Here is a 236,932-nt window from a genome sequence, read left to right on the forward strand (position 1 = left end):
GGATTCTTTATTTCAGAAATATGTGCAAGTAAAGTTCCAGCAATGCGCTGCTATTTGATTGACAGGTGCAACACGAAGGGAATATGTGGATTGGGTTTTGCTATCTATTCCCGCTAATGTCGACTTATTAATTATCAGTCAACAGCACATTATTCAAACCACCTTAATATTGGAATTGAGAGACTATTCAATATATTTACAGCATTTTGATATTGTCTTTGCGTGCGCACAAGATAATCTATGGCACCATTTATCTATTTAGATACACATTTGCTGTTTATTTGTTTTTGTATTTTAGTAATTTGACAACAGTATTCTGAATAAAAGACAATCAGACAAAATATATTGTTTTTCTGTAATAAAATATTTAATTTTTTTGTCATTCATAGTATTTTTTTATTAGACTAAGTACAATTTTAGAGGCCTGTTAGGCAGTTGATATTAACACTTTTATCTTAACTTCTTAATTAGTCATGCCTTTATTGCCATCACATTCGCAAATCATGTTACATAATTTCTAGCGTGTTACATTGAATTTTCAGCTTCTCACATGCTACAGTTCTATATATTCTGTTCTCCAATATATATTGGTTTAACTATATCTTGCATTCTATTTTTCCCCACAATTCATTGTTAAATATTAGGTTGTTCTAAAGGTGATTCTTTTGCCGTTAGATTTCTCTTTCTTGAATAGTTCTAAACTGCAATATAAATATAGTATATAAGGACCGGTTGTGTATTATGTAGTTAATTTTCTATGAATTCCTATACATACCCTTCAGGTATAGGACCATAGAGAGGTAAGAAAACTGTATTTAAAACTAGATAATGCTACCAATTTCGGTAATTGGATCTTCTTGCTTTTTAAGATAGGCCTTTTGGTCAATGTGTCTTGCAGCCCCATTATGCATACCTTCTAGTATGTGACGCTATTCTACTTTTTATACCCCAACCAAAAAAACAACAGCTGCTTTACTTATTTTAATTCTGCATGTTATTATAAATAACCAAAATACTGTTTGATACATCCAACCCAATCGCTTACCTTTGTAATGTACAAAAATAACAGCTTTTTCTCAAGTTTCATATTAATAAACCTTGGTGTAGGTGTCATGAGTTAGACTATACCGATCTAATAACTATCAGATGATTGACAGGGATTGTGCTACTTTGGCGTGAGCGCTAAGAGCAGTAATGGCTTCCTGGGTCAATAGTTGTAGATGGAACAAACCACTGCAGTCCTGTAAACCAACACAGCATAGAGGAGAGGTGGCATACTGAGGAGGTATCAAATGGCGGTAAAAGAATGTAATAAACAAGTGTGTGTCTTTACCTTACTTATAAAATGTGGGATATATTTATTAATTTAGTAATGTTAGTCCATTCTGTGTTCTTTAACAGTTGTGTGACAGATTGGGTAAAAATAGCTCATAAAGAGCATTACTGAGCAGCATTATGCCAGCCTCCATGAATGTTTGGCCAAAATTTCATCTCACTTTTGAAATATTACCAACTGAAACATTGATGATATTTGCCATTTTAATATTGCTACTAATCACTTGATCGCTTAAGTCTTTTTACACAATATGTACTGTGTATATATATATATATATATATATAAATGTATATAAAGGCACATACCATTTTCTTCCATATCTTTCCATTTATAATATGCAGTAGACCAGAAATGCAATGTAAGCTAATCAAACACTACAATTCTTGTGCTATATTATTTAAGGGTTTTTTCAGGCCAGAGCACGTTTTTGACAATATAAACACACTGTTAGGATTTGGCTCTGCTTTCAGGTTTGAGCGCTGATCACATAACCACAAGTATGCCAATCTGAATATTACATACTGTTAGATTGTAGATTAAAGTGCTCATCACTTGATCACAAGTATGCCAAAGTCTATATATTACACACTGTTAGGGTTTGACTCTTCTTGCAGATTAAAGCGCTTGTCACATGACCACAAGTATACTAATCTTTATATTACACTGTTAGGATTTGGGTCTGCTTGCAGGTTTGAGCGCTTGTCATATGACCACAAGTAGATCAATATGTATATTACTCACTGTTAGGATTTGGACTGCTATATTGCTTGTCCAAATTTGCCCTGGCACAAAAAAACACCTTAAAAAATGTATCGTAAAATGAAAAAGTAACTAATCTTTTTATTTTATTATGCTCTAGGCATTGCACAGTTATTTTTTTAAAATACTTCATTAATTTTTTTCTTCCTTCTCTCCCAAATATTATGCTGTAGTGCTGTTTCAATGCTCGTTTTACTCTTCTTTAGAAGCTCCTTTCAACTGCTGCTTGGCAATTTCAACTATATTCAGTTTGCATAAATAACTTTTTTGTGTCTGAGTCTCCCAGTTCCCAACCCCAGTACTCATACAGCAGAATTCCCGTACACAGATGGTTGAATATACTGTATGGATATTGCATAAAAGCAGCTGAAGGAAGATTCTAAAAAACAAACTCAGTATTCAAAAAGCACAGCAGCATAGTATTTAGGACAGAAGGAGGCAAAATAAATTAATTATGTCATAAAAAATCCTATGTTTGCAATGTCTGGATAATAATTTTATAGAGAAAAATAGTAACTTTTTACTAAAAAATGATAACAGTTTAAAAAGAACTTGTCTTTGAGGCATCCAAAATTGAGCAATCACCATTTAGGTGAAGTATTATCCTTCTTCTTCCCCTTTCCTTTCTTAGTTTCTTTCCTTTCCTCTCCTCTCATTTCTTCACTTTCCTACCCGTTTTTTCTCTGTTTTGGTGAATTAAATATGAGGTTTTACTTGGAGTTATCCTAAGTTACTCAATTAATATGACCATCACGTTTATAAGCAATGTACATACAAGGTAGCTCCTGTTCTATTATTTTGTTTAGTTAACCTACTGTTATGACAAATGAAAATTGAATAAACTTCCTGCTTTAGTTAAAGAGGACTTGTTAACTCTGCTGCCATATTTCAGGAAATAATTGTATTTCTCATAAACTAATAACTCTGACGCATCTTTTCTTAGAACTCTACATAGTGCTGTTATTCCTCCTAGAAATGTACTGATAAATTGCTAAATAAGCATTATCAGTTGGGTGTATGCTTCTACACAATCTGATAATGTCTAGGGATGATGGAATACCGCAAATATTCGGCAACGCCCATATTCGCTGAATAGGTCACCACTGTTCGACGATATGCGAATATTCAATGCGCAAAGTAAGTCTATGGGAAACCCGAATAGTTGCCGAATAGCAACTATTCGGGCTTCCAATCGACTTACATTGCGCACCGAATATTCGCATAGCAGCGAACTATTCGCGAAGCCGAATATTGCCAAATATTTGTGATATTCGATCATCCCTAATATTGTCCAATCAGTGCTGACAGAGTTTGACTGTGTATGTAAGTAGTAATATTATGCCAATGTACTCATACATTTCTAGGAGGAATAGCACATGAGTGGTATATAGTTGAGCTATAAGAAAATAATTGTTTTATAAGCAATGTACTGTAGATATTTACTAAAATGGAAATATTATAATTCCACTCTAGCATTTTTGCTTCCCCAGACAATGGACTTAGAAAAGCATTTAAAAGAACAAATCAACAAAAGTGATATACTATGTTATGGCTAGCACATGATCGGTGGAGGCGGTGCATGATTAAAGGGGTTTACCACTACTACACAACCACTTAACAGCTTCAGTGCATATAAAATAAAAGCACTTCATACTTACCGCCTGGACTGATGCCATTTCTGAGGCGTCAGTGCAGTTTTCCCCAGTAGTCACATAACTTATGATGTGGTCAGTGCACCCAATCAGCAGCCACTGATCGGCTGTAGTCACTCATTACTATTCCATCAGACTTCTGCTTTGACCGAATACTGAAAGGCTGCAGTAGATCAGCAGCCACTATATGGCTACAGCATTCATGTGAAAAATAGCACCGATCGGGAAGATAAGTATGAAGTGTTTTTATTTTATGATGGGCAGTGAAGGCAGTGGTGGACAACCCCTTTAAAGGGAATCTGTCAGCAGGTTTTTGCTATGTAAGCTGAAGCCAGCACTCTGCAAGGGTTAACACAAAAAATTCAGGGCTGTCTGTCTTATGAAGGTCTAATCTGTTGTTTACTTGCTATGTTTGTTTAAGCAGCAGGACCCTTATCATTGCTGGCACCACAAAGTCACACACATGGCAGTGTGACATGCCCCCTGCTATAATTGACACATTACTGTCAATGTATAATCTCTATAGAGAGTGTGGTGTGGGAGTGAGAGCTCCCAGCTCTGCTAAAGATTGTGGCAGAACAGCTGCACCCAGTAATCTAAGGGCGGCTTTGCACGTTGCGACATCGCAAGCCAATGCTGCGATGTCGCACGCGATAGTCCCCGCCCCCGTCGCAGGTACGATATCGTGTGATAGCTGGCGTAGCGAACATTATCGCTACGCCAGCTTCACATGCACTCACCTGCCCTGCGACCGTCGCTCTGGCCGGCGACCCGCCTCCTTCCTAAGGGGGCGGGTCGTGCGGCGTCACAGCGACGTCATACGGCATGCGGCCAATAGGAGCGGAGGGGCGGAGATGAGCAGGATGTAAACATCCTGCCCAGCTCCTTCCTTCCGCATATCCTACGGAAGCCGCGGTGACGCCGGTAGATGTTCCTCGCTTCTGCGACTTCACACACAGCGATGTGTGCTGCCGCAGGAGCGAGGAACAACATCGGACCGTCGTGTCAGCGTAATTATGGATTATGCCGACGCTGCACCGATGATACCATTACGACGATTTTGCGCTCGTTAATCGTATCATCTAGGCTTTACACACTACGATGTCGCATGCGATGCCGGATGTGCGTCACTTTCAATTTGACCCCACCGACATCGCACCTGCGATGTCGTAGTGTGCAAAGCCCGCCTAAGTGATACACCGTTGGATTCAGAATCTCCTTGCCTACATCATGCTTTTCTCAGATGAGGTAGCAAAAACCTGCTGACAGATTCCCTTTAATGTCTTTCATATTGTTTTATAATGTACTTTTTAAAGGGGTAATTTTTTATCTTGGAAGAGAATTATCCATAAATTACCGTTACATCTACTCCAGAAATTAATATAATCATGCAATTCATTGTAGCTTTTCTGTTTCCAGTAGATAACTATTTTGCATGCTGTATGAAGGGCAATAGCTAGAGCAGCCAGAGTTACCACCATGAAAATAGGCAGCGGGTACTTGTTAGACGTGAGAAAATGAAGAATAGGTGGAAAATAACAATGGATAATATATGGATACTGAAAATAACTGAGGTATGTGACGAAATATGCTGAGGGTGAATCCAATCTGTGTGATTACTCTAATAATACTGTACTTATATGTTACCTTTCCTTGCTGGCATTTCCTGAAAATGGTTGATTCCAGTAGGGGAAGTACAATGTCAATACTTGGTTACATTGCAGTGCACTGGAGGTAAAATCCACTGTAACAGGGGAAAATGGAGAGTAACTCCTACTGTAGCTAAACATGCCCTAAATTACATTACAAGAAGGAGTAATCTATTGAATTTGACTGGTTTAAAAAGCGCAAAGGGCTCATATTATAGTTTGGATTCTGTAAATCTGAAATATTGTCACATCTAATTTTTAAGTATATTAATATTCTCTTTAAATATTTATTTGTACTTTTATTCATTCATTCTTTCAATCCAAATTCCAATACCTCATCCCATGCACAGTACATTCATTACAAAATACATTATAGTCTTTATCTGTGTAAACTCTTGCAAAAAAATATACAGAGTAGACATTATACACCTGAAATACTGTAGCTACTCATCTTCACAAACAGTTTTGAGCACTGAGTCCTCGCCTAGTATTTTACACAGTTCGTTCAATCTCAGCTGCATTTTAGGAATTCCAGCAAGCTGAGACTCAAGTCTCTGTTTTTCTTCACTTAATGATAACCGCGTGGCAGTATCCAATTCTTCAAATCGCCATCCACCTTCTCCATCAAACTGCAACAGATGAGTGTGGTATTTCCTGTGCAAATATAAAAAAAAACTCATGATTTGAAAATAAATCCAAATACTATTACCTTGTTCCACAATATCATTTTGTTGATCATAATGAGTAAAGCCTGCTTTACACCTTTCAATTCTGCATACGATATCGTATGTGATGTGACACGCCCCCATCGTATGTGCGACACGTCCAATTTGTTAACCGTGTCGCACAAACGATTAATTGCTGTCACACGTACTTACCCTTCCATACGACCTCGATGTGGGCGGCAAACATCCACTTCCTGGAGTGGGAGGGACGTTCGGCGTCACAGCGACATCACGCGGCAGCCGGCCAATAGAAGCGGAGGGGCGAAGATGAACAGGATGTAAACATCTCGCCCACCTCCTTCCTTCCACATTGCCGGCGGGAGCCGCGGGACGCAGGTAAGATCTGTTCATTGTTCCCGGGGTGTCACACACTGCGATGTGTGGCACCTCGGGAACATTGAACAACCCGACGTGCAATTTTATGGAAATGAACGATGTGTATGCAATGAACGGTTTTATGTTCAATCACACGTAGCTGTCACACGCTACAACAACACTAACGATGCCAGATGTGCGTCACTTACAACGTGACCCCGCCGACATATCGTTAGATTTGTTGTAGCGTGTAAAGCCCGCTTAACTAGATCAAATTGGATGGTATGTGCCGCTATTTAGGGCACCCTGAAGAAAAAGTTTCCAACATAATGAGAAAGCACAAGGTCACTCCCTACAATCTGATTTTGTATTAAAAATATCACATATTGTCAAAAAAAGCAAAATACAGGTATCCAGAATAAAATAATAAAAATTCAATGGAAGGAAATTTGTATATACTGCAAAGAATAAGGGCACCTTGGGGAATATTTTTTTTTTACTTAAAATTAAATCTGCAATTGGTTTTCTTTCGCAATTTTGCCCCACTTGGCTCTTAACATTAAGAATTCATCAGTAAACTGGTTCTGATGTGGATATTTAGCTGTTATCTGTATTTAACCAAGATACTTTGAGGTGGTTTATATTCACAAACCACATGAAAATTGAGGGGCAAACTAGAACTCTAAAGTTTGGGGGTCCATACCAGACACCTAGTGTCCGTGAATGGACACCGAATGTTGACGTCTCAGGGAAGTCCGTGTTACTGTTTGGGCTCAGCCACCTGGAAAACAAAAAAAGAGGCAAAATGTGGATTAAACCAGGACAGTTAGTTAATCCAAGTCTCCATGCAGCTGTCACACTGATTCCGGGTCCGCTCATTAAATCTCAGGAATATTTACTGCATCCCACACTTACCCTTTGTGACCGTATATGTGATTGGTTGCCCTCAAAGTAGCTGTTTGGGTCCCAGTAGGGGAGTGTAAAAATAAATAACTGGACATAAAGGCGTAGGGTCCCCCGTATTTTGGTACCCAGCACAGTTAAAGAAGACAGCTACAAGCTCTAGCTGTGTGAGTTATCTTGGCTGTGTATCACAATACAAGGGACCCCATGTGGCTTTTGTTAATTATTTAAATAAATCATTTTAAAAAACGTTGCGTGGCCCCCAATTATGATACCCAGCCAAGATAAAGCAGACAACTGGTATTCACAGGATTGGGAATCCCATGGCTATTGGGTCCTCCCCAGCCTAAAAATAGCAGCCCATGGCCAGCCCAGAATTGGCGCATCCATTAAATGCACCAATCCTGGCGCTTACTCGGCTTATCCCGACTGCCCTGATATGGTGGCAATTGGAGTAATATAAGGGCTTAATGTAACAGCTGTGATTTGTAAAAAAAAAAAAAAAGATCACAGCTGCCATGAAGACCTGAATTAGTACTGGGTAGGGGTCTATAAGACCCCCTCATTACTAATCGGTGTGAGGTTTCAACTGGCTGTATTACAAAGGGCCGGTATGGTTTGCAGAAGCAGGGGTGCTCTGCAATGTGAAGTTGGCTGGGACCTGTGGTTCCACAGGATTGCATTACATGCAGAGCCATGGAAGGGTGTGTGATGCTGATTACACACTCCTTACCACCTGTGGGTGTGGCTCCAGGGGTTAAAGTAATCCTGTCTCTGAACCTGGGTGGAGTGTGTCTAGGGCAGTGTAGAGAGAGACTGGCTCTAGACTTCCAGTGTGTGTGCTATAAACGGGGAGAGCAGAAGCAGGGTGTTTTGCTCTGCTCAGGAGACCTTCTCCTAAAGGAAAGGGCTTTTAGGTCCATGTCCAAAGCCTGGCTGGAGCCAGGGAGGACTTGATAAGGACACTAGCCGCCTTCAGAGGAAGGTAACCCGGATTGGACTTTAAGGATAAAGCCAAGTACTGACAAGGGTCAGTGACATGTGTGAGGAAGTCCAAGAGTGTGTGGACTTTACGTTATGTGTTGGACTTTGAGGATAAAGCCAAGGCATGGCATCTTTCTGTTAGGGGACCTAGCATGGTTTATTTGAGCTGTTAATAAACCATATGGTCTGTTAAAGAGACAAATTGTTCCGGTGTGCGTTAATCCCGATACCTGACATGTGGCCCCCATACACTCGGGGCCCCACATCGTTGCATATGGTGGAGAATGCGGGCAGGCGGTCTGGTTGCTAGGGGCAACGCAGCCTGGTTGCTAAGGGCAACGGCCTAGGAAGTATTGCTGTGGATTGGCGGGTCCACGAAAATTTTTATCTGCGCACTCAAGCAGCTGGCGGTGGATCGGCGAGTCCACGAACAGGGACAGCGTGCTCCAGCTGCTGGCGGTGAATCAGCGGGTCTGCAGGGTTCTGTGCTGCAGTGGCGAGAGACCAGTGACTGGAGGTTCTAGGCCAGGCGGAATTGCGAGGCCCTGCTTGGTGAGCAGCGATACACCACAGGCTGGAGATCCTGGTTGTACGGGCGGTACAACCCGGAAAGGTTAGTGGTTCTCTAACCCCCCCTGTGTTTGACCACCGGGTATTACCCATTGGAGCGCCCCTCCTGTACCTCTTCTCGTTGCAGCATGGAAGGGCTCCCGAACCAGCTGCTGCAGAGCCAGCAGCACCAACAGCATGTGCTAGGAGGTCCAGTGACAGCAGTGGGGGCTGAAAGTCAAAAAGAGGGAATGGTCCCTGCGGACGTTGTGGAGGAGCTGTACCAGTTCCTGGTCCGGGGACAGCAGGAGCTGTCAGTGTGTAGCGATGTCGCAGCCATGGACCAGTTTGAGCGTTCCCTTCGGGGGCCAGTATGGACACTGGGTGCCCAGGGAGACAAGGGCAAATGGTGTGAACTGGGGACTAAGGACATTGCATGGAAACCACAAAAGGGGGCGGAGTCCCAGAAGGGAATGGTTACCCAAAAGGGGGCGGAGTCCCAGAAGGGGGTGGTTACCAAAAGGGGGCGGAGTCCCAGAAGGGAATGGTTACCCAAAAGGGGCGGAGTCCTGGAAGGGGGTGGTTACCCAACAGGGGGCGGCGCCTCAGAAAGCGCTGATGACCCACAAGGGGGTGGAGCATTCTCAAGCCGAACAGGTGGACTATAGCAAGGGGCAATGGGGTTCGCCTTACCTATGTCCTACCTGCGGTATAGGCTATCCATCCGATGTGAGGCCACAGAAGTGCTCCGTGGACTTGAATGGGCTACGTGTGTTTGGTCTGTTAGACCCGGGGAGCCGGTTGACCTTAGTGAGTCCCATGCCCAATCTCCATTTTATGGATGGTAGGACAATAGAAGGAAGCTGTGTGCATGGGACCACTAAAGAATATCCTCTGGCCAGAGTGATGATTCAGACACCCGACCGTATGGGGCGCCCAGACGTGGGTGTGGTTCGGGATTTGATCTATCCAGTTATCCTAGGACAGGGCTTTGAGTTGTTTAAGGACTTATGGAAGACAGAGGCCGGGACCGATTGCACAGGAATGAGTCGGCCACTGCCTAAGACAGCCTGTTTACCGTATGAGGTTATACCGATCCCCTGTGGTATATTAAGGTGCAAAGAGGAGATGGCACCTCCAAATAAGGACTGTCCAGAGTTAGGGGTGACCAAGGGACATAGAGGGTCTCCTCAAGTTAGTGACATGACGTCTCCAAAGGGAAGTGACAGTCTGACCACTAAAACCCAAGTAGTTTCAGGGGAGGAGACTGACACCTGGTTAAGCGGAGACATGTTAGTCCAGGATACCAGGGGGAGTGATGATGACTCCAGTAAAGACACCGACTCTAGAAAGGGGACAAACGAGTACAGTGAGGTACAGATGGGCGAGAAGGGTAAAACAACCTCTCGACGCCGAAGACGTAATAAGCGCCGAGAGGGGGCACAGTGTATGCCGTCTGAGGGTGCAGAGAAAGTGACATGCCTGGGTAATGAAGACATGGTGCCAGTAACAACTGCTACGGTAGAGTCAGACGGTGATATCCTACAAAAGAAAGAGGAATCAGAGACGGAACTGACACATTGTAACGACAGAAATCAGCAGGGTGAAAATGCAGAAAAGGAGCCAACCAAGGACGTAATGGGGGTGGTCCCTATGATTTCCCCGGGTGCAGCTGATAGTCTGTCAAGCGAGAGTGGTATAGGAAATGGAATCATGGAGAGTGAGGGGGGAGGAATAATCCCCAACAGTCATGGTGAGCAGACTGGTGAACTACCGGGTGCTGGGGTGGATGACAGCGAATTCAGCCCCAAATCTCTAAAAGGAGCAGAGTGCCATGTTGAAGGGTGTGACACCCAGGCTGAGCGTGACACTACAGAGACCCCAGAGGAAGTTGAAGGTAATGCAGTGAAGACCCAAGAAACAGCTGGCGCTGAAGTGAAGAGAGCCTCTAAGGAGGTGAAGTCTAGACCAGAGGTCTCATCCAGGACTGAGAGCCTGTCTGACCTGCTTGGTAAAACCAAGATGGAGGATATAGAGAAGGTCGTGGGTAAGAAGAGTAAGAAACCCAAAGGTTCTGCAGCTGAGGCGGGTATACTGGCAAGCGATGAGGTACTGCCAGAGAAACCGATAAATCGGGACAACAGTGGTCCGTGCGATGAAGCCATGGAGAAGGAGCCGACCCCAGAGTTGAAAGCCGAATTCTCTCCCGCTTCTGAGCAAGCTGGCGAGCCACTTATCTGTGAGGCGGCTGAAGGTGGAGCAGCTGAGACCCAAGAGAGGGGTGACTATGACAAAGTTTAACCCCACGAAAATGCCAGAGGTGTAAAGGTGGAAGAAGTCTCGGAAAGAGGGTGCCGTAGACCAGAGAGGTCCGCAAGTGAAGACTCCTTCAAGAGGATAAGCAAAGACCATCTGCATCACGAGATACTTCTTAGGCAGGCTACTGAGAGTCGAGTAAGGGAGCTGGAGAAAGAAGTGGCAGAGCTCCGAAGTCGCTTGGCAGAGTACCAGTCCAGGTCCCAGGTAGCATTGGAGCAGATGGAGCAGCGAGTGTCGATCCTGACCAAACTTGTTGAAGCAGGGGAGGCCCAAAGAGAGCTGACTCTGGAAGATAAACTGGACAAGCATGTGGAAGCGGCAGGGATGAATGAGACTTCTGTAGTCAAGTGCATGGTGGATATACCTGAGGACTTAAGAGACGCGTGTGCCACCGAGGGCATGCATGACGAATTTAAGAGAGCTGTGGAAGCGTGTGAGGTCTACTGTACTCCAGAGGCTGAACAGTTAGTGATATTGTCCACCACTGCAATTACTGGGCAGCGGGTGGCTATTCTAAAGGACATGAACTTCACATGTGTTCGTATGAAGTGGCAGGTCCAACTGCAAAATGAGGAAGCCACTAGACAGCTAGAGTATAAAAGGAAAGCGCAGAGTCTGGCGGAAGATATCGTCCTAGTACCCTGGGCTCTGGTGGGGAGAGTCATTGGAAGAACTGGACGAGTCATGCAAGACATGGTGAATAAGGCGGGATTGGTGAGATTAAGAATCCCTGCTGCTAATGAGAGCAAGATACCCAGGGAAGCTGGTATGGTTCCGTTCGTCTGTGTCGGGACCGTAGAGAGTCTTGGAAACATTCGAAGCCTTCTGAATATCGGGTACACCATGTACGCGACATGGAGCGGTTGAGGCAAGAAAACCTGAAAATTGAGGAGCAGCTTCGCCAACTGTGTGGGGGACAGCAGCCGACTTCCACCCGTTGTTCAGGGGACAGAAGTGGAAGATGGCGTGTCGGTCCAGTAGTTAAGACACGCGATAGAAGGAATCACCGACAGAGAAGTAACTTACGATGTACTGTAGATAGTGGCCGCTATGAGCTTAGAGTTCCCGACAGTAGCCCTGGGGGTACACGAGTAAGCCTAGGTTCGGATAAGACTGTAGGTTTGACTGAGGACGTGTCTCTCTACTACGGTGACCCTGGGAGGGGGTCAGGAAGGGAACGGTCCGGAAATGGGATGTCCTTTAACCCTAGGTTGACTAGACGGGGTTTGGTGACAGTGTCGGGCGATGTCTCAGGGACTTATGCTCTTGGGCGCCTTGGACGGCCCTCTCGACTGGTGGGGCATGGCAGCGGGGATGCCCTGTCTCGCGGCCCCAGGTTGTTGGCAAGTGTTCTCCCCTACGGGTTTGAACAGAGGGGGGGTATGTGAGGTGTCAACCGGCTGTATTACAAAGAGCCGGTATGGTTTGCAAAAGCAGGGGTGCTCTGCAATGTGAAGTTGGCTGGGACCTGTGGTTCCACAGGATTGCATTACATGCAGAGCCATGGAAGGGTGTGTGATGCTGATTACACACTCCTTACCACCTGTGGGTGTGGCTCCAGGGGTTAAAGCAATCCTGTCTCTGAACCTGGGTGGAGTGTGTCTAGGGCAGTCTAGAGAGAGACTGGCTCTAGACTTCCAGTGTGTGTGCTGGAAACGGGGAGAGCAGAAGTAGGGTGTTTTGCTCTGCTCAGGAGATCTTCTCCTGAAGGAAGGGGCTTTTAGGTCCATGTGCAAAGCCTGGCTGGAGCCAGGGGGGACTTGGTAAGGACACTAGCCGCCTTCAGAGGAAGGTAACCCGGATTGGACTTTAAGGATAAAGCCAAGTACTGACAAGGGTCAGTGAGACGTGTGAGGAAGTCCAAGAGTGTGTGGACTTTACGTTATGTGTTGGACTTTGAGGATAAAGCCAAGGCATGGCATCTTTCTGTTAGGGGACCTAGCATGGTTTATTTGAGCTGTTAATAAACCATATGGTCTGTTAAAGAGACAAATTGTTCCGGTGTGCGTTAATCCCGATACCTGACGTGTGGCCCCCATACACTCGGGGCCCCACATCGTTACATCGGGTAAACAAAAAAATGAACACAAAACAGAGAAAAATCTTATTTATAAAACAAAAAAACACTCTCTTTCTACACAGCCAAGATGAGTGCACATCTGGGGGTTGCAGACTGTGGCTGTGGGCTTTTTCTGTGCTGGGTATAATGATACAGGGGGACCCTATGCCAAATTTTTTATTTATTTATTATTACTGTACAATATAGACCCGCAGACAGCGCCTATGATTGGAAGTGGTCAGCTGACAAGCTGACAACTCGGGCTGGGGGTGCGTCTGACTGCAACCAATCACAGGTACCGGTGGTCGGGGAAAGCAGTGAATATTCAATAAGGGATAATTATCGGCTCCGGAAGTGAATGATTGGCCTGGAAGCAGTGTACTGCCATGACGGATGCTCGGTAAGCAAAGCACGCCTGCTCCTATCCCCCTATTCCTTTTACGAACATTTTTAATCGCCGGATTCTGGTCCCCATAGACTTATATTTTAAAAACCAGATAACATGGACCCACTGGTCCTGGTTATCTACAAGTCCACTCATCACTAGTTGTTGTTGTTTTTTAATTATGATCACCACGTTTTGGGCAAAATAAAGGTTTTATGTTGACAAACTTTGGATCTTTTGTAAAACACTGTTCTAGTGGCATGGTGTACCCCTTACAAGCAATCCTTCAAATGTTGATTAATGTAGATTACATTATTTCTGAAAAAAGCAAGTGATCATACGTTGTTCTCTAATTTTGATCTCCAGTGTATCTAAAGCCTGCTTTACACGTTGCAATTAGTTGTACAATCGCATTTGCGATGTGACACGCCCAGGTTGCATACGGGATCTTAAGAGATTGCACGTAGGTCGTTCATTTGCTGTCACACGAGCGTTAGTAGTCTATGTTAAATTGATCAATTTTGTGTGCGATCCTTTAGATCATGTGTTCTGTGACGTATGCATTGGGCACCCTTTTTTTTTTTATTTATTGACTTGCCAAGCGTGTGTAATGTGTAGGGATGCGTTTTTACTATGTCATCTGCCATTCAGCTCTGCTACATGGCCGCTAACAGCAGACACAGACAGCCATGTAGCAGAGCTGAATGGCAGATGACAGCAGACACAGACAGAGCCGCACTGCCAGAATGAACTCGGGTGAACTTCACCCGACTTCATTGTCATGCTGCGGCTCTGTCTGTGTCGCGCCCTGATTAGCGGTCACCTGTGACCGCTAAAATCACCGGTGACCGCTAAACTCCTGAGTAACTGAAGTGTCCCCCCCTCTCTCATACTCACCGATCCCCGTTATCCGGCGCTGCACGGCGTTCACACTGCTCCGGCGGGTTTTACTATTTTGAAAAAGCCGGCCGCCCATTAAACAATCTCGTATTCCCTGCTTTCCCCGCCCACCGGCGCCTATGATTGGTTGCAGTGAGACACGCCCCCACGCTGAGTGACAGGTGTCACACTGCACCCAATCACAGCAGCCGGTGGGCGTGTCTATACTGTGCAGTGAAATAAATAATTAAATAATTAAAAAAAACGGCGTGCGGTCCCCCCAATTTTAAAACCAGCCAGATAAAGCCATACGGCTGAAGGCTGGTATTCTCAGGATGGGGAGCTCCCCGTTATGGGGAGCCCCCCAGCCTAACAATATCAGCCAACAGTCGCCCAGAATTGCCGCATACATTATATGCGACAGTTCTGGGACTGTACCCGGCTCTTCCCGATTTGCCCTGGTGCGTTGGCAAATCGGGGTAATAAGGAGTTATTGGCAGCCCATAGCTGCCAATAAGTCCTAGATTAATCATGTCAGGCGTCTATGAGACACCCTCCATGATTAATCTGTAAGTGACAGTAAACACACACACACGAAAAATCCTTTATTAGAAATAAAAAACACAAACATATACCCTGGTTAACCACTTTAATCAGCCCAAAAAAGCCCTCCATGTCCGGCGTACTCCAGGATGGTCCAGCGTCGCTTCCAGCGCTGCTGCATGGAGGTGACCGGAGCTGCAGCAGACACAGCCGCTCCTGCCACCTCCACACAGCTAATGAAGACAGCCGCGCGATCAGCTGAGCTGTCACTGAGGTTACCCGCTGTCACTGGATCTAGCGGTGGCCGCGGGTAACCTCAGGGACAGCTCAGCTGATCGCGCGGCTGTCCTCAGTTGCTGTGTGGAGTTTACAGGAGCGGCTGTGTCTGCTGCAGCTCCGGTCACCTCCATGCAGCAGCGCTGGAAGCGACGCTGGACCATCCTGGAGTACGCCGGACATGGAGGGCCTTTTGGGGCTGATTAAAGTGGTTAACCAGGGTATATGTTTGTGCTTTTTATTTCTAATAAAGGATTTTTGTGTGTGTGTGTGTTTATTTACTGTAATTTACAGATTAATCATGGAGGGTGTCTCATAGACGCCTGACATGATTAATCTAGGACTTATTGGCAGCTATGGGCTGCCAATAACTCCTTATTACCCCGATTTGCCAACGCACCAGGGCAAATCGGGAAGAGCCGGGTACAGTCCCAGAACTGCCGCATATAATGTATGCGGCAATTCTGGGACATTGTGGCAATTCTGGGACATTCAGACATTGTGAGGCGCTTCAGAACGCAGCTTTTCAGCTGCGCACTGAAGCGGACCTTTTTTAATCTGCGGTGCAGAGCGCACACCTGCGCACATAGCATCAGACACCAAAATCGTATGAGGGATGTCACACGTTACAATTGACTAGGTTCGTGCAACAAAACGCTCAATTCTAGAGAAAGATACGATGTGTTTGCGATCAACGGTTTTGCGTTCAATCCTGATCGCACGTAGATGTCACACGCAGATACCTCACAAACGATGCCGGATGTGCGTCACTTACAACTTGACCCCAACGACGGATTGTGAGATATATTGAAGCGTGTGTTGGGGGCTAAAGGTATTGGCGTTTTCAGGAGAAATTGCACAATAAAATGTACGGTTCATTTTCTCCTGTTACCCTGCTTAAAATGCAAAATTTGGGGCTAAAGTAAAATTTTTGTCGGAAAAAGTAAACAGTTAATTTTTTCCTTCCACATTGCTTTTGGTTTTGAGGGGTGCAGTTTTTAGAATGGTGTCATTTTTGAGTATTTTCTGTCAAAAAGGCCTCTCAGAGTCACTTCAAATGATGTGGTCTTTAAAAAAATTGCTTTCATCAACTTGGAAAAATGAGAAATTGCTGCGGAATTAAAGTGAAAATAAACTAAAGAAGAAATAAGTAAGAATTTCATACTTACCGAGACTCGGTGTCATGGCAGCACACTGCTTCTGGGTCGCGCATTCACTTCCTATACTGTGCATCGCATACACACAGCTTTTCAGCTGTCCTCTCGTCTGTGATTGGTAGCAGGATGACGCGCCCCCGAGCCTGTGACAGTATCTGCCTGCAGGCATCACGGCTCAGTCATAGGCTACACTCAGAGCTGGCAGTCTTCTCTATGGCTGCTCGCTCTGATTTGTAGCAGAGCTGGATGTGTCATCGTGGGTCCTCGTGTGGATTACGCCGGAGCTGCAGGGTGTTGGGGATTAATAAAATGGTGAAGTAGGGTGCGTTTTGTACTTTATTCCAAATAAAGGATTTTGCTCTGTGTTTGTGCTTATTTACATTCATTTACAGGTTTGTGATGCAGGTATCTGATAGACGAGTGTGCCATCACAAACCTAGGGCTTAAAAGCATCTGTGCGCTGCTATTAACCCCTTATTACCCCGATTGGCACTGCATCAGGCCAACGGGAAGAGCCGGTAATGCACCAGGATTGTCACATCTAATTGATGCGAGAATATCGGGCGGCTGCGGGCTGAGAATACCAGCCCCCAGCCGGCATTGTCATGGCTGGGGATGAAAATTGAAATTGGAGGGGACCGCACATCGTTTTTTTAAAATTATTTAACAAAGGAAAAGCCGCATGCGGTTCCTCTTCTTTTGATACACAGCCAAGATAAGTACAGGGCTGGGGCTGTAGCCTGCTTATCTGTGCTAAGTGTCAGAATGGGGGAAGGAGGGGGGAATCCTGCACCAATTGTTTTTGCCTCCTGGTCAAAAACCGCGGCAAAAATCGCGGGGAAAAATACGCGGCAAAAAAATGCGGCAAAACACCTCGGTTTATTGCCAGGAGGTGTACACTGTGTGCAGAATTATTAGGCAAGTTGTATTTTAGAGGATTTTTTTTGCCTCCCAGACACTGTTCCGGGAGGTGTACTGTTTTCCCTCCCTGTAGATCTTACATTTTATGAGGGACCACAGGTTCTCTATGGCGTTCAGATCAGGTGAACAAGGGGGCCATGTCATTATTTTTTCATCTTTTAGACTTTTACTGGCCAGCCACGCTGTGGAGTAGTTGGATGCATGTGATGGAGCATTGTCCTGCATGAAAATCATGTTTTTCTTGAACGATACGGACTTCTTCCTGTACCACTGCTTGAAGAAGTTGTCTTCCAGAAACTGGCAGTAGGTCTGGGAGTTGAGTTTCACTCCATCCTCAACCCGAAAAGGTCCTACAAGTTCATCTTTGATGATAGCAGCCCATACCAGTACCCCACCTCCACCTTGCTGGCGTCTGAGTCGGAGTGGAGCTCTCTGCCCTTTACTGATCCAGCCTCTGGCCCATCCATCTGGTCCATTAAGAGTCACTCTCATTTCATTAGTCCATAAAACCTTTGAAAAATCAGTCTTAAGATATTTCTTGGCCCAGTCTTGACGTTTTATTTTATGTTTCTTGTTCAAAGGTTGTTGTTTTTCAGCCTTCCTTACCTTGGCCATGTCCCTGAGTATGACAACAGAGAGTAAACGGGAAACGGGTTGTAAATCCACGCCAAGGACTCAGAGGATTCGGAGAAGATTTATGTTTCTTTTATTAGCATGCACATGTCAACGCGTTTCAGGAGTCACAGCTCCCTTCGTCAGGACAGCAGGAAATCCCTGAGTATCAAATATCCCTGAGTATGGCACACCTTGCGCTTTTGGATACTCCAGTAACGTTGCAACTCTGAAATATGGCCAAACTGGTGGCAAATGGCATCTTGGCAGCTTCACGCTTGATTTTCGTCAATTCACTGGCAGTTATTTTGCGCCTTTTTTGCCCAACACGCTTCTTGCGACCCTGTTGGCTATTTGCCATCAAACTCTTGATTGTTCGGTGATCATGCTTCAAACGTTTTGCCATTTCAAGACTGCTGCATCCCTCTGCAAGACATCTCACAATTTTGGACTTTTCAGAGCCCGTCAAATTTCTCTTCTGACCCATTTTGCCAAAGGAAAGGAAGTTGCCTAATAATTAAGCACAACTTATATAGGGTTTTGATGTCATTACACCATATCCTTCCTCATTACAGAGATGCACATCACCTGATTTACTTAATTGGTAGTTGGCTCTCAAGCCTATACAGTTTGGAGTAGGACAACATGTATAAAAATTATCATGTGATCAATATACTCATTTGCCTAATAAGTCTGCACACAGTGTAGATTGGATGCAGGAATATGGTGTAAAAATGTCAGCACCAAATTTGCATCCATTGGCCCAAAAATGAAAAAAAAAAAAATTACATTTCTGCCAGCAGGTGGAAATTTGGTGCTGAAATCTAGTGCAGATGATTTCAGCACCAAATGTGCACCTCCTGGCAAAAACCGCGGCAAAAACTGCATAAAAAAAAACCTGTCAAAACACTTTTTTGCCAGGAGGTATAGACTGGATGCAGGAATATGGTGTAAAAACTTCAGCACCAAATTTGCATCTCTTGGCCAAAAAAACTGCGATTTTCTGCTAGGAGATGCAGGTCTGTGAACTCAGTGACCTCCACCTGAGGTCAGGTTACCTGCGATCGCAGGTGAAGGACCGTGGGAACCTCCAGCTGTGACCGCAAATGACCTGCGTGACGTCACCGCTAATTGCGCAGCTCATTCATTCTGTGAAGCTCACAATGAGTGGTCGTTCTCTATGGCCTCTCTCTGTGATATTCAGATGTAGCAGAGCTGAAGCAGCGTGGGACCTCGTGTGGCTTACGCCGGACCTGGAGGGCTGTGTTGCGGGTTAATAAAGTGAAGGAGAGTGAGTTTTGTACTTTATTCCAAAAAAAGGATTTTTCTCTGTGTCTGTGTTTATTTACTGTAATTTACAGGTTAGTGTGATGCCTGTGCCATCACAAACCTAGGGCTTAGTAGCAGCTGTGTGCTGCTATTAACCCCCTTAATACCCTGATTGGCATCGCATCTGGCCCCCAGGAAGAGTCGGTATCAAACCGGGATTGTCACATCTAATAGATGCGGCAATACCGGGCGGCTGCGGGCTAAGAATACCAGCCCCATGCCGGCGTTATCTTGGTTGGAGATGAAAATTGGGGGGACCGCATGTCATTCTTTTTTATTTAAATAAAAAAAAAAAAAGCCGCATGCGGTTTCTCTTAGATCAGAATCACACTTGCGAGGGACTCACGAGAGTCTGCCACGGCATCACCCAGCAAAGCCTCGCACGTGTGACTGTGGGCACTGGATACACAGCACAGATACAGCCCGACAGCTGGGGCTGCAGCCGCGGGCTATATCTGTGCTGCTCATTGTTTTATTTATTTATTTTTTACCACCATACTAACCCGCAGACACTTGTATTGATTTCCCCGCCCACCGGTCATCCTGCCGCCTGTGATTGGTTGCAGTCAGCTGACATGCTGACACTCAGGGTGGGGGCGCGTCTAACTGCAACCAATTACACGCGTAAGTGAATATTGAATTGTCGGCTCCGGAGGGTAAAAGTGTGACCCGCAAGGAGTTTGCCGCCATGACACTGCCTCGGTTAGTATACCGCGCACACTCCTACCCCCCTATCCCCTACAGAGACGTTTTTAATCTCTGGATTCTGGTACCCATTGATTTATATGGGCACTGGATTCCGGAGCGGATCGGACTTATTTTAAATCTGGCAGTGATCCGCCGGTCCGGTTTTTGGGGAGTTCAATCAGCTCTACTACTGATGTAAAGTAGACATGTTGCAAATGTTATCTATTAAAGGGGTTATCCGGCTTATTTTGGTTTTTTTATTATTTACACTATTGGGCTACATTGGGGCAGGTAAGTAGATAGAGACCACTTACCTGCCCTGCTGTCAGCCCCTCTCCCCAGGCTCAGAGTGGTCATGTGACTGCTCCTGCTGTGATTTTGCTACTTCCGGTCATTTCATGTCAACATGGGCAGGACCATGTTGACATGCAAATCTGCCACTGCATGTTGCCGCCCTGCTGGGCGGGTACAGTGCGATGAGCCCCGCCCCCCTCCCTTTGCGCTGCTATCTCTGCACTGTATGTGCTGGACAAACACAGGGTTGCCCTCTCTGTCTAGGACACCGTAGAGCTGTTTGCCCAACAGTGTCCTCAGCTCATTATGTTGTATGGTGCCCGGGCAACTGTGACCCCCCTCCCCCGTGCGCTGTCTCTGTGATGATTGCAGCCTCCCGTGTTCCTCGCTTCTGAATACAGTCAGAAGCAGGGATGTCACCTGACACCAGCGAACAACAGCACTGAGCTCTGTATAGGACACTGCAATCATCACAGCACGGAGAAGAGACAGCATGCTGCATGGGTGAGAAGGGAGAGCGAGCAGGGGGGGGGGGAGGAGGCAGAGAAGAGCATGCACGGCTGACAGAGTGGGGGGACAGAGACGAGACTTCATGGGGGTGAGAGACAGGGGAGTGCTGGGGGGCAGAGGAGACAGTGCAGTGGGAGAGAAGAGAGTGCATGAGGGGGATTATGTATAATATATTATATAAGTGTGTGTGTGTGTGTGTGTGTGTGTGTGTGTGTGTCCTATAGACACACATTAGGGGCTATATATAATTTTCATTGCATAGTACTCATTTATCTATCAGGTGCTGGGGCAGAGAATACTGACAGGGAATGTGTGTGCAGAGGGCGGGCAGAGGGTGTGGCTGGACACTGAGGCCGGGGGCGGTGCCAGCTGTGACTGTGGGTTTGGCAGTCAAACATGTCATATTAGGTTGTGCTGAATGTAAACAAAGAGCTGCAGAGAATAAAGTAAAAAATCAAGAGAAACAAAAGTTAGAAAACAAAAAAAATAATGTAGGGGGTGTTTTATATGACAATACAGCACAGATTAACTTATTTTTTTTTGGAGTTTATGTCGGACAACTCCTTTAACTATGTGTATATGGTATAATCATCTGGTTTATCCCCTAACGACCATGGACGCATATATACGTTTTAGGTCGTGTCCCCCTGGTAACCGTGGGCCCCGGCGGTGAGCCTGTGGTAATCCCCGCACATGTCTGCTGATCCGATGGCACCAGAAATTCAGGAAAAGAACACATCGCCAATCATTAAGCATGGGGGTGGATCAATCATGCTTTGGGGTTATGTTGCAGCCAATGAAGTTTCAACAAATTCTTGGTGCAAACATAACACAATCTGTAGCGAAGCTGAAGTTGAAAAGAGGATCTCTTCTACAAATGGATAATGATGCTAACCACATGTCAAAATCCACAATAGCTGACCTCAAAAGGCACAAGATGAAGGTTTTACAATTGACATCAAAGTCCCCTTATCTGAAGATCATTAAAAATCTGTGGCTACACCTTAACCCCTTAAGGACGAAGACAGTTTTGTACTTAATGCCCAGGCGATTTTTTGTAATTTTGACCAGTGTCCCTTTATAAGGCAATAACTCGGGGCGTGGCCTGGGCATGGAGGGATATAGACGCCTAGTGAAGTGGCTCCTGCCCTGGCCTAGGATTAAACCACATTAGAGTCTCATCTACTGGACTGCCACAAGGCGAATGGTCAACAAGAAGAGGAGAGGAAGCCCCCAGCCAAAATCTGACCCTCCAGACACCCTTGCTCGTGATATAAGGAGCTATTTGTTGAATCCAGCTCGGGCGAATACTGGACATAAAATGGCCGATGTTGCAAGGCTGACAAGAAGCGGTTGCGCGCTGGGGGCCGCGGCAGCAGCGACCGCTGAAGAAATACAGGCTGCATGTGTTATCCAAACGCTAGAGGCAGAGACCCGCGGTGACAGAGAAGGAGCACATGTCAGTGCAGGGCGGACTGGTGAGAGACGCTGCAGTACGAAAACAAGATGGCGCCGCATCTCTGAGCACCGGCGGGAGCAGCGGGGAGGCCATGGAGGGTGCCCGGACAGCCCCCACGTGCGCAGTACCTGAAGCGGAGGGCAGCGCTGGGGCTCTGACGGGGGAAACCTCCCCCCACCTCACTCCCAGCAGATGCCTGCTTGTCTTGTCAGGCACGGAGGCTCGGCTGGAGGAGGGGGAGGGGGCCGCTTTGCATGGCAGCAGCTCCGTTACAGGCCTGGGGCTGTAAAATCTCTGTGTCCCTGGGAGCTGCTGGGACTGAGCTCTGTGGAGAAAGTGCTCTTTATGCCACAGCTGATATGTCCGATAAGGCTGCACGGGATGCAGGGATCAGTAACATCAGTGGAGAGGGGGCTCATGTAACTAACCAGTCCTTGCAGCAAATAAGGAGGGTGCTGGAGGGCCTCAAGGTCTCATATTAAAAATATACCTAACAAAGCTGATATGGAGTCATATGTATCTAGATTAGAAAGCTCCTACAGATCAGAGCTCTCAGGCCTGAGAGACGAAGTTAAGCAGATGGGGGAAAGAGTGGGATCCATTGAATCTGCAGCACAATCCTTATCAATAAAAGTATCCGAACAGGACTCTGGTTTGGCCTCTCACACAGCACATCTTCAGTATCTAACAGACCTCATTGATGATATTGAAAACCGCAATCGGCGCAACAACATCAGGGTCCGCGGCCTTCCGGAGTCGATTGAATCAGCTGACCTGGATAAAACCTTGCACCACATCTTCAATGGTTTGCTGCGAGTCCAGCAGGACTCTCCCTTGGAACTGGACCGCTCACACAGGGCTCTGGGCCCTCGGTCTCAGGACCCGGATCGTCCCAGGGACGTTATTTGTAAAGTACACAGATATCAACTAAAGGACACCATCATGATGCATGCTCGTTCGGCAGAGAACCTACAACACCAAGGGGCGAGAATTCAGCTGCTGCCGGACTTATCCAGATGAACCCTACAGAAACAGAAGGCTCTGCGGCCACTGCTGGACTCACTGCGCCAAAGGAATATCCCCTACACGTGGGGGTTCCCATTCCGCCTGAGGGTCACAGATTGGCTGGGAGTGCCTCCGGGGGGTCCTGGAGGTGCCCGTCCTGCGGCGGCTCGGGCGAGGAGGGGAAATCAGCCAGATGCACCTGACGACCGTCTGCATTCTACAGCCATAGTGAGCTGAGGTTTGATAATTCTGGTTACAGGGTTATATATGTTTATGTTTGCCAGAAACGACGTTGGCAGTTGTTTTCATATCATAATTCAGAGCTGGGTAGGGGGGGCCCTCTCTTCAGTGAGGGCGGAGGCCTGGGCGCGGGCCCTCGCGGGGGGCGATCAACGCGGCTCGCACCGGGGATCGGATCCCGTGGGGTTCGCGCTTGGTCTGGCAGTACAAATGATACTGAGGGGCATTGTTATAATGTTATAATAACTGCTGTTATTTATATAGGCTGTTTTAGGTGGTTTATGACGGGCCAGGGGGAGTCGCCTTCCATGTTCAGCCCGTTCACTACATGGGTTGCTGCACTTGGCAGGCCAAGGCGCAGCTGTTTAAAGACTTACCCCGCCACGCTATTTAGGTAGACGGTTACTTTAGGCCTTCTTGCGGCGCTGAAGTATTTCTTCCTTTTCTGTTTCTCTACTAGTCGTTTCAATCCCCCTCTCTTATACTCATCTAATTCCCCTTCTTCTTCTTCTTCTATTTTTCCCTTACGTTTCTCTTTCTCCTTTCCTTCTTTTTCGTTTTGCTCTTCTTCTGCTCTTCTCTGACTTTCTCTTCCTTTCCCCTCCCCCACTTTCCTTCCAGCCTCCTTCCCTACTACAGGGGATTGATTGGACCCTAGGTGCAGAGCTATGGCGGAACTAAAATTTGGATCTCTGAATGTAAAGGGGTTTAACACTCCCCAAAAACGGGCACCAAATTCTTTACAAAATGCACAAGCAGAGGGTGCACACTCTTCTCCTTCAAGAAACTCATTTAAAGAGTGGATGTGTCCCCACCATGAAAAATCGCTACTACCCGACTTGGTACCATGGTACTAACGCAGATTCCAGATCCAGGGGGGTATCCGTGGCCCTGCATAAATCTTTGAGTCATTCCCTAATAGACATGAAGATTGACCCAGAAGGCAGATACGTTATCATTAAATTGCGAATTGCAAACACAGTGTTCACGGTGGCGGGATGGTACGCGCCCAATGTGGGTCAGTCAAGAGCGGGTCGATGCTTCCTTAGAACTCTTACAGAATTCTCAGAGGGGGTGGTTATACTTTAATATGCCCTTAGACCCACCGGTGGATACCTCATCTGGTCGTAGCGCGATCCCCTTTTCTCATTTACGGTCCTTCAAACAGGAGATGCACAACATACAATTGACGGATGTCTGGCGGGTCTTAAATCAACTGGGAAGGGATTACACTTTCTACTCAAACCCACACGACTCATATAGCCGTATTGACTTCTTTTTAATAAGCCAGCATGCACTCACATGGAGCCCAGTTGCTGAGATCGGAAGTGTGGTTTGGTCTGACCACGCGCCTATTTTTCTACCAGTTTCGCCCCCGGGGGGTCAGGCGCGGGAGTGGACATGGAAGCTGAATGACAATCTATTGAAGGACACACTGTGTGTGGACGACATTAAGGAATCAATAGAGGTCTTCTTGGCAACACACGCTTCACGTTCATACCCAGAATATAGCGGCGGAGCGGCTCCGATACGAGTAATCCGGCGGAGATTATGGAAGAGTTGCGGTCTTTTTATTCTGATCTCTACAACATTAGGGGCCGACTGGCGGATATGGGGCATAGTGATCGGAGGGAGCGGATCAATGAGTATATCACAGACACGGCATCAACGCCGTTGAGGGCGGAGGAGGTTTCCCAATTGAAAGAACAGTTTACAGAGGAGGAGGTAGGTTTAGTGATCAAAGGTTCTCCTGCGGGGAAGAGTCCGGGTCCAGATGGGTTTTCCCCGGTATTTTACAAGACATTCAGGGAACTGATAACCCCATTCCTCACAAAGGTTTTCAATGCTGTCTCTGATGTAGCCCCATTTGCAGCACAGTCTCTGGAGGCATACATTACAGTCTTGCCGAAACCCGGGAAGGACCCATCATTGGTTGCCAATTATAGGCCGATATCCTTACTAAATGTAGATGTGAAATTATTTTCTAAAACACTGGCCAATAGATTGGCTCCCCTTCTCCCTTCAATCATCAATCCAGATCAGGTCGGCTTCGTGCGGGGGAGGGAGGCCCGTGACAATGTGAATAAGACATTGTTACTCATGGTAAACGCGATCTCCACTTCTTCACCTATGGGCCTTCTGTCAGTGGACGCGGAGAAGGCATTTGATCGTGTACACTGGGATTTCCTAGGAGTTGCATTACAAAAGATTGGCTTGGGCCCTCGTTTCCTACAAAAAATATTGGCGTTGTATACGTGCTCCTCGGCCCGGATCAAGGTCAATGGAGTGTTATCCCGGCCCATTGCAATAAGAAATGGCACAAGACAAGGGTGTCCTCTCTCTCCGCTGTTGTACGTGGTGGTGATGGAGCACCTGGCCAATGCCATAAGGTAGAATCCCAGTGTACATGGTCTGCGGGTGGATGATAGGACTTGCAAGACTTCCCTGTACGCTGATGACGTACTGATCTATGTTTCTCAACCTCACATTACCCTGCCCTCCCTGATGATGGAGTTTGAGAGATTCGGAGATTTGAGCAACTTTAAAGTAAATTACTCAAAAACGGAAGCACTGAGTGTTACTCTGAGGTCCTCCGAGGTGTCACTAGCTAAACAGAACTTTCCATTCAGGTGGCAAACTACAGCAATTAAGTATTTGGGTATACAGATCCCGGCTGACCTTACTCTTCTCTACTCTTTAAACTATCAAACTCTGTTGACACGTACACTTAAAGACCTCCTATCATACCACAAAAAAACCATTTCATGGTTCGGACGCATCAATTCTTTCAAGATGGACGTACTCCCATGGTTATTATTATTATTATTATTATTTATAGAGCACCATTGATTCCATGGTGCTGTACATGAGAAGGGGGTTACATACAAAATACATATACAAGTTACAGTAGACAGACTAGTACAGAGGGAAGAGGGCCCTGCCCTTGCGGGCTTACATTCTATAGGATTATGGGGAGGAGACAGTAGGTGGGGTGTAGGTGGGGCGGCAGCTCCGCACGGTGGTGGGGCGGCAGCTCCGCACGGTGGTGGGGCGGCAGCTCCGCACGGTGGTGGGGCAGTGAGGTCATTCAAGGTTATAGGCATTTCTGAACAGATGAGTCTTTAGGTTCCGTTTGAAGTTTGCAAGTCTAGTAGATAATCTGACGTGTTGAGGCAGTGAGTTCCAGAAGACTGGGGATGTTCGGGAGAAGTCTTGGAGGCGGTTGCATGAGGAGCGAATGAGAGAGGAGGATAGAAGGAGATCTTGGGAGGACCGGAGATTACGTTTTGGAGTGTAGCGAGAGATTTGTTCAGAGATATATGGAGGAGACAATTTGTGGATGGCTTTGTAAGTCAGTATTAGTAGTTTGAATTGGATACGATGGAAGATTGGGAGCCAGTGAAGGGACATGCAGAGAGGAGAAGCGGGGTGGTAGTGAGGCGAGAGGTGGATCAGTCGGGCAGCAGCATTAAGGATGGACTGGAGAGGGGCGAGGGTGTTAGCAGGGAGACCACATAGGAGGATGTTGCAGTAGTCGAGGCGGGAGATTATGAGAGCATGCACTAGCATTTTTGTAGATTGAGAATTGATGAAGGGACGGATTCTGGAAATATTTTTGAGTTGAAGACGACAGGAGGTGGTGAGGGATTGAATGTGTGGTATGAAGGACAAGGCAGAGTCAAAGGTCACTCCGAGGCACCGAACTTTGGGTGCTGGGGAGAGCGTGATGTTATTTATTGTAATAGATAGATCAGGTAGAGAGTGTAGGTGAGATGGAGGAAAGATGATCAGTTCAGTTTTGGCCACATTGAGCTTTAGGAAGCGAGAGGAGAAGAAGGAAGATATAGCAGATAGGCACTCTGGGATTCTGGACAGCAGAGATATGGCATCTGGGCCAGAGAGGTAGATCTGAGTGTCATCGGCATATAGGTGGTACTGGAAGCCATAGGACTTTATGAGTTGTCCCAGGCCAAATGTATAGATAGAAAAAAGTAATGGTCCCAGGACAGAGCCTTGAGGGACACCAACAGAGAGAGGACGGGATGAAGAGGTTGTGTGGGAGTGGGAGACACTAAAAGTGCGGTTGGAGAGGTATGAAGAGATCCAAGAGAGGGCGAGGTCTCTGACACCAAGGGAAGAGAGGATCTGTAGTAGGAGGGAGTGGTCAACAGTGTCAAAAGCTGAGTATAGGTCTAGAAGTAGGAGTATGGAGAAGTGGTTGTTAGCTTTGGCAGTAAGTAAGTCATTTGTGATTTTTGTCAGGGCAGTTTCAGTGGAATGATGTGGACGGAAACCGGACTGTAGGTTGTCAAAGAGAGAGTTAGAGGAGAGGTGGGAGGAAATTTCAGCATGGACGTGCTGTTCCAGGAGTTTTGAGGCGAATGGGAGTAGCGATATGGGGCGATAGCTGGCAGCAGAGGTTGGGTCGAGGGAAGGTTTCTTTAGGATGCGTGTGACTGTTGCATGTTTAAAGGCAGAAGTGAAGGTACCAGTTGTTAAAGATAGGTTGAAGAGATGGGTTAAGGCTGGAATTAGGATAGTGGTGAGGTTGGGGAGGAGGTGGGTTGGGATGGGATCACGTGCGCAGGTGGTGAGGTGCGCTTTTGAGAGATGTGCAAGCTCTTTTTCGGTGATAGTCAAGAGGAAGTTTATGGGGGAGGAGCAGTGGTCTGTTATATGAAGGGGTTGTGGTGGTTGAGCAGAAAAGACTTGTCTGGTTTGGTCGATCTTTTCTTTGAAATATGTGGCAAATTCTTCTGCGGAAATGAGGGAGGTTGGAGGGGGCAGTGGTGGGCGAAGGAGGGAGTTGAAAGTATTGAATAACTGTTTGGGGTTGTGTGTTAAAGAGGATATGAGGTTTCTGAAGTATTCCTGTTTAGCCGAGGTAAAGGCCAAGCGAAATGTGTGAATTGCATTTTTGAATGTGGTGAAGTCTTCCTAGGAGTGCGTTTTCTTCCAGCGCCGCTCTGCAGCCCTGGACACTTGCCGCAGTTTTTTAGTGAGGCTGTTGTGCCAGGGTTGTCTATTGATTTGTCTCACTCTGCCGTGCACAAGGGGAGCGACTGAATCAATAGCTGATGTGAGAGTGGTGTTGTAGAAAGTGGTGGCACTGTTTGTGTCGTGCACTGAAGATATGGAGGACAGTGGTAGGATAGAGTCAGAAAGGGTGTGTATGTTGACGTGTGCGAGGTTTCTGCGAGGGTGTGATACGTGCTGGACAGGAGGGGCAGGTGAGGAGGACAGAGCAGAGAAGGTCAATAGATGGTGGTCAAATAAAGGGAGAGGGGAGGTAGTGAGGTTAGATAGAGAGCAGAGACGGGTGAAGATAAGGTCTAATGTGTGTCCATCTTTATGGGTGGCAGAGGTGGACCACTGAGATAGACCAAAAGATGAAGCAAGGGAGAGGAGTTTGGAGGCTGCTGACTGGCGGGTGTCAGTGGGGATGTTGAAGTCACCCATGATGATAGTGGGAATGTCAGCAGAGAGAAAGTGTAGAAGCCAGGCAGAGAACTGGTCGATAAAGGAAGTGGTAGGGCCTGGGGGTCTGTATATGATGGCCACTTGGAGGTTGGAAGGAGAATAGATGCGGACAGAGTGCACTTCAAAGGAAGGCAGGACAAGGGAGGGTAACGGTGGGATTGGATTAAAGCTGCAGTTGTTAGAAAGAAGGAGGCCCACTCCTCCACCTTGTCTATTGCCAGGGCGAGGAGTATGGGAGAAGTGAAGGCCACCGTAGCACAGCGCAGCAGGGGAGGCAGTGTTGGATGGTGTCAGCCATGTTTCAGTGATGCCCAGAAAGGATAGGTTGCTAGAGGTAAAGAGGTCGTGAATGATGTGCAGTTTGTTACAGACCGAACGGGCATTCCACAGCGCTCCAAAGAGAGTGGGCGGCGGAGTGGGTGAGAGGGGGATGGGTTTTATATTGGAGAGGTTGCGGTAGTTACTAGTAAGGGTGGAGCGATAGGGGGGTGGTAGAGAGCAGTGTCCCATCTGGGGGGGTCCAGGATTGGGAGATATGTCACCAGCAGTGAGGAGAAGTAGAGAAAGGGAGAGCAGGTGGGAGAAGGAGAGTGGACGGCATGATCTGCGTGTTATTAAGAGAGACCTGAGATTTAGGAGCAGGTCAGCAGATGAGGACAGGTGGGGAGGTAAAAGGGAAGGGGAGATGAATATGGTTCCTTTATGTCTTTCAGGCGATTCCTTTGTCGCCACCTGCTAGCTTTTTCCGCACTCTCAAATCGGCTTTAATTAAATTTGTATGGGGAGACTCGAGGGCGAGAGTAAAATACCAAATCTTAACCCGATCCATCGACAGGGGCGGGGCTGGACTACCAGACCTCCGTAGATATCACCAGGCTGCCCTATTAATGCGTATGTTCGGCTGGAACTTTTCTGCTGATCTTAAGAAATGGGTTGCATTAGAGCAGGAGGGAGTGCAGGTGCCCTTGAGGTATCTACCATTGCTGGAGTCGCGGGAGGGGGTGAAGTTGCCTACTGTTGCCTTCTTAGCAAGGGCCACACTAAAAGAATGGGATCAGATTTGACAAAAAAGCTCGTTGACTGGTCCTCCACTTTTACTCATCCCGATTTTTCCAACCCGGACTTTGCGCCGGGACTTTCCCGTTCTTCCTTTCTACGTTGGGAAATGGAAGACGACATTAGGATTCACCACACACTAAATGGAAATGACATTATGTCCTTTGACCCCCCACACTTGTTATCATGGATAGAGTACAAACAGTTATACTCATTTGTATGCAATAGATTGAGAAAGTGGAAGCACATACCTGATATCTCACTGACCCCATTTGAAGGGTTGTTTTTACAAAAATCCCCACCATCTCATTTAATATCAGTAATCTACAAATTATTGAGCCAGGCGGCTCCGGAGGCGGACACGGACCCAAATTTGATATCACAATGGGAGATAGATTTAGGCACCACCTTCTCCGAGGAAGAAAAAAAGAAGGCATACGTGTTCACTCACAAGATGGCTACAGCCGGTTATGCGAAAGAAAAGAATTACAAAATCCTATCAAGGTGGTACCTATACCCAGTGAAGCTGCATAGGATCTTCCCCTCTGCATAAGAGCTGTGTTGGCGGTGCGGTGGGGCCCCAGAGACAATGTTACACATTTGGTGGGATTGCCCGCTGATTAAACCCTTCTGGTTGGAGATGTTTCAAACATATACCAAAATTTCGGGAGAGATAGTGTCGCCCTCTCCGCAGATCTCTTTGCTATCCATGTTGCCCGCCTCATTTAAGACACAAAAAGGAGACTTACTTAGATTCTGTCTCTCGGCAGCCCGCCTGGCGGTACCTAGACACTGGCGGAAGACAACGTGTCCATCCATGCAAGAATGGCAACAGGAATTCGCCTCCATATTTTATATGGAGGAGCTTTCCGCTGAGGCGACAGGGGACAGCGAGAGATTCTTAAAGATTTGGCAACCGTGGATCCTTTTCAAAGAGACAAACGCGTACAGAGAGCTGTTCGGCTCTGACTAGACGGTGACCACGAGCCGGGCCTCATTGGCTCTAAGCCGCGCCTGAGGAACCTTGATGTCCCCTCCCCTCTGACCTTCCCGTCCTTCCCCCGTTCTCCCCTCCCTCTTTGCTGCTTCTATCTTTATTACTCAGTTCTCTTCTTCTCTTTCTAGTATCCTGAAATTTCGCGTTAAGTCGCCGTGTTAATTAGGTGGGGACATAGGCTCCCAATTTTCATGCTTAATGAATGAGTTTATGTATTAGGTTATATTGTAAACCTCCTCTCATTTCTGCATCGAAATAATGCTCTGTCTCATGTACATGGAGGGGGTAGAGACAAACAAACGTTGATAGGGGGGAGGGGTTGAGGGAGATGGGTAGACAACATTTGTATTTTTCAGAATATGCTACACACTTAGTATCTTTCTTCCTTCTTTCCCTTTCCTTGACTTTTGCTTCTTTAGTACTTCCAAGAAAAATTACATTTTTATATGATTCATTTCCATCAATATTAAGGAATTGGTTGATTGTTCCAAAATTTGTATGTAATTTTCAAATCTATGCCTTTTACTTGTTTCTTTGTATCGTACGTTTTCTAATAAACAAAGATTATACATAAGGCAATAACTCTGGAACGCTTCAATGGATTCCGGTGATTCTGAGATTCTTTTTTCGTGACATATTGGACTTCATGTTAGAGGTAAATGTAGGATGATATTTTTATATTTTATTTGTGAAAAAATCTAAAATTTGAGAAAAAAATTAAAAATTTTGCAATTTTCAAACTTTTAATTTTTATGCCCATAAACCAGAGAGTTATGTCACACAGTTAATAAATAACATTTCCCACTTGTCTACTTTAGATCAGCGTAATTTTTGAAACAAAATTTTTTGGGGTTAGGAAGTTAGAAGGGTTCAAATTTCATCAGCAATTTCCCATTTTTTCAACAAAATTTACAAAACCATTTTTTTAGGGACCACATCACATTTGAAGTGACTTTGAGAGGCCTAGGTGAAAGAAAATACCCAAAAGTGATACCATTCTAAAAACTGCACCCCTCAAGGTACTCAAAACCACATCCAAGAAGTTTATCAACCCTTCAGGTGCTTCACAGGAACTAAAGTAATGCGGAATGAAAAAAAATAAAAATTAACATTTTACCTACAAATGTTGCTTTAGCACTAATTTTCTTACTTTTTCAAGAGGTAACACCAAAACTTGGACCTCACACTTTGTTACCCACTTTCTTATGAGCACGCCAATACCCCACATGTGGTCAGAAACCTTTGTTTGGGTAAATAGGAGGGCTTGGAACGAAAGGAGCAATATTTGAATTTTGGAAAGAAAAGTTGGCTGAAACAGATTGCGGGCACCATGTTGCATTTACAGATCCCCTAAGGTACCTAAACAGCAGGAACCCTCCTCAAGTGACCCCATTTTGGAAACTAGATCCCTTAAGGCTTCTATCGAGGGGTATCGTGAGCATTTTGGACCCACAGGTACTTCACAGATTTTGATAACGTTACGTTGTCATATTGAAAATTGTCATTTTTTTTCTCAAAAATGTTGCTTTAGCATCAATTTTCTTACTTTTTCAAGAGGTAATTCCAAAAATTTTACCCACGTGTTTGTTACCCACTTTTTTATGAGCGCGGTGATACCACACATGTGGTCTGAAACCTTTGTTTGGACAAATGGGAGGGCTTGGAACGAAAGGAGCAATATTTGAATTTTGTAAAGGAAATTTGGCTGAAAAAGATTGCGGGTACCATGTCACATTTGGAGGACCCCTAAGGTACGTAAACAGCAAAAAAACACCACAAGTGACCCCATATTGGAAACTAGACCTCTCAAGGAATTTGTCTAGATGTTTGGTGAGTACCCTGAACCCCCAGGTGCTTCACAGACGTTTATAACGTTGAGCCATGAAAATAAAAAAATAAAATTTTACCACAAAATTGTTACTTCAACCAGGTAGCTTTTTTTTCACAAGGGTAACAGGAAAAAAATCACCATGAAATTTATTGTGCAATTTCTCCTGAGTTTGGTGATATCTTATATGTGGTGGAAATCAACTGTTTGGGCACACGGCAGGGCTCGGAAGGGAAGGAGTGCAATTTGACTGCAAAATTGGCTGCAATCAATAGCGGACACCGTGTTGCATTAGGAGAGCCCCTGAGGTGCCTAAACAGTGGAGGTCCCCCACAAGTGACCCCATTCTGGAAAATAGACCCCTCAACGAATTTATCTAGATGTTTGGTGAGTACCCTGAACCCCCAGGTGCTTCACAGAAGTTTATAATGTTGAGCTGTGAAAATAAAAAAAATACATTTTTACCACAAAATTGTTACTTCAACCAGATAGTTTTTTTTTTTAACAAGAGTAAAAGGAAAAAAAGCAGCATAAAATTTATTGTGCAATTTCTCCTGAGTATGCTGATACATTATGTGTGGTGGAAATCAACTGTTTGGGTGCACAGCAGGGCTCGGAAGGGAAAAAGTGCCATTTGACTGAACATTTGGCTGGAATAATTAGTGGACGCTATGTCGCATTTGGAAACCCCGTAAGGTGCCTAAACTGTGGAGGTCCCCCACAAGTGACCGCATTCTGGAAACAAGACACCTCAAGGCTTTTATCTAGGTGTATATTGAGCATTTTGAATCCACGAATACTTCACAGAATTTGATAAATTTAGGTTGCCATATTGAAAATTTTCATTTTTTTCACAAAAATGTTTCTTTAGCATCACATTTCTCACTTTTTCAAGAGGCAACAACAAAACGTGGACCCCACAGGTTGTTATCCAATTTCTTGTGAGCGCAGGGATACCCCATATGTGGCCAAAAACCTCTGTTTGGATAAATGGGAGGGCTTGGAATGGAAGAAGCACCATTGGAATTTTGGAAAAGTTGAAATAAATTGTGCGCACCATGTCACATTAGCAGGGCCTCTTGGGTACCTATACATCAGAAACCCCCCACAAGTGACCCCAGTTTGGAAACTGGACCCCTCAAGGATTTTATTCATGAGTATAGTAAGCATTTTGAATTCACAGGTACTTCACAAAAATGTTGCTGCAGGAACAATATTCTCACTGTTAGGCTATGTGGCCATGATCCAGCGACATGGCGTCTAGTACACAGTGTCAGCCTTCCTGCAGAGATGTGAGTGTTGTCCACGGGAGAACGCAGCTGCCCATGCCCACGATTTGGGTTCAGGCTGCTGTGGACTTTAGCTCTATTCTACCTGTAGAGAACACTCTCGTCTTCGCAGCATAAATTGACATGCTGAGGCTCAGGAAGCTGCGCCACAGGTCGGTTTATGCTGCGGAGAAAAGAAGCACAGTGGGCATGAGATTTCTAAAAATCCTTCCACTGTGCTTCTACCGCACAATGCAGTGTTATGGATGCAGGGAAAAAACACTGCGCCCAAAACACTGCAAACCCTGATTGTGGGCACACAGCCTAAAATGCTACAGTGGATGAATGGATAGATGTCAAACATATATAACATCCCACCCCCCTGCATATTCTAAGCTGGCGCCCTTTAGTGCCTTTCATGTGGCACTAAAGGATGCCTAGCCTTGTATTTAGCTCAAAAAGAAAAAAAATAATTAAAATAAATGACGTGGGGTCCCCCCTATTTTTGATAGCCAGCTAGGGTAAAGCAGACAGCTGTAGCCTGCAAACCACAGCTGACAGCTTCACCTTGTCTGGTGATTAATTTGGAGGGCTCCCCAAGCTGTTTTTTTTTTTAATTATTTATAAATAAATAATTAAAAAAAACAAACAAACGTGGGGTCCCCCCAAATTAGATCACTAGCCAAGGTGAAGCTGACAGCTGGGGTCTGGTATTCTCAGGGTGGGAAGAGCCATGGTTAATGGACTCTTCCCAGCCTAAAAATAGCAGGCCGCAGCCGCCCCAGAAGTGGCGCATCCATTAGATGTGCCAATCCTGGCGCTTCGCCCCAACTCATCCCGTTGCCCTGGTGCGGTGGCAAACGGTTTAATAAATGGGGTTGATACCAGATTTGTAATGTCACCTGGCATCAAGCCCAGCAATTAGTGATGTCACGGCGTCTATTTGATACCAGACATAACTAATTGACAGTAATAAAAAAAAAAAAAATTGACAACAAAAAAAAGTTTTATTTGAAAAAACACTCCCCAAAATATTGCCTCTTTCACCAATTTATTAAAGAAAAGAAAAGAAAAATCGGGTCCCTGTAATCCATTGTGAAAGTCCCGCGGCGATTCTGGACCTTCTAGAATATGGGGGGCACGTTCAGGGAACGTATCCCCCATTTTCTAGGAGTGCAGACCCTCCATTTGAGTAGAGTGGGTGCAAAGAATCTGCACCCACTCTCCCCGGGTCACAGCTGCAGAGTGCGAGCAGTGAGCCAGTGTCTCTGAAAGCAAAGCAGGAAGCTGAGCTGACAGCCACGCTCTGCACGTGTGACCGGCGTCTGCTGTGAAGGAGGAGGGGGCCATGGGGGATCAGAGCTGAGACAGGTACGGGGGACACTGGGGAACACCGGGGTGGGAATAGGGGGTGACCTGGAAGGGCCTGGGGAGCAGTTTTCTGTCGTATGTGTCATAGCACATGCGACAGAAACCAGAGAAATGCGGCCGGCGCTTTTGTGCGCGCCGGTGTGTGCGCGGCCATCTTGGATTTTCGGGACGGGTGGGATCAGGGGGGACACTTTGGCGACACTGAGGGACCGGGGAGGACATTTATCTCCCTTCTGACATGTTTGTTTATGCCAGATGGGAGATAAATCATTTTTTACCGGCGCTGCCATTTACTGTAACCTGATCATCGGTATACGGTGTATACCGGTCATCAGGTGAGCGGTGACTGGAAAAACTGGCCTGAATCATGATCTCCAGGGTCTCAGCTAACCCCGGCAGCTGAGACCCCGGAAATTTTCCGACTCTGGGGGCGCTAGACCCTTTTTTCCGACCACCGTTAAAAAGCGGCGGTTTGGAAGAAGTACCCTAATTTGTCGCCGTTAAAAGGCGTATCGGCGGTCGTTAAGGGGTTAAAAGAGCAGTGCATGCAAGATGACCCAGGAATCTCACAGAACTGGAAGACTTTTCCAAGGGAGAATGGATGAAAATCCCTCAAACACCAATTGAAACACTCTTGGCTGGCTACAAAAAGCATTTACAAGCTGCGATACTTTCCAAAGGGGGTACTACTAGGTACTAACCAGGGTATGCTAACTTTTCCATTGGCCCATTTTCCTTTTTGTTAATTTAAAAATATAAGATGAAAATTTTTTTTTTGTTGCCTAAGGCTGCTTTCACACAACCGGTTTTTGCTTAGCGGCACAATACGGCGCTTTGCAGAAAAAACGCATTCATTTTTTTTTTGCCGCCGGTTGCGTTTTTCTGCATAGACTTGCATTAGCGCCATATTGTGCCGCATGGCCTTGCGTTGCATCCGGTTTTTGCTGGATGCGGCATATTTAGCCCATGCGGCGGCCGGATGGAATGTTGCCTGGCACGTTTTTTTGTGCGGCGAAAAAAACGCATAGCGCTGGATCCGGCGCGATGCGTCGCGATTTACAATGCAAGCCTATGGACACCGGATGCGGCGTCCTGCGGCAAAAACCGCATCCGGTGGCCGGATGCGTTTTTTTCCACTGCGCATGCTCAGTATCAAGCCGCATCCGTCAAAAAACAGACGGGCCGCATCCGTTGCATAGGTTTTTGAGCCGGATTGAGCCGCACTGCAAAAACCGGATGTGTGAAAGCAGCCTAAGATACAAAGGAAATGTGTCATTTTTAACTTTATGCAATTTAGAGATCATTTCATCTTCAACTTGCATATATATTCACAAGTAATGGTGACCAGGGCTGCCCAAACCTTTTTATGATACTATATATACAGTATATATATATATATATATATATATATATATACACACAGTGGAACCTCGCTTAACGAGTAATCCAGTTAGCGAGCATTTGCTTAACGAGCAAAGATTGCTGTAAATTTGTAACTCAATTTACGAGCAAGCTTTGCAAACGAGCAAAATACTCACCGCACACATTTCCGGTTCCATACATCCACCGCGCTCTAACCCGCTCTTGCAGTCCGCACAAACACACACAATCACGCACAAACACACACATACACTCACGCACACACACATATTATGCTCACCTTACCTTCCGTTCCATCACCGGCCTCATGGTTCCTGTAGTTCGCCGCTGCAGGATGTGTATCAGGTAACCATCGCGACGAGGGAGGAACTTCCGCTGTCAGCCGCTACTCAAAGGCAGCGCGCTGGCCAATCAGAGGCAAGCGGGTCCTGCCTTTGACCTTAGCGCTATGGCAGCGGAAGTTCCTCCCTCGTGGCGATGGTTACCCGATACACAGCCTGCACCGGCAAACTGCAAGACTGCGTGTTTGTATGTGTGTGGAATGGCACAATAGGGGACCAGGATGGGACATTTAACAAGTTGTGGAACCAATTGTCTGCATTGCAATGATTTCCTATGGGAAATCTTGCTTTGCTGAATGAGTACCCTGGTTAACAAGCAGACTGCCAGAACGGATTGTTCTCGTTAACCAAGGTTCCATTGTATATATACAGTATATGCATATATATACATGTGCGTTACTGTGTGTGATTATGTGTGTTTGTGCGGACTGCAAGAGCGGGTTAGAGCGCGGTGGATATACGGAACCGGAGGTGTGTGCGGTGAGTGTTTTGCTCGTTCAGCAAAGCTTGCTCGTAAACTGAGTTACAAATTTACAGCACACTTTGCTCGTTAAGCGAAATACTAGCTAACTGGGTTACTCGTTAAGCGAGGTTCCACTGTGTATATATATATATATATATACATAGATATATAGTATGGCATATACATATACTGTGTGTATATATATATATATATATATATATATACACAGTATATGTATATGCCATACTATACATGCACTATAGCAGTGGTGGGCAACGTGACACTTGATGGGAGTCTCAAATGTGGTTCTTCATTCCATTATAAGACAAGCGCACAGAGTGTTGTGGCCATATTAAAGCAATCTGTAAGCTATCCTGTGCTGCTTTATCTGAGATTTGATTCAGTATTTTTTGTACAACAAGCTGCCTATGCATCTTGTTCAACACCCACACAAAAAGTGATTGACAGCTCAACCTCTATACACACAGAAAGCTGTTAATTACTGTTAGTGGAGGAAGCTGGTCTCAAATGTAAATCTGTTACATGAATATACTGAATCAATGCACAGAAAAGTATCTATTCCTAAATTAAGCATCTCCCCTTCAAAAGCTAAAATGTTTCTACACAGCCAAGATCTTTTCAAACGTCTGAGATGTTTCAGTATTCCTGAAAGAGAGATAACAATTTCCTTGTTCTCTTGGATGGAGCACTCATAATAATAGAGACCACCATTCACATTAGACTATCATTGTCATATTCTGCCGATATCAAAGGGATTGGTCGATAGTCAATTGTGAATGGGGACTTCTCATCTCTTTCCCAATTTATAATGTCAGGAAAGAGAAGGATCAAACATGTCTGATTTCAAATTGCGAATCTTTTTATTCTCCCTGAGACAAGCCTCAGCCAAAGGCATTTGGTAGCTCTTTCATAGAGAACACAGTGGCGCTTGCTCGAGCCAAGTGCACCTGAGTGTGGGAATCCGTAAGCAAAGACATAATTCTGATGACAGCCATTTATTGGGGAGCTTTATGATGGGAGTACAAAGCAATTTCTTGAACAACAGCAAATCTTAGACACCTTGAGCGACCAAAACGTGCTCAACTTGTCTAGAACTTACTTTTGCACAACCATTTTAATGCCATGAGCTTGCTGTAAGAGAAGAACAGCAAAATTGCAAACAAATCGCAATTGTATGTGACGTACTTTAAGTCTCTGGCACGTGATTTGCGTGCGACTTGTAACTTGTGATGAAAAATTCAACACATTTGAAAAAATTTAAAGGGAGTCTGTCACCAGGTATTAAGAGATATAAACTAATGCTAACACATTATCTCTTCCTTAGACAGTAGTGTTGCAACCTGTATATATACCCCAACAGAGTCTGTATATCCCCAAAAATACCTTTCATAATCCCCTTATATGGCACAGTTCGTTTGATGGGCGTTGCTGGTCTTGCTTGGTGTCTCCTCACTTCCCGCAATCTCTATCTTCCTGTCCTGCATCAAGTGGATGACTCATCCAACATCATCCACACAGCACCCCCAATCTTGCTCCTACCCAGGTGTACTCTGCCCTGCTGAGGGTAGAGAAGAAGTACTGTAATGTGCATGTCCCAGAAGAAGACAAAAAAAATGCTCTGGTTGCCCAGAAGTAAAGTTGGTGCATGCACATTACGCTACTTTGCTCTTCCGTTAGCAGGGCAGAGCAAAGTACACCTGCGCAGGAGTAAAATTGGGGGCGCTGTGTGAATTATTTAGGAAGCGCCATCCATATGAAGCAGGACAGCAGGTCCACGATTGTGCGGAAAGAGGAGGCACCAAGCAAGACCCCCATCCAACTGGACCATACCATAAGAAGGGGTTATAAAAGATGTTTTTAGGGACATGAAGGAAGCTTAGGGCTTATACAGGTTTTTAGATTACTGTAAAAGAGGCAGCAAAGATGGTGGTCTTAGGCTATATGGCGATAACCTGGTGACAGGTTCCTTTTAAAATTGTTTCCCCGTTATGATATGTCGCAAGTTACATAATGGAACACGATAGGAAGTCAGTAGCTGAAATTGCACAATGCGACCTAATCTCAGTTGTCGTGTAGTCCTAGTTTGATACTGGGAAAGGCAGTTGCACCCAAGATGCCACCCAGCAGCAGCACGTATGATGCCGGCTGGATATTACTTCATTAGCATTGGCCACCTACCTTTAAGGATACTAGGAAAGCTGGGTAGATTGTCATTTAACCGAGGAAGACAGTGCAGAGTTTTCTCATTGCTGGAAATGTTCTTCAGATGCTATATTATTGGTTGTGTCTAAGTCTGTTTTTAGAAGAGATGAAGCCCCACTTGTGGTATTTGTGATTGCACAGGAGACTCGATAATGCATTCAACAGCCAGTCAATCACTGTATTTGTTTGTATATGAAAACTATTACTTACCAAAGCGATGGACGATGAGTTATGGAAAGCAGGCTTATCCCAGCATCCTTTGCAGCTTGAAAAATCTTTCCTTCCACGTCTATGCTCACAGCACTCGTGCATTCATCAAGCAATGCATATTGTGGCCTATTGTGAAGAAAGGAGGAACATTAAGAATGGTTTGTTTGCAAATGTGAATTTCTGAAATATCTCATTAGATCGGTAGGTATTGCAATAGTTTTCCAGTCTACGGTAAAATTCAATACATTACCTATTGAAGTATATTGTAAAATTAGCTACCACTTATAAAAGATATGCCTGAGGCAAGCATAGGAGTACCAACACTGCAGACAAGGGGCTTCAGGAGACACCTTATGGCCTTGACAACATTATCGGCACCCCTAAATTTAATCCCAGAGGGGAAGGTACTTCCCATGCCCCTAACTTTGATTACTATTGAAATTTAGCTGTGTAATACAGCTAGTAGCTGTCATGTATGGAGTGGGAAGGGACTAAAGGTCTCAGAAGTCTTATTGTCTACCTACCTCAGTATGATTGCTTGGATTGGCTACAGTGCTCACTTTTAGGCAATGCGTTGAGGCAGCCCTATAAACAAAACTCAACGGGAAGCAGCAGAGATTGCACTGATGAAGCAGGGGCTTCAATAGATAACTGATGATAATTTTTGTTATTTTAAAGACTTTTATGCCCCATTTTTTTGTTTTGAAGACTCCATAAAGGGGTAAGTAAATGAATGAGAGTTTTGAATATAGTTTTGTACGAAAACTGTGTCAATAGCCTCATATGAGACCCTCTCTTATTATCTCAATACTAGAGATCCTGCAGTTGCACATGGCCAGAAAGCTTTTTTCCTTTTCCTATTTTTTGGTGATGTGATGAAACTGTCTAGCACAGTTCATTATATAAGACGGTGCTCTTCTCTGTACCTATGTGCTGGATAACTAAGCCCCTTGAAGCACGTCACAAACACAGAGAAAAGGATGCTTTTGTCGGAACAACAGTGGGGGCTTGGCATTAAGGTCCCATATCGGGTCATTGATAGTGATGGGCGGACCCGCAGATACCCAGGATCGGCAGGTCCAACCGGTGTTTAAAAAAACAACTATGGGAACCAGAATGTGGCACTTTAAAATGGTGGTGGAAAGGGCTAAGGGGATTAGAGCAGGTGTTTTATACTTACCAGTCTCTGCGTGGTTGTATCGCTACTTCCAGAGCTGCTCATAACCCTCATGCATATGCACTGCTTCCCCCACTCACCAGCAGTCCTGACGTCTGATTGTTTGCAGTCAGATGCGCCCCCAGCCTGTGTGAAAGCGTGCTGCAAATTTGGTGCTGAAATGTCTGCACTAGATTTCAGCACCAAATTTGTACCTAATGGCTGAAAACCGAACCGAAATGGAGTCAAAACCATTTTGTTTCCCATTTTTTTGCCAAGAGATGCAAATTTTTTTGCTGAAATTTATACACCATATTCCTGCACCAAATCTGAATCTCCTGGCAAAAAATGCACCAAAACCGCATGCGTTATAATATATTTGACACTTTTTTTGTCAGGAGATTCAGATTTGGTGCAGCAATATGGTGAATAAATTTCAACACCAAATCTGCATCTCTTTACAAAAAAAAATGAACAAATCGGTTTTGACACCGATTCGGAGTGGTTTTCTGCCAGGAGGTGCAATTTTGGTGCTGAAATCTGGTGCAGACATTTCTGCACCAAATTTACACCTCCTGGCAAAAAAAACGTGGTTCTCTGCCAGGAGATGCAGGTCTGTGAACTCAGTGACCTCACCCGAGGTGAGGTCACGGAGTTTAATGAGGTCACCTGAGGTCAGTGTACCTGTGGTCAAAGTTGGGTACCGTGGGAACCTCCAGCTATAATACAAATAAACTGAGTGACGTCACCGCTCATTGCGTGGCTCAGTCATTCTCTGCCTGAAACCTACAGCATGCGGACATGTTCTGTGCTCACACGCTGTGCCTCCAGTATGCATGTGGCAGAGCTGGAATCGTCAGAACTAGGTGTTTTGGGAGTTAATAAAGGGGAGAAAAAGGGTGTTTTTTTCTATTTTACTTAAAATAAAGGATTTTTTCTGTGTTTTGTGTTTTATTTCTTTTCACTCCCAGATTTGTAATGGAGGGGTGTCTCATAGATGCCTCCCATTACTAATCTAAGGCTTAGCGGCAGCTGTGAGCTGTCAATATCCCTTATTACCTATCTAGTGTATACAACAATCCTGGGCAGCTACAAACTGCTATTTTTAGGCTGGGGTGGTCGAATAACCATGGGTCCTCCACAGCCTGAGAATACCATCCCACAGCTGTTGGCTTTATCATGGCTGGGTATCAAAATTGGGGAGGACCGCATGCCAATTTTTTTTATTACTTATTTAAATAATTAAAAAAAAAAAAAAAAAGACAGATGCAGTCTCTCTTATTTTGATACACAGTTAAGATAAGGACACTGATAAGCCTTTAGCCGTATGCTTTATCTGTGCTGGGTATCACAATATGGGGAAACCTACACTGTTTTTTAGTTATTTGTTTTTACACTATAGGTACCCACGCAGTATCTGTGATTGAAAGCAGTCAGACATGCTGTCACATAGGGTGTGGGCGCGTTTGACTTCAAGCAATCAGAGACGCCGGGACTGCCAATAGGTGGGGGAAGCAGTGCATTTGTGTGAAGGATAATGAGCGGCCCTGGAAGTAGTATGACCAGCCACAGAAGTGTTATCCGTGCGAGACACTGCTTTTCTCTTATTTTCTTTATTTTTCCTTTAATGTTTCTTAATTACCTGACTTTCCAGATACAGTAGGTACTTGGAGTTCCCTGAGAACTCCAAGCCCGGGGCTAGTGCTCGGGTACTTTTGAACCCACACGGAACTGGACTTTTCAGTCCGCTCATCACTAGTCATTGATGCAGTTTTCAGAACTACAGTATATTAGTACATGTTATAAATTTCCATAAGCAAAAACCCTGAATTACTTATGTTAAATGAAACGTTGAACATGTTGCAGTGAAAAAAAAGGTCACTTCTTTTGTAGCATGTATTAGGGTATATGCACATATTGCATTTTGGTTGCATTTTTTCCTCATGAATTTGGTGTGGAGAATATGTAGTGTTTTCCAGTGTCTAAGTGAATGAGAATCCTGAAACCTCATCCACATGTTGCTTATTTTTTTCCTAGAAGATGTGGAGCAGATTCAACAAAAATGCAAGTAAAAAATGCAACAAAAAAATGGCAAAAATGAGCATATTTTAGCAGCAGTTTTCTTGCCAAGACACTAGGATTTTCAGCAGAATGTTCTGCTGCAAATAGAATGTTCCACTGCAAATACTGAAAGTGTGAACATAGCCTAAAGGGTACTTTACACTCTGCGATATAGGTACCGATATCGCTAGCGACCGTACCCACCCCCGTCGGTTGTGCGTCACGGGCAAATCGCTGCCCGTGGCGCACAACATCACTAACACCCGTCACACGGACTTACCTTCCCTGCGACGTCGCTCTGGCCGGCGAACCGCCTCCTTTCTAAGGGGGCGGTTCGTGCGGCGTCACAGCGTCGACACGCGGCAGCCGTCCAATAGCAGAGGAGAGGCGGAAATGAGCGGGACGTAACATCCCACCCACCTCCTTCCTTCCTCATTGCCGGTGGACGGAGGTAAGGAGACGATCGTCGTTCCTGCAGTGTCACACACAGCGATGTGTGCTGCCGCAGGAACGACGAACAACCTCGCTACGTACGAGACAACGATTTTTGGTAAATGAACGACCTCTCATATACCAACGATTTTTGTCTCTTTTGAGATCGTTTAAAGTCGCTCCTGCCTGTCACACGCTGTGATGTTGCTAACGCCGGATGTGCGTCACAAACACCGTGACCCCGACGATATATCATTAGCGATGTCGCTGCGTGTAAATGGCCCTTTACTGTGATTTTCACCTCTGTAGCCATAAATTTGGGGAGTTTGCCGCTCCAGACACTACATCTACCTGGATTGTAGTTTGCTATTGCTTTCACGTTCTGATGTGTCATCCGAGCTTCAAACTCTGCGCTTTATTACAGAGTATAGTAATAATCACTTTATTTTCGGCAGCCATATTTGCATTATCTATCTTTACTACATACCTAACAGAATTATATCTTGTGCATTCTTTCATCCATCCAATTAATAAATGTGTTATTCATTTATTTAATGCACATGATTATGATTGATTTACTTTTGAAGCCTCTTACAATTCTGCTTTCCTTCTCAGCTGCCGAGTACTTAAAGCTTCAAAGATAGAAAATTCATTTATCAAAGATGAAAACATCAAACCAAATGTGTACTGCTTGCAATTAATTTGCTAAAAGCCTCCTATTATTCTTACTTGTGGTAGAACATTCGTGCCATACCCATCCTTTGCTTCTCGCCTCCTGACAACACATCCTTCCAGTCTGATACAGCATCCCAGCCTGTGAACACACATAAAAATTAATAGAAATCATCTATGTCAAACTAGTATTGTTATTTCGATAGCACCAACATATTCTGCAGCACTTTACAATTCAGAGGGGAGACAATATCAGACATTACAGAGTAAAGGGGGCTGTACACACAGCGACATCGCTAACGAGCTGTCGTTGGGGTCACGGAATTCGTGACGCACATCCGGCCTCGTTAGCGACGTCGTTGCGTGTGACACGTACAAGCGACCGCTAACGATGCATAATACTCACCAAATCGTTGATTGTTGACACGTCGTCCATTTCCCAAATATCATTGCTGATTTGTTCGTCGTTCCTGAGGCAGCACACGTTCCTATTTGTGAGACCCCAGGAACGACGAACAACAGAGTACCTGCGTCTTCCAGCAACGAGGTGGGCGTGACTTTCATGCTGCTGCTCTCCGCCCCTCCGCTTCAATTGGACGCCTGCTGTGTGACGTCGCTGTGACGCCGCACGAACCGCCCCCTTAGAAAGAAGGGAATTTTGTTTACTTACCGTAAATTCCTTTTCTTCTAGCTCCAATTGGGAGACCCAGACAATTGGGTGTATAGCTACTGCCTCCGGAGGCCACACAAAGTATTACACTAAAAAGTGTAAGGCCCCTCCCCTTCTGGCTATACACCCCCCCGTGGGATCACGGGCTCCTCAGTTTTAGTGCAAAAGCAAGGAGGAAAGCCAATAACTGTTTTAAAGACAAATTCAATCCGAGGAACAACATCGGAGAACTGAACTCTTCAACATGATCAACATGTGCACCCGAAAAAACAAAATCCCTAAGAAAACAGGGCGGGTGCTGGGTCTCCCAATTGGAGCTAGAAGAAAAGGAATTTACGGTAAGTAAACAAAATTCCCTTCTTCTTTGTCGCTCCTAATTGGGAGACCCAGACAATTGGGACGTCCAAAAGCAGTCCCTGGGTGGGTAAAAGAATACCTCGTGATAGGGCCGTCAAACAGCCCTTTCCTACAGGTGGGCCACCGCCGCCTGAAGGACTTGTCTACCTAGGCTGGCATCCGCCGAAGCGTAGGTATGCACCTGATAATGCTTGGTAAAAGTGTGCAGACTCGACCAGGTAGCCGCCTGGCACACCTGCTGAGCCGTAGCCTGGTGCCGTAATGCCCAGGACGCACCCACGGCTCTGGTAGAATGGGCCTTCAGTCCTGATGGAATCGGAAGCCCAGCAGAACGGTAGGTGTGAAGAATTGGTTCCTTGATCCACCGCGCCAGGGTGGATTTGGAAGCTTGCGACCCCTTACGCTGACCAGCGACAAGGATAAAGAGTGCATCCGAGCGGCGCAGGGGCGCCGTGCGGGAAATGTAGATCCTGAGTGCTCTCACCAGATCCAATAAATGCAAACCTTTTTCAAATTGGTGAACTGGATGCGGACAGAAAGACGGTAAAGTGATATCCTGGTTGAGATGAAAGGAGGATACCACCTTAGGAAGAAATTCTGGAATTGGACGCAGAACTACCTTGTCCTGGTGAAATACTAGGAAGGGAGATCTGCATGATAACGCCGCCAGCTTGGACACTCTCCGAAGAGACGTGACCGCCACTAGAAAGGCCACTTTCTGTGAAAGACGAGAAAGGGAAACATCCTTCAAAGGCTCGAAAGGCGGCTTCTGGAGAGCAATTAGGACCTTGTTCAGATCCCAGGTCTCCAACGGCCGCTTGTAAGGGGGGACGATATGACAAACCCCTTGCAGGAACGTGTGTACCTGAGGAAGTCGCGCTAGGCGCTTCTGAAAAAATACGGATAGCGCGGAGACTTGACCTTTAAGGGAGCCGAGCGACAAACCTTTTTCCAACCCAGACTGCAGGAAGGAAAGAAAAATAGGCAATGCAAATGGCCAGGGAGAAACTCCCTGAGCAGAGCACCAAGATAAGAATATCTTCCACGTCCTGTGGTAGATCTTGGCGGAGGATGGTTTCCTAGCCTGTCTCATGGTGGCAACCACTTCATGAGATAAACCTGAGGCCGCTAGGATCCAGGACTCAATGGCCACACAGTCAGGTTCAGGGCCGCAGAATTCAGATGGAAAAACGGCCCTTGAGACAGCAAGTCTGGACGGTCTGGCAGAGCCCACGGTTGGCCTACCGTGAGGTGCCACAGATCCGGGTACCACGACCTCGTTGGCCAGTCTGGAGCGACGAGGATGGCGCGGCGGCAGTCGGCCCTGATCTTGCGCAGCACCCTGGGCAACAACGCCAGAGGTGGGAACACATAAGGTAGCCTGAACTGCGACCAATCCTGAACTAGGGCGTCTGCCGCCAGAGCTCGGTAATCGTGGGATCGCGCCATGAAAACCGGGACCTTGTTGTTGTGCCGTGACGCCATCAGGTCGACGTCCGGCATCCCCCAGCGGCGACAGATCTCCTGAAACACGTCCGGGTGAAGGGACCATTCCCCTGCGTCCATGCCCTGGCGACTGAGAAAGTCTGCTTCCCAGTTTTCCACGCCTGGTATGTGAACTGCGGATATGGTGGATGCCGTGTCTTCCACCCACGTCAGAATCCGCCGGACTTCCTGGAAGGCCTGCCGACTGCGTGTTCCCCCTTGGTGGTTGATGTATGCCACCGCTGTGGAGTTGTCCGACTGAATTCGGATCTGCTTGCCTGCTAGCCACTGCTGGAAGGCTTGTAGGGCAAGATAGACTGCTCTGATTTCCAGAACATTGATTTGAAGGGTGGACTCTTTCCGAGTCCACGTACCGTGAGCCCTGTGGTGGAGAAACACTGCTCCCCACCCTGACAGGCTCGCGTCTGTCGTGACCACCGCCCAGGATGGGGGTAGGAACGACTTTCCTTTCGACAATGAGGTGGGAAGAAGCCACCACCGGAGAGAGTCCTTGGCTGTCTGAGAGAGGGAGACATCCCTGTCGAGGGATGTCGACTTCCCGTCCCATTGGCGGAGAATGTCCCATTGAAGTGGACGCAGATGAAACTGCGCGAAAGGAACTGCTTCCATTGCTGCTACCATCTTCCCTAGGAAGTGCATGAGGCGCCTCAAGGGGTGCGACTGGCCCTGAAGGAGAGATTGCACCCCTGTCTGTAGTGAACACTGTTTGTCCAGTGGAAGTTTCACTATCGCTGAGAGAGTATGAAACTCCATGCCAAGATATGTTAGTGATTGGGTCGGGGTTAGATTTGACTTTGAAAAGTTGATAATCCACCCGAAACCCTGGAGAGTCTTCAGTGCCACGTTCAGGCTGTGCTGGCATGCCTCTTGAGAGGGTGCCTTGATAAGTAGATCGTCCAAATACGGAATCACAGAGTGACCTTGCGAGTGCAGGACTGCCACTACTGCTGCCATAACCTTGGTAAAGACCCGAGGGGCTGTCGCCAGCCCGAAAGGTAGAGCTACGAACTGCAGGTGTTCGCTTCCTACAACGAAGCGTAGAAAACGCTGATGCTCTGGCGCAATCGGCACGTGGAGATAAGCATCCATGATGTCTATTGATGCTAGGAAATCTCCTTGAGACATTGAGGCGATGACGGAGCGGAGGGATTCCATCCGGAACCGCCTGGTTTTCACGTGTTTGTTGAGCAGCTTTAGATCCAGGACGGGACGGAACGACCCGTCCTTCTTTGGCACCACAAACAAATTGGAGTAAAAACCGCGACCTCGTTCCTGAAGAGGAACGGGAGTCACCACTCCTTCCGCCTTTAGGGCGGACACCGCTTGCAGAAGAGCATCTGCTCGGTCGGGAGGTGGAGAAGTTCTGAAGAAGCGAGTTGGAGGACGAGAACTGAACTCTATCCTGTACCCGGGAGACAGAATGTCTCTCACCCAACGGTCTTTGACCTGTGACAGCCAAATGTCGCCAAAGCGGGAGAGCCTGCCACCGACCGAGGATGCGGAGAGAGGAGGCTGAAAGTCATGAGGAAGCCGTCTTGGTAACGGTTCTTCCGGCTGTCCTTTTTTGGTCGTGATTGAGTCCGCCAAGAATCTGAGCCCCTCTGATCCTTTTGAGTCCTTTTGGACGAGGAGAATTGGGACCTGCCTGAGCCTCGAAAGGACCGAAAACCAGACTGTCCCCTCCTCTGTTGGGGTTTGTTTTGTCTGGGTTGAGGTAAGGATGAATCCTTACCCTTGGAGTGTTTAATGATTTCATCCAAACGCTCACCAAACAGTCGGTCACGAGAAAAAGGCAAACTGGTTAAGCACTTCTTGGAAGCAGAATCTGCCTTCCATTCTCTCAACCACAAGGCTCTACGTAAAACCACGGAGTTGGCAGACGCCACTGCCGTACGGCTCGTAGAGTCTAGGACAGCATTAATCGCGTAAGACGCGAATGCAGACATTTGAGAGGTCAAGGGCGCCACCTGCGGAGCAGATGTACGTGTGACCGTGTCGACCTGTGTAAGCCCAGCTGAAATAGCTTGGAGTGCCCATACGGCTGCGAATGCTGGCGCCGACGCTCCAACAGCTTCATAGATGGATTTCAACCAGAGCTCCATCTGTCTGTCAGTGGCATCTTTAAGTGCCGCCCCATCTTCCACTGCAACTAAGGATCTAGCTGCAAGCCTGGAGATTGGAGGGTCCACCTTGGGACACTGGGTCCAGCCCTTGACCACGTCAGGGGGAAAAGGATATCGTGTATCTTTAAGCCGTTTGGAGAAACGCTTATCTGGATAAGAGTGGTGTTTCTGGATAGCGTCTCTAAAGTCAGAGTGGTCCAGAAAAGTGCTCAATTTACGCTTGGGATACCTGAAATGGAATTTCTCCTGCTGTGAGGCTGACTCCTCCGCAGGAGGAGCTGGTGGAGAAATATCTAACATTCTATTGATGGACGCTATAAGATCATTCACTATGGCGTCACCATCAGGTGTATCCAGATTGAGAACGGTCCCAGGATCAGAATCCTGATCAGCCACATCCGCCTCATCACACCGAGAGTCGTCCAGCTGGGACCCTGACCAGTGTGATGAAGTTGAGGGCCGCTCATAGCGAGCCCGCTTAGGCCGTCTGGGACTGTCGTCCGAGTCAGAGTCGTCACCCTGGGGTGCATGCGACACCTCCTGAGCTCGGGAGTGTTCCAGCTGAGGGGGACCAGGGAGCAATGATTCAACAGTGCCCATGGTCTGAGTTACTGGTCTAGACTGCAATGTTTCAAGAATTTTAGACATAGTCATAGACAATCTGTCAGCAAAAACTGCAAACTCCGTCCCTGTCACCTGGACAGCATTCACAGGTGGTTCTCCCTGGGTCACCTCTAGCAGCGGCCCCGGCTGAGCAAGTGCCACAGGGGCCGAGCACTGCACACAATGGGGGTCAGTGGAACCTGCCAGTAGAGCAGCCCCACATGCGGTACAAGCAGCATATAAAGTCTGTGCCTTGGCACGTTTGCTTTTTGCGGACGACATGCTGTTGTCTGCCTTGAGTAACCTAGGAGGGTATATAGCAGAGAGTCACCAGCGACCGTACAGTGTAATGTATAGCATGCAAGCACAAAAATACAAAGTACACTTCGGCACAAGTGGGGGTGAGCCCTTGAGGGCTGCTTACCGCCCGCTGAAAAGCGGGTGTGAGGTCGCAGAATCCCGTGTCTGGGTCTCCCAGTCTCCCCTCTCCAGCTCAGCGTGCAGACAGGAATGGCTGCCGGCGTCCTGTGAGGAGGGGCGGACCGTGGGCGTGCCACAAACAAAGTGTGGGAAACTGGCGTCCCACTGTGCCCAGTGTGAGGGCTGGAGTATGTAAAGCAGACTCCAGCCCTCAGCGCTGATGGTCTGTACAGCGTCCCGCCCTCCCCATGACTGGCAGGTCTGGGGGCGGGAACGAAACGAACTAGGCCGCAAAAGCCGGGGACTGTAGTAATAAGCGCGGCCGTCATACATGCACGGCTAGCGCGGAAGTCCCCGGCGCACCACAAGTCCCAGCCGCGTCGCAGTGAAAACTGACCCCCAGCGGCCGGCGCGGCCGTTCGTACTAAGTCTACTCACTCAGCAGCGCTGTAGTGAGGAATGGCACAAGCGCAGCAGCGCTGATGTCCCCGGCGCACTAACACGCCCAGCATGCTGCGGTGTGCGCGCGGTATGCCCGGGGACACAGAGTACCTTAACGAAGCAGGGCCCTGTCCCTGACGATACTCAGCTCCATATCCAGCCGATTCTCCGGGGGCTGTGGAAGGAGCACGGTCTCAGTGCCTGGAGACCGGTAAAGTCCCACTTCACCCAGAGCCCTAATGGGGATGGGGAAGGAATCAGCATGTGGGCTCCAGCCTCCGTACCCGCAATGGGTACCTCAACCTTAACAAACACCGCCGACAGAAAGTGGGGTGAGAAGGGAGCATGCTGGGGGCCCTAGTATGGGCCCTCTTTTCTTCCATCCGACATAGTCAGCAGCTGCTGCTGACTAAACAGTGGAGCTATGCGTGGATCCTTCGCACAAAGCATAAAAACTGAGGAGCCCGTGATCCCACGGGGGGGTGTATAGCCAGAAGGGGAGGGGCCTTACACTTTTTAGTGTAATACTTTGTGTGGCCTCCGGAGGCAGTAGCTATACACCCAATTGTCTGGGTCTCCCATTTAGGAGCGACAAAGAAAGAGGCTGTTTGCTGATCACAGCGACGTCGTTAGAAAGGTATGTGTGACGGGTAAGAGTGATTTTGTCCGCCACGGGCAGCGATTTGCCCGTGACGCACAAACGACGGGGGCGGGTGCGAACGCTAGCGACATCATCACTAGTCATCAGAACAGATTCGTTGGGAAACTTGTTTCTCCGGATCCGTTTTTTTAACATAGGAGTCTATGGACAACGGATCCGTTAATGAATTGCTATTTAGCCATCCACTGTACTTGCATTTGTAACGGATCTGTTATTTTCTTAATGGATACGTTACAAATGGACGATAAATAGCAATCTGTAAACAGATCTGTCCTCCATAGATTCCCACATGTTAAAAACGGATCTGGCCGACATCCATTATTAACAACTGATGAAAAAGTTGTGTTTGCACAACTTTTTTGCAAACAGATGTCTAATGGATCCATTATTAATTGATGATTACTAGACATGGGACCCCAGCCTAACACATAACTCAACAAGTAAACAGAGGAGTGAGGGCCCTACTACCAAGCTTACAATCTATGAGGAAATAGGGGAGGCACAAAAGGTAAATGCTAAAAACTAATGTTTTTACTGATTACTGCTGTTAATTTGGTTTTAGAGGGAATCAAAAGAATAGTAAATCAAAAACTCTAAGTGACATGATGCTTATTGAAATGTTTTATATGCAAACTGGATGTTCAGACAAAATGGACTTGAACTCTGGTGCCACCTATTGGAAGTGGCAATCCTGAAATATTGACCCATTAGGTTCTGCGCACACGTTGAATATTTGGGTGAAGAAATTTCTACACCATTTCTGCATCTCTTAGCAAGAAAAACACAGCGACTGAAACGCCCGGCTTGAGGCATTTTTACACGCGTTTTTCCCCTGTGTTTTTCTAGCATTTTTGGACACCAATGAATGCTATAGAGATAGATAGAGCGAGACAGACAGATATATAGACATACAGACATATAGACATATAATTGCACAACCCCTGACATATTATATAATAAAATTGCAACCTGTGCAGCTTATTGGACAGCTTTTTATGATTAAATAAATATATGAATGAATTCATGAAAAAAAACTATGTGAGGTCCCCTCTATTTTTGATAACCAGCAAAAGTAAAGCAGACAGCTGGGGGCTGATATTATTAGGCTGGGAACGTCCATTGTTATTTGTCCCTTCCCAGCCTAAAAATAGCAGTCCACAGACGCCCAGAAGTGGCAAATCACATTAGATGAGCCAATTCTGGAGGTTTGCCAAGCTCTTCCTGGTGTGGTACCAATCAAAGTAATGGTAGTTGAGGCTGATGTCAGCTGTGTAATGTCAACTGGCATGAAGCTCTGGTGTTAGCAATGAAGACACGTCTACCAGACAGCCCCAATACTAACCTAGGAAGTGAAATGAAAAAAACTCACACAAAAATACTTAATTTGAAAAAACACCACCCCACACTTTCCCTGGTTCACCATTTTCTAAAATAAAAATCCATATGGGTCCAACGTAGTCTAGAGATTCAAACGGAGTCCAGGGAAGGAAACCTGAAAGACATAAAAATGGAGGTACAAAAACAATACACTGTTCCTTGTTCACCAATTTATTAGAAAGCAAAGTTCCCATCTCCAACGTAGTCCAGCGGTTTCCACGACGTTCCTCGATTACCTGGATCAAAGGCTATGAAACGTCAGAACAAGGCTCCATAGGCTTTGAGGAGCAGCGAGTCCCGGCTCACGCTGTGCACTGCAAGACCCGGGACACCGAATAGCGGTGATGTTCCTGATGTCATCAATCATCAGAGTGATGAGCGGGGCGTTCCTGATGTAACTGCTCATCGATGTCCAGGGTCTTGTGGTGCACAGCATGAGCTGAGATTGGCTGCTGCTCAAAGCTTATGGCGCCTCATTCTGATGCTGCATAGCTTTTGAGATAGGTAATCGAGGAATGTCATGGAAACCGCTGGACTACATCAGAGCTGGGAACTTTGTCTTCCAATATATTGGTGAATCAGGGACAGTGTCTCATTTTTATTTCTCTCTTTTTATGTCTTTCAGGTTTCCATTTGTGGACTACGTCGCAATCCCTGGACTACAGTGGACCTGCATGGAATTTTTTTTCTAAAATGGTAAACCAAGGAAAGAGTGGGGAAGTCTTTTTTCAAATAAAGTATTTTTGTATGTGTTTTCTTTCTTTTGGACTTACTGGGTTATTAATGGGGGTGTCTGAAAGACGCCTCTCCATTACTAACACCAGGGATTGATGCTAGCTGATATGAACACAAACTACCATTACCCCGACTGCCACAGCACCAGGGCTATCTCTATAGCATTCACTGCTGTCTAAAAACACATGCAAAAAAAGTAAGCAGAAATGCAACAAATACTCAGCAAATCCGCAATCATTTTTATACCTGGGTTTTTCTAGCATTTTTTACTGACTTCACTGAAGTTAAAGGGTGAAATAACGCTGCAAAAATGCTAAAAGAATCGACATGCTGCCGATTATTTTCTGCACCAAATCTGCAAATCACAAATAAGCAACGTGTGCATGACACTTCAGGATTCTAATTGATTGGGGTCTAAGGAGGAACGTTTCTCCTTGCGGAGAGGGATAGGCCTCACATGCCAGTGTAAAGAGGCTGATAAGCCATCTAATGCTCCTCTGGGAAATTAAATATGCAAATTGCCTCTTCAAAGAGAAGTGGACTTAAACTCTAAAAGTGTTTTAAAAATCATGTCAGAAAAATACATGTCCAAATATTGGCAAAATGGATCTTCCATATGAAAAAACTGGTGGCAGATTGTCTGCGCTTTTCCAGCAGATTTTAGTATAGAATATTTGCTAAAAGCCATGTGAAAGGTGCTATGTATGAATATATCCTCAGAATCAGGCCTGCGACTGGAACACGGGGGCATCCGCTACGTCTTGAGGAAAGAAGGTTTAATCATAATCACAGACGAGGATTCTTTACTGTACGAGCAGTGAGACTATGGAACTCTCTGCCGCATGATGTTGTAATGAGTGATTCACTACTAACATTTAAGCAGAGCCTGGATGCCTTTTTTGAAAAATTAAATATTACCAGTTATGTATATTAGATTTTATGACAGGGTATTGATCCAGGGAACTAGTCTGATTGCCGGATGTGGAGTCAGGAAGGACATTTTTTCCCCATTGGAACTTGTTTGCCACATTGGGGTTTTTTTTGCCTTCCTCTGGATCAACATGTTAGGCTACGGGTTGAACTAGATGGACTTAAGCCTGCTTTACACGGTACGACCGATTGTGCGATTTCACAATCGATCGTACCCGCCCCCGTCCTTTTTGCGTCACGGGCAAATCGCTGCCCGTGTCGCACAAAGTTAGTAACCCCCGTCACACATACTTACCTCTCGTGCTACCTCGCTGTGGGCGGCGAACGTCCACTTCCTGGAGTGGGAGGGACGTTCGGCGTCACAGCGACGTCACACGGCCGCCGGCCAATAGAAGCGGAGGGGCGGAGATGAGCGGGACGTAAACATCCCGCCCTCCTCCTTCCTTCCACATAGAGCCGGCGGCGGCCGCGGGAGGCAGGTGAGCTGCTCATCGTTCCCGTGGTGTCACACGGAGCGGCGTGTGCTACCACGAAAACGATGGTCAACTAAATTAAACAATATTATGGAACCTAGCGAGCAGTACCCGACTCACGATTTGTGAGCGATACTGCGTCGCTAGGAGGTGTCACACAGGCCGGCATCGCCAGCGATGCCGGATGTGCGTCACAAAATCCGTGACCCCGACGATCTATCGCACGATAGATTGTCTGGTGTAAAGCAGCCTTTAGAGTCTCCCTTCAACCTTAAAAACTATGATACTATGATACTATGAGTTTATGTTTATATATGTTGATGGGATTGAGTCAATAAGCCAATCCATGTCATACTAGCATCAATGCGAAAGAAAAGCAATGAGAAAAATATTTATATTAAAAAATAAAAATACATAAAAGAAGTTTTCTGGTGTTAACAAATTTGTTTGCAAGACAAAATTTAGCTACTTTTGTACTAGCCAAAAACTTTTCTAAAAGTGGTTGGGGCTTTGTAAAAGTGGAGGGCCTAAAGTCGCTCTACAAATTAACTAAACACTCAGTCAGAAAACCAATATATGTTGTCCAACTAGCTGTAGGATTATGACTAACATTTTATACATATAAAAGACAAAAATAGTGTATACATCTGAACTGATTAAAATACTGGAAAACTGGAAAATACAGCCTGAAAATCATGGAGTTTAGACAAAGACTCAGTAGAGTATTTCAAAATAAGCTCCTGCGTTCTCAAGTAGATATCTGCATAGTAATACAATCAAGGAGTTTTATAGATATTGTACAGAGAGGCCTAGTAGGCATTCTAATGAGCCGTAGAGAAAGAAAACATGTACCTCCTTCCCTTTGTACAATATGATTTAGATGTACAATGTCAAGAATACGCTCAAGATCTTCATCTTCATATCCTTTTTCATGCATGTCATCCACTAAATCAGGGTAGATTACTTGATCCCTCAATGTTCCAATTGACATATATGGCCTGAAAAAAAATTCAAAGATTATATAAAGCGCATTGCATTCAGTATATAAGTAGATATTTGATACAAATGTTTATTCCCATACACTAATACAAAACATTAAACAGCAAAGGTCTTCTGCTAAGAGTGAGAGGACATGTGCGATTGGCCTGGTGGCTAGCCGCATGTCCAGCCATTCTACTGCCAATGATGGGCATTAGCGAGACAATTTGGTTTCATAATGCTGTTTCCATTGCTGGATATTGGTGGACGGGGTATCATTTAAGTAGGCAACCACACTATGTAGTCTCACCCTAAAAGGGAACCTGTCATGTCCCCAAACACTATTAACTGTCAGATATGGGGCTAATCTGCAAGTTAATAGTGTTCTACAGTTTTCCGGCCACTGCACTGAAAGCTTGGTTATTGGGAGGAAATTAACTTTATTCCTCCCAACAGAAGGCTGGCTTTAAGTTATAGCCACGAGCATAGAGAGTGGTGACTGTAAGCACAGGACTTACATTGAAAGCTTGCTCAGCAGTGTATCACTGCAGAGACGGATGTCAGTCAGTGCTGGGGCGTGCTTACAGTCACCGCTCACTATTTACTGAGCTGCAAGCACGCCCCAGCAATTTCAATAACAGCTTGCTCAGCAGTGTATCAGTGCAAGGACGGCTGCCAGTCAGTCCTGGGGCGTGCTTACAATCACCTCTCACTATGGATTGAGCTTTAAGCATGCCCCAGCACTTTCACTCGCTACTCACTCAGCAGCGTATCAGTGCAAAGATGGCTGTCAGTCAATGCAGGGGCGTGCTTAAAGTCACTGCTTACTATGGACTGAGCTGTAATCACGCCCCAGCACTTTCACTGACAGCTTGCTCACTAGCCTATCAGTTCAGAGATGGCTGTCAGTCCGTGTTGGGGAGTGCTTACAGTCACCACGCACCTGTAGATGCATTAGACATATTTGTGAGCTTAACTTCCGTGTTTTTTTCTTAGGGCAAGCACACATGGCGAGTAATACGGAGCGAGTGGAATGTGAAAAAAATCGCATTCCGCTCGGACCAATATTACTGTATGGGGCAGCTCCCATGAGCGATTTTTTTTTCTCAGCCCTAATCGGACCAAGAAAACAATCGCAGTATGCTGCAGGTGGAATGCAATCCTGTTTCACTTGCACCCATTCAAGTCCATGGGTGCGAGAGAAACATCGCATTGCATTCGCATTACAGCGGAGTGCAATGTGAGTCTTGCATCGGCAGGCAATGGAGGAGATGGAGAGATAAATCCCTCCCTCCTCTCCACAGCTGTGGTCTGATTGCAGGATTGGACTACAGTCGCATGACACTCTTCTCCCGCTGTGCTGCGAGCGTGAGCTGTGTCATGCGAGCACTCGCACTAATCCAAGTGTGGCCCCAGCCTTACAGAGTTGATATAAACTGTACTTCTGGGGTGGTGCTAAAGTAGGGTCCAAAACCATCTAAAGTAGATGTAGAAACTTGGTACTCAAGATAAATGTGAATAGTGGTTATTGAGATGAACTTGTAGTACCAGCACAAGCACAGACATTTCGGTCAAAGACCTTCAGCAGTGTGCGTGCCACATAGACAGTGGTGGACAAAGCGTCATACCCGACTACGCCAGTTGCGAAGTTGCTATACCTTTTGAGGACTCCCTGCGCGCACACTGATGAAGGTCTTTGACCGAAACGTCTGTGCTTGTGCTGGTCCTACAAGTTCATCTCACACCACTATTCACATTTATTTTGAGTGCCAAGTTTCTACATCTGCCCCAGACTTACAGTCACCACTCACTATGGACTGAGCTGTAACCGACGCCGTGCCAGCACACCTCTATAAATGAAAGCTGGAGGCTGTCGGAAGGCATAAAGTTAATTTTCTCCCATTTAATTTCTCTCCGCTTTATTTCTAGAAATATTCAACTTTCATGTGGTCACTGGTCTCAAGTCAGCTTAGAAAAGCTCAGAAGAAGGTAGCTGAAAAACACAATCTCTCCAGTTAGACCATCATGGTGAACTTACTGATGGACTCCAAGTTAACTAATTCTACAGTTGGTAATACATATGGTGCAACATTTTGAATGAAACTCAATCACAACATTTTTTTGTCAAAATTACATGCATTTGATATAGAAAAACTTTTTCTTGAAGATGGACCAAGTATGCCAGAACAATCCAAATATTGGATAGCAGAAAGAAGAAAATGTGCTGTGCATCATCCTTAGTGATGGGTAAACCTGAACTATAAAGTTCGGAGTCCATAACGGACACTTAGTGTCCGTGCATGGACCCTGAGCACGGACTTCTCAGGTAAATCCATGTTATTGTTTGGGTTCCGCCACACATAAAAATAAAAAAAAAGACAAAAGGAAGCAAAATGGGGATTAAAGCAGGACAATTGTACTTAACGAGTTTCCACGTTGCTCTCACACTGCTTCCAAATCCGCTCATTAAATCTCATAAATATTCACTGCTTCCCCGCCCACCCTCAGTGGCAGCGTCTCTGATTGTTTGCAGTCACACTGCCGTTGTGGCGGTGTCTGTGATTGGTTGCCCTCACATTAGCTGTCTGGGACCCTGAAGTGCAGTGTAAAAATAAATAATTGGGAAAAATGGCATAGGGTCCCCCGTATTTTGATACCCAGCGCAGATAAAGCAGACAGCTGGAGGCTACATACCCCAGCTGTGTGTGTTATCTTGGCTGTGTATCAAAATACGAGGGACCCCATGCCACTTTTTTTTACTTATTTAAATAAATAATTTAAAAAAACGGCATGAATTTCCACCCAATTTTGATACCTAGCCAAAATATAGCAGACAGCTGGGGGCTGGTATTCTCAGACTGGAAAGGCCAAGGGTTATTGGGCACTCACTAGTCTAAAAATAGCAGCCCACAGCCACCCCTGAATTGGCACATCCATTAGATGGGTCAAGCCTAGCACTTATCCGGCTCATCCCGATTGCCCTGGTGCGGTGGCAATTGGGGTAATATAAGGGGTTAATGACAGCTGTGATTTATCAAAAAATATCAGCTGCCATCAAGCCTGAGGTTGGTCAGGGGTAGGGGTCTATGAGACCCCCCATTACTAATCGTGTAAGTAAAGTGAAATAAACACAAAACACAGAGAAAAATACTTTATTTTAAAAAAATAACAAAAAACTCCCTCTTTCTCCAATTTATTAACCCGCAAAACACTCCTGCATATCGGACGTAATCCACTCCACAACAATTCCGGCACTGCTACATCCTGAGGTCGCAGTGGGTAGTCACATTAGAAAACGCGACCGAGTACTGCGGCATTAGGGACACACGTTACCCTAGTTGTGACCTCATGTAAACTCACCTGAAATGAACTCATTGAACTCAAATCCTGTAATCTGTCATTAAATTCAATGGTGCTGGTTTACCAGATTATTGACTTCAATGGTGTCGAATTACCTGATTAACTGGCACCATTGAAGTCAATAATCCAGTAATATGGCAGCATTTAACTCAATGGTGGAAAAAAGCACAAAAATCGTGTCAAAAACGCATCAGATTTTTGGTGAGTTTTTCCGCCTGGAGATTAGTTCACCTGAGGTGAGTTCACCTAAGGTTACAGCTGGAGTACCGTGGGAACCAACAACTGTGACCTCAGGTGAACTCACTAACATCACCGCTCACAGTTGTGGCTCCGTCAATGTGTCCATGACGCCGCAGTGATCGGTCACGTTTTCTAATGTGACTGTGCATTGCCACCGCTCCAGGGCAATCAAGATGAGCTGGGTAAATCACCAGGATCTAATGGATGCACCAATTCTGGTGTGACTATGGGGTGCTATTTTTGGGCTGGGGGCAGCCCAATAATCATGGGCGCCCCTAGTCTCAGAATACCATCGCCCAGCTGTCTGCTTAATCTTGGATAAATATCAACATTTGGAGGGACCGCAAGCCATTTTTAAAAAATTATTTATTTAAATAACTTAAAAAATCTGCATGGGTTCCCTTGTGTTTTGATGCATTGCCAAGATAACAGACACAGATAAGGGCTGCAGTCTCCAGCTGTCTGCTTTATCTACGCTGGGTATTAAAAAATATGGTGGACCCCATGCCATTTTATCCCATTATTTAGTTTTACACTCCACTTCCGGGACCCAGACAGCTAGCGTGAGGGCAACCAATCACGAACGCCGGAATGCTGTCAGTCTGATTGCAATCAATTACTCAAGCTGGAACAGAGGTTGGGGGGGAAGCAGTAATTAGTCACGAGATTTAATGAGCAGATGCTCGGTAAGTATAATTTTCCTTCTTTAATCCCCATTTTGCTTCCTTCTGCAGCCCTCTAGCAATTAATAACATTCTATAGCACTTAAGTTGGAGTCCCTTAGACTTATATAGGGTTCCGTGTCTGGGGTTAAGATCACATCAAGTCTGGTCCCGAACTGGGTTTTTTTTTTTTGTTTGTTTTTATAAGTCCGGATGGACCCGCCGAACCCGAACATCTGCAGATTTGCCTATCTCTAATCATCTATTATCAATAATGAAGATGAATGTGTCTTTTTGACAAACAAAAGCTTGTGGGAGTTTACATGATAACTAAAACTCTATGAAGTATTAATGAATATCTATAATTTCTCTGTACATTCTGTTTACACAAAGTCCCACAGTGCGTGTATGCTGATTTATGGGACAAAAGTACAATTAAATCTACCTGCTTCAATGTACAAATATGTGGGTTTATCAAAAGTTGTAATTATATATTATACTTATTTCTGCAATATGGTCATCAGTTTTTACCTATTTACTGATTATTTTTAATGTTTTAGCTCATCATTAAAATAGAACATGATATCCACTAATAGGTAAAACTAAATATAAACCAAGGCAAACTAAGTACCGTAATCAATATAACCACACATATAAAAGGGAACTTGTCAGCAGGATTTACAACTATAAGTGAATAACAGCCATGCATCTACAGTGGGCACGGAAAGTATTCAGACTCCTTTACATTTTTCACTCTTTATTTCATTGCAGCTATTTTGTAAATTCAAAAAAAGTTCATTTTTTTTTCTCACTAATTTACACTCTGCAGCCCATCGTAACAAAAATGTAGAATTTTATGCAAATTTATTCAACAAGAAAATGAAATATCACATGGTCATAAGTATTCAGACCCTTTGCTCAGACACTCAAAGTTAAGTCTCATGCCGTCCATTTCCTTGTGATCCTCCTTGAGATGGTTCTACTCCTTCATTGGAGTCCAGCTGTGTTTAATTAAACTGATATGATTTGATTTGGAAAGGCACACACCTGTCTATATAAGACCTCACAGTTCACAGTGCATGTCAGACCAAATGAGAATCATGAGGTCAAAGGAGCTGCCCGAGGAGCTCAGAGACAGAATTGTGGCAAGATACAGATCTGGCCAAGGTTACAAAAGAATTTCTGCAGTACTCAAGGCTCCTAAGAGCACAGCGGCTTCCATAATCCTTAAATGGAAGAGGTTTGGGACCACCAGAACTCTTCCTAGAACTGGCCATCCAGCCAAACTGAGCAATTGTGGGAGAAGAGCCTTGGTGAGAGAGGTAAAGAAGAACCCCAAGATCACTGCGGCTGAGCTCCAGAGATGCAGTAGGGAGATACGAGAAAGTTTCACAAAGTCAACTATCACTACAGCCCTCCACCAGTCGAGCCGTTATGGCAGAGTGGCCCGATGGAAGCCTCTCCTCAGTGTAAAACTTATGAAAGACTGCATAGAATTTACAAAAAAACACAAAAAGGACTCCCAAACTATGAGAAATAAGATTCTCTGGTCTGATGAGACAAAGACAGATTTTTTTGGTGACAATTCTAAGCGTTATGTGTTGAGAAAACCAGGCACTGCTCATCACCTGCTCAATACAATCCCAACAGTGAAACATGGTGGTGGCAGCATCATGCTTTGGGGTGTTTTTCAGCTGCAGGGACATGACGACTGGTTGCAATTGAAGGAAAGATGAATGCGGCCAAGTACAGAGATATCGTTGAAGAAAACCTCTTCCAGAGTGCTCTGGACCTCACACTCGGCCAAAGGCTCACCCTCTAGCAATACAATGACCCTAAGCACACAGCTAAAATAACAAAAGAGAGGCTGCACAACAACTCTGTTACCATTCTTGACTGGCCTAGCCAGAGCCCTGACCTAAACCCAATTGAGCATCTCTGGAGACCTGAAAATAGCTGTTCACCATTGTTCACCATCCAACCTGATGGAACTGGAGAGGATCTAAAAGGAAGAATGGCAGAGGATCCCCAAAACCAGGTGTGAAAAACTTGTTGCATCATTCCCAAGAAGACTCATGGCTGTACTAGCTCAAAAAGGTGATTCTACTCAATACTGAGCAAAGAGCCTGAATACTTATGACCATGTAATATTTTAGTTTTTCTTTTTAATAAATTTGCAAAAATTTCTACATTTCTGGGGGTTTTTTCTCTGTTAAGATGGGGTGCAGAGTGTACATTAATGAGAAAAAAAAATGAACTTTTTTGAATTTACCAAATGGCTGCAATGAAACAAAGAGTGAAAAAGTTAAAGGGGTCTGAATACTTTCCGTACCCACTGTATGTCTTTTAACATAGAGTCTTTCTTATCATTCCCAATGAAAAAAAAGTCCCTTGCATTTTTGCAAAATTCACTTTTTGCTATCATAGCGCTACAAATTAGAATTACCTGGACTATTAGGCTAGGTGTGCACGTTGCGTAATTACATGCAGTTACGCTGCGCTTTGTAGCGCAGCGTAACTGCATGCGTCCTGCGTCCCCTGCATAAGCTTTGGAGATTGTGCAGGGGCCGTGCGCACGTGGCGTCTTAGAGCGCAGCGCTTCGGCTGCTGCCCGAAGCGCGCGTTCTAAGAAGTGACATGTCACTTCTTCCGTGCGCTTTTCCGGCAGCCCCTGCTCTGTCTATGGCAGGAGCTCCAGGCAGAGCGCATGGAATCGGCTTTTTTTTTTCACTACGGACATTTTCTGCAGCGATTTGAAGCGCAGGAATTTCTGCAGTGACTGTACTGTACGCAACGTGCGCACATAGTCTTACAAGACGTGTGTGCCCATAGCTTTACAGTCTAGCCAATCATGCCGATATTACGTTCACAAAGCCCTCTCCACCTCGTTTATAAGTCACAAATCCTGCGCATGGGCCCTTGGGCCCTGTGCGCACAATGCGTTTTTGATGCAGTTTTGCGGCAGAATTGCTGCAGAATTGGTGCAGTTTTTGCTTATAAGCTTCATGCAGTCCTTCCTCAGCAAAGTCTATGAGAAATCCAAAATGCTGTTAGCACGTTGCATCTTTTTTCCTTACAGGTTTTGCTGCAGAATTTCTGCAGCAAAAAGAGGTAGCATGTCACTTCTTTTCTGTGTTTTTCCCTGTGTTTTGCCATTGGCAATGTTAAAAAAAACGCAGGGACAAAACCACAGGCAAAAATGCGGTGAATCCGCACCAAAAACAACATGTAAAAGCGGTAAAACAGCATGCGTTTTTAGTGCGTTTTTTCCACAGGTAGGTGCGTTTTTCTGCCAGAAGTTGCGTTTTTCGCTGGAGAAACAAATCCGCAATGTGCGCACATAGCCTTACTTTGGACGTTTGGCACAGCGATTCCCTGCAAGCTCGGTGCAGGTATGCGGCCTGCGATAGGAAAGGAAGGAGGTGGACAGGGCCTTGCTAAAACATCAATCATACCTCTGTGGATGGGATATTGGCAGAATGTGCTAGACTAATCCTGGACAAAGTGAGGCTTGTGGGACCCATCCAGTCTTTTGGCTATTCTTGTTCGAACCACAGACAGCCAAAGCGCTGGAAACAGTGACGTACTGCACCACGTGGCCACCCTTCCCATCCTATCCTATGATATTGGTGAACTACATTGTGAAACAGGGAGCTGTCGGTTCCCTTTTCCACTAATCAGCCTTTGTGACTGAGTCTCAGTACAGCAGGCACGATGCCATCACTACAATGAGCCTGTTGCTCGAAATCTCAGTCTACATGCTACACAGACCACAACAGTGTATTGTGGAACGGGACTATGTGAGTAGTTGATTTTTTTTTTGGTCAGTCGGTAGTTGAGGGAAACTGCGGGGCCATCATACAGTGTTGGGGACTGTGGGGACATCAAGCACTGTGTAGGTAGCTATGGGAGCGTCATAGACTGTGTAGAGAGCTGTGCGGTCCATGATACTGTGTGTGGGGGCTGTGCAATCCATGAGACTGTGTATGGAGGCTTTGCGGTCCATGATTTTGTCTGTGGCGGGCTGTGCGGTCTCTGATACTGTGTGTGGGGGGCTGTGTGGTCCATGATACTGTGTGTGGGCCTGTGCAGTCCATGTTACTGTGTGTGGGGGACTGTGCGGTCCATGATACTGTGTGTGGAGGCTGTGTCGTCCATGATACTGTGTGTCGGGGCTGTGCGGTCCATGATATTGTATGTGTGGGGGTTGCGGGCTTCATCATATTGAGGCAAGGGGCTGTGGAGTCCGTCACACGGTGTGTGTCGTCCATCACACTGTGTGTGAGTGGCTGTGTGGGCCTCATAATATGTGGAGGGAGCTGTTGATCAAAGTTTAAGGGCTGAATAAGGGAAGCAGAAGCACTTACTGCTTTGTATTAATGTTCTAAATGTCAATTATATGTTTTTTATTGGCTCCAACAGGTAAGAGTACATGTCACAAGAAGTCCTATGGTAACATGTATTAGCAGTCGCAGTTAGTCAACATTCTGCTCAGTATTAACTGATACAAATTAATGAAAATTAATAATAAAATAACAGTATTAATAATAAGTAGAATTAAAATTGGCTTGTTGTTCTGGAGGACCTCCACAACAGGCTTTCATGCGGTCCCTTGGAAACATTAATTGCACTCCCCTGTGCTGGATTTCAAAATCATGGGAGCACATTTCTTGGATTAGTCCAGATAATTATAATGTGTGATGCCAATGTAGGGAGCTTTAGATAGATAATGGTGACAATAGCAAACCGTATTAAAGGAAAGATGTAGCCCTGTAATTAGCATCTAAGAGTTAATTGCAAGGTTCATGTGCACTCTACCAAGCAAAGTTAAACCGCAATATATGGTACTATCACTGAATAAACCAGTAGGGGGCCACAAAGTTACAGTAGTCTTTCTTGTTCTTTTTTTCTGCTGATCTTTGGAGGCTTTAGTTCTCAATATATTGTCAAAAGCATTTCTAAAATAATCATAAAATCACAATGAATAGGCCCTGTCACACACAGAGATAAATCTTTGGCAGATCTGTGGTTGCAGTGAAATTATGGACATATTGTTCCATTTGTGCACAGCCACAAACCTGGCACTGATTGTCCACAATTTCACTGCAACCACAGATCTGGCAAATATTTATCTCTGTGTTTCACAGGGCCTTAAGACTTTTAAATACTTAATTTGCTTTTTATTGCATGAAATAAGAAGCTCTCCTACTCTGCTCTCACTACCTATATTAATTGACTTGTTTGAACTTGTTACCTATATAAAAGACTCCTGTCCACACAATCAATCACACTTCAACCTTTCCACCATGGCCAAGACCAAAGAACTGTCTAAGGACACTAGGGACAAAATTGTAGCCCCGCATAAGGCTGGGATAGGCTACAGGACAATAGGCAAGCAGCTTGGTGAGAAGGCAACAACTGTTGGTGCAAGTATTAGAAAATTGAAGAAAGACAAGATGAGTGTCAATCTTACTCAGTCTGGGACTTCATGCAAGGTTTTGGCTAATGGGGTAGGGATAATTTTGAGAAAGGTCAGAAAACAGCCAAGAATTACACGGGAAGATCTAGTCAAAGACCTGAAGAGAACTAGGACCACATTCTCAAAGATTACTGTTGGTAACACAGTATGCCATCATGGATTAAAATCCTGACGGGCACGCCGCACAGTCCCCCTGCTCTCGCAAGCACATATCCAATCCGATTTGAAGTTTGCCAATGACCATCTGGATGATCCAGAGGAGGCAAGGGAGAAGGTCATGTGGTCAGATGAGACTAATAGAACTTTTTGGTATCAACTTCACTTGCCTTGTTTGGAGGAAGAAGAAGGATGAGTACAACCCCATGAACACCGTCCTATTCGTGAAGCATGGGTGTGGAAACGTCATACTTTGGGGGTTCTTTTCTGCAAAAGGGACTGGACGAATGCACTGTATAGAAGGGAGGATGGATGGGGTGAATGTCACGCTGTACAAAGGGCTGGTAAGATGTAGTACATCGTATACACCACTAGGTGGCAGCACAGTAGTGAAGGATAGTCAAAGTAACACTGTAAGAGAAAGTAGGCTGAAGTACAGCAGAGTAACTTCAGCAGGAAGTTCACAGGCGAAGCACCAGGGGGCAATAGAGTAGTCAAGCAGTTAGGGTCAAGCCGGAAAGTCAAGTCACTGCCAAGGGAGGATCGAGATTGGGTCAGAAAACAGAACCGAGGTCGAATGCCGGGAGATCAGGTATGCAGAGGGAAACACAAAGGACACAGGGAACAGAAGACAAGACCGGAGAGTGAGGAGAGAGACATAAAGACAGGAAGGAGGATGAACCAGGATGGGTAAACAACTGACAGGAGCGGGAAGTCAGGGACTGGGACATACGGACATACAGGGGAGGGTACAGGTCAGGGCCCGGTAACAAGGAGTCAGATCAAACAGGAACTCTCACCAGAGCCAGTCACAGGCTGCAGAGCAAAACTATAACCAGCACTGGAATGCGGGTGCAGGAACCAGATACAGAGTCTCCTGAAACCAGAACGAGGCTGATGGGAGTTAAACCCTGACATGACCAGGCCGGGTCTGGGAAACTCTGGAGCAAGGAATACCGGTCCTGGATCATGACAGTCATGTATTGCAAGATTTTGGCCAACAATCTCCTTGCCTCAGTAAAAGCATTAAAGATATACACAGCCAGGGCAACTAAGGAGTGGCTCCATAAGAAGGTCCTGGAGTGGCCTAACCAGTCTCCACACCTGAACCCAATGTGAAAATATTTGGTGGGAACAGAAACTCAATATTGCCCAGCAACAGCCCCGAAACTTGAAAGATCTGGAGAAGATCTGTATGGAGGAGTGGGCCAAAGTCCCTGCTGCAGTGTGTGCAAACCTGGCCAAGAGCTAAAGGAAACATGTGACCTCTGTCATTGCAAACAAAGGTTTCGGTATCAAATGTTAAATTCTGCTTTTCTATTGTATCAAATTCTTATTTTATGTAATAAAATGAAAATTAATTATTTCAAAATCATACAATGTGATTTTCTGGATTTTTTTTAAATTAATTTTATTTATTTTATTATCTGTCACAGTAGAAATGTACCTACGTTAAGAATTACAGATCTCTCCATTCTTTGTAGGTGGGAAAACTTGCAAAATTAGCAGTGTATCAAATACTTATTTTCCACACGGTATATGGTAAGGTAAATATAGTCTCAAGCAACAAAGCCAGTGAAATAAAACAGCTGAAAAACACCAGAAGGACTGAATAAACCAAATGAAGGGACTTGTGCAACTAAAATGAATTTCAATAATTTAATGTTGTTTATTAATACAAATAGCAAAAAAACCCCAAACATTAAAAAGTATATAAAAAACAGAGACAGGCGTAGATACATGGGGGAGACACTAGTGGGCGACAAAAACAGCAGGAGAATAGATACAGGAAATAAACAGATGGTAATGTATGGTAATTATAAAAACACACATGGGCAAAGTAAAAATCGCAATAAATACAATACTAAATGCAGGTGTAACATAATAAATGAATGAACAGTGAAGGGATTAATGTGTGGCGCCAATCCAGCAGGAGTCCACACATGGGTATGCACTGATTTTACACCCCCTCATGAGTCATTGCTTTTGCAGCTTAATTCTTGTACTGTTCATTCATTTATTCTGTTGCAAGTGCATTTAGTATTGTATTTACTGCAACTTTTACATTGCCCATGTGTGGTTTTATAATTACGATACATTACCATCTGTTTATTTCCAGTATCTATTCTCCTGCTGGCTTTGTTGCCCCCTAGAGAACCCCCATCTATCCTATGCCTGTCTCTGTTTTTTACATTCTATTAATAAACAACATTAAATTATTTAAATTCATTTTGGCTGCACATGTCCCTTTTTTAGGTTTATTCAACCATGTGTACAGCTACAGTGGCACAAACTAAATCATACATATAGGGGAACCACAGCAGATGATGGCAGTGTTATTCAAAATCATTGAACAAAGATTAACACTGGTATTACCACCATACGGTGACCATATAGTGGTAGATACCAGTCCTGTGGAACATATACATTATTAGAATACCGTATAGATGGTGGTTTACAGCTGACGTTCTTTCTGATGGGAGTCGTTCACTTTTCTCATCTTTTTCATCTGGCCAGACCAATATCACAACTTCTCCAGCTCCAACTCATCTGCAGACATTATGACACATTTGACATCTCATGTTTCCAGCCCTGTCCACATCTATTCTCAGCCTGCACAAACTCCTCATCCTGCTGATACCCCAATGGTGAGCCGCTACTGTCATATGTGTCCCTATAACTGATCCTCTTAGAACTCCACATACAGTGCCTTGCAAAAGTACTCAGAACCCTTGAATTTTTCAACCTTTTCTCATATTTCAGGCTTCAAACATAAAGATAAATATTATAATGTTATGGTGAAAAATCAACAAGTGGACACAATTGTGAAGTTGAACGAAATGTATTGCTTATTTTAAACTTTTTAAAAAATAAGTAACTGAAAAGTGGGTCGTGCAATATTATTCGTCCCCTTTACTTTCAGTGCAGCAAACTCACTCCAGAAGTTCATTGAGGATCTCTGAATGATCCAATGTTGTCCTAAATGACTGATGATGATAAATATAATACACCTGTGTGTAATCAAGTCTCCGTATAAATGCACCTCCTCTGTGATAGTCTCAGTGTTCCGTTTAAAGCGCTGATAGCATCATGAAGACCAAGGAACACAACAGGCAGGTCCGTGATACTGTTGTGCAGAAGTTTAAAGCCGGATTTGGTTACAAAAAGATTTCCAAAACTTTAAACATCCCAAGGAGCACTTTGCAAGCGATCATATTGAAATGGAAGGAGTATCATACCACTGCAAATCTACCAAGACCCGGCTGTCCATCCAAACTTTCATCTCAAACAAGAAGACTGATCAGAGATGCAGCCAAGAGGCCCATGATCACTCTGGATGAACTGCAGAGATCTACAGCTGAGGTGGGAGAGTCTGTCCATAGGACAACAATCAGTTGTACACTGCACAAATCTTTCCTTTATGGAAGAGTGGCAAGAAGAAAGCCATTTCTCAAAGATATCCATAAAAAGTGTTGTTTAAAGTTTGCCACAAGCCACCTGAGAGACACACCAAACATATGGAAGAAGGTGCTCTGGTCAGACGAAACCAAAATCGAACTATTTGGGCACAATGTCAAACGATATGTTTGGCGTAAAAGCAACACAGCTCATCACCCTGGACACACCATCCCCACTGTCAAACATGGTGGTGGCAGCATCATGGTTTGGGCCTGCTTTTCTTCAGCAGGGACAGGGAAGATGGTTAAAATTGATGGGAAGATGGAGGCCAAATACAGGACCATTCTTGAAGAAAACCTGTTGGAGTCTGCAAAAGACCTGAGACTGGGACGGAGATTTGTCTTCCAACAAGACAATGATGCCAAACATAAAGCAAAATCTACAATGGAATAGTTCACAAATAAACATATCCAGGTGTTAGAATGGCCAAGTCAAAGTCCAGACCTGAATCCAATCGAGAATCTGTGGAAAGAGCTGAAAACTGCTGTTCACAAACGCTCTCCATCCAGCCTCACTCAGCTCGAGCTATTTGCAAAGATAGAATGGTCAAGAATTTCAGTCTCTCGATGTGCAAAACTGATAGACACATACCCCAAGCAACTTTCAGCTGTAATCGCAGCAAAAGGTGGCGCTACAAAGTATTTATTTTTTTAAAAAGTTTAAAATAAACAATAAATTTCGTTCTACTTCACAATTGTGTCCCACTTGTTGTTGATTCTTCACCATAACATTAAAATTTTTATCTTTCTGTTTGAAGCCTGAAATGTGGAAAAAGGTGGTAAAATTCAAGGGGTCCGAATTCTTTCGCAAGGCACTGTAGTATCCAGCAGTGTGACTCTTACACAGTAAAATGTCTCCTTTGTGTCCTTTAGATGGTAATACTGCCCACAAGAAAATATTATTGCCCTGTGCAAGTGCCCTAGAAAACAGTGTCCACATTTTGCTCTCTAGAGAGTAATAATACCCCCAGCGTGCCCATTTCACAATACAGAGTGCCACTATAACAATAATGCATCTTAAGTGACAACTTAACATTTAATAATGTCTTCTGGGTGCCCCCATATATTCTTCCCCTCTAAATAGCATGATGCCCCTCACAGCTCCCACATACATACCATGTTAGATAAACAGCATGACTGGCTCCACAGTAGCCCTCCCTGCACTGTATGACGGCCCTCACACTCACTAATGGCCCTCAGTACTCCACCCACACTACATGGATGTCCCCAAGTATTTCTCCCACACTGTAGTATGGCCCCAGTATTCCCCCCACAGTGTAATATGGTCCCCACACTATGACATGACCCCCGAGTATTAACCTCACAGTGTACTAAGGCCCCCAGTATTCTCCCCACACTATAATATGACCCCAGTATTTCTCCCACACTGTAATATGACCCCAGTACTTCCCCCACACTGTAATATGGCCCCAGCATTTCCTCCACACTGTAATATGGCCTGCAGTGTTCGACCACACTGTAATAACGCCCCAGTATTTCCCCTATGCTATAATATGGCCCCCAGTTTTTCCTCCACACTAATATAACCCCTATTATTTCCCCCACACTGTAATATGGCCTCCAGTATTCCCTTCACACTGTGATATGGTAGCCAGTATCCCCCACGCCGTAATATGGCCCCCAGTATTTCCTCTATACTGTAATATATTCCCAAGCATTTCCACCACACTGTAATATGCCTCCCAGTATCCCCCATACTGTAATATGGCCCCCTTTATTTTCTCCAGAAGTAAATAACACAACAACATCTTATACTTACCAAATGATTTTGAGGTGTCTGCCGGCATGCAGGTCCAAGGCGTGTGCGTACCAATATGGTGATGTCATTGTGCCAGGGCATGCAGAATCCCATGAAATGCTACATTCCCGCCTTGTATGAGAGCGGTAATGCAGAGTAATGTCTCCCTATAGTACTGCAGAGTTTATCTGATGTGCACACCTATCGTTTAGGCCGGGACCACACGGGGATCTACTGCGATCCTCGCATGACACTCGGCTCATGCTGGCAGCACAGCAGGAGCCGAGTGTCATGCGAGTGTCACTGCGACTGAGGTCCGATCATGCGATTGGACCTCAGCTGCGGGGGGGCGGGCCAGTGTTGAGGAGGGGAGACCGACGCTGAGGAGGGGAGGGAGGGATTTATCTCCCTCTCTCCTCCGTAGCCAGCTATTGCCATTCTCGCCCTGCACTCGCGATACACCGGTGTAGAGCAAGTGCAGTGCGATTTTTCTCTCGCCCCATAGACTTGAATGAGGGTGAGAGAAACCAGGAACGCATTACAATCGCAACATGCTGCGATTGTTTTCTCAGTACGATTAGGGCTGAGAAAATAATCGCTTATGGATGCTAACACACAGGCTAATATTGGTCCGAGTGGAATGCGATGTTTTATCGCATCCCACTCGCTCCGATTTTCACACCGTGTGTCTTAGGCCTTATAGTAGAGGTAGATCTGGGTGGGTCTCAGAGGTCGGTTGCCCCTTCTGCCCCCCTGGAAGCTACGCTAATGATGCTAGCATATTCCGTAGCACTTTACAATTGAGCGGGGACATGTACAATAAAGACATTACAAAGTAACACATAACTCTACAGTTACAGGAGGAGTGAAGGCCCTGCTCACAAGCTTACAATCTACAAGGAAAATGGGGGACACAATAGGTAATAAATGCTTGTCAGGTATGGCCCAGCCATCATTTTAATAAATAGGTGCTGCATGAACCAGTCACAACCAGGATCTTTCTAAGTACCATTCAGTATAACAGAAATCCAAATACCTGTTTAGCACTGTTATTTCCGTATATTTCTAACTGGACAGAAACCATAACAGATGGACTAATTCTGAAGTCTTATTGCTAGAATAAAAAGATGTATAATGCAACACACATTGATCCAAATGAGGAGATGAAAGAAGCCTATGTCAATCTAAGCAGCAGTAAGAAGGATTATATTGTATCTGGATAAGCTGGTCAAACGGAATTGGTTCAATCTGTTAATGTGCAGTTTAGTTATTCTCACCAAGCCAAACCCAAGATGAAGGCACATATGGAAACATGTTTTGAAAAAACTGTTAAATGTTTAGTTAGTTATTTCCTATTTGTACAGTACATACTATTTACAAAGGTTTAAAGGGCTTTCCAGGCCACACTGCATCTTTCTAAAAGCTTCTTTGCACTGCCCTGTTGGAGTCCTGTACATTGCACAAACTGTGGGGGCTGCATGGCAGCCTTAAGCACCACTGCTAGTCTTACATCGACCTTATACTCTTAATTTATTCCAAAATATTCCAAAACTAAAATCTAAGATCAGAAAAAGAATATTGTTGTACAAAGTTTTATTTGTATAAAAGGTAACACATACTATTACCAAATGTCATCATATCATCATAAAGGATGTATGTCACCAGATTTTACAAGATAAACTACATACATTAAGAAAACAATCTCTTAGGCTTGAAAAGGATGAAGCCCTTACTTTAATAATCCATTTCAGAATGGACGTAAAGTATAACTTTCTAATATTAAAATAAGACGGACTCATAAATTGCCAATCTTAATATCAGGATTACATAGCCATTCTGACATGTTTTTTTTTAATATATGTAGACCAGCCTAATCAGATCTATTCATGAATGTATGAATGTTTATATATATATATATATATATATATATATATATATATATATAATCTCTCCACACCAAATGTTACATTTATCACCTATCCACAAATGTCCTCCCAACAATTGCACTTCTATTCTAGTGAATGGTGAGATTCTATGGTCTGAAAATCTAATATTTATTACCTAGTTTATGTATGTAATTAATTCTTCTGGTTTATCAGATGGTCTCGATAAAGATATATAAAATTTGATTTAAAAAAAACCAAAAACTTTAAAAAAAAGCCCAAAAGAACCGCTAGCCACATATCTTTAAATATTATTGCTTACTTAATTATAAGAACTTCCTAACTATTTTATTTTGCGTCTAGTGTTGTAAATCTAATATTACATTGCAATTTTGTGAATAATTTCCTGATATTCTGGGTAATCAGAAGCTAGCTTTAAAGAGGTTATCCACTACTTTTATATTGTTGGGTCTATCCTTAGGATAGATCATCAATGTTTGATCGTCCGTCACCCCCGCCGATCAATTGTTCTCGGTGTTAGCAGCGACAGCAGGCAGCCGAAAATGTTTCGAAGCTGCTCCATCTTCTGATAGCGGCCGCGCAGGCTTATCCGCCTCCTATTGATTCGAATGGGAGGCGGATGTGCACTACCCGGCAGCAACCGTCATCAGTTGACGGGGCAGCTCCAGAACTGAGCATTTCCAGCTGCCTGCTGCCACCGCCAGCACCGAGAACAGCTGATTGGTTGTGGTGCGGGGTGTTGGATCTCGGCTGATCAGACATTGATGAACTATCCTTAGGATAGGCCGTCAATGTAAAAGCAGTGGCCAACCCCTTTAAATGGTTATTCCACATAAAACAAGTCATCATCTATCCATAGGTAAGGAAGTAACTGCTATAAAGGTGGTGGTCCAACTGCTGGACGCCCATTGATCACCAAAATATGTGCACATGTGCAATGCTGCTGGTTTCTGAATCTGAGGGACTTATGGTGATAATACTGGGTTATCTCCAGTTATGAACTTGTTATAACTGGAATTCCCCTTTAAGGAATAGCACAATAGCATTATTGCAACTAACGATGAAAGAATAAATTCACGGGACTCTGTTCCATCACCCAGGACAGTAACCTGTGACCGCTGGACAGGAGGCCTGCATGTCTCCTTACGTCCTATCATTCCCGGCTGTTCTTTTGATTAATAGGGCTGGTGCGATGTTGTTTGGGCATCACACCGTAATGACAGCATCATGCCAGCCTGGCTAATGAAAAGAGGAGTCGAGGATATAAGGAGGTAAAAAGATTTGCAGGCTTTCACTCCAGTGGCCAAAGATTACTGACCTGGCCGATGGACTAGAGTCCTGCAAATCGATTGGCTCTTTATCTATCACAACTAAACAAAAATAACGCAATGAAAATTAGATAGTAAAAATAATACACACCTTTGTGGGATATAAAACATCTTTTCTGGTGGAGGCTTATACAGGACACCTTCATAAACTGGCCACAAACCCCCTAGAATTCTGAACAGGGAACTTTTACCACAACCATTGGGGCCAGTAATCAGGAGATGCATTCCTTCTTTTACCTAGAGAGATAAGTCAAATGCTTACTTGTCTCTGGAGCTAAGGAACGATTCTGTAGCTAATAGTAATGGAAAAAAAAATGCAAGTTAGATACATTTTTTTAAGTGATGTAGTATTGGACATGACAACTTCCATTTTGGACTGGATATTTTAACTACAGATTATTTGGTAATCAGAGTGGTCTCCACTGTATTTCATTCCCCACCAATAACAAAGGCGCACCGCCACTATAAAATACATTCTTAAATTGAAGAATAGTGTTAAAATTACTTATATCAGCTAAAATAAAAAGTCTTTTTTTTTAGATTTTACCAAACTGTAAAAACTTTAAAGCCAAGAACCAATGTGATATTTGACTCTTAAAATCCTGAAATGTCACACCATGCACTATTTGGGCAGCAATGCAAATTAAGTAGTAATTAGTGCATTGACAGAAACAGTTATCTAAATGAAAATTAACAAGAAAGATCTGTAATTTTGTTTCATTGCATGTGGTTACTATGTGATTATTACACCCACTGACTTTAGAAATCATCTTGTTCCAGACAATTGTTACTTGAACACTTGCCTGAGCGCTCCTATCTGAACTGGTATGCTAGCAATTGAGAGATATCTTTCATAACTGACAAAATTATTCACATATGTGATTGTATAAGATTTGGTCACTTTTAAATAACATCTGTCACCCTGTTTATGCTACTCCATCCAAAAGCAGAAACTCTGGTCACTGTTTCATCTGCTAGTGATATACCATTCTATGACTGCTGAACTTTGTATAACCTCGCCCATACCACTAATTGGCAGCTTTCTGTGTACACTGCGCATATGCAGAAAGCTTCTAATCATTGGTGGGGGCAGGGTTACTGTAACACCCTTACTAGCATCCCCACACTGTCCTGCCCCTCTCCCCCGACGGGAACACCGTCACTCTCACCTTACTGGCCGCTCAGTAGTGGCTGCCCCATCCCTAGTCCCTACAGCTGTCTCGCATGGTCTGCGCACCTTGTCTTAAAGGGCTAGTACTCCCTTACCCATCAGGTAACTAGGGCCCATTCCCCTTTAGGGAGGTGCTTGGGCAACGATGTCTATACGTTGCTAGTTTACAGGTCCCAAGTGCTGCTGTTACTGTGCTGTGTGCTGTATTGCTGATGCTTATCTGTGTTCCAGTGCATTACGTATCCGCTGCTGCTGCATCTGTCCATCCTGACTGCACCTACGATACTGGCTGCTGCTGCTACATCCATCCTTCCCGGCTGCATCTACGATACCAGCTGCTGCACCCATCCACCCCAGCTGCACCTACAATACCAGCCACAGCATCCATCCATCCCGGCTGCACCTACGATACCAGCCGCTGATGCCGATGCCGCATCCATCCATCCCGGCTGCACCTATGATACTGGCCGCTGCTGTATCTATTATCAGAGACTATCTGTGCCCATTCCTCTGGCGCCAGCTGCTGAGGTACCGAGATCCCCTGGCGCTGCCCTTGGCTGCTAGCTTCCAGCACTAGCCTATCTCCACCACCTGTGGCTTTAGCGAAGACTCGGTAGCCATACACGCATACTCCTCCAAATCACAGATCGGTGCCTTGGAACAATGAGTCCACTATCCTCTCACTCGACTCGTCGAAAACAAAGTTTCTCCAGGCCATGGATCCTGCTGGCTCCAGTGAGGTCATGCTTACTGGAGTGCAGCAAGAGATGGTTCGGCAGTGAGAACAAAAGGACTAGATCCTGACTCGTCTACAGTCACTGGATACCCATTATCAAGCCTTATCTTCACCTGTCGCGGTACCGATTGTGGTTCCCACTCTGGAAAAAATTCCAGCTCCAAGTCCTGGTCCCCGCCTGTCATCTGCTCCACGGTTTGATGACGATCCCCAACTATGCAGGAGTTTATAAATCAGTGCTGTGTGCACTTCAAACTTTTTCTACATCTGTTTGTCTTGGACTGGGCAAAAATGGCCTTCATGATGTCGCACCTGACTGGCAACACCCTCTCCTGGATCAACCCATTGTAGGAGAGGAATGATCCAATCATCCTAGACCTGCCAACCTTCCTGTAGATGTTCCACAAGGTGTTCAACGAGCTAGGTTGTGGCTCCTTGGCAGCATTCTGCTCCTTAGATTCCGCCAAGGTAGTCTACCGTAGGCCAATTAGCTGTCCTTTTTCCACACCTTGTCCTGTGAACTAGGCTGAAATAAGGAAGCACAGGTGGCTATATTCTGGGAAGGATTGACTGGAAGGATAAAGTTCTAGCTGGCTTGTCGAGATGGGCCATCTTCTCTGGTCGACCTAACATCATTGGTTATTGGCATAAACCTTCGGCTCCAAGATTGATCCAGAGAGGCGAACCAGGAGAAAAGGTCACAGTGCCTGGCTCCTTCATTCCAGAGACCCATCATGCCGTTACTTGTAGCCCCAACGACTCCTTCCAGCCCATAGAGGTGGATCGAGTACATCTGACTTCTACTGCAGAAATCCTACGCACCTGATCAGCTTTCGTCCTAAGAAGCTTGAAAACTGCTCTGCCTAGGGTCAGTAGGAGGGGCTACCCTAGGTGAGACCAAGACCTCTTCATCCCTATATATGACTGTGTCCGTAACCAGTGGCGAAACCCGATTCACCGAAACGGCCCTACTGGACTCTGGTTCCGCCGGAAATTTCATACAACAGGCCATGGTGGATTGGTATCGGATTCCCGTTCATCAGCTTCAATCTCCCATTGCCGTGTCATCCAAGGATGGAAAACCACTGTCCGTGGCTATCTGGTTCATCACTGAGCAAGTTGACCTTAGGGTAGGAATGCTGCATTCGGAAATAATCGTCTTCTACGTATTAGCAGGAATACTGCATCCTCTGTTACTGGGTCTACCGTGGCGGAAGGGTGAACCGGTTTTGGACTGGAGATCTGCAGACATGCTCAGGTGGGGTCACTACTATGACAAAAGCTGCCTCGTTTCCATGCAACCTGCTCGGTCGCCTGTGAGACCCTCTAATCTTCCAGGTCTGCCTACTGGGCCTAGTCGGACATCTTCGACAAATAGGAGGCAGAGACATTGCCACCGCGTAGGCCGTATAACTTCCCCATTGACCTCCCTCCTGGTTCCACTCCACCCCGCGGTCGAATTTACCCTCTGCCATAGGCTAAAAGGCACTTCCGGGGTAGTGCATACTGAACAAGGTGCAAATGCCCTAAGAGCACTTACAGGATGCCTGTGCGGCATGCGCATGCCCCAGGAGGCAGAAGCAGGTACAGGGAAAGGTGAGATTGCCAGCGTTCCCACTGGGAGAGGGGAGCAGGACAGTGCAGGGATTCCGGTAAGGGCTTACAGTTATACAGAGCTCATGAATATGGAGGATTACATAGCAGCAGGATTACTTTTCCTCTATTAATAATCTCCAGCTGATAAACTATTCTTTTTAATCAAAACTACAGCAAGCAGCCCAGTAAATGATACATCGCTTGATTTAACGTCTCTGACTACACTGTGCTGCTCTCATAGGTGGCAGATTCCCTCTCAAGTTTTTTTTCTTAATAAAATTTAATACTATACTATCATAATAAATCAACTTATCTATGAAGACTCAGAGCAATTACAGAAAAGAAAATATTGAGCAAACTTCACATTCACAATTACAAAAAGAAAACAATGAAGGTTTGCAGAATTTGTGAAGAGTGACTAGGCTTCCTGGAGAGGGGGAGTCATTTTACACTGAGTTAGGCCCTGCATGCAGTGTCTAGGGACTGAATCTATTTCTGCAGATCCTACTGTATTTCTTTGCTGTTGTATACATTTTAAATGACCTAGTGAATATGTTTATCTTACATTAATTTTCCAACTCCATAAAGCTTTTGGATTATAAATAAATAACTTTGTCAATACAGAGTTTGGTTTAACCCCTTCACGACCTGTCGATTTTGTGCTTTCCGGGTTTTTTTTGCCATTCTTCTTCCGAGAGCCGTAACTTTTTATTTTTCTGTCAATAAAGCCATGTAAGGACTTGTTTTTTACAGAATGAGTTGTATGTTTAAATTAAGCCATTAGTTTTACCATATAGTGTACTGGAAAATGACAAAACAAAAATCCAAATGCAGAAAAATTGCAAAAAAGTGCGATTGCACGATTGTTTTTGAGATATTTTATTCACTGTGTTCACTATATGGTAAAACTGATGTGCCGGTGTGCTCAGGTCGGTGCGAGTTTGTAGAAACCAAACATGTATAGGTTTACTTTTATTTAAGGGGGTCAAAAAAATCAGAAGTTTGTCCAAAAAAAGTGGAGTACGATTTGCGCTATTTTCGCGAACCGCAGCGTTCTTATTTTTCGGGATCTGGGGTTCAGTGACAGCTATTTTTAGCATCTTGAGCTGACGTTTTTAATGGTTTCATTTTTGCGCAGATGCTATGTTTTGATTGCCTGTTATTGCATTTTGCGTAAAATTTACTGCAATCAAAAAACTTAATTTTGGCGTTTGGAATTTTTTTGCTGCTACGTGGTTCACCAATCAAATTAATTGATTTTATATTTTGACAGATCGGGCATTTCTGAATGTGTGTATATTTTTTTAACCCTTTAATTTTCAATGGGGCGAAAGGGGGGTGATTTGAACTTAGATTTTTTTATTAACTTTTTTTTTTTATTTTACTAGTACCCCTAGGGAACTATAAGGATCAGCAGTCTGATCGCTCTTGAATATCTGCTGATTACAGCTACACTGCTGTGAACACCAGATATGCTCATCTCCTGTCTCACAAAGCTCTCGGCCGCATGAAACAGGAAGTGAGTCATGTGAGCTACAGGAGTCATCACATAACCCTGTGCTACCATGACAACCATTGGATCCATGTGATCACGTCACGTGATTTCCGGTGTCGGGCGGTGAGTAAACTTTAACCGCGACCATGATTATAATGGCACTGTCACATTTTGACAACACCATCTAAGGGGTTTAGAGGTACGGGCAGATCTCGGATCTGGTCGTACTTGCTAGGCACACATGTCAGCTGTACAAATCAGCTGACATGTGTGCGGATCCCTCCCGGCTGCCCCCCGATGTGATTAACACTATGACCACTGGGATGTAATTTTACTGCCTGCGGTCGTTAAAAGGGGTTAATAAATCTAGTAAATTAAGTGATAATAGCCACCCAAACAAATGAAGCTCTGATTGAATCATGGCATGTCATCAATTTTTAGGATGTATCTGTGCACTATACTCATTCGCTTGGTTTATTCAACTTTACGAAAGTTATTAATAAATGTAGAAATTGACTTTAATATAACAAAACCTTCCAAGGTTTAAAATTTATGTTCACCTATTGTACATAAACGTATCTTCAGACATGTCAACATGTCACAAGGTAGTATTTATCGGGACCACACTGATCTCTAGAAGAAAAGGTCTGGTGCTGAAATGTCTCTAATAGAAGTCTGAAGATACACATTAGCTGCTCAAAATCAAGCAGCTGATTGATGTTATTATACATACAGTGCTGGCCAAAAGTATTGGCACCCCTGCAATTCTGTGAGATAATACTCAGTTTCTTCTTGAAAATGATTGCAATCACAAATTCTTTGGTATTATCTTCATTTAATTTGTCTTCAATGAAAAAAAAAACAAATTTGTCATAAAGCCAAATTGGATATAATTCCACACCAAACATAAAAAAGGGGGTGGACAAAAGTATTGGCACTGTTTGAAAAATCATGTGATGCTTCTCGAATTTGTGTAATTAACAGCACCTGTAACTTACCTGTGGCACCTAACAGGTGTTGGCAATAACTAAATTACATTTGCAGCCAGTTGACATGGATTAAAGTAAGAGCCTGTATGGTAGGATACCCAGGAAGACCCAACTTCTTACCCCGAGACATAAAAAAGCCAGGCTGGAGTTTGCCAAAACTTACCTGAGAAAGCTTAAAACATTTTGGAAGAATGTTCTCTGGTCAAATGAGACAAAAGTAGAGCTTTTTGGGAAAAGCCATCAACAGGGTTTACAGGAAAAAAAAAAAACATTCAAAGAAAAGAACACGGTCCCTACAGTCAAACATGGCGGAGGTTCCCTGATGTTTTGGGGTTGCTTTGCTGCCTCTGGCACTGGACTGCTTGACCGTGTGCATGGCAATATGAAGTCTAAAGACTACCAACAAATTTTGCAGCATAATGTAGGGCCCAGTATGAGAAAGCTGGGTCTTCCTCAGAGGTCATGGGTCTTCCAGCAGGACAATGACCCAAAACACACTTCAAAAAGCACTAGAAAATGGTTTGATAGAAAGCACTGGAGACTACTAAAGTGGCCAGCAATGAGTCCAGACCTGAATCCCATAGAACACCTGTGGAGAGATCTAAAAATGGCAGTTTGGAGAAGGCACCCTTCAAATCTCAGGGAGCTGGAGCAGTTTGCCAAAGAAGAATGGTCTAAAATTCCAGCTGAGCATTGTGAGAAACTCATTGATGGTTACCGGAAGCGGTTGTTCGCAGTTATTTTGGCTAAAGGTTGTGCAACCAAGTATTAGGCTAAGGGTGCCAATACTTTTGTCTGGCCCATTTTTGGAGTTTTGTGTGAAATGATCAATGATTTGATTTTTGTTTCATTCTCTTTTGTGTTTTTTCATTGCAAGCAAAATAAATGAAGATAATAATACCAAAGAATTTGTGATTGCAATCAGTTTTAAGAAGAAACCGAGTATTATCTGACAGAATTGCAGGGGTGCCAATACTTTTGGCCAACACTGTACAATGCAATCTGGGTAACTTTACTTACTTGTATATTTAGCTTAGAAACCACAATATCTCCATTTGGGGTAATGATTGGGACATTTTCACATATGATTCCATGATCTACATCTATTACTTTGCCTGTAACAAAACAAATTAGAAAAAAAATATTAAAACATTTTTTTGTATTTTACATGGGCCAACAGTTTATCACTATAGTAAGTCACATAGTCTGTTCTTCTCTGGTGTGAAAAAATGTGGTCATGTCATCTACCAAACAAGTGTAGAGTGGCGATGGGCAGTAGTAGGGGGCAAGAAAAATACTCACTTGGTTGACTACATTCATACGCCAGTTTAGGTCTATCTGGTACCTTGACAATTAAGAGATCAGGCAAACGGTCTTCAGTGGTCCGTGGTCGCACTCTGTGTCTCTGTTCACACTTGAGATTCACGCTTGAGATTCACGCTATCTTGCCTTCTGTCTTCTCTACTTTTTTGCTACAAACCACCAACTGTATGCAACCTTTATGACTGACCTACTACATGTCCTTCACTTTCGCTCGTTAGACTAAGCTCATTCCTTCTAGAATGAACTGTTATCTTCCCAGCCACTTGACCCCTGGAAACATTGGCTAGTCCCAACACTTAGGGGTACTTTGCACGTTGCGACATCGCTACTGCGATGTCGTCGGGGTCAAATCGAAAGTGACGCACATCCGGCACCAGTAACGAAGTTGCAACGTGTAAAGCCTAGGTGCACCGATAAACGATCGCAAAAGCGTCGTAAATCGGTGATCTGTGTATTGTCGGTCATTTTCATAATTTCGCTGCAGCGACAGGTACGATGTTGCTCCTCATTCCTGCGGCAGCACACATTGCTGTGTATAAAGCCACGGGAGCGAGGAACTTCTCCTTACCTGCCTCCGTCGGCTATGCGGAATTCACATAACACGATATTTACAAAAGACACCAGTAGTTATTCACATTACAATACATGAAATGATTGGTGTCTTCAGGGATAGGAACGCCCATGGAATGTCCCATTCAGAGCCGCTGACTGAGCCAGACACCTGGAACAGCGGCACAGAATTGTCTGCGGACTTGCTGAAGGTGAGTACAGCATAGTTTATTTCTCTATAATAAATTCCAACTAGGGACAGTTCTTTATTGAAGGGGAACAACTCCTTTAAGAAATCTCTGACATAGTCATATTGCAGCAGAATGTATCCCTGACCCACTAAGAATCAGCCCAGACTGGCAGGACATTTAGTCAGCATTGGTAATATCAACATGTTATTTTAAGAAATATAGGCAATAGTTTAGTGGTTTAAGGGCCCTTGATCTGCTCTACTGAGAAAAATACATACTGGTTTACAAATCACGTATTATGAAAAGTAGCATTTCCAAATATTTCAATTAGGTTAAAGAGTAAAAAGAAAAACCTGTTGCTAGTTGATAGCAAAGCACATTGCTTCAATGGTGTCTTCTTACAGTACGTGTCATGACTATGTGTTCAGTGGGTCATGGTCCATCAATGTAAATCAGAGAAACATTCTCAGGATCAGTGAGGGCGCAGCTATTGGATCTGCACCAAATACACTTTTATTGTACGTGTAGTTTGTGCCATAAATAGTGTTTCATCTGAAACTTTAAAAAGTCCTGGCATCTTTAAAAAGTACAAATACCTTTAATTTCCAAGGGTCCATCTATGTGAAGTCCAGTCTTTTTTATTTGGTTCTGTGTTTCTTGGATTGATGATTTTTTATAAATTCCTCTTTTAACTTCATTAAAGACAGTAAACATATTATATACTCTGGCAGTATAACCTGCGAGTTCTGTAACCTATGAAATAAAAGAAATACTGTGTTGTTCTCTATAAACATATATGAACATACAGTATATTTAATTAATAGTGATAGGTTGGCTGAGTTTCCTGCTACGAGTGGGCACCTTTGTCAAAGCAATTCTATCATACCCAAAGCTTTGCACCAGAGGCTTGGGGATTTGTACATTTGCCAGCACAGTCTCCTGCTAGCGGACTTAAACGTCTGGTGTGACATGAGGGTGCCAGAAACATTGGAGGTGCCCTTTAGGATGTGGATACAAAGTAAACAGAACTTTCAAACAGGTCTATATTTAAAATTCTGTAACAAAAAAATGAACAATACTGTACAGTGCCTTGCAAAAGTATTCAGCTCCCTTGAATTTTTCAACATTTTCCCACATTTCAGGCTTCAAACATAAAGATACAAATTTTAATGTTATGGTGAAGAATCTTGAAACGAAAGTTGAACAAAATTTATTGCTTATTTTAAACTTATAACTGAAATATTATTCGTCCCCTTTACTTGCAGTGCAGCAAACTCACTCCAGAAGTTCATTGAGGATCTCTGAATGATCCAATGTTGTCCCAAATGACTGATGATGATAAATATAAGCCACCTGTGTGTAATCTAGTCTCCGTATAAATGCACCTGCTCTGTGATAGTCTCAGTGCTCTGTTTAAAGCACAGAGAGCATCATGAAGACCAAGGAACACAACAGGCAGGTCTGTGATACTGTTGTGGAGAAGTTTAACCTCATAACGACGGCCGTACGACTTAAAGCGGCGGCAAAACAGGGTACTTATTCTGTTCCGCCGCTTTAAAGCGGCGGCCCGAAAAAACCCTGTAGCGCCCCCCCAGCGACCGAAAATCTCGGGGGTTTCAGCTATCGGGGGTAGCTGAGACCCCCCAGATTATGAATCGGCGTGTTTTTTCTGGACCCCGTTAATGCGATCGCCGGTATACACCGTATACCGGCGACAACATTAAAAAAAAATAAATGGCTGGTAAAATTGATTTATTTCTCATCTGACGTGATCAAACATGTCAGATGAGAAATAAATGTGAGCCCTTAGTGCCCCCAAGGCCCCCGGTACCGGAGAAATCCATCCAACCCCCCCCCCCTCCGGAAAATCCAAGATGGCGCCGACGCGCGCTGAAAACTCCCGCCGCCGCCGGCTCTGCATTCAAACATTTCAGATCGGAGGGAAATGTCCTCCCCCTGACCTCTCCTCCGGTACACCGGAGCTCTTTGGTCCCTGGAGCCCCCTCCGGTTCTTCAGAGCCCCCCTCCGGAGCGTGCAAGATGGCGCCGACGCGCGCTGAAAACTGCTGCCGCCAGCTCTGCATTCATTTCCCTCCGATCTGAAATGATCAACATTTCAGATCGGAGGGAAATGTCCTCCCCCTGACCTCTCCTCCGGTACACCGGAGCTCTCTGGGCCCCCGGAGCCCCCTCCGGGGGACCAGAGAGAGGGATCTGGAGAACCGGAGTTCTCACCACCGTTCCCAGTCTCTCTCCCACCCGATCTGGGATCCCCCGTTCCCCCAATCCCCTCCCCTGTACCTCAATAAAAAAAATCACAGGTCCCCCGGTCCCCCCTTCTTCTCTTCTCCGGGAAAATGGCGGGCGCATGCGCAGTGTGCTTGGCATAATCTGCCTCCTGCACCCGGCAACCCAAAAAAAAAATTCTGATTGGCTGTTTAGATTTGAATACTGTGATAGATCCTATCACAGTAGTCAAAATGCCAATATTTGATAAATATGGCAGCATTTAGGTCTGCCTTTCTCCTCTCTCCCTTGTAGTTGATCTGGGAGAGAAGAGAGAGAGACTACGTGCTGCCATATAGAGAGAAAAAGTTATAAATTCACAAAGATCATCATAATCAATTTCCAATTTTTCTGCTCACCCCCTGTGATCATCCCCTCCTCCATCATTCCGTCATCCATCGCTGCGTCATTCCCCTAAATATTTTTTTTTATAATCTTTATAAAAAAATTTAGGGTTTATATATATAAAAAAAAAAAATACTAGTGTTAGGTTTAGGTTTATTTTTTGTTAGCCAGGGATAAAAACAAAAACCATGGCCCGCAGAATGTTTACGGCAGAGCAAGCGTACTCGCTGCTTGCCTCCGGCAGTTCTGGGTCAGAGACCGAATCGGCCTCAGAAAGAGATTTTTCGGATAGCGGTGACGATTCGGCTTCCTCCACGGGGTCCCACACCTCGCCAGTCGCCACTGCTGAAGCGTCAGGGGCAGGACCTAGTTCTCCAGTCCCCCATGCTCTCTGGTACCCCGACCCGTCCTTTACCCCACAAATTCCCCCTTTCATAGGAGACCCTGGCATAAAAATAAATGTCACCAATTTTGCCCCACTGGATTTTTTCCAAATTTTTGTTAACCAACAAGTACTTGAGCTTATCACCCACCACACCAACTTGTACGCCCGCCAATATATTGCCCAAAAGCCAACATCTGTCCATTCCCGATCCTGGATCCCCACAAGTGTCCCGGAAATCAAAACATTTTTAGGCATTACCCTCAACATGGGAATAGTGAAAAAACCCAGTATCCGCTCCTACTGGGCAACCAAATCTGTCCACACCACCCCTGTATTTGCAGCCATAATGCCCAGAACCCGATATGAGACCCTATTGAGATTCCTCCATTTTAGTGATAATTCCCAAGTCCCCCCAACAACTGACCCCAATTATGACCGCCTTAATAAATTGAAACCCCTAATATCCCTCCTGAAAGAGTCCTTCCTAACTTCCTACAGCCCAGAGGAGAACGTTTCGGTTGACGAGTCCCTAATGAGTTACAAGGGCCGTCTCTCATTCCGTCAGTTTATTCCCTCCAAAAGAGCCAAGTATGGCATAAAATTATATAAAGTGTGCGAAAGCACCAGCGGGTACACATGTAACTTTATCATTTATGAGGGTAGGGACCACCAAATAAGCCCACCCAACTGTCCCCAGACAATTGGCGTCCCAGGAAAAATTGTCTGGGAGCTAATGTCCCCATTTCTTGGTAAAGGTTACCATGTGTACACCGACAATTACTACACCAGTATCCCCCTATACCAATCCCTCCATGCTGCAAATACAGGGGCCTGTGGGACAATAAGGAAAAACCGTGTTGGTTTGCCGGCACAGTTAGTGTCCAGACGTCTAGAGAGGGGGGCGTCATTCGCACTGGCAAGTGACAAACTGCTTGCCGTAAAGTGGAATGACCGCAAGGACGTCTACATGCTCACCACCCTGCATGAGGACACCACTCTGTCGGTCAGAGAGAGGGGAGCCACCAGGGACAAACAGAAACCCTTCTGTGTGACCCAATACAACAGGTTTATGGGTGGCGTGGACCTGTCTGACCAGGTGCTCCAACCATACCTGGTAAAGCGGAAAACGAGGGCCTGGTACAAAAAGGTAACAATCTACCTGATACAGATTGCTACCTACAACAGTTTTGTACTGTATCACAAGGGGCCCTCACATTTCTGCAATACCAGGAAAAAATTATTGAGTCCCTCATGTTTGACTCAGCGGCACCAGAGGCAGCCTTCGAGTCAGAGAATGCCCGGAAACTAACGGAACGGCATTTTATGCATCTCGTGCCTCCTACTCCCACCCAAAACCGTCCTAAAAAAAGGTGCCGGGTATGTCGCAAGCAGGGTAGGAGAAGCGACTCAAGATATTACTGTCCCATGTGCCCTTCCCAGCCAGGACTTTGTGTTACCCCCTGCTTCGAGATCTACCACACATCCCACAATTATTAGACATCATACACTATTCCCAAATTGTGTGGTAGGGTTTTTCTTTCACGTTTATATTTTCTGTGTAGTGAGCCCCTGTGTTACTTGTCAAATAAAATTTACTATTTTCATCAGTAAAACACATTTTACCCCATTTCACAAATAATTCCAGGACTTGATCACTCACATACCAAAGTGTTATGCATACAAATTCTCGTCATATGCCCACGTCTGCGTACTCCAGAATGTGGACCCCGCAAATGTTCTTGAAACATCTGATCATCTGACAAATAATTCCAAGATTTGATCACTCAAAGTTTTAGCACCAGTCATCTGCTATTACAACTATGTCTTGGTGATACGGGCATGATAATTTTATTGGAGGATCTGAAGCTGTTCTGTAATTTTACACCTTGGGCTTTACTGCATGGTTCTTGCCGAACCTCCTGCACTGGACAATCTATATATATAATTGCCTTATTCTGTCTGTCTGTCTGTCTGTCTGTCATGCTCCAAAATTGTGTCCTTACGGTGACACTAAGTGTCCTTACGGTGACACAAAGCTGATTGGCCGCTGGGCTCGCCATGGCCCCGCCCCCCCGCACGGATTGGCCGCTCGCCTTGCCTCGGCTCCTTCCCCGCATGGATTGGCCGCTCGCCTCGCCTCGGATCCGACCCCCCCGCACGGATTGGCCGCCACTCACACTCAGACTCACACTCAGACGCAGACTCAGACTCAGACGCACACTCAGACTCACACTCAGACGCAGACTCAGACGCACACTCAGACGCACACTCAGACGCAGACACAGACTCAGACACACACTCAGACACAGACGCACACTCAGACTCACACTCAGACTCTCAGACTCACACTCAGACGCAGACTCAGACGCACACTCAGACGCACACTCAGACGCACACTCAGATGCAGACTCAGACGCACACTCAGGCGCACACTCAGACGCAGACTCAGACGCACACTCAGACGCACACTCAGACGCAGACACAGACTCAGACTCACACTCACACTCAGACTCAGACACAGACTCAGACTCACACTCACACTCAGACTCACACTCACACTCACACTCACACTCAGACTCACACTCAGACTCACACTCACACTCAGACTCAGACTCACACTCAGACTCACACTCACACTCAGACTCACACTCAGACTCATACTCACTCAGACTCACACTCACACTCACTCAGACTCACACTCACACTCAGACTCACACTCACTCAGACTCACACTCACACTCACTCAGACTCAGACTCACACTCAGACTCACACTCAGACTCACACTCAGACTCACACTCACACTTACACTCAGACTCACACTCACACTCAGACTCACACTCAGACTCACACTCACTCAGACTCAGACTCACACTCAGACTCACACTCAGACTCACGCTCAGACTCACACTCAGACTCACACTCAGACTCACACTCAGACTCACACTCACACTCACACTCAGACTCACACTCACACTCAGACTCACACTCACACTCAGACTCACACTCACACTCAGACTCACACTCAGACTCACACTTAGACTCACACTCACACTCAGACTCACACTCACACTCAGACTCACACTCAGACTCACACTCAGACTCACACTCACACTCAGACTCACACTCAGACTCACATTCACACTCACACTCACACTCAGACTCAGACTCACACTCAGACACAGACTCAGACTCACACTCAGACTCACACTCACACTCACTCAGACTCAAACTCAGACTCACACTCAGACTCACACTCAGACTCACACTCACACTCAGACTCACACTCACACTCACACTCACACTCAGACTCAGACTCACACTCAGACACAGACTCAGACTCACACTCAGACTCACACTCAGACTCACACTCACACTCACTCAGACTCACACTCACACTCAGACTCAGACTCACACTCAGACTCACACTCAGACTCACACTCAGACTCACACTCACACTCAGACTCACACACACTCAGACTCACACTCAGACTCACACTCAGACTCACACTCAGACTCACACACTCACACTCAGACTCACACTCACTCAGACTCAGACTCACACTCAGACTCACACTCAGACTCACACTCACACTCAGACTCACACTCAGACTCACACTCAGACTCACACTCACACTCACACTCAGACTCACACTCAGACTCACACTCACACTCACTCAGACTCACACTCACACTCACACTCAGACTCACACTCACACTCAGACTCACACTCACACTCAGACTCACACTCACACTCAGACTCACACTCAGACTCACACTCAGACTCACACTCACACTCAGACTCACACTCACACTCAGACTCACACTCAGACTCACACTCAGACTCACACTCACTCACTCACACTCAGACTCACACTCACACTCAGACTCACACTCAGACTCACACTCACACTCAGACTCACACTCAGACTCACACTCAGACTCACACTCACACTCAGACTCACACTCAGACTCACACTCACACTCAGACTCACACTCAGACTCACACTCAGACTCACACTCAGACTCACACTCAGACTCACACTCACACTCAGACTCACACTCAGACTCACACTCAGACTCACACTCAGACTCACACGCACACTCACACTCAGACTCAGACTTACACTCAGACTCACACAAACACTCACACTCAGACTCAAACGCACACTCACACTCAGACTCAAATGCACACTCACACTCAGACTCACACGCACACTCACACTCAGACTCACACGCACACTCACACTCAGACTCACACGCACACTCACACGCACACTCAGACTCAGACTCACTCGCACACTCAGACTCACATGCACACTCAACGCAGCAGACACACAACACCCAACACACAAACACCGCGGCACACACAAATATACGCACATACCGCACAACACACACATTGCACAAAACATACCTCCCCCCCAAAACACACACACACACCCACACAAACCGCGCAACACACATACACAACGATACAGACACACAGCGCTCCACAAATAACGACACACAACGCAACACACAAACAACACCGCTCTCACCCCCCGCTACACCCAGACAACACCCAGAACATGTACAGCCCCTACACAAACACTTGGTAACTACACACAACAACATCTATATATATATATATATATATATATAACAAAAATCATACATTAACTACACAATACGTAAATTCTAGAATACCCGATGCGTAGAATCGGGCCACCTTCTAGTACTTTTATAACCCTGTAGGGGACTGGTTGTTTTGTGCATATAGCGGTTCCGACCTTGGCAGGTAGGAGCCTGTTATGGTGTACCACGTCGGCTGGCACAATTGTCCCTCATATAGGGATTGATGGTGCTAAACAGACGTTGTACGACCAGTCTCTGAAAAATTAACGTGTCCTTCTAGCCCTCCTGGTGTTCCTTCATCTCTGGAACAAGGACAAGTCTGCCATATAGTTGGCGGTATTTTCCTCCACATTTTGCCCTTCACTCCAAGATAAAATGTACAAAAAAATCCATTTATGTGGGTTTTCAGTTGTTCTAAAAACACATAGGCTCTGCAAATCTAATAATCCAAAATTTGAAAAGTGCACCTTCCCTTCCAAGTCCTGCAGTTTGCCCAAACAGACGTTTTTGACTACATGTTGGGTATCGCTGCACTCATAAGAAAGTGGGTAACAAACTGAGGGGTCCACTTTTTGATGTTACCTCTTGTAAAAGTGGAAAATCTGGTGCTAAAGCATCACTTTTGTGAAAAAGAAGAACATTTTCAATAGGACAACCTATTGTTATAAAATTCTGTGAAGTACTTGTGGGTTCAAAATGCACACTATACCCCTAGATAAAATCCTTGAGGGGTATAGATTCCAGAATGGGGTCAGTTGTGGGGGGCTCCACTGTTAAGCCACCTCAGGGGGTCTCCAAACGCAACATGGCGTTCGCTAAGGATTCCTGCCAATTTTGCAGTCAAATGGCGCTAGTTTCATTCTGAGCCCTGCTGTGCACCCAGACAGTTGATTTCCACCACATATCATGTATCAGCATACTCAGGAGAAATTGCACAATACATTTTATGCTGATTTTTTTCCTGTTACCCTTGTAAAAAAAAAAGCTACCTGGTTGAAATAACAATTTTGTGGTAAAAATGTATTTTTTTATTTTCACAGCTCAACATTATAAATTTCTGTGAAGCACCTGGGGGTTCAGGGTACTCACCAAACATCTAAATAAATACCTTCAGGGGTCTAGTTTCCAAAATGGGGTCAGTTGTGAGGGGTTTCTGCTGTTTAGGTACCTTAGGGACCCTACAAATGCAACATGGTGCCCGCAATCTTTTTCAGCCAAATTTGCTTTCCAAAATTCAAATATTGCTCCTTCTGTTCCAAGCCCTCCCATTTGTCCAAACAGAGGTTTCTTACCACATGTGGGGTACCACCGCGCTCATAAGAAGTTAGGTAACAAACGTTGGGGTACAATTTTTGGAATTACCTCTTGAAAAAGTGAGAAAATTAATGCTAAAGCAACATTTTTGAGAAAAAAATGAAAATTTTCAATATGACAACGTAACGTTATCAAAATCTGTGAAGTACCTGTGGGTCCAAAATGCTCACTATACCCCTAGATAGAAGCCTTGAGGGGTCTAGTTTCCAAAATGGCATCACTTGTGAGGGGTTTCTGCTGTTTAGGTACCTTATCAGACCTGTAAATGCAACATGGTGCCCGCAATCTATTTCAGCCAAATTTGCTTTCCAAAATTCAAATATTGCTCCTTCTGTTCCAATCCCTCCCATTTGTCCAAACAGAGGTTTCTTACCACATGTGGGATATCACCGCGCTCATAAGAAAGTGGGTAACAAGTTTTGGGGTCCATCTTGTTGTGTTATTTCTTATAAAAGTGATTACATTTGGGGTAGAGCAACATTTTTAGGTAAAATTTTATTTTTTGCTTTTTTAATTCCATATTGCTTTAGTTCCTGTGAAGCACCTAAAGGGTTAATAAACTTCTTCAATGTGGTTTTGAGTACCTTGAGGGGTGCAGTTTTTAGAATGGGGTCACTTTTGGGTATTTTCTTTCACCTAGGCCTCTCAAAATCACTTCAAATGTGATGTGGTCCCTAAAAAAAAGGTTTTGAAAATTTTGATGTAAAAATGAGAAATTGCTGATGAAATTTGAACCCTTCTAACTTCCTAACAAAATTTTTTTTTTTTCCAAAATTGTGCTGATGTAAACTAGACATGTGAGAAATGTTATTTATTAAGTATTTTGTGTCACAGAACTCTCTGGCTTAACGGTAAAAAAATTCAAAAGTTGAAAATTTCAAATTTTTCAAAAATTTTGCCAAAATTCATTTTTTTTCACAAATAAACGCAAAAAATATTGTCCTAAATTTGGTACTAACATGAAGTCCAATATGTGACGAAAAAACAGTCTCAGAATCACTGGGATCCGTTGAAGCGTTCCAGAGTTATAACCTCATGAAGGGACACTGGTCAAAATTGCAAAATTTGGTCTGGTCATTAAGGTGAAAATTAGCTCCGTCACTAAGGGGTTAAAGCAGGATATGGTTACAAATAGATTTCCAAAACTTTAAACATCCCAAGGTGCACTGTGCAAGCGATCATATTGAAATGGAAGGAGTATCATACCACTTCAAATCTACCAAGACCCGGCCGTTTATCCAAACTTTCATCTCAAACAAGGAGAAGACTGATCAGAGATGCAGCCAAGAGGCCCATGACCACTCTGGATGAACTGCCGAGATCTACAGCTGAGGTTGGAGAGCCTGTCCATAGAACAACAATCAGTTGTACACTGCACAAATTTGGCCTTTATAGAAGAGTGGCAAGGAGAAAGCCATTTCTGAAAGATATCCATAAAAAGTGTGGTTAAAAGTTTGCCACAAGCCACCTTGGAGACACACCAAACATGTGGAAGAAGGTGGTCTGGTCAGATGAAACCAAAATCGAACTCTTTGGGCACAATGTCAAACAATATGTTTGGCGTAAAAGGAACACAGCTCATCACCCTAAACATACCGTCCCCACACATACCCCAAGCGACTTGCAGCTGTAATCACAGCAAGAGGTGGTGCTACAAAGTATGAACTTAAAGGGGACGAATAATATTGGACACCCCACTTTTCAGTTATTTTTTTTTTTTTTAAAGTTTAAAATAAGCAATACATTTTGTTCAACTTCACAATTGTGTCCCACTTGTTGTTGATTCTTCACCATAACATTAAAAATTTTATCGTTATGTTTGAAGCCTGAAATGTGGGAAAAGGTGGAAAAATTCAAGGGAGCCGAATACTTTCACAAGGCACTGTATATATGGATGATTTGTCCATTATTACCTCTACGGACAGAGGGGAATAAGAGTACCCATATAAATAGGACGGTGATCAAAAATAAGTATTTCTACTCCCGTCATTGTATATAATACTGATGATGATAGTCATGCATAACTCGTATCAGTCCAATATACACGGAATAGAGGATGTGTGACCCCTGCTCTATTCAACAAGATAGGATTAATAGATCCTCAGGACAGATACACTGGCTTTTTGGTGGCACCTTTTCGTCCTGCTGTATAGCACATAATTACAACATTTTATAAAGGAAATAATAAAGGTTATATTTTGTTAGTGGTATAGAGAACTTGTCAGTGCCATTTGGCTACTAGAAAAACCATAGTTTTTGTTATCAGATAGGTGATAACATTTTTCTTTAGCTAAACCCTTCAATGTTAAAAAGAACCATAATCAGGATTATGCGTGTTAAAGTAAAGGCTATAATGGCGCTGTTATACAGATTCAATACATTCCATCAGTGAATAAATCTGCATCCTGCTTGTTGTTTAATCATCATTACAAGTTTTCCTTTCCTAAACTTTCAGTGCATTGAGGCAGGACTGTGGGGCAGGACTGTGGGTAGGGTCTTCGGTTGTGCCCCCGCCCCTCCACTGTCTCTATTTTCCTCCTGCTTTAAATTTCATGCCAGCGCTGTCCTGGCCACAGGTGTCTCTTGCACACATTGATCACACAGCAGTCTTCAGAAAAATAGTTCTGAGGTCGGCGTTTGAGTAGATTGATCTCTTGGTGGGCTTCAGTAAGATGGCGCTGGTGGAGGTGCATGCAATGAAAGACCTCTCTGCAGTATTTAGTAAATATTGGTGCCATAGCGGCACATGCACAGATTTAAAATCTCAGCTTGTTATTGAGTCAAATCCTAAATCTGTGCACGCAATGCCACTAGAGACAGTTTTCTAAAGACTGCTGGGAGATCAATCTGTGCAAGCGCCCCACCCGCAGCTAGGACAGTGCCAGAGCAAACGTTAAAAACAGGAATACCAGAGGCAGAGGAGGGGCTGGGGCAGTGCCAAAGACCCTAACCCAATACAGTGAAGGTTTAGGGAAGGCAAACTTCTAATGATGACTAAACAACAAACAGAATGCGGATTTATTCAGTACAGGTATCTATTGAATCAGTATAACAGAGCCATTATGGTAATACCTTTATTTTATCTCCTTCACTACTGGACAATTTTCCGTTTTTTCCTCCCTCTCTTCCAAAGCCATAACTTTTTTTTTTTTTTTATCAATACAGCCATGTGAGGGCTTGTTTTACTTTTGATTGATTTGATTTTGATTGGAACCATTCATTCTGCCACAAAGTGTACTGGAAAATGAGAAAACATTCCAAGCGCGGTGAATTTGTAAAAAAACTGTTTTTTGTTTTTTTTATTTACCATGTTCAATATATGGCAAAACTATTTTTGCACATTAATTATATGTAATTTCAGCGGTTCCTAGATCATTTTTTGATTGAAACATATAACTCTTAGCTAGTATAATTTAGTCATATATCAATATCTCCAACTGTGATGCACAACAAACACCTGGATTACTATGGTTGAACAATACACCCACTTGTTAACCTGATATGGTGGTTATAACTCTACAAACTTTTCACGATACAACCGCTTTATTCCGTACCACATTTTCTATTCTATGTCCATTTTTTTCTGTTGTTCACTTCTGTATTGTCAATGATTGTCTTTAATGATATACTAATCATGTGAATTATTAAACATTTAATTTTACTAAATATGTTGTATTAGTTAGTTTCTTTGTTTTTTTTTATTTGTGGTAAAACTGACCTGGCAATAAGATTCTCCAGGTCAATATTAATACTTAGATACCAAACGTATCGTTTTTTTTATGTAAGTGGTGAAAAAAAATGCAGAAATTTGTCACAAAATATGTTGCTTTTGTTTTCTGAGACCAATAACGTTTTCATTTTCTTGGATTCGGGCCTAAGTGATGGCTTCTTTTTTGCGCCCTGAGCTGCCGTTTTACTGATACAGTTTTAGGCTAGATGTGATGGATTGCCTTTTATTGCAATGTTGCGGTGATGAGAGAAACATAATTCTGGGGTTTTGATTTTTTCTCATTATGCAGTTTACCAATCAAATTACTTTATTTTATATTTTGATAGGACATTTCTGAATGTGGTGATACCAAATATGTATATTTTTTTGTTTTATTTTTAATAGGGCAAAGGGGGTGATTTTAACTTTTGGGTTTATTTTACTTTTTTTACATTTTTTTTTACTTTTTACTCTATTTAATAGTCTTCTTAGGGGACTTAAAGCCGCGTTCATCTGATCACCTGTGCTATATGATCTCCTATGAATGCTGGCTTGCAGCAGGCATTCACAGGAGCATCGAGATGACAGGCATGGGGTTCATTAACTGACCCCTAGATGATGACATGACAACCCATCGGCACCCCGCAATCACATGACAGAGGCGCTGATGGGCGGGATCAGTGACGCGCTTCCTGTCAGCACGTGTTAAATGCCGCTGTCAGAGATTTAATTGGTTAAGAGCCACAGGTGGCTAACCAATCCACACAGTGCTGTTAGAGGCACTTGATAGCTGATTAAATTAGCTGTGGAGTGCTGGGAAAGATACAGGTTCAGCGTGTGAGCCAGCATCAAAGGCAGGGACATGGCTTATGCAATAACTCAATCGGTTGTGAAGGGGTTAACAAGCATAATCCTGATTACAGGTTCTCTTTAAAATATTTGAATAAGTGTAACCCAGAACAAAAAGGAACAAAAGAGGGGTTGTTCTATCAGTAGGTACCTCTTTATATGAAGACATAATTCTTTCAATGGCATCAGCTCCAGATGCAAGTAGGTTTCTGGCTGTTGTAAAGGCTTCAGTACGTTCACTCACCATTGCGTGTTTCTGCCCATCTTCTGAATCTAAGCAATAGAAAAAACAATATAAAATATGTCTTAATATGGCGCCCCTGATGCGTCAGGTGCCACAGGGTACTGTATCCAGTTACAGGTGCAGTACTTATCCAGGGTTCCTGGGAGACCAGTGCGGGCAAACACCAAACAACACCATTTAAAACACACACATTTATTTGCCCTTTTCCAGACTGGTTAACAAGATAGAGACGGATCTGATGCATGGTAACCTATTGGTCGGGACTTATCCAATCCCGCTTGTCAGAAACCCGAGAGGGGGATGGGCTAGTCTAGACAGTTGAAAGTCAGTAAGGAGTTGACGTTGAGTCATGGAGGGTGTGAGGAGACTCAGGTTCAGTGAGAAACATGAGGAGTGACATCGGTGGGCTAAAGGAGTACGGTCGCCGAGGAGAGTACAGTGTCAGTACTCACGGGACCGAGCACAAGCGGGGTGCAGAGTTCATGAGGACGCTTTAGGCTCGTCTATTAAATCTGCCAGGTGAGGGGATCATCAAGGTTCCTCACCGACTTTAGAGTCCGGGGCACATCAGCAAAGAGGGAAACTGGGACAGAGGTCCAACCCATTGAGATGTTCAAGCTGCCTTCCACACGGACCAGGACTGTGAGACCAGGAGGGGATCCCAAAATGCTTCAGGCCACAGGGATCCACCAATTACAGAAGGGTGTATGGAGGAAGAGCTCACCAGGTCACAACAACGGCATCCAGATGAAAGGAACACACGATCACCTGAGACCCACAATGGCAGAGACCAGCACCAGCGGTACCACAGAACCAGTGAGTAAAGAACAAGTTGAACCGCAGTCCCTGTGTCATCTGAATTCTTCCCGCACCTCTGCATCACCAACTTTCACTATACTACAACCATCATCATTCTTCCCTGGGGCTTAGCTCTACTTGCGGAGGGCCATAACATCTGAGCTGCTCAATACCAACAACCAAGCCATTAGAGACTACGCAGCTGCGGCTCCCTCTCATAGCCGCACACTGCAAGTGGCATCACGTACTTTATTTAATATTGACGATAACTCCCATCATCATTTCCCCTTTATTTAAAAGACACCACCATGGTCACGGAGCCAGACCCCGCCACCGCTGACGTCCCCGGACTAGTCTGAGTACCCTCAGCCCTGGAGTGGGCGTGTCATTTATCTATATGTTCCTCAAGGATTTGCTTTCTTACTAGGAATGTTAAAGACATTAAGGGTTGAGTTTCACAAATTCATATAATGTGTACAGTTGCTGGCTGCATTCTGTATCCCCATAATGCTACCAGATTTGTCTTTGGATAACAGATTTACATAAAGGTGCCAGCTACAGTATCCTCATAATAAAACTGAAGGATGTAAATAGTGAAAATTGAAATATGAATAAGCATTACTGCCCAGAAAAATATCAAAAAAATGTGTGGAAAAAAATGTGTTAAGGCTACTTTACACACTGCGATATCGGTCCCGATATCGCTAGTGTGGGTACCCGCCCCCATCTGTTGCGCGACACGGGCAAATCGCTGCCCGTGTCGCACAACAGCCGTCACACATACATACCTGTCCGGCGACGTCGCTGTGACGGGCGAACCGTCTCCTTTCTAAGGGGGCGGTCCGTGCGGCGTCACAGCGACGTCACTGAACCGCCGCCCAATAGCAGCGGAGGGGCGGAGCTGAGCGGGACGTAACATCCCGCCCACCTCCTTCCTTCCTCATAGCGGCCGGGAGGCAGGTAAGGGGAGCTTCCTCGTTCCTGCGGCGTCACACGCAGCGATGTGTGCTGCCGCAGGAACGAGGAACAACCTCGTTACTGCTGCAGTAACGAGATTTGAGAATGGACCCCCATGTCGCCGATTAGCGATTTTGCACGTTTTTGCAACGATGCAAAATCGCTTATCGGTGTCACACGCAACGGCATCGCTAATGCGGCCGGATGTGCGTCACGAATTCCGTGACCCCAACGACTCCGCATTAGCGATGTCGCAGCGTGTAAAGCCCGCTTTACTTTGCAAATACAAATGGCCAAATTTACATACGCCCAGTTACCCCTTTGTCTGTGCACTCCTCCCAGTTACTTCAGGGGCTTTAAAGCAGAGGTCCCCAACTCCAGTCCTCAAGGCCCACCAACAGTGCAGGTTTTTGGGATTTCCTTAGTATTGAGTTGGGGAACCCTGCTTTAAAGGGGTTATCCGGGTTATTTTACTTATATTTTGTTATTTCACTAATGGGCTACATTGGGGCAGGTAAGTAGATAGCAACTACCTACCTGCCCTGCTGTCAGCCCCTCTCCCCGGCTCAGAACGGTCATGTGACCGCTCCGGCCGTGATTTTGCTGCTTCCTGTGATGATATGTCAACAGGGGCTGCACCTTGGTGACAGGCATCACAGCTGACATCATGTTGCTACCCTGTGCAAGTGACAGCAGTGGCAGAGACAGGAGGGCTGGAGAAGGTGAGTGAAGTTTTTTTTTTTATTTTCTCAAACACGTGCTTTCTCCGGCGCGTGTCACACGGAACACCTCCGTGTGGTCCGTTTGCGTTCCGTGTGACACTCGTGATGCCGCAGAAAAACTGACATGTTGACGTGTGGAGCACACGGATACACGTATGCTCCACACGTGCACACGGTCCATGGCAGAACACACATGTGAGCGGAGACCCATTGATTTTAATGGGTCTACATGTGCCCGTGTCTCCGGTATGTGAGGAAAAGGACCAAACACATACCGGAGACAAGGATGTGTGAAAGAGGCCTTAGGAGAAGCACATGGGTGCAAATGTGCCGCCTCCGTGCCAGCAGTCGCCTCTGCTCGGATCCGGACCTTCAGGGGTGGTGGCTCGAGGGTCTCCGGACCCGGGGGTCTCGCGGACACGCCGAATAAAATGTGGGACATAGATGTACAGGCTAGGCCGTAATAGGTTCGTGACGCCACCCACGGTGTGTGGTGAGGTGGGACACCACCGCTGCTGTTACGGGGCACCCAGGGGAGATGATATGCAGCAAGATGTTAACCCCTCCGTGGGCAGGGATGGTGGCCCCGGGACCCGATGGCTCTGGTGCAGGGAAGATGGTGGCCGCAGGGGGGATGTTAGTGTACTCACTGGTAAACCAAGATGGTGGTGGCTGGTGCCGCGGCCGGTTGCGTTAGGGATCCCCCACCCGGCTGGTGGTCTCTATCCTTGTCCTGCACCTTTTTAGTAGAAAAGACTTCCCAGTGTGAAACGTAGGAGTCCGCTCCCGGCTGGATGTGGCCTAAAGAGCCGTGCCCACAGACGCTGGCCCGTGGGATCTCTGGGCCTTGGCGATGACCTCTTATCCCTAATCGGTGGGCTGTTGTCTTCTATGAGGGACTTTGGGTGGGACAGGACCTCTAGTCCTGGCCTCAATCGGTTAATTAACCAGTTCCAGTAGGTTCTGGTATCTGGCTTCAGGATCCGAGTACCCCGCTTTGTGCACGGTTTCCGGTCGGGTCCCAGGTGTAGGTACCGGCAGGCTACAACCGTGTCCCGGTTCACCTCGGTTCTGCTGAGCCGTCTTCCCATCTCCTGCTGACGGAGACCACCGTCTGCCTCCTGGCCAAGGCACCAGGGCTCCTAACCTGATACCTGTTAGTTTACTCCAGGCCTGACACACAGGCCTGACCTCCACTCTCCACTGAACTAAGACTTTCACTGACTGTTTTCCCGCCCCAGGCTGTCTAGACTCCTTGGTGGACGTCTTCCAACCGCCTGGTTCCGCCCCCTGGTGTGTCTATCTATCCCTAAGGGGGGTGACTAGGGTTTAATTGTTGGCTGTGTGTTTCCTAGTGAGGGAATGGTGTAATGCGGGGGCCTATTTGTGACTACCTGGTTTTGCCAGGGCGTCACACAAATACATGCATTTAGCTGATGTGTCTAATCTGAGCCAGCCTACATAATGAAAACTATGGCCCTGGTTCTTCAAGACTGGCGATATTGACATCAGTCTTGAGGAGGGAGGGGGGTTGAGTGTGAGGCTCCTGACTCATTAAGAAGAGCACACAGTGGACCTTACCACAAATCTTATTCCACTTACTACCACTCATGCCATTGCATGTTATGAATTAGATGAGTGGGCTCACCACGCCCTGTCGAGCTCTGCCCACTTTGATAGAAGTTGGCAAAAATGGTTTCAAAATGACAAAAGTAGCAAAGTTTTTGGCAGTCTCACCTTGCACGAAACGTTTGTGACTTTTCAAATCTTTTTATGCTACTATGCTTTATGTTTCCTTTCTGGAACTTGCTGTTAACAACAAGGAACAAGTTCAACATAATAAAAGTTTAAATTGCTCATCTGAGCTGGGGTTTGTCTGTGGTTTGGGTTTTATAATGAGGCCTGGGAGGGGGGGGGGGCTTCCGTCCTGGAAAGTACACGCCTGGTTTCGGTTTACGCGTCGCGGATTGAGTGACGCTTGAAAGCAATACCCAGGAATTACCGCATTTGTTGGGCTTACAGTTTGTAATCTTTGTTTTCCCTTTTCTTTTTCTCTATTTCACAGCCTAATCTTTTCTTGATTCTTGCTGTATTTCTTGCTCTTTACTCTGGTCATCTCTCTTTCCCCTTCTTCACCCCTATCCTTAGGTGTGGGACCCCAGTGCTCGGCATGACGTAACTTAATTTTGGCTCCCTTAATTGTAATGGGTTGAATGTGCCGCAAAAGAGATTGCAAATATTTTATGCTATGCATAAACAGAGGACTCAGGTGTTATTATTACAAGAGACCCATTTTAAAGCAGGCCAGGTTCCAGTTCTTAGGGATAGATTTTATACAACATGGTTTCACAGCCCTAACCCGACTGCTAAATCCGGGGGGTTCTCCATTGCTCTCCATAAGTCATTGGTGTTCTCCGTGATCGACTCTTTGGTGGATCCTGAGGGTAGATTTATATTTCTGAAGCTCCAGATTGGTGTGGGTGTATATACCGTAGCTAACTGGTATTTACCCAACTCCAGACCCACTGTGGCATGCTCTTCCCTCCTGTCTCGGCTGGCGGAATTTGCAGAAGGGACTTTAATAGCTGGGGGGGACTTTAATTTCACCTTTGAACCGGCAATTGATACCTCCTCGGGGGGGCGTTTTATTTCACAAAAAAGGATGTTGGCACTAGGGAAAAAGTTGCAAGCATTACAATTGGTTGATATTTGGAGGGCACTGCATCCCACGGAGAGGGATTACTCTTATTTCTCCCCAATTCATTCATCTTACAGCCGTATAGATATGTTGTGGATTAGCCAACACGCCATGCCATGGCGAGCCCAGGCCTCCATAGGGTCTATATGTCTATCGGACCATGCACCGGTGTTCGTCCAACTCACTCCCCCAGACGGTTCGCGGCGACCATGGACGTGGCGTCTTAATGAACATCTACTTAAAGACGACTTATGTGTAGCAGAAATACGACAGGTGATGAGTGATTTCTTGGAAATTCACGCTCAAGACCAGACGGCCTTGCCGACACAGTGGGAGGCCCTTAAATGTGTGGTGCGGGGTATATTAATAAAGCATGGATCAAGACTTAAACGGGAGAGGGCCTCTCTGATTACCTCTTTGGTTCAGCGAATACAGACCTTGGAGGCATCCCACAAAAAATTCTTATCGGCCTCGGTGTACGCTGAATTGGTGGGATCCCGGGAGGAACTTAGGGGGCTCTTAGATCAAAAATACTATGCACAGAGGGTACGTTTACAGAGATACTTATATGAACATGCAGACAAGTGTGGAAGGGCATTAGCCAGGTTTATTCACCCGAGGAAACTCACAAATCATATCCCGAAAATTAAGGACAGAGGAGGACATATGATTCAGGACTCGGTTAAAATAGCTGAAGAGTTCCGTGCCTTTTATGGGGACCTGTACAACATAAAGGGTCAGTTTACTGATATGTCACCGACGGCACTCAATAATAAGATTGAAGACTATGTCCAGCGGACTGCCTTGCCTAGGCTAGCGCAATCAGAAATTGAGACGCTGGAGTCAGATTTTACGGAAGAGGAGATATCTTCGGTTATCAGAGACACCCCAGTAGGTAAGAGCCCGGGACCGGATGGTTTTACAACTAAATTTTTTAGAATTTTTAGGGAACAAATTGTCCCCTTTTTGACACGGGTCTTTAACTCGGTGCCTGCTGGAGCATCTTTTGTTCCTCAGTCTCTAGAGGCGCATATATGTGTAATTCCGAAGCCAGGGAAGGACCCGGTTAATGTCTCCAATTACCGTCCCATGTCTTTGATTAATATAGACGTCAAATTCTTTTCAAAAGCTCTCGCCAATAGACTGGCACCTTTGCTTCCAAAAGTGATACACACGGACCAGGTGGGTTTTGTGGGGGCCGAGAGGCAAGAGACAACACGAATAAGACGTTTCTTCTACTGGCTCGGGCGAAGGCAAAGGCACTACGTATGTGTTTACTTTCCATAGATGCGGAGAAAGCCTTCGACCGGGTCAGCTGTAGTTTCATGTTGGCAGCGTTAAGACAGGTGGGGATAGGTGACAGGTTCCTTAGAGGAGTGGCCTCCCTTTATAGTACACCGACTGCCAGAATCAAGGTAAATGGGTCCTTGTCCGCGCCAATTAGCATAAAAAATGGTACCAGACAGGGTTGTCCCTTATCCCCCCTCCTATTTGTTCTCGTAATGGAGCATTTGGCTTTGGCCATTAGACAGAACCCAGATATAAAAGGGATAGAGGTGGGAGAGCATCATTGTAAAGCGGCATTATATGCAGATGACCTCCTCCTATACATTACACAGCCCCACATATCCTTTCCCTCCTTGGTTAAGGAAATTGAGAACTTCGGACATATAAGCAACTTTAAAGTTAACTATAATAAATCAGAAGCCTTGAATTTCACTCTGCCGGGGAGGGAAGTAGATCATATTGCATCCAACTTTCCTTTTAGATGGCAGACATCGGCCCTGACTTATCTGGGGGTGGTGGTACCACGGGACAATACCAAGATTTTTCACCTCAATTACCTCCCTTTGTTGGAACGCACTATGAGAGATCTTAAACAAATCGATAGACAGAAACTGTCCTGGTTTGGACGTATTAATGTCATCAAGATGGGTGTTCTCCCTCGTTTTCTATATATCTTTCAAACGGCCCCTATAGCACTACCATCGTTTTTCTTCACCAGAATACAGTCAATTATTAACAAATTTGTGTGGGGAGGGAGGAGCTCTCGGGTGGGGAGGAGAGTCTTGAGTAGAGGTAAGGGAGAGGGGGGGGCAGGGTTGCCAGACTTTAAAAAGTACCACAAGGCGTCTCTTCTGCTGAGACTAATGGATTTGCAATTTAATAGGAGCACTAAACAATGGGTGAGTCTGGAGCAGGTTTGGTCCGAAACGCCCCTGCGGTTCCTCCCGTGGATCACACCGCTGCGGAGGGGACGGATAGATGGAGAGGCGGAGTTTCTCAGGGCATCTGAGGGTCTGGGTCGTTGAGTGCAGGCGGGGATCTCTCTCAAGGGGTCCTGGTCCACTCTCACCGCTTTTCTCTAACCCAGAGTTCCCCCCAGGGATGGGAGTCGAGCGTTTCTTAGGTTGGAGGAGGGGTGAGGACACACGGCTAGCCCAGACTTTGCACGGTTTGGAAGTACCCCCCTTTTCGGCCCTTTTGCTCCCAGAGGGTCGGCATCCAACGGCTTGGCTGGAATACCTTCAACTTAGGTCCTTCTTGATGGTTGACAACAGACTTGGGCTTTTTGCCCACAAAATTTGAACAATTGTTTTTGCGGGAGGATTCTCCCGGGCATCTCTTGTCTCTGGTTTACTCCTTCCTGATTACAGAGGCGGACATGGGAGACCTTAAATATATCGAGAAGTGGAATAGAGATTTGGGGACTTTCATTCCTGAGGAGGACTGGAAAAAGTCCTTTATCCTCACTCATAAATTTTCCATCGCCTGTGCAGCACAGGAAAAAAATTATAAGATTCTGACCCGTTGGTACAGGTGCCCGGATACTCTACACGCAATATTTCCCGGGGTCTCAGATAGATGCTGGAGGTGCGGAAGAGGAAGGGGGACAATGCTGCATATCTGGTGGGACTGCCCATTGATACAACCTTTCTGGAGGTCCGTGTTCAAAGCATACGCTGTGATTTGCGGAGAGCAGTTGGTGGGTTCCCCTCAGATGGCGCTGCTTTCAATTCTCCCGGGATTGCTTAAATCACAGAAAGCGGGCCTTCTGAGATACTGTCTTACGGCGGCACGCATGGTGATCCCGAGATACTGGAAATCGACTGGGGTGCCATCTGTGAGGGAGTGGTTTGCGGAGATGGCCATCATCCACAGGATGGAGTCCCTAACGGCAGAAACCAATGGCTCAGTGGATAGATTTCTTAAGATCTGGACCCCCTGGACCCTGGCTCTTGATTCTCTACCATTTCAGAACCTTATTGGTAACACATGACACGTGTTACGTTAGTCCAATGTAGCGGCCCGAGTACTGGGGAGGTAATCCCTACCATGCCTTCCCTCCCTCTCTTTCTGTTGCTCTTCTCTCCCCCTTTTCCTTCTCTTCTTTTCCTTATCTTTCCCCCTTGCTACTTTCCTTTCTCTCTAGTTCTCGTTAAATCTTCAAATTTTTTCCTTTTCTTTTTTGTTTTCGGCAGTAGCCTCACTTTGTTTGAGGTGTAGTTCTCAATTGGAAGGAGAAGGAGATTGTCTGTATTATAAAAGGTGGTTACATGTCATTTGTGTGCCTTATGATAGTTAGTAAGAGAAGAGGTATTAGTTAGGATGTGGCTTATACTCTTCTCTGTAAGTTGACATGAAGTAATCACGTATTTGAATCTTCTTTTTTTTTCTTCCTGTAAATTCTCTTGTTTACTTTAATAAAGAAAGATTAAACATAAAAGTTTAAATATGAGAATAATAAAATGGATCCAGGGCACTAAAACTGTAATTATAAGTTTGCCATTTTTAACTTGAGCATCACTTTCATAATTACCATAGCAGTGGTTCTTACCTCCATCTGCAAACCCGGTTGCAGTGATGATGGGCACTGCCACCATAACAAGACCGCTTCCACTCCATACATACTTCATCAGGAACTGCTCTATCATAACGTACCACAGACGTTTAGACAGAATAAGATTCATTTGATCTGCTAAAGCCACATAACTCTTCTGAAGTTTTGTCATTTCTACCTAAATAAAAAAAAAGACATTTTCCATACATATATATGGTAATTTAAGATAAAAACAGCTTAATATGCATAATAATAATTATTCAAAATGCGAAATATAATGATTGTTTTAAGCATATTTTGTAGGCTGGCGGGATGCTTCGGGAAAACACGAAGATTTATTTAGCTTATAAAGATATGGTGATTGTTACCTGCAGTAGCAAGTACGACATTTGATAACAATAGTAAGTACAGCTACGTTGCCTGTCTTGCTTTGCTATATATGTATTAGATGCAGGGAACATATATACTCATGAGAAGCTTACAGAAAAGTCCCCTACAGAAAGACATGTCCTTTTCAATAAAGAACAACTTTTTCCATACACTTTTTTAGATGGATATCAAAAGAAATGTCCCCAATGCAGGGGATTACATAAATGGCCGGCACAATGCAGGGCAAATAAATGGCGGGCTGAAGCTTCTCTATTCCCTTAGACCAACTCATCTTCCTCTCTAGCCATTGTATTAACCTGCAGATATAGTATTAATCTACAGGTTAATAGCGTTCTGAACCTGCCTGGCATTGGCATGTAGAGTCCCGCTACCGGGGGAAATTAACTATATTCCTCTCGGCAGCATTCGGTTTCCAGACATGGGCGCAAAACGGCGTGGCTTCAGTCACCACTCACTATACATTGAGCGTTGACTAAAGCCACGCTGGCACCACCGCTATGTCTGTAAGCCGAATGCTTAAGCCATAAATACAATTAATGTATAAAGCACCACAAGAACTAACTGTCCCAATTCAACATCCATGCAGCATTTAAGGCCTAGGACAAACAATGAGTAATATCAGATAAGTGGAAAACGATTAAAAAAAAAAAAAAAAAAAAAATCGCACTCCAATCAGACCAGGAATGTTACTCTATCAGGCAGTTCCCATCTGCAATTTTTTTCTCAGGTGGAATCACACAGAGAAAGTCATCACAGCACGCTGTGGGTGCTTGAGAGCCGTTTTCACTCGCACCCATACAAATCTATGGGTGCGAGTAAAACATCGGACTGCACTCGAATGACATCCGAGTGCAGTGTGGTAACGTATCAGCTGACAATGGAGGAGATGGAGAGGGTAATATCTCTTTCTCATCTGCAGCTCCCTCCCTCTCCTCCGCTGCTGTGATATAATCACAGGATCAGATCACAGAATAATGACACATGAATTACGCTCGCAGCTGAGCTGGAGCCGAGTGTCACAAGCATATCGCATCTGATACTCTTGCATCGGATGCAATAGACTCGTGTGGCCCTAGCCTAATAGAGAGCATCACAATCCAAAACATTGTTGCTATTTCCATTGGTGTACTTGAAGCGCTAATACATTTGGGCAGGACACAGGTTAGAAAATGGCCATTATTGCAAAATGTAATTCATGCATTTTTGGATTTAGTTGTGATGAGAAACACTACTAATCTGTTTTACCAATAATAAGCTCTAGAAGGAATTTTCGGCCTTTTTGGAGTAAAGATTAAATGTAAGCCCTACCCCGAAAATAAGCCCTAATTGTGGTTCAATAATGAAATGTCCACGCAGCTATTAAAAGTTAAAGAATACTGTAGAACACTTCATTGTAGAAAGCAGACAACCCCAAAAGAGAGAAGAAAGAAGATCCCGCAATTATACTCATCAGACGCCAAACTGGAGGACCTGCGGTGGAACACACACATGGTGATACCATGCTGCTCTGGATACCTGGGAAGCAGTGGAACATGAGGACCTTCAGTGGAATGCATGGAGGGCCTGCTGTGAAATACATCGATGGGTTCCACCGCAGGTCCTCGATGCATTCCACCACAGATCCTGGTGCTCCACTGCATTACCTCCCAGGTCCCCCTGCCGGCTGGAAGCAATATGGTATTACCGAATGTTGTTTGTGTGTGTGCGATTTGATGTGTGTGTGCAATCTGATGTATATGTGAGTCCCAGCCATAAGAAAGGGAGGACTGCTGTGGAGCACACCTGCTGGGAGCGCCTGCCGAAGATTGCATGAGTACCTCGGAGTGATGCATATGCCCGGGGTCTGGTATGATTCTCCTGGGAGGGGAGGGGGGTTTTGCCTTTCCCCAGAAGTAAGCCCTACCACGAAAATAAGCCCTAGTGCATTTTTCAGGGCAAAAAATAATATAAGATAGCGTCTTATTTTCAAGGAAACACGGTAGAGAGATGTTCATCTATATGCTGACTTTGCTGTAATCTGTATGGACACATTTACTTGAACACAGCAGGGAGTCAAGCACATTCAAACGTCATCCACTGAGTTTTCTAGTAAAAGGTTTCTATTCTTTAAAGCGTAACTATACTTTAAAGTAACTTGTCACATTAAGCTGTGGTGTGTGTTCATGAGGAATAAAATTATTCCTGGCCATTATATGTCCTGTATTATGCATTTTAAGCAGCTTTCTCTTCTGTGGCCTCTATCAATTTGCAATTGGCTCTGAGCTGGTGGGATGAGACTAGCTGCTATGATTTCTCCTATACACAGCACAGCGATGTATTCCAGTTTGTTGCTTAGTTTGAAGATATGGAAAGAAGCAGCAGAAGCATGGAGGAAACTATACAGCTGGACTGTGCAGTGTAAGTGTGAATCCAGCTCTGAGGTTAGGTAAAAGACTTGTTAGAAAGCTCAGCACCGTTTCTCTGTCACTGACACTTTTCTTCCTCTACCCCACTCTCCTCCTCCCACTTCATAGTGTTTAATTGCCTGTGTAAATTGCTACCTCACTGTGCAGGCAGTCCTTCTTGAGCAAGACATAGATAAGCTGCTTTTTTTTCAGAGTCTATGGTGAGTTCATTAGGGGACAAAAGTGGCACATACAACCCCTGTCAAAAATTATGGAATCACCTGACTCTGAGGATGTTCATTCAGTTGTTTACTTTTTTTTAAAAGAAGCAGATCACAGACATGGCACAAAACTAAAGTAATTTCAAATGTCAATTTTCTGGCTTTAAGAAACACTAAAAAAAATCATGACAACATAATGTGCTAGCCAGTAACGGTTACTTTTCAAGACCAAACGGGGAAAAAATTATGGAATTACTGAATTATGAGGAAAAAATTATGGAATCATGAAAAACAAACAAACAAAAGAACCCTCCAATACATCCCTAGTATTTTGTTGCACCACCTCTGGCTTCAATAACAGCTTACAGTCTTTGAGGCATGGACTTAATGAGTGACAAACAGTACTCTTCATCAATCTGGCTCCAACTTTCTCTGATTTCTGTTGCCAGATCAGCTTTGCAGGTTGGAGCCTTGTCATGGACCATTTTCTTCAACTTCCACCAAAAATTTTCAATTGGATTGAGATCCGGACTATTTGCAGGCCATGACCTTATGTGTCTTCTTTCAAGGAATGTTTTCACATTTTTTGGCTCTATGGCAGGATGAATTATAATCTTGATAAATGATTTCATCATCCCCAAACATCCTTTCAATTGATGAAATAAGAAAAGTGTCCAAAATTTCAATGTAAACTTGGGCATTTATTGAAGATGTAATGACAGCCATCTCCCCAGTGCCTTTACCTGACATGCAGCCCCATATCATCAATGACTGTGGAAATGTACATGTTCTCTTCAGGCAGTCATTTTTTTTATTGTTTAGCTTTTCTGTATGTAAATCCCATTTCCTTTAGGCGTTTTTTTACAGTTCGGTCACAGACATTGACTCCAGTTTCCTCCCATTCGGTCCTCATTTGTTCTGTTGTGCATTTCCTGTTTTGGAGACATATTGCTTTAAGTTTCTGTCTTGACGCTTTGATGTCTTCCTTGGTCCACCAGTGTGTTTGCCTTTAACAACCTTCCCATGTTTTTTGTATTTGGTCCAGATTTTAGACACAATTGACTATGAACAAACAACATCTTTTGCAACATTGTGTGATAATTTACCCTCTTTTAAGATTCTGATAATTTTCTTCTTTGTTTCAATTGACATCTCTCGTGTTGGGGCCATGATTCATGTCAGTCCACTTGGTGCAACAGCTCTCCAAGGTGTGATCACTCCTTTTTAGATGTAGACCAACGAGCAGATCTTATTTGATGCAAATGTTAGTTTTGGGAATGAAAATTTTCAGGGTGATTCCATAATTTTTTCCTCATAATTAAGTGATTCCATAATTTTTCCCCCCGTTTGATCTTGAAAAGTAACCGATACTGGCTAGCACATTATGTTCTCATGATTTTTTTTAGTGTTTCTTAAGGCCCTGTGCGCACTGGAAAACGGAATTTTCTTAAGAAAATTCCGCAGGGTCTGAAAGATTACCGCACCCGCGGTAAAAAACCGTGGCAAACCACACCCGAAAACCGCATGCGGTTTGCCGTGGTTTTACCGCGGTATTGTTCACGGTATTGGCGCGGTTTTGCCGCGTGCGGGTTGGTACATGTGCTTTAATGCATTCAATGCAATAAAGCACATTGAAAAAAAAAAAAGTCATTTCCTTCTTAGATAGCAGATAGATAAATAGATAGATAGAATAGCTAGAGATATAGATAGATAGCTAGATAGATAGATAGATAGATAGATAGATAGATAGATAGATAGATAGATAGATAGATAGAGGGATAGATAGACAGAGTCCCTGTGAGCACACGCTGCATTTCTCACGGTCGGTAGTGTGTTCACATTACCGGCAGTGGGAAATGACCGGTAATTACTTCTGCAGTCTCGTTGCATTCAGCAGTGTGTCAGTCGCGGCTGGATGCAAGCATCGGAGGACGTGGATTACTCTGGACCTGTGTGGATTACGCCAGAGCTGTGTGTTTCGGGGGGGTTAATAAACGGGTGAACCAGGAGCTTTTTTGTCTTTTATTTAAAATAAAGGATTTTTCGGTGTGTGTTTATTCACTTTACTTACAGGTTGATCATGTCAGCTGTCACATAGACACTGCCATGATCAAGGCTGGACTTAGTGGCGGCGATCCACCGCCATTAACTCCTTATTACCTAGATCGCCACCACATCACGGCATCTGGAAGAGCTGGGGACACTCCGGGACTGCCGCATAATGGATGCGACAGTCCCGAGGCAGCTGCGGCTGATATTCTCGGCTGCGGGAGGTGGGAGAGAGGCGGGGAGCATTAACCCTGCCCCTCGCCCTCCCCAGCCTGAGAATACCGGGCCGCCGCTGTGTGCTTACCTCAGCTGGAAGGTAAAAATACTGCGGAGCCCACGTGTTTTTTTTTTCTATATGTCCGTTTCATTTGTATGTGTATTCTATATGTCTGTGTCTGTGATGTGTGTGTGTGTGTTCTATGTCTGTGACCTGTGTGAGTGTGATGTGTGTGTGTTTATTCTCTGCTCCGCTTCCTCTTCCTGTCATAATGACATCACTTCCCTGCAAACCGCAGGCAGCGATGAGCATTACCGCAGGTAAACCGCGACATACCGGAGGGAATAACGCAGGAAAACGCAATGAACCGCACAGAATTTGCGGCCTGCGTTATTCCCTGCGGGATTTCACGATTACATTGCAGTCAATGGAGTAAAATGCCGCAGCGACGTGCGGAAAAGAAGTGACATGCAATTGTTTTTGCTGCGGGAATCCCACAGCAAAACATGCAGCTGTCAAAATCCGCATAGTGCGCACAGCATTTTTTTTCTCCATAGGTTTTGCTGGTGAATCACTGCAGAGATGTTATGAACATAACATGCAGCGAACATGCAGCAAAACTGCAGGAAATCTGCGGCAAAAACCGGCAAGTGTGCACAGGGCCTAAAGCCAGAAAGTTGCATTTGAAATGACTTTAGTTTTGTGCCATGTCTGTGATCTGCTTTTTTTTAAACAAAAGTAAACAACTGAATGAACATCCTCAGAGCCAGGTGATTCCATAATTTTTGCCAGGGGTTGTATGACCACAAAGAAGCATATTTCTTAATAAGATATGTTGGAAAGTTTCTTATATTCACTTGTACTATGGATTTATAAATAAGAGATAGATTTTTGAAAGTTCCCATTCAATTTTAAATATAAAATTTGACATAATTTATGATATAACTACACAATATGAATGCTCAGCTTTCTCTGAATGTTGGAACAGCTTGGAGCATAAGAACAAGCTTTTAGAGGCTGTTCATGGCAGGCATCCATTTTACTTTCTGATATCCAGATATATCTCTGAAATAACACTACACATATTCTCTAAGGATCTGACCACAAAACATTTATATAACTGGACAATTTGATTGTGCTTTTGATGATTTTGATATTATCTAAAGGATTGAAATTCTTTCTAGTAGTTCACACTACAGTCAGTCTTATATTACATTACTGGTTATGCATTATTAATATCATTGCTTGCAAAGAAGGGTCATAGAAATGGCAATATCCCACACTATTCTTTATTTTACGTACAGTAAAATTTGTGTGGAGATCACGTCATGCTAAATATAAACCGATGTTGACCAATATTAGATTCACCAAACACTTAGTCATTTGGACTAAGAGAAAAAGTATCAACTGCTCTAAGTCAATAATAACACTGCGTTTCCACTACAGATTAATAAAACTCCATTATAATATACAACTTACATATACACTGATGAGCATAACAGTAACAATATTTTGAACTTTTGACCTTCAGGCTCCATATCTCACCATCCACTACAGATTCGAACGTGGGACTACATTCATTTTATAGAAAAAAGATTCCGGTCTTTGCGAGCGCTAGTAATAGATCTTTGGTCTTTGATCTTTTAATACTATAATATAAATATACAGAAATCACTCCACGGGTGCTTCTCATATGCGCTATATTTTTATCTCTACAGTGATACATTAATTTTATGGACAATCATCTTGGCTATCTCATACATAAATTTGACTTGCAACTATTCAGCATATTATTAATAATGCAGATTCTTCTCATGTCACTGCATTGTGTTAGGGCCAGGTGGACGGGCAGACCCAGGAGGTGGATCCACTGGGCCGAACACCTTACTGAAGGCAAGGGGTCCGGTAGCCGGAGCACTACAGGTAGCAGGACAGTCCGTTCAAAAGAGTGGAGTGGAGAAGTCCCTGGGACCACGGAGTCACTGATGGTAGTCCGGGTGACGGAGCTCAGGTTCGGAGGCCGAGATGTTGAACCGATGGAGCGAGAGGACGGGTCACCACAGGGATCAGAGATGGTACGGACTGACGGGATGGCAGACAGTCAGCGTTCGGGGTTCGGGAATCGTCAGGACCGGATGGCGAGGCAGGAGCGGCTCTAGAAGAGAGATAGGTAAGTATACCAGCAGACGCAAGGAGACCTGACTCCTAGCTTAGGAAAACACGAAGAACAGGCCCCGCCCACTTGGACACTAAACCCCTTTATACCCTGTACCTGTGTGTTCAATATCCTGTCAGTGGACGCTGGCCCTTTAAGAGAGGGTCAATGACCGCGCGCGCGCCCTAATGCGCATGCGCGAGGCCCGGGTGCCAGAAGCCAGGGAAGGGAGCGGTGAATAGGAAGCAGGGGAGCCGGCCTGGAGCAGAGCTGCCGACGGGCGCCGGGAGCGGGGACCGGGCCGCCTGGGGACCGCAGGTGATGGGGGCTGGAGGCTGTGGAGCGGGGGACGCCTAACAGAGGAGCCGGGGAGCGTGGCAGGTGAGCCGGGGAGCGAGGCAGGGGAGCCGGGAAGCAGGGCAGGGGACCCGGGGAGCGTGACACATTGGTACTGTTTTGCTCCTAAAAATCTAAATTTTTATTATTTTGTTGGTATTTTGTAAATCCACCTTTGGCTTTCAACACTGCCTGAATCCTTCTGGGTATGGTCTTGATCAGACTCAAGCATGACTTGACCAAAATCTAATCCCAGGTCTCTTCTACACATTCCCAATGTTGGTGCATATTGGTCAACTCACTTGGGTATGTATATAGCTTTTTCTTCCACTCTACCCACAAGTGTTGAACTTTTCATATTTTTTTTTTTTTTTCAAACTCCAGCCAAAGCTTCTTATGATGATATTGAAGTCGAGGCTTCACCTTTTTTTGGGCCATCAGTCGAGACTTGTGTAATGTGCATCACATGGTGCTGCATGGATGTCTGTGATCTCACTATTGCAAAGCATACAAGACAACTCCACTGCCATGTTTTTCACTCCAGAACTGATAGAGCTTATGATAAGTCGTGTTGACACATATTTTGCCTGGACGTCCACCTCTTGGCTTTTGAATGGATGAATGGACTTCATTTCGTATTCTTCCAACTGTCATGGCACTCACATGATGCAGTTTGGCAATTGGCAATTTTCTAGTCCGAGAGACCGCTATTGTTGAGCTGGATGATGCTGTTTCTCTTTTCTTGGGAAATCTTCTTCATGGCTGCTCCTCAGTTCAAACCACTGACCTCTTGCTTGAATCAAACAAATAACATGCTGAGCTATTAGAGAATGCGAGAACAGGTTGTAATTTGTAATATACAGGAAGAAAAAGATTTTTCCACCACCGAAAGTAAAACATTAACAAGGCAGTGACTTGACAAGAATCTACATAACTAATCATCTGCTAATTTTATCTATGTAACAGCCAAAATGATAATCTATAAAATGATGGTAATCTCGCGCTCAAAGCTGTAGTGGATGGTGAGATATGAAACTTGAAAGTCAAAAGTTCAAAACATTGTTACCCTTTTGCTTGTCAGTGTATATGAAGTCATAGAAACCTCAAAAATGTTCAAGACATTACCATAGTTTATATGTATATATATATATAGTGAGATACAAAGTAAAGACTACAAGGACAGATGCAAGAATCATAGAAATTGTGAATATCATGGCTCCAGGAGGTACAATCAGTAAGGAGCAAATCCAGTGGATAAGTGATAGTAAACAGTCTGAACAATAAAATTTAGAATTATAATTCACATACTAAGCCATCATTAGTTAGGGTAATGTATACCCACAGAAAACTCCAGGAATATCAGGGATATGCTATCCATTTCAATCAGAAAATACTTTTTTAGAATGGCAGAATATAGTCAAAAATTACTTACCCATAAGTGGTATGTCACTGTGCAGTCCTCCCAAATCCAATGCACGTTTCACGTTCTAGCTTCCTCAGTGGGTAACAGGTAGAGTGTAATGACCCTTTATAAGCCATGACTAGCAGGCGGTATAAGATATCCGTAATGAGGTACATGCACAGTGTCATCCACTCGTTATCCTTTATGGAGTCTGAAATACTCCCAAATGAATTATGGAATAAGGCAACTAATTTCCATTGACATTTCTTTTTATCATTTTTCATGCAATGGCAGAATGGAAGGAGTTTAAATGTCTTTCTTTAAAGGGATTGTCCACTGAAAACAATTTAGCACCTCTTCACAGGATGAGAAAACTTGTTAACTGTAGGGAACCTGCCTGCACTAATTGGCAGAATGGGAAACATCCTGGTTAGAATGGAGCAGCAGTGCACATGCTTGCTGCTCCATTCATTCCCTGTTGGGCTGCCTAGCACTGCACTCAGCTTTTCTGACAAGCCCATAGAGAATGAATAGAGCGATGGTCAGATGTCCAATCGTCTGCTCCATTCTGTGATCCATAGAGAATGAATAGAGCGATGGTCAGATGTCCAACCGTCTGCTCCATTCTGTGATCCATAGAGAATGAATATAGCGGTGGTCAGGTGTCCAACCATCTGCTCTATTATGTGATTCGTAGAGAATGAATAGAGCGAGTCAGGTGTCCAATCTTCTGCTCCATTCTATGACCCATAGAGAATGAATACAGTGGTGGTCAGTAGTGATGAGCGAGTACCAAAAAGCTCGGGTGCTCGAGGCTCGGGCCGAGCATCCCAAGATACTCGTGTACTCAGCCCGAGCACCGAGCCCAATGTTATCCTATGGGAGACCAGAGTATTTTTATGAAATGACCCTCGGCAGCATGTAGAAACCCTAAAAATGTCACAAAAGTCTCAGAAGAGTGCTCAAATGACATGGCAACAGCATGGGGAAGACCCCTTGAACGATTTATCACTCAAAAGTCACAGCTGTGAACAATTTTGTCCGAGTTTTACGCCATTTTTACGGACTCGCCAGAAAACCTTCCAAAATGACACCAAAATTAATTTTCATGGCGGAAATGTTAAGGGCACATACCCAATAGTGAGATAGAGCTGGTGTATGTTACTTTTTGAGATTATTACATGAAAGATTTTACGTAAAAACATTGTGTGGCACTCCGATGTCCAAAACGCACGTTTTGTGCTTTTTACTAGCGATGTCGGTCATTTTTTTTTTTCATTCTATCTCCCTCAGTCCGAAGGTCGGTCTCTCTGTCTGTCTGTCGGTCTCTCTCTGTCTTGTCTGTCCCCCTCTCACAGTCTGTCGGTCATTCTCCCCCCTCTCTCTTACTTACCGTTCCCCGATCACTGCCGCGGCGCTGCACAGCTGTTCACTAAACTCCGGCGGCTTTTCCTCTTTTGAAAAAGCCGGCCGCTCATTAATCAATCTCGTATTCCCTGCTTTCCTGCTTTTCGGCGCCTATGATTGGTTGCAGTGAGACACACCCCCACGCTGAGTGACAGGTGTCTCACTGCACCCAATCACAGCAGCCGGTGGGCGTGTGTATACTGTGCAGTGAAATAAATAATTAAATAATTAAAAAAAACGGTGTGCAGTCCCCCCAATTTTAATACCAGCCAGATAAAGCCAGACGGCTGAAGGCTGGTATTCTCAGGATGGGGAGCTCCACGTTATGGGGAGCCCCCCAGCCTAACAATATCAGTCAGCAGCCGCCCAGAATTGCCGCATACATTAGATGCAACAGTTCTGGGACTGTACCCGGCTCTTCCCGATTTGCCCTGGTGCGTTGGCAAATCGGGGTAATAAGGAGTTATTGGTAGCCCATAGCTGCCAATAAGTCCTAGATTAATCATGTCAGGCGTCTCCCCGAGATTCCTTCCATGATTAATCTGTAAATTACAGTAAATAAACACACACACCCGAAAAAATCCTTTATTAGAAATAAAAAACACAAACCAATTCCCTCGTATCCAATTTAATAAGCCCCAAAAAGCCCTCCATGTCCGGCGTAATCCACGGACCTCCAGCGTCGCATCCAGCTCTGCTGCATGGAGGTGACAGGAGCTGCAGAATACACCGCCGCTCAGCAACTGAGGTGAGTAGCGCGATCAGCTGAGCTGTCACTAAGGTTATCTGCGGCCACCACTGGATCCAGCGGTGGCCGTGAGTTACCTGACTGACAGCAGCTGATCGCGCTACTCACCTCAGTTGCTGTGTGAAGCTGACAGGAGCGGCGGTGTCTGCTGCAGCTCGTGTCACCTCCATGCAGCAGAGCTGGATGCGACGCTGGAGGTCCGTGGATTACGCCGGACATGGAGGGCTTTTTGGGGCTTATTAAATTGGTTACGAGGGAATTGGTTTGTGTTTTTTATTTCTAATAAATGATTTTTTCAGGTGTGTGTGTGTTTATTTACTGTAATTTACAGATTAATCATGGAAGGAATCTCGGGGAGACGCCTGACATGATTAATCTAGGACTTATTGGCAGCTATGGGCTGCCATTAACTCCTTATTACCCCGATTTGCCAACGCACCAGGGCAAATCGGGAAGAGCCGGGTACAGTCCCAGAACTGTCGCATCTAATGTATGCGGCAATTCTGGGCGGCTGCTGACTGATATTGTTAGGCTGGGGGGCTCCCCATAACGTGAAGCTCCCCATCCTGAGAATACCAGCCTTCAGCCGTCTGGCTTTATCTGGCTGGTATTAAAATTGGGGGGACCGCACGCCGTTTTTTTTAATTATTTATTTATTTTATTTTTTTTACAGTTTTACCGGCGGCAGACTATTGTGAACGATCAGCTGATCGCTCCCAGAAGCCGGCCGCCGAGTGATCAGCTGATCGCTCCCTGCAGCAGGCCGCCGGGTGATCAGCTGATCGCTCCCAGCGCCGGGTGATCAGCTGATCGCTCCCAGCGCCGGGTGATCAGCTGATCGCTCGGCCGCCGAGAATCTGTGCGGGGGGAGGAGTGCGGAGTGGGTGGGGCCGAGCGGGGCCATGGCGCTGAGGACAGGTGAGTGTGTGTGTGCGTGTGTATATATATATATATATATATATATATATACATGCGGAGACTGCGGGAGGGTGCGGAGCCGAGCGGGGAAGTGTCGGGCTCCCTGCACACGTGGCCAGGGTAAATATCGGGTAAAGCACTTTCCTTGGTTACCCGATATTTATCTTGGTTACGGGTCCAGGGAGCCAGAGAGAGCATGCGCAGTGAAATCCTAAGGATTCCGCTGCTCAAAAAAACGTCACTGCACAGTATACACAAGCCCATCGGCTGCTGTGATTGGGTGCAGTGAGACACCTGTCACTCAGCGTGGGGGCGTGTCTCACTGCAACCAATCATAGGCGCCTGTGGGCGGGGAAAGCAGGGAATACGAGATGGCTGTGTGCAGATCACAGCGCGCCCGCCGGTATAAAGGCTCGGTCACGCTGTGCGGGCCGGCCAATCACTGCAATTCCACAACTAATAGGGCTGTGGCATTGCAGTGGTCTGCCAGCCAATCCCTGCATGAGGGCTGGCTCTCAAAAGAGCGCCAACATGCAGGGATGAAGACCACGAGTACAGCACGAGTATCGCGAAATTACTCGGTCCCCGCCGAGAAGCCCGAGTACAGTGATACTCGTGCGAGTACCGAGTAGTGACAAGCATACTCGCTCATCACTAGTGGTCAGGTGTCCGACATTCTGCTCCATTCTGTGACCCATAGAGAATTAATAGAGAGGTGGTCAGGTGACCAACCGTCTGCTCCATTCTGTGACTCTTAAGGCTGCTTTACACGCAACGACATCGCTAACGAGATGTCGTTGGGGTCACGGAATTCGTGACGCACATCTGGCCTCGTTAGCGACGTTGTTGCGTGTGAAACGCAGGAACGACCGTTAACGATCAAAATACTCACCATATCGTTGATCGTTGACACGTCGTTCTAATCCCAAATATCGTTGCTGCTGCAGGTACGATGTTGTTCGGCGTTCCTGCGGCAGCACACATCGCTATGTGTGACACCGCAGGAACGAGGAACATCGTAGCTGCGGCCGCCGCCAATGAGGAAGGAAGGAGGTGGGCGGGATGTTACGGCCGCTCATCTCCACCCCTCTGCTTCTATTGGGCGGCCGCTTAGTGACGCCGCTGTGACGCCGCACGAACTGCCCCCTTAGAAATGAGGCGGTTCGCCGGCCACAGCGACGTCGCTAGGCAGGTATGTGTGATGGGTGTTAGCGATATTGTGCGCCACGGGCAGTGATTTTCCCGTGACGCATAACCGAAGGGGGAGGGTGCTATCGCTCGTGACATCGCTATCAATGTTGCAGCGTGTAAAGCCCACTTTAGGCTAGGGCCACATGGGGATTACTGCGATCCCCTCGCATGACACTCGGCTCACGCTGGCAGTACAGCAGAGCTGAGTGTCATGCGAGTGTCCCTGAGACTGAGGTCCGACCGTGCGATCGGACCTCAGCTGCGGGGGAGGGCTGGCACTGAGGAGGGGCGGGCTGGCGCTGAGGAGGGGAGGGAGGGATTTATTTCCCTCTCTCCTCCGTAGCCGGCTATTGCCATTCTCGCACTGCACTCGCGGTACATCGGTGTATCACGAGTGCAGTGCGATTTTTCTCTCACCCCCATAGACTTGAATGGATGCGAGAGAAAGAGTCTCGCATTACAATCGCAGCATGCTGCGATTGTTTTCTCGGTCCGATTAGGGCTGAGAAAATAATCGCTCATGTGCGCTAACACAGGCTAATATTGGTCCGAGTGGAATGCAATTTATCGCACTCCACTCGCAACGATTTTCATGCTGTGTGGCTTAGGCCTTAGAGAATGAACAAAGTGGTGAGATCAGGCATCCAACCACCTGCTCTGTTCTGTTACTTATAGAGAATTAATAGAGCAGTGGTCAGGTGTCCAACCTTCTGCTCTATTCTGTAACCCATTGAGAATGAATAAAGCGGTAGTCAGGTTTCCACCATTCTGCTCCATTCTGTGACCCATCGAGGATGAATAAAGCGGTGGTCAGGTGTCCAACCTTCTGCTCCATTCTGTCACTCATAGAGAATGAATAGAGCGGTGGGCATCCTTCTGATCCATTATGTGATAAAAGCTCCCCATTGGGGTTTAAAAATGACCCTTTGTGCCGATTTGTGCGGATCCCAGGGGTTACCACCCACAATCAGCAAGTTATCACCTATCCATTATATTGGTGATAACTTGTTTTCTCTGGATAACCCCTTAAAGGAAATGCAAAAAAAAAAGTATATGACAAGGCTAACCTAACACAGAATTTCCATTATGGACGCTGTCACCAAGGTAAGTGACAGATGTGTCTAGCTTTATAGTGATATGTATCACACTCCTTTATCTCACCTTAGTAAACAGCTTTTTGACACTTTGATGTTTAATCTCTGGGTAACACTGTATCAAACAAGTTAAAAACAGCAAAAAGATGGTAAAAATTATAGATCTGGTTGAAATCAACAAAATCTGCTGAGTATATGATGTTGCTAATGCAATTTTTAAGAATAAGGGTACATGCCCACAATCAGGCTTCCTCGCGTTCTTGACGCAGCATATCAATTTATTCTTGAGAAGATGCTATTGTCCTATGCTGGAGAACGCAGTGACCGTGCCCACGATAAGGATCCTGGGTGCAGCATAATTTTGCTATGTTCTCCCACTCAGAACTTTAGCGTCTCCGCAAGCATAAATTGACATGATGTGGCTCGGAAAGCTGTGCCACAGGTCAGCAGATGGAGAAAAGAAGCACAGTGGGCATGGGGTTCCTATAAATCCCTTCCACTGTGCTTGTACAGTACAATGCAGCGTTTTGGAAGCAGGGAAGGTACACTGTGTCCAAAATACTGCTAATCCTGTTCATGGGCACTGGCCCTTAGAAGTGATCTACAGTCCAAAACGCTGCCAACACTGATCGTGGGCATGGGCCCTTAGAGGTGATCTACAGTCCAAAATGCTGCCAACACTGATTGTGGGAATGGGGCCTTAGAAGTGACCTACAGTCCAAAACGCTGCCAACACTGATCGTGGGCATGGGCCCTTAGAGGTGATCTACAGTCCAAAATGCTGCCAACACTGATCGTGGGCATGGGCCCTTAGAAGTGACCTACAGTCCAAAACGCTGCCAACACTGATCGTGGGCACAGGCCCTTAGAGGTGATTTACAGTCCAAAATGCTGCCAACACTTATCGTGGGCATGCATCCTTAGAAGTGATCTACAGTCCAAAATGCTGCCAACACTGATCATGGGCCCTTAGGGTGTTCAGATCATGTATTTTTTTTGTATACAAAGGATTCAGCTAACTGCACTCGTAATGTACCCATGATGTATGGTCAGCTGGCATGTCTAACTTCATAGCTGCCCAGATGACATGCCGTGTACCAGCACTATCACTGTTTCCTAGACAGTTTTAAATTTCGAGAGGAAACTGAAGCACATAATGAGGAGGGGGAAGGGCAGATCAGCATGACAATAGAAGCATCTTCTTCCCAGGGCCTCTCACATTTCTCCTTGATCACCATGCCTTACCTTATGGCCTCTGTAGAAGGCGATCTCCTCCACATTAGCTATAATCCTGGAGTGCACATAGCGCAGGTACCCTTTCCTGTGGGCTTCTTCTGCCACCAGTTTGCCAAATTTGGGGGAACAAGCTTTGAGCACTTTGGCAGTGGCATACACCACCAGGCCGGCCAGCAGTGTGGGCCCCAGGGGATTAGCTCCTCTGGACCTGGCAGTCTGGATGAGGGTGTAGGAGGTCAGCACCACGTCCAGGATGGGCTTCGTCAGGTTGGAGTACAAGTGTGCTATGGACTGGGAGAACATCATGATGTCCTCGGTGAGGGACTGGTCGGGGTTGGCCAGCCTGCTGTCCATGTTGAGGATCTTATAGTAGGTCTGGTGGGTGAAGTAGGTCTGGTAGGCATGGTCCACCAGCCGGGTGCGCAGCGCCAGCGCCAGCTTACATTCCAGGTAGCGGATCGCACTGTTCACGAAGGTGGCCGGGATGGCGATAAGGAGCCATTTGATGAGCTGCAGCAGGAAGCTCCGGGGCTTCTTCTCCACGATGCTCTTCACGATCTTCCCATCCAGCCCGGCCACATACACGGACAGAAAGGTCCTGGAGACGAGAGCCAGCGAGTGCACGGACAGCAGCGCCAGCTCCCTGCTCACCAGCCGCGGGAACAGCACCTTCCGCAGCTCCAGCAGCTGCCGGCAGAATTCCGCATTGACGGCCGGGGAGCAGTGTGTGTGCCCGCTGCCCGGGGAGCTGCGCGGACTGCGCCCCTTCCTCCGGAGCTGTCTGCTGATGATGGGGTACAAGGTCTTTAGCCCGTAGGCAGCTGCCAGCAAGAAGGCGGCCCTCTTCACGGCGACCTCCTTGCTCCCCCATTTCAGCCGCTCGGTGGCATGCAGCATATGTGACATGTCTTCCCTGCACTCGGAGGATGCGTCCGGAAATGCCCCCTATGCCAGGCTTCTGCCGCGGAGCAGCCGCATCATGTGGGCAGATGCAGAGTAATGCCAGCTCCACGGATAGCTCCAGCATCCACAGACCACTGATGGCCCCGCCAGCCCCGCCCCTCCTAATGCCTCACTCCTGCTGCCACTGACAGCCGCTGCTCAGCAGCAGGTGCCTGCCAGGCGGCATACACTGCACAGGATTACTGCACTCACCACCCCCACTGGAGCCAGAACACTGATTAGCCAAATGCCCCAGAAACTGCCAGTGATCACCCATAAGAGTGCCAGCTGCTTGCAAATGCACCATACATTGCCAGTGATCACCCATAATAGTGCCAGTGGTTGGTAAATGCCCCATAAACTGCCAGGGATCACCCATAATAATGCCAGTGGTTGGTAAATGCCCCATAAACTGCCAGGCATCACCCATAATAATGCCAGCTGCTTGCAAATGCACCATACATTGCCAGTGATCACCCATAATAGTGCCAGTGGTTGGTAAATGCCCCATAAACTGCCAGGGATCACCCATAATAGTGCCAGCTGCTTGCAAATGCACCATACATTGCCAGTGATCACCCATAATAGTGCCAGTGGTTGGTAAATGCCCCATAAACTGCCAGTGATCACCCATAATAATGCCAGCTGCTTGCAAATGCACCATAAATTGCCAGTGATCACCCATAATAGTGCCAGCTGCTTGCAAATGCACCATAAATTGCCAGGGATCACCCAGTGCCAGCTGCTTGTACCCATAAGGGCTTATTCCAACTAGCATACTATACGTACATGTGCCCTATGTGTTAACACATAACAGTCAGGGCCAGATTAAGGTTGGTGGGGGCCCCTGGGCAGAAAATCTGGTGGGGGCCCCATAACGTTAACATTTTTAGCCATAACAGTAGAGCACGAACCGTAGAATTTAGATATAAATCCAATGAACATTTATCTTATCCTGTTCTGCCACATTCAGATTTATAGCACTCCAATACAGATACAGTCCAGGATCACTCACAGCCGTCACTTATACACACAGTACAATACAGACACAGTCCAGGATAACTCACAGCCGTCACTTATACACACAGTACAATACAGACACAGTCCAGGATAACTCACAGCCGTCACTTATACACACAGTACAATACAGACACAGTCCAGGATAACTCACAATTGTCACTTATACACACAGTACAATACAGATACAGTCCAGGATCACTCACAGCTGTCACCCATACACACAGTACAATATAGATACAGTCCAGGATCACTCACAGCCGTCACTTATACACACAGTACAATACAGATACAGTCCAGGATCACTCACAGCCGTCACTTATACACACAGTACAATATAGATACAGTCCAGGATCACTCACAATTGTCACTTATACACACACAGTACAATACAGATACAGTCCAGGATAACTCACAATTGTCACTTATACACACAGTACAATACAGATACAGTCCAGGATCACTCACAATTGTCACTTATACACACAGTACAATACAGACACAGTCCAGGATAACTCACAATTGTCACTTATACACACAGTACAATACAGATACAGTCCAGGATAACTCACAATTGTCACTTATACACACACAGTACAATACAGATACAGTCCAGGATAACTCACAATTGTCACTTATACACACAGTACAATACAGATACAGTCCAGGATCATTCACAATTGTCACTTATACACACACAGTACAATACAGACACAGTCCAGGATCACTCACAATTGTCACTTATACACACACAGTACAATACAGATACAGTCCAGGATCATTCACAATTGTCACTTATACACACACAGTACAATACAGATACAGTCCAGGATCACTCACAATTGTCACTTATACACACACAGTACAATACAGATACAGTCCAGGATAACTCACAATTGTCACTTATACACACAGTACAATACAGACACAGTCCAGGATAACTCACAATTGTCACTTATACACACAGTACAATACAGATACAGTCCAGGATAACTCACAATTGTCACTTATACACACACAGTACAATACAGATACAGTCCAGGATAACTCACAATTGTCACTTATACACACAGTACAATACAGACACAGTCCAGGATAACTCACAATTGTCACTTATACACACAGTACAATACAGATACAGTCCAGGATAACTCACAATTGTCACTTATACACACACAGTACAATACAGATACAGTCCAGGATAACTCACAGCCGTCACTTATACACAGAAAGTAGAGTTAAGGCTGCTTTACACATTTCGATCTCGTATGCGATCGCACCCGCCCCCATCGTATGTGCGGAACAGGCAATTTGTTGCCCGTGTCGCACAGACGATTAACCCCCGTCACACGTACTTACCTTCCAAACGACCTCGCTGTGGGCGGCGAACATCCACTTCCTGAAGTGGGAGGGACATTCGGCGTCACCGCAACGTCACACAGCGGCCGGCCAATAGAAGCGGAGGGGCGGAGATGAGCGGGACGTAAACATCCCGCCCACCTCCTTCCTTCCACAATGCCGGCGGGAGCCGCAGGACGCAGGTAAGCTGTGTTCATTATTCCCGGGGTGTCACACGGTGCAACATGTGCTGCCTCAAGAACGATGAACAACCAGACGTTCAATTTTTAGAAAATGAGCGACGTGTATGCGATCAACGTTTTAACACACAATCAGGGTCCCTCGTAGCTGTCACACACTACAATATCACTAACGATGCCGGATGTGCGTCACTTACGACGTGACCCCGCAGACACATCATTAGATATATTGTAGCGTGTAAAGCCCGCTTTACTCACATATTTTTTATTGATCCCAATGTTAAGGCAGCCAGGGCCGGCTCCAGGTTTCTGTGGCCTCCGGGTGAAAGAGTCTCAGTGGAGTCTCCACACATAGACATGCACATACACATACAGGCATACGTACATATACATATTTGAAGACAAATTCAGAAATATACATATAAACAGACAAATTAATGCACGGTCATATACACTGACATACATGCAGACACAGACGCATTAGGGCTCGTGCGCACGTTGCGTAATTCCATGCATTTACGCTGCGTATAGCACTGCAGTGTAAATGCATGCGTCCTGCGTCCCCTGCACAATCTATGAAGATTGTGCATGATACATGTGCACGTAGCTTTTATGAACGCAGCGATTTGGGTGCTAAAATGTTGACCCAAATCTGTGTGTTCATAAAAGGAGCATGTCAATTATTCCGTGCGCTATGGATGCAGCTCCCGCTCTGTCTATGGTGGGGGAAGCAGCCAGAGCGCATGAAATCAGCTTTTTTTGTACAGAAAAACTGCATCCATTATGCAGTGTTTCTGCAGCGATTTGACACGCACATGTGCTGTCAAATCGCTGCAGAATATTCAGCAGTTACGTGCGCATGAGCCCTTACAGGTATTAATATGGGGAAGTCGCCAGCAGCCTCACTCACCTCTCCCGCTTGTTTCCGTCCAGCTCCTTCAGGACATGTGGCTGTGTTTCACGATGGCTGTCACTAACAACATGACTGCACTGCTGTATATACATCACAAGAGGGGCTGGGGGCTACAATATATACATTACAGGAGGGGCAGGGGGCATAGACGTTACTGGAGTGGCAAACAGCTCTGGTGGTGTACTCATTACTGGGATGGGTGACAGCGCTCTGGGGGACCCATATAGTTCTGGGGGGGAGGCGCACAGACTGCTCTAATTCATATATACACACACAGTACTGCTTCTTACACACACAGCTCTGACACACACACACACACACACACACACACACACACTAGAATGCACCCCCTACACACACACACACACAATACAATACAATGCACCCCCCATTACCCCTCCCCCCCACACACAATACAATGCACCCCCCATTACCCCTCCCCCCACACACAATACAATAAACCCCCCATTACCCCTCCCCCCCACACACAATACAATGCACCCCCCATTACCCCTCCCCCCACACACAATACAATGCACCCCCCATTACCCCTCCCCCACACACAATACAATGCACCCCCATTACTTCTCCCCCCACACACAATACAATGCACCACCATTACCCCTCCCCCCACACACAATACAATGCACCCCCCATTACCCCTCCCCCCACACACAATACAATGCACCCCCCATTACCCCTCCCCACACACACAATACAATGCACCCCCATTACCCCTCCCCCCACACACAATACAATGCACCCCTCATTACCTCTCCCCCCACACACAATACACCCTCCATTACCCCTCCCCCCACACACAATACAATGCACCCCCCATTACCCCTCCCCCCACACACAATACAATGCACCCCCCATTACCCCTCCCCCCACACACAATACAATGCACCCCTCATTACCTCTCCCCCCACACACAATACACCCTCCATTACCCCTCCCCCACACACAATACAGTGCACCCTCCATTACCCCTCCCCCCACACACAATACAATGCACCCCCCATTACCCCTACCCCCACACACAATACAATGCACCCCCCATTACCCCTCCCCCCACACACAATACAATGCACCCCTCATTACCCCTCCCCCACACACAATACAATGCACCCCCCATTACCCCTCCCCCCACACACAATACAATGCACCCCCCATTACCCCTCCCTCCACACACAATACAATGCACTCCTCATTACCTCTCCCCCCACACACAATACACCCCTCCATTACCCCTCTCCCACACACAATACAGTGCACCCTCCATTACCCCTCCCCCCACACACAATACAATGCACCCCCCATTACCCCTCCCCCCACACACAATGCAATGCACCCCTCATTACCTCTCCCCCCACACACAATACACCCTCCATTACCCCTCCCCCCACACACACAATACAGTGCACCCTCCACTACCCCTCCCCCCACACACACAATACAGTGCACCCTCCATTACCCCTCCCCCCACACACAGTACAATACACCCTCCACTACCCCTCCCCCAACACACAATACAATGCACCCTCCATTACCCCTCCTCCCACACACAATACAACCCTCATCACCCCCTACACACACAAATTACACTGCCCCCCCCTCCCTCGGAATACAGTACTCCTCCTCTGCCTGTCACAGAGCTGTGTTCCTTCACAAATGTTCCCCGTCATGTGTCCTCAGCCCCTCCTCACTCATCCCCATTAATTAAACCTGTCTCTTCAGCTCCATCATGGAGCGCTCGCTTCCTCATGTCCCCTGTGTGGCGTGCGCCCGCAGCACTGTGATGACGTCAGCAAGGTGCTGATCTCATCACGTTGCTGCACTCGGGGGCGGGGCCCAGTCCCGGCGCGCTGTTCAAATATATTTACGTCTGAAAGACGCAAATATATTTGAATAGGAACGGAAAGAGGAAGCTGCGGTCATCGGCTCTGCTGCGCTCCTCTGCACTGGGTGCATGCCGAGCACAGCACATAGTAGAGCCGGCACAGCGCGCTGCCTCCTGCTAGTGTGCCTGGCATGTACACAGTGTAGAGGAGGCAGCGGGGACAGCAGATACAGCGGCCCACCACACCGTGCCCCTGCTTCTAGGGGGGGCGGGCAGCTGCTCCACCCGCCCCTCGCTGGGTACGGCCGCAGCACATAGCAGGGAGCATTAGCACACCTCTGACCCCGGAAGTGCGGCCGCTGGTACTTCCGGGGTCAATCAGCGTCCTGTGCCCGCAGTTTGTTTTTGCGTCTTAAAGACGCAGATGCAAATAAATAGCGGTGCTCCAACACCCCGCGCCCCCCCACCCCACCCGAAAACACAGCTGTTTTATTAGACTGTCTTTATGGAGGGGGAGAGGGTGTGAAGAAAAAAAAAATGCTGACAGGTGCTTAGTGCCAAGTATGGTGGGGGCCCCCTTAGAAGCTCTTTTGGTGGGGGACCCTGGGCTGGAGCCCCGCCTGCCCCGCCTATAATCCGGCCCTGATAACAGTACATACATCGAAATTCTCATCTCAAACAACAATATGCTTGTTTTATTGAAGGGAATCTGTCAGTAGAATTTTGCTACTTAATCAGAGAGCAGCATGATGTAGTCAAAGAGATCCTGATTCCATCGCTGTGTCACTTAGATTACTGGGTGCAGCCACTCCAAGATTTTAGATTTAGAATGTAGCAGAGCTCAGACAGCTGCCCCACCCACCCCAGGCTCTCTATATACACAGTCTATAGACAGTGAACTTCTTATTACAAAGGGAAGGATGCTAGACTTGAGCTCAAGTGCTGCTGAGTCCCAGCAATGATAAGCTACTGTCACTAAAACAAACACACAAAGTAAGCATGAGTGAATTTTATGTTTTAAGACATAAGCCTTTCAATAAATTTGTCACTTCTTTTGCCTGTTTGTGTGGCAGAAAGACAAATACAGTATGTGGGCAGTATGGATTTATAATTTGTCACTTTCTAGCCTAAATTATAATAAACCATTAGGCTGTGGGAGCGGGTTCCACCTGCTAAACCTCAGCCACTTTAAATTAATTGTGAGAGCACCGTAAAAACTTAATTTGCAACTTTTTCTTGCGCTCCTATTGTGCCATTGAGTTTGCAATAAATTCCTCTTATGAATACACAAGACAAGAGCTTTGATGAGGGGGGCCTTTGTACTTTATATTAGTTGGACCATCTGTCTTTATAGCTAATGAATAAAATGCTGACATCACTAGCCACTGCTGGCATATAGGATAAGAGCAATAGTCTAGCCTGCTGTGCTATTCTTTGGTTTATATAGGGTTACTGGTCAAGCACACTGAAGCATTCGGTGCAATTTAAGAAAAGTGTGTATATGGTGACTTTATTAATGCAAATATAAAATAAATCCCCGCATTCTCCATCTGGTTCTGTATGTTTATTGTGTGAAACATGACTACTACTATCGTAGTATAGAAAAATATTGATTGAAGTGTGGTGTGGCATTCCATTATCCACCTTATTAAAATGTATCTAGTCATGTACAGTACACCGGGATCGGTGAAGAGGGGGGGCCCGGCCAGGCCCAGGGTAATTACTTACCTTTACTAAGCCCCAGGTAGGACAGGCCTCTTCTCTTCACCAGGCCCCAGTCACAGCAGCAGCAGAGGGGCCCTGCAGTGTCTCTTCACTACCTTACATGACTAATTTGCATGTGAAGGGGCGGAGCATGCAAATTAGCCATGTGCTGGAGTGGAGGCAGGGTCATTGGAGCAGAGCAGGGCGTCATCACTCTGCGACCTCAGTACACTCCTGCAGGTAGCAGCGGCTGAGGTGGCGAGGACGCGGCAGCCAGCGGGGATAGGTAAGCTCTATGAACTGAAGATAATCGCTGGGGGTGGTGGAGTGGCCCGCCCACTGATCCCAGCCTGGGGGGCCCACTGATCCCTGCCCGGAGCCGCCCACCGACCCACTGCCCCCAGCCCCTGCCTTGCTTCAGCTAGATGCACGGGAGGGTGCTAAAATGCATCATGGCTCACTGCTTAGAGAAAATGACGTACGACGTGGGAGCCAGAGAGGGTGAGTAAAATGTTTTGGGTTTTTTTGCAGCAGACAAATATGCCAGGAGGCCTCCAGGATGGGACATACATACCGGGAGGAGGACATAGTCACCAGGAAGGGTCAGAAACCAGGCTGGAAACATATATACCTGCATGTGCCCAAGAGGGGGATATATATATATATATATATATATATACAAGGAGGCCCCCAGGATGAGACATGTATACCAGGAGAACATATTCACCAGGAGGTGCAGAAACAAAGCTGGGAACATATATACCCACATGTGCCCAGGAGGTGGATATATATACCAGGATTCCCCCAGGATGGGACATATATACTGGGAGGAGGATATATTCACAAGGAGGGGCAGAAACCAGGCTGGGACATATGTACCCATATGTGCCCAGGAGGGGGATATATATATACCAGGAGGCCCACAGGATGGGACATATATACCAGGAGGAGGACATATTTACCAGGAAGGAACAGAAACCAGGCTAAGAACATATATACCTGCATGTGCCCAGGAGGGGGATATCTATATATATACATATATATATATATATATATATATATATCAGGAGGTCCCCAGGATGGGACATATATACCGGGAGGAGGACATATTCCCCAGGAAGGGTCAGAAACCAGGCTAAGAACATATATACCCGCATGTGCCCAGGAGGGGGATATATAATAGACAAGGAGGATCCCAGAATGGGACATATATACAGGGAGGAGGACATACAAGGAGGGGCAGAAATCAGGCTGGGAACATATATACCCGTATGTGCCCAGGAGGGGGATATATATATACCAGGAGGCCCCCAGGATGGGACATATATACCGGGAGGAGGACATATTCATCAGGAGGGGTAGAAACCAGGCTGGGAACATATATACCTGCATGTGCCCAGGAGAGGGATAAATAATAGTAATAGTGAAAAAAAATGCAATATATATACACACCAGGAGGCCCCCAGGATGGGACATATATACCAGAGTGTGCTTAGGAGGGAAATATATATATATATATATATATATATATATACAGTGTATATATATATATATATATGTATATATACACACACACACAAGGAGGACCCCAGGATGTGACATATATACCAGGAGGAAGACATAAGACATATACACCATGAGTGGCCCGGGAGGGGGACATATATACCAGAAGGACATATATACCAGGAAAGGGACAAATAAACAAGGATGGGGACATATATGCCAGGAGTGGCCCAGGATGGGGTTATATGTACTAGGAGGAGGACATATATACCAAAAATGGGACATTTATACCCGAATGTGGCCAGGAGGGGGATGTATATACCAGGAGGAGCCAAGGATCGGACATATATACCTAAATGGGGACATATATACAAACAAAGGGACATATATCAGGAGGGAGATATTATATACTGTATATATATACTGTATATACAGTGCCTACAAGTAGTATTCAACCCCCTGCAGATTTAGCAAGTTTGATAAGATGCAAATAAGTTAGAGCCTGCAAACTTCAAACAAGAGCAGGATTTATTAACAGATGCATAAATCTTACAAACCAACAAGTTATGTTGCTCAGTTAAATTTTAATACATTTTCAACATAAAAGTGTGGGTCAATTATTATTCAACCCCTAGGTTTAATATTTTGTGGAATAACCCTTGTTTGCAATTACAGCTAATAATCGTCTTTTATAAGACCTGATCAGGCCGGCACAGGTCTCTGGAGTTATCTTGTCCCACTCCTTCATGCAGATCTTCTCCAAGTTATCTAGGTTCTTTGGATGTCTCATGTGGACTTTAATCTTGAGCTCCTTCCACAAGTTTTCAATTGGGTTAAGGTCAGGAGACTGACTAGGCCACTGCAACACCTTGATTTTTTCCCTCTTGAACCAGGCCTTGGTTTTCTTGGCTGTGTGCTTTGGGTCGTTGTCTTGTTGGAAGATGAAATGACGACCCATCTTAAGATCCTTGATGGAGGAGCGGAGGTTCTTGGCCAAAATCTCCAGGTAGGCCGTGCTATCCATCTTCCCATGGATGCGGACCAGATGGCCAGGCCCCTTGGCTGAGAAACAGCCCCACAGCATGATGCTGCCACCACCATGCTTGACTGTAGGGATGGTATTCTTGGGGTTGTATGCAGTGCCATCCAGTCTCCAAACGTCACGTGTGTGGTTGGCACCAAAGATCTCGATCTTGGTCTCATCAGACCAGAGAACCTTGAACCAGTCTGTCTCAGAGTCCTCCAAGTGATCATGAGCAAACTGTAGACGAGCCTTGACATGACGCTTTGAAAGTAAAGGTACCTTACGGGCTTGTCTGGAACGGAGACCATTGCGGTGGAGTACGTTACTTATGGTATTGACTGAAACCAATGTCCCCACTGCCATGAGATCTTCCCGGAGCTCCTTCCTTGTTGTCCTTGGGTTAGCCTTGACTCTTCGGACAAGCCTGGCCTCGGCACGGGAGGAAACTTTCAAAGGCTGTCCAGGCCGTGGAAGGCTAACAATAGTTCCATAAGCCTTCCACTTCGGGATGATGCTCCCAACAGTGGAGACAGGTAGGCCCAACTCCTTGGAAAGGGTTTTGTACCTCTTGCCAGCCTTGTGACCCTCCACGATCTTGTCTCTGATGGCCTTGGAATGCTCCTTTGTCTTTCCCATGTTGACCATGTATGAGTGCTGTTCACAAGTTTGGGGAGGGTCTTAATTAGTCAGAAAAGGCTGTAAAAAGAGATAATTAATCCAAACATGTGAAGCTCATTGTTCTTTGTGCCCGAAATACTTCTTAATACTTTAGGGCAAAAAAACAGAATTCTGGTGGTTTGAGGGGTTGAATAATAAATGACCCTCTCAATAAACTTTTCACAATTTAAAAAAATAAATAAAAAAGAAATAACATTCTTTTTTGCTGCAGTGCATTTCACACTTCCAGGCTGATCTACAGTCCAAATGTCGCAATGCCAAGTTAATTCCGAATGTGTAAACCTGCTAAATCTGCAGGGGGTTGAATACTACTTGTAGGCACTGTAGATATTTGGCTTTTATTGATACAAAAGATATAAGGCTGACAAAAACAACCCTCTATTGACTTACTGCCACATTACCTTTAACATGATGCTCTACATTCAGTTATTGTTTATATACTTATTATGCATTCTATTATCAGTGCCCTGGTACTTCATTGGGTATAAGTACAGGATTATTATGGCACGGTGGCTCAGTGGTTAGCACTGCAGTCTTGCAGCGCTGGGATCCTGGGTTCAAATCCCACCAAGGACACCATCTGCAAGGAGTTTGTATGTTCTCCCTGGGTTTCCTCTGGGTACCCCAGTTTCCTCCCACACTCCAAAGACATAAAAATAGGGAATTTAGATTGTGAGCCCCAATGGGGACAGAGTTGCCAATGGATGTAAAGCGCTGTGGAATTAATAGCGCTATATAAATGAATAAAATTATTATTATTATTATCCCCCTATGTCATTCGTTCTTTTTCTCTTGATATTTGAGTTTTTAACCTTTGTTTTTGTCAGCCTTATATGTTTTGTATTAATAAAAGCCATGTTTAGATATAAATAGCTGGGTGTGCACATTTTTACTTTGCAGCTTTTTCCTCTCATGTTATAATTCATTTTTTTTGTATAGTTTTTGTTTTTTGTTAGCACCCCTCCCTTTATTTATATTTATTATATTGTGGTGCCCACTACTTCTTTCTTAACAAAGTGTTGCAAGTAGCAGTGAGTGTGAGGGGGAGGGGGGTATTATACAAAGAGCCAGTGTGTGTGGGGACATTATACATAGAGGCAGTGGGAGAGATATTATGAAGAGGGTCGGTGTAAGGGCGGCGTCACACGCTACGATATATCGGGTGATATGTCATCGGGGTCACGGATTCCGTGACGCACATCCGGTATCATTAGACATATCGTAGCTTGTGACAGCTACGAACGACTGAGAACGAGCAAAAATACTCACCTTATCGTTGCTCGTTGACACGTCATTCATTTTCATAAAGTCGTCCCTCCTTCTGTGCGCCGGTTGTTCATCGTACCCGGGGTAGCACACATCGCTCCGTGTGACACCCTGGGAATGACGAACACAGCTTACCTGCTTTCCGTCGGCAATGCGGAAGGAAGGAGGTGGGCGGGATGTTACGTCCCGCTCATCTCCGTCCCTCCGCTTCTATTGGCCGGCCGCTGTGTGACGTCGCTGTGACGCTGAACGTCCCTCCCCCTTCAGGAAGAGGATGTTCGCCACCCACAGCGACGTCGTCCGGGAGGTAAGTACGTGTGACAGGGGGTTAACGACTTTCTGCGCCACAGGCAACTAATTGCCCGTGACGCACAAACGACAGGGGTTTATTATTAATTTTCTGAGGGAAATACCTCATTTTCCAGAACAATTTCAAGGGTGCTAACACTTTTGGCCATGACTTTATATACAGTGCCTTGCGAAAGTATTATTATTATTTTATGGTGAAGAATCCACAAAAAGTGGGACACAATTGTGAAGGTGAACGATATTTATTGCATATTTTGAATTCTTGTAGAAACTAAAATCTGAAAATTGGGGCGTGCAATATTATTCGGACCCTTTAAGTTAATACTTTGTAGCGCCACCTTTTGCTGCGATTACAGCTGCAAGTCACTTGGGGTATGTCTCTATCAGTTTTGCACATCGAGAGACTGAAATTCTTGCCCAGTCTTCCTTTGCAAATAGCTCAAGGTGAGTGAGGTTGGATGAAGAGCGTTTCTGAACAGCAGTTTTCAGCTCTTTCCACAGATTCTCGATTGGATTCAGGTCTGGACTTTGACTTGGCCATTCTAACACCTGGATACGTCTATTTGTGAACCATTCCATTGTAGGTTTTGCTTTATGTTTGGGATCATTGTCTTGTTGAAAGAGAAATCTCCGTCCCAGTCTCAGGTCTTTTGCAGACTCCAACAGGTTTTCTTCAAGAATGGTCCTGTATTTGGCTCTATCCATCTTCCCATCAATTTTAACCATTTACCCTGTCCCTGCTGAAGCAAAGCAGGCCCAAACCATGATGCTGCCACCACCAAGTTTGATAGTGGGAATGGTGTGTTCAGGGTGATGAGCTGTGTTGCGTTTACGCCAAAGATATTGTTTGGCATTGTGCCCAAATAGTTCAATTTTGGTTTAATCTAACCGGAGCACCTTCTTCCACATATTTGGTGTGTCTCCCAGGTGGCTTGTGGCAAGCTTTAACCAACACTTTTTATGGATATCTTTTAGAAATGGCTTTCTTCTTGCCACTCTTCATAAAGGCCAGATTTGTGCATTATACGACTGATTGTTGTCCTATGGACAGACTCTCCCACCTCAGCTGTAGATCTCTGCAATTCATTCAGAGTGATCATGGGCCTCTTGGCTGCATCTCTGATCAGTCTTCTACATGTTTGACATTAAATTTTTGAGGGACGGCCGAGTCTTGGTAAATTTGCAGTGGTATGATACGCCTTCCATTTCAATATGATCGCTTGCACAGTGCTCCTTGGGATGTTTAAAGCTTTGGAAATCTATTTGTAACCAAATCCTGCTTTCAACTTCTCCACAACAGTATCACGGACCTGCCTGTTGTGTTCCTTGGTCTTCATGATGCTCTCTGTGCTTTAAACAGAACACTGAGACTATCACAGAGCAGGTGCATTTATAGGAGACTTGATTACACACAGGTGGATTATATTTATCATCATCAGTCATTTAGGACAACATTGGATCATTCAGAGATCCTCAATGAACTTCTGGAGTGAGATTGCTGCACTAAAAGTAAAGGGGACGAATAATATTGCAAGTGCCAATTTTCAGTTTTTTATTTTTTACAAAAAATTAAAATAAGCAATAAATATCGTTCAACTTCACAACTGTGTCCCACTTGTTGTTGATTCTTCACCATAAAATTTAATTTGTCTATCTTTATGTTTGAAGCCCGAAATGTGGGAAACGGTTGAAAATTTTAAGGGGGCCAAGGCACACTGTATATATTTGTATATATATATATATATATATATATATATAGTACAGACCAAAAGTTTGCACACACCTTTTCATTCAAAGAGTTTTCTTTATTCTCATGACTCTGAAAATTGTAGATTCACACATAATACACACACACAGAATTAACACATACAGATACACATACAGATACACATACAGATACACACAGAATTAACACATGTGGAGTGAAATACTTAACAAAAAAGTGTAAAACAACTGAAAATATGTCTTATATTCTAGGTTGTTCAAAGTAGCCACCTTTTGCTTTGATTACTGCTTTGCACACTCTTGGCATTCTGTTGAGCTTCAAGAGGTAGTCACCGGAAATGGTCTTCCAACAGTCTTGAAAAAGAGTTCCCAGAAATGCTTAGCACTTGGCTCTTTTGCCTTCACTCTGCGGTCCAGCTCACCCCAAACCATCTCGATTGGGTTCAGGCTGGTGACTGTGGAGGCTAGGTCATCTGGAGTAGCACCTCATCACTCTCCTTCTTAGTCAAATAGCCTTTACACAGCCTGGAGGTGTGTTTGGGGTCATTGTCCTGTTGAAAAATAAATGATGGTCCAACTAAACGCAAATCGGATGGAATAGCATACCGCTACAAGATGCCTTCAATTTTGAATAAATCCCCAATAGTGTCAACAGCAATGCACCCCCACACCATCACACCTCCTCCTCCATGCTTCACAGTGGGAACCAGGCATTTAGAGTCCATCCGTTCACCTTTTCTGTGTCGCACAAAGACATAGTGGGTGGATCCAAAGATCTCAAATTTGGACTCATCAGACCAAAGCACAGATTTCCACTGGTCTAATGTCCATTCCTTGTGTTCTTTAGCCCAAACAAGTCTTTTCTGCTTGTTGCCTGTCCTTAGCAGTGGTTTCCTAGCAGCTATTTTACCATGAAGGCCTGCTGCACAAAGTCTCCTCTTAACAGTTGTTCTAGAGATGTGTCTGCTGCTAGAACTCTGTGTGGCATTGACCTGGTCTCTAATCTGAGCTGCTGTTAACCTGCGATTTCTGAGGCTGGTGACTCGGATAAACTTATCCTCCACAGCAGAGGTGACTCTTGGTCTTCCTTTCCTGGGGCGGTCCTCATGTGAGTCAGTTTCTTTGTAGCGTTTGATGGTTTTTGCCACTGTACTTGGGGAAACTCTCAATGTTTTCCCAATTTTTCGGACTGACTGACCTTTATTTTTTAAAGTAATGATGGCCACTTGTTTTTCTTTATTTAGATGCTTTTTTCTTGTTATAATACAAATTCTAATACTCTATTCAGTAGGACTATCAGCTGTGTATCCACCAGACTTCTGCACAACACAACTGATTATTATTATTTATTATTATTGCGCCATCAATTCCATGGTGCTTTACATGTGAAAGGGGTATACATAATAGGGACAAGTATAATATTCATAAACAATACAAGACACAGACAGGTAGAGAAGGATAGAGGTCCCTGTCTGCGAAGGCTCACAGTCTACAAGGGATAGGTGAGGATACAGTAGGTTAAGGTACAGCTGATTGTGCGGCGCTGTATCAGACTGAGGGTTACGGCAGGTTGTAGGCTTGTCGGAAGAGGTGGGTCTTCAGGTTCCTTTTGAAGCTTGTCAAGGTAGGCGAGAGTCTGATGTGTTGAGGCAGAGCATTCCAGAGTATGGGGGAGGCACAGGAGAAATCTTGGATGCGATGGTGGGAAGAGGAGATGAGAGGGGAGTAGAAAAGGAGATCTTGTGAGGATCGAAGGTTACGTGCAGATAAGTACCGGGAGACTAGGTCAGAGATGTAGGGAGGAGACAGGTTGTGGATGGCTTTGTAGGTCATGGTTAGGGTTTTGAACTGGAGTCGTTGGGCAATGGGAAGCCAGTGAAGGGATTGGCAAAGAGGAGAGGTCGGGGAGTAGCGGGGAGACAGGTGGATTAGTCGGGCAGCATTGTTTAGAATAGATTGTAGGGGTGCGAGACTATTAGAAGGGAGGCCACAGAGCAGGAGGTTGCAATATTTCAGGCGGGAGATAATAAGGGCATGTACTAGGGTTTTTGCAGCTTCTTGGGAAAGGAATGTACGGATCTGGGAAATATTTTTGAGTTGGAGGCGGCAGGAGGTGAAAAGGGCTTGGATGTGTGGCTTGAAAGAGAGATCAGAGTCTAAGATTACTCCCAGGCAGCGAGTACATGGCACTGGGGAAAGTGAGCAGCCATTGACATTGATGGATATGTCAGGTGGGGGGGTTGAGTGAGGAGGAGGAAAGACAATGAATTCTGTTTTGTCCATGTTCAATTTTAAGAATCAAGCAGAGAAAAAGGATGAAATATCAGACAGACATTGTGGGATTCTGGTTAGTAGGGAGGTGATGTCAGGTCCAGAGAGGTAGATCTGCATATCATCAGCGTAGAGATGATACTGAAAACCGTGGGACTCTATGAGCTTTCCCAGGCTGAAGGTGTAAATGGAGAACAGCAGGGGTCCAAGAACTGAACCTTGGGGGACTCCGACAGATAGGGGGCGAGATGAGAAAGTGGTGTGAGAGTGGGAGATGCTGAAAGTTTGGTTGGTTAAGTATGAGGAGATCCAAGATAGGGCCAAGTCTGCGATGCCCAGAGACGAGAGAATTTGTAGTAGAAGGGAGTGGTCTACTGTGTCAAAGGCAGAGGACAGGTCCAGGAGGAGGAGGACAGAGTAGTGTCGCTTGGATTTTGCGTTTAGTAGGTTGTTAGTGACATTGGTTAGGGCAGTTTCAGTGGAATGATGGGGTCGGAAGCCAGAATGTAACCGGTCAAAGAGGGAGCAGGAAGAGAGGTATGAGGACAGTTCAAGATGGACATGCTGTTCCAGTAGTTTTGAGGCATAAGGAAGAAGTGATATGGGGCGATAGTTTGACACAGAGGAAGGGTCAAGGGAGGACTTTTTGAGGATGGGTGTGATGGAGGCATGTTTAAAGCATGAAGGGAATACACCAGTTGTTAGTGATAGGTTTGAAGAGATGGGTAAGGTGCGGGATGAAGACTGTGGTGAGATTGGGGATGAGGTGGGATGGGAGTGGATCAAGCAGGCAGGTTGTGAGATGTGATCTTGAGAGTAGAGTGGAAAGATGATCTTCTGTCATGGTGGAGAAGCTGGATTTGGAGGAAGAAGGCGGAGTAGTTGTGAGGAGTGGCTGTGGTGATTGTGGGACAAAGCTTGCTCAGATGTTGTCGATCTGCTTGAAGAAAGAGGCAAAGTCTTCAGATGAGATGAGAGGAGAGGGAGGTGGTGCCGGGGGACGGAGGAGAGAGTTGAAAGTGTTTAATAGCTGTTTAGGGTTGTGGGATAGAGAGGATATGAGGGATAAGAAGTAGGTTTGTTTTGCAGCAGTGAGTGCAGACTTGAAAGTGGTGAGAGCCTGTTTGTATGTAATGAAGTGCTCAGTGGAATGAGACCTCTTCCATCGGCGCTCAGCAATTCTGGAAGCCCGTCTCAATTCTTTAGTCTGGTTCGTGTGCGCCAGGGTTGCCTATTGATTGTGCGGGTTTTGGTGTGTGAGAGATGGGCAGCTGATTCAAGAGCTGTAGAGATGGTGGTGTTGTATAAAGTGGCAGCAGCATCTGCATCGTGTGAAGAAGCGATGTCTGCAAGAGGGAAAAAAGACAGAGAGTGAATGTAAATCAAGGTGATTGAGATTTCTGCGGGGGAGTGAAAGATATTGGAGGGAGGGTTGTGTACTTAGAGAAGAGAGGGAAGAGAATGTGAGTAGGTTGTGGTCAGATAGGGGGAGAGGCGAGTTAGAGAGGTTAGATAGGGAATAGAGACGAGTGAAGATGAGGTCCAGCGTGTGGCCATCTTTGTGAGTAGCTGCAGAGGACCATTGGGTGAGGCCGAAGGAGGAAGTGAGTTTTAGAAGTTTAGAGACAGATGAGTGAGAAGTGTTGTCCCAACCCCATTTATAAGGCAAGAAATCCCACTTATTAAACCTGACAGGGCACACCTGTGAACTGAAAACCATTTCCGGTGACTACCTCTTGAAGCTCATCAAGAGAATGCCAAGAGTGTGCAAAGCAGTAATCAAAGCAAAAGGTACCTACTTTGAAGAACCTAGAATATAAGACATATTTTCATTTGTTTCACAATTTTTTTTAAGTATTTCATTCCACATGTGTTAATTCATAGTTTTGATGCCTTCAATGTGAATCTACAATTTTCAGAGTTATGGAAATAAAGAAAACTCTTTGAATGAAAAGGTGTGTCCAAACTTTTGGTCTGTACTGTATATATATATATATATATATATATATATATATATATATATATATTGTGAGGTAGCGGCGTTGCTTGGGCAAAAACGTGAGGCAGCAGCGTGTTCACACCAACAGTCTATTTATTGTTGCAGCATAAATAGATCCAATTTCCCACAATCAAAGTCTCTTCCGGATCACAGCCGGTGCATATAGACAAATCCTTGGTATAAAAAGTCTTGTTACCGTAGGACCCCGTTAACCGCAGGGGTCTTGTTAAGGTTCTCCTAGGCTCACACTCTTGGCCTGTGTTCACTCCACACAGAGCCAGCTCAGCTCACACAGCATGTGGTAGCTTCATCAAGCCTGGCTCTCAACTGAGACCCACCCTGATGTGCTTTGCCAGATTTAAACGAAAATACTGGACATGAGGATTGCTACAAAACCTGGACTGGGAGGAGCGATCTGTCTCCCTGTTACCCTTTGTGCTATACTCCCCGTAATAGCTATAGCAAACTCAGAGGGTTTCCAGACACATTCTGGGGGACACATAGCGGTCTTCTAATATTACCCTGGTCACTGCCTCACATATCCCCCCCTCAGTTCAAACGGGCGGGTTTGAACTTTTGCCAACATACAAGGACCTCTGGACAGGGCATCCGCATTGCCCTGCAACCTACCAGCCCGGTGTTCCACAAAAAAGTGAAAGTTCTGCAAGGAGAGAAACCACCTGGTGACTCTAGCATTTCTCTCCTTAACATTCATCATCCAGACCAAAGGGGAGTGGTCTGTCACCAGGCGAAAGTGTCGCCCCAGCAGGTAGTAGTGTAGGGATTCCAGAGCCCATTTTATGGCCAGGCACTCCTTCTCCACTATGCTATAGTTCTTCTCTGCCGGGGTGAGTTTTCTACTCAAATAGGTGATCGGGTGCTCCTCTCCATCTACCTCCTGGGACAGAACTGCACCCAGACCCACCTCAGAGGCATCTGCCTGTACTATAAACTCCTTTTGAAAGTCAGGGTTGACAAGGACAGGCTGACCACATAGGAAAACCTTTAGCGCCTGAAAAGCTTCCTCTGCTTGTGTATTCCAGTAGACCATAACCGACTTCTTCCCCTTTAAGAGATCGGTCAAAGGCGCCGACCTTCCAGCAAAATTGGGTATGAATCGTCGGTAATACCCCATTATACCCAGAAAGGCTCTTACCTGTTTTGTGGTAAGGGGACGAGGCCAGTTTTGAATGGCTTCAATTTTATTTACTTGTAACTTGATAACCCCTTGGCCTATCACATATCCCAAGTAACGGGCTTCTTTGAGACCCATAGCACATTTGTTTGGATTCGCTGTCAGACCAGCAGCTCTGAGCGAATCCACTACCGCTTGTACCTGAGATAAGTGGGTGCTCCAGTCACTGCTATAGATGATGATGTCATCCAAATATGCGGAGGCATACAGTTGATGGGGATCTAACACTATGTCCATTAATCTCTGAAACGTGGCCGGAGCCCCATGTAAACCAAATAGCAAGACGACATAGTGATAGAGCCCCCCTGGCGTCACAAAAGCGGTCTTTTCTTTTGCCGCCTCTGTCAGCGGCACCTGCCAGTAACCTTTAGTGAGATCGAGAGTCGTGAAGTACTGGGCCCTTCCCAGTCTGTCTATCAGCTCATCGACCCTGGGCATGGGATACATATCAAATTTCAAAACCTCATTTAACTTTCAGAAGTCATTACAGAATCTTAAAGAACCATCTGGTTTCGGGATCAGCACAATGGGACTGGCCCATTCGCTCGTGGATTTTTCAATAACCCCCAGTTGGAGCATCTTTTTTACCTCCTCCGCAATGGCTTGCCCACGAGCCTCTGGTACCCGGTATGGCCTCAGGCATACCCTTACTTGAGGCTCGGTGACAATATCATGGTGGATTACGGTTGTTCGGCCGGGTAGGCTTGAGAACACATCCGTATTCCGCTGCACTAACCTCCGAAACTCCCGTCTCTGCTGTTTTGAGAGAGAATCCCCTATCCTTACTCCCAATTCATCATCAGGGGACTCCTCCTTGGTTGTTGTTAAGGCACCTGAAGAGGTTAGGTCCAACGTTACATCAGTCACCATACATTCTCTGTCTTTCCACGCCTTTAGCAGGCTTACATGGTATATTTGCTCTGGTTTTCTTCTCCCTGGTTGATACACCTTATAGTTTACTTCCCCTACTTTCTCCCGGATCTCATAGGGACTTTGCCATTTGGCTAAGAACTTACTTTCTGCGGTAGGTATTAGAACTAAGACACGATCCTCTGGTTTAAAAGACCTGACGGAGGCCTTTCTATTATACTGAGTACTTTGGGCCGCCTGAGCATCCAGCAAATGCTCTTTAACAATGGGCATTACTGTCGTGATACGATCCTGCATACCCATAACGTATTCCACCGTGCTTTTGTGAGGGGTGGGCTCCTGTTCCCAAGTTTCTTTAACAATATCCATCAGTCCCCGCGGATGCCTGCCATACAGTAACTCAAATGGCGAAAACCCGGTGGAAGATTGTGGGACCTCGCGGATAGCGAACATTAAATAGGGCAATAACATGTCCCAATCTTTCCCCTCTTTGGAGACCACCTTTTTCAACATAGCCTTCAGAGTTTCATTAAAACGTTCCACTAGACCATCGGTCTGGGGATGGTACACTGACGTGCGCAGCTGCTTGATCTGGAGGAGTTTGCACAGTTCCTTCATAATTTTAGACATAAAGGGACTGCCCTGATCGGTCAGGATTTCTTTCGGTAACCCCACGCGACAGAACATACAGTTAGGTCCAGAAATATTTGGACAGTGACACAATTTTCGCGAGTTGGGCTCTGCATGCCACCACATTGGATTTGAAATGAAACCTCTACAACAGAATTCAAGTGCAGATTGTAACGTTTAATTTGAAGGTTTGAACAAAAATATCTGATAGAAATTGTAGGAATTGTACACATTTCTTTACAAACACTCCACATTTTAGGAGGTCAAAAGTAATTGGACAAATAAACCAAACCCAAACAAAATATTTTTATTTTCAATATTTTGTTGCGAATCCTTTGGAGGCAATCACTGCCTTAAGTCTGGAACCCATGGACATCACCAAACGCTGGGTTTCCTCCTTCTTAATGCTTTGCCAGGCCTTTACAGCCGCAGCCTTCAGGTCTTGCTTGTTTGTGGGTCTTTCCGTCTTAAGTCTGGATTTGAGCAAGTGAAATGCATGCTCAATTGGGTTAAGATCTGGTGATTGACTTGGCCATTGCAGAATGTTCCACTTTTTTGCACTCATGAACTCCTGGGTAGCTTTGGCTGTATGCTTGGGGTCATTGTCCATCTGTACTATGAAGCGCCGTCCGATCAACTTTGCGACATTTGGCTGAATCTGGGCTGAAAGTATATCCCGGTACACTTCAGAATTCATCCGGCTACTCTTGTCTGCTGTTATGTCATCAATAAACACAAGTGACCCAGTGCCATTGAAAGCCATGCATGCCCATGCCATCACGTTGCCTCCACCATGTTTTACAGAGGATGTGGTGTGCCTTGGATCATGTGCCGTTCCCTTTCTTCTCCAAACTTTTTTCTTCCCATCATTCTGGTACAGGTTGATCTTTGTCTCATCTGACCATAGAATACTTTTCCAGAACTGAACTGGCTTCATGAGGTGTTTTTCAGCAAATTTAACTCTGGCCTGTCTATTTTTGGAATTGATGAATGGTTTGCATCTAGATGTGAACCCTTTGTATTTACTTTCATGGAGTCTTCTCTTTACTGTTGACTTAGAGACAGATACACCTACTTCACTGAGAGTGTTCTGGACTTCAGTTGATGTTGAGAACGGGTTCTTCTTCACCAAAGAAAGTATGCGGCGATCATCCACCACTGTTGTCATCCGTGGACGCCCAGGCCTTTTTGAGTTCCCAAGCTCACCAGTCAATTCCTTTTTTCTCAGAATGTACCCGACTGTTGATTTTGCTACTCCAAGCATGTCTGCTATCTCTCTGATGGATTTTTTCTTTTTTTTCAGCCTCAGGATGTTCTGCTTCACCTCAATTGAGAGTTCCTTAGACCGCATGTTGTCTGGTCACAGCAACAGCTTCCAAAATGCAAAACCACACACCTGTAATCAACCCCAGACCTTTTAACTACTTCATTGATTACAGGTTAACGAGGGAGACGCCTTCAGAGTTAATTGCAGCCCTTAGAGTCCCTTGTCCAATTACTTTTGGTCCCTTGAAAAAGAGGAGGCTATGCATTACAGAGCTATGATTCCTAAACCCGTTCTCCGATTTGGATGTGAAAACTCTCATATTGCAGCTGGGAGTGTGCACTTTAAGCCCATATTATATATATAATTGTATTTCTGAACATGTTTTTGTAAACAGCTAAAATAACAAAACTTGTGTCACTGTCCAAATATTTCTGGCCCTGACTGTAGCAAACAACTCCCGAGCAATAAGCTTCGCCGAGGGGTGACGCAGTGGAACGGCCTCCGGATAACGCGTCGCGTAATCCATCACTACCAGGATGTGCTGGTGACCACGGGCTGATTTTACAATGGGTCCGATCAGATCCATAGCAATCCGCTCAAAAGGCACCTCTATAATGGGTAAAGGTATCAGAGGACTACGGAAACGGTGCGTGGGTGCGGTCAACTGACAAACGGGGCAGGACTCACAGAACCTCTTAATTTCTGCGCCGACCCCTGGCCAGTAAAACCGCTGAAACATGCGTTCCCGCGTTTTCTCTTCACCTAGGTGCCCACTCATTAGGTGGTTATGAGCCAATTCCAAGGCCTGACGGCGGTACAGCTGAGGGACCACCATCTGTTCCACTATTTCCCCCCGGATTTTATTAACCCGATAGAGCAACTCTCGCTTTAGAGCCATGTAGGGAGTTTCCAGCTTGGCACCAGGCCGCTGGGGTACCCCATCAATTACCTGTACATTTCCACGTCCAGGAGCCAATGTCGGGTCCCGGAGCTGAGCTGTTCCAAAATTATCTGGAGACACGTTCAACTCCGGGATAGCCTCGGGTGGCTCAACCTCTCCTGCCATTACCTCTAGGGGGAACCTGGCAGGGTTACACTGTGTCCCTATACTGGTGACCCCTACGGCAGGTATCCCTGAGTCAGGATCGTCCGGCTCAGGGCCTGGTTCAATCATACACCTCGGAGGGCTAGGTTGCCTCCCACATAATGTCCAGAACAGGGGCAAGTCTCTTCCCAAAATAACATCATATGGAAGTCTTTTCATCTCCCCCACGTCATGTTGAACCTCTCCACATGAGGTAGCAATGGTGACCCTTTCCATAGGGTATTCACGTAGGTCTCCATGAATACAAAGTACCCCTACTTTATGCCCCGTGGGGTTTTCCCCAGAGACCAAGGAGGCATGTACAAGAGTCACTACACCTCCTGAGTCCAACAAAGCCTCTGCTGTATAGCCATTAACACGTATTTTGCAGAGATGGGGCTCCTCCCCCATAGTAACAGTGCTTACGGCACCATCAGAATGGTCATACATTGATTCCTGGCGAGCGTACCGGCAGTCCATGGGTTCTGATGTGAGTGGGCACTGTGCCATCACATGCCCGAGCTGATGGCACCGCCAGCACATCACAGCAGAGGTGTCCCTGTTTCGGGTGTCCGACTTTGGGGAACCGGGACTCCGGCTGACCTTAGTCTGGGGTTTACTCTCTGCCAGGGCTAAAGACGGGGCAGCACCCGAGGAGGGATGGGAGTCTTTCACCAACTGTGAAGGGGGCGTATCCCTACGGAGTGCCCGCCGTGAAGCAGAGGCCCGGACCAACTCCTGGGTAGCTGTGTAGCGTTCCACCAAATTCACTAGTTGGTCCAGGGTACCGGGATCCCCCTGTCCCACCCACCGTTGAATGGGGGCTGGCAAAGTCCGCACAAACCGTTCAATCACCACCCGCGCGATCATCTGTCCAGGGTTCAAGGTCTCCGGCTGGAGCCATTTTTTTCACAAGGTCCAGTAAAACATGGGCCTGTGAACGTGCAGGTTTTCCCTCCACAAAGGACCACTGATTCATTCGCTGGGCCCGGAGATAAGTGTTAACCCCCATTCGTGCAAGGATCTCACCTTTCAGGGTGCCATAGTACTTGCCATCCTCCGTGCTGAGATCCAGGTAGGCTTTTTGGGGTTCACCTATCAAGAACGGGGCCACGACATCAGTCCAACGGTCGATAGACAATTTCTCTCGCTCAGCGGTCCTCTCAAACACGGAGAGAAAGGCTTCTGGGTCGTCCTCTGCACTCATCTTCGTAAGTGCCGCCCTTACTCTGTCCTGGGCCGCAGGAAGGACTGGATGACCTGGCGTTACCGCTGGGAGCGCATCTCGCAGAGCCGCAAGCTGCTGAGTCAACAAGCTGTTTGTCTCCTGTTGCTGAACTAACGCCCGCTGGAGCTGGGCATTTGTTTGTTGCTGCTGAGCATTAGCTTGTTGCTGCTGAGCATTAGCCTGTTGCTGTTGTGCACTGGTTTGTGCAAAAGCCTGCTGTAGTTGAGCACTAGACTGGGCCAGCTGCTTTACAAGATCCTCCATGGTGACTGCTGAGTTAAACTGTAACTTTGCAAGCTTGATCATAAACATGTGGAAAATGGGTTATTGCCCCTAGCAACCAGGCTGCAATGCTTGCAAGCTTCGTGGACCCGCCGATCCACCGCAAACAGTCAGTAAAAAAAAAAAATATTCTGTTTTTTTGTTTTTTTTTCTTTTCCAGGGAAGTACATCTTAGGCCATTGCCCTTAGCAACCAGGCTGTCATGCCCGCATTCTCCACCATAATGTGAGGTAGCGGCGTTGCTTGGGCAAAAACGTGAGGCAGCAGCGTGTTCACACCAACAGTCTATTTATTGTTGCAGCATAAATAGATCCAATTTCCCACAATCAAAGTCTCTTCCGGATCACAGCCGGTGCATATAGACAAATCCTTGGTATAAAAAGTCTTGTTACCTTGGGACCCCGTTAACCGCAGGGGTCTTGTTAAGGTTCTCCTAGGCTCACACTATTGGCCTGTGTTAACTCCACACACAGCCAGCTCAGCTCACACAGCATGTGGTAGCTTCATCAAGCCTGGCTCTCAACTGAGACACACCCTGATGTGCTTTGCCAGATTTAAACGAAAATGCTGGACATGAGGATTGCTACAAAACCTGGACTGGGAGGAGGGATCTGTCTCCCTGTTACCCTTTGTGCTATACTCCCCGTAATAGCTATAGCAAACTCAGAGGGTTTCCAGACACATTCTGGGGGACACATAGCGGTCTTCAAATATTACCCCTGTCACTGCCTCACAATATATATATATATATATATATATATATATATATATATACAGTACTGGCCAACAGTATTGGCACCCCTGCAATACTGTCAGATAATACTCGGTTTATTCTTGAAAATGATTGCAATCACAAATTCTTTGGTATTATTTTCTTCATTTATTTTGCTTGCAATGAAAAAACACAAAAGAGAATGAAACAAAAATCAAATCATTGAATCATTAGTCATTTCACACAAAACTCCAAAAATGGGCCAGACAAAAGTATTGGCACCCTTAGCCTAATACTTGGTTGCACAACCTTTAGCCAAAATAACTGCGCATAACCGCTTCCGGTAACCATCTAACCATCAATGAGTTTCTTACAATGCTCTGCTGGAATATTAGACCATTCTTCTTTGGCAAACTGCTCCAGGTCCCTGTGATTTGAAGGATGCCTTCTCCAAACTGCCATTTTGAGATCTCTCCACAGGTGTTCTATGGGATTCAGGTCTGGACTCATTGCTGGCCACTTTAGTAGTCTCCAGTGCTTTCTATCAAACCATTTTCTAGTGCTTTTTGAAGTGTGTTTTGTGTCATTGTGCTGCTGGAAGACCCATGACCTCTGAGGAAGACCCAGCTTTCTCACACTGGGCCCTACATTATGCTGCAAAATTTGTTGGTAGTCTTCAGATTTCATAATGCCATGCACACGGTCAAGCAGTCCAGTGCCAGAGGCGGCAAAGCAACTGTGGCGCCCCTGACCTGGTCAGGCACCACTGAGCAGGCACCCATGCTGGGACAGTACTTCCAGGTAATTCCAAAGGCCAAAAAGAGGTGTGTATGCACAGACACATAGCAACCAGGTCTCCCACACCTTGAGAGAGGACCCTTGGGCAGACCCAAGAGGGGGCTTGCCTCCACATCTCATCAAGGGGTGTAGTGGAGGGGCTGGGAGCTAAGGTTGCAGAGGCTGTCAGGAAAGAAGGGGACTGAGCCAGTCTGGTAGCACTGAGCGCCGGTTGCTAGGAGACGCAGGCGCGTGCACACGCTAGTCAGACCCTGCACGTGAAGTAGCCGTTAGCGGGGGAGAACGGTTACCAGTTAGAAAGACGCTGAGGGAGTCAGTCGGTTGAGTACGGGGACTCCTGGTGACTAGGCACGCACGGGGAACAGGTCCCTAGAGTAGACGTCCATTTATTGATCTGCTAAACCTGCCGGTGAGGGGAACTACAAGTCCCTCACCAACCATCTAGAGTCCGAGCCTCAGCAGCAACGAGGGGGCCCATAAGGGGGATCGAGCCTGGAGCCATCTCCCTTGGTCCACGCTGCCGGCAAACGGGCCAAAAAGGGGAGAAAAGGCAGTAGCGACTTCCCTGGATGAATCCCACGGTACTTCAAGTCAGAGGTTATCCTAAACAAGAAGTGCTAGGAAGGCGAGTTAACGGTTACCCTTAGACCGGCCTAAAGGATACCTGGTTTCACCCGGTTAATCTCAGCATCGCCCGGGTACCTCACAAAACTATCTAAAAGTGAGTGAAAGCAAGTTGAAAGACTTTCTGGACTGAGCCTGAGTTATTCTGAGACCTGTTGTTCTACACATTCGAGCCCCTGTGGCCAGCCTCACTCACGGGAGGCCACACCATCCGACTGCAGCATCCATCAGCCCCAGACGCTCGTTAAAACTGCAGTGGTGGTCACCCATATCCCTGACCGCAAACCGTGAGTGGTGTCACGACTCATATTTATACAAAACTGACATACCTGTTGCCAGAAATACCAAAGGGAAGACCCTGTGGCGTCCCTGAAGGTTGAGTGATGTCCCTGAGGAGATTACCGCAGGTGGGCTCCACATCTGGCGCCACGAACAAAATGAAGGACTAGACCTGTTTAGACAGGTGACAGTGCGCCTTAGCGGTCCGATCAAAAAATTTGAACCACCGCCATTTTGTCACCGTTAAAAGCGCGCGATTTTAAAAGCTGCAGCCCGCGCAGAAGAAAAGGTAACCACCCACGAAGAGGAGTGGCTGGCCCAGCATGGGAAGAGCGCTCTGACACAGTGAAAGGAGAAGATGGGGGCGGATCTGTAGGGACGTCCCAGTCCTGTGGGAGTAGTTCAATCAAAATCGAAACTAAGACAAAAGCGTGACCAGAACCTGATGAGCAACGACAGAGACAAGATGGCGTCAGCGGAAGGTGACAACAAGGAGCTGGGATGGACCAGGCCCATGACTGCAGAAGAGCTGAAGGCAGAAGTGGGAAGAATTGCCGACGGTATGTAAGAGCAAAGCAGGCGAGAGATAGCCGCTTGGAAGAAGAAAATGATAATGGCAATTAGAAACCTGTGGTTGTCGATGCAGCGAGGCCCGCCTGGAGGCGCCGCCCACACTCAACTGGAGTCATCGTCAGTAATAGCGAGCCTGCTACGGGATGTCTCTGGCATGAATCTGAGTGAGTGCAAAACCACCCCTGTTCCACCTGGTATGCTGACCCCCCCGGTATTGTCATCAGAGGCCGGTGCGATGTCTGGTGCGATGCCCGATGCGATGTCCGGTGCGATGTCCGGTGCGATGCCCGATGCAATGTCCGATGCGATGTATGGTGCAACACCTGATGCGACGCCTGCGGCCAGACCAGACCAGCCCACAATGCCTCCTGTCCCAGTTGCCCGACCAGAGATGGTCACAGCGCCCCAGTCGCTGACTGGGGATCCAACTTCTACACCCAGACCAGAAGTGGTCCCAGCACCCCAGTCGCTGACTGGAGATACAGCTCCTACCCCCAGACCAGAGGTGGTCCCAGCGCCCCAGTCGCTGACTGGGAATATAGCTCCTACCCCCAGACCAGAGGCGGTCACAGTGCCCCAGTCGCTGACTGGGGAACCAGCACCTGCGCTCCGACCTGAAGCGGACAAAGAACTGGCTCGGCTAAAGAGAGAACCGAATGCTCTGTACCCAGCACACCTGGTGGAGAGGTACCTGATCCACAAGTTGCCATCCCGACCTGAAGCGGTCACAGCACCCTCTCCGCTGGAGAGGGATTCATCGTCCTGCCTGGCTGCTGAAAGCTCATCCCCAGAGCTGCTACCCTGCCGACCGGAGGAGGACGCAGCACCCTCTGAGAGAGAGGGAGGCCAGGAGGCCGCGCTGCTGTTCCCCCAACAACCGGAAGAGGTCGCAGCACCCTCCACCAGGGAGGGAGAAGAGGTTCAGCCACCATCACTGCTGTTCCCCAGCCGACCGGAGGAGGTCGCAGCACCCTCTGAGAGAGAGGGAGGCCAGGAGGCCGCACTGTTGTTCCCCCACCGGTCGGAGGAGGTCGCAGCACCCCCTGCCAGGGAGTAAGAACTGGTTGCATATAGTCCCGGCATGTATGTTACCTGGTTGCCTGTTGATGACCAGGTGATGGTAATGCGGAGACCAGCCCGCAGAGAGCGGCGGAGAGTAAGAGCTAGACCCCCACGTGCCCTTGTAAATCTCACCCTGGATCATGAGAGAGAGCAAGTGGAGACCCGGAACCTGCAGGACAAGCAGTCCTGCAGTCGGACCAGATTCCAGTCTCGAGGTCCCCTCAACAGAGGAGTAGTGGAGGAGTTTAACTGCTGCACAGGGTATGGCTATATAGTGGAGGCCGGAGTGAAGAAGGGGATCTTCATATCCAGGCGGGACGTACAATCCCACCTAATCCGGGGTCACCCTGGTCGTGATCTATATGTGGGAGATGTAGTTGAATTCATGAGACATAAGGGAGAAAGAGGCTGGTTTGCCTTGGACGTGGTACAGTGTCCAAGGGAAACCTTAGTGAGCTCAGACTCCATCCCCACTGCTTCTACCAGGTCCCCAGAGTCATCATCACAAGGGGACACTCCAAACCCAACCTCCAGGTACCAGAGCACGGAGAACATGAGCCCTGGTCTTAAGAGGAGAAAATCTGTCTAGTTTAAAATGTCTTCATAGTAAAAGTTTAGTTTAAAAATGTTTTTGTAATGACCAGTTAAGTAACGTTCAAGAGATTGTGCCCGCAAGGACTTTTGCGAGAACTTGTTAAAATATGTCTTAGTACCTGGTTACGTGCACTTTAAAAATGGACCACAGGCTATGAACTGGCTATAGCCACAAACTCTCGCAGTGTAAAAAGTTAGCTCAATGGTACCAACCCACAAAGTATGCCTGTTTATGGGGCATGACTGCACCACCAGGGAGCATGCCTGTTTATGGGGCCTGCTCTCCAACACACGGAAGCTGGTACACCTGTTTATGGGGCCTACCCTACACCACTATCCTCAGGAGAGGAGGATTGGAGGAAAGATCTGGGATACAAATGGCCCAGACCTGGTCACCAAAGGGACCGGTGACTTGCCCCCCGGAAGTTTCTGGGTGGGTCCAGGACTTGTGGGTGGTGGTGGAATGGTACGTGTAAATAACTCCCCTGTGTGGGAAAAGTTGTATTTAATTTTCTTGTCTTTTCAGCCTGAGGACGTGCTGTTGATAACCAAGGGAGAATGTGGTGCCCCTGACCTGGTCAGGCACCACTGAGTACTGCATCCCATGCTGGGACAGTACTTCCAGGTAATTTCAAAGGCCGGAAAGGCTTGTGTATGCACAGACACATAGCTACCAGGTCTCCCACACCTTGAGAGGGGACCCTTGGGCAGACCCAAGAGGGGGCTTGCCTCCACATCTCATCAAGGGGTGTAGTGGAGGGGCTGGGAGCTAAGGTTGCAGAGGCTGTCAGAAAAGAAGGGGAGTGAGCCAGTCTGGTAGTAGTGAGCGCCGATTGCTAGGAGACGCAGGCGCGCACACACGCTAGTCAGACCCTGCACGTGAAGTAGCCGTTAATGGGGGAGAACGGTTACCAGTCAGTCAGAAAGACGCTGAGGGAGTCAGTTGGTCAAGTACAGGGACTGCTGGTGACTAGGCACGCACGGGGAACAGGTCCCTAGAGTAGACGTCCATTTATTGATCTGCTAAACCTGCCGGTGAGGGGAACTACAAGTCCCTCACCAACCATCGAGAGTCCGAGCCTTAGCAGCAACGAGGGGGCCCATAAGGGGGATCGAGCCTGGAGCCATCTCCCTTGGTCCACGCTGCCGGCAAACGGGCCAAAAAGGGGGAGAAAAGGCAGTAGCGACTTCCCTGGATGAATTCCACGGTACTTCAAGTCAGGGGTTATCCGAAACAAGAAGTGCTAGGAAGGCGAGTTAACGGTTACCCTTAGACCGGCCTAAAGGATACCTGGTTTCACCCGGTTAATCTCAGCATCGCCCGGGTACCTCACAAAACCATCCAAAAGTGAGTAAAAGCAAGTTGAAAGACTTTTCAGACTGAGCCTGAGTTATTCTGAGACCTGTTGTTCTACACACCTAAGCCCCTGGGGCCAGCCTCACTCATGGGAGGCCACACCATCCGACTGCAGCCTCCATCAGCCCCAGACACTCGTTAAAACTGCAGTGGCGGTCACCTATATCACTGACCGCAAACCGTGAATGGCGTCACTACTCATATTTATACAAAACTGACATACCTGTTGTCAGAAATACCAAAGTGAAGACCCTGGGGCGTCCCTGAAGGTGGAGTTATGTCCCTGAGGCGACTACCGCAGGTGGGCTCCACTTCACCCCCAAACATCAGGGCACGGTGGCTCAGTGTTTAGCACTGCAGTCTTGCAGCGCTGGGGTCCTGGGTTCAAATCCCACGAAGGGCCACATCTGCAAGGAGTTTGTATGTTCTTCCCGTGTTTGCATGGGATTCCTCCGGTTTCCTCCCACAGTCGAAAGACATACAGATAGGGACTCTAGATTGTGCGCCCCAATGTGGACAGTGTTGCCAATGTATGTAAGCGCTGTGGAATTAACAGCGCTATATAAATGAATAAAATTATTATTATTATTATTATTATTAACCTCCGCCAGGTTTGACTGTAGGGACCGTGTTCTTTTCTTTGCCTCTTTTTTTTTTTCCTGTAAACTCTATGTTGATGGCATTTCCCAAAAAGCTTTACTTTTGTCTCATCTGACCAGAGAACATTCTTCCAAAACGTTTTAGGCTTTCTCAGGTAAGTTTTGGCAAACTCCAGCCTAGCTTTTTTATGTCTCGGGGTAAGAAGTGGGGGTCTTCCTGGGGTATCCTACCATACAGTCCCTTTTCATTCAGACGCCGACGGATAGTATTGGGTTGACAATGTTGTACCCTCGGACTCCAGGGCAGCTTGAACTTGTTTGGATGATAGTTGAGGTTCTTTATCCACCATCCGGCACAATCTTACGTTGAAATCTCTCGTCAATTTTTCTTTTCCTTCCACATCTAGGGAGGTTAGCCACAGTGCCATGGGGTTTAAACTTCTTGATGACACTGCGCACCGTAAACACAGGAACTTTCAGGTCTTTGGAGATGGACTTGTAGCCTTGAGATTGCTCATGCTTTCCTCACAATTTGGATTCTCAAGTCCTCAGACAGTTCCTTGGTCTTCTTTCTTTTCTCCATGCTCAATGTGGTACACACAAGGACACAGGACAGAGGTTGAGTCAACTTTAATCCATGTCAACTGGCTGCAAGTGTGATTTAGTTATTGCCAACACCTGTTAGGTGCCACAGGTAAGTTACAGGTGCTGTTAATTACACAAATTAGACAAGCATCAAATGATTTTTCAAACAGTGCCAATACTTTTGTCCACCCCCTTTTTTATGTTTGGTGTGGAATTATATCCAATTTAGCGTTATGACATTTTTATTTTTTTTTTTCTCATTGAAGACAAATTAAATGAAGATAATAATACCAAAGAATTTGTGATTGCAATCATTTTCAAGAAGAAACTGAGTATTATCTGACAGAATTGCAGGGGTGCCAATACTTTTGGCCAGCACTGTATATATACAGTGGAACCTTGGTTAACGAGAACAATCCGTTCTGGGAGTGTGCTTGTTAACCAAGTTACTCGTTCAGCAAAGCAAGATTTGCCATAGGAAATCATTGCAATGCAGACAATTCGTTCCACAACTTGTTAAATGGTCCTATCCTGGTCCCCCTATTGTGCCATTCCACACATGCACAAACACGCACAAACACACACAAACACACACAAACATGCACAGACTCACACACACACACCACACACACAAGCACACACGCAGATGTTATGCTCATCTTAACTTCCGTTCCATCGCCGGTCTCCTGGGACTTGCTGTTCACTGGTACGGGCTGTGTATCAGGTTACCATCATGACGAGGGCGGAACTTCCGCTGCCAGAGCCCTGACGTCAAAGGCAGGAGCCACTTGCCTCTGATTGGCCAGTGAGCCTGCCTTTGAGTAGTGTCTGACAGGCGAAGTTCCTGCCTCGTCGCCATGCTTGTTGAATGCCGATACACATCCTGGAGCAGCGAACTACAGGACCCAGGAGGCCGGCAATGGAACGGAAGGTACACATATTATGCTCACCTTACTTTCCGTTCCATCGCCGGCCTCCTGGGTCTTGTAGTTCGCCGAGAGGATTACTCCCTCGTGAGCCGGCGAACTACAAGAACCATGAGACCGGCGATGGAACGGAAGGTAAGGTGAGCATAATACTGCATGTGTGTGCGTGCGGTTGTTTGTTTGTGTGTTTTGTGCGTGCTTGTGTGTGTTTGTGTGGACTGCAAGAGCGGGTCAGAGCGTGGTGGATGTATGGAACTGGAAGTGTGTGCAGTGAGGATTTTGCTCGTACAGCAAAGCTTTCTCGTAAACCGAGTTACAAATTTAAAGAAAGCTTTGCTTGTTAAGTGAAATTCTCGTTAACTGGGTCACTCGTTAAGCGAGGTTCCACTGTATATATATATATATATATATATATATATATATATATATATATATATATATATATATATATATATACACAGTACAGACCAAAAGTTTGGACACACCTCATTCAAAGAGTTTTCTTTATTTTCATTGTAGATTCACATTGAAGACATCAAAACTATGAATGAAAACATGTGGAATGAAATACTTAAAAAAGTGTGAAACAACTGAAAATATGTCTTATATTCTAGGTTCTTCAAAGTAGCCACCTTTTGCTTTGATTACTGCTTTGCACACTCTTGGCATTCTCTTGATGAGCTTCAAGAGGTAGTCACTGGAAATGGTTTTCCAAGAGTCTTGAAGGAGTTCCCAGAGTTTCTTAGCACTTGTTGGCCCTTTTGCCTTCACTCTGCGGTCCAGCTCACCCCAAACCATCTCGATTGGGTTCAGGTCTGTTGACTGTGGAGGCCAGGTCATCTGGCGTAGCACCCCATCACTCTCCTGCTTAGTCAAATAACCCTTACACAGCCTGGAGGTGTGTTTGGGGTCATTGTCCTGTTGAAAAATAATTGATGGTCCAACTAAACGCAAACCGGATGGAATAGCACGCCGCTGCAAGATGCTGTGGTAGCCATGCTGGTTTAGTATGCCTTCAATTTTGAATAAATCCCCAACAGTGACACCAGCAAAGCACCCCCACACCATTACACCACCTGCTTCATGGTGGGAACCAGCCATGTAGAGTCCATCCGTTCACCTTTTCTACAAAGACACGGTGGTTGGATTCAAAGATCTCAAATTTGGACTCCTCAAAGCAAAGCACAGATTTCCACTGGTCTAATGTCCATTCCTTGTGTTCTTTAGCCCAAACAAGTCTCTTCTGCTTGTTGACTGTCCTTAGCAGTGGTTTCCTAGCAGCTATTTTACCATGAAGGCCTGCTACACATTGTCTCTGTTTAATAGTTGTTCTAGAGATGAGAAGGTGTGTCCAAACGTTTGGCCTGTACTGTATTACACACACACACACACACACACACACACACGTTTTACCAAGAGTGGCAGTGAGACTGTAGGAGGTTTGAGGGGTGGAGGCGGAGATGGGGTGGAGCCTGGGGGAGTCCCAAGGGGGCCTGAAAATTTTGCCAGTATGTGGCCCTGAAATTCCTAATGGCGGCCCTGTACATGAGACTAAAGCCTGCTTTACACAATGCAATTAATCGTGCAATCGCATTTGCGATCGCACCCGCCACTATCGTTTGTGTGGCACGGGCAATTTGTTGCCTGTGCCGCACAATGTTGTAACCCCCGTCACACGTACATACCTCCCAAACGACCTCGCTGTGGGCGGCGAACATCCACTTCCTGAAGGAGGGGGGGACGTTCGGCGTCACAGCGACGTCACACAGCGGCCGGCCAACAGAAGCGGAGGGGCGGAGATGAGCGGGACGTAAACATCCCGCCCACCTTCTTCCTTCTGCATTGCCGGTGGGACGCAGGTAAGCTGCAGTTCATCGTTCCCGGGGTGTCAAAAGTTTGGAGCGATGTGTGCTGCCTTGGGAACAATGAACAACCAGCGCGCAGAAAGACGTTCGATATTTTGAAAATGAACGATGTGTCAACGAGCAACGATAAGGTGAGTATTTTTGCTTGTTCACACTCGCTCGTAGCTGTCACACGCTACGATATGTCAAACAATGCCGGATGTGCATCACTTACGACGTGACCCCGACGACATATCGTATGATATATCGTAGCGTGTAAAGCCCGCTTAATGCTGGACTCACACAAGTGTATGGCATCTGATGCGAGAGCATCGGATGTGATTTGCTAATGAACCCCAGCTCAGGGTCTGCTGCGAGCGTGTTCCGAGTGTTTTGCGAGTGTGAACCGATCCTGCAATCAGGTCACAGCTGCGAAGCTGAGGGCCGGTGCTGCATAGGAGAGGGAGGGGTTAATCCCCCCATCTCCTCCATTGTCAGCCTGTGCGTATATCGCACTGCACTGGGATAACATCTTAGTGCAGTCCGATGTATCTCTTTCACCCATTCACTTGAATGGGTGCGAGATATACGGCTTTCGCAGAAAATCGCAGAATGCTGCTACTTTTCTCGCACCCAGATTCTGACCAAAGCTGACCAACTGCTGTCCCTCATTGACTAATATTGGTCAGAGTGCAATGCGAGATTTTCTCGCATTGCACTCGTCCGATTTCAACGCTTGTGTGAGCGTACGCTAAGGATGGACCTTGAACCTATACTGATACAGTGCCTTCAAAAGTATTCATGCCCCTTGAACTTTCCTACATTTTTTCACGTTACACCCACAAGCTTAAAGAGGTGGTCCACAACAAAGCATGGTGGCCACATCGATGTAGACAGAAGGCATTTTCTAAATACCTTTTGTTGTCAATTTTGCTTGTGAGCAGCGCTATCGCTGTCCGCTCATCCCCATCACGTGACCCGGGCTGAAGTGACCTCTGATGTCCGATGATGTCACGTCAACTTCCTGAATTGGAAGTTCATCTGGAACCACTGAGGCATGACCCAGTCTCCGTGAGTGACTGGGCTGTGGGCGGAGTTTCAGCGCACATCACAGCCCGATGTCATGCTAGAATATGAACTTACACCCCAGTCTCAAGTCTTTTGTACCCTGTAAGGCCACATACATACGTTGAGTATCTAGTGAGTTTTTTACCTCAGGAGTGGGTAACAGTGCAGAAGTGGTGACATGTTTCTATTACACCTTTCCTCTATTACACCTTTCCTACACCTTTCTTCTATTACACCTTTCCTCTGATTGTTTCACTCCTTGTTTTGGGTACAAATACTGACGTAAAAAAACTCACCAAAACACGCTTTCCTCAAGGATTGATTTGTATCTAGCTTCATCTGGCTTCCAATCAACTAGGACCAACTTCCTTGTCCCCGCTGAAGAAAAGCATCCCCACAGCATGAAGCAGCCACTATTGTGTTTCACAGTAAGGACTCATGCGCATGTAACTGCTGATTATTCTGCAGCGATTTGACAGCACATGTGCGCTTCAAATCGCTGCAGAAACACTGAATAATGAATGCAGTATTCTTGTTTTAAAAAAGCCGATTTCATGCTCTCGGGATGCTGCCCCCACCATAGACAGAGTGGGAGCTCCCTCAGGGCAAGTAGGGCATACCAGGTGGGCGGAGTCAGGCAGAAATACATGCCCACTGAGGAGACTACTGTCCTGAGGCAGGAAATACAGTTTAGTTTAAAGTTTAAGTTTAAGTTGAGTAGAGAGTGACTGGAGGAAGGAGAAGCTGTCAGGGACCCGGGTGGGAGCCTGGGATCCCCGTAACGTCAGGCACACGGTGGTGGCCACCTGCAGGAGTACCGGTATAGCGACCGGCGGAACCGTAGGGACCGGGTCAGGGTTGGAGCCCACCGGACCTGAACCGGGGAGTCAACCGTTTACCGGAGCACCAGTAACCGGGTACTCAGACCCCGTCCTAGCTTAGAAGCCACTGATTTTAGGCAAATTAACTGATTGCAGTCTGGACCTCACGGGTTCATCCTCATCCAAAGTCCAGAAAGAAGGCAACAGCCCACCGATAACGGGTGAGAGCCACCGCCAAGGGCAAAACATCCGACGGGCCAGTGCCTGCGGGCAACCGAGGGCTCTTCCGGCAGCCAAACGCCGGGGAGCGGGCTACCACTGCCCAGGCAGGGGAGCCAAAAGTCACAGTAAGAGGTGCAAGGGAAAGGGACCACCATCAGTCTCACAAGGGACACAAGCAGCCGGCTGCGTAACCCGACCATACCCGAACTTTGGCTTACCAGTGACTATGAGTGTGAATTAATCGTGAGTACACCAGTGCCATCTGGGCACGACACTGCACCGCAGCACGGCACCTTGCACCCCGACATCATCGTCGCCCGTCCCACCGGGCCCCGGGACACACCGTCCCTACCCACGGAGGGGCTAACATCTAGGCTGCGGCCACAACACCGCTCCCGGGAGCCCCCTTCACTCCAGCCACAGTGGTGGTGCATCCCGTCACCACAACCCGTGGGTGGCGTCATGACTCATCCAGCAACAACACGGCCTCCCGGCTGCGAACCCCGTCCTACACCGCCAGCCTCCACTGCCTCACCTTAACAGAGCGACGTGGCCCCCGGTCCGGAGGCGCTCGAGCCACCGACAACCCGAGCCTGGACATCGAGCGGCTCGGCCAGGCAGGGAGCAGCCAAGCCCCTCTCAGGGCGGTACACATCGACTCTTCTGGCGTCACGAACAGGATTCGGACAGTCCACTTACCTGTGGAGATGCTCCTTAGAAGTATCCGTCAGCGGCGTCCTGCCGAAAAAGTTGAAGATCCGCCATCTTGGCGTGAAAGTTTCCCGCTCGAGTCGTCTTCCCCGAGCAGTGAAGGCGCGAAAAAGAAGCCCCGCACCCCAAGCAGAAAGTGCTGGAAGAAAACCAAGGGGGAGGCGGGCGGAGAGGCTGCCTGATGTGATCAAGAAGATAAAAAGGCAGGGACTCCAGGACCCTGCATCCGTTCCGTTCCTGGATCCCGACAGTGCAGCAGCAGCATGGCAACTCCCGTCCAGAGTCCCGAATTCCCGGAGCCCGCGCCAGGAACAGCGGCGTGGGTGAAGGCCCGGACAGAGGAGATGTGCCGCCGCCTCCAGCACCAGGTAAGCTTTCTGGTGGAGCACTGGACGGCGGAGATGGGGGAGATAGTGGCTGCCGTGCGGGCCCGTGAGAGGATGACGGTGTTGGCAGGGTGGGAAGGCGACCCACGTCCCTGTGCCCTTGAGTGGTCGGCCATCGCGGCTGAGGGGCCCGGTCTGCTGCTACCTGCCATACTGCCTCCTCCATCGCCCGCGGTGGTTGTCACTGCTCCTCCGCCCGTATCCCCACCCCCGACATCGGTGGCGGAGTGCGTTCCGGGCGCTCATGAGAAGCTGCTTGGGGATGCTGGCCCGGACCTGTTGTGGAATCCACCTGCGCTGTGCCCGTTGCCCGAGAAGACCCGTCCCCAGTTAGCATTTGATTCCGAAGCGGTGCCGGCTGTACCGGAAGTGACCGCGCCCAAGAGCACACCGGCCCCAGCAGGCCCAGAAGGATTGGCAGGCCGCTCCAGGGTCGCGGGCCTCGGCTGAGGTTCCGCGGGGAGGCAGCTGCAAGGCAGCAGAGCCGGCCGCGACACAGCGGGGCTCCCCTTTGAGAGTGCCGATCGTGGTCGACACAGGGGAGCGCCGGCTGGGCTAGACCCCCACTGCAGTAGACCCCAGGCATGTGGATACCCCGTATTGGGAGCGGCAGCCAAGCCAACTGAGCCGGGAGATCGCGGCCAGGGAAAAGAGGAGAGAGGAGGTCCTTGCCCGTACCATCAAAGGGAAGGAGCATCTGAGGAGTGCCGGGTACTGGGTGCGGGGCCCGACCTACCAGGGCCAGGTCAGAAGATTTAACCGGGACAAAGGCTGGGGATTTCTGTATGACCCCAACTTGGAAGGTGAAGTTTTCTTCTCCCGGCGGGACGTTAATGCCCATCTCCCATTTGGGCACCCGGACCGTGACCTCCTGCCCGGCGATCTACTGCACTACACCCGGCACCGAGGGGAGAGGGGCTGGTTTGCCCTGGATGTCCGTAGCGGCAGACAGCCCCCTCCTCCACTGTACAGCCCCAATGTGGAGGTTGAAGAGGTGTCTCCCACCGAGTAAAAAGCTGGTAGCCCGTTGGTTATAAAATGACCCGTCTCCATTGGGACTTATGTTGACCCCCGTTTAACCCCTGTTTCATGAGTGACTGCTCATGGACAAGGCCGTGGACTTGCTGGCCACCCAAAAACTATTGGGCTTGTAAATATTGCCCCCATCCTGCCCCTTTTGACATGCCTTCCCGTTCCGTTAGCCTCCGGAGAGGCCGATTGGAGGTAGGACCCGCAGCAGAGCAGGCTGGGTTCTGGTCACCACCAGGACCGGTGACCATCCTCCGGGGAGCCCTTGGGCAACTGCCGGGTGCGCCGCACCGTACCCGTTCCCGCCTGGATGATCTAGCTGTGTTCCTGTTTCCGGACTGGGGAAAAGGGGTGCTGCTCGTTTCTTAGGGGCAGCATCAAGGCTAGGTTGTTTGGGTGGGAAAAGTGGAAGGACATGAACCCGTTCCATTATTAAAGTTATGCAACGTTAAATAAAATGCCTCCCGTTATGGGAAGACCTTCAGAACCGTAGGGACCGGGTGAGGGTTGGAGCCCGCCGAACCTGAACCGGGGAGTCAACCGTTTTCCGGAGCACCAGTAACCAGGTACTCAGACCCCGTCCTAGCTTAGAAGCCACTGAGTTTAGGCAAATTAACTGATTGCAGTCTGGACCTCACGGGTTCATCCTCACCCAAAGTCCCGAAAGAAGGCAACAGTCCACCGATAATGAGTGAGAGCCACCGCCAAGGGCCAAACATCCGACGGGCCAGCACCTGCGGGCAACCGAGGGCTCTTCCGGCAGCCAAACGCCGGGGAGCGGGCTACCACTGCTCAAGCAGGGGAGACAAAAGTCACAGTAAGAGGTGCAAGGGAAAGGGACCACCATCAGCCTCACAAGGGACACAAGCAGCCGGCTGCGGAAGCCGACCATACCCGAACTTTGGTTTACCAGTGACTCTGAGTGTAAATTAATCGTGAGTACACCAGTGCCATCCGGGCACGACACTGCACCGCAGCATGGCACCTTGCACCCCGACATCATCGTTGCCCGTCGCACTGGGCCCCGGGACACACCGCCCCTACCCACGGAGGGGCTAACATCTAGGCTTCGGCCACAACACCGCTCCCGGGAGCCCCCTTCACTCCAGCCACAGCGGTGGTGCATCCCGTCACTACAACCCGTGGGTGGCGTCACGACTCATCCAGCAACAACGCGGCCTCCCAGCTGCGAACCCCGTCCTACACCGCCAGCCCCCACTGCCTCCCCTTAACAGAGCGATGTGGCCCCCGGTCCGGAGGCGCTCGAGCCACCGACAACCCGAGCCCGGACCTCAAGCGGCTCGGCCCAGCAGGGAGCAGCCGAGCCCCTCTCAGGGCGGTACATATGCAGTGTTTGTTTCCTTATACACAGTGTTTTGCATTTAGCCCAAAAAGTTCTACTTTGGTCTCATCTGACCAGAGCACCTACTTTCACATGCTAGCTGTGTCCCCACATGGCTTTTTGCAAAATGCTTACTTTGAAATGGATTTCATCTTTCTACAAAAACCAGATTTGTAGAGTATAAAACTAAGGCCTCACTCACATTAGCGTACACTATCCGATGCGAGAGCTTTGGATGTGATAAGCTAATGACACTCGGGTCAAGCTCTGCTACGAGCGTGAACCAGGTGTCATCATGTTATTGCAATCTGATTCTCTTGCATGCAAGAATTAGAGCACAGGTGAGGAGAAAGAGATTAATCTATCTCTGTGTATATCCGATGTTTCACACGCCCCCATAGGCTTGTATGGGTGCGTGTGACCTGAGACACACTGCCAAATGCAGCATGCTACGATTTTTTTTCTCATTCCGATTCGGCATACGAAAACAAATTGCAGATGTAAGCTATGTGCACACGCTGCATTTTTCGTGGCATTTTTGCATGTTTTTCGGGTGCGTTTTTGGTCTAAAAACTGCATGACTTTGCTTCCCCAGCAAAGTCTATGAGTTTTAATATTTGCTGTCTGCACAGTGCAGTTTTATTTTAGGTGCGTTTTTGTGGTGACCACAAAGATGCAACATGTCAATTATTTCTGCGTTTTTGCCAGCGTTTTTCACCCATGTAATGCAATGGAAAAAAGGCAGCAACAAAAACGCAGCAAAAAACGCACAAGAACATGCAAAAGCACATACGTTTTTTGGATGCTTTTTTACCGCGGTTGCGGGGTTTTTTTGCGGCTAAAAACGATGCATCTTTGTTGTCACAAAAAAGACAGCGTGCACACATAGCCGTATACTGCCTTATTGTTTAACATTGGTGCAAGGTAATGATGGGCGAGCATGCTCGGCACTGCTCGGTACTTGTTCGAGCATTGGGGTGCTTGGGTACTTGCAATGCTCGGCCAAGTATTGTGGGTGCTCAGATGCGTTGTTCATTAAACAGTGAGCACAAAGCACAGGCTCGCTTCACTGACTAATGCAAGCAGGCACCCCATTGAGAACCCCTTGCAGTCTCTGAATGGCTCTCAATGGGGGTTAAAACAACATTTTCTGATGTAGTGTGTCCAAAAACAAAAACACCTTCCCCTCTCTCCACCCGGAAATGCTTTCGTTATGGCTGGCTCCATGTGGGCGGAGAGCCAAACTGTCCAATCATTGACTTCCATAATACTCGTAACTCGAGTTGAGCCCGTCCGAGTGTCTAATGAGTTCAACTCGAGTAAAAAGCATTTGAGCATTGTAGTGTTCGCTTGTCATTATGAGTACCGAACAATGTACTGCTCGCCCATCACTAGTACGAGAGCAATCCAATGGTTTATTGGATTGCTCTCATTCGTATTAAACATAAGTGGGAGCAATTACTTACAGCAAATAGAGGGCAGCAGTTATAACCTGCCCAAGCCAAGGAACTAATGCACTAGCAGGATGCAACAAGAACCCCAATAAGGTGGAGGCATCACAGGTGCAAAAGAAGCAAATCACTCACACACTTCCAAGCGATGGAATGGGCAATAGCTGGATGATAAAATTGCACACAAGTGGCTGGTATAGGGCACCATTCACACATGTAGGTGCACAGTAACTGGTTAGCAGCCTATGGCTATGTGCGCACAGTGCGTTTTTCGCGGCGTTTTTGCGCGTTTTTCGGGTACGTTTTTGGCCTCAAAACTGCATGACTTTGCTTCCCCAGCAAAGTCTATGAGTTTTCAATTTTTCTGTCCGCACACAACTGTTTTTTTCAGCTGCGTTTTTGAGCTTGAAAAAAAAAATGGACATGTCAATTCTTTCATGCGTTTTTCTGCGTTTTCCCCCCATGCAATGCATTGGAAAAACGCAGCAAAACGCAGAGATCAAAAACGCAGCAAAACGCAGCCAAAAACGCACCAAATCGCGGTAAAAACGCGTGCGTTTTTGATGCGTTTTTTTTACGCAGGTGCGTTTTTGTGCATTTTTAGCGGCCAAAAACGCACAAAAACGCAGCGTCAAAAAGACGCAGTGTGCGAACCTAGCCTATTAGTCACGCCCATACTACCATACTATTCGATCAGGCAGGCTGCACCAGTACTATCTCAGTGCACCATACAGGGACGGCAACATACATACATACAACATCCAACATACAAGGCCTAACATTAAGGGGCCTGGCTGCATCCTGTATAATATGTTATGCGCAAAAAACATATATAAAATATATATGAGGTATTGGTTGGTATTATGGCCAGCATACGGTTGCCCACAACCGACATCACGGGTCCTCATGCTTGTGGGTCCCTACACTAATACCTAAATAAAAAAGTAAAAAAAGGGATAAAAATCTCCTTCAAAAATTCAGCAATTACTTAGTAGAGTGGATGTGACATCATGAAATCTCCGCCCTTGGCACATCTAAAGACTAATGAACTGTGCAGTTTTAGTGGGGGGGGGGGGTTTCTATAGGCTTCTTTGTGGAGCCTGAAATAAAATGCAAGTGAAAAAAAAAAGAGTTGTTTCATTTTTAAATGCAGAATCAAAGCTTTTCTGTAGTATTAAAATGCATTAAAAACCCAGATTCTCATCTGCTCCAAACCTGTATCAAATGTCGGGGAAAATGCATAAAAAAACCAGCAAACACGCAATAATTCGATAAGATTGTTATTGCATTGCCTGCTGCAGACACCTGCAGAAAAACGCAGCATTTGCGCTACGTGTGAACACGGCCTCAGTGATACATTTTTATTACATTTTTTATGGGTTTTAATAGAGAAAAATAATTGCGCCATTTTTTTCTCCATTTACCGGTCCCCATAAATATCTCATTGCTGTGTTGTTCGGGTCATTACAATTACAGGGCCACCAAATATGTCCATGTTATTTGCTGATTTGTGATGTTTATTATTTTTTTAAAACAGCGCAATAAAAATTACATTCTATTTATTTTAATTATTTTTAGCAATTTTATTAGAAGAAACAACATTTTTTCCTCCCTTTCTAGAATACATGACACAGAGATGTTCTGCACTGTACAATGGAGCCCTATGCCTTGTGTAATCAGAGGCTGTATTACAGGTTCATCTATGTAAAATCTTTCCTCTGACATTTTCAAAGCTGGTGGCTCAATAGCTAGGACAGCTAGGGCTGCTGTTATGTGTTTGAAAATTGCTGGTTTGATTCCAAGAGGTGGTGACTGATAAAATTACATTTTTTTTTCATTTCTTTAGAGTACTTTTATGGGAACAAAATAATCTGACTTTTTCCTTCAGCTACATAGAGATGTAGTATATATCTATAGCTGAATATTCTGCTTCAGGCTTCTCTGCCTGTAGTACAAGTCGAGATTACCAAACCTCCTATGGCTGTTAATACAGGCAGTGGCACAGTGTATCACTGCTGGCTTTGGACAAAAACCCCCATCCCAGGAAATCAGGGCAGATGAGAATTTAATTTATGCACTGCTTTTCTTGAGTTAATTTATTCACTGCACTGAGGGGAGGAGCTGAGACCTCAAATTGGAACAGTTCCGCTGAATCTGGATGGTTGGGAGGTATGGTTCTAGTAATGTTTTAATATGCACTGCTCTTCTTGAGTTAAATTATTCACTGCACTGAGGGGAGGAGCCGGGACTTCAAATCGGGACAGTCCCGCTGAATCTGGGTGGTTGGGAAGTTTGGTTCTGGTGATGTATTAACCCCTTCATGACTGGCCGATTTTGCGCTTTCCGTTTGTTTTGTTTTTTACCATTCTTCCAAGAGACGTAAATTTTTTATTTTTCTGTCAGTATAGCCATGTGAGGGCTTGGTTTTTGCGGAATGAGTTGTACTTTTAAGTGAAACTATAACTATTAGTTTTACCATATAGTATACTGGAAAACGTCAAAAAAATCAGAATGCGTAAAAATTGCAAAAACGTGCGATTGCACAATTGTTTTTGAGAGATTTTATTCATTGTGTTCACTATATGGTAAAACTAATGTGTTGGTGTGATGCCTCATGTCGGTGCGAGTTCATAGACACCAAACATGTATAGGTTTACTTTTATCTAAGGGTGTTAAAATAAAATCAGAATTTTGTCCAAAAAAGGTGGTGCATGTTTTGTGCCATTTTGCGAGACCCATAGCACTCTCATTTTTTAGGATCTGGAGCTCAGTGATGGTTTATTTTTTTGCCTCTCGAGCTGACGTTTTTATTGGTATCATTTTTGTTCAGATGCTATGTTTTGATCGCCTGTTATTGCATTTTGCGCAAAATTTGCCTCAATGAAAAATGTAATTTTGACATTTGGAAATTTTTTGTTGCTACGCCGTGTACCAATCATATTAATTGATTTATATTTTGATAGATCGGCCATTTCTGAACGTGTTGATACCAAATGTGTGTATATTTTCTATTTTGTTAACTCTTTAATTTTCAGCTGGGCGAAAGGGGGGTGATTTCAACTGTTAAGTTTTAAAATTTTTCAAAATTTTTTTATTTACTTTTTTTAAAAATTTTATTAGTACCCCTAGGGGACTATAAGGATCAGCAGTCTGATCGCTCTTCCATATCTGCAGATCACAGCTATACAGTTGTGAACACCAGATATGTTTATCTCTTGTCTCACACAGCTCTTGACCGTGTGAAACAAGAAGTGAGTCATGTGAGCTACAGGAATCATACCATGACCCTGTGCTACCATGAGAACCATCGGATCCACGTGATCACGTCACATGACTTCCGGTGTCGGGCAGTGAGTAAACTTCTATGGCACGGCGACCACTATTATAATGGCGCTGTCACATTTTTTTTTATTTAAATTTTTTATTAGTTTATTTAATTATACAACCATACAAACATGGATTCAATGAGAATAAAACATATACCAAAGCAGGCTAAAAATGTCCAAAACTGACAAGATTATTAATTATCAATTGAAAATTGAAGTTGAGACAGAGGATATTGACCACATTGGACTCCCTCAAATGAAACCGTTATGTCAGAAGAAGAGGAAAGAAAGAAGTATAGAACACGAGAAAAAAGAGAGAGCACGGGTAAAAGGCGAGATTATTTGAGAATATGACGATATAAGGGAGAAGAGAGAAAGGCCTTTCAATAAAACAACTTCAATGCTACGAATTCAATTTCTTTTTGAGTATGGGCAATTAGAGTTTCCATTCTGTGCGTACTGGAGATCTCGGAAAACCACTCCTCCAAGGAAGGGGGGTCCGGGGACCTCCAATGCCGGGGGATCACCTTCTTTGCGGCCTGGAGAAGATGTTTCAGAAGTGATTTTTTACAGACAGACTTGGGCATGGACAACATGTATAACAAAGTTGCTTCAGGAGATGGGGGGACCAATACACCCATCACCTCCAGAGCCACCTTAAGAACCCCCCTCCCAAAAGGCGCTGAGAGTAGGGCAGAACCACCAAATGTGTGACATTGTCCCAGCATCTGTCCGAGACTCCAGGATACCATTTGCTCAAAGTGTAGGGGTCCCTATACCACCTAGAGATAATCTTGAACCTGGTCTCATGGGATTTAGAGGCTATCACAGATTTATGTGAGAGGAAGAAACATCTATCCCACTGAACTTTGCTAAATGTTTTGCCTAGCTCGACTTACCAGGCTTTACAGAAAGGTGGTAGGGAGTTGAGATCCTTATTGAATAGGAGCTTATAAATCACCGAATTTGTGTGAGGGATGATTGGCTGTGTCAGGCATAAATTCTCAAACGTCGTAAAGGGGCGCATTAGAGCTCTACGGTTGGGCAGGGAAGAGTAAAAGTGTTGAATCTGGGTATATTTGAAGTCAAAGCGCAGGGAAGAAACCTGGCGCTGTCACATTTTGACGGGAGTTAACAGGTACGGACAGATTGCGGTGCTAGTTCTGGAGATTTATTCTTGTGTTGTTATAGGTTCTGGTACTGTACACAAGTAGCAATCCATAACTTGTAAGATTACGTGATGCGTGGCTATGTTAATGAAGTTTTGTGCCATTAAGGTTTATTATGTTTTTATTTATGTTAGAAGTATTAAAGAGGTTGTCCAAGTTCGTGATGAAAGTCTGCAGTCACTCAACGTGATCGCAGAATTCTGAATTATCACAGCACAAACTCTCTGGTCTCGGCAGTGAGAGCAGAAAGTCGCAAAAATGCACATATGACCAGAAGTATGCAAATCATATACTTGCGCTCATATGACCATCCACTCACGGGGAGAATCCGAAAAGTATGCAGTGCACGCTGTAAGAATCCAGAAGTCTGTAGTCATCACAAACCTAGGCGAGCTCTTTTATAAAAATTAAGCACTGTATCATGCCCAATCCTAACTACGTAGTATACTCACTGTCAGGATTTAGCTCTATTTGCTGGTTCCAGCAGTTTTTTATGCACCACAATCGATGACTATAAAGAGTCAACTAACATAGAAAACACTTTTAAAACTTTTAAATGTAATAAATATGCATTCAAAATTGGACATTTGCCACAAACATCATTATTACATCTATAAATACCTAAGTGCAGAGGAGATAGGAAGGAAGAGTCGGTAGCCTATAATTTTAGCTACATCAGGTGCCCTACCTGACAGCAAATGTCAGCAACCTAAATAGCAATATAGTCAACTATCCCTTATCTGCCCTAAATCGCCCTGTCAAGATACAGAGAGTATAAAGTACAATTAGGGCCTACATCAAACAATGTGGAAAAAAAAGTGCAAAAACAACAGAAAATGTACAATTCTTTTAAATTAGGTTATGTAGGGGAGAAATTGATGTATGGGATGTCAGAAATCAGTACTCATCATTCTGTCATAAGCCTCAACGCGTTTCCCCAAGTGGTTCCTAAGGAGGCCATTTTAAATTCCTGACAACATGCCTGGATGTCCAGGATGATATGATGATACGGGATTGCAGCCAGCAATGCCTGCAGTTAAATAGTGAGCCTATATCCTAAGGATCCACTCATAGTGACCTTTAAGCATTATTACTTTTGGGCTCTTAGTATCAGGAGAAGCCGTTACAGAAAAACAAATTGAAAATTCACCCTTAGGCTTCCTTCACACATCCGTGTAAAAAAACCATACGTGTTGCATGGTCAGTTTTGGACATCCGTATGGCTATCTGTGTGTCATCCGTATGTCTGTGAGACACATCCGTGTGACATTCGTGTGACCACTACTTGCAAAAACCTGCATGATACTAAAATGATTGATTTTTTTATGTGTAAAAGATGTGCAAAGCCATAAAAATTATAAATCGATAAATGCTAGATAGATAGATGGATAGATAGATAGATAGATAGATAAATAGATAGATAGCAACCTTCAACTGTCAGCTGTATCTTGGCTGGTTTTGTAAAAAAGAGGGGATACCACACTGATTTTTAACCTTTTCCTGACCCTTGACGTACCTATATGTCATAGATGTAGGTCCGTTCCCGACCAATAACGTATAGGTACGTCATGGCGATTGCGGTGTTCCCATGCCGATGCCCCGCAATTGCCGTTGGGTCACCAGCTGACTGTACAGCTGGAACTCGGCTCTCACTGCTATCCCAATTTCGTTAGGGGGCCTCCATATGGGTAAGCTATGCACTATTTGGCCATCTTAACCCTTTATGTGTATGTACTCCTCTTGATTACTGGAACAATTGTTTTGAGTACATTAAATGCAATACAATTAGTCATCTGTATATGGATAATGGTATGTAGACCATTTACCTACTTGCACATATGGATACTATATTGTTACCTGTTCTTTACTCAGTTTTTCTGGGCAGCATTATATACATAAAATTACCCATTGTTACTTTCTGAGTCCCCCCTCAGGAGTTTTCTACTTGTTTACTTCTTGTGATCTCAATTTCATGTTGTTTGTTATGCCCTACATGTCTTTTTTTATCATATTTCCCAATAAATATTTTTGATATTTTTCCAAATTTGTTTGGGTTTATTTTATCTGGTTTTGCTCTGGCCATATAAATTTTGGTTTTGAATAAACCTGGTATAGCTGTAATTGTACTGACTCGAGGAATAAAGCCGTCAAATAACTTATACCACACAGTGAACGGTGTAAAAAATAAAGCCAATTCTTAAGCGCTACTGATTTGTTCATTCTGTCTCTATAGATTGTGGTACATCGCTGCTTCTATTTATCCTGTGCTCTACGCTGAGCGCTTGCACTGGGATTATGTGTAAGGGTACGTGCCCACAATTAGGAATAGTAGCGTTTTGGACACAGCATGTTTTCGCTGCGTCCAAACCGCTGCGTTGTTACATTACAAGCACAGTGCATGGGATTTATAGAAATCCCATGCCCACTGTACTGCTTTTCTCCACAACATAAACTGACCTGCGGTGCACCTTCCCTAGATGCAGCATGTCAATTTATGCTGCGAAAATGCAGGTGTCCTCAGCTGGGAAAACAGAGCGAAAGTCCACATCTCCCCAAATTCTGATTGTGGGCACAGGCAGCTGCGGTATTCTGCGAAGAACACTTGCATCACTGCAGGGGAAGATACGCTGTATCCAGAACGCAGCATGTGCGAGTCATGGACACGTACTCTAAATCTCTGAAAAACATCATTCAGACAAAATTCCCAACTGAAAATTATAATGAGGGAGTCACTTTGACCTCCCAACTGGCCTGTGGTCTAGCGGTCTCCATCTTTTTACACCTCTTTTTAAGCATGCACATAAGTGCGGTAATCAACAGTTTTGTTCACCTTTGATAAAGACGGACACCGCTGAACAGAGGCCAAGTGGAGTCTGGAGTAAGTCTGCTGCCTCATTAGTGAATGGATTCGCCGTGGGTTTCACCTGAATCACGTATTTCAGAGATGTTGATTGGAAACCACGAAGTGCCCATCATAGAGCACAAGATAAAAGGGAACTGATTAAAAATGTTCTGTACCAAAATCGCCACCAAATAGCATTCACCTAAAGTCACAAATACACAATTCTCCACTCAGGTATATCATCAGTTAATGGAAATATAGGGGGCCTCCACAACACTGGTAGCACAAAGTTTCTCGATAAAAATATGGCTTCCTCCCTCCAAAAAAAGAAATCCAGCAAAAGCTGCGCTCCCAAAATTCAAATGCGCATCTCTCTTCTGAGCCCCATGTGCAGACACGGGGGGTCAGTGGGTGCTCTCGTCCACTGGCCTGGCTGCCTTTAGAAAGACAGCATGGCCCAGGGCTCATCCCAACTGAACACCCGACCTCCTTAACCATGGGAGAAAGACTACTCAGACAACACAGGGTAAGGGAATCACAATATTAAAGCGGGCTTTACATGCTACGATATTTCTAGCAATTGCTAGCGATATCGTATGCAAAAGCACCCGCCCCCGTCGTGCATGCGATATCGTGTGATCGCTGCCGCAGCGAACATTATCGCTACGGCAGCGTCACACGCACTTACCTGGTCGGCGGCGTCGCTGTGACTGCCGAACAATCCCTCCCTCAAGGAGGAGGTGCGTTCGGTGTCACGGCAATGTCACAGCGACGTCACTAAGCGGACAGCCAATCAAAGTGGAGGGGCGGAGATGAGCGGGACGAACATCCTGCCCACCTCCTTCCTTCCTCATTGCGGGGCGGGACGCAGGTAAGGTGAGGTTCCTCGCTCCTGCGGTGTCACACACAGCGATGTGTGCTGCCGCAGGAACGAGGAACAACATCTTTAACAACCATTAACAATTTTTGGTTTTAGGACGACCTCTCCATGGTGAACGATTTTCACCACTTTGGAGGACGTTTAAGGTTGCTGGTAAGTGTTACACGCTGCGATACCGTTAATGATGCCGGATGTGTGTCACTATCGACGTGACCCCGACGATAAAACATTAACGATATCGTAGCGTGTAAAGCCTGCTTAAGACTTTATTGGATCCCCAAACAATTAACGGCACATAGCACATAACCAGCAAAACCACAGAATGTAACCGGCAACAGTTTCTCACCCTTCCGCTTGCTCACCAGGGATTAGAATGTCCGTGCCTCAGAGCTTCCAGGGCTACTTACTCCAAACCAGCAGCACCCCACTTACGGCGGGCTCCCACCGAGAGTGGAATAACGCCAGATTTAGGAAGCTGTCTGAGGACCACAAAGCCTGTAGTCAGGTGACTGGATTGTCCCAAGCTGGATTCCTTCCTTAGGTAGTCCTTGATTTCTCAGCCGAATCCTTGCATTCGATGCTGAAGTCCATATACTATTATAATCCAGGTTCGGTTATGGCTTGCCAATCGGATCCACAGGTCCTAGATTGATAGCATGTAGCAAGAGTCTCCCGGGCAATGGACAGTCCTCCTTCTTATACCCCTGAGCTCTCCTTTCAGACCACTGGGGTCGTCACAATTTGTGGATGATTGGTGGATAAGACTTGGATCTTATTGGCTAGATTTCAAGCCGAATGCAAAATATCCCTAGTAGTAATGGTAGCATGGCAGAGACGAGGGAGAGACAGCTATGTTACATCGCATCTAGCAATACAATGGGAGATTTGCATAAGTGATTTGTCTGGGTTTCTGTCCTTCACTGGCCAAGGCAATTAAATGGGTCAACAAGAGCTTTAACACAAGACTCCTAAATGCCCCTTTACACACTGCAACATCGCTAGCGATATCGCTGTAACGTCACAGGTTTTGAGATGTAATAGCGACCTCCCCAGCGACATTGCAGTGTGTGACACGCATCAGCGACCTGGCCCCCGCTGTGAGGTCGCTGATCGCTACAAATCTTTCAGGACTATTTTTTGGTCCTTTGTTTCCCGCTGCGCAGCATGCATCAGTGTGTTTGACACCGTTACAAAGACATTATTAGCGACTTAGAACCCAGCCCGTAGGTGTGCTATAGCGTTCCCTTTCCCGCCCCCTTACCTCTGATTGGTGGTCGCTGTTGCATTCTGATTGGTCGGCTTTAACTGAAAAGAAGGCAACTTTAGCGCTTCCATCCTTTGTTTCAAAGCTACCTTGTTCCTGAGCGTCCTGGTTTGCGGATCATTAGAGAGTTCTCCAGTCTGCAATACCGCACAGAGAACTCTACAAAGATCCGCTAAGCAACAGAAGCTCAGGAACAAAGGATATACAAGCGCGACTTTTGCCAATGTTTCCAAGCTCGGGGTCACCAATAAGAACGCACTAGCGATCACCAATCGGAGCTGAGGGGGGGGGGCGTGTAAAAAACGACACCTAGGTGGCTTCAGCGCCAAACACCACGCCCCTAACATAGGTGTGAGTCATCAAATAGCTGCTGTGTGACACGTCCCAACGACCAGCGAGGTCGTTGTGCAGGTCCGTATTGTTGCTGTGTCGTTGGCCATATCTGCCTCTTTGACAGCTCACCAGCGACTGTTTAGAGACTTTCCAGTGATCCCGGCCAGGTCGGGATCGCTGGTGGGATTGCTAGAAAGTCTCAGTGTGTAAAGGGGCCTTAAGAGTTTTGTAGAAACAATGAGAGGCTTATGCCCCGTTTATAAACAAGATGTCATCAAGTCTGGCTGAATTTTAAGAAAATTAACCCATGCTAAAAAATTGTTTAAAAGAACTGAATTCCTCAGTGGTTGATACCTTTTAATGGCTAACTGCAGGGCCGCCATCAGGGCATTACTACTGTGCCTGGTGTACTGGGCCCGGTGAAGAGGGGGGGGCCCGGGGGCCCGGCTGAGCTAAGGACAATTACTTATTTTTATTAAGCCCTGGGCCAGCCGGGCCCTCCCCCCTCTTCACCAGACCTCAGTCACAGTCACAGCAGAGGGGCCCGGCAGTGCTGCTTTTGCCGCTATACATGTGGGTAATTTGCATTGTGCTGGAGATACCGCTGCATCTGCACTGTGTCCCGAGGTTCAGGGGGACTTTTCCTGACCTGTCAGGAATGAGGGCAATCTGACCTTTAGCTGCTCAAGGCTCTGGCCAGATTGCCCTCATCGCATGCAGCGTGCCGAGCAGGGAGTGATCCACAGCTCTGTACAGTGTAGAGAGCAGAACTCAGGAGTCCGTCCTCTGCTTCTTGCCCTGCACTTTACTGTGTGACACAGGCATGCACTCCTTGATGATGTCATCACGCCGCGTGCGCCTGTCTCATTTGAAAAGTACCCGGGAGCTGGGAGGGAAAGAGACGGCGTGGCGCGGGTCCCTACAACCGATACAGGAGAGGTAAGAGTTAACTTTGCTTTTTTTTTTTTTTTTTTTTTTACATAGATTGAGGAGGGGATAATAAGGAAGGGGAGGATTGGGATTAGTAGAGGGGATTCAGGGACCTCCAGCAGCATTCACACACGTTATATATATATATATATATATATATATGTCACGGCCGGGCGGTCGGGCAGACCCAGGAGGTGGATCCACTGGACCGAACTCTAGGATGGTAGTAGGGAGTCCGGCAGCTGAAGCACTGATGGGCAGCAGAACAGTCCGTGCAAGTGAAGGTAGCGGAGGAGTCCCTGGGACCACGGAGTCACAGATGGTAGTCCTGGTGACGTAGCTCAGGTTCGGAAGCCGAGATGATATCAGGCGGGGTCCGGAACCTCTGGAGCGAGATGACGGGTCACCGCAGGGATCCGAGATGATACGGACTGTCAGATGGCAGACGGACAGCGTGCGGAGCTCGGGATGCAGCAGGACTGGATGGCAAGGCAGGATCAGCTCTAGAAGAGAGATACGTAAGTATGGCAGGAAAACACAAGGAGACCTGACTCCTAGCTCAGAAAACACGAAGATCAGGCGCCGCCCCCTTGGACAATATCCCCCTTTATACCCTGTACCTGTTCAACCTCATTTCCTGTTAATGGACGCTGGCCCTTTAAGAAAGGGTCAGTGACCGCGCGCGCGCCCTAATGCGCATGCGCGCCGCCCGGGTGCCAGAAGCCAGGGAAGGAGGCTGAGAGGAGGACGCAGGGGAGCCGGCCAGGTCCTGGGAAGCCGTCGGGCGCCGGGATCGGGGACCAGGGAGCCTGGGACGGACGGGATCCGGAGGCTGGAGCGCGGGGAGCGTGGCAGGTGAGCCGGGGAGCGGGGGTGAGGACCCGGGGAGCGTGACAGTACCCCCCCCCCCACGCCCCCCACCCCGCAACCGGGACAAGAAGGCACGGATAAGAGGAGTGCCCACGTTCTCCCTGGGCTCCCAAGACCTATCCTCAGGACCATACCCCTCCCAGTCCACCAGGAAGAACTGCCGACCTCGTACGGTCTTCATGGCCACGATATCCCTTACCGCATAGATGTCGTCATCGGCAATAGGTGGAGGAGCCGGACTGGCAGCAGCGGAGAAGGGACCAAGGACAACCGGCTTGAGCAGGGAGACGTGGAAGGAGTTGGGTATCCTCATCGTGGCCGGGAGCTGTAGCTTGTAGGAGACCTCATTGATCTTGTTGAGGACCTTAAACGGCCCGATGTAGCGAGGACCCAGTTTGTATGATGGTATCTTCAGGCGGACGTACTGGGAAGCAAGCCAGACGAGGTCTCCAGGAGAGAAACACGGAGGGTCCAGACGTTTCTTGTCTGCGTGTCTTTTCATCCGCAGGGAAGCACGCCCAAGGGACGCTTTGACTGAGTCCCAAATGTTTGCAAAGTCACGGGCTACTGTATCTGCAGCAGGGACATCCGAAGAGGGGGATACAGGCAGTGGGATGGAGGGCTGAAGTCCGTAAACAACATGGAAGGGAGAGCTGGAGGACGACTCACTGATGTGGTGGTTGTGGGAGAATTCAGCCCAAGGTAGAAGAGCGGACCAGTCGTCGTGATGGGCGTTAACATAGTGACGTAAGAAAGAGGTCAAGATTTGATTGACTCTCTCTACCTGGCCATTAGACTGAGGATGGTATGCAGATGAAAAGTCCAGAGTCACTCCCAGATGGTTACAGAGAGCCCTCCAGAAGCGGGAGGTAAACTGAGTTCCTCTGTCTGATACGATGTGTAATGGAAAGCCATGCAAGCGGAAGATGTGTTGTATATAGGCGTCCGCGAGTTCCTGAGCAGAGGGCAGTCCAGCCATAGGAACGAAATGGGCCATTTTAGAGAACCGGTCCACCACGACCCATATGACTGTGTGTCCGGATGACAATGGCAGGTCCGTAATAAAGTCCATTGCTATGTGTTGCCACGGAACTGAGGGTATCGGTAGAGGCAGAAGACGGCCATAGGGCAGGTGTTTGGGCGTCTTGTTCCTGGCACAAGAGGAGCAGGCAGAGACAAAGGCGGCGACGTCCGTGCGAAGGGATGGCCACCAGTAATGGCGTACAATCGCACCCCATGTTCTCTTCTGGCCTGCATGGCCGGCTGTTTTTGAGGCATGACCCCAGTTTAACACTTTTAGCCTGTCGGTCTCCGAGACGTAGGTCTTCCCGGGTGGTATCTGGGCCAGAGTGACAGGAGCCACTGGAACAATCTTGCTAGGAGAGATAATAGGTTGAGTAGTCTCTTCCTCCTGCTCCATGGGCATGAGGGACCTAGACAAGGCATCAGCGCGTACATTCCTGTCCGCGGGTCGGAAGTGGAGCTGGAAGTCAAACCTGGCAAAGAATAAGGACCACCTGGCTTGCCGTGGGTTCAGTCGCTGAGCGGACCGCAGGTATTCCAGGTTCTTGTGGTCCGTGTAGATAATCACGGGGTACACTGCTCCTTCCAGGAGGTAGCGCCACTCTTCCAGAGCCAGTTTGACCGCCAATAATTCTCGGTCACCGATGGTGTAATTACGTTCAGGTGCTGAGAAGCTCTTAGAAAAGAAACCGCAAGTCACCATCTTCCCGGAGGAGGATTTTTGCATGAGCACTGCTCCGGCTCCTGAGGAGGAGGCATCCACCTCCAAGGTGAACTGGCGGTTTAACTCCGGTCGATGGAGTACAGGAGAGGAGGCGAAGGCTCGCTTCAAAGAGCAAAACGCGGCGTCGGCCGCAGGTGACCAGTCCTTTGGATTAGCCTCCTTTTTGGTCAATGCGGAGAGAGGAGCAGTCAGGGCGGAGAAGTGAGGGATAAACTGGCGGTAGTAGTTGGCGAATCCCAGGAACCGTTGGATTGCCTTCAGTCCAGAAGGGGGAGGCCAGTTGAGTATGGAGGAGACCTTCTTAGGATCCATCTGCAGCCCAGTACCCGAGATGATGTATCCCAGGAAAGGGAGAGAAGACTGCTCAAAGACGCACTTTTCATATTTGGCGTAGAGACGATTCTCTCTCAGTCTTTGTAGAACCAGCTTTACGTTCTCTCTGTGGGTCTGGAGGTCCGGAGAAAAGACAAGGATGTCATCCAGATAAACTACTACACAGAGGTAGAGGAGGTCCCGGAAAATGTCGTTCACCAGTTCTTGGAATACGGCAGGAGCGTTACATAGACCGAAGGGCATCACGCAGTATTCATAGTGCCCATCGCGAGTATTAAACGCGGTCTTCCATTCGTCCCCAGAGCGGATACGAACTAGGTTGTAGGCACCCCGAAGATCCAGTTTGGTGAACACACGGGCTCCTCTGAGCCGGTCGAATAATTCGGGAATGAGCGGTAGGGGGTACTTGTTTTTTATGGTGATCTGATTCAAGCCCCGGTAGTCAATACATGGGCGTAGGTCACCCTCTTTCTTCTTAACGAAGAAGAAGCCTGCTCCCGCAGGAGAGGAGGATCTCCGGATGAATCCCTTTGCCAGGCTTTCCGTAATGTACGTGGACATGGCCCTGGTTTCGGCTGGAGACAACAGATATATCCGTCCTCGGGGTGGTGTTGTTCCTGGGAGCAGGTCGATGGCGCAATCGTAGGGACGGTGTGGCGGAAGAACCTCAGACTCCTTCTTGTCAAAAACGTCCGCGAAGGACCAATAGGCCGAGGGCAGTTCCGGTAGGTTCTCTGGAACCGGAGGACGTCGGATTGGTTGTAGGGACTTTAGACATCTCTCATGACAGGCAGAACCCCAACGAGTGATTTCGCCAGTACCCCAGCTGACTGATGGTTCGTGTGTCCGCAACCAAGGAAGTCCCAGCAGGATTTGATGGGACATGTGTGGAAGGACGTAGAGGGCGATGTTCTCGGTGTGCAGAGCACCAATACGTAGTTCCACCGGCTTGGTGATCCAGGAGATGGTATCAGAGAGGGGTTTCCCATCCACCGAGGCAATCACTAGGGGCTTATCAAGTGGAGTAACAGGCAGCTGGTACTTGTCCACCGTGGCCTGCTGGATAAAATTGCCTGCTGCTCCGGAGTCGAGGTATGCCTCAGCCGTGAAGCGCGTCTCTCCCGTTGACACTTGTACCGTCCACATAACCGGGTCTGAGAGAGTCCCAGCACCTAGGGTGGCCTCTCCTACCAACCCTAGGCTTTGGAGTTTCCCGGCCTTTCCGGACAGGAGCGTAAGAGATGTGTGCCCTCTCCGCAGTAAAAGCAGAGGCCTTTGGCGAGTCGCTCTGCTCGACGTTGTGCAGACTGTCGTACTCGGTCAACCTGCATGGGCTCGTGGACAGGAATCCCAGCTGTTGATGACTGAGGCACAGAGGACTTCTGTGGAGGTGGGGAGTGCCGTACAGCACGTCTCTCACGATACAGCTCTTTGGAGCGCTCCTGAAAACGGATGTCCACTCGAGTGGCTAGGGCAATCAGGGCATCTAGGGTGGAGGGCACGTCACGACCCGCCAACTCATCTTTGATGCGACTCGAGAGTCCTTCCCAGAAGGCGGCTGTCAGGGCCTCATTATTCCACCCGAGTTCAGAAGCCAAAGTACGGAAACGGATGGCGTATTGGCCCACCGTTAGTGTTCCTTGACGTAGGCGGAGAAGGGATGAAGCAGACGCAGAGGCGCGTCCCGGCTCGTCAAAGGTGTTGCGAAAGGCTTGCAGGAACTCTTGAAGGTTCTTGGTCATGGGGTCCTCCTTCTCCCACAAGGGGTTCATCCACGCCAGCGCCTCGCCCTCCAGGTGAGACATTATAAAGGCGACCTTGGCTTGGTCGGAGGCGAACAGATGTGGCAGCTGCGTGAAATGAAGGGAACACTGGTTTATGAAGCCCCTGCAGGTTTTGGGATCTCCAGCATAACGAGGTGGTGACGCCAAACGGAGTCGGGAAGCATCTGAAGAGGCAGCTACTGGTGCGGGAGCCATGGGTTGCCTAGCGGGGGACCTGGGTGCCGCAGGCGTCATTGATGCTTGTAACGTGTACAGGCGGGTGTCCACGGAGGTCATAAATTGCAACATGCGGGTCTGGACTTCATGCTGACGTTGGAGTTCCTCTTGTAGAACCGATAGTGCTGCAGCGGGATCCATGGCCTGATCTTACTGTCACGGCCGGGCGGTCGGGCAGACCCAGGAGGTGGATCCACTGGACCGAACTCTAGGATGGTAGTAGGGAGTCCGGCAGCTGAAGCACTGATGGGCAGCAGAACAGTCCGTGCAAGTGAAGGTAGCGGAGGAGTCCCTGGGACCACGGAGTCACAGATGGTAGTCCTGGTGACGTAGCTCAGGTTCGGAAGCCGAGATGATATCAGGCGGGGTCCGGAACCTCTGGAGCGAGATGACGGGTCACCGCAGGGATCCGAGATGATACGGACTGTCAGATGGCAGACGGACAGCGTGCGGAGCTCGGGATGCAGCAGGACTGGATGGCAAGGCAGGATCAGCTCTAGAAGAGAGATACGTAAGTATGGCAGGAAAACACAAGGAGACCTGACTCCTAGCTCAGAAAACACGAAGATCAGGCGCCGCCCCCTTGGACAATATCCCCCTTTATACCCTGTACCTGTTCAACCTCATTTCCTGTTAATGGACGCTGGCCCTTTAAGAAAGGGTCAGTGACCGCGCGCGCGCCCTAATGCGCATGCGCGCCGCCCGGGTGCCAGAAGCCAGGGAAGGAGGCTGAGAGGAGGACGCAGGGGAGCCGGCCAGGTCCTGGGAAGCCGTCGGGCGCCGGGATCGGGGACCAGGGAGCCTGGGACGGACGGGATCCGGAGGCTGGAGCGCGGGGAGCGTGGCAGGTGAGCCGGGGAGCGGGGGTGAGGACCCGGGGAGCGTGACAATATATATATATATATATATATATATATATATATAAATAATATAATGTATATACAGTATATATATATATATATATATTTTATATATGTATATATATATAAAATATATATATAATATAAAGATATAATATATATTATATACATGTATATATAATATATTAGTATATATATTATATACTGTATATATATATATATATATATATATATATATATATATATATATATATATATTGAAGTGTAAGAGATCCCGGTGCACCGTTTGCTCCACGTGTTACCGTGCTGCCGCAATCAATCTCCAATGTGTATGGATGAGATCCGGGTGCAGACTCGGTGAAATATCACAAGATGATCCAGAGGAAGAAAGAAGGTCGCACTCCGTAGGAATCTCAATGTTGTTCCATCTTTTTATTCACATTACATGCAGGTACAAGCGGTAGGGGAGGTGAGGCATGCCATACAACGCCGGACGACGGTGTGCCGTTTCACTAATAGTTTAGCTTCCACGGGTCCAGTGCAAGTTGCTATGCAGTACCGCCCTCTTAAAACAGATGGTGTGGATACTACGTCAGCAAGTGATATAAAATGCAAAAATGCAGAGATACAATTAGATGCTGCAAAAAACAGGTGAATTTTCTGGAAATATTAACATATCAAATCACTTACAAAGGAGTACATCATACATATTTGTTCATGAGTAATAAATTACAAACATATCATTATACATATCAAAATGAGTCTCAATATTCCGCTTATACTCATGAAGAGAGAAGGACTGTATTCTCATAAGATCGCATATTGATCAGAAAAGTCAGAAGAAAAGACAGAAGTCAAAAACAAAAATCAGAAAAAGTCAGAAAAAGAGGTGGGAAGGGGGGGGAAGACACATAGCACAGCAAGGAATCCCAATTTTTATATGTGTATAGTGATAGAATTTTTTAATCAAAGAAAAACAGACAGATCGTTCCTATCGTTCAGACCTAGCGGTCCCATCGTATTTAGGTCTAAGATTAGTCTGGATTCTTTTTGTAGCAGCGAGCGGTGTGTATCACCACCCCTGCTGCTGGGATTCACTTTTATTAATCCTGCAAAGGACATTAAACGGGGATTACTATTATGACACTCTTGCATGTGTTTTATGAGTCGTGCTGAGCCTATCCCTGATATTATGGATTTTGAGTGCTCTCTAAACCTAACGTACAGGGGTCGAATCGTTTTCCCAATATAATAAAAATTACAAGGGCAAAATATAGCATACACTATATATGTCGACTTACATGATATAAAATCATTTACCCTAAGATACTCACATCCCACTTTTACAACGTCCCCCGTTTTATGAGCAGAGCAATAGGGACAATTCCCGCATCTGAAGTTACCCTTCAATTTTTTGCGATCCAACCAGGTTCTTTCTTTTGTATATACAAATCTATTATTAACCAGTAGGTCACCCAAATTCTGACACCTTCTATAGGATACTAAAGGGCCTTCCTTTGCTAGCTCCTGAAGATCAAACATGGGATTATATCTGAAGTTAAAGGCACATCTTTTTACGGGGATTTTTTTAGGCATTTGTTTTGATATTTTTTTGGCAGAATTGTTCTGTCCGGCGGCCCCAATTGAGGCCCTATCAAGGGCAGCATCTTTAATCACAGATGGGTAGCCCGGCTCAAGTAACCGTGTCTTCAACTCAGAGGCCTGTTCCCTGAATCTAAGAGAGTTGTTATTAACTCATTTTAGTCGCAAGAATTGGCTATATGGGAGTGAGGGTCTGGTGTGGGATGGATGGGCACTGCCATAATGCAGTAGATTATTAACCGCTGTGGGTTTTCTATGGACCTCCCTCAGGATGGTCCCGTCATTCACTGTCAGTTTGACGTCCAGGAAAACAAGTTCCTGGCCCCCAAACTGACTAGTGAAGAGCATGTTAAATGTATTCTTGTCATTCAAATAGGTGACAAAATAATCAAAATCTTGCTCACTGCCATCCCACACCAGAAATACGTCATCCACATATCTTGCGTATCTTTTTATATGTTTGAGAAAAGGGTTACCGATACCATAAATAAGGTCATCCTCTAGGGCCGCTAAGAACAAGTTTGCAAAAATGCAAGCTGCGGGGGTACCCATCGCAATACCCCCGCATTGCAAGTACCATTGTTCCCCAAAAATGAAGGCATTGCGGCTTAATACAAAATCAAAAGCCTATGCCACAAATGTCACAAGGGAAGGGTCCTGTCCAAATTTTGTCAGGACTTTTTTGATAGTCTGTACACCCAGATCTTGTGGGATCCGGGTGTACAGACTCTCAATATCCAGAGATGCCAACTGAAACCCACTCTGCCACTGAAAGTCATGCAGCATCTCTACGAAGTCACCTGTATCCCTAACATAAGAGGGAATCATTTTAGCCAGTGGCTTCAAGAGCCATTCAAGATACTGTGATAGGGGTTCGGTCACAGATCCTATGCCCGAAATTATTGGGCGGCCGGGGGGGGGTGACTAAGTCTTTATGCACTTTCGGTAGATAATACCAATGTGCTTTCTTTGGGTATACAGGTAGTAATTTTTCTGCAGTACTTTTTGTTAGAATTTTATTGTCCACCCATTTAAATAGAAAGCTTCTCAGCTGTTTTACGTATAGCCAGGTCGGATCGCTAGACAATTTCTTATAAACACTGGTATTATTTAGTTGTCTTTCAGACTCGTTTTGATATGCTTTTTATGTCAGTAAGACTATGGCACCCCCCTTGTCGGCCCTTCTGATTATTATTTCACGATTGCTCTGCAGAACCTTGAGGGCCTTTAGTTCTTTTTGGGTTAAGTTACCTGCGGGCGGTGAGTATCTGAGGGCCTCTAGATCTCTTATTACTAATTCCTGGAATAAATCTATATTATTGCCCGGAGTAGATGGGGGAAAAAACATAGATTTTAGACCCTTTCTGAAAGGGTTAGATGGATTATAATCAAGATTTTTTACCGCAGGATCTACCAGATCAGGAACAGGGTTTGCCAAGCTGAGGAGTAGATGTACGTCTTTCTCCAGAGAGGGTGTGTCCCCTTGGCCTCCAAAGAAGCCAAGGGGGCCCACCCGACACTGCAGCTCTCCTATCGTAGATGATTGATTGCTTTTTTTCTGGGTATTATAGTATTTTCTAAGGTGCAGTTTCCTGCAGCCCTTATAAAGATCTACCCGAAAATCAGTTAAATTGAAGCTCTCATGTAGGCAGAAATTTAACCCCTTCCTGAGCACAGAATACATATCGGCTGTAAGGGAAAAAGATGTTAAGTTAAACACAGTATGCACATATTCAGCATTTTTTTCAGAAGGCATGAGCTCGTCCGACTGGGCATAAGCCCCGTCAGGTGATACATGATTTTTTATGTCCTCCAGGACACCTGTTTTCGCTTCCCAGGATTGGGTATCCCCTCTCCGTCCTCGTCTGCCACCCCTCCTAACCCGCTTTCTAAAGGGGCGGCAGACGAGGAGGGAGCCTGAGAGACGGCAACTGGTAATGATTTTTTGTGCGGATCCGATTGGCAAGCTGAACCTGGATTATAATACTACATGGACCTCAGCATCGAATGCAAGGATTCGGCTGAGCTATCAAGGACTACCTAAGGAAGGAATCCAGCTTGGGACAATACAGTCACTGGACTACAGACTTTGCAGACCTCAGCCAGCTTCCTAAATCTGGCGTTATTCCATTCTCGGTGGGTGCCCGCCGAAAGAGGGGTGCTGCTGATTGGAGTAAGTAGCCCTGGAAGCTCTGAGGCAAGGACAGTCTAAATCCCTGGTGAGCCAGCGGAAGGGTGAGAAACTATTGCCTGTTACATTTGTGTGTTTTGCTGGTTATGTGCTATGTGCCGTTAATTGTTTGGGGATCTAATAAAGTCTTAATATTGTGATTCCCTCACCCTGTGTTGTCTGAATAGTGTTCTGCCCACGGTTAAGGAGGTCGGGCGTTCAGTTGGGGTGAGCCCTGGGCCATGCTGTCTTTCTAAAGGGAGGAAGGGGTAGAAACAAGTTCAGTGTAATCAGTGCTTTTGGAAGGATTGATCCATTCTAATTTTTATGATGAATTTGAAATAAAGAAAAATAATTTTTTATGGACATCAGTGCTGGATTTGTTTCTACCCCTTCCTCCCTTCAATAATTGCTACACCTGTGGAAGCCAACCACAGACACCGTGCACTGGCCCAAATGGACATCTAGATCTACAGATTGATGAGCTGGAATATTTACTTTTTTGGTGTCTTTCTAAAAGCGGCCAGGGCAGCGGACGAGAGCACCCACTGACCCCTGTGTCTCCACACACACAGTCAGTATTTGCATCATAAAATTGTGCTGTGTTGGCAGGAAGAACACTGCATGAAATATGCGTTTTGCTTGCAACTGTAAAACGCTGCGTATTTTCCGCTACAAAATCGCAATGTGTGCATATAGCCTTATAATTAATTGGGGGAGTGTCACAGAGACTGATTAGTTTATATTTATTAGGCGACAGATTATAGCTAATGGGGGGCACAGTGCGGCTTATTTATCACCTTATATTCTGAATGGTGTGTGGCTCATTATATAATGTATAGTCTGGTACATATTTATATTCAGGGGCACAGTGTGGGGGATTTTTTATTCAGGAGGTAAATGTATGTATACAATATATGTGACCTTGTTATTTTCAGGGCTGCTGTAATCAATGTGACAAGAAGAGTAGTGGCTGTAAGATGGCGACATGAAGGTCTGACCAGATGGAGAAGAGACAACAGAAAATAACTTACCAGATGAGACGTCAGCGGTAAGTAACTTTCTGAAAACATTTATTCTGTACTGTATGACTTGGAGTATTGCTGTTATTTGTTAAATCCATTAGGCCACATTATCATATTTGTGTGACATTTCCATGTGTTGCCAGACTTTTGTTTATCAGACTGCACGCGGACCCCTAGAGTTTCATAGATGCATTCACATATCTGTGAAAATCACAGCTCTGAGAATGAGATCTGCGAGACTCGGAGCATGTGCTGTTCTGATCTGATTATGAGGAATAGGACAAACTTCATGGGTCTGTCCGCTGTCCGAGAAAAAAAAGTCAGGCAGCACACGGACACTGCCCCCGAATGCAGGATGCAACCTCATTATTTAGTGTACTCACTATGTAAAGCGCCGTCTTTAAGTACATCGTTTCTTATTTTATTATGTATAACACTGTCCCTTATTAGCATCCTCGCTAGTTATGCATGGTGCTGTCCTTTATTATATAGTGTCTGTTGAGGAGAGCCATAACATGAAATACTTAACCTTTTGACAAGGAATTGTGGGAAATATATCGATTTGCCTTACATAATTCAGCTCTCAGATCATATACATGACACAGATATAAATATATAAAGATGGCCACCATTTCCTGTTATCCACACCTTGCTTGGAATGCAAGGTATGTCCAGATGAAAGAAGACCACCATATAAGGGAAGATCCCTGGTCAAGCTGGAAGACATCCCAGACCAAACCTTCAGCATGGATGCACCAGATGACGTCCCTCCCATCGTCATGGTTTCATCCACTGGAGTCAGACCTGCCCATCAACAGCAACACGGATCTCCCCATTTGCTAGCCCATGAACTGTCCCACTAAATGGGCATATCTGAACTTGTGTACGCCCCTAGCCTATATCAAGAGGATGCATGAGTCTCCTCTGTCTGTTTTGGTGCCATTTTTTACTGTGACCAAGAAGAGACTTCATATCCGACTGTGTCTGGTGTGAATTCTTTTATGCATGCACTTGGCCCATATCAATTCGGCCAGGCAGTAGGCAACTAGTGATCTCTGGTTAAGAGTTCACCTTAACATTATTGGTGCCCAACGTGGAGCCAATAGACGGAGACACCTGAAATCCTGATGAACCGGCAACTGGAATGGCATGACGTGCTGGACACCCCAGGAAACTGATCACTTCCTAACGAGAGTATGGTAAGTCTGCTGATTTTTCATAATCTGTAGTCTTCCCGTGGTCTCGGTGGGGTGTGTGGCACTGATTGCCTGACTGTGTCCGGTTTGTTGGGGTATCTGTTGACGGGCAGACGGGTCTCACGGCTATCGGCCATATTAATCTCGGAAGAACCGTCACATATTCAGTTGCCTGCTGCCTGTTGTGTATTTGTGAAGAGAGCATGTGGGTTTGTGAGTGGTGTCTGTAAAACGTGTAAAGTATATGGTTTGTGGTTGCCTGTGATACGGTTTGTGGTTCTTGTAGTGCCAAGCTCAGATTGAGTGCAGAGCTTTTTGTAGTGCCAAGCTCACTGAGTGCAGAGCCAGATGTAAGTGCCAAGCTCAGATTGAGTGCAGAGCTTTTTGTAGTGCCAAGCTCACTGAGTGCAGAGCCAGATGTAAGTGCCAAGCTCAGATTGAGTGCAGAGCTTTTTGTAGTGCCAAGCTCACTGAGTGCAGAGCCAGATGAAAGTGCCAAGATCAGCTAGACTTAAGTGCAGAGCCATATTTAAGGGCCCAGCTTTAGCTAGACTGAGTGCAGAGCCTTATGTTATACATAAATCTAACTTTTTTAAAGTGTTTTCCTGGAGTGAATCGGCCGGTATAGACACCTTGTAGTCAGGGGTGATACTAGGTATTTTTTTGTATATTACGGAATGCAGAAATCAGACAGGAACCACGTGGCAGTATAAGGAAGGATTTGGAAGTGTGTGCTGCAAACTGCAGGTTTTCTTTAGTGTTTCAGTTATTTGTCATCTCCCCCGTCTTTTTGTTTGTCTGTTTTTATCTGGTATGCATAGAGAAAGATCGCTTGTTTGGTGTTGTTTATCTTGAGAGAAAGATGGAAAAATTGATGAAGCGGTGTCTAGTTGTGCCGGAAAGATCCGGATGAAAGTGGACTTTGTTGGGATGTGGGGACTCTAGGCCGCAATCCTGTGATAAACCATGTGCTAGTCATGGAGGCAGACATTTTAGGTAATATTTTAAAATGGTGGACGAAGCACATGGCTACAGCATGATTGAGACAAAGAAAACAAAGTGAGTCAGGGGTTTGTGTGAAGAAGACCATGTGCTCTGTAAATATTTGAGCAATGGATTGGATGGAGTACTATATACTTAGACCGAAAAATAAGTGTTTTTATCTATAATTAGACTTAGATCTAGGACATATGTGTGTGTGTATAAATATATATACGTATAAGTACAGACTATAGAAAATGGGGAGACAGAGTTTGAGCAGATGTGAGGTCAGTTTTCCCTTTTCTCTGCCACATGTTCCTACAGATTTTAAAATGGTGGATGAAGCACATGGCTGAATGGAGTAGTACATACTTAGACAGAAAAATTAGTGTTTTTAACTGTAGTTGGACCAGGACTGTGGATATGTAAATCTGTGTGTATATAGAGTATGGAATATAGGCAGGAAGGATAATTGGTTAAACTTGTAAGTTTAGCAGAAGTAAAATCAGTTTCTCCCTTCCCCCTCTCATGTGGTTCAACCGCCCTTACACAAAGAAGCCATGTGCTATTCTGGCAGTGGCCATTTTGTTAGTAAATCTGTATGGAGCCCTTCAGTGGAGCTGACAAAACTGCTCTCACTGAATAACCTATGAAGTGTTAGTAAATGTTTATAGCACTAAAAGATGGAATATTGTATGATTGGGTAGTTGTGGAAGACACTTAATATAGATCCAGTGTGCAGGTTGGATTGAGTCAGGACAGTCACAAGGAGCAATATCTTATTAATTAATATGCAATAAAAGAAAAACCTTAAAATAAACGTACCTTTGCGGCAGATGTCATGATAAATAATACATATTCCAATTACGAATGTGGCGAATAATCCTGAGAGTTGAATGTTTTAAAAAAATAAATAGATAAATATATCCATGGGATATCATGTCTTGCAGAAAGGAAAATAAATAAACAAATAAATCAACAGTAAAATAAAAATAAACAAATAAATCAACAGAAGAAGGGAAATGTGACTAGTCTCCTGCAGCTGAGGAAGCCTCTTTCCATCTGGTTTTGGGGGGAGGAGCAATCTTAAAAACTTGTGGAACAGGGGTTTTTTGTCTCCCCTTGGAATCTATTGTGAGAGCAGCCCAAAAGAAAAAAAAAAAAAATAGGGGCTTCCTGCATTTAATTCATTGCAAATTATATTGGAAAAAGGTCATTGACAGTAGTTTTATTTTACTAATTTTATCGCAAAGAAATAAAAGTTAACTGTGGACATGTTTAGATTCATTGATAGCTTTTCAAGCATAGAAGTCTGTTAGATAATTTTTCTATGGCAAATCAACATTTTGTTTTCCCACATGGCCAGTTTATTTGTTCTAGATTCTTTTATCCCTTCAAGTTATAGGACAGTATCACAGAGATGCTGATAATCTCCTCAATGTTTCAAAAATGAACGCCCCTACATCCAATATCCAAAGGTGTGCTACGTTATTATAGTTAATAATAATAATATAATAATAATTTATTAATATATTTATTAATAATTACAATAATTTGTTTTAAGGAATGTGGATGATTTATGGAATTCTGTGTTTTATATTTAATGTATTGAATAATCTGCTTTCTTTTTATAGAAAGAATGATTGCAATGCAGATTTCTGTGGTCCAAGCAAAGGTTATAAAAGCCATTGAAAGGGTTTTCCATTATTAAGTTACTGATAAAAACAATATTTCTGGTGTTCCCGATTAGGTACAATCTATACAATGTGACTTTCATGCCTCAATGTAGAGCTCCGGGGCCACACACTTTTTGAATCTAATTATGTTTTGGATAATAGATTCATAAAGGGGGGGAAGATGATGTGGAAAATCACACATTATTTAAGGTTTTAATTTGTTCATCAATTGGGTTTTTCTATTAAGTTGTGTTTATATTTTTATCTGTAAGGAGGATACAGCAGACAGACATATCTCATGATTGCTCTGATGTAACAAGAATTGTCAGGTTTTGAACATGTCTCAGATGAGGCCATTGCTAGAGCAGATTTTGAGTTTTTCCGTAGATGGATCCAGATACCAAGATGCTGGTTGATTCTGCACTGGATATGCTGAGGTTACACAACATGAGGTATTAAAAATCAAACCACTCCTCTCCCATCGTAATAGGAGAATGAGATGAAGATTTGCGATCACTGTGGTTTGTAGAGCGGAGGGGGTAAGATAGTCAAAATGTGGATATAGGCAGCAGCCGGAGGAGATGCTCGCACAGGTGCACAACAAAGAAGCAGTGAATGGGCCTAGAGTTGAAAGTCCTTATACAAAGCAGACCAGTACCAGTACCTCGGTGGCTCCTGTCACGTCGTCCGTGACATTGGTCACTCCTTGTGTTCTTAAATCCTTACAGGAACAAGCGATTCAGCAAGGAACGGAGTGTGAGACGCAGGGAGCCAGTGACTGAGGAAGGTCTGTGGATAAAGGGCGGTAAGCTTTCTCTGCCGTGAGCGTTCTACTCAATAATGGCCCAGGTAACACATGTGACAAAGGTGTTGGGATGGACAAGATCTGGGCAGCACCACTGCTCAGTACCCAGGTGGCGAGACACCTCCAGTCTTGTAAGACGTGTGTCTATTAAGGTAGAAAAACTGTAAAGACCTCGTAGAAACACCCCCCTCATCCGCTCTACTGCTCCGGTGATTGCAGATTAGTCATATACATCTACCATGAGTAGGTTTATATGAGTTTTGTGCATGTTGTGTGAATTTCTTTTCAGGCCTGCTCTGAAACATATCAAGTGTGGAAAGCATTACTACTGAAAAACTCATGATGCTGGTGCTATATAAAGATGGAGTTCCTAAAAAGCGGTAAAAAAAAGTACATATTCTATAGCACAGGTAATTATAAAGATCTTACAGTACCTGGGGATGCCCCTGATGAACCCATCTGCCATTGTGAAGAGGGGAGAAACGCGTTGGGATTCTTTCATGCTAAGTGTCTGACAAATATGCGTTTATTTTATTAGCCTGAGTGTGAATTGGACAGTGGAGAGTCTGTGATTGGACGAGATCTCCTCATGACTTTACCTGGCCTTATTATTATATTGATACAGTGGGTACATGTTATACATGTGAGATATTTAATTTATTTTAGGGTTTGGTCCTTCAATTTGCTGTATCATATTGATTTAAGCTACCAAACAGCTATGTAAATACAGAGTGTGAATATTTAATCTTTGGGAATGAATTGGATATATATAATTGCATATTGACGCCTCTTTATCCCCGGTATCTCACGGTTTCTATATTCCCTCACTGACATTAGCAGCACGTATTAAGCAGTGTAGGGATAGGGAGGGTGAGCCGTCGGTGAGCGGGGGCGCCAATTCGCCTTATAGGGTGCCGACCTCCGCTGTGAGGTAGGGAGAGTTTAGGGCTATTGCCCCAAACCCTGCCCCTCCTTTATTGGAATATTTAATTGTGTCTATAGTCACATGGGTGTATGTTGTTTGGAATTTTAATGATTATAACATAAAAATGTAACGATCCACAAGATAATGGCGAACGCTGCAAATCATGTAACAAATGTTCGTTTTCCTTAATAATTCGATCTTTATATAAGGTATTTTTGGTTTAGCACCTACAATGTGATTATATTTCTTAGATACTTTAGATACAGTGTGATATCCTGACCAGTGATGTACGAGCCGTATACAACTGCCTATATAGTGTGTTATACATGTGTATCCTCCAATTCTAGATCCTAAATCAGCGTCAGGAGCACGTGGTCTCCAGCCAGGAGACCGGGTGATCCTAAAAAGACAAGTCAGAATGATCCCTGAGTCAGAATCAGGTGGACCGATCCAGCTTATCCCAACCACAGCAACTTCCATGAAGCTTGAGGGAAAACCCATCTGGAGACAACAACCACTGTAAAGAGTCCATCGTACCAGCAGAATGAGGGTCGCAACACACATAGTGCTGGATTATCTCACATAGAACCTTATGGAGAATTTCTAGATTGGGGATGATACATGGGAAATAACCATAAGGGAACAATGGGTACAGGAACATTACGCAAATAAGGGCTCATGGTGGGAAAGACATTATCTGACCTGAACCAATCAATGATTTTAAGGGTTTAAGTGACTTAAGGATAACATACACTTATAGGTAACTGGTATTGTTTTATTTGTTGGTATTTGAAGCCGTAAAAGTGCTACTCTGTGTTACTGAAAGTAATCGGATCCATGTGTAAGGGAAATCTTGTTAAAGGCCTCCTGGTGGTAGATTATAGACCCGAGACAAGAAGAGATCCATTAGAGTTGTGATACAATCAGGTGTATTCGGGTAGAAAAGTCTCGAAAACGCGGACAGCACTCGGATATTGACTGAGAATCAGCCTTTCAGAAATAGTAATGCTAAAAGCTGCAGCATAACAGTAAGAAGCTTATTCTTACAATTGCCTTACTCTTTCTTATCAATTAATCTCAAAATCTTCGGTATTAAATAGTCTGTTCTAAGGACTGGTTCATTACCTGTGCCTCTGTGAACTGTGTGTGCGGGATGTGATCAACTCTCTGATTAGCAGTCTGTACCAGCGGGGGGGCAAAGGCTTAGCATTGCTTGTATAGTGGATAGCAAATCGAAAAAAGGTTGCAGTTAAAGCATTAGAGCTGATGTGTTAGAGGACCACGGTAGGGTCAGAAGGTTAATAAAGTATTTAGGGGGGACTGTTGAGGAGAGCCATAACATGAAATACTTAATTAACCTTTTGACAAGGGATTGTGGGAAATATATCGATTTGCCTTACATAATTCAGCTCTCAGATCATATACATGACACAGATATAAAGATGGCCACCATTTCCTGTTATCCACACCTTGCTTGGAATGCAAGGTATGTCCAGATGAAAGAAGACCACCATATAAGGGAAGATCCCTGGTCAAGCTGGAAGACATCCCAGACCAAACCATCAGCATGGATGCACCAGATGACGTCCCTCCCATCGTCATGGTTTCATCCACTGGAGTCAGACCTGCCCATCAACAGCAACACGGATCTCCCCATTCGCTAGCCCATGAACTGTCCCACTAAATGGGCATATCTGAACTTGTGTACGCCCCTAGCCTATATCAAGAGGATGCATGAGTCTCCTCTGTCTGTTTTGGTGCCATTTTTTACTGTGACCAAGAAGAGACTTCATATCCGACTGTGTCTGGTGTGAATTCTTTTATGCATGCACTTGGCCCATATCAATTCGGCCAGGCAGTAGGCAACTAGTGATCTCTGGTTAAGAGTTCACCTTAACATTATTGGTGCCCAACGTGGAGCCAATAGACGGAGACACCTGAAATCCTGATGAACCGGCAACTGGAATGGCATGATGTGCTGGACACCCCAGGAAACTGATCACTTCCTAACGAGAGTATGGTAAGTCTGCTTGATTTGAATATTTCCCAGGGGGCATTGCTCTAGAATCACTGCGTTGAGAAACACGTGATGGTGTCTCTGCAGTGGTGGATGTTGATCTCCCTAAGGTCAACCATCCTTGCTCACATAGTCTTTTACTAGGCAATGTCCCACTAGCCAGATTCCTACTCCACACTGATGAGGGGCAAATACCCCGAAACGGCTGTCTGTGGATGGATACCATGTTTGGCATAGGTGGTCTCCTTGACTGGAGACTGCCCTTCCCGTGGTTGTTCCTTCCCGGTGAAAGACCTGGCTAGTTTCCTGCCAGCGTTGAGAAACATGTGATGGTGTCTCCGCAGGCCTTCTTGATTAGCCTATATCAAGAGGATGCATGAGTCTCCTCTGTCTGTTTTGGTGCCATATTTTACTGTGACCAAGAAGAGACTTCATATCCGACTGTGTCTGGTGTGAATTCTTTTATGCATGCACTTGGCCCATATCAATTCGGCCAGGCAGTAGGCAACTAGTGATCTCTGGTTAAGAGTTCACCTTAACAGTGTCCTCTCTTTTTCTGTATAGCACCATCTCCTATATAGCATATTCTCATTATTTGTGTTATTCACAGCACCCTCTCTTTATTATATAATCCTCTCTTGTTAGATATAAAATGCAGCTGTGTTCTTTCACATCTCATCTGAAGTTGGGTGTACACGTCCCGGCTTCAGAGAGGCGCACTGTACATGATCGGAGGAACAGCTTCTGCACCTCTGACCATGCTCAGTGCGCTTCTCTGTAGCCGGGATGTGTGGGTGCATGAGCACAGCAGCGCGCTTGGGCAAAATTTCCAGGAGCTAGCGGTGACGCCGACTTGTGGAAATCATGTTATTATGCCCACAGGGGTGGGATAGCATGGAAAGATGGCCGACTAGTCTTGGGAAACAACGGCCCCTGCAACTAGTCACAGGTCTAATTAGCGCAGAAACAGCTGCTATCAAATCTGGTGAAGCAGGGAATTCTGAGACAGATATCTATATTATATATATATATCTATATATCATATATATCATATATATATATAGTATACAATAGACATATATTATATATTAATATATATTATATGTGCATATATATAATATATTATATATTTTTTTATATATATATATAATATAATATATTATTTATATTATATATATTAATATATATTATATATATATGTATATTTTATATATATATATATATATATCTCAATCAAAAAAATATATCTATATATATATATATATTATAGTATAATATAATATATATATTAAAATATATATTAAAACCTTACCATGGGTCTAAAATAGGCCTCAATGTGGCTAAGGGCTGAGAGCGACCGGGTCCCAACAGGACACACACCCGGTCGCTCTCAGCCCTTAGCCACATTGAGGCCTATTTTAGACCCATGGTAAGGTTTTAATATTGGAGAGTGTAGGTACTATCCCAACTGGGTACACCTTGACGTTTGGTGGGATAGCTTTATGCTTTTTTTGATCAAAAACAGTGTTTACTAAGTACCCTATGTTTATATGCACTATGCTTTTATTTAGTTACAGCAGGGTATGTTTTCACAATTTTTTTCCTTGGTTTCTCTTTGTCTCATGGCCAGTGTGAACATGGTCTCACAAGTTCCATGTATACCATCTCATACTCCGGCTCACTTTTTTGTTTTTATGCAGTTTTTTTGTATTCAGTACAAACATGGAGTGGCCCCCTTCTCAGCGAGCTGGACATTTCATTCTGTGAATCCCCCTGACTGTGTGTGTCCTGTTGGGACCCGGTCGCTCTCAGCACTTAGCCACATTGAGGCCTATTTTAGACCCATGGTAAGGTTTTAATATTGGAGAGTGTAGGTACTACCCCAACTGGGTACACCTTGATGTTTAGTGGGACAGCTTTATGCTTTTTTTGATCAAAAACAGTGTTTACTAAGTACCCTATGTTTATATGCACTATTCTTTTATTTAGTTACAGCAGGGTATGTTTTCACAATTTTTTTCCTTGGTTTCTCTGTGTGCCCAAACAGTTGATTTCCACCACGTACTGAGGAGAAATTGCACAATAAATTTTATGGTGTGTTTTTTTTCCTGATACCGCTGTGAAAGAAAGCTATCTGGTTGAAGTAACAAGTTTGTGATAAAAAAATATTTTCAAGCTATAAACTCTGAATTGCCCAAGAGTTCAAGGTGTTCACTAAACATCTAGATAAATTCCTTGATGAGTCTAGTTTCCAAAATGGGGTCACTTGTGGGGGGTTTCTGCTATATAGGTATAGAGGTTTAGTGAGCATTTTGAAAACATAGGTAGTTCACCAAAATGTTGCCGTGGCAGCAAATTTCTCACTTTTAGGCTATGTGCTCACGTCCCGGCGACACTGCATCTAGGACGGAGATGCGAGTGTTGTCCGCAGGAGAACGCAGCTGCCCGTGCCCACTATGCTGACTTTAGCACTATTCTACCCGAGGACAACACTATTGTCTTAGCAGCATAAATTAAGATGTTGCTACTTGGAAAGCCACACCGCAGGTCAGTTTATGCTGTGGAGAAAAGAAGCACAGTGGGCAGGAGATTTCTAAAAAAAATCCAACCCCTTTACTGCACTTGTACTGTACAATATCATGTTTTGAATGCCGGCAAAAACACTCTGCGTCTAAAACGCTGCAAACCCTGATAGTGTGCACGCAGCCTAATAATATAGGGTAGATACACAGACAGAGGTAAAACACATACTGTATATAATGTCACACCCCCTACATATTACACACTTGCACCATTTAGTGACTTTCATGTGGCACTAAAGGGTCCTTGTATTTAGTCAAAAAATAAATAATTAAAAAAAAATATGTGGGGTCCCTTCAATTTTTGATAGCCAGCTAGGGTAAAGCACTTGGCTGTTGATCCAATTTTGAGGTCAACTCAAGCTGTTTTTTTAGAATTAATTATAAGTAAATAATTTTATTAAAAAAAACTTGGAGTCCCCCCCAAATTGAATTACCAGCCAAGGTGAAACTGACACGTGGGGGCAGGTATTATGAGGGTAGGAAGGTCCATGGTGATTGGTCCTTCCCTGTATGAAAATAGCAGTCCACACCCTCTCCAGAAGTGGCGCATCCATTAGACCCTCTACCCCCAATAGCTGAAACCCTGGAGATTTTCCGACGCTGGGGGGAAGCTATGCCCTTTTTCCTGACTACCGTTAAAAAGTGGCACAGAGGAATAAGCACCCTTAATTGCTGCCATTAAAAGGCGTATTGGCGGTTGTTAAGGGATTAACCCCTTCAGCCCCCGGGCACTTTCCGTTTTTGCGTTTTTGTTTTTTGCTCCCCTTCTTCCGAGAGGCGTAACTTTTTTATTTTTCCATCAATCTTGCCATATGAGGGCTTGTTTTTTGCGGGACGAGTTGTACTTTTAAATGAAACCATAAGTTTTACCATATAGTGTACTGGAAAACGGCAAAAAAATTCCAAGTGCGGAAAAATTGCAAAAAAAGTGGGATTGTACAATAGTTTTTGGGATATTTTATTCACCGTGTTCACTATATGGTAAAACTGATGTGTGGGTATGATGCCTCAGGTCGGTGCGAGTTTATAGACACCAAACATGTATAGGTTTACTTGTATCTAAGGGGTTAAAAAAAATTCACAAGCTTGTCCGAAAAACGTGGCGCACGTTTTGCGCCATTTTCCAAAACCCGTAGCGTTCTCATTTTTCAGGATCTGAGGCTCAGTGATGGCTTATTTTTTGCGTCTTGACCTGACGTTCTTAACGGTACCATTTTTGCGCAGATGCTACGTTTTGATCGCCTGTTATTGCATTTTGCGCAAAATTTGCGGCGACCAAAAAACGTAATTTTGGCGTTTGGAATTTTTTTGCCGCTACGCCGTTTACTGATCAGATTCATTGATTTTATATTTTGATAGATCGGGCATTTCTGAACGCGGCGATACCAAATATGTGTATTTTTTATTTTTTTTAACCCTTTAATTTTCAATGGGGTGAAAGGGGGGTGATTTGAACTTTTAGGTTTTTTTATTTTTTTTAAATTTTTTAAAACTTTTTTTTTTACTTTTTTTTTTTATTTTACTAGTCCCCCTAGGGGGCTATTGCGATCAGCAATCCGATCGTTTTGCACAATCTGCAGATCTCAGCTACAGAGCTGAGAACTGCAGATTTGCTGCTTCACTTTCAATGCCGGCTGTATTCCGGCATTGAGAGGAAGTGACTCATGTTAGCCACAGGCGTCATCACATGACCCTGTGCTACCATGGCAACCGCCGAAAGTCACGTGATCATGTCACGTGACTTCCGGCGGGGGCGGGGTAAGTCACTGTCATGGCGGCGCCCATATACATATCGCTGCCAAGACTTTGGCAGCGAAATGTAAGGGGTTAATGGCCGCGGGTGGAAGCGATTCCACCCGCGGCTAGCAGGCACACATATCAGCTGTTGATAACAGCTGATATGTGCGCGTCTCGCCGCCGACTGCCGGCGGCAGGGGGCGGGGCTTACCGGAACACGATCCATGACGTATCTAGTACGTCATGGGTCTTTAAGGGGTTAAAGGTGTTGCCAGGTTAAACTAAGTTCTTACCTATACAGTTGAAACCAGAAGTTTACATACACTATCTAAAAAGACACATGTGCATTTTTTCTCACTGTCTGACATGAAATCAGAATAAACCTTTCCCATTGTAGGTCAATTAGGATTACCAAAATTATTTATATTTGCTAAATTCCAGAATAATGAGAAAGAAAGAGAGAGAGAGAGAGAGAGAGAGAGAGAATGTTTTTAGGCATTTGTATTACTTTCTGCAAAGTCAACACTTTACATACACTAAAGGCCCTGTTACACACAACGACATCGCTAACGAGATGTCGTTGGGGTCACGGAATTCGTGACGCACATCCGGCCTCGTTAGCGACGTCATTGCGTGTGACCCGTACGAGCGACCGCTAACGATGCAAAATACTTACCAAATCGCTGATTATTGACACGTCGTCCATTTCCAAAATATCGTTGCTGCTTTTGGACGCAGGTTGTTCGTCGTTCCTGAGGCAGCACACATCGCTATGTGTGACACCCCAGGAACGACGAACAACATCGTACCTGCGTCCTCCGGCAATGAGGTGGGCTGCTCTCCACCCCTCTGCTTCAATTGGACGCCTGCCGTGTGACGTCGCTGTGACGCCGCACGAACTGCCCCCTTAGAAAAGAGGCTGCTCTTCCTAGCGACGTCGCTAGGAAGGTAAGTATGTGTGACGGGTACTAGCGATTTTGTACGCCACGGGCAGCGTTTTTCCCATGACGCACAAACAACGGGGGTGGGTGCTTTCACGAGCGACATCGCTAGCGATGTCGCTACGTGTAGAGCAGCCTTTAGTTTTCAAAAAAGATAACAGAGTACTTTCGCATGGTATAAATAGTAGAAAATGTTTTACTTTATTTGTGAAACAATACACAAAAGTGATGGACAAACTACATGAACATTAAAAAATGCAGTGTTACAGTGTGCAGAAAGACACAATGACGCGGGGGCAGAGCATGCTGATTGGGAAATCAGAGTGACATTAATGCATATTGCCGATGTTAGTACGGGATACAATCATGATAATCAAACATTTCCTCCAAAAACACCTATATGATTATAGCTATGCCAGTAATTCACATTATAACCATCAATTTAGTATGAATATACATGTGTATTAATGTGAACAGGGTATCATATTGGACCTTGCATGGCAGGAGAGAAAAAGAGTGCATAAACACAGTTTATATTGAGGTGCTTAGAGACGCTGAGGCATAGGTAGTTGTGGCCAGCCTCACTCTGAAGGTTTCACTTCAGGGTGTATAATTGCTCAGCCATTATATCCATATTATGTACAAAATTGACAGGCATACAATCATAAGGTAACTAGCTAACCACAAACCAGGGCTAAATAACCCGATGGCCCATACTTCACATCAGCATGTAAAAAAGGTTCCTGTTATTACCCATGATAACATCAGTGATTCAGCTGCGCTCCACCACCACCCCTATGTACATTTCGCCAGACCGCTTCCTCAGGGGGCTGTTTAAAAGCCGATTTTCCTCACCTTATATATTGTATGTTCTCATAATGGCTGCCATCCACAGACTGGCGCCGGCGCATGCGTGCTGCGATCCACGAGCCCGAGCAGGGAGGCGCCGCTCGTCAGAGTGCCCGATGCGCGTGCAGTGGCTCTGAGGCCAGTGAGCACGCTCGGTCCAAATGACAGCGGCGCCACCTAGCAGGCAGGCGGAGAGCAGCGGGCACGCGCACCAGACTGTTAGGACTTCACATGCATAGTATACTTGCACAATGAAACAGTGTATGTGGAAACCCTATGTCAGACTGTTATTCAAGACATTACATATATGCAAGACATAGTATATAGAACATGTGGGATGTTCCTCCCATAACACGTGAATCAATATAGCAGACAGAAAAAATTGATGGCGCAACAGCGCTTGCACAATGCATTTGTATCTATATTAACATGCTTGGGAATCCAGTCCAGTGTCATATGTGGAGTAGATTTCTTATATATGAGGTGGCTTCCCAGATGAAGTGAAGTTAACTGTGAACAACACACAAATTAAAAAAAACGGATTAAAAACATATAAGAAGAAAGGTGGATAAAAACACAGATTGCTGCCATGAGCACGGAAAATATTTCACTATTTAGTACTTATTTTTGCTGCGCATGGAATGATTAATATATTATTGGTGGCCCCCTAATAAACCGGTGGAAGCCAATGTTAATTCCACAAGAGACAAGTATAGATATACAATAGAGGATCTATTACAGGAAACATGCAAATGAATTAATTTCATTTAGACCACTTGGTGTCATGGTTTGTAATAACGTAATCCATTTGCATTCATGTTGCAACAATTTCTTATTAATGTCGCCACCGCGGATCCCTACTGACACATGTTCGATTCCTCTAACCTGAAAGGTGCGGGGGTCACTATAATGTTTAATTTTAAAGTGTCGCGGGATCGTTTTTAATTCCTCTATATTGGAGACAGATTTCGCAGCGACAATGTCCCGCACGTGCTCTCTTGTCCTGACCCTCAATTGGCGCGAGGTCAGCCCAATGTAAATTAAGTTACACCCACACGTTACGTAGTATATTACCTGCATAGTAGAGCAAGTAACATGTTGGCGAATCGTAAATGTTTTAGCGCCATCGGATGACCTAAAACTTTTAGTCCTATGCATGTTAGCACATGCTCTACATCCTCCACAGGGAAAGAAGCCGATGACAGGTGCCCCTGTGCTAAAAGGTGTTTTGGTCGTCGCCACATAGTGGCTTCTTATCAGGATATCTTTATCTTTTAGATTCCGACTTCTTTTGTAGGTCATCTGGGGGCAATCTAATATATATTTCTTAATGGTGGGTTCGGTCTGGAGCACTGGCCAGTGCCGCTGCAAAATTGTCCTCAATTCCTCACATTGTGTGTTGTATGTGGTTATAAACCTAACATAATTTGTATCTATGTTTTTAGTTGCTCTAGCAGAAGGCTGGAGTACAGTCTCCCTTGAAAGTTTTTTTACCCTATTATATCCTTCTTTTATAGATCTATTGCTGTACCCTCGTGACTGGAACCTCTGTTTTAGTATCTCAGCTTGATGTTCATATTTTTGTGGGGTGGAACAAATCCGCTTCGTTCTCATAAACTGGCCAACTGGGATGGATTTGATGGTGGGATAGTAATGGTTAGTCCCAGCGTGCAACAGGGAATTGGTTGCGGTGGGCTTCCTGAACGGATCAGTCTGCAATTGTCGATTACCGTCAACCTCGATCTTAATGTCCAGGAAGTCCACCACCTCCCTGCTGCAGGCATAGATCAGCCTGATGTTGTAATTGTTCACATTGGGTTGTCCCATGAACCTCCCGAGCTCATCCCTACTGCCTTGCCAAATAAACAAAATGTCATCAATATACCTCAGCCAGAGGGGCACATGCTCCGCAGCCCGCGCGCCCTCGCCCCCCCACAAACCCCTCTCCCAAAACCCCAGAAAGAGGTTTGTGAACGAGGGCGCGCAGGCCACCCCCATTGCTGTGCCCCTCCGCTGTAGGTAATACTGTTCTTTGAAAGTAAAATAATTATGCGTGAGGATGAACTCGAGGAGTGCAAGGACCAACTCACATGTGGGACCATCCCAGTTGCTGTTCATGAGAAAGAAGCGGACCGCCTCCAAACCCTGCTGGTGGTCAATGCAAGTGTAGAGTGACTCTACGTCCACAGTCACGAGGTACATATCATGCTCCAAATAGATCCCATCGATTCTGGTTAGTACATCAGTGGTGTCCCGGACGTACAATGGGAGAGCCTCTACCAATGGTTTGAGATAATGATCTATAAATTTGCAAACAGGGTCATTGAGCCTCCCAAACCAGAAACGATCGGTCTACCTGGAGGATCTGTGGCGTGTTTATGAATTTTAAGGATAAATCAGATGACAGGTGTTATGGGAAACTTAACTACTAGGCCATCATAAACTTTTTTAGGGATGATGCCCTGTGTGAAGGCATCATATAAGACTAAGTCTAGTTCTGCTGAGAAGGATATAATAGGATTCGTGGACAACTTTGCATACGTGTTTCTATACCTTAACTGTTTCTGTGCTTCTTTTTCATATAGCTTTTTGGGCCACAAGACGACGTTTCCCCCCTTGTCGGCAGGTTTGATGACTAGGTCGTCGAGGGACTGTAACTCACGCAGGGCCGTGCTTTCTGCCCGCGTGAGATTGTCGCTCTGTCATGCCGTGGAGATCTCCCTGAGGTCACGAGTGACCAACTCAGTGAAGATCTCTACCGCTGGACAAACCGACAGAGGGGGGAACGTCACCGATTTGGGGTATAGATGTTTGGGGTATTTACCTTGGGTCGTCTCTTCTTGCTCATCCAACAGAGAATTCAGATTTCTCAAAGCTTCTTCCTCTATTAGATGCTCTGGTATGGTTGTGTGGTCATCATTAGATTTATGGTGCAACTTTTTAAGGATCTGTTTCCTTGAAAACAGATTGATGTCCTTTATGGCTGAAAAGAGATTAAAGGCTGCTTTACACCAGACAATCTATCGTGCGATAGATCGTCGGGGTCATGGTTTTTTGTGACGCACATCCGGCATCGCATAATATTGGTTCTGAAATCGGGCGCCGGTTGGTCATCATTCCCGTGGCATCACACGCCGCTCCGTGTGACACCACGGGAGCGATGAACATCGCATACCTGCCTCCCGCGTCAGCCGCCGGCTCTATGTGGAAGGAAGGAGGTGGGCGGGATGTTTACATCCTGCTCATTTCCGCCCCTCCGCTTCTATTGGCCGGCGGCCGTGTGACGTCGCTGTGACGCCGAACGTCCCTCCCACTCCAGGAAGTGGACGTTCGCCGCCCACAGCGTGGTCGCACGAGAGGTAAGTATGTGTGACAGGGGTTACCGACTTTGTGCGCCACGGGCAGCGATTTGCCCGTGACGCAAAAAGGACGGGGGCGGGTACGATCGATTGTGAAACCTGTCAACCTCGTTTAACCTCTCTTGCGGGCTGGCACCGCTCCTGCTCCATACCGTTTCTCACCAGCTGCATGCATTCACCACGGAGCCGCTATCAAACAACTGTTAATACTCTACCCGAAGTCTCTTTCAACACACCTCTTCTCACTGCACTTTTCACCCTTAATTCATTTTTTTACACACTCGGGAATACACGCAAATAAAAATAAATACTACAACTCCAATTCTCTATCTTCATGATATCTAGATCACATGTTTATTAAAGCCATTTCTTCACTTTTTTACACATGAATGTCATTTTTTTCCCCTAGGAATCTATACATTCATGCCCCATACATATTTTTCCATTTAATTTCTATTCTTATGGTTTATTTTTCATTTTTCTATCTTTCATTTTTATTTTTTATCTTTCATTTTCATCATTGTCCTTTTTTATTCGTTTCATTCTTTATTTTTTGTCCCCACCGGTCATCACATTTTCCATTATTTCCCCATACATTTCCCTGTCCATACTTCATTTTATTGCTTCACAGTTTTTTTTTCACCACTTTTTCCTTTTTTCTTCTTTCTCACTTTCTCCCTTTTTTTCTTCTTTGCTTCCTTTTCTCTCTTTTTCCTTTTTTTTTTCTTTTTTTCTTTTCCTCATTTTCTTTTTTCCTCCTTTGTCTTTCTCCTTCTTTTTTCCTCTTTTTTTCTTTCTTTTTTCAATTTTCTTTTTTCTTTTTTCCTTTCTTTTTTTCTGCCTTCAACATTCAGAACTTTATCCACCTCCTCACATGCTTATCAGCCACGAGGAGGACGATGACGTCATCAGTGAATACGTGGCGTTTTTTTCAACATACATATGGGAGCCTTTAGCCTCTTTTTCGCTATAGTATTCTCTGCACATTTGTCCTGAGGAAGAGGACGGATATGTCCTTGAAACGCGTAGACCTGTGAAAATAAAGAAAAGAGTTTTACTATCTTCACCTGGACTCTTGTGGTTTGGCGCGGTATTCTAAACCTGCTTTTCTCCTGCTGATTGAAACTACTCCTTGCTGCGGGACCGCTGCCGTCCACGTTATCTACATGCTTTCAAAGGGGTTGTGACTGACACAACCTCACCAGGTGAGTGTTCCTTTTGACATTCACTACCCTTTGTCATACTGGGTAAGACCCTATTGCGCCTTATCTCTCCACAGCTTTGCCGTGCCTTATTAAACAATACGGGACAGCCCATATGATGATGTCATGTCTTTTGAAGCTTCTGATAGCTTTATTGGCAACACCTCAGTTAATTAGAAACACACATGTGGATGTGTTTTACGTACACCTGAAACACACTGCTTTTTTATGTAGCATCATGGGAAATCAAAAGAAATCAACCAAGATCTCAGGAAGAGAATTGTGGACTTGCACAAGTCTGGTTTATCCTTGGGTGCAATTTCCAGATACCTGATTGTGCCCTGTTCATATGTACAATCAACTATATGCAAGTACAAACAAGATGGGAATGTCCAGCCATCATACCGCTTAGGAAGGAGACAGGTTCTGAGTGCAAGCGATGAATGTGCTTTGGTCAGACATATGCATATTAGTGATGAGCGAGTATGCTTGTTACTACTCGGTACTCGCACGAGTATCACTGTACTCGGGCTACTCGGCGGGTACCGAGTAATTTCGCGATACTAGTGCTGTACTCGTGGTCTTCATCCCTGCATGTTGGCGCTCTTTTGAGAGCCAGCCGTCATGCAGGGATTGGCTGGCAGACCACTGCAATGCCACAGTCCTGTTAGTTGTGGAATTGCAGTGATTGGCCGGCCCGCACAGCGTGACCGAGCCTTTATACCGGCGGGTGCGCTGTGCTCTGCACACAGCCATCTCATATTCCCTGCTTTCCCCGCCCACAGGCGCCTATGATTGGTTGCAGTGAGACACGCCCCCACGCTGAGTGACAGGTGTCTCACTGCACCCAATCACAGCAGCCGGTGGGCGTGTCTATACTGTGCAGTAAAATAAATAAATAATTAAAAAAACCGGCGTGCGGTCCCCCCAATTTTAATACTAGCCAGATAAAGCCATACAGCTGAAGGCTGGTATTCTCAGGATGGGGAGCCCCACGTTATGGGGAGCCCCCCAGCCTAACAATATCATTTAGCAGCCGCCCAGAATTGCCGCATACATTAGATGCGACAGTTCTGGGACTGTACCCGGCTCTTCCCGATTTACCCTAGTGCGTTGGCAAATCGGGGTAATAAGGAGTTAATGGCAGCCCATAGCTGCCACTAAATCCTAGATTAATCATGTCAGGCGTCTCCCCGAGATACCTTCCATGATTGATCTGTAAATTACAGTTAAAAAACACACACCAGAAAAATCCTTTATTAGAAATAAAAAACAATAACAAAGTCCCTCATCACCAATTTATTAACCCCGACAAAGCCTCCATGTCCTGCGTACTCCACAGTCCTCCAGCGTCGCATCCAGCTGTGCTGCATGAAGGTGACAGGAGCTGCAGAATACACCGCCGCTCCTGTCAGCTTCACACAGCAACTGAGGTGAGTAGCGCGATCAGCTGCTGTCAGTCAGGTAACTCACGGCCACCGCTGGATCCAGCGGTGGCCGCGATTAACCTCAGTGACAGCTCAGCTGATCGCGCTACTCACCTCAGTTGCTGCATGGAGCTGACCGGTGCGGCGGTGAGTAGCGCGATCAGCTGAGCTGTCACTGAGGTTACCCGCTGTCACTGGATCCAGCGGTGGCCGCGATTAACCTCAGTGACAGCTCAGCTGATTGCGATACTCACCACAGTTGCTGCGTGGAGCTGACCGGTGCGGCGGTGAGTAGCGCGATCAGCTGAGCTGTCACTGAGGTTACCCGCAGCCACCGCTGGATCCAGGTAACCTCAGTGACAGCTCAGCTGATCGCGCGGCTGTCTTCATTAGCTGTGTGGAGGTGACAGGAGCGGCGGTGTATTCTGCAGTTCTTGTCACCTTCATGCAGCACAGCTGGATGCGACGCTGGAGGACTTTGGAGTACGCCGGACATGGAGGGTTTGTCGGGGTTAATAAATTGGTGATGAGCGACTTTGTTAGTGTTTTTTATTTCTAATAAAGGATTTTTTGGGTGTGTGTTTTTTAACTGTAATTTACAGATTAATCATGGAAGGAATCTCGGGGAGACGCCTGACATGATTAATCTAGGATTTAGTGGCAGCTATGGGCTGCCATTAACTCCTTATTACCCCAATTTGCCAACGCACTAGGGTAAATCGGGAAGAGCCGGGTACAGTCCCAGAACTGTCGCATATAATGTATGCGGCAATTCTGGGCGGCTGCTGACTGATATTGTTAGGCTGGGGGACTCCCCATAACGTGGAGCTCCCCATCCTGAGAATACCAGCCTTCAGCCGTATGGCTTTATCTGGCTGGTATTAAAATTGGGGGGACCGCACGCCGTATTTTTTAATTAATTAATTATTTATTTCACTGCACAGTATAGACACGCCCACCGGCTGCTGTGATTGGGTGCAGTGAGACACCTGTCACTCAGCATGGGGGCGTGTCTCACTGCAACCAATCATAGGCGCCGAAAAGCAGGAAATCAGGGAATACGAGATTGTTTAATGAGCGGCCGGCTTTTTCAAAAGAGGAAAAGCCGCCGGAGTTTAGTGAACAGCTGTGCAGCGCCTTGGCAGTGATCGGGGAACGGTAAGTAAGAGAGAGGGGGGAGAATGACCGACAGACTGTGAGAGGGGGACAGACAAGACAGAGAGCGACTGACAGAGCGAGACCGACCGACGGGAGATAGAATGAAAAAAAAATGACCGACATCGCTAGTAAAAAGCACAAAACGTGCGCTTTGGACATCGGAGTGCCACACAATGTTTTTACGTAAATTCTTTCATGTAATAATCTCAAAACGTAACATACACCAGCTCTATCTCACTATTGGGTATGTGCCCTTAACATTTCCGCCATGAAAATTCATTTTGGTGTCATTTTGGAAGGTTTTCTGGTGAGTCCGTAAAAATGGCGTAAAACTCGGACAAAATTGTTCACAGCTGTGACTTTTGAGTGATAAATGCTTCAAGGGGTCTTCCCCATGCTGTTGCCATGTCATTTGAGCACTCTTCTGAGACATTTGTGACATTTTTAGGGTTTCTACATGCTGCCGGGGGTCATTTCAGAAAAATACTCGGGTCTCCCATAGGATAACATTGGGCTCGGTGCTCGGGCCGAGTACACGAGTATCTTGGGATGCTCGGCCCGAGCCTCGAGCACCCGAGCTTTTTGGTACTCGCTCATCACTAATAATTATGTGAGAATTTTATGTTACACGGATTATTGTTCATATAAAAATGAATTTGTCTATACTTCTTTCCTCCCCTTTTTCCATACTTATCTCACCCCACAGGCTGCCCCTTTTTCATGTAGATCCCATGCCATGCAGACCCTTTTTCTATACAGATTTCCCCCAAGGTTGCCCATTTTTCCATATAGATCCCACCTTGCATGCTGCCCCCTTACTCATACAGATCCCACCCCCAATGGCTGCCCCCTTATTCATACAGATACCACGGCACAGACTGCCCCCTTTTCTTTACAGACGCAAGCACGTAGGCTGCCCACTTTTCTATACCGATCAAACCCCAGATGCTGCCCCCTTAACCATACAGATTCCACATGCAGGCTGCCCCATTTGCAATTCCCACCCAACAGGCTGCCCACTTTGCCATACAGATTCCATCCTGCAGGCTGCCCCCTTTGTCATACAGATCCCACCCAGCAGGTTGCCCCCTGTACCAAACAGGTCTCTCCTCGCAGACTGCCTCCTTTGCCATACAGATCCCACCCTGCAGGCTGCCCCCTTTTCCATAATCATTCCACCCAATGCTGCCCCTTTCCATACTCATCCCAGCGCACAGGCTTCCCCATGTTGATCCCACCCCATGCAGCCCCCTTTTCTATACAGATTTACTCCCAGGTTGCCCCTTTTTTCCATACAAATCCAACCTTTCAAGCTGCCTCCTTATTAATACAGATCCCATCCCGCAGTCTGCCCCCATTTCTATACAGATCCCATCCTGCAGGGTGCCCCTTTTGCAATACAGATCTCACCTCGCAGACTGCCCGCTTTGCTATACAGATCCCACCCACCAGGCTGCTCCTTTTTCTATACTCATCCCAGCCAATGCTGCTGCCTTTACATATTCATCCCATCCCACAGGCTGCCCCCTTTTCCATGCACATTCCACCCCATGCAGCCCTCTTTTTCCATACAGATTTACCTGAAAGCTGACCCTTTTTCCATATAAATTCCACCTTGCAGGCTGCCCCCTTGTTCACATAGATCCTATCCCACAGGCTGCCAACTGTTCTATACAGATACAACCCCACAGGCTGTCCCCTTAGCCATACATATCCCACTTGCAGGCTACCCCTTTGCCACACAGATCCCTTTATACTGCCCCCTCTTCCATGCCGATCCCACCCTATGCAGCCACTTTTCTATACAGATCCCCCCATACTGCCCTCTTTCCCATGCAGATCCCATCACATGCAGCATCCTTTTCCATACAAACCCCACTCAAGATGCCCCTTTTTTCCATACAGTTCCCAAACCACAGCTCTCAGTATGTTTAGCACAAGGAGTGCTTACCTGCTCCTGGCTCCAGCGACCTCTCCTCCTCAGTGGCACTCTGCAGAGATGCTGGCAGCGTGATTATGTAAACTCATCACGCTGCCATGACCTTTGGAGGGTGCGCACTCCACCGCATGTCAGGTGACAGAACTGATTGGAGCTCCACTGAACCCGGAAATGACGGAGGTACAGAGGTTAATTTGTATTAGACGCTAAAACAAATGAACTTAGTATTTTATTAGAGTAGATATGACAGAAGACAATTATCACCAAAACAAAGGAGGCGATGTAATAATCTTTATCAAGTTAGTTTACAAGCTCAAGGTGTATAAATTAATTCCCTGATCTGTCATTTCTAAGATTGGTTATAAACTACTTGTGCCAGCCGCTGTGCATGATGTCAGCCGACTCACACTGTAAGGTGCTGGGCTCCATGACATTGTATGTAGCAGCAGTGTCAGAGCTGGTAGGCAGCAGCGGTTCAACTAACAGCAGCAGAGCAGTGGGCAGAACTCTGACAGGTATCCAATTATGTCTCTGTCAGGGTCAAATAGGAGGAGTAAGTTGGTAGACATGGGGGACCTTAGCCATTAGCACCTGCAATCTCATCGCTGGGAAGCCATTGAGTGTAGAGATCGCCCTCTCCTGAGTAACCACCTAGATGCGGACTTAGGGTACCGTCTCACTAAATGACGTGCCAGCGATTCCAACCATGATTTGACCCGGTCAGGATCGCTGGTGCGTCGCTACATGGTCGCTGGTGAGCTGTCAGTCAGGCAGATCTCACCAGCGACCAGCCACTAACGACGACTCTGCGCTTGGTAACCAAGGTACACATTGGGTTACTAAGCAAAGCGCTTTACTTAGTTTCCCGATATTTACCCTGGTTACGTGTACAGGGAGCCAGCACTAAGTGGTGTACGCTGGTAACCAGGGTAAATATTGGGTAACCAAGCAAAGCGCTTTGCTTAGTAACCCAATGTGTACCTTGGTTACCAAACGCAGAGTCGTTGGTAACCATGGTAAATATCGGGTAACTAAGCAAAGTGCGTTGCTTGGTTACCCGATATTTACCCTGGTTACCAGCGTACACCGCTTAGCGCTGGCTCCCTGCACACATAGCCAAAGTACACAATGGGTTACTAAGCAAAGCACTTTGCTTAGTTACCCGATATTTAACCTGGTTATGTGTGCAGGGAGCCAGCGTTTAGCGGTGTATGCTAGTAACCAGGGTAAATATTGGGTAACTAAGCAAAGCGTTTTGCTTAGTAACCCGATGTGTACACTGGCTACGTGTGCAGGGAGCGAGCGCTGGCAGCCTGTAAGCGTGTACGCTTGTAACCAGGGTAAATATCGGGTAACAAAGCAAAGCGCTTTGCTTAGTTACCCGATATTTACCCTGGTTACGTGTACAGGGAGCCAGCACTAAGTGGTGTACGCTGGTAACCAGGGTAAATATTGGGTAACCAAGCAAAGCGCTTTGCTTAGTAACCCAATGTGTACCTTGGTTACCAAACGCAGAGTCGTTGGTAACCATGGTAAATATCGGGTAACTAAGCAAAGTGCGTTGCTTGGTTACCCGATATTTACCCTGGTTACCAGCGTACACCGCTTAGCGCTGGCTCCCTGCACACATAGCCAAAGTACACAATGGGTTACTAAGCAAAGCACTTTGCTTAGTTACCCGATATTTAACCTGGTTACGTGTGCAGGGAGCCAGCGTTTAGCGGTGTATGCTAGTAACCAGGGTAAATATTGGGTAACTAAGCAAAGCGTTTTGCTTAGTAACCCGATGTGTACACTGGCTACGTGTGCAGGGAGCGAGCGCTGGCAGCCTGTAAGCGTGTACGCTTGTAACCAGGGTAAATATCGAGTAACAAAGCAAAGCGCTTTGCTTAGTTACCCGATATTTACCCTGGTTACCAGCGTACGCTGCTTACAGAGAGTCAGTGCTTGTTGGTCTCCCGCCGTCAAATACACCAATGTGTGCTGCACAGCGGGAGACCAACGAGCAAAAAATGAACCAGAACACTGTGTAACGATCAGCGATTTCACAGCGGGGCCCAGGTCGCTGCTTAGTGTCACACACAGCGAGATCGCTGATGAGGTAACTGGTACGTCACAAAACCTGTGACTCAGCAGCGATCTCGCTAGCGATCTCGCTATGTGAGAAGTACCCGTTAGGCATATGAGGGGTTAAGGTGAACAAAGGAATGATCCAGTGTCACGTTTTGCATAAAAAGACAGCTTTAATAAAGAACTTCTTTAAAATACAAAGAATATTTTTTTTGGTATACTTTGGTGGCTTATCTTTATTACAAGAAAAATATTCTTTGTATTTTAAAAAAGTTCTTCATTAAAGCTGTGTTTTTATGCAAAACGTGAAGCTGGATCATTCCTTTGTTCACCTGTGCCTCAGACGTTGAACAGCAGTGGGATCTTGTGCTTCAACACCGCCAAGAGTGCGGACGTCTTGGGGTGAGCTGTATATTTGTTTCTCTGCACATCTGAGGGATTAAGCTGCCAGGAGCTCTATATAGATACTATATTTTCTCTAAAAATGCATGTGAGGTTCTTAGCACACAATATGATCAAATTGTGTGAGCCCATCTGCCAACGTCAAGGCGACCTCTTCAGATGGGTCCCTACACTAACTTATCACTAAACTACTAAAACTAACTGGGACTAAGTCACATCTGATATTATTACTACCATTTTTACTATTACTACACTATTACTTTTTTAAATGTCCATCTGTTATTATAATTTTCTTTATTTTTTTTATTATTTTTCTTACCTTTGTTCAAATTATATTAAAAAGATCCTAATAAATTATGCCTAATGCTTTTTGATCCAGAAGAAGGCAAAAACCCCTGTGACGCATTCAGCCAATTTGTGTCACAGAGGGAAAATTCCTTCTCGACCCCGGGAAAAGGCGATCAGTCCTAGAACCCTGGATCAAAGCTAATGATGCTATTTCTATCTAAGTAATTAATATTGAATTGCTAATTAAACTAGTACTATAGTGTTTATATATTTTAGGTGTTATACTATTCTTATCCTGCTCTCTCATTACAGTATTATTCTAACTTTTATATATTTTTTTTTTAAGTTAGTGTTTTATTTTAATAGATATAACTTTTTTTTTACTATTATTATCCTGCTATCTTATTATAGCATAATTCTAACTATTCTATAACTATTTGTACTACACTAATCTACAATGTTGATCCAGAAGAAGGCAAAAACCCCTGTGACACATTCAGCCAATTTGTGTCACAGGGGAAAAATTCCTTCTCGACCCCGGGAAAAGGCGATCAGTCCTAGAACCCTGGATCAAACTGCAGTTCTACCTTTTACTACTGTTATTTTCTTCATATTTTTACTACTTTCTTTTTAACACTCATATTATTGTTCTTATTATTATACTTACCACCGCCATGTTTGATGTTTCAGTGTTCAGGCCCCAGCAGGATGGTCCATATGATGTTCCTCCTTCCTCTCAAGAACCAGTTGACGTATTGGCGGTTGTTTTCCTGCTGGATCCTTCTTTGTTGTGTCCTCTGTGCAGGGATCTTGATGTCCAGTTTTATCTTCTTTACCGACTTTTTTGGCATGTGATCTTCTTCTTCTTCTTCATCCAGGTAGCTGCATAATTCCCTCCAAATTTTTTTTTTTTCATATTCTTCTCTCCTCTTCCTTTTTTCTCTGACATCGATTATTCTGGATGGCTTAGGCTGTTTTTCTCGCCGAACTCTATACATTTTCTGGGCCTCGGGGCTTGTCGGCATCAGGCGCTAGGAAGACAACAGATTACGTTACAAGGATTAATAGGAACATCTGAATACACAACCACCTTATTATAAAAGAAACATCAATGTTGCCCTTAGTTTTCTCACTGACCTCCTTCTTGAAGATTGGTGATGGTAGCAGCATCATACAATAGGACAATCTTCTTAGTTTTTCCTCCGGTGTAATGTAAACTAAAGGAAACAACCAGATATTAGGCTCTGATTAGAGACTAAAGCCCCCCCTTAAAAAAAAAAAAAAGCCACAGTGAGAACTGCAAGATTTTTAAGTGCTGTTTCCATTAAAGATTGTGATATGGATAAAAAAAAAAACCACAATGACAAATATTATTAAAAAATAGATTAAGCACAAAAACCTGATTTAAATAATAGGTGATTTCTGATGACAAATTCAAAGGTCCAAAGTCTAACAATGAATGGATAACCCCTTTAACACTAAAACTACCACATGTTTCATAATACCTATAACTACCATTAGGGGTCATTTTGACCCCCATTCAAAAGTACTGACTCTGGAGTAAAAATAACTTTTTTGTTGCCAACAAATTAAAGAACATTTATTTTAACTTAGTAGGAACAGTGTTCAGATCAAGTATGTCCATCATCCTCTCAAGAATCTTCGGTATCGTCCATTATATCTGATTCTTCGGAAATATCATGAGGAAAATATTCTTCCATCAGACTCTGAGTCTATTTGTTCCTGATTTTCTTCTTCTGACTCATTTTCAGATAAAATTTCATCACTTGTCAGACCCCTCTGCTTACTCATACTTCAAATATACAGTGCTGGCCAAAAGTATTGGCACCCCTGCAATTCTGTCAGAGAATAGTCAGTTTCTTCTTGAAAATGATTGCAATCACAAATGCTTTGGTATTATTATCTTCATTTATTTTGCTTGCAATGAAAAAACACAAAAGAGAATGAAACAAAAATCAAATAATTGATCATTTCACACAAAACTCCAAAAATGGGCCAGACAAAAGTATTGGTGTCGCGGGCGGGGAGGAGGGTGTCAGCACTGCGCTCACCCCTCTGCTCGGGTCCGGCTGCGGCTGCTCAGTGGTGGCTCGAGCGGTGGGCCGGATCCCGGGGGTTCTCGAGCGGCGCTCCTCGCCCGTGAGTGAAAGGGGTTTTTGGGAGTGGGAATTGTTTATTGTCCGTGACGCCACCCACGGTTGTGGTGATTTCACCACCGCTGCTCTGTATGGGGATCCCGGGAATGATGGTGTGTAGCAGCGAGTTGTTGTGTTGCCCCTCCGTGGGTAGGGGTTGGTGATCCCGGGGCCCGGTGATGAGGTGGGAGATGCAGGGCCTGGTGGGCGCAGGGACGCGGGGGCAGCGCTGTGCCTTGCGGCACTGTGGTACTCACTCAGCCTGAGACGGTGACACAGTTCTCGGTAAACCACACGGCTGGAAAGACGGTTCCCACGGACGGCTGCACTTGCTTTCCCCAGAAGGTGACGGTGATGTCCCTTTTCCTGCACCTTTGTTGTTGATGGTTTCGATGGGTTCCCACCAGTAACCCGCTCCCCGGCTTCAAGCTGGACCGGAGGAGCTCTACTCTTTGCCCGCAGGCGCTGGCCCTTAGAAACTGGTGCCCTGGCGGTGGCGGTGTCTCTACTGTAATGGTTGGGCTGTTGCCTTCAATCGGGACTTGGTTGTTGGGGGATCTACGTCCCCTTCACTGACAGATTCGGCAAATTATGGCGACTCCTAGCCTTGCCGGGGTCCGAGAGGCCCCTGCCCTGGTGCTGACTGTCCTTTGTCCACTGCTCCAGACCGCCGGGTCACCACCCGTCTGCGGTCCTTCCAGGAATTCCCGAGCAGTCACCCCTGCGGACTATCACCGTCGTTGCTGACCTTGCTGACTCTGTCCTGCACACAGCTGGACTCACTTCAGGCTTCCTTTCTGTCACCTTTCACCTTCCTTCACTCTTCTTACTGTCCTCCTTTACCACTTTACTTCACTCCTTGTTTACTCCTCCTAGACTTCACTCCTCACACAAGCCCTGCCTGGGCTACTCTTCCACTCCTTCCACTTCCTCCTCCAAACTCCATCTGCCTGGTTCTTCCCGCCTTCAGAGCTGTGTACTCCTCGGTGGGCGGAGCCAACCACCTGACCCACCCCCTGGTGTGAACATCAGCCTCTGGAGGAAGGCAACAAGGATTTTGGGTTAGCTTTGATGTGCCTATCTGGGGTGTAGGGTGTGGTGGTGCAATGACCTGTGACCCCTGGCTTGCCCAGGGCGTCACATTCCCCCTTAGCAAAATGCAGACCGTCCGCGGGCTGCCCGTCCAACACCGGTTTTATTTTTCTGAAAAAGGTATAACATGGTAAAAACAATAACATATGTACATTTTTAATAATTCTTCCCATAACGGGAGGCACTTTACTTAAACGTTGCAAAACGGTTCACGGTTACAGTTTCCGCTCTCTCCCACCCAAGTAACCTGGCCCTGATGCTGCCCCTAAAACTCAGGCAGCACCCCTTGACCCACAGTCCAGCACACGGTACCCGAGCGGGATCTGTCCTTCCCCTCCAGAGGGTAGCCACCGGTTCCTGTGGTGGCTGGGCCCCAGCCGGCTCTGCTGCGGACCCTCCCTCCAACCTGCCTCTCCGGAGGCGGCAATGCGGAAAACGGTAACGGCAAACAACTTATTTACAAGCCACTTAACGTTTGTGGTTGCCCTGCAAGTTCACGGGCTTGTCCATGAGCAGTTCCTCATGCAAACTTTTAAACGGTCCCACTGGGACAACGGTGCCGGCTCCGGCCGGTTGCAAATCATGGTTAATCAGGTTAAACTTCGGTCATTATTTTGCTTATCATTTTCAACTCTTTCAAACAAACACAAACTCGGACTTTGGTCCCAACGGGGACTGCTGCTGCGGGCATCCGCTGCCCTTACTCCGGATAATCGGCTTCAGGTGCTTCTTCCGAGGGAGGGGGCGCGGCGCTCACTCGGGACTCCTTGCTGCCCCTTAACTTAGCGTCCAGCGCGAACCACCCCCTCTCCCCACAGTGCCGGGTGTATTGCACGATGTCGCCCAGCATCAGGTTGCGGCCGGGATGCTCTTCAGGCAGGTGGGCATTCACATCCCGCCGGTCTATAAACACTTCGGCCTCCAGGCCCGGTTCATAAATAAACCCATAGCCCCGGCGGACATCAAACCGCCTCACCTGCCCCTCGTACAACGGGCCCCGGACACGGAACGTGGCCTGGCGGAGATTCTCCTTCTCCCTTATCGCTCTGGCCACCAGCTCAGCCTTCTTCCTCTCTCGTTCACCGATCTCCAGGCCCAGCGGTACCGGCTCCCTATCCCAATATGGAGCTGCTGCGAGCTCCGGCGCACGGGTCGGGCCCCGCGGGACATCCTGGACGTTGCCCACTGTCAGGAATCTGGGCGGCAGGTCCCACGGTGTCTTGGCCTTGGGCGCTGCCTTACAGCTGCAACCCGGCGCCACTTCAGTCGAGGTGTGGGGGATGGGCACAGGGGCTTTCCGCGGCTGGGCCTTCGGCTTGGAGCGGGTCATCGGCTCCGGCTCGGGGGACTTTTCAGGGGATGCCTCCGGTTCAACCCTCGGGACCCTCCACGGCAACACCTCCGGTCGACTACGGGCTCCGGCTACAGGTCGGCCCGCCTGGGCGGGGACGCTGGGTATTGCTACCGGTTGCGGTGGTAGCAGGCCTAATGGCGGGGTCACGGCCTCCGGGACGGGTGGCGAGGGAGGCAGCGGGGGGAGAGGGCCTGGACCGGGTCCCGCAGCCGCGATGACCAGCCCTTCCAGGGCATCGGGGCGTGGGTCACTCACCCTCCCTTTCTCCGCTTCCTCCTTGCGTCTCCGCACGGCTGCTATAACGTCCGCCATGTCGGTCTCCCACTCCTCCATGAGGAGCTGCATCTTGACCTGCAGCCGTTGGTAGAGCTGCGCGGTCCGGATCTCCACCCACGCCGCGGTTCCAGGCGCGGGGGCTACGGTGTCGCGGGACGGCATCCACATGGTGACTTCTTCCAGGAACAGGGTGTCTGCAGAGTCCTGGCGTCCCTGCTTTTATAGCTGCACTCACATGCAGCCAGACGCCATCGCGTCCCCCTTAGCTTCTCTTCAGCCACTCCTCTATCGGGGTGGGGTCTTGGCCTTCGCGCCTCTGCTACTCGAGAAGACGCTCGAGCGGGGACTTTTCGCGCCAAAGATGGCGGCTTCTGAAATTTTTCTGCCGGATACCTCCGGCGGTCACAAGGCGCACCTCTACCCAACGGCAGAGCGGTAAGATCCTGTTCGTGATGCCAAGTTGTCGCGGGCGGGGAGGAGGGTGTCAGCACTGCGCTCACCCCTCTGCTCGGGTCCGGCTGCGGCTGCTCAGTGGTGGCTCGAGCGGTGGGCCGGATCCCGGGGGTTCTCGAGCGGCGCTCCTCGCCCGTGAGTGAAAGGGGTTTTTGGGAGTGGGAATTGTTTATTGTCCGTGACGCCACCCACGGTTGTGGTGATTTCACCACCGCTGCTCTGTATGGGGATCCCGGGAATGATGGTGTGTAGCAGCGAGTTGTTGTGTTGCCCCTCCGTGGGTAGGGGTTGGTGATCCCGGGGCCCGGTGATGAGGTGGGAGATGCAGGGCCTGGTGGGTGCAGGGATGCGGGGGCAGCGCTGTGCCTTGCGGCACTGTGGTACTCACTCAGCCTGAGACGGTGACACAGTTCTCGGTAAACCACACGGCTGGAAAGACGGTTCCCACGGACGGCTGCACTTGCTTTCCCCAGAAGGTGACGGTGATGTCCCTTTTCCTGCACCTTTGTTGTTGATGGTTTCGATGGGTTCCCACCGGTAACCCGCTCCCCGGCTTCAAGCTGGACCGGAGGAGCTCTACTCTTTGTCCGCAGGCGCTGGCCCTTAGAAACTGGTGCCCTGGCGGTGGCGGTGTCTCTACTGTAATGGTTGGGCTGTTGCCTTCAATCGGGACTTGGTTGTTGGGGGATCTACGTCCCCTTCACTGACAGATTCGGCAAATTATGGTGACTCCTAGCCTTGCCGGGGTCCGAGAGGCCCCTGCCCTGGTGCTGACTGTCCTTTGTCCACTGCTCCAGACCGCCGGGTCACCACCCGTCCGCGGTCCTTCCAGGAACTCCCGAGCAGTCACCCCTGCGGACTATCACCGTCGTTGCTGACCTTGCTGACTCTGTCCTGCACACAGCTGGACTCACTTCAGGCTTCCTTTCTGTCACCTTTCACCTTCCTTCACTCTTCTTACTGTCCTCCTTTACCACTTTACTTCACTCCTTGTTTACTCCTCCTAGATTTCACTCCTCACACAAGCCCTGCCTGGGCTACTCTTCCACTCCTTCCACTTCCTCCTCCAAACTCCATCTGCCTGGTTCTTCCCGCCTCCAGAGCTGTGTACTTCTTGGTGGGCGGAGCCAACCGCCTGGCCCACCCCCTGGTGTGAACATCAGCCTCTGGAGGAAGGCAACAAGGAATTTGGGTTAGCTTTGATGTGCCTATCTGGGGTGTAGGGTGTGGGGGTGCAATGACCTGTGACCCCTGGCTTGCCCAGGGCGTCACATTGGCACCCTTAGCCTAATACTTGGTTGCACAACCTTTAACCAAAATAACTGCGAACAACCGCTTACGGTAACCATCAGTGAGTTTCTTACAATGCTCTGCTGGAATTTTAGACCATTCTTCTTTGGCAAACTGCTCCAGGTCCCTGAGATTTGAAGGGTGCCTTCTCCAAACTGCCATTCTGAGATCTCTCCACAGGTGTGCTATGGGATTCATGTCTGGACTCATTGCAGGCCACTTTAGTAGTCTCCAGTGCTTTCTATCAAATCATTTTCTAGTGCTTTTTGAAGTGTGTTTTGGGTCATTGTCCTGCTGGAAGACCCATGACCTCTGAGGGAGACCCAGCTTTCTCACACTGGGCCCTACATTATGCTGCAAAATTTGTTGGTAGTCTTCAGACTTCATAATGCCATGCACACGGTCAAGCAGTCCAGTGCCAGAGGCAGCAAAGCAACCCCAAAACATCAGGGAACCTCCTTCATGTTTAACTGTAGGGACCGTGTTTTTTTCTTTGAATGCCTCTTTTTTTTCCCTGTAAACTCTATGTTGATGGCTTTTCCCAAAAAGCTTTACTTTTGTCTCATCTGACCAGAGAACATTCTTCCAAAACGTTTTAGGCTTTCTCAAGTAAGTTTTGGCAAACTCCAGCGTGGCTTTTTTATGTCTCGGGGTAAGAAGTGAGGTCTTCCTGGGTATCCTACCATACAGTCCCTTTTCATTCAGACGCTGATGGATAGTACGGGTTGACACTGCTGTACCCCTGGACTGCAGGGCAGCTTGAACTTGTTTGGATGTTAGTCGAGGTTCTTTATCCACCATCCGCACAATCTTGCGTTGAAATCTCTCGTCAATTTTTCTTTTCCTTCCACATCTAGGGAGTTTAGCCACAGTGCCACGGGCTTTACACTTCTTGATGACACTGCGCACCATAGACACAGGAACTTTCAGGTCTTTGGAGATGGACTTGTAGCCTTGAGATTGCTCATGCTTCCTCACAATTTGGATTCTCAAGTCCTCAGACAGTTCTTTGGTCTTCTTTCTTTTCTCCATGCTCAATGTGGTACACACAAGGACACAGGACAGAGGTTGAGTCAACTTTAATCCATGTCAACTGGCTGCAAGTGTGATTTAATTATTGCCAGCACCTGTTAGGTGCCACAGGTAAGTTACAGGGGCTGTTAATTACACAAATTAGAGAAGCATCACATGATTTTTCAAACAGTGCCAATACTTTTGTGCACCCCCTTTTTTATGTTTGGTGTGGAATTATATCCAATTTGGCTTTATGACAATTTTTTTTTTATTTTTTTTCATTGAAGACAAATTAAATGAAGATAATAATACCAAAGAATTTGTGATTGCAATCATTTTCAAGAATAAACTGAGTATTATCTGACAGAATTGCAGGGGTGCCAATACTTTTGGCCAGCACTGTACGTCGCAAAAAGGGACTTGTAAGATCGCAGAAGTAATAAAACAACACTGTACAAACATTCAGAGTTGTAGCTTGAACTGTAATCTTTGCTACTGAAGTGCAGACCGAAATCGCTACAAGAGACATGGATCAAACATGTTTAGACAAAGCAAAATGCTGAATCATCCCTGATATGCAAAGATACAATTACACTCTACAACTAGGGAGAATCACTGTGATTTTCTGTACTCTGTAATATTAGGTGACTTGCCTACTACTACTTTTATGTATGGGGTCAAATTGACCCCTTCAGTACTTATTGGTATGAATTGTAAAATCCGGGCCCCTGAAAAAGTTACAATTCATTTTTGTGTCCTAAAATATACACTACCATGAATAAATAAAAGTCACAAAAACTCAGAACTCATTTGTTAAAATTTTTGAAATTATAGGAAAAAGAAATAGCAAAAGGGTCAAAATGACCCCCTCCGGTAGTAGTGGAAATCCTAAATCTAGGAAACAGTCGACCCTCACAGACTGATGATACTACCTGGTCCAACGCTGGCACAAGATCCAGTCCAAATAATGGCATCTGATGACATCTTCGTTTTGCTGAAATGTATCAAAATCCTATAAAAAAGGAGCAGAGGTTGTAGGGACCTGATCCATATTTGTATGACTTGGGTGACAGTTCCTGAAAACACTGAAGAACATTGTCTCTATATTCAGGGGCTGTTGTGGACGGGCGAGATTGGGAGATGGAAAGATATTTCCTGTTACATATGAGATCAATTTCACTAAAGGGGCTGCCTGATGGGACAAGTGATGGCCGATCCCCCTGGAGTGAGTGCGGGTGATGGATGTATTGCCGCCCGGTATCTGGTGTGAGTGCTAGTAATGGATGTATCGCCGCCCGGTATCTTGTGTGAGTGTGGGTGATTGATGTGTCGCCGCCTGGTATCTTATATTATGTCTTATACCTGATATCGCTCGCTGATCGCTGGTGTCTGTCTTCACTCTCTGATGAGGTGTAACAAACTGAGGATAAACATTTTTTTTTTTTTTCTCTCATTCAAAGTGAGCAGTGCTATTGGCTGCTTATCAAAGCAGTTACCATGGTGACAGAGGCATCTGCAGATTTAAAGGGACAGTATGCAGTAATTGCACTATAGTACATTTTACCATAGATTTCAGATTTCATATAACACTGTATATTACATGGAGCTGCTCAGATAATGTGTGGGCAGACGCTCCTGTATCTCTTCATATATTATGCACATTTACTTAGAAGAGCTGTATTGATATCTGGGGTAAAATTACTTGTGTTGTCAATTGTACGTGTATAAAGAAGGCCTGGTAGTGTCTGTAATGGGCTGAAAATTGTGGTTTTATGTTCAGAACAAATCTAAGTATTTTATTCTCAGTGTTCCGATCAACTTTCTGCCGTATTTCCATCACAGAACATTGGTACATACAGTTAGGTCCAGAAATATTTGGACAGTGACACAATTTTTGCGAGTTGGGCTCTGCATGCCACCACATTGGATTTGAAATGAAACCTCTACAACAGAATTCAAGTGCAGATTGTAACGTTTAATTTGAAGGTTTGAACAAAAATATCTGATAGAAATTGTAGGAATTGTACACATTTCTTTACAAACACTCCACATTTTAGGAGGTCAAAAGTAATTGGACAAATAAACCAAACCCAAACAAAATATTTTTATTTTCAATATTTTGTTGCGAATCCTTTGGAGGCAATCACTGCCTTAAGTCTGGAACCCATGGACATCACCAAACGCTGGGTTTCCTCCTTCTTAATGCTTTGCCAGGCCTTTACAGCCGCAGCCTTCAGGTCTTGCTTGTTTGTGGGTCTTTCCGTCTTAAGTCTGGATTTGAGCAAGTGAAATGCATGCTCAATTGGGTTAAGATCTGGTGATTGACTTGGCCATTGCAGAATGTTCCACTTTTTTGCACTCATGAACTCCTGGGTAGCTTTGGCTGTATGCTTGGGGTCATTGTCCATCTGTACTATGAAGCGCCGTTCGATCAACTTTGCGGCATTTGGCTGAATCTGGGCTGAAAGTATATCCCGGTACACTTCAGAATTCATCCGGCTACTCTTGTCTGCTGTTATGTCATCAATAAACACAAGTGACCCAGTGCCATTGAAAGCCATGCATGCCCATGCCATCACGTTGCCTCCACCATGTTTTACAGAGGATGTGGTGTGCCTTGGATCATGTGCCGTTCCCTTTCTTCTCCAAACTTTTTTCTTCCCATCATTCTGGTACAGGTTGATCTTTGTCTCATCTGTCCATAGAATACTTTTCCAGAACTGAGCTGGCTTCATGAGGTGTTTTCAGCAAATTTAACTCTGGCCTGTCTATTTTTGGAATTGATGAATGGTTTGCATCTAGATGTGAACCCTTTGTATTTACTTTCATGGAGTCTTCTCTTTACTGTTGACTTAGAGACAGATACACCTACTTCACTGAGAGTGTTCTGGACTTCAGTTGATGTTGTGAATGGGTTCTTCTTCACCAAAGAAAGTATGCGGCGATCATCCACCACTGTTGTCATCCGTGGACGCCCAGGCCTTTTTGAGTTCCCAAGCTCACCAGTCAATTCCTTTTTTCTCAGAATGTACCCGACTGTTGATTTTGCTACTCCAAGCATGTCTGCTATCTCTCTGATGGATTTTTTCTTTTTTTTCAGCCTCAGAATGTTCTGCTTCACCTGAATTGAGAGTTCCTTAGACCGCATGTTGTCTGGTCACAGCAACAGCTTCCAAATGCAAAACCACACACCTGTAATCAACCCCAGACCTTTTAACTACTTCATTGATTACAGGTTAACGAGGGAGACGCCTTCAGAGTTAATTGCAGCCCTTAGAGTCCCTTGTCCAATTACTTTTGGTCCCTTGAAAAAGAGGAGGCTATGCATTACAGAGCTATGATTCCTAAACCCTTTCTCCGATTTGGATGTGAAAACTCTCATATTGCAGCTGGGAGTGTGCACTTTCAGCCCACATTATATATATATATAATTGTATTTCTGAACATATTTTTGTAAACAGCTAAAATAACAAAACTTGTGTCACTGTCCAAATATTTCTGGACCTAACTGTATAGCAAGGAGATGCCATAGCAATCAGACCATTGGGGTCAAATCAGGGGGCAGAGCACTGAGGTCCCTTTTGGCTTTTCTCCTGCAGTCAGTCCTCCTGGCTATAATACTTTATGTGACAAAAGTGAGTACACCCCTCACAGTTTTGCAAATATTGTGTTATATCTTTTAATGGGATAACACTGAAGATAGGACACTTTGATATAATGTAAAGTAGTCTGTGTACAGCTTGTATAACAGTGTAAATTTAATGTGCACTCTAAGTCAACACACAGCCAATAATGTCTAAACCACTGGCAACAAAAGTGAGTACACCCCTATGTGAAAATGGCCAAATTGTGCCCAAAGTATCAATATTATATGTGATTACCAGTTATTTTCAAACACTAAATAAATAAATAAATAAATTCCACCAAGCGCTGTGAAAAGTAATTATACTTTTTATTATATTGGAAAAAATTAAATGGAAGTAGCCGCTGGTAGAAGACAGATTCCGTGTCGAGATCTGTCAGATAATGGAAAAAAAGACAACCAAATAAGTACTACCGTGCTACTAAAGGCTGGAGTCCAAACCATATGAATTAGGAGGTGTGGACCCAACAGACAAAAGGGCGTTAGTAAGAAATATAGTATATCCGGGGCGTAATTACGGCGGTCGCAGAGGTCGCCATTGCGACCAGACCTGGCAGGTTACGGACCCAAGGCTGCCCTGCAGATCAGCAGCCAGCTCTTTCTTGTGAGAGAGGAGCTGCGCTGTTCTGTCGCATACCACGCACCGCTATATGACACCGGCACCAGTGGCAGCAGCGGGCCCCCTCCCCTGTCATCGCACACTGCAATGATAAAGCATCAAGCAACCTGCGCCGCTCCATCATTCTTCCCTTGCCTGGGTGGTGACATCACTCCTGTGCAACTGCTGTGCTGAGGCATGCAGAGTGCAGGACGGGAGGATGCTGACCGGAGCAGCAGGGGAACGAGGAGAGAGGTGAGTACTTGTTGTTTTTTTTATTGTTTTTTTCATATAAATCAGTGAGTGGCCAGAGACCTGGGGGGGGCTGCCTTATAAATAGAGGCCTGGGTGTACTGCATTATACAGGGAGGCCTGGTGGGCTTGCTGCATTATACATGGAGGCCTGGGGGTGCTGCATTATACATGGAGGCCTGGGGGTGCTGCATTATACATGGAAGCCTGGTGGGCTGGCTGCATTATACATGGAGCTCTGGGGGTGCTGCATTGTACATGGAGGCCTGAGGGTGCTGCATTATACATAGAGGCCTGGTGGGCTGTATTATACATGGAGGTCTATGGGGCTGCTTTATACATGGAGATCTATGGGGGTGCATTATACAACATGAAGGACACCTTAAACAAGGACTATAGGGGTGCATTATACATGGAGAAGTAGTAGGCTGCATAATACAATATGAAGGACACCTTATAAATGGAATATAGGCTTGCATTATACATGGAGGAGTATGGGGCTGCATAATACAATATGAAGGTTTATGGGGCTGCATTATAATACATATAGGACTATGGGGGCTACATTATATTATATGGAGGACAATGGAGGCTACCTTATGCATGGACTATAGGTGTGCATTATAAAACATGGAGGACTATGTAGTGCAGTATAATATATGGAGTATTATGGGGTAAATTATAATACATGGAGAACTATGGAAAGTGCATTATTACATGGAGGACTATGGAGGTGCATTCTAATATATGAAGGGTTATATGGGACCCGCTATACTATATGGAAGGCTATCTGGGGGCCATTATAGTCTTTGGAGAACTATATATGAGGGGGGACAAAGATATAAGCATGGCATGGGAACGTTTTGTGCTGAGGGAAAAAGGCTCTTTCCCTCAGCACCCAGCTTTCCCATACTCTGCTATACATCTTCTCTCAGCACCCAGCTTTCCCCTGCTCTGATATAGGAAAGCTGGGTGCTGAGGGAAAGATGTATAGCAGAGCATGGGGAAGCTGGGTGCCGAGGACAAGATGGATATCAGAACATAGGCAAGCTGGGTGCTAATAGAGGGATTTCAGAGCATGGGAAACCTGGGTGCTGAAGGTAAGAGCCAAGTGTCAGCGTCATTATCCTGTACCCGAGTGTCAGTGTCATTATCCCGTACCCCAAGTGTCGGTGTACGTGGAGGGAACCCCAGGTCCGAACTATGCACCGGGGCCCATCAAACTCTAGTTACATTAGTGGTAAAGACTGATTGATACTCCATGCTCACCAAGGCTTTTTTAAAAAAAATCTTGTTCGATCTCCCATCATATGTGTTTCAGAGTGACATATAATCCCTGCCTGAAATTGATGGAGCCTTGAAAACACAGAGCACCCCTTTACTGGAGTCCTCAGCCCTCTAAAATTACATGCTATGATATTAATTATGGTTGCCATAACAGGTGTAGTGCATTATCAAGTCAGGGAATAACTCTTTGAAGCATATATCATATCCTCTCTACCCGTTCGTCATTCAGACAAACCACAGCAAACAGTAGACAGCATTTCTCTGGAAAATTCCCTCCCAACCCACTCAAAATTATACAAACAAGAACATTGAGAAATTCCTCTTACATTAGGAAACATAAGGCCAGTCAACACCATGAGCGCACCCCAAGAAGGTATCCAAAAATATACATTTTCAACAACGTTACCCTCGTTTCAAATAGCATCCTCCCACTCATGATCAGCAGAGTATAAAAAAAGATAGCTGTTAGCCAGTCAGGATTCAGAAAAGAAGGAAACAAAGGAGAAAATAGAGAGAAAAAGAGAACTAGAGTAAAGAAGAAAGAGGAGATACAAGAGAAGGAAAAGGAGAGGAAAAAAGGTGGGAGAAAGGGTTGAAAGATTGTAATTACTCCACATCTATGTTCATATATAAAACAATTAAACAGGAAAAAGTCCTTCAATTCATTGCCTAAGAAAAAGTCCTTTCACTAGATATCACATGGGAAGTCCCTTCATTCAGCTCCTTTCTCATGAGACTATTCATTAGAATCCAAACATGCTAAGGTTTCTGAGTAGTGATGGGCAGACCTGGACTGTAAGTCTGGATCTGTGCAGGTTCAAAAGTAGCCAAACACCAGGCCTGGAGTTATAAGGGAGTACTGGTGACCTAGTGTCTGTGATTGGTTGCAGTCAGACGCGCCACCAGCCTGTGTGACAGCGTGTCTGACTGCTTGCAATCACAGACCCTGTCTACAGGTTTATATTGGTGTAAAAATAAATAATAAAAAAAAATCATGTATGGTCCCATCATATTATGATAACCAGCACAGATAACGCATACAGCTACAGGCTGCAGCCCCCAGCCACATGCTAATCTTGGCTGTCTATCAAAATAAGAGGAACCGCATACAGCTTTTTTTGAAAAAAAAAAAAAATATATACATTTCATTTTAAAAACGCTGTGCGGTCCCCCAAACTTTGATACCCAGCCATGATAAAGCCCGACAGCTGGTGACTGGTATTCTCAGGCTGGAGAGACCCATGCTTATTGGGCCCCCTAACCTAAAAATATCAGCCTGCAGGTACCTAGGATTGTCACATCCATTAGATGCAACAATCCTGGAACTTTACCCAGCTCATCCTGATTACCCCTCTAATGGTTGTGACAATCCTGGGCAGCTGCAGGCTGCTATTTTTAGGCTGGGGGGCTTAATAAGCATGGGTCTCCCCTGCCTGATAATATCAGCCCCCAGCTGTCAGGCTTTATCATGTCTCGGTATCAAAATTGCAGGGGACCGCACTTCTTTTTTTACAATTATTTATGTAAATATTTTTATTTAAAAAGCCGCATGTGTTTCTCTTATTTTGGTCCACAGCCAGGAAAAGCACACGGCCGGAGGCTGCAGGTTGCAGCCTGTAGCCGTATGCTTTATCTGTGCTGGGTATCATACAGGGGGACCTTATGCCAATTATTTTATTTATTTATTTTTACAACAATAGAGACACACAAACAGCATCTCTGATTGGTTGCAGTCAGACACGCTATCACACAGGATAAGGGCGTGTTTGACTGCAACCAATCAGAGACTAGAGGACTGCTGGTGGGCTGGGGAAGATGTGAATATGTACGAACGATAATGAGCGGCCCCGTTAGTAGCCTTAGAGCCACGCAGAGATTCGATAATTATAACGTGCCTGCTCCAATCCCCTTATCCTTTCTACCACCATTTTAAAACACCAGATTCTGGTCCCCCATAGACTTACTGGCGTCCGGCCAGATATTCGAGATCAATTACGGGCCCAAACTGGATTTTTTTATTTTTTCTTTATCTACAAGTCTCCCCATCACTACTTCTGAGGGAGATTAAAACAATAATAAGAATAACAATAATGACATCATCGATCTACCTTAAAAATATTGCAATATCATGTGAGAAGGGGTTCTCAGTGGAAAAAATATATTCTTCTTCCCACGACGACAGGAAATGTTTGCCAGGGAAGGTGAAAATTTCACACCCATGGCACATCCTTGTGTCTGAACATAGTAACTGCCCATAAAAATAAAAAAAATGTTTTTCAATAAAAAATGTGTGACCTCTAAAATATATTTTTGTAGGTTGTCTGAGTAGTTACTATATTTAGACAACTGTTGTTCCAGTGCTAATATGGCTAAATTGTGAGGATAGAAGTATAGAGACTGGCAATATCACAAGTTAGCCAGCTATATTCACTTTCCCATGAAAATTCAGAAAAAACGTTCAGAATATGTTTTGAGTCCCGGACGAGACTGGGTGAAATCTGAGCTAACACCTGCAAACGAGAATATAACCATTCGGACAATCGCTCTGTCAGGTATCCAATTCCAGAAACTATGGGTCTAAAGTTAGGAGGAAAAGAATTTTTGTGCATCTTAGGTAGTGCATGGAATAATGGTGTAGACGGACAGGATGGATTCAAATAATCACTCTGTTTCTTAGTGATAATACCTAATTGTGTTCCTTCTGCTAGTATTCTTTCTAAAGGTCCAGTCACACATAATGAGATCGTGAACGAGATCGCTACTACATCACACTTCCTGGATCGTTGCTGAGTCGTTGTTGAAATCGCATGTAAGGTGTCACACATAACGACTTTAGGAACGAGCATGCGTCCCGTATAACGATCTTGCAAATCGTCGGGACCCTGTCACACAGCAACTGTGTTAACGATTCCGATCCCATTAGGGGCGTAGTGAAACGCAGTGAGCCACGTAGGCGTGCATTTGCGTCGCCTTTTCCATACCCCCTCCGCTTTGATTGGTGGCCAATACTGCGTTTTGATTGGGCGGGCGGGCGTCGCCTTTTACATACCCCTCCGCTCTGATTGGTAGCCAATACTGCGTTCTGATTGGCCAGGCAGGGGGCGTTTCTAGCGGTTAAATTTTGTATCATGTCAACCTTTGTCACTTCTTTTGAGCTTTGCTTTGAGAATAGAACCTGCGACTCCACCCTGATTCATTCGTCCTTTGTACCCGGTCGCTTGGTTGGGGTTTTTTCGGATCGAAGCCGCATCTGCACCCGGATTCATCCCTCTTGCGTTCCCAAGTGTTTACGGTGAGATCGAATTTGCGATTACACCAGGATTCTTTACTGATAGACAGCTATACACCTCTTTGAAAAGATAGGTCCTTATTTGGGGGGGGGGATCTCAATTTTGTTTAATGTTCTTGCTATTATGTTAGTATTTATTATGTGAGTTAATTAAAGTGGCTGGCTTTTATCTGTGTGCATAATGCCTTTTACAGGGGGTCTCATATGCGTACATCCATAGTGCCGTTTGTAATGTGTCCTATCCTAGCATCGCTGGCTCTTTTGTCTCTCAGCTACAGACGCCATTTTGTGTCTCTGCCACACATAGAACAGGGGGCGGCCATTTTAGTCTCTGCCACACCATAACCAAAAATTGTGATTGGTTTATTGTAACTTCTCTTATGTTTACATATCATTTTTGCATTCTTTATTTCAGATGTCTTATTACAACAAAGAAGAGATCGTGCGCGAGCTTTTGGAGTTGTATAAATCACTGCCCTGCCTGTGGAAAATCAAATCAGCAGAAAATTCGGACAGAATAAAAAAACAAGAGGCCTATGCCCAATTGGTGGAACTTTTTAAAAAAACACAGTGGAGGCGAGGCGGTGGATGACAAGCTTGTTAAAAAGAAAATACAAGGATTGCGGACTGTTTACAAGAAAGAAGTTAACAAGGTGGAGAAATCCAAAAAGTCTGGGGCCGGCACCGACCAGGTCTATGTTTCACCTTTGTGGTACTATAATCTCCTAGAATTCACGAGGGACAAGGAGCCAACCAGAAGGATGGAAAGCTCATACATACCAAACCAGGATCCGCAAACAGACATCCCAATCGATGACAACACCTCCGCTGTTGTAGATGTAAGTACCTTATTTGCTTCATGGTACATAGCATTAAAACTTTTTATGTACATTCCATTGATGAATACAAAATAGTAACTTCTTGTTACCATGATTTATTGTGGAGTTTTGAAAAGTTATCCCTTCCAGTTCAGATAAGTACACTCCAATACAATTTTGTCACACTTAAATTAAATATAATACCTATTAAAATGTATGGCTTTTACTTAACATTTATTTTTCTGTTCCCGCAGAACCCTCAGACAGATATGGTGAGGCCCCAATTGGACGAGAATCCCACCACGTCTACCGAGGCGATTGTGGAGGATAATGAAGCACCTGCACCCTCTGGTGAAATGCGGCGAACACATTTCCGCAAAAGGAAGGCCATCCCAGTGACATCCGCCGATTTTTACTCTTTAGCGAACAAACTTCTATTCGAGCCAAAAAGCACACTAGTTGATAGCTTTGTGACATTTGCGTCAGACAGACTCAGCAAACTGGATTCCACACAGAGGGAGCAAGCAGAGAGACTAATGTTCGAAGTCCTAAGAAAGGCAGGACGAGGAGAACTTGATGAAACTGATACTATATGTAGGATCAACCAGCCCAATCATTCAACTTCATGGATTCATCCACAGCCCCTACGAAGTACACCAAAGAGGATGCCTCCACCAAGCTTGCACCTTGACCTCCCCCCACAGTATCCCCCCCACAGTATCCCCCCCACAGTATCCCATTTATTCAAATTAATCATTTTTATCCCAACTGTCGTCTCCCACCCGGCTAGGATATGCCACCCGATATGAAGAGGGCAACTAAAGTTTGTTATTTGTGTGTAATTTTAATTGATTGTTTCATTTTGATTGTAATAATAAATTTATGTTGGTTCAATCTTGCAGCCTGCTTTACTTAATTCAGCATATGGTTGTGACGCCCTGGCAAAACACGGTAGTTACAGAGGTTGTACCATACTCCACCCTCATTGGCATACCACCACACAACCCACAACCAGTAAAGCCTAGTCACCCCCTCGTGACAATAAGGACATAGCAGTGGGCGGGACCAGGCAGATGGGAGCGCCCACCTAGGGGTCCTGAGATGTCAGGGGCGGGACCACTGTAGTCAAGTTCTGACAGTTGAAGTGGAGTAGTCTGAAGCATAGCGGAGTCAGGGGTTGGGGCCCATGGACTACTGGACTAGGTGACAGATGGCAAGCAGGCTCACAGGCGACATAGATCCGGGCGCGGGTGAGTACACCGGTACAACCCTGCATGTCACCTTCCACAGTCATTTAGCCCATACACCAGGGCCCAGGGACTACACCTCCCCTAACCGTCCCACCATCAGTCACCGCAGCACCCGGTTGGCCTTACCAACAACTCACTCCCCAGTAAATAATCCCTTTCTACGGTATACCGTACGGACGGCCGCACGAGCCCGGGTCCGGCCAGCACTTGTTACTACCTGGCCAAAGGCGGGATAATGGGATTGGTGCATCTATACGGATGCATACATGTAATATAATGTTTGTGAGTGTTAATTAACCCGATGTGTACTCTGGCTAGGAGGGCAGGGAGCCAGCGCTAAGTGGTGTGCGCTGGTGACCAAGGTAAATGTTGGGTAACAAGCGCTTGGTTACCCGATGTTTACCGTGGTTACCAGTGTCCTCAGCTTCCAGACGCCGGCTCCCTTAAAGCGCAGCATCGTTTCCAAGTCGCTGCTGGCTGGGGACTGGTCGCTGTTGAGATCTGCCTGATTGACAGCTCACCAGCGACCATGTAGCGACGCACCAGCGATCCTGACCAGGTCAGATCGCTGGTGGGATCGCTGCTGCATCGCTAAAGTGTGACGGTACCCTTATACCTTTACTATCAGTTAAAGCTCGCGGTTCACTAATGTTCAGTGTTCCGTCTTCAAGTTCCTCTGGCGATGGTATTCTGTCATCGGATTCCTCAGGCAATGGTATTTGGTCTTGGGGTTTCTCCGACGATGGTATTCAGATTTCAGGTTCCACTAGTAATCGTATGCAGTCTTTGTGTTCATCTGGGGCTCAGCACACTTCCTGCTCATTCCACTGCAGGCAACATGAGCCTGACCTACTGCACACACGTCTTCTTCCTTGGTAATCTTGGCATCAACTCCACCTTCTCGCTACCGGCCCAGCCTTTTATATATTGCCCACTGCACCACAGTTGTCACCTGACTCGACATCCTGCTCTGCCAAAGGCGGAAAACTGGGGTTGGTGCATCTATACAGATGCATACATGTAATATAATGTTTGTGAGTGGTGATAGATGTTAACTTGCTTTTTGAAATGACACGTAACAAACAGCAGATATCAATTTCAAAGTCTTTATAAAACAACATGTACTTCAGAGGGTTCAAGGCCCGAAAGAAGCCATTGAAGACAGCCATACAAAGCCAAGCGTAACATAACCGATTCTAAACTTAGGACATTGTAAAATGAGTATGGCATACAATGAGGGATTACAATAACATATACAGTCATATTAAAAAATTTGGCCACACCTATTAATGTTAACATTTTCATTTATAAAAAATTGGGTTTTTGCAACAACTATTTCAGTTTCATATATTTAATAACTGATGGACTCAGTAATATTTCTGGATTCAAATGAGGTTTATTGTAGTAACATAAAATGTGCAACTCGCATTTCCAAAAAATTTGACCGGTGCAATAATATGGGCAACCTTAACAATTTCTTGATTTGAACCCTCCTAACAAATTTTTACTAAAGCACTAAATTGGTTGGGTAACCTCATTGAGCTTTCAAATTCATAGCCTGGTGTATCTTATTAAAAGCTACTGAAAGCAAGAAGAGGCTGTTATTTCTGCAAAAGGAGGATCTACAATATATTAAGGTCACTTTTATGTTGCGGTGCCCATACTTTTGCATCGGTCAAATTTTCTTTCAATGCGGATTGCACATTTTCTGTTTGTACAATAAACCTCATTTCAATCCAGAAATCTTACTCAGTCCATCAGTTACTACATATGTAACGGGGACAGGGGGCGCCTCAGGGGGTGTAGTCGGGTCCCCTCGCCTTGTGGGCCGCAGGCTGAACCCCGGCCCGGCCGTTACTTGCAAAACAGGTGTGTTGTTGGGGCAGAGTGTGGATGCGTGGGGCCCATTCATGACAGCGTTCTTTCTGTGCTCTCCAGCTCCTTCTTCACTTTCAGGAAAGAGACAATTGCAGGCAGCGGATAAACCAAACACCGATTTATTAAACAAAGCTTCCATCTTTTTGTTTGCAGCAGGTTTACTTTAGTACGTTACAAGTTACAGGTCCTTTTCTACAAAAACGGTTTCCTTTTCTCTACGGGCACTTTCCTTTGCCTGCAGGGGACATACGTTAACCCCCTAGTAGCTGCGCTCTAACCCGGATTTACTGTAGGGCAGATGCAGCACACACTACCGGCTCTGGATAAGTTCTCACCTCTCCACTTCTTTGTCAGGGTACTAACCTTCGCCTGCAGGGGCCACTTGTTATCCCCCTGATAGCTGCACTCCACTCTAGTACACACCACCGGCTCCGGACTAGTCCCAACTCTTCCACCGTTTCTCATGGGTTTCCTCTGCTTTCTAGCCAAGAGTACTCACTCAGGCTGACTGCCTCGTCTCACTCCCACACTCTGCCCCGTCACCTCAGACCGAGCTTGCTCGCCTCTCACATCTCACTGCACACTGGACTCTGCATTCAGAACCCTTCCTTCCCCACCTAGGCTGCCCTGCCCCTTCCTTCCCTGCCACTGTTACCAGGGGAACCACTGCTCTACACTGGCACCTAGTGGGGAAACAGTTTATGACAGGTAACATTTTACCATCAACATTTACAATTTGCCACCATACTACTGTGGCGTCTTCAGGGGGGAAAAACCGCTCCTTCACTACCAGGGGTCCGACTACCCCTTACATTCCTCCCCTCTTTAACCTCAGCCTCCTGGCGAGGTTCGTACCTGCAAAACAACACATGTAGGAAAACACAATACTTAAAACACACAGACTGGCACACAAGTTTGGTGCCCGGAGTCCCTCCAGGGAAGCTCCCGGTCTTAGTCGCACATCTGCCCGGAGGCCCTCCTCAGGCGCTCCCGGTCTTAGCTGACCTTCTGCCCGGAGGCTATTTCCAAGCGCTCCCGGTCTTTGGGTGGGCAGAAAACAACAGGACAACAAGATTCCTTCTTAACAGTCATGGAAGGAGTCAACGCACAGTTCTGCATTAAGCTCCTCCCGGGTTCAGTACTTTTAACGTTGCTTGAGCTGTAACATTCGCTGGCTCCTAACAGCAAACAGACGTCTCTTCCGGATGACCACCTCTTCATGCTGGGTGGTGTGCACGCAGCCATTCGGCCCGCTGGGCCCTCACATGGTCGGAGAGGGACTGTCCAGGTAAGCGGGGTAGCCTACGAAACGGCTCATAACCCGGTGGCTCCGGTACTTCCTTCTCCGGTTCAGGCCCTTCAGCCTCCTGCGGGGGTGAGGGGGTAGCTGGACGGGACCGAAGTGGGCTGCCGACAACAACTACCGGGTGCGACACCATACTCTGATGTATCACCAGTAATGCCGATGCTTCTCTTGGCTTGTCTCCAGCCGTAGGTTCGGCGGCCGCTTTTGGCGCGACCGTCGGGGTACTCTTCAGCCCACAGGCTTCAGCGAGCGCTTGCTTATGCTGAGCGCGCCACGCTCTGTTCTCCATTCTGCTTGGTCCAGGTATTGGAGTTTGCTTCTTCTTCCACTGCCGGGGTTGCAATCGCGCCGGGGAAGGTGGAGGCGGTTCTTCTTTTCCCGCTTCTGCCCATACTCCGCCCCCGGCCTCACCCACCAGGTCGGCACAGCGTTTACGACGCCTCTTCTTTCTTGCGGCGCTGCCCACGTCTCTAGACCTCTGCAGTATCTCGGGGCAAGCACATCCCCTCTTTGGGCGGTGCACTCCGAGCTTTTTCCTTACAGGCCAGCCCAGCGCTTTTTGTTTGGCGCCCACTTTTCGCGCCTTCACTGAATCCATGAGGACGGCCGCCATCTTGCCGCCATCTTGTGGCCTGTTCAGTACATCAGGCACCACTTGGTCTCTGCTCGGGGTTTCTCTTCTGTGGGCTTGATCCTGCCGACTACGCCAAAATGTAACGGGGACAGGGGGCGCCTCAGGGGGTGTAGTCGGGTCCCCTCGCCTTGTGGGCCGCAGGCTGAACCCCGGCCCGGCCGTTACTTGCAAAACAGGTGTGTTGTTGGGGCAGAGTGTGGATGCATGGGGCCCATTCATGACAGCGTTCTTTCTGTGCTCTCCAGCTCCTTCTTCACTTTCAGGAAAGAGACAATTGCAGGCAGCGGATAAACCAAACACCGATTTATTAAACAAAGCTTCCATCTTTTTGTTTGCAGCAGGTTTACTTTAGTACGTTACAAGTTACAGGTCCTTTTCTACAAAAACGGTTTCCTTTTCTCTACGGGCACTTTCCTTTGCCTGCAGGGGACATACGTTAACCCCCTAGTAGCTGCGCTCTAACCCGGATTTACTGTAGGGCAGATCCAGCACACACTACAGGCTCTGGATAAGTTCTCACCTCTCCACTTCTTTGTCAGGGTACTAACCTTCGCCTGCAGGGGCCACTTGTTATCCCCCTGATAGCTGCACTTCACTCTAGTACACACCACCGGCTCCGGACTAGTCCCAACTCTTCCACCGTTTCTCATGGGTTTCCTCTGCTTTCTAGCCAAGAGTACTCACTCAGGCTGACTGCCTCGTCTCACTCCCACACTCTGCCCCGTCACCTCAGACCGAGCTTGCTCGCCTCTCACATCTCACTGCACACTGGACTCTGCATTCAGAACCCTTCCTTCCCCACCTAGGCTGCCCTGCCCCTTCCTTCCCTGCCACTGTTACCAGGGGAACCACTGCTCTACACTGGCACCTAGTGGGGAAACAGTTTATGACAGGTAACATTTTACCATCAACATTTACAATTTGCCACCATACTACTGTGGCGTCTTCAGGGGGGAAAAACCGCTCCTTCACTACCAGGGGTCCGACTACCCCTTACACATATATGAAGCTGAATTAGCTGTGGCAGAAACCCACATTTTTAGAAAGGATTAAAAGGTTAGCATTAATAGGGGTGCCAAAAAATTACCATATGACTGTATGTTCCTCCAGTTTACAAATGGATTACTGGCTGCTGCCCTCCCCTTGGCCAGCCACATAACGGGCCAGCATCGCTGCATGATGCTCCACTTTGGCCATCAGTCTCCTCTGGGCTGAGATGATTCGTCTCTGTGAAGCCCTGATGTTTGCTTGAGAAGAGACGAGGTCTGCCAAAGTGGGGATGCCTATGGAGGGAATGGTAAAAGTTTACAATCATAATTTTTATTTCTGCTTATTATTATGAAGTAGGAGATTCATGTTTAAGACTTACGGCTTTCCCCCTCGTCCGATATTGAGGGACTGATGGAGCCCGTTGGAATACTATCTATGAAAACAAAAAACACTTTATAGTACTCAACAGCTTTATGTTTTGCAATTTATATGGAGTTTATTTTATATGAAACAATTACAGGGAGCCGATCCAGCCGATGCCTCATGCGGATGCTCCTCCTTCTCTGGTGGCTGTAGCTCCACCGGGTGCTCTGGATCCTCCAGGGGCACATGCTCCTGTGGGGGCTCTTGACCCTCTATGGCTCCTTGCTCCTCTGGGGGTTCTTAATAAAATATGAAGTTTTATGGGGTTATGTTATGATACATATAGGACTGTGGGGGGAACATTATAATATATGGCGGACTACGTAGCCTACCTTATACATGGACTATGGGGGTGCATTATAACACATTGGGGACTATGTGGTGCAGTATAATATATGGAGAACTATGGGGTGAATTATAATACATGGAGAACTCTAGGAAATGCATTATAGTACATGGAGGACTATGGGGTGCATTCTAATATATGAAGGGTTATGTGCGACCCTTTATACTATATGGAAGGCTATGTGGGGGCCATTATTGTATTTGGAGAACTATATACGAGGGGGGACAAAGATACAAGCAGGAGATGGAAACATTTTATGCTGAGGGAAAAAGGCTCCTACCCACAGCACCCAGCTTTCCCATGCTCTGATATGGGAAAGCTGGGTGCTGAGGGAATGATGTTTAGCCAAGCATGGGGAAGCTGGGTGCCGAGGACAAGATGTATATCAGAACATATGAAAGCTGGGTGCTGATAGAGGGATTTCAGATCATGGGAAATCTGGGTGCTGAGTGGGTGCTATCTATAGAGATATATATTTATATATATATAGATATATACATATAAATATTAGTGATGAGCGAGTATGCTTGTTACTACTCGGTACTCGCACGAGTATCACTGTACTCGGGCTACTCGGCGGGTACCGAGTAATTTCGCGATACTCGTGCTGTACTCGTGGTCTTCATCCCTGCATGTTGGCGCTCTTTTTAGAGCCAGCCCTCATGCAGGGATTGGCTGGCAGACCACTGCAATGCCACAGCCCTGTTAGTTGTGGAATTGCAGTGATTGGCCGGCCCGCACAGCGTGACCGAGCCTTTATACCGGCGGGCGCGCTGTGCTCTGCACACAGCCATCTCATATTCCCTGCTTTCCCCGCCCACAGACGCCTATGATTGGTTGCAGTGAGACACGCCCCCACGCTGAGTGACAGGTGTCTCACTGCACCCAATCACAACAGCCGGTGGGTGTGTCTATACTGTGCAGTAAAATAAATAAATAAATAATTAAAAAAAAACGGCGTGCGGTCCCCCCAATTTTAATACCAGCCAGATAAAGCCATACAGCTGAAGGCTGGTATTCTCAGGATGGGGAGCCCCACGTTATGGGGAGCCCCCCAGCCTAACAATATCAGTCAGCAGCCGCCCAGAATTGCCGCATACATTAGATGCGACAGTTCTGGGACTGTACCCGGCTCTTCCCGATTTACCCTAGTGCGTTGGCAAATCGGGGTAATAAGGAGTTAATGGCAGCCCATAGCTGCCACTAAATCGTAGATTAATCATGTCAGGCGTCTCCCCAAGATTCCTTCCATGATTAATCTGTAAATTACAGTTAAAAAACACACACACCCGAAAAATCCTTTATTAGAAATAAAAAACAATAACAAAGTCCCTCATCACCAATTTATTAACCCCGACAAAGCCTCCATGTCCGGCGTACTCCACAGTCCTCCAGAGTCGCGTCCAGCTCTGCTGCATGCAGGTGACAGGAGCTACAGAATACACCGCTGCTCCTGTCAGCTTCACACAGCAACTGAGGTGAGTAGCGCGATCAGCTGCTGTCAGTCAGGTAACTCACGGCCACCGCTGGATCCAGGTAACCTCAGTGACAGCTCAGCTGATCGCTATACTCACCTCAGTTGCTGCGTGGAGCTGACCGGTGCGGCGGTGAGTAGCGCGATCAGCTGAGCTGTCACTGAGGTTACCCGCGGCCATCGCTGCATCCACCGCTGGATCTAGTGTGAGACTGTGACCGGGGTTATCTATGACGGCCGGTATGTCTCGCCCCGGTTGTGCTCACTCCATGATAGAAAGTAAATCCACTCTAGGGTTAATGCTGTTTTCCTACAGGCTGAAGGAAGGGTTAAATGGAAACAGGAACAAGGGCAGGTGTGCCGGGTGTGAGGGAGTGAACAGAACTCCCTGAGTTCTCTGCTGGAGAGGCACATGTATATTGGTGTGGATCCTTGTTTGGACATTAAACCGTGTGCTGTGAAACTTAATGCCTGGATCCCGTGTCTTCTGCTGCGCAGCCGACCGTGCTACCTCACATATGGTGGAGAATCGGCGGGCATCCCGGCCGGTGAGGTGTAGCTTCCTTTTCTGGTGACCCGGTAGCACATGTCCTGGATTCAAGCGGCTATACTACGGCCCAAACCCAGCGACGCCATGGAGGACATACTAAAGCATTTGGCTCAGGCTAATGCACAGCAGCAACAAGCTAATGCACAGCAGCAACAGACCAATGCACACCTGCTCCAATCCTTGAAATCGCACCAAGAACAGCTGGTTCAGGCCAATGCACGTCAGCAGCAAGCCTTACAATTGCAGGAACAAAGACATCAAGAACAGATGGTTCTCCTGGCCAAGTCGATCCGTGCTGGACCGGCAGCAACAACCCCGGGACCGGGTGATGACGGCAGCGTCCGGAAAGCGGTGAGACAAGCGTTGCAAAAGATGACCCCGGGGGATGATGTGGAAGCGTTCCTGGCGGTGTTTGAGCGGGTGGCCGAGCGGGAAAAGCTGCCGACCCCCCAGTGGGCTGAGGTATTGTCGCCCTATCTGACGGGGGAACCCCAAAAAGCGTACCTGGACCTCTGTACCGAGGACGCCATTGACTATGTGACCCTAAAAGCCGAAATACTGGCACGGTTGGGGGTGAATACCTATGTACGGGCTCAGCGGGTAAATCAGTGGTTCTATGAGGAAGCCAAACCCGTACGCTCCCAGGCCTATGACTTGTTGCATCTTGTAAAAAAATGGTTGCAGCCTGACACTCTGAGCCCGGCGCAGATGGTGGA

General features: G+C 46.1%; 1 protein-coding gene across 1 annotated transcript; it reads right to left on the reverse strand.

Moving 5' to 3' along the window:
* Positions 1-345: 345 nt before the first annotated feature.
* Positions 346-121,726, reverse strand: ABCD2 (ATP binding cassette subfamily D member 2). Its single transcript, XM_075345136.1, has 10 exons — positions 120,677-121,726; positions 104,917-105,097; positions 95,811-95,932; positions 82,753-82,909; positions 81,114-81,208; positions 74,198-74,343; positions 55,635-55,780; positions 44,544-44,628; positions 40,166-40,291; positions 346-6,050 (listed from the first exon to the last, which is right to left on the reverse strand). Exons 1-10 carry the CDS (start codon positions 121,571-121,573, stop codon positions 5,840-5,842), a joined length of 2,166 nt encoding a protein of 721 aa, XP_075201251.1. The 5' UTR covers positions 121,574-121,726; the 3' UTR covers positions 346-5,839.
* Between the last annotated feature and the right edge of the window lie 115,206 nt (positions 121,727-236,932).

Source organism: Anomaloglossus baeobatrachus, chromosome 4 (assembly GCF_048569485.1).
Source record: "Anomaloglossus baeobatrachus isolate aAnoBae1 chromosome 4, aAnoBae1.hap1, whole genome shotgun sequence".
Taxonomy (NCBI): domain Eukaryota; kingdom Metazoa; phylum Chordata; class Amphibia; order Anura; family Aromobatidae; genus Anomaloglossus; species Anomaloglossus baeobatrachus.

Coding starts and splice junctions, on each gene's coding strand:
- ABCD2 (XM_075345136.1), bottom strand. CDS start 121,573: ATGTCACATATGCTGCATGCCACCGAGCGGCTGAAATGGGGGAGCAAG. Junction 95,933..104,916: donor AACCGGGTTTGCAGATGGAG/GTAAGAACCACT, acceptor TCTATTGCTTAG/ATTCAGAAGATGGGCAGAAA. Junction 82,910..95,810: donor TTATGTCTTCATATAAAGAG/GTACCTACTGAT, acceptor TTTATTTCATAG/GTTACAGAACTCGCAGGTTA.